The sequence below is a fragment of the Panthera uncia genome, chromosome B1 (genome assembly GCF_023721935.1).
Source record: "Panthera uncia isolate 11264 chromosome B1, Puncia_PCG_1.0, whole genome shotgun sequence".
NCBI lineage: Eukaryota > Metazoa > Chordata > Mammalia > Carnivora > Felidae > Panthera > Panthera uncia.
Genome location: NC_064811.1, coordinates 179,798,147 through 180,086,504, shown reverse-complemented (window position 1 = coordinate 180,086,504; position 288,358 = coordinate 179,798,147). Strand labels below are relative to the sequence as shown.

General features: G+C 39.7%; 5 protein-coding genes across 8 annotated transcripts; 2 read left to right on the top strand and 3 right to left on the bottom strand.

The window, feature by feature from the left end:
* Positions 1-48,786: 48,786 nt before the first annotated feature.
* MTMR7 (myotubularin related protein 7) lies at positions 48,787-103,820 on the top strand. The gene is made up of 11 exons (XM_049631712.1): positions 48,787-48,944; positions 58,279-58,407; positions 66,069-66,203; positions 76,030-76,162; positions 92,115-92,224; positions 92,737-92,862; positions 94,656-94,705; positions 97,024-97,224; positions 98,499-98,639; positions 100,144-100,270; positions 103,374-103,820. Exons 1-11 carry the CDS (start codon positions 48,858-48,860, stop codon positions 103,734-103,736), a joined length of 1,602 nt encoding a protein of 533 aa, XP_049487669.1. The 5' UTR covers positions 48,787-48,857; the 3' UTR covers positions 103,737-103,820.
* Positions 103,821-120,619: 16,799 nt separating this feature from the next.
* On the bottom strand, positions 120,620-173,807 carry VPS37A (VPS37A subunit of ESCRT-I). The gene is made up of 12 exons (XM_049631706.1): positions 173,372-173,807; positions 147,725-147,799; positions 145,729-145,843; positions 145,025-145,125; positions 135,714-135,939; positions 133,723-133,793; positions 130,110-130,237; positions 129,970-130,028; positions 129,824-129,892; positions 125,673-125,816; positions 124,643-124,723; positions 120,620-123,062 (listed from the first exon to the last, which is right to left on the bottom strand). Exons 1-11 carry the CDS (start codon positions 173,494-173,496, stop codon positions 124,643-124,645), a joined length of 1,194 nt encoding a protein of 397 aa, XP_049487663.1. The 5' UTR covers positions 173,497-173,807; the 3' UTR covers positions 120,620-123,062.
* A 23-nt stretch (positions 173,808-173,830) lies between these two features.
* Positions 173,831-191,521, top strand: CNOT7 (CCR4-NOT transcription complex subunit 7). Of its 3 annotated transcripts, none has more exons than XM_049631709.1 (7): positions 173,831-174,041; positions 175,589-175,803; positions 177,647-177,840; positions 182,639-182,800; positions 185,669-185,813; positions 188,123-188,233; positions 189,800-191,521. In XM_049631709.1, exons 2-7 carry the CDS (start codon positions 175,687-175,689, stop codon positions 189,926-189,928), a joined length of 858 nt encoding a protein of 285 aa, XP_049487666.1. In that variant the 5' UTR covers positions 173,831-174,041; positions 175,589-175,686; the 3' UTR covers positions 189,929-191,521. The 3 variants fall into 3 exon arrangements, with proteins under 3 accessions (XP_049487666.1, XP_049487668.1, XP_049487667.1); XM_049631710.1 differs by lacking the exon at positions 173,831-174,041 and adding an exon at positions 174,180-174,341; XM_049631711.1 differs by lacking the exon at positions 189,800-191,521 and having other exon boundaries at positions 188,123-188,445.
* A 1,075-nt stretch (positions 191,522-192,596) lies between these two features.
* On the bottom strand, positions 192,597-264,052 carry ZDHHC2 (zinc finger DHHC-type palmitoyltransferase 2). 2 transcript variants are annotated; one of them, XM_049631707.1, is made up of 13 exons: positions 263,714-264,052; positions 239,723-239,749; positions 238,551-238,645; positions 227,966-228,086; positions 220,732-220,801; positions 219,950-219,982; positions 211,328-211,448; positions 208,831-208,963; positions 206,250-206,376; positions 205,859-205,951; positions 202,063-202,175; positions 199,731-199,805; positions 192,597-197,220 (listed from the first exon to the last, which is right to left on the bottom strand). In XM_049631707.1, exons 1-12 carry the CDS (start codon positions 263,838-263,840, stop codon positions 199,765-199,767), a joined length of 1,101 nt encoding a protein of 366 aa, XP_049487664.1. In that variant the 5' UTR covers positions 263,841-264,052; the 3' UTR covers positions 192,597-197,220; positions 199,731-199,764. The 2 variants fall into 2 exon arrangements, with proteins under 2 accessions (XP_049487664.1, XP_049487665.1); XM_049631708.1 differs by lacking the exon at positions 220,732-220,801.
* Positions 263,989-273,766, bottom strand: LOC125922507 (translation initiation factor IF-2-like). Its single transcript, XM_049630091.1, has 4 exons — positions 273,576-273,766; positions 268,042-268,160; positions 264,133-264,601; positions 263,989-264,037 (listed from the first exon to the last, which is right to left on the bottom strand). Exons 1-4 carry the CDS (start codon positions 273,764-273,766, stop codon positions 263,989-263,991), a joined length of 828 nt encoding a protein of 275 aa, XP_049486048.1.
* Positions 273,767-288,358: the final 14,592 nt, after the last annotated feature.

The window sequence follows — 288,358 nt, the reverse complement described above, 5'->3', positions numbered from 1 at the left end:
ACTGTGGCATTAAATTGTTGCTTGACTATTGGGAACTTGTAAACATAGAAGAGAGTGCCATAAACCACAAGGTTGGTGGCTCAAAGCTTTCAGGATTTAAGTGGTGCTAAATAATTTATTCCGGAATGACCAATTTAACTCATGGAGCCCTTCTCTCCTTGCCAAGGGCATCTTTTCTTTGTCATGATGAAGGGGGCCCTGTATAAAAATGATGTCTGATGTGAATGTCAAGAGTGATAGAGTGACATGGTACTAGAGACCATGAATTTGAGGAGTAAAGGCCTTTTCTAATCTATATTCAAGCTGTGTCCAAAGCCATGTGTGTAAACCTGAGCAGCAAGCGAGATTCTACTTATTCTTAAAACTGGTGCTCATAACCACTTCTAAGCAGTGCAGTGCCTCAAACCAAAAGTCCCCTTCTGTCAAAAATGGGGGGGACATGGAGAATTGTCTGAAATGTCATTGGACTGAGGTCATTGACATTTAGGATAGTGCAGGTGGAAAAAATTAAATACAGAGATTGGGTGGATCAGGTTCGTTTACTCATTCATTTCATTTCACAAGCACTTGAGAACCTTTCATGTGTGAGGCTGAAGCGTCAGGGAGCGCGAAGCATCAGGGAACTCCTGTTTGGACGGGGAGGCATTTGCACATGTGGACAGAGATATATACAAGAGATAGTGGCAGGGAGAGGATGGACGGAGGATCAGCTCTACCGTAAGGGGTGAGGGAAGCCTTCTTAAAGAAGAGTGGAGTCTTTCTCTTTTTGTTTTTGGGAAGGAGAGAGAGAACGTGTATAAGCAGGGGAGGGGCCGAGAGAGAGGGGGACCTAGGATCTGAAGCGGGCTCTGTCCTGACAGCAGAGAGCTCAATGTGGGGCTCGGACTCACGCCATGAGATCATGACCGAAGACAAAGTCAGATGCTCAACCGACTGAGCCACCCAGGCGCCCCGAGAAGAGCGGAGTCTTAACATGTAAGGAGTCAAGGAGGACCAGGGGCACTTGAAACAGCTGTCACGCAATTGTGTCAATGTGATGTGTTGTAAGATATCGTTACAACCTCAAAGAAGCTGAAACCTTCAGAATGATGAAGACGAAAACGATGAAATGGTTCCTTAACAGCATCTCTTTTTCCATTTTGCATTTTTAAGCGCCAAACTGATTTTCACAGTATAAATGAAAAATAATAGGACAAGACTACTTACAGAGTATGTGTTTCAAAGTCTATAACTAGTGATAGTTATATTCATCTTATTACTTGCTTCTGGTATGCTCTGGGAGAGCTGAATAGGTAGATTGCCTTAGATTTCATGATTCATGTTTCGAGCTATAAGGATATAAGGATATAAGGATATTCACAAATTTAGTGTATCTGACCCACAGTGGGTTTTGAAGCGATATTTACCAGGTAGGTAGCAGGTTTTTATTTTAAGAGGAAAAGAAATACACGCATGTGTATACATGTGTGTATATACATGTACAGTTGCTTTGCTACTACAATGAAAGTCATTCATTTTTTATAAACTATATGATACCCATCACAGCCCCTGTGTTCTGCTTCAGTCTCTGGAGTGCAGTTTAAGGAGACAGATGTACATGAATAATCTGGAATACTTTGCACATATTTCTTTCTGTGTGTGTGTGTGCGTGTTTAACTGAAGCCTTTAACAGAGCATATGTTAAGCAGGGTGTTTCTCTCCTACAATGGTTCCTTTGTAGAAAAAAAAATGTTTCAAGGACAAGCTAATTTGCAGGTGGGTCAAAGTGTGGACACCAAACCTTATCTGTACTCATCACAGTGAACTTCTGGGTTTCTACTTCACTGTCTGGATTTCTTCACCACTCTCAGAGCTTGCTAGTAAGAAAATATCCTGCAAGAAACTTAGGGATAATTTGGGTTCATTTCTATGAAGAGGCTTCAGGAATCCTGGACATAGCTTGAAGTGTTTTGTAGGATTTTGTTTGGTATTGGATTGAAGCCAGTGTGTCTAGAATCCTGGCTAAGTAATCTTTTAATTTTTATGCTTTTGTCTTTCTGGAAGACATTTTTTTTTCCACGTCAGTAGATTTTAGGTGTAAAATAAAATATGTGATGACCTCCCAAACTGCAAAACTGACCCTGAAAATGTCTTCTCTTTCCACCTCATTTCCCTAGTTTGAACCATTACTGGAACGGCTTCTTAACTGGTCTCTTACTGTCCTGTTTGCTCTTCTCTATCTCCTTCTCCACAGAGGAAGCCTGGTGATGCTTTTATGGCACAAATTGATCATGTTACCTACCCACTGAAATTCTTGGGCAGCTTCCCTTTGTACCCAGTATATAAAGGGAGAATACTCAGAGTGGCTGGTAAGGTCCTTTGTAGACTGATCCCTAGTAACTTCCCCAGCCTTATTCTGTGATAGTCACTTTCTTATTCACTACCCTACAGTCACAACCAACCTTAGTGGGTTTCTCAAATGTGAGCTCTTTTCTGCCTCGGGACTTTTGCACTGCTATTCTGTCTGGGGGATACACTTAAAAAAAAACATTTATTTATTTTTGAGAGACAGATAAAGGCAGAGTATGAGCAGGGGAGGAGCAGAGAGAGAGGGAGACACAGAATTCGAAGCAGGCTCCAGGCTCCAAGCTGTCAGCACAGAGCCTGACGCAGGGCTCAAACTCACAAACCGTGAGATCATGACCTGAACCGAAGTTGGATGCTCAACTGACCGAGCCACCCAGGCGCCCCTGGGAGGATACACTTTTTAAATTACAAATTTTTTTTTTTATTTCAGAGAGAGAGGTTGGAAAGAGAAAGAGTGAGTGCATACACACATCATTGGTAGAGGGGCAGAGGGAGTGAGAGAGAATCTCAAGCAGGCTCCATGCTTACTGTGGAGCCCGATGTAGGGCTCAATCCCACGACCCTGGGATCATGACCTGAGCTGAAATCAAGAGTCCTCACGAGATCCTCAACTGACTGAGCTACCCAGGTGCCCCTAGGGGATACTCTTATTCTTACTCTTCACCTGGGTAGAACTCATCTTTCTTTTTTTTTAAAGTTTATTTATTTATTTTAGGAGGGGGAGAGAGAATACCAAGCAGTCTCTGTGCTGTCCTCACAGAGCCCGATGTGGGGCATGATCCCACAAACCATGAGATCATGAGCTGAGCCAAATCCAAGAGTTGGATGCTTAACTGACTGAGCCCCCCAGGTTCCCCTAAAACTCATCTTTCTAGTTTCAGGCTAAATAGAATGTCCTCAGGGAGGTTGTTGCCCAGTACCTTCTCGAAGTCAGGCTTGCTTGTTAGAGTGTATAACCAAACACAGTATTTCACCTTATGCTCCCTGTTTTAAGTTTTAGGTTTATTTGAGTGTTTAATGTCAAGCTCCTCTAGACATTGTTTAATGTCTGGACTAGGAGCCCCATGAAGGTGAGGATCATGTCTTGTTCACCCCTGGATCCACGGCACCTAACACAGTTCCTGGCCCCAGTTAAGCACACAGTAAATAAATTGATAACTGAATAATAGGAGGAGTAACTTTTGGTTTCAGCTCTTCAGTTTTTAGTGTTTGCTTTAGTGATCCAGGCCTCGTGGGTTGTACCCATGACGAGGTACAGTATTAGATGTAATAGTGTTTGGTACTTGTAGATGTCGGTATATTGTTATACACACTCACACACACATATATATACACACATATAAATGATAGTATTTTTTGATTATATGTAGTTTTAATGAGAGAATCCAAATAACATGAAATTCACCATTTCAGTCATTTTAATTTTTTTTTTTTAGTCTTTATTTATATTTGAGAGAGAGAGCACAAGCAGGAGAGGAACAGAGAGAGAGGGAGACAAAAAAAATCTGAAGCAGGCTCCAGGCTCTGAACAGTGAGCACAGAGCCCGATGCGGGGCTTGAACTCACGAACTGTGAGATCATGACCTGAAGTCAAGCGCTTAACCGACTGAACCACTTAGGGCCCCACCATTTCAGTCATTTTAAAGTGTACAAATGTTTGTCACTGCATTTACAATATTGTGCAACTATCACCGTTACCTAATTCAGAGCACTTTCATCATCCCCAAAAGAAACCGAGCGCCTGTAGGTATTTAGTCATTAGTCCCCCAAGCCAACCACTAATCTACTTTTTGTCTCTATTAGATTTGCTTATTCTGGACATTGCATATAAATGGGGTAAATATAAGACGTGGCCTTTTGTGACTTCTTTCATTTAGCATAATTTTTTCCTATGTTCATTCAAGTCATAGCATGTTACTGATACTTCATTCCCTTTTATTGCAGAATAATATTCCATTATGTGGATATACCACATGCTGTTTATCCAGTCTCCAACTTACGGGCATTTATTTCTGCTTTGTTGATTATTATGAATAGTGCTGCTATGAACATTCCTATACTTTTTTTTTTGTATATGAAAATAAGTTTTTAAAAAAAATTTGGGAATTGTTGACTCACAACGTTGCATTAGTTTCAGGTGTACAACTTAGTGATTTGACTAGTTTATACGTTATGGTAATGTGTATTGGCAAGTGTAGCTCCCATCTGTCCTGTAACTGCTCTTGCAGTATCATTGACTGTATTCTTTCTGCTCTGCTTTTGATCCCTTGACTTGCTTATTCCATAACTAGAGGCCTGAATTTCCCTCTGCCCTTTACCCATTTTGCCCAACCCTTCACCTCCTGAAAATAAGTTTTTAATTCTCTTGAGTGTATCTCTAGAAGTAGAAATACTGGGTCATAGAGTAATTCTATATTACTTTTTGAGGAAATTATGTTTACATCTTATGTATTCCTCTCCTGTGATTCCAACAAGACAGAATGAACTTCAGTAGTAAACAGAACCTAGATACTTTGGAAACAGCTGTTTAGACAGTGCAAATAGATAGGTTTGCATCAAAAAAGAATACAGATTTTAATTGTTACACATTTAAACAGTTTCTTAGAGAAACAACATCGTGAGCATGAAATTATATTTCTATCATTCCAATTCCAATTTGTGATAATATACCCTTTTTACATAAAGTGTGCTTTTTCTCTCTTACTGAACTTTTTGCCCAGTGTTATCTTAGTGCATATATCTTATAATCAGAACTCACTCACCTACATATTGTTTTAATGAATGTGTATTACTCATTTGACTATAGCTTGCCTAACCTGTTTCCACTATTAGGGATTTGGATTTTAAGCCCTTATGAAAATCCCTGGTTTAATTTTCTTTATAGTGCCCAGAATAGAATGTCTTAAAGTAGGAACAATCCTATAAGGGTATTACATGATATCTCTCAGTATTTGAAAGATTCTTATATGGCCCAGCGTTTAGGCAATTTCTTTATAGTTTCAGCAGAAACAAAGGGTAGAGATGGCAGAGGAGAAGGTCTTGCTGGATATAGAGAAGTTGTTTCCCACAATTATTCCTGTTTGTACACAAGAAATTAGTTCATCTCTTCAAGGCAAAGAGGGATCTATACAAAGGACTCGTGGCAGTGAAGATACAGAGATATTTCAGGCATCTGGGAAGAGAATCCTGTTTTTTGTTTTTTTTTTTTAATTATTGAAGTATAGTTGACATACAGCATTATCAGTTTCAAGCGTGTAACATACTGATCCAACATTTATATACATTATGAAGTGATTACCATGATAAGGCTAGTCACCATCTGTCACCCTACAAATTATTACAATGTTATTGACTGTTCCCTATACTGTACTTTATATCCCTGTGAATTTTTGGTACCTGGAAGTTTGTACCTCTTAATCTGCTTCACCTACTTTGCCCATCCACCATTCCTCCCCTCTGGAAACCACTCATAATTCTGAGTATGTTTGGGTATGTTTATGCTTTGTTTTATTTGTTTGATTTTTAAGATTCCACATATAAGTGAAATCATATGGTGTTTGTTTTTCTTTGTCTGACTTGTTTCACTTAGCAAAATACCATACTTCTAGGTCCATCCATGTAGTCGCAAATGGCAAGACTTCATTCATTTTTATGACTGGATGATATTCCATTGTATAAACATACCAAATATTCTTTATCCATTCATCTATTGATGGGTTCTCAGATTGCTTCCATATCTTAGTCATTGTAAATAATACTGTAATGAATAGAGGGACACATCTGTCTTTTGGGATTGGCATTTTTATTTCCTTTGGGTAAATACGCAGTGGTGGAATTACTGGGTAATATGGTAATTCTATTTTTAATTAAAAAAAAAATTTAACGTTTACTTATTTGGGGGGGAGGGAAGGCAGAGAGAGAGAGGGAGACACAGAATCTGAAACAGGCTCCAAGCTCTAAGCTGTCAGCCAAGAGCCCGAATTGTGAGATCATGACCTGAGCTGAAGTTGGACGCTTAACCAACTGAGCCAGCCAGGTGCCCCCTCGTTTAATTTTTATTTTATTTTATTTTTTTAATTTACATCCAAATTAGTTAGCATATAGTGCAACAATGATTTCAGGAGTAGATTTCCTTAGTGCCCCTTACCCATTTAGCCCATCCCCCCTCCCACAACCCCTCCAGTAACCCTCTGTTTGTTCTCCATATTTAAGAGTCTCTTATGTTTTGTCCCCCTCGCTGTTTTTATATTATTTTTGTTTCCCTTCCTTGTGTTCATCTGTTTTGTCTCTTAAAGTCCTTATATATGAGTGAAGTCAGATGATATTTGTCTTTCTCTGACTAATTTCGCTTAGCATAATACCCTCCAGTTCTATCCACGTAGTTGCAAATGGCAAGATTTCATTCTTTTTGATCGCCAAGTAATACTCCATTGTATATATATACCACCTCTTTTTTATCCATTCATCCATCGATGGACATTTGGGCTCTTTCCATACTTTGGCTATTGTTGATAGTGCTGCTATAAACATGGGGGTGCATGTGTCCCTTTGAAACAGCACATCTGTATCCCTTGGATAAATACCTAGTCATGCAATTGCTGGGTCATAGGGTAGTTCTATTTTTAATTTTTTGAGGAACCTCCATACTGGTTTCCAGAGTGGCTGCACCAGCTTGCATTCCCACCAACAATGAAAAAGAGATCCTCTTTCTCCACATCCTCGCCAACATCTGTTGTTGCCTGAGTTGTGAATGTTAGCCATTCTGACAGGTGTAAGGTGGTATCTCACTGTGGTTTTGATTTCTATTTCCCTGATGATGAGTGATGTGGAGCATTTTTTCATGTGTCAGTTGGCCATCTGGATGTCTTCTTTGGAGAAGTGTCTATTCATGTCTTTTGCCCATTACTTCACTGGATGATTTGTTTTTTGGGTGTTGAATTTGATAAGTTCTTCATAGATTTTGGATGCTAACCCTTGATCTGATATGTCATTTGCAAATATCTTCTCCCATTCTGTCGGTTGCCTTTTAGTTTTGCTGATTGTTTCCTTCTCTGTGCAGAAGCTTTTTATTTTGATGAGGTCCCAGTAGTTCATTTTTGCTTTTGTTTCCCTTGCCTCTGGAGACATGTTGAATAAGAAGTTGCTGCGGGCAAGATCAAAGAGGTTTTTGCCTGCTTTTGTCTCAAGGATTTTGATAGCTTCCTGTCTTACATTGAGGTCTTTCATCCATTTTGAGTTTATTTTTGTGTATGGTGTAAGAAAGTGGTCTAGGTTCATTCTTCTGCATGTCCCTGTTCAGTTTTCCCAGAACCATTTGCTAAAGAGACTGTCTTTATTCCATTGGATATTCTTTCCTGCTTTATCAAAGATTAGTTGGCCATGTTTGTGGGTCCATTTCTGGGTTCTCTGTTCAGTTCCATTGATCTGAGTGTCTTCTTGTGCCAGTACCATACTGTCTTGATGATTACAGCTTTGTAGTATAGCCTGAAGTCCAGGATTGTGATGCCTCCTGCTTTGGTTTTCTTTTTCAAGATTGCTTTGGCTATTTGGGGTCTTTTCTGGTTCCATACAAATTTTAGGATTATTTATTCTAGCTCTGTGAAGAATGCTGGTATTATTTTGATAGGGATCCCTAGTTTAATTTTTTGAAGATCCTCATTTTCCATAGTGCCTACACCAGTTTACATTCCCACAGACACTACATGAGGGTTTCCATTTCTGCACATTCTTGCCAACATTTGTCATTTCTTGTCTCTTTTTTTTTTATATTAGCCACTCTGACAGGTTTGTGGTGATCTCTCATTGTGGTATTGATTATCCTTTCCCTGATAATTAGTGATGTTGAGCATCTTTTCATGTGTCTGTTGGCCATTTGTATGTCTTCTTTGGAAAATGTCTGTTCAGGTCCTCTGCCCATTTTTTAATTGGATTGTTGCGGGGTTTTTTAATGTCAAGTTGAATGAGTTCTGTATATATTTTGTGTATTCGTCCCTTATCAGATATATCATTTGCAAATATCTTCTCCCATTTAGTAGGTGGCCATTTTGTTTTGTTGATGGTTTCCTTTCCTGTGAAAAAGCTTTTAAGTTTGGTGTAGTCCTATTTATTTTTGATTTTTTTTTTATCCTTTTCTGTGGAGATCCAAAAAATATTTCTTAGACTGGTCATTGAGTTTACTGCCTGTATTATACTTTATGAGTTTTATGTTTTCAGATCTTATATTGAAGTCTTTAATCCATATTGAGTTTATTTTAGTATATGATGTAAGAAAGTGGTCCAGTTTCTTGCATATATGTGTGGGTTTATTTCTGGACACTGTTCTGTTCCGTTGATCTGTGTGTCTGTTTTAGTGCCAGTACCATACTGCTTTGATTACTGTATGTTTGTCGGTTACTTTGAAATCTGGGAGCATGATAGCTCTAGTTTTGTTCTTAAGATTGCTTTGGGTATTTGGGATCTGTTGTGGTTTCATACAAATTTTGGGTTTACTTATTCTAGTTCTGTGAGAAATGCCATTGGTATTTTAATAGGGATTGTATTGAATCTGTAGATTGCTTTAGGTGATATGGACATTTTAATAATATTGATTCTTCTCGTCCATGAGCACAGTAACACTTTCCGTTTATTTGTGTTGTCTTCAATTTCTTTCATCCGTGCCTTCTCATTTTCAGAGCGTAGGTTTTAAAAAAAAATTTTAATGTTCATTTATTTTTGAGAGAGAGAGAAAGCGAGCATGATTGGGGGAGGGGCAGAGAGAGGGGGAGACAGAATCTGAAGCAGGCTCCAGGCTCCAAGCTGTCAGCACAGAGCCTGATGCTGGGCTCAAACTCACAAACCTTGAGATCATGACCTGAGCCGAAGTTGGATGCTTACAACTGACTGACAGGTGCCCCCAGAGCGTAGGTTTTTAAACGCCTTGGTTATATTTATTCCTAGGTATACATTCTTTTTGATGGAATTGTAAATGAGATTGTTTACTTAATTTCTCTTTCTGATACTTTGTTGCTAGTGTAAAGATTTATTAGCAACAGAATAATTTCTGGGTATTAATTTTGTATTCTGCAAATTTACTGATTAGTTCTAATAGTTTTTTTGGTGGGGTCTTTAGAGTTTTCTATATTATGTCATATGCAAATAGTGACACTTTTATTTCCTCCTTACCAACTTGGATGCCTCATTTCTTTAGCTTGTGTGATTGCTGTGGTCACTTGTTCCTGATCTTAGGAGAAAAGCTTTCAGCTTTTCACTGTTGAGTGGGTTTGTTACATATGGTGTTTGTTATGTTGAGGAATGTTCTCTCTATACCCACTTTGTTGAGAGTTTTTATCATAAATGGATGTTGAATTTTGCCAAATGTTTTTTGTTTTTGCATCTACTGAGATGATCATATGATTTTAATCCTTCTTTTTGTTAATGTAGTATATCACATTGATTGATTTGTGCATATTGAACCATTCTTTCAGAATCCCATTTGATTTTGGTATATGATCCTTTTAATGTATTGTTGACTTTGGTTTGGTAATATTTTCTTGAGGATTTTTGTGTTTGTGTTCATCAGGAATACTGGCCTGTACTTTTATTTTTTTGTAGTGTCTTTGTCTGGATTTGGTATCAGGGTAATGCTGGTCTCACAGACTGAATTTGGAAGTGTTTCTTTCTGTTGTATTTGTTTGGGACTAGTTTGAAAAGGACAGGTGTTACCTCTCCTTTAATATTTGTTAGAATTAACTTGTAAGTCCATATGGACTTTTGTTGATTGGGTTTTTTTTGATTATCTATTCAATTAAAAATTTTTTAAGTGTTTATTTTTGAGAGAGAGAGCATGCATGGTCTTCTAGTTCCACATTGTGAATGGGGGAGGGGTAGAGGAGGGGGTGTGTGGCAAAGGATCCAACGCTGGCTTAGTGCTGACAGCAGAGAATCCAGTGCAGGGCTTGAATGGGGGAACCGTGAGATCATGACCAGAACTCAAGTCGGAAGCTTAACGGACTGAGCCACCCAGGTGCGCCTACCTATTCAATTTTATACTAATATTTGGTCTGTTCAGATTTTCTCTTTCTTCCTGATTTAGTTTGGAAGATTGTGTTTCTAGGAATTTACCCATTTCTTTTAGTTTCATCCATTTTTTTTCTATGTCCAATTTGTTGGCGTATAATTGTTCATGGTGGCCTCGTCTAATCCTTGGTATTTCTTTGGTGTCGGTTATAGCTTCTCTTTCATTTCTGATTTCATTTATTTGGGCCCTCTCCGTGTTTTTCTTCTTCAATCCACCTGAAGGTTTTTCAGTTGTGTTATCTTTTTAAAGAACCAGCTCTTAGTTTTGTTGATCTTTTCTTTTGTTTTTAAAGTCTGTGTTTCATTTATTTCCCTTCTCATTTTTATTACTTCCTTCCTTTTGCTAACTTTGGGCTTTTTCTTTTTATAGTCCATTGGGTGGAAGTTAGATTGCTTATTTGAGACTTTTCTCATTTCTCGAGGTAGGCCTGTATCACTATCAACTTCCGTCTTAGAAATGCTTTTGCTGCATCCCATAGATTTTGGACCATTGTTTTTCCATTCTCATTTGTCTCAAGGTATTTCTGGATTTCCTCTTTGATCTCGTTGACTCAGTGGTTGTTCAGTAGTAGCGTGTTGTTTGGCCTCTATGTATTTGTGGGTTTTTTTCTAGTTTTTTTTTTTCTTACAATTAATTTCTAGGTTCATATTGCTGTGGTTGGGAAAAAATGCTTGATTTCCATCTTCTTAAATTTATTTATTTACTTATTTTAATGTTTATTTATTTTTGAGAGAGAGAGAGTGTGAGCGGAGGAGAGTTGAAGAGAGAGGGAGACACAGAATCCGAAGCAGGCTCCAGGCTCTGAGCTGTCAGCACAGAGGCCAGCATGGAGCTCAAACCCTTGAACTGTGAGATCATGACCTGAGTGGAAGTTGGATGCTCAACCGACTGAGCCACCCAGGTGCCCTCAGTCTTTTTAAGTTTACTGACAGTTGTTTTGTGGTCTAACATGGGATCTGTTCTGGAGAATGTTACATGTGCACTTCAAAGGAATGTATATTTCGCTGTGTTTGAATGGTATATTTTGTATATATAAATCCATCTTGTCAATTATATCATTTACGGAGTCTCTTTCCTTATTGTTTTTCTCTCTGGTTGATCTATCCATTGATGTAAGATGAAGTGTTAAAGCCTACAATATTATTGTATTGCTGTCACTTTCTCCCTCTATATCTGTTACTATTTGCTTTACATATGTAGGTGGTTCTTTGTTGGGTGCATAGATACTTGGAATTGTTAAATCCTCTTGTTGGAGGGATCCCTTTATCATTTTGTAATGCCCTTCTTTGTCTCTTGTTACAGTCTTTGTTTTTAAGTCTGTTTTGTCTCATACAAGTATTGCTACTCAGGTTTCTTTTCATTCCGTTTGCGTAGGATGTCTTTTTCCATCCATTCACTTTCAATCTGTGTGTGTCTTTAGGTCTGAAGTGAGTCTCTTGGAGGCAGCATATATATGTGTCTTGTTTTTTTTTAATCTATTCAGCCAGTCTGTGTCTTTTGTTGGAGCATTTAGTCCATTTACATTTAACAAATAGTAAGTATTATTATTTTCTAAATGTTTATTTATTTACTTTGAGAGAGAGAGTACGTGTGCACATGTGAACCTGGGAAGGTCAGAGGAAGAGGGAGAGAGAATCCCAAGCAGGGTCCACACTGTCAGCGCAGACCCTTACCTGGGGCTTGAACTCATGAACCATGAGATCATGACCTGAGTTGAAATCAAGAGTTGGATGCTCAACCAACTAAGCCATCTGGGCACCCTACATTTAAAATAATTATTGAGGGGCACCTGGGTGGCTCAGTTGGTTAAGTGTCCAACTCTTGGTTTCAGCTTGGGTCATGATCTCATGGTTCGTGGGTTCATGCCCCACATTGGGCTCTGTGCTGACAGCGCAGAACCTGTATGGAATTCTCTCTCTCTCTCTGCCCCTCCCTGCTCATGCTCTCTCTCAAAATAAATAAATAAACATTTAAAAATTTAAAGATAATTATTGATAGGTATGTGTTGATTGCTATTTTTTAGCTATTTTCTGGTGGGTTTTGTAGTTCTCCTTTGTTCTAGAATCATGTTTGAATTTCCTCTAAGCCAAGTGACCAACTACCCCAACATACTCCTTATGCAAGGAATTCACTGTGTCCCTTGGCAGTCCATAATTACCATGGACAGCTCTAATCATTAAGAAGTTGTCTTTACATTTAGGAAAAATCTGTTTCACTTCAGTTTTTAGTAATTAGGTTGAGCTCTGTCCCTTGGGATATTGCCCAGTACTTCAACCCGCCTTCCAGAAAATGGCCCTTCAGGTATTTCATTTGATGCTATCTCCCTAATGCTTCCCTCCTACCTAAGTAGTTAGCTTAGCACCACCTATCCTGGCAACCAACCAGTGGCTTCATTTACATCCCTTTACCATCTTGGTTACTTTACTCAGTGCATTACAAACACATGATTATTTCAGGTTTTGTTAAATTGGGAGAGAGTAAAATTTAGTAACTATTTTTATACATTTTTTAAAAGCTTATTTATTTTGAGAGAAACAGAGCGTGAGCAGGAGAGAGGCAGAGAAAGACAAGCGAGAGTGAATCCCAAGCAGGCTTCAAGCTCAGCACAGAGACTGATGCGGGCTAGATCTCACAACCATGAGACTGTGACCTGAGCCGAAATCAAGAGTTAGATGCTTAACCAACTGAGCCACCTAGGCATCTCTAATGACTATTTTTAAATTGTGTATACCATAGGGCCACATCTCAGTGGCCTTTCAGTAAACTGACTGGAAGAGAACCCTTAAGTTAACTCTACACATTGTGTTGTGAAGTCAAGCCTGCCCTGCCTTTTCCTTGAATGATACTCTTACCCTCCTCTTTGTTGAATATAGTCTCATGGAATTTGGTTTATTGCTTAATCCCTTACTCTGTCTTTTGGTCCTGATACACTTCTGCTGTTCTTCTCAGTTTGGTACCACTGGCGTTTTAACAAGCTCACTCTGTTAGCTCATCCATGCTCTCATCGAGAAAAAACCAGATTAGGTGGATGTGACTTCCTCGTAACTAAAGCCAGTTTCCCCCATCTCCCAGGATCTCAATCCCAATAGCAGATTAACTTGCTCTTTCAGTTTGGTGCCATCTACCATTTGAGAAACTTGTCCTTCATCACTTCTAATAGCTTATCAAAGAACAATGAAGTAGTCTGTGATGATGACTGAGTGAATCCACAGTGTTCCTGCTGATGGATGGTTTCCTTTTCTAGGTTCATACAAAATCCCATTAAAGAAGCAATTTTAGAGTCTTGCTTTGAATTTATGTCAAACTCACCAACTTATAACTACAGAATTCCATCTCCCCCATTTGAAAATGGTGATCTGATTTGCAAGTGTTCTCTGTGACGGAGATCGATAGATTCATGAGAAGCTTCTTTCTCTGTCATTCACTAGCATGATACCGTCAGCACTGAATGTTATCTCTTCTTTTATTTGCGTTTAACAAATAATTTTCAGGTTATAAAAGTATTACTTTTGATCCTATATTAGAATCAATATTAGAATTGACCTAGAAATTAACCACTGTTAAAATTTGAGTGTGTTTCCTCCTGCCAGTTTTTCCTTTGCATGAATTCTCAACTTTTTTGTTTGTGTAGAAATTAAGGATCACCCAGTTCAATTTTGTAGTATGCTTCTTTTACTATATTTTACAGTGTATCAGAGAACATAAGAATCCATATTCATTCATTCAGTGTTTATATATAAATGCAAGTACCTACTAGGTAACTTTCTAATTAGAGGGGTACAGACTGTGTGTGCATGTGTATGTGTGTGTGTGATGGAGAAAATGAGATCAAGAAAAATAGTGAAGGGGGAGAGGGTTGTTAGTTTGAGTGAGTTAGGATTGTTATTTTGTACATGATAGTAACATGGCCTTCCTGATAAAATGAGATCAGAACAGAGAGCTAAGAAAGTGAGGAAGGAAGCCATCTACATGTGTAAGGAAAGCAGAGGGAACATTCTGGTGCAAAGGTCCTGAAGTAGGACTATGCTTGGAATCTTCAATGCATAGCAGAGAGACAGGATAGTCAAAGGCATGGAGTGGGGTAGTGGGAGATGAGGTTTGACGAGGAGCAATGCAGTGAATGTGCAGACCCTTACTCTGGGTGTGAGAAGATCCAAGGGAAGGATCCCAGCTTTGACTTCCATTTGGCAGGGCTCGGGCATAAGTAAAGTGGGCGGAGGTGGGAGGGTAAGCGAAGATGGAAAGAGGGGACTGGGGTGGGGGGGTGGCAGTGGAGTGAGAATAAACTGGATATAATAATTTAAGAGTCACGTGGTGAGGATTTACTGATGGAGTAGACCAGAGAGCAGAGGAAAAGAGGAGGCGAGGATAATACCAAGGCTGTTGGCCCTGGCACTAAAAACATGGATTGCCGAGATCGGAAGAGGTACAGGAGGAAAACTGGAGATAGAGCGAGAGGGAATCCAGAGGTCAGCTGTGGACATGTTGAGGTTGAGACTTCTGGGAGGCACACAGGGGATTTCCATACTAAAACCCGGGTACTCCCTTCAAAAACTACAGAATGACAACACAAGAGTGACATACTTTTTATAGGTATTTTATACTTTTTATACTCTTTCTTTTTTACTGTATATATTTTATAAAGGTCTCAAAATCTTTATGAAAGTAATCTGATGAAATGAATTCAGTCATTATATACACATTCTGAACTTTTTCTCATAAAGCATATGTTTGTGTGTTAGGTCTTAGCTCCCTCTGGATTTCATTGTTTTTTTAAGAACTATTTAATGTTGAGTATTCTATCATATACCATCAACATAAATAATATATTTCTTCGGGGGTGCCTGGGTGGCTCAGTTGGTTGAGCGTCTGACTTCGGCTGAAGTCATGATCTCATGGTCTGTGAGTTCAAGCCCTGCATCGGGCTCTGTGCTGACAGCTCATGACAGCTCAGAGTCTGGAGCCTGTTTCAGATTCTGTGTCTCCTTGTCTCCGTCCCTCCCCTGCCCTCACTCTCTCGCTCTCTCTCTCTCAAAAATGAGTAACTGTTAAAAAAACTAAAACAAAATGTTTACTTTAAATAGTTTAATCTTTCTTTTTGACTGACTTCGCCAATCACCCATCAAGATGGATGGTAAACACACGCATTTCTTAGCACGAGAGGAGTGTACTATTTAAAGGTATGCTCGACGCTTCTTTTCTAATAGGAAAGATCGTGTTTTGCTTCACTTCCTCTGGTTCATATATTTGCATCCATTTTAAACAAATACATTTATAACTTAATAAAAAAACAAACAACTCAATTAAATAGTAGGTGAATAGATGTTTGAATAGACGTTTCTCAAAGAAGTTTCTTATTTATCAATAAGCACATGAACAGATGCCCAACATCACTGACCATTAGGTATATGCAAATCAGAAGACAGTAGGATACTTCGTAGCCGTTAGAATGGCTGTTGTAAAAATAATGAAGATTACAAGTGTTGGCAAGGATGTGGAGAAATTGGAACCCTTGTGCATGGCTGGAGGGAATGTATAATGGTGCAGCTGCTGTGGAAAACAATTTGGTGGTTCCTCAAAAAGTTAAACATAGACTTACCATGTCACCCATCAATTCCACTTTTTGCTGTATACCTAAAAGAATTAAAAACAGGAAAATAAACAGATAGTTGTATGCCATGATCATAGATACATTAATCACAATAGCCAAAGAGGGGAAACGATCCATGTGTTCAGTAACCGATGAATGGGTGAACAGATTACGGAATATACATAGGATGGACTATTATTCGCCATAAAAGAGAATGAAGTTCTGATGCATTCTGTAAAATGGATGAACATGAACTCTTGAGATGTTTTGCTGAGTGAAATAAGGCAGACAGAAAAGGGGAAAATATTGTATGATTCCATTTATATGAGGTATCTGGAATGAGAAAATTCTTAGAGACAGAAGTAAAATATAAGTTCCCAGGGTCCAGAAGTCAGGGAAAGTGAGTTACCGCTTAATACTTACAGAGTTTCTGTTTCAGGTGATAAAAAAGTGTGGTAATAGAGGTGATGGTTATATATCTAGAATGTACTTAATACCACCAGATGGCACGCTTAAAAAATGGCTGACATGGGGGCACCTGGGTGGCTCAGTCAGTTAAGTGTCCGACTTTGGCTCAGGTCGTGATCTTGCAGTTTCGGAATTCGAGCCCCGCGTCAGGCTCTGTGCTGACAGCTCAGAGCCTGGACCCTGCTTCGGATTCTGTGTCCCTCCCCTCTCTGCCCCTCCCATGCTCATGCTCTGTCTCTCTCTGTCTCTTAATAGTAAATAAATGTAAAAAAAAATTTAAAAAGATGGCTGATATGGTAAATTGTAGGTTATGTGGTTTCGCCGCAATAAAGAAGAAAGCAAACAAATTCATTGCCTGCCACATACCCTGTGCATTTGTGAACTGAGTATTTGTTAACTGAGTGATTGTGGAATGAATGAAGGAAGGCAGGAAGGAATTCCCTCTCTACTTAATTTGGCAAGTGTACGTCAACTATTAGCATGATAGTGGGAGGCAGCATGGCTCTCAAGTCAAGTGCCCACAGTTTTAATTCTTATTCTGCCACTTACTTATTGATACATCTTTTTTTTTTTTTTTTAGTTTTGGCATACGTTTAAAGATGAGAAAGAATTCACATTCACATAATTCATTCTTTCAAAATGTACAGTCCAGTGCACTTTGTTGCCTTTGTGTAATATTTTTACTGTCTAATTTTGCAACATTTCTATCACCTCCAAGAGAAACTTCATACCCATTAGCCGTCTGTGCCCATATATCTGCCTACACTCCTGGCATCCACAAATCTGCTTTCTGTCCCCGCACGTTTACCTTTGCTGGACATTTTATATAAATGGACTCAGACAGTATGTGGTCCGTTGTGACCAGCTTCATTCACTTCGTATATCATTTTCAAGTTTCCCCTGTGTTGTAGCCCATATCTGTATTCCCTTCCTTTTTGTTGCTGGATGATATTCCATTGTATGGAAACACCAACACCCACATTTCTTTATCCATCAGTTGACAGATATTTGGGTTGTTTCCATTTTTTGATTTTTTGGTGAATAAAGCCTCTATGAACAGTCATGTACAAGTGTTTTATGTGAACATATGTTCCGTTCTCCTATCTACCCAGGATTGGAATATTGGGGTCATATGGTAACTATGTGTTTGATCTTTTGAGAAACTAACAAATTGTTTTCCAAAGAGGCCATTTTAGAGTCCCAACAGCAACGTGTGAAGGTTCTGATTTCTCCATGTTCTGGTCAACACTAGTTATTACTGTCTGTCTTTTTGATTGTAACTATCCTAATGGGTGTGAAGTGATATCTCCTTGTGATGGTTTTTCATTTCCCTGATGGCAAATGATGTTGAACACCTTTTTGTGTGCTTATGGGCTATTTGTGTATCTTCTTTGGAGAGATCTCTATTCAGACCCTTTGCTTTTTTTTTTTAATAGCCTTTTTATTTTTTATTTGTTATTTTTTAAAAATTTATTTATTTATTTTTGAGAAAGAGAGAGAGAGAGCAGGACAGGGGTAGAGAGAGAGGGAGAGAGAGAATCCCAAGCAGTATAGTATCATATGGAGTGGTTTCACTGCCCTGAAAATCCTGTGTTCCATTTGTTTGTCTGTCCACACCCTCAGCTCTGGCAACCTCTGATCTTTCTAGTGTCTACAGAGTTTTGCCTTTTCTAGAATATCATCTAGTTGGAATCATACAGTACGTCGCCTTTTCCGATTGGCTTCTTTCACTCAGTAATATACGTTTAGGTTTCCACCATATCTTGTCATCACTTGATAACTCATTTCTTTTTAATGCTGAATGATACTCTTTTGTCTGGGTATACCACATTTTATTTACCCATCCACCGCCTGAAGGTCATCTTGGTTGCTCCCAAGTTTCGGCAATTGTGAATAAAGCTGTTATAAACATCTCCGTAATGTGTTTTTGTGCGGATGTGAGTTTTCACCTTCTTTGGGTAAATGCTAAGGAGCACACTTGCTGGATTATGTGGTAAGGTTATGTGTAGTTTTGTAAGAAACCAACAACCTTTTTCCAAACTCCCACCAGCAGTGAATGTGAACTTCTGTTGTTCCACATCCTCATCAGCATTTGGTGTTGTCAGGGGCTTATTTGCCATCTGCGTATGTTTGGTGAGGTGTCTCTTAAGGTCTTTGGCCCATTTTTTTTTTTAACCATGTTGTCTTTATCAGAAACGTCTTTGGCAGATATTTTTCCCCAGTCTGTAGCTTTTCTTCTCATTTTCTTGACAGTGTCTTCCACAGAGGTTTTTGTTGTTGTTGTTGTTGTTATTGTTTTTTAAGTTTATTTATTTATTTTGAGAGAGACAAACAGCATGAGTTGGGGAGGGACAGAGAAAGAGAAAAGCCAAGAATCCCAAGCAGGCTCCGCATTGTCAGCATGGAGCCTGACACGGGGCTGGAACCCAATAAACTGCGAGATCATGACCTGAGCAGAAACCAAGAGTAGGACACTTAACCGACTGAGCCACCCAGGCGCCCGTCCCCCCTTTCTTTTAATTTTAGAGAGAGAGAGAGTGAGAGAGAGACAATCTTAAGCAGGTTCCACACTCAGCATGGAGTCTAACATAGGGCTTGATCCCATGACCCTGGGATCATGACCTGAGCTGAAATCAAGAGCCGGACACTTAACCAACTGAGCCATGTAGGCAAATTAATTAATTAATAGATCATGCCTTTGGTGTTGTATTTAAAACGTCATTTCCAAAACCTAGGTCATTGAGATTTTCTCCTATGTTATGTCCTAAGCCTTTTGTTCATTTTAAATTGGGTTATCTATCTTTTGATTGTTGAGTTGTTAAGCCTTTATATGTTCTGGATATCAGAACTTTATGTATTCTAGACACCAGTTCCTTTTTTTTTTTTTTTAATGTTTATTTATTTTTGAGAGAGAGAGAGAGAGAGAGAGTGTGAGCAGGGGAGGGGCAGAGAAAGAGGGAGACACAGAATCTGAAGCAGGCTCCAGGCTCTGAGCTGTCAGCACGGAGCCGGACACGGGGCTCGAACCCACGAACTGTGAGATCATGACCTAAGCTGAAGTCAGATGCTTAACTGACTGAGCCACTCAGGCGCCCCCACCAGATATATGAGTAGAAAATGTTTGCTCCTGTTCTATGGCTTGTTTTTTTTCACTTTCATATTCTTTGAAGTGCAAACATTTCTAATTTTGATTAAGCACAGTTTACCTATTTTTCTTTGGTTGTTTATACTTTAGGTGGCTTATCTAAGAAGCCATTGCCTAATCTGTGGTCACAAAGATTTATACTGTTCAGGCCTTTGATCCATTTTGAGTTAATTTTTGTGTTTGGTGTGAATTAGAGGTCCAAATTCATTCTTTTCTCATTGAATTCCAGCTGTCCCAGCATCATTTATTGAAAAGTCTTTTCTTGTCTTGACACCCTTGTGGGAAATCAGTTCACTATTGAACTGATTTTGCATAGGCCATAGATACATGGGTTTCTTACTGGACATGCAGTTGTATTCCTTTGATCTCCATATTCAGCCTCAACTAGTATTACAGAATCTTGACTTGTACCTAGGTATATGTTCTTAAATGAGTCATCTGAGGTCTCTCAAAGCCTTGATTTCTTCATCCGGAACCAGTTAGGAGACTGAACCAGAGAATACATTTAAGGTGCTTAGTAACTTGGCATTCAGTACATTTCAGCTGTTTTTATTACTTTTATCATCATCTTTATTGCACAAAGAGGTGGCCACAGGTTTGTATGCTGAAATGGCTTCTATCAAATTTGATAATAAAAAACATTTTCTTAATCCAAACATGTCATTTGACTTACTCACTCACTTCCCCTCTGCACAATGGGTTACATTGTTTCCTCTGAAGGCACTCTACAAAGAATGCCTTCCTGTAACCCTACTGTACTTTACACCCATACTTGAGAGCATATTTTCCTTTTATAAAAACATTAATTTAGCGAACATGGATGAATATGGAATCACGTGGATTTTAGGAAAGATGTCAAGCTTTGTTCAGCTTTGCAGTGGCCTGTGTCCTTCTTCACAAAGCCTCAGTGACATCACCCTGGATTGCTGAGGGAGAATCTTTTTGGAGTGGATGTGTGCAGAAGAAACTGAGAGACACGCTTTGATTTTTTTTTTTTTAAGTGGCTGAAAGTAACATGGTAACCTTAAAGTTTTCAAAAGGGATATAATGAAGGCATTATATACTTTGAAACTTTGGAAATCTTGTGAGGAATGGTAGACTTGAAACTGTAACCTTTTATGTATGTCCGTTTTATTTATTTATTAGTAAATCTCAGTATTTGCCCTTGAACTTTCGTCTTTAACTGGTTCTATTCGGTTGTCATTTCTGTCATATCTCTGCCAGAAAACCAGTGTCTGGAATGTTTATTTTCGCAGAACCGATGTACATATATTTTCTCATCCTTATTTAAAGCTTATTTTTATTGGCTTTTCCAGTCTGAACAGGACAAGCTGTGAAGTATGCATGAAATTAAACTCTTTGACCAAACACTCAGGATTCCGTGACTTTGTCCCGTGTGATGGTTCAGTTTTGTATTCCTGTGTTGCACTTAGAGTCCAAGGCAGCTCATTTTGTAGCATATTTCTTAAGCCAGAAACAGTCTAAGCTATTTTTTTTAGTGCCCTTTCCCCTGGTGGACAGCTAGTTGAAGCCTTTGGGAGTAAAAGTACTTCCCAGGACATAAACCCAACCCTTCCTCCCACAGCCATTTAAAATAGTTTAAAAATAACCCCCACTTAAAGTTTTGTGGCGGGCTATGACAACTTTATAAAAATTGTATGTTTACTTTTCTCTTCTTTTTCGTTTGTTAAAATACTGCTTATCACAGATTCCCGGAGAAATGAAATTATTGCCAAGCTATGAAAGAAACTTTCATTCCCTGGGGCATGTAGCAAAGTCAAAGTTATTTAGAATGTTCCAGGTACATTTACACAGTTAACTTGCACATTGAAGTGAACTGTTCGCCAGTTTGGGGAGTGGTGGTTTGAAGAAAGGGCTTCTGCCTTCTTGAGCTAAGTGGATAGATTCAAAGACATCATTCTTGCATTTATTCATTCACTTGTACGCTCATCAAGTATTCCTTGAGTGCGTCCTATATGCCAGGTATGGTTTTAGGCCCTGGGAATCCAATGATGGACTAGACAGACAGGGTCCCTAATTTTGTGGAACTTACATTGCAGGAAAGAATTAAATAAAAGATACTCTTTAAATACATGTAGATATTCATATAATCGCTGTAAGCCAAGACCTTAGAAAATCCTCCATTTTTAGATTTATTTACCAAATCCTGTAAACCTCCCAGTTGTTTCCCACCCCGCTCAGAGGGAAAGCCAGAGTCCTCACATTGTTCTGGAAGGTGCTACAGATCACCCTGGCTCCCTGGGGCACCTCGTCTCCTGCTCCTCTGGTCCCAATATCAACTCCTTGTAGACACTTGGACATGTCCAGACTGTTCTAGCTCACGGCCTTTCATTTGTTCCTTTTGCCTGAAATGCTCTTTTCCTGGATTTCCTTATGGCCGGTCCTCTTACTTACTTTGGTTCTCTACTGAAATATCCCATCATTTTATTACAGGGGACTTTCCTGGGCTTGCTGATGCCTTTCTATACCCAACTGCTTATCCAGCTTGACTTTGCTCCCCAGAATCTTCTGGTGTGCATATATGTATTTATTTTACTTCTTGCCTATTCCTGCCCACTCGTCCCCAAACAGAACACGGGCTCCGTGTGAGCGGTGGCTTTGTTTTGTCCACGACTGCATCCACAGTGCTGAGAGCACTCTCTTCCTAGCGGGGAGTCAAGTTGCACAGTGAATACTCTTCCAATGAATGGGTCACAGGAATGGTTTAAAGTGATGTTGCGTCCATGCTTCACTATCTTTCAGCAGCCTAGCATCCTACTATTTTTGTCCTTATTTCTTACACAATTATGCTAATATTTAATTCAAAAATACTTCATGAGAAAATAGAAGAATGGCTTCCAATAAACATGTTCTACCTGGGCTTGGTCTCAACCTCACAGCTTTGAATTTTGCAAGGAAAACCAGCTTTGAAGTTGACATTGTAACTTTAGTCCCAAGGATTTTCACAAAGCATGTTATAAATGACAGCAAGAAAAAAGAATCGTGCACAGTGACTCAAAGTTCAGCCGTGCAGCATACCCATAAACTGACAGGACGTTGTTATCTTCTTTAGTCCCGCTCGACAAATAAGACTGTTTATGAAGAGCTATGTATTCCTATCCAGCAGTCACATAAGGAACGTGTGACCTAAAGCAAAGATGAACTAACTTTCTTTTTTTTTTTTTAATTTTTTTTTTTAATGTTTATTTATTTTTTTGAGACAGAGAGAGACAGAGCATGAACGGGGGAAGGTCAGAGAGAGAGGGAGACACAGAATCTGAAACAGGCTCCAGGCTCTGAGCCGTCAGCACAGAGCCCGACGCGGGGCTCGAACTCACGGACCGTGAGATCGTGACCCGAGCCGAAGTCGGACGCCCAACCGACTGAGCCACCCAGGTGCCCCTGAACTAACTTTCTTAAAACTTACCAGATTCTACACCAATGGGTAATCTGTGTCCTATATGAAGACTAATGGACTTAAAAAAAATCTATCTAGTTTAATGGCATAGTTTTTCTTTTTACATGCTGGCTTGTGTTTACAGCAGCTCTTAAAGACTGATTTTTCAACTACAGCTGAATACTATATCCCAGCTGCGGGAAAAAGTAAAAAGTCTTAGTTCTAAGTTAGTTACAGGGCACTTTGTTTTCACTTTTGCCAACAAAGTTTGGGATTTTTTTTCCCCCTCAATGTCTGTTCTTCTTTTGTACTTGCAACATCTTCCACAACTGAATATTCCTCACCTTCTTGTCTGAAAATTCAGATTCACTATTTAGCATTCCTAGTTAATCAGACCTGATTTTACCTACAAGCCCTCCAATACTTTGTTTTACCATAATGTTGTGAATTTTGTGTCACCGGATGGATATTTTGGCACATACCTGGGCTAGGCATCAGGATGGAAAGGTGAAAGGGGCATAATGTCTGTCCTTAGGGCCCCACAGTCGAGGAGTGTTACGTTCCTCTGACATCACTGCAGTGGTCTCTCATTTCAGGAAGCCAGTAAGCCACTGACTGTGTCTCCTTCTCTCTTCCCACGGTTCTATTGTAGCGTTGTTCATGGTGCTGCAGAGAATAGTGGGGATAAGAGATATGTATTCTCAGCAGCAGTGCAGTGGTCTGGTGCAAACAGCACGTAATAAGGCAGCACAAGGTAAAGGGGAAATAAATAGCAATGGCCGCAGGGCCCACAGCAATCCACGGGACAGAGAATGGTTGCTGTGGAGTGGGATGGTCGAGGAAAGGTGGTGGTGAGGAGGCAGGTCTTGGGTGTTCAGCTGGAAGGGCCATGCTGTGCTGAGTGAGTGGGTCCTCACTGCCCTTGGTGGCCTCCGAGCTCATGGTGACAGGGTGGCAGTACAGCCTTTCTCCCTGGGCTCAGAAGAGCCCACCACATCTTTGTGTCTGCAGGGTTCTCTGCTTACACTTACTTCCCAGAATGGCGGTGATGGCCTCCAGGGGGCTGTGCTGTAGGAGGAGTAGGAGAAGAATGTGGTGTGGATTATGGAGTCTGTCCTTGGGGGCAGGGAGCCCTGGGTGAGGCATGGGAACGTGTAAATGAGCTGGAACCTGGCCTTGCCCTGGGCGGATGGCTGTACCCCTCTGTCCTCTGGCACTGACACTTGCCAGAAGATGGTGGGAGTATACGACTTGGTTCTGTCCAAGCCCGGCTCTCTCCTCTCTTTGGACCAGTAGTAAGTTCCAATTGGCACAACATGCCCTAGGAAAAATGTTTTCCCATAGTTCCCAAAGAGCTATATAAGTAGACAGCCTTGTGCTTTGCTAAGAGTGCCTTTGTCCAAAAGATGTCAACTGCAGAAGCATTTTAGAATTTTAGAAATCTTTTTGGAGGAAAATCATCAAACTAAGCCTTTGGCTTTCTATAATGCTTCAAGGTCAATAGCAAGGTCTTAGTCTCCCAAGACTGTTTTATTATTATTTTTTAAATGATTATTGTTTTTAAATGATCTTTAATGGATCACTCCATACATTTGTTCTTTGAGTTACAATGGGCCTCACATCTGTTCTCCATTTATTTTCCTCATATTTCTTCCTCTTTTTCTCTTATTTGAGCTTGTTGAAAATGGTATTTTTGGTTGGGGTTATTTTAAGGTGGTGTTGAAATAAATCCTGGGACTGTCCTCTTGTTCAACAGCACATGTTCTTTTAAGCCTACACATCCAGGGTCATCCTACCAAAATAAATTATATGGACCCTGTACAAAACTCTCAAGTGCCTGACTTTTTATTTATGAGAATTGGCTGCTGGCATAACGTTTGTAGTTTCCCCTGAGCAAAAATGGCCTCTGCTTTTTCCAAGAATTTCTAGCACTCAGTTCTTAAGTAGCTGTGGCTCTGTGTCACTAACTATTTTGGCTTTAGTATCCCTTTTCGGGGAATTTTTAAAGTTTAGTGAAATTGCAGCCAGATCTACTGTTGTAACAATTGTATAGGTACATGGAACTCAACAACCTGCCCATTTATAGGCATTCAAGACTATCTGAAATCATCAAGATGTTTCCTCTACCTTGACCTCAGCTGGGTAAAAATATCCTTATCTTGACTGACTTTTTTTCTTCTAAAAGCATTTTTTGAAAATCTTATGTTTTTTCCCCAGACTGTAGCATTATTTGTTGGAATTATTTGGAGATTTGTAGGTGGCTCAAAAATCTGTAGAAATATGTCCATCAAGTACCCAATTTCCCATGTGGACAAAGGACTTAAATTCTCCAGCAAATTGGGGAAATATGTAGATACTTCACTTTGGAAGCTGACACACTGAATAAATATCTTTCTAACATGCATATAATTCCAGAATTTTTATTAATTTTCAGTGTCCTTCTGTGCAACTACCGTAACAAAAGAGTCTGGGTGGACACATCTATCCTTTTCCCCCTTACTTTTGGACATTAGATCAAGATGACTAGGATGAACTTTTCTACCAATATCTACCCATGGGTCTGTCTAAACCCCTTGGATTATGAGTCTCTTTCAAAGTGGTTTTTCTTCTTTTCAAATTTGAACTCTCTTCAGTTAGCCTGGTTGAAATTGGCTCTGCCTAGAGAGAAGTTGCTACCTGGGGAGGGAGGTTGAAGATGTGAGCCACACAGGCTAGGTGGTAGAGGAAGAAATTCGAGGAAGAATTACCTTTACATGCATAGACTCTAGTAGGTCAGTGTATCTTTGGAGAATAATCAATGGCATCTGTCATATGATACCAGCAGTGGTTTGGGGTATTAAAAAGGGAACCTGCTTTAAAGAAGGGGCCAGGCTGTGGAAGGTTTTGCCCAGCAGCAGTGGGGAGCTCCTGCGGTTTTGAATATGGGGTGACATGAAAGAGTGTGCAGTAGGATGACTGCTTAGGTGACAGTCCTGGGAACAGGTCGTGTGGTGGACATGTGCTGGCCTTGGCTGGTCACCATCAGTTCTCACCTCTCCCTCTCAGGGCCATGCCTACTCTTTTGTCAGTCCCTGTGTTTGTGGTGTGGCTTGTACCTCAGATCCAGCCAAAATCATGTTATTACAGAGCTTAAGGACCCAGTGAAAGGCAATGAGTCTTTGTTAGGGTCTTTGGTGCTTTTTCTCACTGGTCATGGGTGTGGTGGGAGGTGGGGTTGGATCGCTGGAGCCCCCGTGAGCAGAGAGCCAAGAGCCCACAGAGGGAGACCACTGAGAGATGAGGACGAGGGGCTGGGTGTTTTGAACCCCTGGCCAGTGTGAAGCCAGCCTCACCACAGATACTTATGGATGCACACTTAAGTCAGATTTCTTTTGGCTTAAGCAATATGAGGTTGAGATTTTTCTCTCTTGGTTGTAGAAGATTCCTGACAGAGGTGAAGTCATATAATCTGCAGGCAGTGTTACTAATTAGATATCCTTTGGTAAATAGTCTGGGTGCTTGGTGCAGTGTAGATGCTCAACAAGTTAATAACAATTAAATCAAAAGGGCGTAATTAAATTAAAAGCTGATGGATGGCAGCTGTCTAATATTCATGGGGTTCTTTCATAGGAACCTCGCCTTGTGTTGTATCTGACTATATTAACTCTGTTTTAAGAAACCATTCAGCTTCACAGCAGGACACATTTTTAGGCAGCTTGGAAATAGGATTATTTTTATGCAGTCTCAACGTGTGTATCCCCCCAGTATTTGCCTCTGTGTTATATAAAAGATACGGGTTTTATGAAGGGCAGAATGTACAACTATGTCTTCTGCTTACATGTCATATATTTTCTTGGACTGTGCTTTGTGATTTTTGCTCTTAGTTTTTCTCCAATATCTGACCTCTGAATAAAATGGTCCTGGGAAAAGACTTTCGTTGGTTTTATAGTTTTAAACAGATTAAATCTGTCTTTGGGGAGAAGGATTAGTGTTCGTGATTTTTCTATCAAATGGCTGGATTAGAAAACTCCTAAAGCTTCGTGACTATCCCTTATTATTTATTTAAACAACTTTATGTCAGGGAAAAAAAGTGCTTTGTATTTTATTTTTTTGCAAACAAGTTTCTTAGGTGATATTTTACAATAGGATTTAATTTTTCCAGGTGTATGAGATAGAATTGACATACGACATTGTATTAGCTTCAGATGTACAATATCGTGATTCGATACGTGTTCATATTGCAAAATGATTATCACAACAGGTCTAGTTAACATCTACCCCCTCATATAGTTACGATTTTTTCTTCTTGTGATGAGAACTTTTAAGATCTACTCTCACAGCAAATTTCAAATAGAGTATTAGAAGTGCTTCTTTTTAAGGTGGAAAAATTGAATGCTTTTTCTTCTGTTTAAGAGATTATAGCAACTCTAAATGGTCCAAAGAATGTTTTATTGCTTCACTTTTTCTTCTTTGTCAAGGTACTTGGCAACTCTAACCATGCCGTCCACCTTTCTTGTGTATTCTGTCGCTACCACTACTTTAACCGGGGAAATGAAGTCGCAGACATGAGGTGAACATTCAGTGGGAGCAAGAATGACATCTCCAAAGTCTCTCTTATGGATTTGTTTATCCCTTACTGTTTATTAATAACCTCTGAGGTATACACTTTTTTTCTTCTTCCCTCACACATGTACCTACTTATGGGTGGGATCATTCATTATCCTGGAGCTCTGGCTTCAAACTTAAAACATCTTACTTGGCAACACAGGGAGATAGCCCATAAATAAAACCATTGAAATTTTCTAATAGGGTGGACATTTCCATAATTAATGCATGGCTGGCTGGAAGAAGTAGAACTTGATTTCTTAAATGGTTCTCCTCATGCCGCAGGACATCATTACTCCGTAGCACCTGAAGTATGCCAATACTCACTTCAAGACTTTGTCCGGCTAGTCCTGGGACCCCTTGGGGAACCAGGTTTTCCAAGCTGTAATGACCATAGGACCACGGTTGGTTGGCTCCTCCAGACGAGATGGAGTGAACAGGCAGCCTTAAAATGGCCAACCAAGCTGCTCTCCATCGAAAATGCTTCAGCTTTATTGAGAGCTTTTTACTTATTAACTCTGTAACTCTCTAATTAAAATTTTAGGGAAAATGGAGGATAGGCTTTGGGCCATGATGCCTTTCCTTAATGTACAATATTAGGGCTGGGCCGAAGAGGTATAGTACAGGAGAGGCCTAGGGAAGTGGACGTGGGGGTCACATACTGTTGGTTTAAAATCTGGCTCTGCCACTCTCCAGCTGTGAGTCCATGGGCAGTTGCTTTACCCTTCATGTGCTTCTGTTTTATCATTTTTAGATGGGATAACCATGTCTCCCTTTCAGTTAGGGTTAGAAATAGCATATGCACCACACTTAGCACAATATCTGGCACCTGCTAATTGCTCATTAAATTGTAGTGTTGCTGTTATTATAATTACCCTTCCTCCTTTCACTCCCTCTGCTCAAGGGATAAGTTGAAAGGAATCTTCTATAATTGTGCTTCCTTCTTTATTGGTTCTTCTGGAACAGTAGCCCTGCATTGGCCTGATTGTGATTCTCAGCAGTTAGTGAGTGGGGAAGCAAGGGAGTAGGCACTGCTTAAAGCTGGGGCAACCTCTGTGCCCAGGACTGTGGATGCCCAGGGGTGGCTCCCCAACCCGGGAGCTTCCATGTCTCAGCAGTGGGACTCTGGCCACCACTCCTAGTCACTGTGCTAATCACTGCACAATGTGATAGACCTCCATTAACTATTGTGTATTTCACACTGAAGTAATAGTGCACATTTTTGTGTTGTACATCTTCACAGTTTGTGGCTCATATGGCATGTTGCTTACAGTGGATGAACCCTTTAGGAAAGATGAATTCTGCCTTGACTCTTAGCTTAGTAAGGCCTCAAGTTTGGTCTCTGCACAAGTCCGCCTTGTCATCTGGCTACTTTCTGACCAGTGATGTGGGAATTTGACGGGTGGGTAATTAGAAGCCAGCTTGGTCTGTATGCTGTGTAGCCTGAATGTCACCATTAAAGATTGTAAAAAATGGGTGGCTAGATCGAAAGATTTTAAAATATTATGTTTTCGGAAATTAGGTTGGCATACTGTTGTAAAGATACATTTTACATAATGTTTTCTTTCACTTTATCTTAAAGGATTTTATGAGCATTACAATTAAATATAATAGTTTAACAAAGATGCAATCTGATGTCACCTGTTAAAGAATGGCCACTAAAGTACTTTCTTTTAAACACTACAGTAAGAGAGGCACCTGGATGGTTCAGTGGTGAAGCGTCTGACTTTGGCTCAGGTCATGATCTCGTGGTTGGTGATCTCGAGCCCTGGGTCGGGCTCTGTACTGACAGCTCAGAGCTAGAGCCTGCTTTGGAATCAGTGTCTCCCTCTCTCTCTGTCCCTCTGCTGCTCACACTGTCTCTCTTTTTTTCTCAAAAATAAATAAACATTAAAAAAAGATTTAAACACTACGATAAGATACTTCATTCATTCAGACTTAAAACCAAATGATACTGAATTATCAGAGGTAGAAATAACCCAGGAAGCCTTACCAAGTCCTCCAAGCTTCCCAGGCAGCCAGGTGCTAAGACCCCAAAAAGAGGAAAGGGGAGATTCTCCAGGAGCCTGGAGACCAGAAAAGAGCCTGTTGGGGCCCCGGTGGCTGCTCCCCCAGGCTAGCGGGCACTGCGCTTGGGCTTGGTGCGTTCACCTCTCTCCTTTGGGCCCCAGACATTGGGTGTTGGTGCCGAGCTGGTGCTTTTTTCCCCTTAGGAAATCACAAGAGTTTTGTTGGCCAGCCATGTGACTGGCTGAATTTCTGGAGAATTTAATATTGTGTCATTATTTTATATATTTTCTCAGTCCCTGTTTCGTGTGCTTTCCGGCCTGTCTGTAAAGTAGCAGTACCGCTGAGTTATCACAGCAGCCTGTTCGAGAAAGACACCACATGCTCTGTGGGTCCCTTATAGAAGTCAGAACTCAGAGACGGGCGGTAAACTGCCTGTGCCCAGCAGTTCAGTTCCCAAACCAGAACGAGCACCAGAGCCCAGGCCTCCTGACTCGCAAATACTTTTTCATGTTGGTAGAGCTAGAAAATGTCATGATACCAAATTTAGCACGACAAACTATTTATCTAGCTGCTTTTCTTAGATTAGAACATAAACTTGTCCTAGGTTTTGGCTACTTCAGGCATTTAGATTTCTCCCTGTTCAGCAACCTCTGGGTCTCTTCCCCCAAGCGGTTGGCAGTGACCTTCAGCCTAATTCATGTGGTCTTTGGCCCAAGCAAAGCTGGTGGCTGGTGCCATTTGCCTTTCTTTTGTCTTTAAATAAAAGGTCATCCTACCCCACACCGTGGACTTCTTGTCCTGCAGAGCAGCTTTACTTTTGCGGATAGTTTGATACGATTCTGAGAATCCAGAATGTTCCACAATGCAATATTCGACCTGCATGGGAGAAGGGAAAAGCTCGTATTCTATCAAAATTGAAATTAGATGGTGTGATGGAGACTTGCTGAAGAGAGGCTCCGCGTCTCAGCGATTTACAAGGTCCCCCGGATCCCCAGGCGGCGAGGGAAGGACCGAGCCGGACGTGTGTTCTGCATCCGGGTGTCCTGTTTCGGACCTGGCACTGACGACGTGGTAGGGCCCAGGGTTGTCACTGAAGCTTTTCAGCCTTGGCCTAGAAAAACTGATGAAATCTTTTTTCCTCCCTCAATCTAAAGCCAGCAGAGCAGGGATGGGAATGAAAAGGCTGTTAAACTGGGGCACAGTCTCTTCCATTGAGCCTGTAAGGACAGACAAAGGCTCACTCTTATTCACCGTTTTGTTCTTCTTACGGCTGAACCTGGTGCTACACACAGGCATGTTGTTGGATGGGATTGGATGTTCTGTAGTCTGTTTTGTATTCGTCCTGAAAACGCGGAAAACCTCCTCAGGCCCACGTTGGGACCCTTGTATTCCCTGCACACGGTGTCCGTCTTTGGGTTTATCTCAAAGAATATGCTGATTCACAAGAATATTCTTGTGAATATGGTTTTATAGTTTAATTTTGTCTTAAAGCCCTCAATTTTCAGATACTAATTTTCATGTATAAAATTGGTTAAAATAATCGTGTATCGATCATCCAACATATATTAATTTTGAAGAACAGGACTAAAATGATCTCAGAGGCATTCACTGGTGCCCACAGCCTCGATGAACAATGAACTTGGGCTCTGGCTCGGCAGATCGCCTGAGTGGCCTGGGGAAACTGGTCCCCAGTAACTGTGAACTGGGGATTATGTAAGGACCTAACCTATGGGGTTACTGTGGGGATTAACTGAAGTCACTTCTGCAAAGGGACAGCCCAATTCATGGCAATAGAGTAAGTACTCTAAAAATATTTATTATTTTTATTATTATTATTTTGGTAATTTTTGACATAAACCAAATGACAGCTGAGATTGGCCTGATCCATGAACTATCGGGAAGGCTATTTTGAACACTCCCATTCTTTTCCCTTCAGAAGTCCAAAACTCTCCCTGGAATTTCTGCCAATTCCCATGGAGGTTTGCATTTCCACAGTCCCCTCCGGCCCCCACTCCCTGCTCCCACCGAGGGAGTCAGGGCCGAGGTTGTCTCAGCATCGGCTCATGCGTCTATGCTCCCTGCCCCTGCTGCGCAGAATTACAACCTGCCCCAGGTCTAGCTACACAGCCCCCGCCCAGCCCACCAACACATCATGGTGCATAGCAACGCTCCTGAAGATCTGGGGCAAAGGCGAGGTTCAGGAAAGCAAAAGACTGAGATGAGACTTTTCTTTCCTGTCCCTGCGATTATTTCTTCTGGCCCTTCACTACCTAATCAAATAATGCTTAAAATGAGGTATAAATATTGTCTAAAATACACTGAAAGATTAAAAGTGCTTGTGTTTGGATTATGGGACTATGGGTGATTTTCTTCCCTTCCTTCTATACTTCTGAATCTTTGAACATTATGTAAATAAGTACGTTTCATAATTTTTTTAAAAAAAGACCATTTTTAAAAGCTCAGGGAGAATCCTTTATAGGATTGGGGAAGACTTCAGTATTAGCAGGATAAATGAATCCTTGCCCAATGAGCCTCATCTTCTTTTTCTGATCCTTTAAAATGTGTTTCTCGTGCGGTGCCTGGGTGGATCAGTCAGTTAAGCATCTGACTCTGGATTTCAGCTCAGGTCACGGTCTCACAGTCTCTGAGTTTGAGCCCTGTGTCAGACTTTGCACTGATAGTGCGGAGCCTGCTTGGAATTCATTCATTCATTCATTCATTCTCTCTCTCAAAATAAATAACTAAAATAAACGTAAAAAAATGTATTTCTCTCAAGTTCTGAACTCCTCTCAAGTTCTCTCAACCCCTAATGGGAGTTGTTGATATTTCCTGTGTGTATCACAACTCCAGATGCCCCCTCTTTGGCAACACAACAAGATTCTTTCTTTAACATGTCTTGACATGCCGGTTGCTTCTGGAAGGCTCCTCCTGTGCTTTGGAGGATGGCGTCCCAGTGGTCAGGCTATCCCGCTGTGCCTTCTGCCTGGTCCCATCCTTCCTTCTACAAGAAGGAGAGTCTCTACTTTCTCAACTACTGTGGAGTTCACTCCTCCTGCTGCTGTGTTACGGCTCCCAGATCTCCGTGCTCCCAGGACCACGCCTGCTCAGGTTACCAGCGTCTTCCACGTTACTGAGCCCATTGGGCATTTTACACGTCTTGCCTTACTTGATGTCTCAGCCACCCTGGGAATGGACACTTCCCTTCTCTTAAACCATTTCCGCTGCACGTTTCCATGACCGCACGATCTCCTGACTTTCCTCCTCCGTGTGGATTCCTGTCTAGTTTGTTTTTCTGATTCATCGCCTTGTATCAGAACTTTAAAGGTTGGATTTCCTCAGATTTCTTCTTTTCTCACTCTGCATGTTCTCCTGGGTAACCTCTTTGGGTCTCATGGTTTCAAGCATCACTTATGTGTCAGTGACCACAAACTTAACTGCACTTCAGCAAATCCAAGACATTAGAGATGACAAAATGCACCAAGATGTTGTATCTCAAAAAGAAAGGCAGAAGCACTGTCACTTAAAATGACACAATTGTTTCTTACCCATTAACCGTAAGACATATTCCGTTTTCAGAAATGTCAGAATGCGAAAAATGCACACCCAAGGATTAATGATACACTGTCAGATGTTTTGCATAGATGAACTACTGTTCACAGAGCATGAATACCTAGTGTCTCTTAAACATGGTGTTCCTGGGAGCACACAAATGAATTGTAACAACTTTGTCCAGAGAAGCTGGTAGTCTCCTGAGTCCTGTCGGTCCAGACACGAAATAGGCCTTATTACCATACAGCTTATAACATGTCTAAATAAGATAGAATTAACTTAGCTGAACAGTGGGGCAGAGTTATTGAACCAGTGGGTTGTCAGGATGGTGCCCAAACTCTTAAGATTTGTTTCATTTGATCTACAGTTGACTGACGCTAGAGTTCCAGTCAAGAATGTTCTGGCTATCTTAGCATAAACCATGTGATGGCCCCCTGAGCAGTGCCCTCCCCATCACAGAATTTCTCAGACAACTGAATTTTAATTTTTATTGCTCATTTATTTTGTTGTTACAGATCACTGGGAAATTAGGCTCATCTTGTTTCCTTCATTGTTTTTTTTTGTTTCTTTTTTTCTCCCTGTACTTCGAAATTACTTTTAACAGTGATGGGACCTTTAAGAACTGTTGCCAAATTTTGAAATGTAATTTTCCTGCAACAGCAGCCAAAGTTAACAAAAAGACACAGAAAAAATCTCATTAAGTATTCTAATCTGCCACCATCTGTCAACCTCATTCTGTTTCACCGAGGTTTTCTAAAAATAATCTAAGTGGTATAGCTTCCTTCACTTCTATGGAGAGAATAATCCATACTAAATATTTTTGCCTCAGAATATTATCCTATGTTCCACATGATCATCCCAATAAAGTTTTGTCTCCATAGTCTGAAGGGCAGGGAAAATTATTTACATTCCGTATTTAGATACTGCTAACTGATGTGTCACCCCTGAACCTCCACTTAATTTAGGTACTTATATTTTAGCATGCAAATCAGTATTTTCCCATAGAAGTGTTCCAAAAATAATAAATCCCCTTGCTTTTCTTCTCCCACAACTCTCTTCCATAAGATACTTCTTGTAGTTAGTTCAGAATAGAGCCTTTAACGACAACAGTTTAAATAAAATAATCTGATCTTGTGGGAGTTGAAAAATAATCTCCTTAAATACTCCTGGGTCAAAGAAGCAATAAAAAAAAATGCAGTTTTAGACTCTTCTGGAAAGGAAGAAGAATACTACTACAAATAAAACTCATAAGGTGCAGCCAAAGATTTACTTGGAGGGAAATGATTGGACTTAAAGGCTTGTTATTAAATAAAAAGAATGACAATGAGTGGACTCTTAAACCTGAGAGTTTAGAAATGAACAAAGAAACAAAGCCACGTGATATACCAAGGAAAGCTGCAATATTACTAACAAAGGAGCAGAAATTAAACAGAAAAAAGTTATTAAATCTATAAATCCAAGACCTGTTACTTTGAAGAAAACCCTTTGCCTATCTAATCACAAGAAGGTAAAAACAATTCACAATTTAGGAATGAGAGAAAGGATTAAGAGGGAGGGATTCATCCGTAGGTAGGAATTAAAAGATTATGAGAATTTGGCAACCGCAATTAGAAGATAACTTGTGAAGAAAATAGATGTCAAAATGAGATTTAGTAAAAAATGGTAACACTGAGGGGTACCTGGCTGGCTTAGTCGGTGGAGCATGTGAGTCTTGATCTTAGGATTGTGAATTTAAGGTCCACGTTGGGTGTAGAGATTACTTTAAAAAAAAAAAAAATCTTATTTAAATTTTTTTTTTTTCAACGTTTTTTTTTATTTATTTTTGGGACAGAGAGAGACAGAGCATGAACGAGGGAGGGGCAGAGAGAGAGGGAGACACAGAATCAGAAACAGGCTCCAGGCTCCGAGCCATCAGCCCAGAGCCTGACGCGGGGCTCGAACTCACAGACCGCGAGATCGTGACCTGGCTGAAGTCGGACGCTTAACCGACTGCGCCACCCAGGCGCCCCTAAAAAAAAAAAAAAAAATCTTTAAAAAGGTAACGTTGAGTCGATACATAACCACATAAGAAATTGAAAGAATAATTAAAGAATTATTTATGTATAAAGAAGTGCCTGTATTTGCTTCAAAAAATGATTAGTAAGTTGTTGTGTATTAATCTTCCAGATTAATGAGTGTCATCATAACCATGGTGAATTCACCTGATAAAAGTAGAACAAATAGGCTGGTACGTGTCAGTCTCCCTTAAAAGCACAGATGCAAAGACATAACAGAAAACAAAACGGTTATAGGTGGTAAAATATAAGAAAAGTTAAAACACCATTTCTAAGAATCCAAGACTTCTTTCAAGATTAAGAAATGTATTGCTATTACTGGTTATATAGGACTAAAGTAAAAACAAAATATTCATCCAAATATGTATTTAGAAAGCACACTGTTCATTCCTGATGTTCAAAAATCAAAATTCTTAGTAAACTAAGAATAGGTCACTTCCACAATGTGATAAAACAAATCATCAAACTCAGTGGTGAAGTATTGGAAGTGTTTCCATTAAAAACAGAGGAGTACATGAAAAGATGCTCAACATCATTAATCGTCAGGGAAATGCAAATCAAAATCACAATGAGATGCTTTCTTTTACCTACTAGGATGGATGTAGTAAAAAAGAAAGATTATAAAAAGTGTTGTCGAAGATGTGGAAAAATTGGAACCTTCGTACATTGGTAATAGGAATGTAAAATGGTACACCTGCTTTGGACAATAATGTGCGAGTTCCTTAAAATGTTAAGCAGAAAAAAAAATGTTAAGCAGGGTTACCGTATGACATAGTAATTCCATTCCTAGGTGTGTGTGTATTGTGTGTGTGTGTGTGCGTGTACCTGTGTGTACCCAAGAGAAATGAAAATGAATTTCCTCACAAAAGCTTGTACAAGAATGTTCAAAGCAGCACTATTCATAATAACCAAAAGGTAGAAACAACCCAAATGTCCATCAACTGACAAGTGGAGAGATATAAATGTGACATATCCATATCTATATAATGAAATATTATTTGGCAATAAAAGGAAATGAAGTACTGATATATTCTACATGGATCAACTTAGATTGAAACATGGATTGAAAACATGATGCTAAGTGAAGGAAACCAATCACAAAATACAACATACTGTAGGGTTCTCTTTATATGCACTGTCCAGAATAGGCAAATCCCTGGAGATGGAAAGTAGGTTGATGGTTGGGGAAGAAATGAAGAGTGGCTGCTAGTGGGTACAGCGTTTCTCTTTGGGTGATGAAAATGTTTTAAAATTGATTGTGGTAATGGTTGCGTAAGGCTGTGAATATATTACAAACCACTGACCAGCACACTTTCAGTAGGTGAATTATATGGAATGTGAATTAAGTCTCAATAAAGATGTTACTAAAAAAAAAAAAAAAAAAGAAATGAAAACATGAGTGACTATTGTCACTGCTATTTAGTATTAGTCGAAGTTTCTGGTTAATGCCATGAAACAAGGAAAGGAAAAGATATATGAATATCAGAAAAGAAGAAACAAATTATTACCAGAAAAGATTCCTGTCTACCAAGGAGCATCCAAGAGACTTCACTGAAAAAAATGACTAGAAGCAGTAAAAGAATTGGGTAAAGAGGAAATTGTAAAACACACAAATAAAAATTAGGCTGTAGGCTACTATCCTTATTAATGTAAACAATTTTTATGAATACATAAGAAACGATGATCACTTAGTAGGAAAGTAAACCAATGATATGAAGACCATTTACAAAAGAGATACAATGAGGAATAACCAAGTGGAAGAATGTGGAACATATCAGGGGTGCCTGGATGGCTCAGTCAGCTGAGCATCCGATTCTTGGGTTCGTCTCCGGTCACGATCTCACAATTCGTGGGTTAGAGCCCCCCATTGGACTCTGTGCTGACAGAGTGGAGCCTGCTTGGGATTCTCTCTGCCCCCATCCCCCGCTCCTTCCGGCTTGTGCTGTCTCTCTCTCAAAATTAATTAATTAATTAATTAAAAAAAAAAAGAGGGGCGCCTGGGTGGCTCAGTCGGTTAAGTGTCCGACTTCGGCTCAGGTCACGATCTCACTGTCTGTGGGTTCGAGCCCCACGTCGGGCTCTGTGCTGACTGCTCAGAGCCTGGAGCCTGTTTCAGATTCTGTGTCTCCCTCTCTCTCTGACCCTCCCCCGTTCATGCTCTGTCTCTCTCTGTCTCAAAAAATAAATAAATGTTAAAAAAAAAAAATTAAAAAAAAAAAAAAGAATGTGGAGCATATCAGTAACAGAGTAACAGAAGAAATACTTTTTACAACTATGAGCTGGTCGGTTAAGACCCTGTTGTTGAACTAGCATCTTTAACATCCATAGGCCTTCACAAGGCCTCAGGACTCATGCCACCACCTCTGGCTAAATCGTATGAATAAAAGAATATTTTAAATACCTCATTCTTTATTTAAGAATGAAAACTGGGAAGAAGTAGGGTAGGAAGGCTGGTTTGGTTCCAGGGCTCAGAGAAGAGTGGGGCAATGGAGCGTCTCGAGTGCTGTTTGACTTGGGTGTCCTGAGGAGTGATTGTTAGGTCTGGTACCCCCCTAGGTCTAGGTCTTCCCTGGAGCAGCTGGGAAGCTCTGTGCTCCCCAAATACAGCAGGGCCCCAGCGTCCATTTTAGACTGAAGACTGGAGCCAATATGATTTACTAGTTCCTGAAGCTGCCTCACAGAATCGAGTAACCATCCTGACTTGGGGGGTGAGAGCTGAGCCAGTGTCTGTAGAAGGTTGATCCTGGGAAGTAGTAAGTGGCATTGCCAAGCTGCCATCATTACAGGAATGTGCATCGGGTGGTTGTGGTGTCTCTGCTTGTTAGTCATAGTTCCTTCAGGTTTTATTGCCCTGTAGAGGTTGTCTTAGAATTTCCATTCTATTTCATGCTGGAATGATCCCACTGCACATATCCTTGAAGCTGCTCTGCTTATGAGAGGTATACTTGATAAAAATTGTTTCCAGAAATCTTTAACCATTCGAAGGTCGGTGGTAAAACTTCCATTTATTAGAGACATTTTATTATAAATGAAAGTGAGCATCTTAATTTGATAGGTGTTCTTTGTAAACATGCAGCACATTCCTTGGATACTTTTTGCTCCCATATGTGATTTTCTTGCTAGTTTATGTGGAAGCAAACTGCTTTGAGGCCATTTCTACTATGGAGAAATACATAGGGAAATACATTACTGTCCTTTTAATAGGCATAATTCATACATGGTTATTGTAAAAATCAGAACTTTGATGCATACACATCCTGCTTTAAATTAGAATTATATACTGAATTAAAAATGCTGACTTACTTAAAATACGGAAAGGGTATTCTTAAAGAACAGGTCTATAAATCTGTGGTACACTTAAAATTATATTTTAAGTAATTGGTGAATTTTAATCTTTTGATATACAGAAACATGTCTGAGGTCTAAGTAAAGGGGGAAAGTTCTCAAAATTATATTTTGGATTAAACACAGGATTACCTACTTACTGTTAATCTTGATGAATAGTGTTTTGCTTTATCATAACTCTGTCAAAATGATTTCTCTAGGTCGAAAATGTCCGCTTGGTAGATCGAATATCTTCTAAAAAAGCAGCCCTAGGTACTTTGTATTTGACGGCTACTCATGTAATATTCGTGGAAAATGCACCTGACACCAGAAAAGAAACATGGGTATGCAGTCTTTATTTTTGGCTTTATGTGTTTTCTATTGTTTAATGTAACAAGTTTGATCCTCCATTCTTTTGTTTGGCCTCAGGGTGAGGTGGGTGGGCTTTTGGCCTTGGGTGTTCAGAGAACTGTTTTTGGAAGGTCAGCTTTGCTTTTTTCTGCACAGAGTCGAATCCACTTGATCTACTTATTCATTGTAAACACTAATTATTTGAACATCATCAAAGACAGAAATAGCCAGAGATATAAATGCTTCATGTCACAGCTGTTAAGTAGACATTCGAGAATAATCAGTGCCAGATACAACATTTATGTAGTGCTTTATTTGCAATACATTTTATCTGTAGGTTCCAGTTGTGCAGGCCGTTTAGTCATTTTATTATATTGTCTCCACTTTTCTGATAATTCAAAAGAGAAGAAAAGAAAAGCTAGGGAAGAGTCCTCTTGGCAGGTATTTCTGCTACTTAATAATGAGACTGTTCGATACCTCTTATTTTATATAACCACCCGACCAGGACATTATGACTGGAACCAGAATCCCTGAATTGTAGATTTTTCCCTGTTCTGTATTGCATAGATGTTGCATTTTGAGCAGAAGGGGGCAGGCATTACTTAGCGGGGAAGAATGATGGCGGATCCTAACTACACTTGTGAACGCAGTATAATGTGTAGAGCTGACGAGTCGCTATATTGTACCCCTGGAACTAATGTAACAGTGTGTGTGTCAGCTGTACTCGAACAACAACAACAAAAAGTTACGAATGCTGCCATTGAGGGTGGGGCAGAGACCCCCTCCCGGCAAAACACCAGAGAGATGTACTTCAGCATGATTTTCTTTAACATAAATCTCTTCTGCAGCCTACTTGGCCACCGGCAGCTTAGAAAACAACAGTCTCAAGTTGCTATTGAACTTGAGCATTCCATGTGGAATTTAGGAGCATGGTGGCACCTCCCAGCGGGGCCATCTCTAACTTCTGTCGATTGCAAGGTTTATTTTACTAACTTCTCATGACCTTATTTAATTTTAGCTGGTAAGCGCATTCAGCATTTGACCACCAGTGTTCCCTTACCTGGTCTTGTACAAAATTAGATGCTGAGTACTTTGCTCCAAATACTTAGCCCGGATAGCAGAAGGCTTGGTAATGAAAAAAAAATGGTAGGTTTAGACCGATCTTTCCCAGAGCATCTCAGTTTTGTCATCTGAGTGCAGGCATTGAGCTAGATAAAGACTGGGGAGTGGTTCTTGTCTGTGTGCCTCAGAGATCTGTGTTATTTCTTGCTCATTTATCACTTACTTGTGCTTAGCTTATCCACATAACTTTTGGTCGTAGATTCTTCACAGTCAGATTTCCACCATTGAAAAACAGGCAACAGCCGCTACTGGGTGCCCTCTGCTGATTCGCTGCAAGAACTTTCAGCTGTTACAGCTCATCATACCGCAGGAAAGAGACTGCCATGATGTGTACATCTCTCTCATACGCCTTGCTCGGCCAGGTAGGGCGGAGGACCTCTGCGTGTCATATGTGCACACTCTCAAGTTCACAAATCATGTTCAAGAAATACATATAAAAACAGGGAGGGGGACAAAACAGAAGAGACTCTTAAATATGGAGAACAAACAGAAGGTTACTGGAGGGGTTGTGGGAGGGGGGGTGGGCTAAATGGGTAAGGGGCATGGAGGAATCTACTCCTGAAATCGTTGTTGCACTATATGATAACTACCTTGAATGTAAATTAAAAAATATAAATTAAATTAAAAAAATAAAAAGAATTATGGTGTTGTAGGAATTATATGTTATCCCAGTCCTCAGATGAGGCCAAGAATTCTGAATGATTCACTGCCTTTTAGGGGTTCCCCCTGAGTTGTTTACTATATGAACGTCTTTCATTATTGTCAGTATTCACTTTATCTTGGCAGAAGGGTTAGAGCATGTTTTCCCTTTGGAGTGAAATCATCTTAGAATGATGCTCTTCCCATACTATGATGATCAAGCCACCTTGCTTAAAGCCTAAGGTAAACTGACACATTGTTTTGTATGGAAAGCATTGATGTCAAACAGTTCCAGTGCACTTTCCCCTCTTGGGGCTTTCAAGGTTTGGTTTCTTTTTTTTTTTTTTTTAAGTTTATTTATTTATTTTGAGAGGGAGAGAGAGCAGGGTAAGGGCAGAGACAGAGAGAGACAGAGACAGAGAGAGAAAATCCTAAGCAGGCTCCATGCTGTTAGCACAGAGCCCGATCCAAGGCTTGAACTCACGGACTGTGAGATAATGATGGGAGCCAAAACCAAGAGTCGGACGCTTAACTGACTGAGCCATCCAGGCACCCCTCAAGGTTTGGTTTCTATTGCTTCTTGATGGTGATGTATGTTTCCCAAGGTTGGTATAACTGGACCTTTGTTAACATCAGTTATATTCACCATGTGGATATGTTGGTTCTCTTAAACGAAACCTCCTTAAGTGTTGTGGGCAGAACGTTTAGTTGATTTGAAACATAGGTGCTGTTAGTTACTCTCTTGTTCAGTCTCTCAGCTTGAGGTCTTCACACTTACGGCTTACTGTGCACTTCTCTAGAAGGGTCTCTTGTCTCTCTACGTGGCTTGTATGGGTTGTGCTGTTCTTTTGCCTACAAGAAATAGACGTCTGAGTTTCCTGGGAGAATTCAGTAAAAGTAAATCTTTTATATAAGAGCAGTGTCCGTGGTAGGGTCACACCAAAGTCACTGATGAGGGAGATGGGATCTGTGTTTACAGTTCCTTTGCTAAATGCTTTTTGATTCAGGGCAAGAGGTTTGATCGTCAATACTGCAAGAGGTCTGGCTGGGTCCTCCGTTTCTGATAATGTGACCGTATCATCTGCAGATAATGGAGAACTAAAGCTGTCTAATGAAAATGATGCCAGGGAGCTGTCAAAATCTGATCATTTTGCCTCAACTTCGCTCCCCTTTCAAGGCAGCTGGTTGAGGCTCTTTGATCCCCGTGTGCTGCAGAGAACTGCAGAGTTAGCCAGAAAAGCAGTTGAACTTTTTAGAGGGTACACTATAATTGGAACAGAAGTTCTGGGAAGATGTATGTGAGGTTGCGTGCAGCAGGGATTGTGAGGAGAATTGTGTGCCAGCAATTTCTGTGTCACTGATTAATGGGTGTACTGGATAATACTTGTGCTCTGACCGGATTAATGGGATTTAGGAAGAGCCAAGAGAACTGGGAAAGAGCTGAGTGGCTGGAAGGGCAGATGACAGTGGCCGTGAGGGCTCTGGCCGGTGATGACAGTGAGCGCCAGGACTCTCACTGTGAGGGCCCCCAGGGAGGAAGACCTCTGCGTGCCTCACTTTTTAAAACACACATCCTTTCTTAAAGGTGGCGTTTGGGAGTTAGGTGTTAAACACAGCCAAAGAGCAAGAAAGGAAATGATAGTAGTTAATTGAATTAAACCCATTACCTTAGAAGATTTTTAAAAAGCCACCAGCATTTTGAAACGCTGGAATTAGAGATGCCAGTTTACATAAAACATAGTACTTTAATAAGTGTGGGAAGGTGAAATAGAACCCAGAGAGTTTCACAGTTTAATGTGAGAGGCAGGGCTAAAATTAGGACACGTTACAGCCTTTAACCTTGGAAGCAGGCTTTCGGATCTGGGCGGAGGTAGGGAAAGGTGGGGGGGGGGTCCCAGCTAGGAGTAGGGGTGGCTTATCAGAGCTATGTCAGGATCTTTTACAAAATACACCTTCCCCCTCCACTAGGTATATCAGAATGGGTGTGTGTGGGGGTGGGGTGGGGTGTGGTATACTTTGAATCCTAGTAGCACGTGTAGCTCTCTTTGGTTACTCTGGTTAGTCACCAACACAAATCACCTATTTCCAGCTACCCTTATGGACACACAACTAAACTACAAGGTCCTGTAAAGAACTTTTTTTTTTTTTTTTTTTTTTTTTTTTTACAAAAGAAGAAATGTTTCAGAGTCCATTTAAGTCAAGTCCTATGATGTAGATATTTTCAGAGCTCATGAGATCCTCTCCTCACTGAATTAGGATTTCTGGGATAAGGGTACATCAGACTACTAAAAATCTAGTGAGCTTTTACTGGTTTGTCTTTTGTGTGAATTCAGATTGGTAAGAATGAAAAATTAATGTAGCCAAATTCAGTAAGCTCTTTAATTCTGAATAAAGAACAATTTAGGTTAAAGTAAAGGTTTGACCCAATGAAAAATAGATCCAGTGTACCAATAAGGATATATATTTTTCAGATGAAAAGACCCCTGTTTCTCAGAGAGCTTCCATTTTTCCCATGTGCCTTCTTCTCTCCTCCAATTTGTTTCTGCTGTTTATTTTTGTATCAATTAGTGTTGGTTGGTCCCTTAACATTTGAACCATCTTCTTTGTTTATTTTACCATTTTTTCTAAACTACAGTGTTTTTTTTCCAGTTCATCTTATTCCCCAATTCTTTTGCACATTTATTATGATTTAAAAAAATCTCATGACTGACATCATCTTATTTGCTCAGTTTATTTTTATTTAAATATTTTTAATATTTATTATTTATTTTTGAGAGAGAGAGTATGAGCAGGGAAGGCACAGAGAGAGAGAGAGAGAGAGAGAGAGAGAGAGAGAGGAGAGAGAGAGAGAGACATAGAATCTGAAGCAGGCTCCAGACTCTTGAGCTGTCAGCACAGAGCCTTAGGTGAGGCTCGAACTCATGAGTTGTGAGATCATGCCCAGAGCCAAAGTTAGACACTTAACCTACTGAGCCACCCAGGTGCCCCTCATTTGCTTAATTTAACTTTTTATGTCCTAGTCTAAGTCACTGCTGTTATGCAGTATCTGCGGTTGTAATATTCTTTTTATTGACAACACTTATCTCTGAGTCTAGAAGTTCTTTTCCACTAAGAGCCTCCATAGCCCTGGTGGTTAGTTCAAACACTTGTTGGTTGAAAATAGACAGCAGACATCTTTTTCCTCCTCCTCCTCCTCCTCCCCCTTCCCCTCTTTCTCCCCCTTTCTCCCCCTTTTCTTCCTCTTCCTCCTCCTCTTCTTCTTCCTCCTCCTCCTCGTCTTCCTCCTCCTCATTTTTTTTTTTTTTTTTTTGAGAGAGAGAGAGAAAGAGAGCTGAGGTTGGGCAGAGAGAGAGAGGGAGAGGGAGAATCCCAAGCCTGGCACAGAGCGTGATGCAGAGCTCGAACCCACGAATGGTGAGATCATAACCTGAGCTGAAATCAAGAGTCTGACGGACTGAGCCACCAGGCACCTCTTCCTTATTTTTCTTCTAAAGCTGCGAAGTCCAGTAGTAGCTGTGTTCTTTCCTGACCCCACTTGAAATGGTTTTTCAACTCCATGTAGGTCCTTGAATGAAGAGGAAGGCTGGGGGCAGGCTAGCTCTCAACTGTTACTTTTGGTTCTGATAAACCCCACAGTGTGTGTCCTCCTGATGACTGTAACTTTCCCCTTCCCAGTCCCGTCTCCGCACTCTGCTAATGCCCATTCGTGTTTGTTTTTTCCTTTCAATTTTTAAAAAATTTGCAAAAGGGAAGCAGTCAGTAACATAATTGTATTACTCAGGTTTTACATGGGTTGTTGCAAGTTTTCTTTTTCTTTTTAAAGTATTTTTATTATAATATTAAGTTACGTTTTGTTTCTCCCAATTAGTCTATCATGATACTTCCCTCATTTTTTTCCCCTAAAATATTCTGTTTTCATAACCATTTAGCCCGATACCTGGGCAACAAACTAGGTTGTTTTTCTTCCTTTTCTAATTGCTTTGTCTTACCCACAGCTGCCTTATCTGCTCGAGTGAACACCCTTTCCTTTTTTATGGAAGAGAAGGAGCAGAGGTGGGGTGCAGAGACTGGGCCATTTGTGGGCTTGGTGGTTCCAAGTTGAAAGTTGCCACTTGGTGGCGTAAATCTTCCCCAGGGAGTAGGAAGAGGGCTTACCTAAGAGCTGAAGGCGTCAATGAGAGCAATAGGTGTGGAACCGAGAGCAGAGACGAGTGCTTCCCTGTGTTAAGGGGCACGTGATGAACAGCTGTGCTCAAACGACACAGAGTCAGTCAAAACCTGCATCTTGTTCGCTACCTGCCAAGTCCTGAAACACCAATTTGGTTTTCCTAGAAACATGACCAAGATGCTATCCATTATTATTTTTGTAGGTTTATTTATTTATTTTGAGAGAGAGACTGCAGGAGGGGCAGAGAGTGGGAGAGAGAGACAGAGAGAGAGAGACAGAGAGAGAGAATCCCAAGCAGGCTCCGCACTGTCAGCACAGAGCCCGATGTGGGGCTTGAACTCACGAACTGTGAGATCATGACCTGAGCCGAAAGCAAGAGTCGGATGCTTAAGTGACTGAGCCATCCAGGTGCCCCGATGCTACTCATTCTTAATTTAATGTAGTACTTTAGAAATTGTCCTTTTTCTTTCTGAATAGATAGAAAAACCTTCAAATCTGCCTTCGCCTAGCATTTGTAAGATTTAAGTAGGTCAATAAAGTACATGCTCGAATGATTTCTACATAATTTTTTCTGAAATTTTTTCTTTTGCTTGGAGGTGCACATTCAGTGCAAAGACATGTGGGGTATTTGCTTCTTACGGGAGCAGCTGTAGGGGAGAGGCCTTCAGTGCACCTGGCTTAGAAACCTGCTGTCACTTAGCAGCAGAAGACCTTTTATGTTGTATGTGACGGCTCAGACCTTATGGTGTAAGAAGCCAGTGGAGTATCACATGTCTGGTTTAAGAGACGAAGGTGAGAAATGAGGGATCTGACTTTTCCGAAGCAGGTATGTTCTTTCAGTTCACATTCTGTAAAGACTAGAGATTTCTGTAGCCCTACTTTTGTTTTTAGCTCGCCTACTTGCTGATGACTATGAATTCTGCTAGGTAGGGGTGCCTGGGTGGCTCAGTCAGTTAAGTGTCTGACTCTTGGTTTCCGTTCAGGTCATGATCTCACACGTTTGTGAGTTTCAGCCTGGTGTCGGGTTCCGCACGGACATTGTGGACCCTGCTTGGGATTCTCTCTCTCGTCCCCTCTCTCTGCCCCTCTCTTGCTTTCTCTCAAAAACGAATAAATAAACTTAAAAAGAATTCTGCTACGTATTTTGCAGAAGATGGAGGTGAGTGGAACAGATCGTTGTGAATGGGAACGATTCAGTAAAGTTTGCATCTGTGTTAATGGTACTTTATAACTTCTCAGAGCCGGCAGGCCTCAGCTGAAGGCTTCACCTGGGCTGGCCTTTGTGTGAGAAGCTTGCCTACATTAATAAGACTGAGTTTGGGTTGACAAAAATGTGGGTTTCTTTGCCCTCGTGAAGAATTTTAACTTACATCGGGCTGGAGGTATGAGTGATCACCCTTTTGCTTAAAAAAATAACACAAAACATTTCACAGTTTTAGTGGTAACCCATTCTAATGCCTCCCAGTTCAGAATTCACGAATGGTCTTGTTCACGTCTGCCTTAAGTTATTCCTGCTTTCTGTACCGTGTCTCTGCCTCCTCCCAATGACAGCAGGCATGAGCCCATACATAGAAAACTCTCTGTCCTCCACTGGTTTTCTTCTTCTACCTTTGCATCTATCTGTAACTACTTAACGAAGGGCACTTAGCTTCCATTACTAACCCTGTCTTCATAAGTTCTGCTTTCACTGAGGGAACGGAGGCTTTCTCAAGAGATTCTGTTGCCCTCTTAAACAAATTGCATTTGCGGTTAACATTATGATATCAGAGGCCTGAGTCATGAAAATGGTACTGAGAGATGGAAAAGATGTGTCAGTGTCGAGCCATTGGTTCCCAGAAATGGATCTCAATTTTTTGTGCTGTCTGCTCAATAAGCTAAGATTACAAGAACCAGTTCCTACTGAGAGCATCTCTTCTGTGTTTGTACAGATAGCTGTAGGTGTGTATTTTCTTATTGATTGAAATCATCCGTATTCTAAAGTTTGAAGTTTAGAATATATGATATCAAGAGAAACTGAACTAGAACATAGTTTATCTTACAGGTACACTCTAGTTGTTTGCTTTTTTTTTTTTTTTTACAAGAAAGACTACATGTCTAATGAAAAATATGACCCTTATCTTTCTTCTTCCATGTAGATGAGTCATTTCAATGGTAATCACAAGCCTGAAACTGAGTTTAGATCTTAGGCTGCCTGTGTGTTGCTGTGGCCTTTTGCTGGTGGTGAGGTCCTTGACTGGGTCTCCAGACACATGTTGAAGAGCAGTTAAATTATCCATATCTGAATGTCATCAACAGATTAGGGAATAAATGAGGGGACCTCAGAAAACTGTGAGGAGAAAAAAAGCTATTGGAAAAAAAGAGGAAGGTTAAGAGGAGGGAACAAGGAAAGAAAAGACACAAAAGTGGTCCGTCTGGGGAGAAGAGAGAAGGATCTGCCTTAGACGGGCAGTGCGTGTGCTTTGGAGAATGCACTCTACAGCCAGGTTGCCTAATTTCAATCCAGAGTCCCCATTTATTAGCTCTGTGGCCCTGGGGATGTTCCTTAACCACTTTTTGCCTCAGATTTCTCATCTGGAAAATGAGGCCCATCGTAGGTTAATACATTTGTTAAGAACAGAATCTGGAATGAAATACGGGTTTAGTTAGTATCAGCCATGATTTCTCTTTACTAGCGATGTGTGGATCTGCACTATCCAATATGGTAGCCAGCACCTGCATGTGGCCGGTGAGCACTTGACATGGAGCTGGCATGGAATTTCAAAGACGTTGTGAAGCAAGATATATGTAATATTAATAAGTTCTATATTACGCACATATTGAAATCATATTTGCACATATTGGGTTACCAATAAAATATATTAGTAAAATTAATTTCATTGTTTCTTTTTAGTTTTGTAATGTGGTTTCAAGGGCATTGTAAGTGACATGTGTGGCTTGCATTACATTTCTGTTGAGTCGCACTGGCCTAAATGCTTCTTTCAACAGGGCGAGACTGGAGCAAGAAAATCAAATTTTAGCTTTAAATGGGGAAGGCTGTGGAGCTTGGGCTCACAAGCACAAAGGGTGTTACACAAAGACAAAGACATCCTTGCAGAATTGAGAGGAGAGTTTTGTCGTGCATCCTTAAATTTGCCCTTCATGACCAGGGTGCCTGCCACTATGAATTGATTTTTTTATTAATCCCATGAATTTTGTATGAGCACTGTAATTATGACGTTGATGTGTTTGCTAAAAGTTCAGATGTTTTCCGGGCAAACACTTAAATACATTACACAGCCTTTCTTTAAATTTGTTTTAATGTTTATTTTTGAGACAGAGAGAAAGAGAGTGTGTGCGAGCACGAGTGGGGGAGGGGCAGAGAGAGAGGAAGACACAGAATCTGAATCAGACTCCATGTTCTGAACTGTCAGCACAGAGTCCGATGTGGGGCTTGAACCCACGAACTGTGAGATCATGACCTGAGCCTAAGTCAGACACTTAACTGACTGAGCCTCCCAGGTGCCCCTACATCCCACAGCCTTTCAATTGCTGTTTCTTTTTTGAATATTGTGAGCATCAAAATATGGCAGTGGTCCGGGCCTCTCTCTACCTCTGAGAAGCCGTCCCAAATCCAAGCTTGATATACATAAACTGAGTTCTTGATGTCTAATGATACATACATTCTTAATTAATTTTTAAGTTCCATTTCTTGTATGGTCTGGAGAATATGTTTGCCTTCCAAAGAAACTTTAAAGAAAGCACACAATGGAGAAGTCCTTGTTTCTGAAAGGAAAGAAGCGTTTGCAAAGTTGAGTTGGTTTGTCCCAAGGTTTTCATGGTGTTGTCGGGAGGAGGTGGGCGTACCTACCCAGAGAGGGTGTCCCAAGGGGCCAGGAGCCAGACTGGCTTCTTGATGTACTCTAGCCCAGACAGACTGCTTGTGGGGAGATTTGGTTCTAGTTTTGGCTTAGCTTGATTTGGCTTTATTCTCCCTTTTCTTGCAGTGAAATACGAGGAGTTATACTGCTTTTCATTCAACCCCAAGCTGGATAAAGAAGAAAGAGAACAGGGCTGGATGCTGATCGATCTCAGCGAAGAATACAAGCGAATGGGCCTCCCTAATAATTATTGGCAGCTCAGCGATGTGAATAGAGACTACCGAGTGAGTGCAGGCATCTAGTGAAATCTAGATGCTTAATCCAAGTGAACTCCTGATTCCCGTGGCTTAGCATGACTGACTTAATCTCCTTTAATTTCTTAGCTCTTTGTAGATATAGATCTGTAGATTTGCAAGTCTCCCCTGGTTATTACCAGCTACATTTCCTACCTGCACCGGAATCAAAAAGTTTGGAAACTTAGAGACCTCCCCCACCCCCCGACACACAAACCCTTCCCCTAATGTTTGAGGAAATGGAAACTCAGAGAAGTCCAGTGGCCTCATGGCCAGGCAGTGGGTGGGAGAGCAGGCCAGGGCCAAGTTCTCCTGTCAGCTCTTTTTATAGTGGTGAGTGATTAGTGGGGAAGTCACAGAGACTCTGATGGCAGTCTGGCACCAGCTCCTCTCTGTACTCACTGAACTCTTGATTGGTACACAAGGTCACCAAGAGGCTTCCCTAGAGAAATGTGGCGAGATGTGTCTACGTTTACAGAAAGGCCTATGGAGAGGAAAGGAGGCAGAAGGGGCAGAACCAATGCTGTATTGTCCCTAATGATGGGCTTACAAATCAGTGTTGGTTTCCCTATGACGTTTTTAAATATTTTAAGTAATAAAAGTAGCATAAGAATGTTGCAGAGAATTTATAAAAGAAAAAAGAACATTGCCCTCACATTCTTTTGTTAGGTTTTAAAATTTTACTTCAGATTTTTTTCTCATCTGCATAATTTAATGTCTTTTCTTATATAAGTAATGCATTGAATAATTTAAAATTGGAAAATACATAGGAAAAGGAACTGTTCGAATGTATGTAATGCAAATGGAATCATACAACACATGCCTTGTGTTCTGCTTTTCCTCACACATCATATTGCATTTTCCTGTCAATAAATATATTTTATATAATTTAAAAACATCATATAACAATTGTGTAGTATGACTGTCATATTCTGTCTACCTAATCTCCAATTTTTAGACATTCAGATTATTTTTCACTATTTAAAAAAATTTTTTTTTTAATGTTTATTTATTTTTGAGACAGAGAGAGACAGAGCATGAGCAGGGGAGGGTCAGAGAGAGAGGGAGACACAGAATCTGAAACGGGCTCCAGGCCCTGAGCTGTCAGCACAGAGCCCGACGCGGGGCTTGAACTCACGGACCGCGAGGTCATGACCTGAGCCGAAGTCGGCCGCATAACCGACTGAGCCACCCAGGCACCCCTATTTTTCACTATTTTAAATAACATAGTGAGAACATCCTGGTAGCTATATCTTTGCCCATGTTAAAATTCCTTTTAAAGACAGATTCCTAAAGGTCAAATTTCTGTGTCAAAAACTTTACACAAATTTTTGTACACATTGTCAGCAAGAACTGCAGATTTATATAAATTCTCAGCAGCTGTGTATGAGAAGGCTTGATTTCTTGTGCCCTCACAGGGAAAGAATTTCGTTCTTAAACAATTTTCTTGACAATTTGATAGTGGGACAAGCAATTTCTCAATTTAACTGACATGCTTTGATTTCTTGATTGTAGATTTGTATACGCTTCTTGGCCATTTACACCTTATCTCCTGTTAATTGGTTACATTTTTAAAAATTTTTATTGAAGCATCGTTGACATACAGTGTTATACTAGTTTTTGGTGTGCAGCATAGTCATTTGGCTATTGTACACATTATGTGATGTCCAGCCCGGTAAGTATAGTCACCGCACATCATTACCACAGTATTGTTGACTATATTCCCTTTGTTGCACTTTTCATCTCTGTGACTTATTTATTTTATAGCCTGAAATTTGTTCCTCTTAATCCCTTTCACCTATTTCTCCCATCCTTCCACCTCTCCCCTCTGGAAACCACCAGCTTGCTCTCTGTATTTATGAGTCTATTTCTGTTTTTTGTTTGTTTCTATGTGTGTGTTGATTCGTTTTGTTTTTTATGTTCCACATATAAGTGAAATAACGTGGTATTTGTCCTTCCCTATGTGACTTGTGTTTTACTTAGCAAAATGCCCTCTGGGTTCATTTATGTCACAAATGGCAAGATCGCATTCATTTTTATGGCTGAATAATATTCCTCTGTGTGTGTGTGTGTGTGTGTGTGTGTGTGTGTGTGTGTATACACACACACCACATTTATTCTATTCATTTATCTATTGATGGACGCAAATTGCTTCCATATCTTGGCCATTGTAAGTGATGCTATAATGAACAGAAGGATGTATATGTATTTTTGAATTAGTGTTTTTGTTCTCTTTGGGTAAATACTCAGCAGTAGGATTGCTGGGTCGTATGGTATTTCTATTTTTAATTTTTTAAGAAACTTGCATACTGTTTTCCACAGTGGCTGCAACAATTTACATTTTCACCAACAGTGCACGGAAGTTCCCTTTTCTCTACATCCTTGCCAACACTTGTTATTTTTTGTCTTCTTGATACTAACCATACTGACTGGTGTGAGATGATACCGTTGTGGTTTTGAGCTGCATTTTCTTGATGATTAGTGATGTTGAGCATCCTTTCATGTGTCTCCTGGCCATTTGTGTGTCCTCTTTGGAAAAAAATAGCTATTTAGGTCCTATGCCCATTTTTTTTTCCTGGGATTATTTTGATTTTTTGGTGTTGAGTTGGGTAAATTTTTTACATATTTGGGGTATTAACCTCTTATCATGTATATTATTTGCAAATATCTTCTCCCATTGTTTGTTTTATTGGTGGTTTCCTTTGCTGTGCAGAAGCTTTTTATTTTAGTATAGTTCCAATAGTTTATTATATAAATACAGTAATAATTAGCTATATATATATTTGATTGCTAGCCATAGTAGTAAAAACAGTATGGTCCTGGGATAAAAACAGACACATAGATGAATGCTCTTAAACCTCTCTAAAGTGCCCTCCGGATCACCCTCTGCTCCGGTGCCACTGACTGCAGTCTGGTGTTATCCTTCCCTTGTTTGTGTATAATGTGTCTATATTTGTAAGTAGTAATATGTGGTATTATTTTGTGTGTTTTTAATGCTTTCTACACATGGTATTGTGCTGAATGTCGTTTACTGAAACTTGATATTTCACTCAGCATTGTATTTGTGAGATTCATTTCATTTAATAAACACATCTATAATAGTTACCACATGCCACTGTTCTAAAAAGCCTGACAACTGTTAGCAGTACCATGTGGTAGGTGTTGTTAGTATCCCTGCGTTGCAGATGTAGAAACTCAGGCATAGCCCAGTTAAGTAACTGCCCAAGACCCAGAGAAGTTCAGAAACTGTTGATACCTTTAGCTCTCATTCATTCATTTTTCACCATTGTATCATATTATATTTTACAACTATACCAGAGTTCTAAAAGTTATTCTTATCCTTGTCTCCTTCTCTCTCTTTCTCTTTTTGTTTATCATCACAAAGCTGTTAACTGGCTAATACATGACTCATGGTTGAGCGTTTCCATCTAGGAGTAGAATTTCTGAGTTAGAGAGTATGTGGATTTTAACATTACTAGATATTGCCAAATTCTTTCCCAAAGTGTGTACGTGGACTTAACAGACCTGATAGCAAGATATACAAGTTCTCACTACTCCACAGACTCACCAACAGTTGGCATTGACATTATTTGGTGATACACCTACTCATTGATCTAGCAGTATTACTTTTGGGAATTTATTGTAAAGAGTTGATAGCATACACACATGATGTACACGGTGATTTATTGAGGCATTGTTTGTAACAGCATATCTTAGAAGAAACTAAAATTTCTTAATAGAGGACCAGTTAAATCATTTTTGCTCTATCCATATAATTAAATTAGTATGTAACCATTAAAAAATGTGGAAGGTATTCATGTACTAATAAGGAAAGATTATTAAAGTATATTGTCAGTTTCAAAAAAGCAAGGCAGAGAAGCACCTGGCTGGCTCAGTCAGTGGAGTGTGTGACTCTTAATCCTGGGGTTATAACTTCAAGGCCCACATTGGGTGTAGAGATTACTTAAAAAATAAAATCTTTTTAAAAAAGCATTAAATATAGTGTGACATCTGTTATCTGAAAAAGAGGGAGAAAAATAAGAATATATATTTGTATGTATGCAGTTGCCCCAAAATGATAACCTGGAGAATAGGTGGGAATAGGGTGAACAGAACACAAGGATATGCACCTTTTTTGTATTGTTTCATGTTTTTAACCATGTGAAATTATTAATCAAAAAATTAAATTAAAAAAATGCCAGTGTTATTGGCGTGAAGTTGATATCAGTGTGGTTTTACTTCCATCTTCCACATCACTGACAAGTTTGACCTTATATTTATTGGCAGTTCACGTTGGCTCTCTACGACTTGCCTGTTTGTTATTTTTGATCCTTTTTTTCCATAAGATTATTTGTCTTTTTCTTATTGAAAAGACGTATGTTAACATTTATAGCTGTTACAAATATCTCCTCTCAGGAGACATTTACATACTATTCCTGGGGAATCGTTGGGTCCTCAGAAGTTTTGAATTGTCAGTGTTTACTATTTTGTTTCATGTTTCAGCATATTGTTGTTGTTGTTGTGTTGTTTTTTTTTTAAATCCTGGCCTACTTGGTAAACTCTATCCCAGTTTGATGCTGTATAATATCCATAATTACATTTATATTAATTATGGTTATTACGGTTTTCTAGTAAATTTTGATGTGTAGAGGTCAGTTCCTTCCACATAATTCTTCTGATGTCATGAATTTATAGATTATTTGGGATAGAATGGATACGTGATACTGAATTTTCTTCATAATTACATTTAAATCTAACAACCATAATCTTACACCGTGAGTAGACATTTGGGGCTTCTTTGTCTCCATCGTTATGAAATATGTGGCGATGGATTTTTAGCCTTGAAACGAAAGGGAGGAAAATCCCAGTTTAGTAAAGAAAATTGGGTCCCTTTTGAAATTTTTCGAAAATATGACACGCCCTTGAGTGAGGAAGAAAATGAATCTAGGCTGCATCTTGTGGAATAATATTTTCTTGGAGACACAAGGTCTTCCTATTTTTGAAGAGATTTCCTTGTAGAACTAGTAGCACAAACATGACTCATATTTAGTCACTTATGTCCTACGTGTGGAGACTGCAAAACATGAGTTAGTCAGCATTTCTTTTCAAAAGTAACATGCAGCAAACCCAAACTAACAACCGAAGGATTGTGTTGAAGCAGAAAAGGTGAAAACCTAGGGGATCTTCTGATTTTACTAATATGATGGAAGTAGTGAGAAAGACGATGTGCCCTTCTCTATTACCAACTTAGAAATATAATAAAGGTTGCTTCAAACACTTTCTGACTCACAGCCCATTGAGAAAGTTGGGGCATCATGCATTACTTTGTTTTCACCTCATAGTTGAGAAAATGTTGACTTCTTCCTCCCTTCTTTTACAAGAGTTATGTCTTTCTTCTTAGAAAGAAACAGGTTCAGAGCATGTGCTGCCCTTTTCTGTGTGTGTGATGTTTTGAGACTAATTACCACCACCACCACCACCATCATCCTCATCATCAACTCTGTCATCATTCCTATGAGTCCTCTTTATAAGACTTGCCTGTGATAGTCTAACTCTCAAAGTGAAGATTTCCCTTTGTACGTAACTCCTGAAATTGTCTTTCTTAAATAAAAGAATTATCGTTCACTACTTAGGTTAAAATTTTCACCTGTTTCTCTTGGAATAAAATTTAAAACAGAGTAGGAACCAGTAATTTGCAATCTTGTCGATTTCCATTTTCCACAGCTATATTTTGTGTGCTACATATTATTTTATTATATTTATATGTAAATTGTTTTAGGCAACTCACACCCTCCTTCTCCCCTAATATTATATCATAAATTCCTTGAAATAAATTTTAGATACTAAATGTTTAAGAAGAAAGCTGTCTGTATAGATACAAGGCTCTGGCAACTAACTCTCCAAAGTGTTCAGCTGAGTGGTCCTCCATAGATACAGAGGTCTAATCAAGACATCTCGGATGGCATCTCAGGTGGATACTACCTTGCAATGGTAAATGAGTTGACTGCAAGATTATAACTGGGTCAAAAGAGATCAACTTTCCTGGGAATGCGAAGTCCTTGAAGCCAGTAGCTCTTTTGTTATTCATTACTGCCCCAGCACCTAACATAATGCCTGGCACGTATTAAGTATTCAGTAGACAACAATATCATACTAAAATCATCAACAACATTGTACTATAGTCATCAAACTTGCTAAGTAAGAGACTAGAACTTAATAATCCCAACCACTGAAAAGAAATGATATTCATGTAACGTGATAGAGGTGCTGATTATCACTACAGTGGCAGTCATATTACTGTATATAAATGTATCAAATTAACATGTGTACACCTTAAATTACACAATGGTATATGTCAAATATATATATTTTTAAACTAGTTGAATGAGTGAAACAATTATCCAAAGAGATTTTCTGGGCAAGGCTAAAAAACCAAGATAGGCAGGCACTCTTGGCAGGCTAATTTATTTAGTGGAGGACAAAGAAAATCATTTCCTTATTAATAAAAAAAAAAGTACGCAGAAATGATTTTAACTTATTCTGCCTTCATTGGCTTAAGCAGCTAATGTAAAGAAAGAAAAGTCAGAAGAAAAGCTTTTTGTACTTTTCTGAACTCCCATTCTCTCTGAATTTTCCTACGTAATTTTCCAAACCAGACAAAATTTGGGGACGTGCATTGATTAGTTTCAGAATTTGGTAGCCTAAATTGCACCATGCTGTGCATTATTCATTGTCAGAATTTTTACTATGACTGCGTGAGCTTATTGCAAAAATGAGAGTGGTCAGTGCTATCCATGACTGTTTTTTAAATTTCTCCGTGAAAGTGCCATCTGCTTTCATGAACGCAGGGTGGATTCACTTTTTTTTCCAGCTTGGTTAAGAATTTGTATCTTGAAACTTGAGCTAATAGAGACCACGAGTCTGACTTTTTTCCAAAGGTATTTTAGCTTCTCTTAGAGCTCCCCATGCAAGAGCTTATCAGAATGTCCATATTTCAGTTCTTAACCTTGAACTCTTTTTCACCTCGACTCAGTACTCTGGGGGAAGCAGGAGCCCCTGTAAATGGCATTGATGTGTCCCTAGAGGGGAGGCCATGACCACCACCGACTGGGTTGAGGTGTTAAGCTCTTGGTGTTTGCTCATGCTAACCAAAAAGGTCTACGTTGCCTTCACTGTGGAGAGGGAGGGCCCAGGTCTTCTTAAAGGGGAGGAAAGTTTTTCCTGCTCTTCTGGTGAAGAAAGAGGACCCGGAGTGGATAGCAAATGGTCAGGTCCCTAAGTAGATTGGGTCCAGGAGTATTAAGGACAGTGAGTTCTGGGTGTTTATCTCTCCTTTGGTCCTACACCAGGTATGGTGCAATAAAGGCTCCAGCGTGACACAAGCTGGGCATCCTTTGGCTGTGGGAGGCCACAAGAGGACCTGACAGGAGCTCCACGGTTCCTAGCTCACCTCTTTGTTACTCAGAAAGCCTGTGTGTAATAGGCATGTTGAGAAATCTCACCTATTACTTCCTTATTTAATTTAATCATAACTTGGCAATTCCTTAGTGTTGTATAGTGAAGAAAGTAGGTGATTCCCGCCTTACTGAAAACCTCCCAATTTCCTTTTTAAAACTTATTTTAAGGAAATGTTGTAAGTCTGGTACAACGATTACATGTCTCTTGAACTTCAAGCTAGCGGGTGTGTCCTGTCTAGTGACATTCTAGCCGACTGACTGAAGAGAGGTGCAGATGCCAGATTTGCATGGGGAGGAGGGTGTAGTGTCTTGTGGTAGTAATTCCAGTAAGAACCCTCTGCGTCCAGCTAGGTTGGACCATCTATTCTTGGGGCAAGATTTTCCTCCAGAGTATCAGTGTTCCCGGTACGGGATTTCCTCCGGAGTGTCAGTGCTGGAGCCTTGAAGTCTCTGAAGTCTTTAATAATCTTCCCTGAAATGTCTTTGGCTCAATGGTGAAATTACACTTGGAGCCTGAGAATGTCACTTTTGTGGTCCTTTTATCTCCTGCTCACTGTCGTGCACCAGTCTGGTAACAAAGACAGTGGAGGCGGGTCGGGGTGGGGAGGTACCATCATAGGACGATTTTCATGAGCTGTGGAGAGGAGGCTTGGCTCTTGCTTGGGGTGGGTTTCTGTTGCCTTCAGTTCCATCTTTGTAGAGGAGTGAGTGTGGGCTGGAGGTAGACCGAGGACAGGCAGCTAATGCATTTCCCTGTTGTTACTGCTCCTTGAGGACTCTTGAAATGACCAAGAAGAAGGTGCTTGACTTCTGGAAAATAGCAGCCACTTTGGCAAAATCCAGGGAAATGCCATCTAGGTGATCTTCACATTGAAAAAAGATCGACTGGCTGATGTCAAAGCGAAATACATACTGAGCCACACGTCAGCGATTACTGTTGCTACCTCTAACATTTTTGTTAGACCTAGTGGTTTATAAAGTGCTTTGTCGTGGGTGTTACCTGAGTTGATCCTTACATCGACCTGTCGGGTATTATTTCTGTGTGTCATCAGTTTCAGAGGTCAGTGTAGTTTGACATTCCTGAAGGTCATGAAATTGGCAAATTGGAGCTACGTTCTGAAATGCTGATTCTGACTGAATCACGAGATCATTCCAAGGCTCCAGAGTTTACACTGTGAGAATCACCACTAGTGATGGGCAGAAAGAATAAAATCATTTCTTACCATCTGTAAAATCAACATGTAAGAAACAGAAATAAAGCTGTTAAATTGTGTGGTACCAAGTCAGATCTAGAGAGTTACCCGAGCTGAAGTGCAGGGAGGAAATTTCTTGAAGGAGGTGGAGTTGGGTTGTCCCTCAAGAATGGAGGAGATTTGGGAAAACCCAACGGAAGAAGTTTCTAGGGAGGGCACTGGCTGGACTGCTTTCTTGGAGGCAGGAGTGCACATGTTGTGTGCTGGGGACAGAGAAATGGCCCCGGGGGCTCGCCCCTGGTGCTTGCCTCCCACTGTCAGGCTATCTTTCACTCAAAACAGGCAGCGAAATTGTTTTCAGCTACCAGGATGCCAAATTATAATTTGTCCCTTCTTGAGGTGAGAAATGCCCACCTGTTCCGAACTGTCTTGCTGCTCGCAGTGCCCGTAGACAGAACAGGCAGTGCACAAGGACAGGTTGCTAAAGAGTGTTTGCTTCTCTTTGTGAGGATTTCATGGAATCACCAGCTCTTCATTTCTCCGAAGTAGCTGTTGGTAACTCGGTTAAGAAAATGTATACGCGCAATGTATAAGTATGCTGAATGGAATTTCTTGTGGCAGTTCACAAAGCATTATTGGATTGCCTAAAAATTCCCCTTGTGTTTTCCGTGACAGGTTTGTGATTCTTACCCTACTGAACTGTATGTTCCCAAATCGGCCACAGCACACATCATCGTGGGGAGTTCCAAATTCCGGAGCAGACGGCGATTTCCTGCCCTTTCTTACTACTATAGAGATAACCACGTAAGTCTCAAGGCATGCTTTTGTTTTATGCTTTGCTTTTCTTGTTTTATCATAAACAGGCACTCTCTAGCAGTGTTCTGCTGTGTGCGTGTGTGTTTGGGTTCTTAAAGGGATGTGGATATTGCTGTATGTGGCATGACACAACACAACTATGCTTGAACTCTTACGTTATGTAGAAGTCAACCTTTCATGTTTATTTGGTAATAAAGTAATGGGGATACAGTCAGAAAACAGTTAAATGTAATCATTCAAGTGAGTTCCTATCCTTTTTTTTTTAATTAAAAAATTTTTTTTGTTAATGTTTTTATTTATTTTTGAGACAGAGAGAGACAGAGCTTGAGCAGGGGAGGGGCAGAGAGAGAGGGAGGCACAGAATCCGAAGCAGGCTCCAGGCTCTGAGCTGTCAACACAGAGCCCGATATGGGGCTTGAACTCAGACCACAAGATCATGACCTGAGCCGAAGTCGGATGCTCAACCAACTGAGCCACCCAGGTGCCCCAACCTGTCCTTTTCTAAGTGGTCACCTCGGACAGCTCTGTGCTTATTCCAACAGTGCTGGAGATCCTTCGAAACACCTGCTTTAGAAAAGCTCCCGGAATCCATGGCACCTTCTTTTTTTAATGGCACACTTTTTTGAGTGTCCTCTGCATAAGATATCTTTGTTTATGGAGAATGGGTTTTATTTTTAAAATATTGTTTATAAAAGCTAGGATTTGATTTGTCTGCAGCTAACAGAGACTCTAAGTAAACACTGCATTAAACAAGATAGAACTTTTTTTTCTCTCACATAACACTCCAGAGGTGGGCAGTCCAGGCCTGGAATCCTGTTCTCCACTACTCAGCCCGCAGGGACCCAAGCTCCTTGCACCCTTCTGGTCTGCCTTTCCGAGTCTTTGGCGCAAATTGAGGGACATAGTAGATGACTTAGTAGCAGCCATCACTTCCGCACAGCAGCAGGTGGAGGAGGGCTAATGAGCCCTCACAGCTTTCCGAGGAAGCCTCCGGAAACTGCCATGAGACTTCTGCTGCTCACAGAAGTGATGAACTGCACAGGGCAGGCAAGAAAATGCAGTCTTAAGGGTAACCGTGGAAACAGCTAAAACTTGTGGTTCCATTTCTGTGAAGGACAGGAAAACAAAAACAGGAGTCCACAATGGCCCTTGCCACACATTTCAGGAATTACTTGACCTTAGCCAGGTGAAAAGTTTGGTTTTCAAGCTAGATGTTATAGTTGTCGATTGAAAGCCAAGTTAATAGCCATAAATAATTGTAACAGATGTCTGTGAGTGTGTATGCACATGCATGTACCGATGGGCAGGGGGGTCGGGTAGGGGCTGTGTCTGATTCTAGAAGGAGGTTTCCAAAAATACCGTGAACAATGCCATCTTCTTCAGGGTAAGCATACAGCCTTCTGTGTCGCCTGCTTTGGAGGAAAATATTCATTTAGCAGTGTAATTTCCATTAATTGGAAGGATATAAATGGTCTTATTTTTCGTTAAACTCACTGCTCTGAAATGGGGTCTAAAAAAGGCAAGGATAGTATTAATGTTCTGTATTACTTGACTCCAACTATACTTAAGCCTACACAGAACTGGAACAGGTACTGAAAGTCAAATAAAGATAGGAATTTCTTTAAAAAAAAACCATGATGGAATGAATAGGGAATTTCATGACATTGTATTTGAAATTAGGATACCAGTAGCATTGGCAATTTTTGGAGCATCCATTCGTAAAGAAGTAAGAGAGGGAGGATCTTTTATTCTTTTATTGTTGTTTAGAGGTAAGGGTGGGCTGGGTATTTAAAAAGTGAGCCCGGGGGCGCCTGGGTGGCTCAATGGGTTGAGCGTCCGACTTCGGCTCAGGTCATGATCTCATGGTTCATGAGTTCGAGTCCTGTGTTGGGCTCTGTGCTGACAGCTCAGAGCCTGGAGCCAGCTTCAGATTCTGTGTCTCCCCCTCTCTCTGCCCCTCCCCCGCTCACTCTGTCTCTCTCAAAAATAAAAACATTTAAAAAATTTAAAGTGAGCATAGTATCCATCCTACTGCCTTTCCTTCTGTTTTGATATTCTTGAGAAAAGGATTTTTTTTTTTTTTTTTTTTTTTTGGTCACTGTGAGTATTGCAAAGGGCAAGTGTGTGCTGTCTCAGAATGGGTTAGAAGTTTTAGCAATTAGAGCTCAGAGGCCAGCCTCTTCACCTGCTGACCTCAGATTCTCATTGTTCCATTGCTGCTCTTGTGTGCCATTCATTCTTTGATCTCCAGGCTTGAAAATGAATCATAACAGCCATCAGTTATAGTTTAAAATAATTGATTTCTTGTATTTAGAACTTCAAGGAAGACAATACTTCATGTTTTAGCTCTTGTTACAAAGTAAGGAACAGAGATGTGTTTCTTTTTTTTATATAAGTTTTTTTGTTTACTTTTGAGAGAGAGAGAGAGAGAGAGAGACAGAGAGCTCACAAGCATGGAGGAGGGGCAGAGATGGAGACAAAATCCTAAGCAGGCTCTGCGCTGTCAGCACAAAGCCCGATGTGGGGCTTGAACCCATGAGCCATGACATCATGACCTGAGCCGAAGTCCAATCTTCAGCTGACTGAGCCACCCAGGCACCCCACAGAGATGTGTTTCTAAGCATTGTTGATGAGCTGGTTTCTGCAGGGAAATACTTAGTGTGCCCTTACATGCATACCCACTCTCCCACCCCCATGAATTAACTCTCTGCTGCAGGTAGCATTATGATCCATTTTGTTTTTTATAACATTTGGGTTTTAATATCAAAGTTAACTGTGTAAATCCTTCTGATGCAACCAGGGATTTTTATAAAGGGAAATATGATCGGGGTGGATTTCTGTGGTTAAATGGAAGATGTTTGAGATAACAAAGCAGCAGTTCATGCTGTCGTTGCTTAGGAAAACTCATACCTAAACCAGGCAGTCTTCCATGCAAAGTAAACAGATAGAAATCGTGTAAATGGTGTAAATGTGCTGATCTTTCTTTCTTCCCTTTTGTGGTTTCAGACTTTATAGACTTAAGAATGTGTATTTCTGGGGTGCCTGAGTGGCTTCGTTGGTTAAGTGCTGACTTCGGCTCAGGTCATGATCTCACGGTTCATGGGTTCGAGCCCTGTGTCAGGCTCTCTGCTGACAGCTCAGAGCCTGGAGCCTGCTTTGGATTTTTTGTTTCCCTCTTTCTCTGCCCCTACCCTGCTTGCTCTCTTTCTCTGTCTCTCAAAAATGAATAAACATTAAAAAAAAAAAAAAAGAATATGTATTCCTACCCCAATAAAACTTATGCTTGTGAATAAGAATATCGTATTCTTTAGTTAAACTACTATTTCCCACATATCCTTTTGTTACCAAACAGACACTTCTGATGGAGAGGTGGCTTGGCTAATGTGGGGTGTGGGACCCGAAAGTTAGGTTAAGAGAAGCTTGGAGTGCACATCATTGCATGAACTAGAAGTCCTGTGGAGAATCCTTTGATAGAAATGCCTCTGCTGAGGGTACATAATTCCTTTTGCATCAGTTTTTATCATATGTGGTGTTAAAATCATATCCTGTTCACTTGTTGGTGAGATTAGGACTCCTGCCCTAGGGCTCCAGAGAAGGCTGAGCCCATGACACCCGACACCAGACGAATGAAGTTGTCAGCAGTGTATTTGTTGTGCACACTCACTTCCCAGGAGGGGAGGACATGGCTGCCATACAGGCCATGCAGGGCTGCACTCAGGAATAGAGGGAACCAGGAGGGATTGTGGGAGTCGGGCTTTGTAGTACCAAGAGGGTGAGGTGACCTCAGGTTCCTGCGAGGATGTGATTGGCTTGGTTAATTCCATGGGCTGGCAGGTACCTGAAACCCTCAGCTCAGACTTGAGCAGGAGCTACATCTGGTCCATAGGGAGAATTGTCCAGCCAGGGAGCTTTGTCCATAGGAGCAGATGTAAAGGGGAGCTGGCCCTCCCAATTTTACCAGATGTCACAGGCAGTGCAGAATAATACTTTTAGGCCTTGAACTGCATATGGGTTATATAAAGCCATCCAGACTCCCTTTGGGTATCAAACTATTAACAGCTTTGTACATAACAATTAGAGACGTATAAATTATAAATGTCACTTACGTTCAGAAGCCTGTGCCTGTTTGTTATTTACCAGCCCTTAGAATTGCTGTATCCTTTGTTCTTTCTTATTAAATGTTTTAATTATTTTTAAGAAAGCAGTTGTGCTTTAAATTGTGACTAAGGTGGTCTCCTAATTTCACAGCACAGATCTCTGGGAAACTCTGCAAGATTCCCAAAGAGGTGATTTCCCATAAGAAAAATACAGACCGTCTTTCCTCCTTTTATAACTAATAGTTCTTGAAACTCACTATGTCTTAGGCACAGTTCTAAGAATGTTATATACTTCATCACACTCTGTAGTTTTTCTGTTATTTTCCTCATATTATAGATGAGAAAACCCAGGTTCAAAGACAATAGGTCAGTTAGCCAAGATCAGATAGTGAGTGAAAGCAAACCATGGATTAAAAGCCAGACCTTCCTGAATGCTGCATCTTAATTCTCTATCATGCTTCCTGACTTATGATTTTGTCATGCTATATTATTTTGGCTAAGAATCCCAGATCAGAAAATATTATGCCTGGATGCAGTGTCTGGCTTCCCTAATTATTAGCTATAATTAGCCCTAATTATTGACAGCGAGTAGTAAGTTACTTCCCTTCTCTGTGCCTTGGTTGCCTCATTTATAAAATGGAGCAAGTCATAGATGTTATTGCATATGGTAGTTGAGAAGATAAAAATATGGCAAAGGCTTTGTGATAGTGCTGCCATATAGCACACATTCAGAAAATGTTGGATATTTTAATTATTAGTAGCGTTGTAAATGAGGGGCTCATGACAGTTTACCATGGAAGAGCTTTACCTCTGCTCTCAGATGGGTGACATCAGTAAGAAAGGCCACCAGCGAATGGTAATAGTCTGTCACCACTGTGACTGTCTGGGGCGTGGACAGGGCGAACAGCAGCACTGTAAGACTACTTACTGTGCCACACAAAATTGGTGACTGTATGTTCCCTCTGACGCGGGGAAGAACTCTGTGTGGAGCATGTCTATGGGTTATTAAGAAAATATAACTATGAAATATTAAAGTACAGTTGGTTTAATGGGTTTAATATATCTGGTTTAATTTATTGGCCACATTTCATGGTGTAACTCTGCTCTGACTTAACCCTTCACTTAAAACTAGCGGCTGTCAGCCTGCAGGTCATTGTCATTCCCTGGTTTCATTTCACAATGGAAGTCCCACTTGCTCAGTGAGCGTAGGTGTGGTATGTGCGTTCTCACCAGCTAAATGTGTCTCCTTCCCCTCTAACTCTTCTGATAGTCGAAGAAATTGCCTGGTGGTAGCTGCCTTCACTAGTACTTCTTTAACCCAGATGAAGCTCTAGATCGAATTGTTCTCTTACCCGCCAGAATTCCCTCAGGGCAGCAGGGCAAGCCCTGACCCCCCGAAGAGCAGAAGAAATAGAAAGAACCCCCGAGTAAAGCCCCAAGAAAGCCCTCTGTGGCCCTTATCTTTCTATCCATCGGATGTTGCTTGTCTTTTGTCACCCAGCCCGCCTTTGGTCCCTGCCCTGCTTCACCTCTCTCCCGGACCAAGCCCTTGCCGGCCATCCCCATCCGTGTTCAGGCCCTCCGTCCCTCTCTTCTCCAGCTGCAGGTGCACTTCTGCCAACAGCTCAAGAGTTGTGCAACTCTGGAGAAGCTCTGCCGCCCCTTTGCTTTGCTTGCCACCGTCCCATGCCCTTCGCTCCTGAATTCTGAACCTGGCTGCTGGGCTCAGAGTTCTTCACCCCCCTCGGTGATTGCCCCTTGCTGTCACAGACTGCAACTGGAACTCTCTGGCAGTTGTCCGGTTATGTGTCTGGCTGTGGTGTGGTTCTCGGTCTTGTCAGCAGGTCCTCAGCTGCAATGGTGTAGGTGGTGTAAATGGTGTAGATGGTGTAGATGGTGTTGATGGTGTAGGTGGTGTAGGTGGTGTTGATGGTGTAGGTGGTGTAAGTGGTATAGGTGGAGTTGATGGTGTAGGTGGTGTGGTGTAGATGGTGTAGGTGGTGTTGATGGTGTAGGTGGTGTTGATGGTGCAGGTGGTGTAGTGTAGATAGTGTAGGTGTTGTTGATGGTGCAGGTGGTGTAGATGGTGTAGGTGGTGTTAATGGTGAGGATGATGTAGGTGTTGTAGGTGTTGTTGATGGTGTAGGTGGTGTAGATGGTGTAGATAGTGTAGATGGTGTAGGTGGTGGTGATGGTGTAGGTAGTGAGAAACATTCCCGCCTTCTCCAGTGAGGACCACCAAAGCTTCCTGGTCTTCCTGGGAAACCCAAACCCTCACTGAGTGTTCCTGGGTTGAATGTTAGGGACACATAGGCTGTGCTTGGACTCAGAGCTGGGTTGTCCCTTCAGGGGTAGAGACTTGAAGTGCAGGTGCCCCGAGTGGACTCTGCCATGACTCTCTTTGGTGAGTTTCCCCTGCTTAGCCTGCCCGCCTGGAGCTAGAGGGTTCTCTTCCTCCCTGACCACCACGCCCTCCATCCTCTTACCCAGTGGGCTCGCAGCCTCAGTGTAGGTTCTTGGAGAGTCATTCCTTTATTTTAAATGTTAACATCTAAGTCCGCAAAAAATACTTTGCCACAGAAGCATAAGTTTTATAGCTACGAGGTCGTATCCGTGCTCACCTCATAATGCAGGGAAAGTTTCATGCTGTTGTCTATGTTGTCTGGTGATACGGTTTACTCTGTCAGAATCACAGAATTGAGAAATTGTAGAATAGAACGCAGGCCGATTCCAGAGAAGCCCCCTGCTTCTCTCACACCGGGGCCATCGGGGTGTATGCCTTCTGACCTTAGGTGCCCGAGCTACCAGCTGCCTGGGCTTTCCTCATAGTGAAAACGTTCCCATTTAGCATTAGAGTTGGGTTTTGGTATCTGTTTCTAAATGAGCTGATAAAAAATTTGGAAAGCATTACAAAATAACTTGTTTTTAACTAGTCTTGCTATTAGCAAGTATCCTGTAAATTTTAGGAGAATAGTTATTTATTTTGTATTTCTACCTTCAAGAAAATACCTGTGGAAAGGAAAATAAGCTATTTATTTATTTTTAATTTTTTTTAACGTTCATTCATTTTTGAGAGACCGAGAGAGAGATAGAATGTGAGCAGGGGAGGGGCAGAGAGAGGGAGACACAGAATCTGAAGCAGGCTCCAGGCTCCGAGCTGTCAGCACAGAGCCCGACACAGGGCTCAAACCCACGAACCGTGAGCTCATGACCTGAACCAAAGTTGGACGTTTACCTGACTGAGGCACCCAGGCACCCTGAAAGTAGGCTACTTAGATGGCTTTACATTTCATCAGTTAGGTCCTATCTCAACATCCATGCACACTCCTAATTTCTTACACCGAGAAACTTTGCACTGTTTGCCCTTGTTGTGGTTTCTTTGGCCTGCATTAAAAAGAAACCAAGCTGGATTTTGGAAGGCATTCAGACACTTCTACAAGCTGGCGTGGGGTGTAAGTGAGCCCGGGGCTCGTGGTTGGGGACACAGTCTGCAGCTGTCCGTGGGAACAGTGGCGCGCTTTCTGATGCTGTGGCCGCGGCCTCTCCCCTCAGGCCTCCATCTGTCGGAGCAGCCAGCCTCTGTCCGGCTTCAGTGCCCGCTGCCTGGAGGACGAGCAGATGCTTCAGGCCATCAGGAAAGCCAATCCAGGAAGTGACTTCATTTACGTCGTGGACACTCGGCCCAAAGTAAGTGTCGCTGTTCCGTCCCGATGCGTGTCTTTGCAGCTCTGAAGCCTGAAACTGGAGACGAGGCAGAGCCAAGGAAATGGACGGCCGTCCCCCACTCAGGGCGCTTCATCTGCAAAGGGGCTGTTCCTCTTTGGCCACCCCACTCGGCCCTGTGTTTCTTCCTGGGTGAGTGTTTTTCCGCCTGTGAGTTTCCTCATCACGTCAGGTACTTTTGATAGTTCCCCTGCTGCTAGGAGTGTGCTGGGTATACAGTATACACAACACATGAGTGTGGTTTAATTTTGGAGCTTGCTTTCCTAAATACACCAAATTATTATTATTAAAAATTTTTTTTAATGTTTTTTTTTTTAAATTTTTAAAATTTATTTTGAGAGAGAGAGAGAGCGCACAGGCACGGGAGGGAGAGAGGGAGACACAGAATCCAAAGCAGGCTCCAGGCTCCGTGCTGTCAGCACAGAGCCTGACGCGGGACATGAACCCACAAGCCGTGAGATCATGACCTGAGCTGAAGTCAGACGCTCAACTGACTGAGCCACCCAGGCGCCCCAATGTTTATTATTATTATCTTTTTTTTTTTCAATTTTTTTTAACGTTTATTTATTTTTGAGACAGAGAGAGACAGAGCATGAATGGGGGAGGGTCAGAGAGAGGGAGACACAGAATCTGAAACAGGCTCCAGGCTCCGAGCTGTCAGCACAGAGCTGGACGCGGGGCTCGAACTCTTTCACCGCGAGATCGTGACCTGAGCCGAAGTCGGCCACGTAACCGACTGAGCCACCCAAGCGCCCCTATTATTATCTTTTTTTGAGAGAGAGGGAGGGGCAGAGAGAGAGAGGGGCACAGAGGATCCCAAGTGGGCTCCACACTGACAGCAGAAAGCCCGATGTGGGGCTTGAACTCCTGAACCAAAATGGGAGATCATGACCTGAGCCGAAGTTGGATGCTTAACTGAGCCACCCAGGCACCCCTACCAAATTATTTTTTTCACTTGTTTCTAAAATGACCTTTTTTTCTCTGACAATGAATTACTGTGGCTCTCCCACAGTTCAATTTTTGTGAGGTGTTCAGCTGTACTATTTCAGATTCACCTTGAGCAATCTGTATCTGTGACTTGGAAAGATTTACAGTATATAATGTCAAGTGAATGAAAAAGTCACCAAATAATATGCATGCTCTTTTGTTCATGTAAAAGAAATTACAGGTTTATGAAAATAGAAAGAGATCTGGAAGGATATGTGGCAACCTGTTAAAATTCCATAGAGAAGGGTGGATTTGGGGAGGTAGAGAACTTTCTACATGTCTCTTATTTGTAAATACTATTTAATTATGCATGTATTCATGTACCAATTTTATAATTTAATCAGATGGTCAACAAGAAATCTAGTGGTCGAGGGATAAGCCAAGTCCATCTTGCAGGGTATCTCGATACCACACAGGTTTCCTTTTGTTTTTTTTTTTTTTTTTATGCCTGTTAGCATTAAGTCCAATTTAATTTCCAATTTCATGGCCTAGACCCATTTCTTTGTAAACCAGTCAACAACAGGAGTCCTCAGTGGGATGTGCCAGTGAATATATGGAAACAAAATCACCTACAACTACATGGAACATATAGGACAAAATGAGATGACCAAACAAAATGGCCTTAATCAACATATTTGTCATTATAACTTCTTGCCAGTAATGAAAATGTACATGTGCCTATGCCTGAGGAGAGAGTAGTACATGTGGCCCATGCTCCACATGGGTGTGGAAAGGTGTTCAAGATCTAGTATGCGACAAGAGTGAGATACACAAATATGTATGATGTCATCCCATTTATGTAATAATAATTGTAAACATTATATATTATTCTATACATTGAAAAAATGTGAGCCATTAATAGTGGTTTTTCCTCTGGGGAAAGAGGAGGATTTTCAGAACTTTTTTACCTCATAAATGATAGTTTGAAGATTGTTGTCATCATGAAAAGGTTAAAAGACCATAAGGACCTTAAATGTTAAACATAGCTACCATATGAGTCAACAGTTCTACTCCTAACTTGAGAGAAATATGTCCACCAAAAACTTACCTGTGAATATTTCTTGATCAATAATAGCTTAAAAGTAGAAACAACCTGGGGCACCTGGATGGCTCTGTTGGTTGAGTGTCCAACTCTTGATTTCGTCTCATGTCATGATCTCGCAGTTCATGAGTTCAAGCCCCGAGTCAGGCTCTGTGCTGACAGTGCAGAGCCTGCTTGGGATTCTCTCTCTCTCTCATCCCTTCCTGGCTCTCTCTCTCAAAATAAGTAAATAAATAAAAATAGTAGAAACAACCATGTGTCCGTCAACTGAGAATGAGTTAATAAAATGTAGTATATCCATTCAAGGCAATATTATTGGCTATAAAAAGGAATGAAGTACTGATACGTACCACAATGTAGATGAACCTTGAAACTGTTACATGAAGTGAAAGAAGTTGGGCACAGAGGATCACACATTGTGTGATTCCATTTATATGAAATTTTCAGAATAGACAGATCCATAGATACAGAAGGTAGGCTGGTGGTTTCCTTGGGCTAGAAGGATGGGAGGAAACGGAGGGGGGACATGGGTAGAGGGTTTCATTTTGGGGTGATTAAAATGTTCTAAAATTAGATTGTAGTGCCAGTTACACAATGGATATATTACACAAGTGGATGGATTGTATGGTCTGTGAATTCTGTGTCAGTGAAGCTATTTTTAAAAGGAACACAAGGACACAAGAAACATTAGAACAGGAAGCAGGAAACAGCCCAAATGATGGACAGCCCAAATCCATTGTATACACTGATAGGTAACTATCGACATAGCCTATACTCATGGGCCGTGTGAGAATTGAGAATTGGGTATTATCCATTATGTAGGCACTCAGAGCCTGGCAATTTTCAATGCTTCTCTGAGCCTCCGTTCATCAAATATTGTGATTCATGGCCTGGTTCACTTAATTGGATGGTTTCCTAGTGTAAGATCAGTGCCCTACTCATACCCTGAACCTTCGAACAGTCCCGTGCTCCTGACCCAAGTGCAGTAGTGGGATAGTTGTGGGCCAGGCCACGGGGATGGAGTCCCTTTCAGATGCCAGATCAGCAAATCAGTTGTGGAGATCAATGATCAAATGCATGTTACAGCTGTATCACATTATAGCAGATTATATGTAAAGGATTCCCTTCCTTTTAGGTAATGTGAAAACGAAATACCCTGGTAAGAACTTCAAACTGGAAAAAAGAAAAGAAAAAAAATGCTGCTCTGCTTGAAGATTTTCACTTGAAAGATACCAGAAAACCTCTGACTTTACTGTTCTCTTTCCATTTGTGCTTTTTTCTCGGGCTTATCACAGTACAGCCCCTCCCTTCTTACCTTGACTGCATTCTGTCCTCTTTATTGCACGTTTTGTGTAAGAAAAGGCTGTTTGGACTTGCCTCGTGGTCAGAGGGGAATTAAAGAATGCCTGCATCTTAGGTAAATGTACTGAAGACGAGATAACACAAGGAGAGGACAGGGGCTTTCCTGGGTTGGGACGCCTTTCTCCTGTCCCGTTTTCCCAGGTTTAAATAAAGCCAAACAGATTCACCTACTGATGGCAGGGCCAGTGAACCAAGTGTGCACTGTGCTATGTAAACCTCCTGGGAAATGTGGCAGCTGTTGAGCCTGGCATATTCCGGATTTAAAATGAATTAATCCAGAGGATTTGATTTGAAGGGTATATTTAGCACTAAGCGTGTTTACTCTTGGTGATAAGAAGTTCAATGCCGATCCATTAAAGAAAATTGGCGTGTCATACAAGTGCCCTGTTCTTGTATTTGCTCACGCATACACACACTTCACATGAGTTTTAAACTGTTTGCTTAGAGCTTTCATTCTTCCAAAGAACACGTCTGTTGGTTTTTGTTCCAGAGTGTCAGGCTTCCTTGGTAGCCAGGAGATGGAGTCCCTGTTTGCTCTAGGTGGTGGGCAGGGGGAAATGGAGCTCTCAGGTTTAACTAAAAAGAGAGGAACAGGAGGCAACCCCAACCATTCCTGTCCTCAGTGAGGCTAGCCCCACATGTTGCCTCTTGAGGTGAAAGCCTTCTGAATTGCTTGTTGACATTAAAAACATGGGAGGCAGAAGCAGTGAGGTCCTCAGTATGTTTGAATATCTGCCCCCCCCCCCCCCCAAATATATGAGACCAAATCTTACTGCTGGGATTTGGTGCATTAAGCTGATATGAAATAATGTGGATGCAATCAATAGAAGTTGAATTACAAAATGGGAGGTAATTAATTTTATTTCAACCTTGTTCATGACTTCTCCTTGCTTTATTCTGGGTCTTGGCTGGGCTTGTAAAGATGCCAGGCACCACTTTGTCGTTTAATTCTTACAATAGTCCTGAAAATTGGGACATGTTTTCTTTTTATGGCTAGGGCTTGGATTTAGAGAGGTAAAATAATTTGCCCAAGGTTGCACAGGTCAGAGCAGAGCCCACATTCAAATCCAGGCCTATCCGATGCCAAAGCCCAGGCTCCTTCCACTTGACCATGGAGCTGTTCACAGAAGTCAGAGCCCTGTGTGCACGTGAGGCTCAGGAGGGTTGCCACCTCCGAGCACACACCCACTGAAGAGGGAGACGGGGGCTGAAGAACCAACCACAAGCTCAGCCCAAATCAGGGCCAGGGCCAGAGGAGCCAGAAGGGCTCTGAGCTGTGCTCTGATGCCTGCACCTTGGCAGGAAGTGCTGCGCGGTACAGAGAATGGGTGAGGGAAGGCAGCCACCTGCCTCTGCGAATGCTCAGCCTTTTGTCCTTGCTCCTTCTCCAAAGACAGCTTTATGGTTATGGCTTCTAATGGCACTCTGTAAGCAGTTTTATAGTTGCATTACAGAATGTTGGATATTTTTGTGTTTCTCTGGGATCGGTAATTATGTGGTTCTTACTTAGCAAATCCTGTGAGCGGGGGGAGCTGAGAGAACCCATCGTAAAGACGGAGGTGCCTGAAAGAGGAGAATCTAGGATCTCCTTTTTTAGCAGGATGTGGGCCATCCTTGCCGATGGCCACTATGGCGGAGAGCAGGGGGAAAGGGAATTGGAGAGACAGCAGTATTCAGAGGCAGTGGAACGTCTTCATGCCTTCTCTTTGGTAGTGCAAGGACAGAGGAGTTTCCCTGTGGGTCTAGTGGGCACGGAGGAAGCAAGTGCCCAGGAGCCATCTTGCTAATGTCCCTCCAAAGACTCCCTCCCGAAGTTTCCAGCTGGAAGTGACTGCAGGGTGTTTGCTGGGGAGCGAAGTTGAGGGGGTTAGAAGAAGTTCAAGCCTGAGGGATCTCCCATGTCAGTGACTTGTGTACCTCATATGTCCAAGAGCCCACATGTGTGCCCCAGGGGTTGCAGCATTTGGACTCTTTCACCGAGAGGGCAGGGATGGCCCATAAGTGTTGCCAGTCAAGCAGTGACATCAGTGGAGAGAGAACTGCATTCTTGCCAGCTTTATGAAGAGATGGTTATCACTTTTCTTATCCCTCCTCTGTACTACCTCCCCACTCTCCCAAAACAGTACCTAGAAGAGGAACGAGAAGCAAGGAGAGAAGACCCCTCACCAGTCCTCACAGCCTGTAACGAGAGAAAGATGAGTTTGCATCATATATGGCGTTGGAATTGTAAATGGAGCCGGATGGTGATTTCCTCTCTGAGTGTAATCCAAAAGCTAGTCATTCAGCCTGAGATATCCTGAGGGTAGGAGAGGAAGATTTGACAGGCACAGTTGTAGACAGCAGTTGCAGGAAATAAAGCCTTCTCATGTTTTTACCTGTGTATGCCCCAAGGTAAGGTTCTTCATTTCATCAGTCCCGGAGAGAGGGAGAGGATCGTCACGTGACACTCACTGCATGTGGCCCGGTCCTCCTCTGGCCAAGATAACTTGTTTCCATTTCCCAACCATGTCAGCTTGGGCCCTGTCACTATTCAGGTACGGAATGTACTGTGCTGAAATTTGAGACTTGTGAGGCTAAGATAGTTGTAGTCTTCTGAGTGACCGGGCTGACCATTGAGTTGACATCAAGATCATCGTTGGCTAAGTTCTCATGGTTTTGGTGTGTCTGATTGATTGATTGATTTAGGGTCAGAGGAAGATCTGATTCTATTTCTTAGCATTCTTGGCCTGTTCACCCCTCCACTTCGTTCTCATATTCAGTCCTTTGGCCAGTCAGCCGGTCAGTAAATCTTCACTGAGTCCTGTTCTGTGCCAGGTGGAGGGATATGGCCGCAAACCTGCCCTGCAAGCTCGTCGTGGAGCCTGTGTCCTCTGCCCCAGTCCAGTGGATCTTCTCTGCCATCAACACTAAATCTTCAAATTTTCAAATAAATCTTCTTGGAATCCTCAGTTGCTCTCCACTGTCATGCGTAAAGTCTGACCTTCTGAATCAGGCCTTTTTGTAGAGGATTCTGGCTAATTTTTAGCCTCGTCTCTGGCTACTGCCACCATCTGTGAACCGTCTACTCCACTGGCACTGGTCGGCTCTGTGATGATCTGTTCCTTGATTTTGTCTCTCACCTCTTCATCTGCAGTGCCCTCCCCTCGGTCTCCATCCTTCCAGATGATTAGCGTCTATCTCAAGGCTTTTTGCTTTCATGGAACGTGACCCCCAATCCCCTAGGCTCCACGAGGCTGTTCCCGATTCAAACTCCTGCCACTGTCACAGCCTGTGCCCAGTCCTGGCTGGTAGAGGCCATTATTATTTGGTGCTGTGTATTTTCCCTTCCACACTCAGAAGCTTATGGTGGTAGGAATGGCTTCTTACTCAACTTTCTGTTCTGTTTATCATCTGGCACACAGTAGGTGTTCATAAGAGTTTGTTGGAAAATGAGTGGAGTTCTTTTTGTTTCGTTTAATGAGCTTTTCTGCATCCAAAGATGCAGAGATTATCAAATAGTGGAGTGATCTTGGGTTAGAAAACAGGGTATTTTTTTTTCAGCGCTACTTGTCATTTGCCTGTTGTGTTCCTCAAGCATAAATTGAAAGTGGAGTGCAGTTACCTCTAATGTTTTATTTCTTTGAGAATTTTTTGGAACTGAGATGAATTGCTTTTCCTTCGATCATGAGATGGAGTTCTCAGCCAAAGGCACAGGGGACAAATTAAACTTAGTCTGATATTGTTTTGTTTATACAAGGGACGCTCTATCTGGAAATTTATAATATAGGTCCAGGGGGCCTGGGTGGCTCAGTCGGTTAAGCGTCCGATTTCGGCTCAGGTCACGATCTCGCGGTCCGTGAGTTCAAGCCCCGCGTCGGGCTCTGTGCTGACAGCTCGGAGCCTGGAGCCGGTTTCAGATTCTGTGTCTCCCTCTTTCTCTCTCCTCTCCCGCTCATGCTCTGTCTCTCTCTTCTCAAAAATAAATAAACGTTAAAAAAAATTTATAATATAGGTCCAGGATAGCTTCTTGAATTTGTATTAATTCTAAAACTGTATTTCCTGCTTTGAGGGTTCAGCATTTGCCACGTTATCCTGATAGGTTCTGTGAAATATGTGGAAACCTTGAAAAATTACACTTTGGATGATAGATTAAATATTGCCATCTTCTGTTCATTATGAGAAGTACCATTGACTTTCAAGAAGACTTCTTGTGTGGCTCCTTTGCTTGGAAAGACTACCAGTAAATTATCCCAGGTCACAGGCATTCCACTGTTTAAAAATGTGAACACAGAATTCTAATTATACATTAAAATAATAATAATAATAGTATTTTGAGTTTTATTTATTACACTGTTTAAAAAGAGTATCTCTGCAGTATGTGGTAAATAGGCTTAACTTGAATTATTCAAGAAACAGAATAAATATAAGGTTGGTGTAGCATAAGGATACTTGCAAGTCTCCTATTGTTTCCTTTGATGAAGCTTGTTGTAAAGGATTGGCCAACAGCTTTGGAAAATAATTATACAAAGCAGTGATATTTTGTAACAGTGGGTTTCAAAAGAATAATGCTTATAAGTCATTTTAGAAAAAAGTTTCCCCTTAAAATAAAACTTTTAAGGGGTAAACATACGTTGTCTTCAAAGTAACATATTTTTTTCTTGATGAAGGCCAAACCCTTTGTTCTGATAGCATGCCCAGGAGAAGGGTGACGGTAACTGGAAACAGTGTCATGAAGGGCTGATGTGCCTCAGCTGATGTGACAGGACAATCATGGGCAGGACTGTTATGGAGAAGTGAGGTGTCTGCCAGCCCGGGCTCTAAGTACCACTGGCTTGTCCTCTGCAGTTTTCTTTCTCGCTGCTAATATGTGTTATGTCTATAATTTAAATTAGAAACCTAATATACTGTGTTTGTAACAAGGACACAAAAGCATCTAAAATAGTATTGATCGTATCCCCTGACACTTGCCACCTGTCTCTTTGTTCTGCCTGCTGCCAGGTTGGTATAGTTGTTCATTCATTTTAATCTGCTTAATCAAACGTGCATAAACGTGAATACGTATCTATCATTTGTTTTACAAGGAATGAGATATTTGTATGAACATTATTCTTTAGGTTACGCTTGTCACTTAACATGTCATGGCCAGTTCCAAATCAGTGTACATGTCTCTCTGTCTCTCTCTATATGTGTAAAATCCATATCTTTCTTTTTGTTTGTGTAGAAGTTCAGGGTGTGAACATAGTATAATTTGTCTCCTCATTACCCTATTGGGATATGCATAGATTTTCAGGTTTTTACTGTTACAAAGTTTTAATACACATTCTTGGACACCTGTCTTTATGTGCTGGTAGTTTTAATTGTGTATGATTCTCACAAGTAAAGATCTGGGTCAAAGAATATTTATGTTTTTAACTTAGCTTTTTGGAAAGTATTTGTTAATATTCCCCTGGTAACTCACTGTCAGCCTAAAAACTGATATATATATATATATATATATATATATATTTATTTTCTGGTGGTGAGTTCCTGGTGTTAGTTTTCTGCCTGGGATAACCCACCTGCCTTTTGTGGACAGAAGAGGAACATGGTCAGTGAATACTGTTTCCTAGGATGTGACTACCTGCTTAGCCAAACAGCAAGGATAGAACATTAACAGTAATATGTCCGTCCATTCCAGAAACGTATGTATTTTCCAGCTAAGGCAGGGCTTGCCCCCTGCTTGGTTTGAGTTACACAGGATAAGGGCAGAAGTTTGCGTTTAATAAATGTCTTCAAAGTCCATTGTCTTTAACCTGATTTGCACTGGGAAACCTCCACTTCACATCTACAAAATTATGGTAATGAAAGTGGTCCCCAAACCCTCTTAGCAGGTGTCTACTGCCTGAAGGAAATGGCTCTGGAGACAGGGCTGCATCCCCTCGCTTTAGTCCGTGATTCCTGTTCAAGGTTTAACTGGGGGATTCTTGGAGGCAGATTAGAAACCCGCCATCATTCCTATAGGATAATGTGTTTATCGGCAGTATAATCCTGGAAGATACGATTTAGCCCACAGAGCTTTGTACTCCAGCTGAATCTGCTGATATTCTTTTGCCGACCTACAGGTTATGCTGTTTGGTTAAGTCAGGGCGACTCGGCTCTTTCACAGAATTGCATATCTGGCCTCTCTCACGGAACTGTAAGAGGCGTCTCCAGAAGGGATGTGCAGAATGCTTTCCAGCTAAGAAAACGTTTCCCCACGTCAACAAACATATAAGCTCAGCATGCGTGCCTGAGCAGCTCAGCACACTATTCCCCTGATTTCAAACATGTTGTGTTTCTGCACATCATTTTGAACTGCTTTCATGGCTGTCGGGGAAATGTGCGGGTTGTGTTATGTCCTGAATGCCATCGGTGACCCTTCTGTTTCGCTGACCACCGCAGCTCAACGCAATGGCAAATCGTGCCGCAGGGAAGGGCTATGAGAACGAAGATAACTACTCCAATATCAAGTTTCAGTTCATCGGGATAGAGAACATCCACGTCATGAGGAACAGTCTGCAAAAAATGCTGGAAGGTAAGCATTTCCTTAGGCACAGCAGTAAAGAAAAAATGCAGCGAAACGTTTTCATGTCAAGTGGAATAAGAGAGCCTTTTGCTTTTTGAGTTGTTACAGTGATGCTGTTTACATAGGTGGGGTAAGTTGAGACAAATGTCATATTGCAGTGACTCCTTAAACATTCAAGCCTTTCCCTTATTTTTTGTTAAGTGTCATGGTGAAATGGTTTTATTTTTAAAATTTATTTTATTTATTTTTTTTGGGGGGGGGAAAGTCCGGGGCTCTTCTGTGCTTACGGTCTAAAGATAAAAGTGCACGGGAGTATTTTTTCTCTCCCTCATGATATTAGTTTGACCCACATTCAAGGCCATTTAGAGATAAGGCTGCCCTTCATTTAGAGCGATAGCCAGGTCTGTTCATGTGTCGGGATGAGGTGTATACAATGAATCCGAGGGGCCGAAAGGCCATGAGAAGGGAACGTGTTGGAGGAGCGGATACAGCGGCAAGCACTGCACTGCGCCTGCGCCTAGACCCCCGCCGCACCGCCCTGCGTCTCCCCTCCCCCTCCCCCCCCAGCACCTTGCACAGCAGGACACATACACACAGGCTTATGGAGACAGGAAGTTACAAAGATGGATTATGCAGTGTAGAGCCACCATTCTTGTGGCCAAACCAGCCATAAGCTGATTAGCAGAAATCCTGCATTTCAAGCAAAACCAGTCTCATTTACTGCTTCTGTTCCATGTGATCGTGAAGGCGCCGTCCACCGCCTCTGGCTCTAGTGGGAACCGAGCAAGGAGGAGGCAAGACCCTTGGCTTTGCACCTTGGGGTCCTGGAAAGACTGCGAACCGCTGTGCTTGCACTCTGAGGCCCTGGAAAGGTGGAACTGAGTGGGAGAAAAGTGGGCTGTCGGAATAGGAAATGGAGGGTGGAAGGAAGGGGACAAAGGAAGTGCTTTTCCTTTTTCTAGGGGTACACATTTGCTCTCAGTTAGTATGCACTTCTCTGCCTCATGAGAAGGACGGGGTAGTGAGAACCTTGCCGGGTGGGGCTGGAGGGACTTGAGCGGCACATTCCTGATTTCCATTCTCTTTCCTCAATTTGCTGGGTCAGCTCAGTCACTGTGAAACTTGCACATATCAGTTGCCTTCACTGGGCCCTGTTACCTGCTATAGAATGAGAGGCCCATTTCTATGGGCCCTTCAAGCCCTATGGGTCTATGACTATAATTTGATGCCCCTGGTTGCAAATATCTTAACCTTGGGCATTTGAATGGTTGGAAGAAAGCTCATCCTGCATCTGAAAAAACCCACCACAGCCCCAGAGAATCTCTTTCTTATTTCCTCATGAAAGTCACCTTGTCTCAGGCCACAGTGACATCCCTGGGGCATGACTGAACTTTCGGAGATAATCATGGGCAGTTTGGCTGTCCCTGCTATAAGCTGTGCTTTTTAGGTGTCGAAAAATTGGACTAGCTTTGTGCTGTTATTAAAGGCATAGGCTAACTTTAGTATGAAGACCTTAGTGTGAAGTTCATTATCAGATTCATTAAAAAAACAGTATTTTTCATGCAGTAATTTCATAAGCTGACTTTTGAGAATGTACATTTTCTTCTATGCAAAAAGGAGCTCTTAAGAGTTTTTATAACCTTTCACTTGGACTTTAGGTTTCGAATTAGCATTATTTGGTTTCTCATTAGGAACTGTTGCTCCTGCCCTTATACCTGTGGTCTGCCTCCCTTCCTCTAAAGGGCAAGCAAACCGACAGGGCCCTGGAGGGCTGTCTCTGTTATAAGAGGTACCACAGTAGTTCGACAGCACTTTTTCAGCTCTCTGTCAGCACAGTAGGCAAGGACAACCTTCTGGATGACTTTCAGGGAACTTGACCAATGTTTGACTATCTGTTTTTACCAAGTAAATTATAAACCAATTGTGGAGGCTCAGCTGATGAAGTGATGCAACCAGACCCACCTTCTAAGGCTTTTTCTGTTTCCAGCAGCTGTCCTTGGCGTCAAAGAGATCGGAAGGTTTGTGCTGCTGGTCATTTGGTAGGAAGAGGGATAGTGCATTTTATTCATGGTTGTTATTTTCTTTTGAGTTTTTTTTTTTTACCACCGTTAATTAATATCAGAATAGATTCTGAATAATGGAAAAGGAAAAAAAAATGTTTGCATTCTAGCTGCTCTGTGAGCAAGGGCTGTGAGATATTTCATTAGAAACTGAAATTTAGGACCAGGTTCACATCTGGTGTAGGTCCATTTATAGAGCTCATTTAATTTTAACTTTTATTTCTAAGTTCTAAACCAGACTTATTTTGCAGTATTCATATCTCCCAATGAGATAGTAATGATACCTTCCAGTTATGAAGGACTTTTGTAATTTCTTGTTTTCTACAGTGCCTTCCCTTTGGATGATTGGGATAATGTTTTTCCCTCAAATAATAAAAGGATGCCCTATATTTTCTTTTTTTTATTATTTAAAATTTTTTTAGTGTTTATTTATTTTTGAGAGAGAGAGTGAGTGGGGAGGGGCAGAGAGAGAGGGATACACAGAATCCAAAGCTGGCTCCAGGCTCTGAGCTGTCAGCACAGAGCCCAACGTGGGGCTCAAACCCCTGAACCGCGAGATCGTGACCTGAGCCAAAGTAGGAAGCTCAACCGACTGAGCCTCCCAGATGCCTGTATTTTCTTTTTTCTTTTTAATTGGAATAGCCAATAAAAAGCCCACACGTCTGTGCCATGTGGACCTTTACACACGCTCTTCACAATATGGCAGGTTATTTTTTCAAGGCGTGCCTCTCTCCAATTCTAGAGTCTGGTATATTACATTTAAAACATTTTTACATTACATATTTAATTTGAAAGTTTTTAAGAACACGCGCTTCCCAGGATCACATAACGAAGCAGGATTTGTGCCTAGTACTTTCCATCACCTTAGAGCGATCCTCATTGATTTGTGGGTCTAGCATCAGACAAGCTCCCAGATAACCACCACACATGGTAACGATGTTATAACATTGATGGAGTGCTCACTACGTAGTGGACACTGTTTTGATTTCTCAGATGTATTTATTCAAGTAGTCCTCACGCACCCTTGTGGCTATTCTTAATATCCCTGTTTGACGGACGAGGAGGTTGAGGTGCACAGGCTGAGAAACTCATGCGCGCTCACAACAGTAGGTGGTAGAACCAAGATTTTCCCCTGATTAGTAGGAATCCAGATGCCACGCTCTTCAGCCCCTGGCTTTATGGCCTTTCTAGGTAGCAGGTTGGGTAGAAAGTGCCCTGGCCACGCGTCTGAAGAACTGGTACTAGTTTCTGTTTTTAGTCCCTGAATAAACTTGAACAAACCTCATTTCCTGTACTTATAAAACAATGTGAACCATGCATCATCCCTAACTTACAGATTTACTGAAAAGATTCCTGGCAAACCATTAAGTGCTTTCCCGTGTTTGGTGTATTATGCTTTCTCATGGGAAGCAGTACTGAGCTTGAAGTACGTTATGAATAAAATGGGTAGGTTAATGGGCTACGGATTAATTCAGCCAGCCACACAAATACTTGTTAGGTCCCAGGCCTTTCTATGGGTTACTTTTCTCACTTTCTTTATTCAGGAGACGTGGAGTGAGCACAATTTTAGAGGCATGGAGGTGCTTGCCTGATGATAGGGTCTGTGTCCACTCAGCAAAAGTTCATCAACAATAATTTAATAAACCACCTGTCAGGTCTTGTGGATGTTTTCTCAGCAAATTTATTTAACAGAGATACAGATCTCAGCCCAATGGCAGGTCAGATGGGAATGGGTCCAGAGCATGGGTAAAGGGCCCAGCATCCATTCTGTGATTTGGACAATACTACAGTGAAGGGCTGTTTGAACAGGGCCAGAGTCAATTCAATTTAAAAGCTTGAAATCTTTGTAGCAGGACCCACAGTGTAATCACTTTTGTCATATCCCCCGGAATTGTGGGCATTGACAGTGGAGAAAGTTTTGTGGCAAAACGAGGTGGCCCCAGAGATCGCATCTGATCTGTGCTTCTGTGTGAAGGTTCTGAGCCCAATTATTCAGAACTTTCATTAGGTGTTGAATGGATGGTTGAAAGCAGAGAATTTTGAGTACGTCATGGGAGGCAGTGGGTATTATGGTCATGTGACTTCCTGCTCTGGTCTCCCTGCCAGGTTGCCCTGGGTACATCAGGGTCTAGAAGGGAGCAATCCCTAATGCACCCAGCTCCAATTCCATGAAATATTTCTCTCTGCTCACAGTAAAGGTTGTGGCTATCGGTTCAAATGTCCCTTTTGTTTGATACTTTCTTCTTCATCTCATACCTTTATGAGGTGATAACTAATTCACCCTGATAGAAATGGAGCAGTTTAACTCTTTATAGGCATACAAATTTAAATTTTAAATGAAAATTAAAGTTTAAGTTTAAAATTTAAACTTTTTCACTTTGAAGCATTTCCTATTACATTGCCTACAAGGTTATGAAGTTCTATCAGATACGAGCTAATAAAAGGCTATAAATGTTAAAATTTTTTCAGTTCTCTATGTTTTGACTTTTTACCATTATTAACTTCCTCAATTACTAACCCATTAGATGAGACAGCCAACCAGACCTGCCTGGAAATCACCATTTAGCCATAAGGTATGGGTTTCCACACAGAAAACCGAATTTCCCATTAACATGGAATTAGATGGCTTTACATTTATCTAAGGCTTTGCAAAAAGTGCTCCGCATGACCAACAGAGCTGTCCTGTCAGGCTTTACTTGTCACCAGTTCATGGTCACTTGGAGGAAAGAAATAGATCAAGAGCATGTACCTTGCTCTCTGTGGTGTTGTCAAAGGATGTAAAATGTGGCTGATAGGGTGCTGGATGGTATCAGCTAATCTGGACGATAATATCCTAAGCCCTAAGGCACAGAGGAAAGAACGTGCCTTCCCGGGGGGGTATGTGCTGTGGACTGGACTCCAGGTCAATTATTTACTGGCTGTGTGACCGTGGATGATGACTGAGTAAACTTCTTTAAGCCACCTTTCCAGTCTGAAAATTGGGAGTACATAATACCCTGTAGGGTAGATAATGTAGGCACAGCACCAGGCACAATACCTGCATATTGTAAGTACGAAGAAGTAGGTGCTACCGTAGTGATCTCAGACGTTCATCTGTACCTCAGATGGTTATTGAGAGTTTTCTACATGCTGGGCATTGGATAGAAAAATGCTTCATTCATTAATGCCAAACAAAGTACTGATTTTGATGCAGGGTAAATATCATGGGCAGGGAGAAAAGATGCTTACTTGTTACTGAGGGCTATCCCTAGGTAAGTCAGGGGGTTGAATGTTTTAACTGGACGTCAAAGCCAAAGACTTCATGTCTAGGTGACATTGTCAAGGAGAAGGCAAGAGGCAACAAAGTGACTGAAGGAGAGAATAGTGGCTGTTTTAATCCTAATTAGGTTTTATCGTGACATTCACGGACACAATTCAAAGATTAATTTCACCCTCAAATTACTGTTGGATACTTCGTTAATCATGATGGCTAGGTTTTGGATAACTAGGACATTTACACAAGGAATGCTGGTAGAAGACGGTGCCTCCCATGCAACTAAAGATAGACATGACTAATTTTAGTGACACGGCGAGCTTTTTTCCACAGGGCTGTCGTTGGAATTTGGCAATTCAGGAGTTCCTTGCCAGGGCCGGTAAGGTGTGAGATTTGGTGAGAATGTTGGTCCTGGCGGCTCTGTCAGTGGGTGTGATGAGAGTGGAATGGGTCCCCGCCCACTACATCCTCTGCAGCATATGCTGCTTCGTTCACCACTTCACTTATGTGCTGCCCCCATCTTGATCTTCAAGATTCCTGGGCCTGCTCTCCAGTGCCAACCGCTGACATTGTACATCCCCCCTGACTTCCCGGCCTCTCACCATTTTCTCCCAGTCTAGACTTCTCTATTTCCATTTGCTTTAAGTTTCCTATTTAGACGCTGAGCCTTACCTTCAGTTACGTTCCTGTTCATCCTGGCTCAGTTTGCTTACTGAGCTAATTATCGTCTATTTGTAGTGGGGAAAAAACACGGAAATTGGAGTCAAGGGAACGCGATTCCCATCACAGCGTACTTACTGTGCTGATAGTGTGTGGACCTGGTCCTCTTCTAGAAGCTGAGATAATTAGCCCTCCTGCAGGTGGGAGGTTGTGTCAGTTCGTGGAGAGAAAACTACCAAGCCCCAAGCCTTCCATATGGTAGATGTAATATAAACGGGCACATGTGTTTTTGTATTTATTTGCTGCAAATTGTGTTCTCAGACACGGAATTCACTTGCAGAGCTAATAAATGCTGAGGGTATTTTTTTGTGAACCTGCTGCTCAGTTTCCTTTAGGCCAGTGGTAATTAGTGTTACTGGAATGTGTGTGTGTGCCTACATGGATTTATACGCCCATTCATGTTTATTCGTAGCTGGACCCACACACAGACTCACTCACATGTCTGCCCGTGGATACTGTTTTCTCTGCTACTAATTCAGGCAGTGCTAACAGGTATACGGAATTTAGGCTTGACTGTGCCTTACCAATTTCTCTCATCATCCAACCCTTTAAAAGAAAACAAGGCTATATACAAACATGGCTTCCATGGTGTTATTGTAAAGTGATTCCAGAAAACAGCATCATGCACAAGGCTGGAGTCATTTTAGAGAATAGTCACTAATCTTGTTGGTGTCCTGTAGAGAAGCCAATATACAGAGGTGTCCAGTTAGTGTAAAGTTCTCTATAAAGAGAACCCGTGTTGCTTGGCCTGGATAGGGAGGAGCATAGCACTAACACTCATAAATGGGATACAGTTCGTGCAGAGCTCAGAAGTTATTCTGTGTCACCATGGTGGGCTCTAAGTAAAAGGCAGACTATAAAACAGGCATAAGCAAACACTTCCCTCTCAGAGGCCATCGTTGAGTCCTCTTTGAATGGTTTCACCTGCTAGGATTTTCTGTGAAGGCAGAGGACTACTGTTTTGCCAGTTCGTTGAAGATCATTTCAGTGGGCTTGGCTTTTTGACTCTAAAACGGGAAAGGGACAAATCAAACATCAGCAGAACTCGGGTGGCTGTGAGGCTGGTAATTAAGGGAAGGCCATGTACACTTTGACGTTAGATCTTAGGAGACAAAAAAGACCAACATCCCAAAGGGTTCAAATGGAGATTGTCTTTGCATCTTCGCGGATCCCACCCAATAACCATATATGAAAAAATGAGATTGGTGTTAGGAAATATCTAAGCAAGATTGTCTAAGGCTTATTTTCTCCCAAGCAAATTTCTTATTTCCAGGCCCTATAGTTATATATCTCTTCTTTTTTTAAGTGTTGTTTTTATATGTTGATGGGATATAGATGCCCTGTTATGTAAAACAAATACTGTTAGACCTGGGCATTAAACTCCTGGTAAGTAAGTACAATTCTCTGTAATCTGTGGCATATGCCTCTGATGTCAGCTGCAGTGAACTTCGTTCAGCCAAATGGTTTGTAAATATTGGTTTGGGTTTGGCAACAAGAGTGAACAAATCGGTATTTCTGTCTTATCCTGAGTTTATCCAAACAAACCCGCCAGTTTTAGATTTAAAAATGCAGGCACTGATTGTCTTATTCTCAAGTGTTCCCCCATCTGTCCGTGTGTATTAATCATCTGCAGAGCTGATGGCGTTGACCCCGCCACTCGGCCTTTGGTGGGAGAATATTCCCGGGGCTTACCTTCTTTGAGAACCTGCTTGAGGTTGTTTTATTTAGCGTGTGCAGTTTTTAACGTTCCTGAGAACAGAAATGTTAGACCGGGAGCCGTGCTCAGCGTGGGAAGGAAGGAGCTGGCCTGGCAGGAGATAGAGCAGCTTGTGCCCTTGCTGAGTGAGCTAAATGGAGAAGGAAGCACTGGAACATTCTCTCTGGCAGTCCCTTGTAGGGACTTGTTTCTGTGAGCTGTCTGTTCCTCTCTTGCTTTTGGCACAGACCATCTCCAGGTTAGCTGGAAAGCCTGGTGTCTTTATTTTTAAACTTGCTGTCATTTCCATGCCTTGTGGGAAGAGAAGGTGAAAAGGATTATTTGTTCTTGGGCTGAGCCTCAGGGTTTGGACGCCAAGATATCCCTCATGCTCCCTGGACTTTCTGAAATAAATGGGAATGCCAACTAGCCCTAAGCCCTACTACGATAACAACCAGAACATTTGGCCTATTTAGTGAAAAGAAAAAAACACAAACATTTGCAAGGTAATGTTATCTTGTGGAAGATTTAAAGGACAGTGGAGTCCTGAGACTCTACGTGGTGGAATGTGTGTATTTTAGGATTAAGTTGAACACTTTGGGTCATGGCCTGAGGTTAAACAGAGAGACCAAACAGCAGGCGCCCTGGGAGTGGGGAGAGGTCCCAGAGAGTGCTGGAATTTTGCTTCCCACCGGGCTGGGCTGGGTGCACTGGCACAGGCGAGCCTGCCCCCTGCAGGAACCGAGTGGTACTGCTGGGCAGGGTCACGGGGGAGGGAAGGCAGGGTGTGCTCAGTTTTAACGAGAGGCTGGCCCTCTGCCTTTGCATTAGATTCTGCAACCTGTCTTCACACTGGCTGCACACACCTGAGCTCCCGGGAAGATTTATGAGGTGCACCCTGGCTAGCTTGCCTTACGGCGTTGACTTTGATGTGCTCTCCTCCTAAAACTGCCCCATGTGCCTTGGAAGGCTCCTTGGCCCAGGCTTGAAGCCATCTGCCCTTTGCCACCTCCCTTCCTAATTGCCCTTTTGCCAACTTTATAAAAGAAAAACACACCCTTGATCACATCCTCATTCTTACTCTGATGTATTATTCCAGGGTGCGTGAGAGAATCCATAATTTAAAACATTATTGCAGGGATACATGTGCAAAAACGGTTGGAGACTGCTAATCAAGTTCATCTTCCTTGAGCACTCTAAGTCCCTGCGTCCCAGACAAATAGAATGAAAGGCACAGGTGTGGACATTTGTAATTTTATGTTTTCTAGGGCTGCATTAAAAAAAGTGAAAAGAAATAGATTTTTATAATACGTTTGTATTTAACTCAGTATATCCAAAATGTTATCATTTCAACATGTAATCATTACAAAAACTATTAGCGAGATATTTTTTATTTCTTTTTCATACTAAGTGTTTGACATTCAGGACGTACCTTGCACTCATAGGCTATCTCAGTCCAGGCTTGCCACATTTCAGATATTCAGTAGCCACATGTGACTAGCGTCTACACTATCCTGGATGGTATGATTCTAAGTGATAAAGTGTATCACCTCTGAGTTGATAGTATGTGGGAGCCAAGGAGCATTTAGAGTGGTTCATGTTTGAGTTACAAAAAATAATACAATTGAGGTCGATAGACATTGCTTAAGAGCATGGACTTTGGAGCCAAATTGAATCCCAGCCTACACTGCTTATCAGCTGGTGACCTTGGACAAGTTACTTAACCTCTCTTTGCATTGGTTTCCATTTTTATAAAATAAAGATAGTAATAGTACCTTCTTCATATGATTATTATGAGAATTAACAAGCTATTGAATATAAAGCACCTGAAGAATGTCTGGCATCTTAAAACTTACTTAAGTTTTGCTCTTATTATTAATAGTAATGGTACTAGTTTTAGTTAAACCTAAGGTAGCTGTGGTGTGGTGGCAGAAACTCTAGGCTTGTTTGTCACAAGACTTGTGTTCTTCTCCCATTGATCACTTTGTGTTTTAACCTTTCTTATTTAAAAAAAAAATTTTTTTTTTAATATATACTTATTTTTGAGAGAGAGGAAGACAGAGCATGTGCAGGGGAGGGGCAGAGAGAGAGGGAGACACAGAATCCGAAGCAGGCTCCAGGCTCCGAGATGTCAGCACAGAGCCAGATGCGGGGCTCAAACTCACGAACGTTGAGATCTTGACCCGAGTCGAAGTCAGAGTGTTGTAACCTTTCACAGCCTCAGCTTTGAGATTTGGGTTTGAATGAGTCTGTACCTCCTGCCTGTCAGGACCCCAGGCTGGATGAACAGACAATAAAGCATATATCATAGCTCCTGGCATAGTTTATATGTATGATCTCTTTGCACCCTTCAGGTAACTCTCTGAGGAGGGTGTTTTATCCCCATTGCACACTTGAGCAAATCAAGGCTCGGTACCTAGCCCCAGGTTGCATTGTTGGACAGAGCTGGAATTTAAATGTTAGGTTTGACTCTGAAGCCTGGGGCATTGAACAGTACCACATGCTGTTGCCCACGCACACATCGTGATTATTACTAAAATGTACAGGTCAGTTCACATACAACCAAAGTCTAAGTGAAACATGGAGGCCTTCCCATTTCCCCCAGATGTCAGATTAAGCTAATATGAAATACCGTCTCATAAGAACATCTAGAAATGCCAGATAAATATAGCAACCATTGACTTAAATGAGTAACTGAACTTGTAAGAAAGAAGAGGAATAAGCCATCAGGTAGTCAAGACCACAGTGAGAGACCACCGCACATCCACTAGGGAGGCTGTAATCAAAAAGACAAGTGATTACAAGTGTTGATGAGGATGTGGGGACATCAGAACCGTCTTCACAGCAGGTGGGGATGTAACACAGTGCAGCTGCTATGGAAAATAGTTCTTCTGGCATTTTCTCAAGTGGTTAAACCTGGAGTTATGGTGTGACCCAGCAAGTCCACTCCTCTGTATGTTTTCACGAGAGGTGAAACATACTTCACATGAAACTTGTACATGAATATTCATAGAAGCATTGTTCATAATAGCCCAGAAGTGGAAATAACCCAAATGTCCATCAGCTGATGAGTGGATCAGAAAATGTAGTGTATCCATCTAGTGACATATTTGGCCTTAAAAAGGAATGAAGTACTTATGTGCTACAACTTGTATGAACCTTGGAAACATTATACTCCGGAAGAAGCCACTCACAATGAGCCACATATTGTATGATCCTGTTTATATGAAGTATCTGGAATACGCAAATCTATACAGAAAGACAGTAGATTAGCGGTTTTCTAGGGCTGGGGGAAGGGGAAATGCGGGTGACTGCTAATGGGTAGGGGGATTCTTTTAGGGGTGATGAAAACATTCTGGAATTGATTATGGTGATGGATACACAACTCTGAATATACTAAAAGTCATCATACACTTTGAGTGAGTGAATTTTAAGTCAAATTCGATTACAAAACTGTTAGAAAAGAAAGAAGAAGAAATTTCCAGGTGCCAGAAGGAAAGGGTGGGGGTGGGGAGAGCCATCCGTTTTACATGTTGTGGGAGCCTTCCTTCCTCCTACTCCAGTTCAAATACGTAAAGCCTTGGATTGTGAGCCTGTTCTGCCAGTGTTCCAGAAGACAAGCAAACATTTTAATTTGATAAACGAGCGATGTCTTGTGGTACGCATCTTACGTGATGCCGAATGTCACAGGATAACCACTGAGCCAGTGGTTCTTGAAATTCATTTTGATAGATGACTGTTTCAGATTACCTGTTTCTGGAACAAATTATGCTCGCAAACCAAGGCTTTACTGTGTATTAAACTCAGCCCCAGATTACTGTTCTGCTATATCATATAATTGGGGGGTGTTAATCCTGTATCTTGTTTATCTCTTTGCTTTTACCTGAGAACACTGTTCCTTGGTGTATTGTTATTTTTTATTGTATACTCATTTTCAGTGAAGATTTTCTGTGGGATTCCATAAAATTATGGAAGTGTTGCTCCTGAACAGTTTTTTGGTTTGCTTCTGCCACTTATCATAAGACTCCAGCCCAAATATGAAAATTTATTAACTAGGGGATCCTGCATATAAGGAAAAGATCATTTTAGATCCTAGACTTGTATGGGATTAGACCTAGGGTTTCAACATCTCAGGACAACAATTTTTTTTTTCCCCTTGGGTAAATTTTTATTTTCCTCATGTCAAGTCCATGCATCCTGGTCATCACCCTGAGTCCACAAGTGGATTATTTTTAATGGCTCAGTTTGATACAGGGAATCTCAGTCCCAACCCCTGCCTCATACAGACCCAGAACTCGATCATGCCTCTGCACCAGTTATACTTAGCATACTGATGCATATAGTCACCCATTTTCCCCCAACCCCCACTAAAATGATAAGGAAATGGTAAAAAAAAAAAAAGGCAAAGACATGAACGAGTGGGACAGTGGGAGAATGGGAGAGGAGGTGCCAGCAACAAAAATTGCAACACTAGAAAATGGGTGGATGAACAATGACTGACTGGTTAACTGACTAGAGAAAGGCTGAAATTTATGGTGGGAGTGGTGAGAAACACTGAAGCAAGCCACACAGCCTCGCGGACCTTCAGAAAGCTCCAGAATGAGGCATCAGTTTCCTCTCAATGTCTGTCCTTAGACACCAGCCTCCTCCCTCACCTGTGCTGCCCATTGAAGGCTCTTCCCTCACCTCCACAAGGGAAGATTAGTGATGAACTTTCTGGAAAGGTTGACTAGAGAGACTCTGGGCTCATGGACAGCAGGCATAGCTGGAAGAAGGGGCAGGGAATAGCAGGCCAAAGAAGGGGGATTAAGTAAATGTCTGTGTATGGAAGAAGACCCATGCTTCTCCTCACTGCTCTGCTCTGAGGACACTGGCATCCAGTCTTATGGAGTTGCTCAGGTATTTGAAAGTCCTTTCCTGGGGCCTGCAGCCATTCCAAGAGAAAGGACTTGCTGATCCTGAAGTTTGGGGGCTCAGACGGCCAGATCTCACACGGCAAAGCCCTGAAACTAAGAGGTCTGTTCGTACACCCAGCACATCCAGTCACCTGTTAGTGCCCTGCGCTTACGTATGAATGGACAGAGATCATGGGGCACTTGAGGAAAGCCCACCATGGAAGACAGAGACAACACACGTGCTCACACACACATACATGCGCAAGCAAGGGAGCAAACAGAATGAACCTAGAAAAACCAGATTCATCCCGAGAGTAGAAGCAATGAAAACAAACAAACTGCCATTGATCCCCATAGAGAAATAGCACTGGCCCACCCAAAAGCATCGGCAAGCACAGCTGTTGGCTAGTATGGGAGAGAGGGATTCTCCCGCCCTGCTGCTGAGGATGCAGACTGCAGAAGCCCCTGTGGAGAGCGGTCTGGGGATATGTGGTAGGACCCTATGACCCAGCCCGTTTCACTTATTGACATGCATGTACAGGGAGATTTTTCACAGGGAGACTGTAGTCAGATATCTTTTGAGGCACTGTTTGTAAATACTGAAAAGGAGGAAACAACTCACTAGTAAGAGTAGGGGAATGGATACATAATCCAAGACGTAGTCATAGAGTAGAATATTATATATACTTGTCAAATGAGTAAAATCTACCTACATAATATGGATGTCTAAAAAATAAAATTTTGGATAAAAAAATCAAGTTGCAAAAGGCTTAGAAGTGTGAGAATAATTAATAGTCATGAGGGCTAACATATAAAACAACATATGAAATAACTCTTTGATACAGGGGCTATTATCCCCACTTTACAGCTGAGAAGACTGAGGCACAGAGAGGCTATGGAAGGTGTCCAAGATCACACAGCTAGTAAGTAAGTCGTGAAGGAGCGTCAACCTGCCTGGCGGTGTTCACAGACTTAAGATGGAAAAGCAGGATGACATAGGAACATGGGACTTTATTTGTAACTTTTTTTTTTCCAAGAAAGGGCTGAAATAACTGTGGCCAGTTTGAGTGTCTGCTACATCACTTAAAGATCTTTCATACGTTGGGGCGCCTGGGTGGCTCAGTTGGTTGGACATCCACCTCTTGATTTTGACATGATCTCACGGTTTGTGGGATCGAGCCCCACGTCAGGTTCTGTGCTGGTGGTGCAAAGCCCGCGTGGGATTCTCTTTCCTTTCTCTTTCTCTCAGAATAAATAAACACACATTTAAAGAATCAATCTTAAAAAAATGAAATCTTTCATATGTTCAGATATCTCATAACTTAACACACGGTAGTGGTTAAGGACACCATAGCCTTGGAAACAGCCTGTGAGGAGTGCCCAGGGCCCCGGGGCTGCCCCACAGGGCTATGACTTCTGTGCATCGGTCTGTGTATTTCCACTGAGCTCCAGCAGAGCACCTTTTCCTGTGCTGATTTGCACGTGCTTTCTCCCTGCTACTGGCAGCGTGCTCTCCTGCAGGTAGGTGACGTGAGTGGCCGGGGATGGCACTGTAACCTCTGACAAACGGACAGCGCTTAGAGTCAGAGCGATGCCAGAGAGAACGCCGTTCGCCGGCTGCGTGTTAGGTCACCAGAGCAGCCTTCCCGCTCAGGAGTTTGGAATTTTGCCTAACCGTGTTGATAATTATAAAGGTTTTTTTAAGTAGGGCCTTTTGCTAGGAATTTTGGTGTTATCGTTGCTGTCATTTGTTACTCAGAATTGGAGTACGTGTGTGTGTGTGTGTGTGTGTGTGTGTGTGTGTGTGTGTGTGTTTTAATGTGGCTGTCAAATTGCAGGAAACGAGAGAGTGAACCATCTGTTCCATAGCATATTGGAGGAAAGGCCAGTCGATAAATTAAATATTGTAGTTAGTCGTTGTCTGTATTCCAAGTATGTAATACTTTTGAAGAGTTAACGAAGTTGAATGTGGGAGGTTAGAGCTGGAAGGACACTTAGATATAATGCAATACACCTTCCCTATTTTAAACATGAAGAAATAGAGCCTCAAAAAGTGGAAATGACTCGTGCAGGACCATATAGCCACTTCCTGACAGCACGGCGGGGGGTGGAGGAGGGCGGGCAAAAGGGCCCTCCGCTCCCTGCATGTGTCACTGCATCACGGAGTACAAAAAAATAGGCAAACAAACGTAAATCTATGGGACATGACGTGTCGTTGGTTGATTTATAGGATTCCTCAAAACTGCTTCCTGGGTATAAAACACACAAACTTTGGAATGTAATTATTTCTGATCCATAGAACACTAGCTCTAAAGCTTTTTCATGCTTTGTGTTAACTAAAAGGTAACCTCTAGAGGTGAAATTGCTTGTGATATTATAGAAGTGTTGACATGCCTGCCTTAGTTGTGTAAATATAGATAGCAAGATGATTCTAGCTTATCTTTATTTTCAGTCAAGGGAAAACCCCTAACTTGATGTTGGAGAAGCAGGTGAGAAGGACAGGTTCTCATTTTTTTAAAATTTCTTTTTTATTATTTATTTTTTGAGAGACAGGGGCAAGCGGGGGGGGGGGGGTGGGGTAGGGGCAGAGAGAGGGAGACACAGAATCCGAAGCAGGCTCCAGAGCTCTGAGCTGTCAGCACAGAGCCCGACGCGGGGCTCAAACCCACAAACCTTGAGATCATGACCTGAGCTGAAGTCGGATGCCTAACCACTGAGCCACCCAGGTGCCCACAGGGCTTCAACTCACGCCCCTGAGATCACAACCCGAGCTAAGATCAAGAGTGAGATGCTCATCCGACTGAGCCACTCAGTTGCCCCAGGCCTTACTCCCAGTGGGTGGGGGTTGCTGGCAAGAAGAGTTGGAACATTTCTTTTGAAGATGTTTAAGATAGTTCTGTTTTGTGTTTTCACAAAACCCAAGTGGTTGAGTGCTGCAGAGTTCTAGCTGGGCGGGTGCTGGGGGGCGTTACAAGAACTTTCCCGTGTAGTGTGTGCATTCATGTACTCCTTAGTGCCCCAGGGCGAGTATCGTAAATCCGTCTTCTCTGCCAGACATTCTACTGTGGTAACAATGATTTTCATTAATATTAGGGTTTAAACTTTACAAATGGAATACTTCTGAAAAGCGGCATCCCTGATGACGGGAGAAAGTAGTAAGAGCCTTGCCTGAAGTGGTTCGGTAGAATCCATTTTATTAAGTATGGGCATTTATCTTGACTTAATTTCTTGCAGAAAATACTACAATGAAGGAATCATTAACCAACTACCTGCAAATATGATCAGATGTAAACTATGAAATTGCCTTTATTTTGCTTTCATAACATTTATCTTGCAGTGTGCGAACTTAAATCTCCCTCGATGAGTGACTTTCTGTGGGGACTGGAGAACTCTGGCTGGTTAAGGCACATTAAGGCCATCATGGATGCAGGAATCTTCATTGCAAAGGTGGGTGAGAAGGGCAGAGCAGCCAGTGGACTGGTACTCTGACTTCAGAACAGGGATCCTGCCTGCTTCCTCCCCATCTGCTGTGGCCGCCACGCTAAGCTGTGCCTCGCCGAGTGGGGAGCTGGCTTTGCAGGCCACAGTTTGCCCTCTTAGGATGTGCAAAAGAGAGGACAGTCTCGGTCTTTCCCTTTTGGGAAAAGGACTGAGGCTGGTAACAGCTGAAGAATTCGAGTACGGGAAAAGTCTTAAGGAACCCAGAGGGGAGGGAGGGTGGCTTCTGGGCGTGTGATGGGAAGGAAAAGTTTTGGTCACCAGCACCAAGCCAGCCCTTACGCTCCCCGAACTGGATGGGGCATGAGCACTGAATTAATGAGCCGTTTTCGGTTATGTGGGTTTTTTTTTTTTTTTTTCTTTTTCTTTCTGTAGGTATAAAAGCAAACCTAGTTCTGATGGGACATTTTTCCTTTTTGTCCCCATTCTTCCTGACTCTTTGCCCATCCCATGTGTTTCAGGCAGTCTCAGAGGAAGGGGTGAGTGTGCTGGTTCACTGTTCTGATGGCTGGGACAGGACCGCCCAGGTGTGCTCGGTGGCCAGCCTCCTGCTCGATCCGCATTACCGGACTCTGAAGGGCTTCATGGTGAGTGTAACCCGCCTCGCGTCCCACGCAGGGCCTTGAACAGAGTGGACAACTTGCGGCAAATTTGTTTCCCTCTTGTTCTTTTTCTCTCAGTCCGTCAGCAAGATTAAGAGGCAAAATGTGGAAAATGGTCTCGGAGTAAAGAAGGCAACTGAATTTCTGGGATGTTGGGACCCATTCGATTTGGCACTATTAAATGTGAATTTGGGGGCGAGTACACAAGATATTCAGTAGTTTGCAAAGTAGTGAGTTTTACATCCTCTTTGCTCATAACTATTTCAAGTTTGAGGGAACACGTGAACATGTAATAACAGGAAATGCTTTTCAGAAAAAAATACTCGGAGCAAACATTTTCTGTATCGTGCACGCAAAAGGTCCTTGAGAGGAAAAACCGTTTTCACTGACTGCTTTTATGTTTTAGATAGTCCTTCACAATTCTGGAGTATTGAGAATTTCAGTGTTTTTGTGTTCTTTGTTGAAAGTATGAAGTCCACCCTTTCCTAGATTTTCACCATTTAGGTGTGTGTCACAGCGTGGCCTGTCACGTCCAAGTGCAGAATGTTGGTGTAGTTGCCTGGAGTGGTGACGCTCTGGCCGAGGTGGAACCCTTGTCTTCAAATGACGGCAGGGGCTTCCTAGTGACTGGCAGATTGCCTGGCTCTTGCCCCTTGAGCCATTTAATAGAAAGTGCTCCAGTGGATCCTGAATCCATGCTGGGGCGAGATGCCGACAGGAGCCGAACGTGTTGCTTCTACTGCTAGATTCCCTTCATCGAGTACTGTCCCCCGGCACTCGGGGGGCAGGAGGGAAGAGGCAGAGGCAGGTTTTTGTGATGGGCTGTCTCTCTCTTCTGTTTTTGAAAGTGTCTGAGAACTTCCAGTGACCTGTGATAGCATTGAGACTTCAGTGATACTCCTGCTTCAGACCCCTCCCCTGGACCGAGGTTAGGATTCCTTCATTTCCATTTGGACAGCCGAGGGTTTCGGGGTCACACGCTATTTCACGCCACCCTCCGCCACTGACTCCTTTTGATTCTGCCCCATTAAATTTATGCGGCGTCGAGGGCAAACTTCAGCCACTCCATATTGTTTTCAAGGGACATCTCTGGCCATTTTAGAGCATTGGTGATAGTGACAGGATTGCTCTCTATTATTAATTTTTTTTTTTTAATTCAGACAACTGGAGGTTATACACTCATGTTACCTCAAATCCAAAGCAGGGCTGAACTCCTCTACCATATCCCAGACTCCCATCATTTTACAGTTTTTCCGATGTGTAATAAAGATCACAGGAAAATATTCCCAACGGTTTCTTGTAAGGACGTTGGTATTTGATATAACTGAAGACATAATGGTCAAGAGACAGGCTTTGGTGTAGAAAGGGCGAGGTTATGAGTTAGCATCAACCACTTCCTACTAGCCTGATCTTAGGAGTATTTAACTTCTTTCAGTTCTCCCTTCTGAAAAATGGGTGATTCTACTTGTCCCACAATGAAAAGAGATTATACGTGAAGTAATATGAACAGTGGTTTGTAGGAAGCACCCACTGGTGCTGTTACCCCCTTTTCAAATGTCCATTCCCATTTATTTTTCCTGTGGATGACCTTCACCTTTGCCCTTCTGCTGTGCATATGCGTCTCTACATTGGTGGATAAGGAGTGCTTATTCATTTGCAGGTTACCTGAGGATAGTCACTACTCCAAGAACCTTTGAATCCTTCAGCATTGTTGGTTGGGGTCTCTTATTTTTCCTTGTTTGCTTCTCTCCGTGATACTTATATTCTTTTTTGTGTAGGTATTAATTGAAAAGGACTGGATTTCCTTTGGTCATAAATTTAATCACAGGTAAAAAAAAAAAATCAAAACCTTAAAAATCTGTTTTGATGTTTAGGATAGAAAGATCTATTTCTGGAGTTTTCAATTGAGTGAGGGGGAAAATAGCCTTATTTTTAAAGTTTGTGGATTTTATTCAAAAAGCTAAAATTTTGTTGTATATATCGTATCACAGATAAATGAAGTTCTGAGCACTCTCAGTATTTATTTGTTGGGCAGAACTAAACTAATGTTAAATTGTTCCAGAAAAGACAGAAATACTTCTTTATTCATTGGCCTAGAAAGGATGAGCTCTCCCTTCCTCCTACCACATACGTTTGATTTATTAAACTATTCCATTTTCGAAGTGCACACACTTTCTGAGCTGGAAGATGGGAAATGTCTGTGGAACAGTCTCTCTTTGACCTTTCACACTGGGAACGAACTTGGGCTTGTCCTGGGTATTTGTGTCACAGCTGAAGTATGTCCCAGATGTCTGAGGAGAGGGAACATAGCCCAGTTTTGGAGCGAGACAGATCCAGCCCCAAACCCAGGCTGTGGCATTTATGAGCTGTGTGGCGTGGTCCTTAGTGTGGGGTCTCCCATCTACAAAATGGGGATTCACTCCCTGTTCCATAGGGTTATAGCAAGGCTTTTTAAAAAGTGTATGTAACTCGTCTAGCTCCTTGCCTCGCTATATAACTAACCTTTCAGTAAACAGAAGCTGTTGTTTCTAGAGCCACCAGCGTCCTTTTGGTCAGTGTTGATGATGCCGGACGTGTTCTGGTGTTTAATCTCTGAACGGTGAATGTTGTAGCTGGTGTAATCTAGTCTTATGGTGCTAAGAGTTAAATTTTAGGCAACATGGTAATAGTGAGTTAGGTATTTGACATACACTTTTGTTTCAATGTGTTTTCCTAAAGTAAATTCTAACTTCATGGAACTGCCCATATTTAATGTTCTCATTTTTGCATTTAACAGTAATCATTCATTCTGTGCTTTTCTGGAACTCTTTTTTTTTTTGTAATTATTTTTCCAGGAAAGCACAATGAATCTGTTTTACAAAAGAGAATATTAAAGCCCCCAAACATTTGACATTTTTTTTAAGTAGGCACCAAGCCCAATATGGGGCTTGAACTCATGACCCTGATTAAGATCACATGCTCTACAGAGTCAGCCAGGTACCCATTAAGTAACCTTTTTAAGATCACATTGTTATTTTCAGTTTTGGGGCTCTATCTTCTAGGCAGCTAGCATTTTTCAGACAGAGGATATGGACAGAAAGAAGGTGGAGATGGCTGAAGACTATCAGGAAAGAATATTTAGCGCTCCTTACCCCTACGCCTTTTTAATGCTTATTTATTCTTGAGAGAGGGAGAACCCAAGCAGGAGAGGGGCAGAGAGAGATAGGGAGACACAGAATCCGAAGCAGGCTCCAGGCTCTGAGCTGTCAGCACAGAGCCCCAGGGAGGGCTCAAGCTTGAGAACTGTGAGATCATGACTTGAGCCTAAGCAGAACACTCAACAGAAGCCACCCAGGTGCCCCTAGGCAACCCTTTATAAAGCTACCAAGTTGAGCGGAATTAAAACTTTTGAGAAGTTTCCAGATAATTTCTAATGTTTTCACTCTTGGAAAAACTCCTAAACTGATTATCTTTGCTCATTTCTATTCCTAAAGTTGGTTATCCATTGCTGAGAAGATGAGGTTCTATATTATTTTGTATTTGATGGCACCCAAATCATCCTTTTGAATTGTAAGATTCACATAATAGTGTAAAGGACTAGGCAGTCTTCATTTAAAGGTCAATATAAATGTGAGGGAGGAGATTGTGATGTATTCTTGGAAAACCAAGATGGGAGATCTGAAGGCAGATGGGAATCTGGCCGCACGGAGATAACTTTGTGATAGGTTTTGACATTGCTCTAGAAATACCCTGAGATACTTGGGAAGCCACAGTTTTTTCAAGTTGTCTTTCTTCCTCTTCCTTTCCCAACAAAACAGTGCAAAAGTGAAAAACTCTGTAAAGTTGCTTAGACATTTCTTCCCACACTCCCACAAGTCACTGATTAAAATGAAGTCCAAGATTTACTTCAGAAGTCCTGATGTACTTTTAAATCTTGAATGAAAGAATGCTCTTCTGCCGTGGAAAGTTCCCTTGAATTTGATCTCTTGCATTATGTTCCTTCTCTACCCAAGACCTTCAATACAAAGTTTCTCCTGAAAGTGGAATTTGTTTTTTTCCATTTCTGTGCTCCAGGTCTGTAAGGTTTATTTAGAAACTGAGGTTTATTTTGTGATTGTTTTTGCATTTATAGCCTTCTCATTCCACAAACCCAACTTCGTTTTATAGATATGGCAATCTAGATGGTGATCCAAAAGAAATCTCTCCAGTTATCGATCAGTTCATCGAATGTGTCTGGCAGTTAATGGAACAATTTCCCTGTGCCTTTGAGTTCAATGAGAGATTTCTGATTCACATTCAACATCACATTTATTCCTGCCAGTTTGGAAACTTCCTGTGTAACAGCCAGAAGGAGCGACAAGAACTCAAGTGAGTGCTTTGCTGTTTAATTTTTATCTAAGGATTTTGTGACTGAGAATTTCAGACGGCCTTTTAAAATTCCGAAGACTGTTGTAGCTACATATCTGTACTGACAGATTCAGATTACTTTCCTTCTGACACCACTTCATACCTGGTTTGGTATCAGCACCCGACAAAGTGAGGTACGAGCTTACACACCCCAGTGACAGCCACGGACAGGGCCGTAGACCTGACACGAATACTGAAAGGAAACTTCCTGGAGTCAGAGGAAGTGATTTTTGAGCTTAAAAGGAAACAGACATCTGCAGTGGACATACTCTCATAAGAAGAGGTGCAAATCTAACTGGGAAAGAAGCAGATTTGAAACCCAAGTCATTCTTATCATTAAGATTAAAACTGTACTGCTTTTATCGAGAAGGAAGTCAATGAAATGTAGCCTTTAAAATAAATTACAAAGTCAAAAGCTTAACAGCAGAGTGCTTTATGAACTGCAGTGACAGAAGAGTTTTGAAATTTTCATAAGATAAAATGATGTTAACTGTAGTGTACATAGTAATAATCTGATTTAATTTTGGAAATGATCAAGTAAAATCGACTCCACTGGTTTTATGCTGTCTGAACAGACCATATGACATTCACTTTTTCTCGTGAATACTGGGTGGTTTTTCTCTCGGGAGCTTCAAGTGTGATTCCTGATTAAATGGTAATGATTTCAACGTAGCAGAGGGCATCCTTCAAGCTCACCTGTTTTCGTAGACGAGTTTGTGGTTTGCTGCGATGGACCAGCCAATTTGATGGTGTCTGCTTGGGTGTGAATCCTGGCTATTCCACTCACTAGCTATGGGACTTTGAGAAACTGCCTAATCTCTCTTAACCTCAGTTTCCTCATCTGTACAATGGACAGATCTCATAGGAGTTCAGTGAGGACCGAATGAGAGAAAACAGGTGAAGCATTTAAATAGTACCTGGCAAATAATACAACGTCAATGACTATTTGCAGAAGAATCCCCTCCCCCCAATTACATAGCAGTTTTATTTTACACTCAGAGGAATTAAACATCTTGTCCAGGCCAGTACAGGTAGCAGAGAAGTTGAGACTGTTACGGTGCTCTCCTGCTGACTCATGAAGACACACACTCAGATTGTCAATTTCCCTGCTACAGGACAGGGACACTGGATATGCACGTAACAATTAGTGGTCCCTTTCCAGCTTTGACAAGTACACATCTACGATTTCTATAAACCAAGACAGATAATTTTCAGGCTTATTTTCTTTATAACAGAATTCAAGAAAGAACATACTCTTTATGGGCTCACCTGTGGAAGAATCGGGCCGACTACATGAATCCTCTATTTAGAGACGATCACAGCCAGACCAGGGGAACCCTTCGTCTCCCCACAACGCCGTGCAACTTCCTGTACAAGTATGTAACCCTCTAGGACCTTACTAGGTATGGTTATGAACTTAGATTCTGCCACTGTTTAATATTTGGAGGCCAAAGCATATGAAACACTGAGCTTCAAGGCTTTTTTTTTGGACATAAAACACACCAAAGAAGGATGCTTGTTAAGTATCTGATCTAATATTCTTGCCAGTGTCTCCTCTCCCTCTTCTTTCCCTCTAAATATGGAACTGTCTTTAGAAGTTGGTGTTTTATAATAATGATGCTTGCAAAGTATAAGTTCCAGTATTACTTAAAAGCAAAAAGCAGGGAGGGAAGAAGAAAGGAAGCAAGAAGGGACAGAGGAAAGGAAGGATGGATGGAATAAACCAAGTGCCTTGTAAGTCAGATGTGGAATCACAAGTTTAGGTGGTGACCATGACTTACCTTCTTTCTCTGCTGAATTTCCTCCTACTCGAAGTATTTCCTTGTGGAAGTCAGTTATTTTAAGACTGTCTATATTAGGATGGGGAGAGGGTGGCATCGTATATACTCTATTCGAGCTGCATGTTTTACATTTTAGCCTTTGGCTTCTTCTCCATATGGAAGTTTTATGATGCGGGAGGATGTCTCAGAGGTCAGCAAAAAAGACAAATACACGGAATCATCTGAGAAACCACATTCCTTCTCCCTGCTCACCCCCAACATACTTAGTGGCTTTTCTTCCTCTACAGTGTTTTTCCTCCCTCAATTTGTGTTTGTTCTGAATTATCTTAATTATTTTGCCAGAATTCTGAAAAAATGTTAATTCTGCCACACTAAAAAGAAAAAAAAAGTCTCCACGGTTTGTGTAAAATAGCAGCCTTGAGAGCTGCTGAGACACATAATGCTCCTAATTCGTTAGTAATAGCCAGTCAAGTATGTCATTGGGGGTCAAGCACTGTTCTAGGCAGTGCTAGGTTTCATGGAGAAAACCATGAATGGCACTAAGTCCCTGCCCTCAAAGTGCTTTTCTAAGTAAAATGTGGATCTGCAGACATCCTTGTGATGATACTGTCTCTTCTCATCTGCATTCCAGTATGCTTTGTTGTGTAGGATTAAAACAAACAAAAAAAAGATTTGATGCAAACGGAAATATCAATTTTTGGTGGTTGTGATAAAAACAAGCCCAAACCTTCAAATTTAGAAGGTTCCCTTTGCAGCTGAGAGATTCTAAATGAGAGTATAAGCACTAATTTTCCAAGCTTATGCGAAAACTAAGAGCCATTTTCTTAAATAAGAAGAATATAACGTGTGCTACTTCTGTCTATTTAAGAAAGATCTGGGCCTTCTTATTCAGGACCACAGGTACAAGCAGACTCATGATGAATTTACCTTCCCCAGCGAAAGAAAGTACCAGCACGAAATCATTACCTTATGTAACTTGATTTGTTATTATTAGGACTCTGGGCCTCTGGCATGAAAGAAAGATACCTTAAGGAGACTCGAGAGCGTGATTTACAGACTGGGAGATGGTGGCATCGTAAAGCTCTGCTGTCTCTTCCAGGTTCTGGAGTGGGATGTACAACCGCTTCGAAAAGGGGCTGCAGCCCCGACAGTCTGTTACCGATTACCTCATGGCGGTAAAGGAGGAAACCCAGCAGCTGGAGGAAGAACGAGAGGCCCTAGAAGAAGTAAGACACACTTCCTGTTCACCTACTTTCTGTGCTTATTTCCTGACAAACACTGTTCCGTGAAGGCCTTTCGTGACTCGGGGTTCGTGAAATGAGGCAACGTAGCCATTTTACATTTTAGCCGAGTGGATAACCTGAAGCAGACGGCCACCGGGTGAGCGCCCGGGGTAGCCGAAGCCCAGACCTCGGCACTCAGCACGTTTCAGGCGTCTGGCTGGGGGCTCACTTACAGGGTTTGCTGAACTAGTTGCCTATCCCCACCATCGGTCACATTTTATCTTGTTACTGTTATTTGAGAGAACCAAAAGGAATCTTCCTGGAGAGTACGTGAAAAAGGTGGGATTCAAAGTGAAAAGAACAAAATCTGACTTTGCACTTTTGTTTTATGTGCTTGTAAAAATTTGGTTTTTTTTGTAAATTTATTATTACTTTCAATAATATTATTATATTAGCCTATACATGATAACAGCCGAGGCCGAGTTACCAACAGCCTAGTTTTTGGCTTTTATAATTTCCCAATAATTGGACAGGACAGTTATAATGTACATATTTTTGCTAATTTTATAACTTTGCTTCCAGTGATACCACTGGTTTATTTAGTGGTTCCCTAAAACCGCATGGCTTCTTTGCTTCACTCTGCTTCACTCACCTTGTTAACTCTCCAAGGCATCATCGTGTCTTTCACTTGCTCAAGAATCGGCAACCGATTGCTGTTGTCTGGACCTGAATTCTAAATTGAGACTAAAGGTTTAAATAGGATGAAAAGGCTTCTGTGCCCCCTTGAGATCTTACATACTACAGATAAAAGTATTAGGATGAAGGCCGGGAAAATGTCAATAAACTAAGATTTCCCATCATAGTGCATAAAACAGTACTATGACGTGAAAAGAACTTCCAGGTTTTTACCTTTAGTTTGATACATTTCTAAATGGAAGTCGGCGAAATATCACAAGATGAGTTCCAACAGAGTCTACTTCCTTTACCTGATGGGTAGTCATCTGGAGGTCGCCCCTAAAAGGGTGGCCTGGGGGACATGTATGATGGTTCAGGGACCCCACCAATAAGATAGTCATTTGGAGGTAGCTGGTGAGGCAGACTCCTCTGATGCTCCCATAACATTCCTAGGAAACATCGCCTTTCAAGATCTAAGTAGAAGATCTTAGGTCTAGGGTTGTACACTCAAGTACATACAGGAGCCAGATGGATAAAACACATTCAGCAAGTTAAACTACTGGTTTTGAGAAATTTTGAAGGCAAGCATAAATCTTACTCTATTATAAACCTGCAAGGGTTCAACAAATCCTCTTGAGACCTATGTGGAGAGCTCTACGTTAATTTTACACGATTGGAGAACAGTTTTTGACTCCGTGTATCAAAACCACCACCTCACAAAAACCCTAATGCCAGGGCTCTTAAGCCTAGAGATTCTGATGGAGAATCTTTAGAGTGCCACAGTGATTGACTGTGACTTGCCACCAGGGCGAGAGAGACCTTGAATTAAGTAGCACACAGAGAAGTGAAATGATGCACAGCTTAGGTTTTTAGAATTCTGGAGCACTGGTAAAACTTCTATGAGTTTTGCCGTTTTCAAGTCCACACATGTCTTTACTCAGCCAGTTTTATTTACTCTTCCTAAAGATACCCAAGCTTTAGGAAAGGCTAACTGTTCTCCTGGTCTGTTCCAATATTCTTTTTGTTAAAATACTAAAAATGAAGGAAAAAAACTACTTAGAAAATCTGAGAACACCTTAATTAAAAGCCTTTGGCTCTTTTCCCTTATAACAAAGTCAAAACCCTTTAGCCTGGCATTTAAGATTTTCCCACAATTTGGCCTAATCAACCCTTTCAGCTTTATTCTCTACTATTCCCCTTGCTCAAATTCAACTGCTCTCTGCTTCTTGTACACAATGACATCTTCCTACTTTGGTGGTTTTCTTCTCACTGTCCCTCCTGCCATAAATGCTCTAACCATCACCAGCACCTGAGTTTAATTCTTTCAGAGTCCTATTAAAACGCTCCATTCCTGAAGCTTACTTGGATCTCTTCCCTCTAGCTATCCCACCTGCCCTCTTAAATAATTTTTATCTCTTCCAAATTCTTACATCACCTGAACTCTGCCTCCATAACCCAAGTTCTTTATGGCTGGATCTGTATCTATCTCAATTACTCATACTGCCCACTACAGTGCTCTTTGCACATAACAACTTAAGATGAATGCTTTTAAATGAATATGTAATACTTGATCTTATAACACCCCTCCTTGTTGACACCAAAGGATGAAATCTGGTAAAATGTATTTTGAACAACCCAAATGTCCATCAGCCGATGAAGAGATAAAATGTGGATATTCATGCAATGGAGTATCATTCAGCCATAAGAAGGAACGAAGTACTGATACGTGCTACAGTGGGGATGAACCCCGAAAACATGAACTAAGGGAAAGAAGCCAGACACACGTTATATGTGTTGTATGATTCCATTTATATGAAATGTCCAGATGAGGCAAATCCATAGAGATAGAAAGTAGCTTAGTGGCAGCCAGAGCTGTGGGAGGCTGAATGGGGAGTGACTGCTAATGGTTATGGGGTTTTCTTCGAGGATGATGAAAATATTTTGGAATTAGGTAGTAGTGAGTTGTTGTATAACCTTGCGAACATACTAAAACCACCGAACTGTATACTTTAGAAGGAGGTGTTTTATGGTTAAGTGATGTTTCTTAATTAAAAAAATTAGATAATAAACACCTCATTCCTGATGTTTTAAAAATGCACTTTGAGTTTATAGGATGAAAATCATCATGTAAAACATTACAGGTCTAGAAAAGATGACTACTGATTGCCAGGTGCTTTACCTATATTATTTTTTTCTTTTTTTGCATTTTATAGAAAACCTATAGTAAAGCTGGTATTTACCTTCATTTAATTCGAGATGAAGAAACCAAGTCTCACATAATCTATTTTGTCCGAGGTCATAAAGTCTAGCTTTGAACCCAAGTCCATTTAAATCCCGTGTTCTTAAGATTATGCCCAGGTGGAAAGTAATAAATACTAAATTATTTATGATTTTTCCCTAAAAAACCTTTTTTTTTTTTTTTTTTTTTTAGAGGCTGGAAAAAATTCAGAAAGTCCAGTTAAATCACACTAAAGTGAAGGCTAAGCAAAGTGAACCCAGCAAACACTCAGGGTTTTCTACCTCAGACAACAGCACAGCCAACACTCCCCAGGATTACAGTGGAAACATGAAATCCTTTCCATCCAGGAGTCCTTCACAAGGTGATGAAGATTCTGCTCTCATTCTAACCCAAGACAATTTGAAAAGCTCAGATCCGGATCTGTCGGCCAACAGCGATCAAGAGTCCGGGGTGGAGGACTTGAGCTGTCGGTCCCCAAGTGGTGGGGAGTGTGCACCAAGCGAAGACAGTGGCAAGGACCGTGATTCTGACGAAGCTGTGTTTCTCACTGCCTGAAGTTTCTCTGTGGAGTTCCAAAATAAAGGACACACAAGAGACACTTTCCAAAAAGAAGGGAGCAGTGCAATTCAAAATAAAAAAATCATTCAAGAAATGGTACATGTCTTTGAGAATTATAAAACGTAGCAATGGAAAGGGAAAAAAAAAATCCAGCTTTTACTTTCTTTAGATGCTGAAGAACAGGAAGTAACCATTTCTTTTACCAACCATATATAAGGAAAAGTTATTCCCCATTTTTAGTTCTGGATTCTGAAAGTTTTGTTTACTACATAGCGCTGACCTCTTCTATCACCTGAGTTATTGGCACAGATCTTCCTTTCACAGCATGCATCTGCTCAGAGTGCCGACCCCTTCTCCCCCACCTGCTGTTCTCAGCCCTCACCCTTATTTCATTTCCAGATATGTATTTTGTTTTCGAAATCCCTTGACATTGCCTTCCTCCCTCTGTTATTGGTATTTCTAGTAACGGAGCACCCGGCAGAAACATACCCCTTGTGGTTAGCAGATGTCTCTGTAACTGACGAGGTCTGTAATTGCTTGAGCTTTTCAGGTTTCACGATCACTTTAACTTTTCTTTAGATAATATATTTTGAATTGTTATAATAATCTTGTTGCCTTTTCCTGCAATCTCATCATTTAAAAATTGCTGAAACTTATAACTCACTTTCTCTAACGGGTCTAATACCTAATAAAATAGAAATAACATTTACTCTTTGGTTCGTAAATAAGAATTCAGATCACATTAAATATAACATTTTAAACTGTAAATGTTATAAAACGTAACATTTTAAAACAACAACCTTTTATTACTACTCCGGAGACTGCGTTACCACCACCACGACTCCTGAAGTGTAACAAAGTTAGTAGTGTAATATTTTGATAAGGAAAAATACCAGTTAAAAACTAGAGAATCTGGTGGTCCTATTTAACAAATAGAAAAAGGTTTGCCACTGATCACTTTAGACACTGTGTACCTGGTTAATATGATTTAACAGTAACAACTGACTGCTGAAAGTTCTGTAAAGTTTGTTTTGCTAAAACGCACACTTGAAGCAGAATCATTCTCCTGTCTTTTGGTAACAAATGGGACTTTACTGGGTTATAAATGTTTGATCTGAAGAAACTCAGCAGAGAAAGTTTGGACGGAGATAACAAACATTTACGACTGTGTGGTTTTTAATTATCAGTACATTCTATAATGTAAAGGGATTACTTTTACAGTCTACATCAATATTTTGAAATCTGCTAATAGGGTAACGTATTAAAAATTTTGCTGAAATGGGAACAAGGTAAGAGAGGGGAGGGGAGTAACATCACCAAGATGGTAACATAGGTAGTTCTTGAGTATACTCCCCTTCACAAGGCAACTAACAACTGTTCCTGGATAGGACACCAATGAAAGGATCCTAGAGCTCAGGAGTGAGGCCAAGGCACCCCACAGCACAAGAGAGACCAAGATGGACTGCCCTGGAAGGGGAAGAGGAACAGCTACATGCTGACCACGTTGCCCCTCCCCCACGCTGGCTCAGCACTATGTGGAGACTTCTCCCCTAAGCCTCCGGTTCCTCCGGTGGGGAGAGCCCATGGGTGATATCCAGCCCCCCGCCTACCTAATGTTGTACTTAGTTGGAGCCCATACTCTGGTTTCACTCCACAAGGACTTCGGGGAACGCTGTGGGGCTCAACCTCTAGGAGCCTGAGACGAAGTGGGGAGGGGCTTCCAACAACCAGCGCTTGGGTCTTGGAAGACGGCGTTCCTAGGAGCACAGGCCAAGCAGTAGTCCCATCCAGCGTGTACGCTCATCTGCAAGCCAGGTCAGCGGCACAGTCTGACCGGGGAATTTGGCAAGGTTCAGGCCTGCCAAATTTGGGTCCCCAAAGAAGGAGTTCTGGCCTTGCTGCCTGCTCTGCCCACGCCCTGGCAGAAGAGCTGAGCCACAGCTACCCCTGCTGCAGAGCACGGCCCCCAGTCCCTCCTCATCAGAAAATCTAGTCAGGAAAATTTGGGAGTCGCCTCAAGCGGGCCCTTCCAGTCTTGCTCCAACAGGAACCAGAGACATAGCCCTCTCCAGCCCCTGTGCCTACAGAATGTGACCCCCTGCGCCTTCTGACAGGAAGGGCTCACCAGAATACCTGGAAGCTGTGTGGCCCAGCAGCCTTAAGCCAAGAAGCAGGTGGGCAGAACTGACGCCAGCCAAAGCAGATGCAGTGGTTCTGTCTGGCCAGGGGACTCGAGGCGTGGGTTGACTGGAGTCCAGAAGAAAGCACTGACGGCTTTTGAGCTGCTTTTCCTGCTGCACCCGACCGGGGAAAGTAATTCGTAGCCTACTTATTGCTGAGTTCAGCCTTCAACCCAGCCGCACAGGGGACCTTACCAGAGCACACAGGGAAATGCATAGCTCATCCAACGGCCCCACTTACAGTGTCACTTGATGGAGTATAGCTCTGGGCTTTCCACTTCTGGAGAGCAAAACCAGTGGCCTCATCTGACCAGGACGTTAGGTGCCCACTCTTTCCTGAATCGGGTCCCCGAACAAGCCGTGCAGGCCCCGGGTCCCATCCAGCCGCCCTGCAAGGGCGGAGAAGCTAGTTCATAGCCTGAACGGAGGCCAGCGTAGTACCCAGGCCCAACCTTCGAGTAAGCCTGACCAGAGATTTCAGGAAATCACGAAGATCATCCCACAGCTTCCCTTGAGGAGGGAACCGGGCCAGCAGTGTTATCTAGCTATTCTTGGCCAGTGCCATACCCCTTACCTCAGAGCAGTAACAGCTGCTTGCCTAAAATAGACTCTACTAGGAGGCCCCACCTACCCAAGGATGTTACCAGCAGACATGTCCAGAAACCCACACTAAGCTGACTGGTGAAGAAATGTCTCTGCCAAATCAAACATGCTAAGTCTGAAAGAGGAGACCACTTAAAGAAAGGCACAGAGACCAACATAGAGAATCAAAGATCTTGAAAAATCAGGTAAGTATGACATACCAACGGAAATGAATGACGCTCTAGTAACTGACCCAAAAGAAATGGAGACCTGTGAGCTGTCAGATAAAGAATTCAGAATAATTGTCATAAAGTTTAGTGAGCTATAAGAACACACAGACCACTAAATAAAGTTATGAAAACAATACACGAACAAGAAGTTCAACAAAGTAGAAATCATCCCCAAACCAAACAAACAAAAAAACCCACAAGCCCCAAAATCAGAGCTGAAAAATATAACTGAAGAATTCAATAAAGGGTTTTAAAAGCAGACTCAGCCATGCAGAACACTGCAGTGAACTGGAAAAAAAACAAAAAACCACCATTGAAATTAGAGGAGCAAAAAGAATGAAAGAAAGTGAAAAGAGGCTACAGGAATTACTGGACACAATGAAAGCAAATAATATTTGCATTAGGGGAATTCTAGAAGGAGAAAAAGAAACAACAGAAAGTATATTTAAAGCAATAATGGCTGAAAACTTCCCAAACCTGGGGAGGGAAACAGACCTCCAGATCCAAGAGGCCCAAAGGACCCCAAACAGGGTGAACCCAAATAGGGCTAAATCAAGACACTTCACAATTAAATGGCAAAAATCAAAGACAGACCATGAATTTTGAAAGCAATAAGAGAAAACAGAGGGAAAATAAAAGGGAATTCCAAATAAGGCTGGGCTCCTCAACAGAAACTTTTCAGGACAGAAAACAATGGGAAGACATATTCAAAATACAGGGAGGAAAAAAAGAAAAACCCAAAGTTTCAATCAATTCTATGCCTGGCAAAGCTGTCCTTCAAAAATAAAGGAAGGATAGACTTTCTCAGACAAACAAAAGCTGAGGGAGTTCATTACCACTATACCTACCTTAAAAGAAATGCTAAAGGGAGTTCTTTGAGTGAAAATAAAAGATCACTAGTTAACAGCATAGAAACATAAGGCAGTGTACAACTCACTAGTATTGATAGTTAAAAATGGATTCTGTAATAGGATAGTGGTGGTGTGTAAGTCATAAGACTAGTTTAAACGTTAAAAACAAATACAGTAAAAGTAACCATATCTTCAATAGTCTTATCAATTACACAATAAGAAAATTTGTAAATTGCAACATTAAGTAAAATGTGAGAAGTATAAAGCTTAGTAGTTCAATTAAAGTTGCTATTAGTTTAGAACAGAGTGCTAAATTTTAAAACATCTTATGTAAGCCTCAAGGTAACTACAGGGAAAAACCTGTAGTAATTACACAAAAGATGACAAGTCAAAGCATATTGATAAGGACATCAAACCACAAAGACAACAGGATAAGAAACAAGGAACAATGGATCCATAAAACAAACCACGAAACAACAAAAAGGCAACAGTAAATCCTTATCAACAATTACTTTAAATGTCAACAGATTAAATCCCCCAACATAAAGACACAGAAAGGCTAAGTGGATTAAAATAACAAGACCCAACAATATCCTGTCCTACCAGAGACCCACCTCAGACTCAAAGGCAAACAGACTGAGAGTGAAGCAAAGGCATTTTAAGCAATTGGTAACCAAAAGGAAAAAAAAAAAAAAAAAAAAAAAAAAAAAAAAAGGGCAGGGGAAGCTATACTTGTATCAGACAAAAGACTTTAAAAATTATAAAAAGAGACAAAAGGTTACTGGTAAATGGGTCTATACATCAAGATAACCTAACAACTGTAAATATTTATGTACCCAGTGTTACAATCAGAGCACATAAAAGCATAAAGCAAAAATGAACAGACCTAAAAGAAATAAGCAACAACACAGTAATAGATGGGGTCTTTAATACACCACTCAACAATGGGTAGATCATGCAGACAGCAAATCAGTAAGGAAAACGCTGATATGAACAGCCTATAGACAAAATGGGACATAAGAGTAATAATATACAGAACATTCTATCTGAACAGCAGAATATATTCTTCCCATGTGTAAATGGAACATTTTTCTAGGGTATGTTAGGACATATGTTAGGACAAAAAATAATTCTTAGCAAATTTAAGAACAACGAAATCATACCAGATAACTATAACGAGAGGAAAACTGCAGGATAAAATGGCAATTAAACAACACTCTCCTGAACAACCAATGGATCAAAGAGGAAATGGGAAATAACTATCTTGAGACAAATGACAATGGAAACACACATACCAAAACTTATGAGAGGTAGTAAAAGCAGTTTGAAGAGGGAAGCTCATAGCAATAAACCTCCCAGATAAATAAGAAGCAGAAAAAGAGTAACAAAATGAACCCCAAGTTAGAATAAGGAAAAAGTAAAGATTACAGCAGAAATAAATGAAGGATAGAACAGAAATACAGTAGAAAACATTAACCAAACGAAGAGGTAGTTCTTTGAAAATATAAAATTGGCAAAACTATTAGATAAATCGAAAAAAAAGAGGAACCAAATAAAAAAACTATGAATCAAACAAGGAGATATTACAATGGCTGCTACAGGAATACAATCATAAAAGGCTACTATGACCAATTACATGCCAACAAATAGGAAAACCTAGAAGAAATGTAAAAATTCTTGGAAGCATATAATCTACTGAGACTGAATCAAGAAGAAACGGTCTGAATTACACCATTTACTAGTATAAGATTTAATCAATAATTAAAACTCTTCCAACAAAGAAAATTCCAAGACTAAATGTCTTTGCTAGTAAATTTTACCAAATATTTAAAATAAAATTAACATTGATCCCTCTGAAATTCTTCCAAAAAAAAAAAAAAAAAAATCAAAGAGGAGGGGCACTCACAAACTCCTTTTACAAGCCAACATCACCAATAACCAAAGCCAGAAAAAGACACTACCAGAAAAGAAAAACTATGAACCAATATCCCTGGTAATACAGATGCAAAAATTCTCAACAGAACACTGCAAACTGAATTCCGCTCATGAAAGGATCATTTACAACGATCATGGGATGCAAAGATGGCTCAACATGTGCCAATCAACGAGATACATGACATTAACAGAATGAAAGAAAAAAATATCATGTGATCATTGCAATAGATGCAGAAAAAGCATTTGAAAAAGATGCAACATCCTTTCATGATAAAAACTCTTTAACAATTATGTATAGAAGGAATGAACCCCACCATAGTAAAGCCTATATATTATAAACTTACATCTAATATAATATTCAATGGTGAAAGGTTGAAAGCTTTTCCTTTAAGAGAGGGAACATGACAGGGGTGCCCACTCTCACCATTCATATTCACCACTGTACTGGAAGTCCTTACAGAGCAATCAGGCAAGAAAGAAATAAAAAGCATCAGAAATAAAAAGAAATAAAATTGTCTCTATTTGTAGTAACAAGATTTTATAAATAGAAAATCCTAAAGACTCTACCAAAAAACTGTTAGATCAATGAATTCAGTACAGTTGCAGGGTATTAACTTAACATTAAATTAACCATAAGAAATGACCTGAAAAAGAAATAAACAACATCATCCCACTTACAATAGCACCAAAATACTGAGGAACAAATTTAACCAAGGAAGTAAAAGATCTCTACTCTGAAAACTGTAATACATTGATGAAAGAAATTGAAGAAGATACAAATAAGTGGAAAGGTATCCTGTGTTCCTGGACTGGAAGAATTGTTAAAATGTCCATACTACCTAATGCAATCTGTAGGTCCAATATAGTATCTATCACAATTCCAATGGCATGTTTCTAGAGAAGTAGAAAAAAATCCTAAAATTTATATGGAACAACAAAATACTCTGAACAGCCAAAGAAATCCTAAGAGGAAAAAACTGGTAGGCATCAAACTTCCTAATTTCAAGCTAAACTATAAAGCTATAGTAATCAAAACAGTATGGTACTGTCACAAAAGCAGACAGATCAAATGAACAGAACTGAGAGCTCAGAGATAAATCTGGGCTTGTATGGTCAACTAATATTTGGCAAGGGAGCCAAGAATACTCAATGGAGAAAAGACAGTCTCTTCAATGAATGGTGCTGGGAAAACTGGATATTCACATGTTAAAGAATGAAACTATACATCTATCTTATACTATTTATAAAAATTAACTCAAAATGGATAAAAGGCTTAAACTTAAGACTGAAACTCCTATAAATAAACAAAGGAAGAAAGCACCTTGACATGGGTCTTGGCCATGATTTTTTTTGGATGTCACACCTAAAGCACACACACAAAAAAAAAGTAAACTGGGATTACATCAAACTAAAAAGCTTTTGTACAGCAAAAGAAACAACAAAGTGAAAAAATAACTATGAAAAGGGAAAAAAATATTTGCAAGCCATGTATCTGAAAAGGAGTTAATATGCAAAAAATACAAAGAACTTATAAAAACTCAACAGCAAAAATAAAAATAATCCAATTTAAAAATGGGCAAAAGACTTGACTAGACATTTCCCCAAAGAAGACAAATGAAAGGCAGCACATACACAAAATGATGCCAATCAAAATCACTGACATATCACCCTAGGTCTGTTAAGGTGGCAATCCTCAACAAGACAGGATATAACAAATGCTGGTAAGGATGTGGACAAAAGGCAACACTTGTGCACTGTTGGTACAACTCCAAACTGGCACGACCACTATGGAAAATAATACGGAGGATCCTCAAAATATTACAGTAGAATTACCACACCCACCAACACACCAGCAGCAGTTATAGGCCAGGAGTCACCCCTGCCGACCAGTGACCCCACAGGACTTGTGGTCGGCCCTTGCAACCACTCAGGCTAGGGGCCATCTTTGCCTACCACTGTAGGCAAATATTATAAGGCAAATATTATAAGGACTCTTTACACAGAAAAGCCCAGAAATGAGAAAATATATGATAGAAAAAAAAAAATCTCACTGATAAAAGCAAACATAGTAAGGGTAATGGGTCAACCAGTTATAAAGATAGTATGAAGATTAAAAGACAAAAGAAGCAAAATTAATTATATCTACAATAATCATTTAAGGGATTCACAAAATAAAAAGATGTAAAGTATGGCATCAAAAACAAAACATGGGGCAGGGGAGTAAAAATGTATTGTTTTTAGAATGTGTTCCAACTTAAGCAACCATCAACTTAAAAAAGAATGCTATATACATAGGCTGTTATATATGAACCTTCTGGTAACAATAAACAAAAACCTTAAAATAGATAATAGTAAAGGAAAAGGAATCCAAGGGTAACAGTAAAGAAAGTCATCAACACAATGGAAGAGAGGAAAAGAAGAATGGAATAGAGAATATAAAACAATCAGAAAAAAAATTAAGAAAAGGCAATAAATTGATACCTATCAGTAATTACTACAATTTTTTTTAATGTTTATTTAGTTTTGAGAGACAGAGAGACAGCATGAGCAGGAGAGGGGCAGAGAGAAAGGGAGAGACAGAATCTGAAGCAGGCTCCAGGTTCTGAGCTGTCAGCACAGAGCCTGACACAGGGCTTGAACTTATGAACCATGAGATGACCTGAGCCGAAGTTGAACGCTTAACCGAGTAATTACTGTAATTGTGAATGAACTAAATGCTCCAATCAAAAGACAAAGCATGGCTGAATGGATTAAAAAAACAAGATGCTGGGGCGCCTGGGTGGCTCAGTCGGGTAAGCATCCGACTTCAGCTCAGGTCATGATCTCACGGTCCGTGAGTTCGAGCCCTGCGTCGGGCTCTGGGCTGATGATGGCCCAGAGCCTGGAGCCTGCTTCCGATTCTGTGTCTCCCTCTCTCTCTGACCCTCCCCCGTTCATGCTCTGTCTCTCTCTGTCTCAAAAATAAATAAACGTTAAAAAACAAAAAAACAAAAAAAAAACAAAAAAAAACAAAAAAACACAAGATGCTGCCTAAAAGAGATTCACTTCCAATGAAAAGACACACACAGACTGAATGTGAAGGGAGAAAAGAGATATTCCATGAAAATGGACTAAAGCTGGAATAGCAGTATTTATATCTGACAAAGTAAACTTTAAAACAAAGGCTATTATAACAAGAAACAAAGAAGGGCATTAAATAATAATAAAAGGATCAATCAAACAAACAAGAAGGTGTAACACTTACACATATTTATGCACCCAACCTTGGAGCACCTAAATACTAAGAGACACAAAGAGAGAAACTGACAGTAATATAATAATAGTAATGGACTTTAATGGATCTTCCAGACATAAAGTTATTAAGAAAAACATCCTTAAATGACACACCAAATGGACTCAGCAGATATATACACAACGGGCTGCCCAAAACAAGATTATGCATTCTTCTTAGGTGCACATGCAACATTCTCCAAGATGAATCACATGTTAGGCCACAAAACAAGTCTCCAAAAATTTAAGAAGACTGAAATCATATGAAGCATCTTTTCCAACCACAAAAGTATGAAACTAGAAGTCAATTACAAGAAGAAAATGAAAAAACACAAACACATGGAGACTAAACAACATGCTACTAAACAACCAACGGGTCAATGAAGACATCAGTAAGGAAAATAAAAATACCTCGAGACAAATGAAAATGAAAATACAACATCCCAAAATCTGAGACAAAGCAAAAGCAGTTCTAATGGCAAGTTTACAGTAATACAGTCCTACCTCAAGAAACAAGGAAAATCTCAAATAAACAATCTAATCTTATATCTCAAGAAACTGGAAGAACAACAAAACCCACAGTTAATAGAAGGAAGGAAATAAAGATCAGAGTAGATATAAATGAAACAGAGACAAACCAAAACAAATAAAAAGGATCAATGGTCCTTTGGAAAGATAAACTGCAAAAACTTTGGTAAGACTCATCAAGAAGAGAAGAGACAGGGCCCAGTAAATAAAATCAAGAATGAAAGAGAAGTATAAGAGACTACTAATGAATAGTTACATATCAAAAAATTGGAAGACCTAGAAAAAATGGATAAATTCCTAGGAATATACAATCTCAGACTAAACCCAAAAGAAACAGAAAATCTGAACAGACCAATTAATTACTAGTAATGAAACTGAATCAGTACTTAACAAATTCCCAACAAAGAAAAGTCCAAAACCAAATGGCTTCACTTGTGAATTGCCTCAAATATTTAGAGTTAATACCTATCCTCAAACTATTTCAAAAAAAATGAAGATGAATAAATGGTTCCTAAATAATTCTACAGGCTAGTATTACCCTGATACCTAAACTAGGGGGAGAAAAAAATTATAGGCCAATATCCCTGATGAACATAGATGCAAATATTTGCAACAATATATTAGCAAACTGAATTCAACAATACATTTAAAGAATTATTCATCATGATCAAGTGGAACTTATTCTGAGGATGCTTGGATGGTTAAATATTTGCAAATCAGTTAACGTGATAAACCACATCAATAAAACAAAGGATAATGATCATATGATCATCTCAATAGATGTATAAAAAATTCAACATTCATTCATGATAAAAAGTCTCAACAAAGTGGGTATAGTGGGAATATACCTCAACATAATAAAGGCCACATATGATAAACTCATAGTTAACATCATACTCAACAGTGAAAAGCTCTTCTAGGAGTGGGAACAAGACAAAAATGACCATTATCAATCAGCACTTTTACTTAACATAGTATTGGAAGAACTAGCTACAGCAATTAGGCAAGAAAAAGAAAAGGTATCCAAATTAAAAAGAAGTAAAACTGTCACTATTTGCAGATGACATACTATATACAAAAAACCCTAAAACCTCCACCAAAAAATATTAGAATAAAGGAATTCAGTAAAGTTGCAGGATACAAAATCAATGCATTGAAATTTTTTGCATTTCTATATGCTAATAACTTACTATCAGAAAGAGAAAATAAGAAAACAATCCCAATGACAGTTATACTAGAAAGAATAAAATATTTAGGAATAAATATTACCAAGGAGGTGAGAGACTGCTATACAGAAAACTGTAAGACATTGATGCAAGAAACTGAAGATGATACAAGTAAATGGGAAAACATACCATGCTCATGGACTAAATGAATTAATGTTAAAATGTCTATACTACACCAAGCAACACACAGAATCAATGGCAATCCTTATCAAAATAACAGTGGCATTTTCCACAAAACTAGAAATAAAATTAAAATTTGTATGGAATCACAAGAGACCCTGAATAGTCAAAGTAATCTTGAGACAGAACAAAGCTGGAGGGATCACGCTCCCAAATATCAAACTACACTACAAAGCTACAGTAATAAAAACAGCATGGTAATGGCACAACAATAGACACAAAGATTAATGGAGCAGAACAGAGAGCCCAGAAATACATTCACAATTATATGGTCAACTGATCTTTGACAAAGTTGGCAATACCATACACTGGGGACAAACAGTCTATTTAATAAATGGTGATGAGAAAACTGGACCACTTTCTTTTACCATACACAAGAATAATATCAAAACATAGTAAAGACGTTTGAATGCACAATATGCACAAAACTAGGAGAAAACAATATGCTCTTTGATACTGGTTTTAGCAATATTTTGGATCCATCTCTTTCAATAAAGACAGCGTAAGCAAAAATAAACAGGACTACATCACACTAAAAAGCTTTTGCACAGGAAAGGAAACCATCAACAGAACAAAAAGGCAACCTACTGGGGCACCTGGGTGGCTAAGTTGGTTGGGCATCAGACTTTGGCTCAGGTCATGATCTCACGGTCCATGAGTTCGAGCCCCGCAACGGGCTCTGTGCTGATAGCTCAGAGCCTGGAGCCTGCTTCAGGTTCTGTGTCTCCCTCTCTCTCTGCCCCTCCCCGCTCATGCTGTTTCTCTCTCTCTCTCAAAAATAAATAAATATAAATTTTTTTTTTTTTAAAAAGGCAACCTACTGAATGGGATAAAATATTTGCAAATGACATATCTGATTAAGGGTTAATATCCAAAATATAGAAAAAATTCTTCCAACTCAGTATCAACAAATATACAATTTTGATTAAAAATGGGAAGAGGACATGAATAGACATTTTTCCAAAGAAGACACAGAGATGGTTAACAGGCATATGAAAATATCTAAACACCAAGAGACTATGGTGAAATGCAAATCAAGACCACAATGAAATATCACTTCTTATCTGTCAGAAAGGCTATTATCAAAAAGACAAACATGTTGGTGAAAATGTGGAGAAAAGGGAACCCTGATGAATAGTTGGTGGGAATGTAGATTGGTGAGCCATTATGGAAAACAGTATGTTGTTTACTCAAAAAATTAAAAATGCAACTACCAGAAGATGCAGCCATTCCACTTTTAGGTATTTATCTGAAGGAAACAAAAACACTAATTGGAAAAGACATGCACTCCCATGTTCACTGAAGCATGATTTATATTAGCAAAGATACTGATGCAACCTTAATATGCACAATATATGGATTGAAGAAGTGGTATTTATGTGCATGCGTGTGTGTATTATGTGTGCATATATCTATATGCACACACAGCAGAATATTATACAGCCATAAAAGACTGAGATCTTGTCATTTGTGACAACTAGGATAGACCTAGAGGGTATTATCCTAAATGAAGTAAGTCAGAGAAAAACTAATACTCTATGAATTCAGTTATGTGTGTAATCTGAATAGCAAAACAAATGAGCAAACAAAACAACACAGGAATAGACTCATAGATATTGATGGTTGTAGAGAAGGGGGAAGCAGATAGATGAAATAGCTGAAGGGGATTAAGAGGTACAATCCTCCAATTATAAAATAAGACAAGGGATGTAATGTACAGCACAGGGAATACAGTCAGTAATACTGTAACAACTTTGTATAATGACAGACGGTAATGAGACTTACTGTAGTGATCACATCATAAGGTATATAAATATGAAATCACCATGTACACCTGAAACTCAACAATACTGCCTGTCGATTATCATCAACTAACATAAGTACAAACTGTCCTTGAAAAAAAAATGAACCACCATATGATCCAGCAATTCAATTTCTGGAAACAGATCCAAAGGAAACAAAAACACGTAACTCTAAAAGGTACCTGCGTCCCCATGTTCACAGCAGCATTATTTACAACAGCCAAGACGTGGAAATAACCTAACTGTCCAACGATGGATGAAGAAGGTGAGTATATATACACAATGGAGTATTATTCAGCAATAAAGAACAAATCCTGCCACTTGTGGAAACATGGATGGACCTTGAAGGCATTACTATGCTAAGTGTAATAAGTTAGAGAAAAGCAAATATTGTATGATCTCTCTCATATGTGTAATCTAAAACAAAAAACAAAACAACTCATTGAAAAAGAGATCAGATTTATGGTTACCAAAGGTGAGGGTGTGGGAAGGGGACTTGGCAAAAGGTGGTGGAAAGGTACAACCTTCCAGTTACAAGATGAAGAAGTACTAGGGATGTAACACACAGCGTAACGAGTATAGCTAACACTGCTGCATGATATATATTAAGACAGTTAACCCTTAACAACTCTCATCACGAGGACAAATTTTGCTGTTTTTGCTTTTTTAGTGTAAGTACTGTAGATGAGATGATGGATGCCAAGTTAACTTATTGTAATCATTTCACAATGTATATAGGTCAAACCATTATGCTATATATCTTAAACTTACACAGCCATGTACGTCAACTTCATCCCAATAAAACAGAAAACAGAGAAAGGGCAAGAAAGCTACATTGCTGAAATCTCTAACATGAAAGGTTTGGAGGCGATATAGCAATATATTTAAATAAAATAATACAGTATTCAGTTGACCCTTGAACAACATTAGTTTAAACTGCACAGTTTCGGGGTGCCTGGGTGGCTCAGTCGGTTAAGCGTCCGACTTCAGCTCCAGTCACGATCTCGCGGTCCGTGGGTTCGAGCCCTGCGTCGGGCTCTGTGCTGACAGCTTGGAGCCTGGAGCCTGCTTTGGATTCTGTGTCTCCCTCTCTCTCTGCCCCTCCCCCACTTGGGCTCAGTCTCTCTCTCACTTTTTCTCTCAAAAATAAATAAAAAAAAAGTTTTAAACTGCAAAGTTCCACATATATGTGGAATTTATTTCTATGAATACAGTACAGTGGGGTAAATGTATTTTATGATTTTAACATTTTCTTTTCTCTAACTTACTTTATTCTAGGAATACAGTATATAATATGTATAACATACAAAATATGTGGTTATCAATAAGGCTTCTAGTCAACAGTAGGCTACTGACAGGTTAAGTTTTTGAAGAGTCAAAACCTGTATGTGGATTTTTGTGCAGCAAGTGGGCACCCTTAACCTCCACATTGTTCGAAGGTCAACTGTAATTATTTATGTATTAATCATTTAAAAACAAAACTTTAATACATTAGGGACTTGTAATATAAAAGTACTGTTAATGTAAATAAAACACGTATAATTCCTTAAGAATATAAAATGTGAGCATGCTCTGAGGAATATTTGTTCATTTTCTGCAACTTACTGTATGTAGTAAGAATACTGTGTTAATGATACTTAGGATATACTTGTAATGTATCTTGCATTTTTATAACATAACTCACTACATGCCATTCTTGTAGTTATCAACTCTTAGAAACTTCTTTGCCTAATATCGAGGATGAGATTTTAATTTCTTCTGTTTGGCAGTTTATATCTACAAAAATACAGAAATAAAGAAAAATTAAAAAAAAATTTTTTTTAATGTTCCTATTTTTAAGAGAGAGTGAGTGAGCAGGGGAAGGGCAGAGAGAGAGGGAGACACAGAATCCGAAGCAGGCTCCAGGCTCTGAGCCGTCAGCACAGAGCCTGACACGGAGCTCGAACTCACGGACCGTGAGATCATGACCTGAGCCGAAGTTGGATGCTCAACCGACTGAGCCACCCAGGTGCCCCCAGCAATAAAAAAAATTTTTAGAAATGAGTAAATAGGGGCGTCTGGGTGGCTCAGTCAGTTAAGTGCCTATTTCAGCTCAGGTCATGATCTCGCGGTTTGCCCCACATCGGGCTCTGCGCTAATGGCATGGAGTCTGCTTGGGTTCTCCCTCTCCCTCTCTCTCTGCCCCTTTGCTGCTTTCTCTCTCTCTCAAAATAAATAAACTAAAAAAAATTAACAAATTAGAATAAGTACACAAAACTATACATTTATTTTAAAATACAAATAGTATGTGATATTTTAAAATGTCTTTAATGTGATGCCTTTCACATCAGACACAAACTTTTTTCAACCTCCCCATTTTACAAGATACTGTAATTTACACAATATGTTCATTTAGACTACTTATTAGAAGTTAATCTAACACTGGTATTTATACAAAAGGTTACATTTATTGCATATTAAAAGTTTATTATGCTTTCACAGGGTCTTGAAAGAGTATGGCTAATCCAAGACTAAAATCGCTAATGCTGGAGAGGATGTGGAGAAACGGGAACCCTCTTGCACTGCTGGTGGGAATGCAAATTGGTGCAGCTGCTCTGGAAAGCAGTGTGGAGGTTCCTCAGAAAATTAAAAATAGACCTACCCTATGACCCAGCAATAGCACTGCTAGGAATTTATCCAAGGGATACAGGAGTCCTGATGCATAGGGGCACTTGTACCCCAATGTTTATAGCAGCACCCTCAACAATAGCCAAATTATGGAAAGAGCCTAAATGTCCATCAACTGATGAATGGATAAAGAAATTGTGGTTTATATACACAATGGAATACTACGTGGCAATGAGAAAAAATGAAATATGGCCTTTTGTAGCAACGTGGATGGAACTGGAGAGTGTGATGCTAAGTGAAGTAAGCCATACAGAGAAAGACAGATACCATATGTTTTCACTCTTATGTGGATCCTGAGAAACTTAACAGAAACCCATGGGGGAGGGGAAGGAAAAAAAAAAAAAAGAGGTTAGTGTGGGAGAGAGCCAAAGCATAAGAGACTCTTAAAAACTGAGAACAAACTGAGGGTTGATGGAGGGTGGGAGCGAGGGCAGGGTGGGTGATGGGTATTGAGGAGGGCACCTTTTGGGATGAGCACTGGGTGTTGTATGGAAACCAATTTGACAGTAAATTTCATATATTAAAAAATAAAAAAATAAAAAAATAAAATAAAATCGCTAATAGCATAATTTCATTAAAAAAAATTTTTTTTTAACGTTTATTCATTTTTGAGAGACAAAGAGAGACAGAGCATGAATGGGGAAGGGGCAGAGAGAGGGAGACACAGAATCTGAAACAGACTCCAGGCTCTGAGCTGTCAGCACAGAGCCCGACACGGGGCTTGAACTCACGGACCGCGAGATCCTGACCTGAGCTAAATTCGGACACTCAACTGACTGAGCCACCCAGGCACCGCTAGCATAATTTCATTTTAAATCAAACATGAAGAGTTTTATTTAGGGCAACTGGTTTAAAGCACAGGTAATAAACCAATGTAAAACTGACTCAAAGCAGATTACTTCCCAACTAGTAATATTCAGAGCTCAAGTGACTTGTTATTTAGTGATATGGTTCAAGAAAATTTAATGATATGAAGTAGGTAAGAACTCTGATCACAATTTAGCAATCAACAGAGGAACTTTTTTTAGAATAAAGGTAGGTGAAGACAAGGGAAACCTTGGCATACGATTTTATTTTTTAAGACCAGTTTACATTCTTGCCCTAAAAATGAATTCCAATTTTCATTGAAATTCCTTCAATTTAAGCATATGTAACTTGTGATCAAACTTACCTGTTAAACAACCTCTACTCCAATATAAATGTCCTAGTCTAGTTTATTCCTAGAACATCTTCCAATTTGGAGACAGGTATATTTTTTTTTTTTAATTTTTTTTTTAAACGTTTATTCATTTTTGAGACAGAGAGAGACAGAACATGAACGGGGGGAGGTGCAGAGACAGAGGGAGACACAGAATCGGAAGCAGGCTCCAGGCTCCGACATCAGCCCAGAGCCCGATGCAGGGCTCGAACTCACGGACCGTGAGATCGTGACTTGAGTTGAAGTCAGACACTTAACCGACTGAGACACCCAGGCGCCCCGGAGACAGGTATCTTTACTGTACATCCTATTTATTTAGAAAACTTTCTTCTATTTTGAGATATCAGTGTTTAAATTTCTACCCATGACAAACCTCTACTCTGAATATTCAGAGTAATAATATTCTGAATTTAATATTCTGAATAATATTCAGAATAATATTCAGATTTCCATCTGGTCTTCTATTATATGTTAAAGTAAAACCAGAAACTGCCTTGGCAGCCATTTTCCCCCCCTGTTATGACTTCTCCAGATGACCAGTTTTTAGAAGAAAACAACATGGCCATAAAATTACCCCCCAAATCACTTACTTTCCATTGCAAAACAAAACCAAAGTTCAGAGAATTATTCAAATGCAGACTTTCTTCTATCTTGGACAACTTACACAACCTACATCTGAACTAAACTGTCTGTTGGTTAAATGCAGATATTCACCATCAAACTTTTTTGTAATGACTAGGTTGTAAGGAGGCTGTCTAATTTTGGAAGGAGAAAACAAGCTATGTTAACTGGTAGAGAATGAAACTAGGCATTTTGGCTTAAAGAGTAAGAAACACTGAGATGAATTATGTAATTATGCAGAAGAAATTTACTGTATAAGAAAACTTATGTTTTTTGTTTGTTTTTGTTTTGTTGTTGTCTCTGTGGAGGAGAAAGGAGATGAGCACCCAAGCACCTAAACCATGTTTGAGTGGCTGTTTTATAGTATTTCCACAGGGACTTTTTTTGAATAGATGTTTAAGTACATTGGTAGATCAAATGGACTGATGTCCCTTCAGAATGACTGTGGTCTGCGGGTCTCTTGCTATGGGTTCTACAGTTTCTAAGAAAGCTACCCGATGGTCTGCAAAAGACAATTATGTCCTCCAGTGCAGTGACTGCTGGGACAACTGGAAGTTCTGCTGGTCTGTGTGTAAGGAAAGGTTTCTAAATACCCAGAAGGCTGCCACAAATTTAAGACACTTACCTGAGTTCTTTCGTCTACAAATCCTTAAAAATAATGTCTGGTCATTTTGAAGATTAAACAGCATGCCCTTAGTACAGCGCCAGTGAGACAGGCAATTAATGAAAGTTAATTTATTTATATATTTATAGTCCATATGAATACTTGCTTTTCCATAAACACAGACTAAGAATTAAGTATTTGTCAAGTCTAAGAAAATAATTTTATTCTTCCTAAAGTTCTATTGCCAGAACATGTAGAGAAAGAAAAAGAATGAAGAAAAAAAACACTGTACCAAATGCTGGCATTTGGAATGACAATACATACTGGGATGAAATTTAAATGACAATATGTGTTAGGTTGTTTTGTGATTTAGATACCCTTACCAAAGCCTCAGATACATATAGTTCCAGATTTTCTCCTTTATTAGCTTTCACAGCTACCTATGAAATGTGTTCCTTCTATAACATTGTATAGAAGCAAACTGCTGAACGTAGCACAATTTAAAAAGAATTTTCAATAAAATTAAATAAAAACTAGATTGCCTAAAAGTTAAATATTAATTTTATTACTAAAGCTGTTCTCTATGAAAAGCTAACTCACAGTAAAGATCAAAAGAATTCATTGACTTCTGTGTCTAGAATTACTACTTATCAACAAAAAGATTGTTTTTAACATTAGGAATTTAGAAAGTATATTATTATCCAATCACAAACCTATTAGTTACTTACATAAAAACATTATTATGAAAGGTTGTTGGACTAGATGAAGTGGAAGGCAATCTTTTTCTATTAGGTAAAATATATATTTACTTGTATTGCTTCTTAAATGTATCTTTAATTTTAAAAATTAAATCATGTATGAGCAGCTGATGTATTCTTTTCATTTAGTGTTATTAAAAGTTACCTTTTTGAGACGGCACATTTGTAGGCATGGTGTTTCCTGACATTATGAATATTTAAAAACAAATGTTTTTTGAAAATTTATCATCTGGAAAGAAGGAAAAATAAGGCTTTCTACAGTTGAAAATAGTAATTTTTCAAAAAGGTTGACAGGAAAAATATCTAAACAAACCATTCTTGATAAAGAAAGGAGGCAGTTTCAAATTAAAAATATAAATTTAAATGAGGCAATTTTTATAAAATATTGATACTAGCTAAAATCACATGCATAGGTACTTAATAACAGAGGACCAGCAGTGAAACTTAAATATGATAGGATTTATCAACAATAAATAAACATTTATAGTGCAAATCGTGCAGAAAAATTTCTCAAAGCAAAGACCATAGCAATCATTCTAATCTGTACAAAATCAGTCTCAGTTCTGTATACAATCTATACAGGGTATCTATGAATTCAGTCACTGTGATGAAATACCAATTTGCAAATCATACATATTAATTTGCTTATTAGTCTTGTGTCATTTCTGTCTTGGTAGGTTTTCAGGAAAATCTGAAAAGAAAAGAACATAGAAAACCCTAAGATTTAACTTAAGATGATAAATTCTCATCTCTTGATATTCTCTTCCAATTCAGACATGTCTATAAGAAGATAACTGGACTATGAGGGAAAAGAGGTGGGGAAAGGATTCTAGCATGTTCACATAAACAATTACTCAGTGCCCACTCTCTTCTTAAACTGTGATATGAAAAATCAACCCCTCCCCAAGGGAGTTACAGTATGATTTAAAAAACAAGATATAAAACAAGTCAATGTTGGCACTAACGTTACGTACAACTAGATGAAGAGAAGGGGCAGATGAGTTTGAGGTGGAGAGAAGAAATTCCTGCCATTTCCCTCGCTATAAATGCTCCCAGGGAGGTTCCCATGCTCCCTTCTCAGAGTGCACTGCTTCAGCCCACGTGAATGAGCACAGGACCACAGACATGACGCTAATCTGCTGGCCAAGCTGCTGCCGGGTCAGCCTATCTGCTGGGGATTTGTAGTGAAACCCCGGTTAGTCGCCATGAGCTACTTGAACCATCCTAATACGATCAGGCCTGTGGGCGGCAATGGTGGAGCATGTGTAAGTGTAACCAAGAAAGGCTCTCTGAAGAGCAAGGTGGGGGAAGCACATGAGAGTGAGAGACAGAAAAGAACAGAGATGCAAAAATGAGAAACAAGCAGCCTTGGCAAGGGTGTGAGAAGAAGCCTTTGGTTATTACAGCCTCCTGCCCTGTTTTCAAGCTCAGCATCTGAGCTGTCCTTTCCTACATCTTGGCTCTACAAACTATCTCTGCATTGTTCAATAACACAAGCTTTTACTCAAATTTGGTGGGGTGGGCAATAGTTTTTACAACCAAATCACTCCTAAAACTAGATAGATGGAGAGGAAAAGGAAGAGAGTGTTGGGACTGAACAAAGACACAGTAATGAGAGAAAGAACATCAAATGGAGAACATATGGGGAAAATGGAAAATTAAAGTGGGTGCTCTCGAATATATGCCAGATTATAGAGGGCTTAAAACCAGAGAGAAATTTAATAGTGATACTACCATTGCTAAGTTCTAGAGCAGAGAAATTATACCATTGGCTGGTTTTAGGAAGATCATTCTGTCAGTGCTCTATAGGAAGGGAAAAGCCTCAATTCAGGGGACTGGCAAAACATTTACTGGAATAATCCTGGTGTGAGATGGAAAAGAGACAGACTGGAAGTTCATCTAAAAGGAAGAAATGACAAAGGAGACTAGTGAGAAATGTCAACTAAGTGATACGGTTTACTCCATATACCAGCTAAGAGAAAGGTACTAATCATAGATATTTATAATTCTACATACATAGCTGTCAAACACTAAAAAACAAACAAACAAACAAAAAAACAAAAAAGAAATTCATTTAAGGCAACAGCACAGTGACAAAATATCCAAAAGATTTCTATTGGTTAAATGCTTATGTATATAAAATTATACATAATGTATAACACAGAGCATTTTATATGTTGCATGTAACACAAAAGCTAAGACAGAACTCAACAGGCACTGGTAAGAATACTTCAATTAAAGAATACTCAAACTTTCTGGAAAACAATTTACCTATAGTGGAGCATGGAATTGGCTGTGCGTTGTTATTGCTTGTTGAAGTTTCTCTTCCTTGGCTCTTCTACAGTGGCAAATCTAGAAGATTTAAAGTACCAGTCACTTCTCCAATGATTTACTTACTGCTTCCTACATTAGGACAGAATTCATATAAGTATCCTTTAACTTGTTGACATTTTTTACTTTTGAATGTTTAAGGTAGCTCAGAATTTAAAAACCATCACCCCACAAACATTGAATTGTATTTGGAAGATAACCTTTGCCTGTAAACTTCCAGAATGTAAAATAAACCTCTTTATATCAATTCTCTGATTATGTAATTTCAAATATCTGTGTTTTAAAAATATAAAAATCCTACTGTTGTTAATCAGGAAGATTAATAAAAACTTCAAGGTACAGTTATATAATATCAACGAAGAATAAACTAGAAATCAATGCCTCGCAAGTGCTATAACCATAGTTCTTAATGTGCCTAAACTTCAATTTTCTCTGATGGAAAATGGGGATAACAAAATCTGGCCACGTTCCTTAAAAGGATATGCATATATATCATATACATTTTATAAAGTTTATTAAGAAAAGGTTACTTTTAAAATATGATGTTTCAGAGAAATTAGGTAAATATTTAGAACTTTATCGAAAGGCAAGATACTGTTAAATAGACTTTCTTGATCTTTCTTTAAATGTAATGAAAATCAGAACAGAAAAGAAACTATTCCAGAATGTTCTCAATAACATTTACAAGTTTTAAAATAACTAAGTATACATTATTCCGTTTTGAAACAACTTGTTGAACATAAGAAGGTGCACAGCCTACAACCATTGACTAGACTTTAGCTGATATAGTAGCTTTAGAACAAAATCATAGTAAGATGCTGCTATCATTCTTAAAGAACAGAGGTTCTTTCGTCTCTTCTCATGGCACTCAAAACTCCAGCTCAGTACTGCGCTAACGTTTGCTCATGAATACAGTTAAGTAATTGGATATTACACTGTCCCTTGTCCTCAATTGAAGAGTATTACATACTGTTCTCTTTTCCATGAAGCTACTGAGAAAATCATCTATTTCGGTTTTTCCCTCTAAGAAATCTTCAGCAATATTATCAGATTCTTCCTCAGCTTCATGAGCAGCTACTTTCAATCTTGCCTGCAAGGCACTCGCACTACAGCTCTGAAAAAGAAAATCAAGCGCTCAGTTTATTTACGCCGCTCAGAAAAATGAGACAGAGGAAGGGAGGAGCAATTCATTGTACGCCTCATGTTGAGTCTTTTTGAGGAAATCTGCTACCACCCAAGTCCTCAGCTTTTGGAGATAAGGGTAGATACTTACCACAAAAAAACCCAATCCAAAGCTGCAAACCAGTAAATGAGGGAAACTGGGCCAGTCAATGTCTTCTGGGGATTTAGGAATTAGGTCATTGCGGTAGGCACCCTCTAAGAGGACACCTAATTATCCCCAGCTCCTGGTGTTGCTGCCCTTGTGTAAATCACCTTCACTTGAGGGTGGGCGGCACACAGGGACACACTTCTAATGAATATGGCGAAAGCGATGGGAATAAATTCAACCGAAAAGGCACAAGACCTGCACAAACACTGCTGAAAAAACTGAAGAAGTCATGAATAAGCAGAAAGACATCTCGGGTGCATGGACTGGAAGACTTAATACTGTTAAGATGACAATACTACCCAAAGTGTTCTGCACAGTCAATGTGATTCCTATCAAAATCTCCATGGCATTTTGGCAGAAAAAGAAAAACCCATGCTAAAATTCATCAGAATCTCAAGTGACCCCAAATAGCCAAAACAATCTTGAAAAGGAAGAATAAATATGCATATTTGCTGACTTCAAAACTTATTACAAAGTGACAGCAATCAAAACAGCGCTGTACTGACCTAAGAGACATGTAGACAAATGAAAGATCAAGCCCCAAGATACACCCTCACATACATGGTCAAATGTTTTCAAAAAGTGTGCCAAGACCATTCAGTGGGGGCAAAGACAGTTTTGGACAAATAGTGCAAGGACAACTGGATCTTCACATGCCAGATGAAGGTGGACCCTTATTTTACCTCACATATAAAAGTTAACTCAAAAAAAATTAACTTAAAGTGGACTGAAGACCTAATTGCCAGAAAGAAGACTATTTTTAATAACAATCATGCTAGTGGGTATAAGGTGGCAACCCACTGTGATACATCACGTACACGAATGAACCGTTTTCTTATCACCCTTGCCAACACTGGTCATCTATCTTTGCAAGTCTGGCTCACATGGATGATGTAAAATTTGATTATTTTTATCACTGACAGGCTGAATGTCTTTTCAAACGTTTCCATTTATTTATTCATTGAATATTTATCGAGTATCTACTATGTGCCAAGCACTGGACCACCGCGGTACTGGGTATATGGGGGAATACAATACGGCATGTTTCTGCGCTCATTGCAACAACGGTCTAATGAAATGATTTGTACGCTTTAGAGTGAGAAGACTGACTCATCGTCCCCAAAGACTCTGAGTGAGCACATCGAGACACAAGCGTAGGAATCAAAGTTGTATTTTTTAAGTGTTTCAACAATCATTTCAAGCAATTATAAGTGGCACAGAAGACAGAGTATACCCGTAGGCTTATTGGACATTCATATTTCTTTTTGAGTTTCTTGTTCTTTCCTTTGCCTATTTGTCAGGACTCTTTATGAGACACTGGCATTCGTACATGCTACATATGCTACAAATATTTGTTTCCTTTTCTTTTAATTTTGATATTATAATCTTCAGTATATGCATGTTTTAAACTTATAGACAGATAAACAAAATTAATTTTTTTTTATGCTTCTGCCTCTTGTATGATACTTGGAAAGCATTTTCCCACCATAATCTCATAATTACCTTTCATAATTCTGGAATATTTTAAGTGTGTATGGTGTGATACAGGGATCTTCTTTCTAAATGGACTGCCAATTAAATAATTTATTAAACTCTCAATTTTTTCTAACCCATTACTCATATACACAAGTCTATTTCTGAATTGCACAGTCCGCTCCATAAAACTATTTTTCTCTTCCTACAAAAATAATCTTTTAAATTATGAGGTTTTTTAGTGTTATTCTAACACCTGGAAAGCGGGGGGTGGTTTCTTCCCCCATTGATTCTTTTTGTTCAAGCTCTTCCTGACCACTTTTAACCATTTAGTTTTTCAGATGAACTTTAGAATAAGCAAACTGAAAAAACAAACAAACAAACAAACAAACAAAAAAACAACTCGGGATTTGACTAGAAGTACATTAGAGGCACCTGGTGGCTCAGTCGGCTAAACATGTGACTCTTGGATTTTGGCTCAGGTCTTGATGTTGTGGGTTGTGAGTTCGAGCCTGACATCAGGCTCTGCACTGAGAATGCAGAGCCTACTTGGGATTCTCTGTCTCCCTGTCTCTGCCTCTTCCCCACTCGTGCTCCCTCTCTCAAAATAAATACATAAAATAAAACTTGAAAAAGAAGTAAATTAAATTTTTTGGGGTGCCTGGTTGGCTCAGTCCATGCTGAGCATGGAGCCTACTTAAGATTTCTTTCCCTCTGCCCCTCTCCCCTGCTCACGCACTCTCTCTATAATAAAATTTTTTTTAAAGTAAATTTTTAAGTTATTTTGAGAAGAATGAAATCTTTATAATAGTGGATTCACTCCATGAATATTCTAGGTTGCTCCATTTACTCAAGTATTCTTTTTTGTCATTCAGTAAAGTTTCCTAACTTCCTTCACCGGGTTCAGTTCTAGGTATTTTACAGTTCTGTTGCTATTGTAAATGAGTTTTTTTCTCTACCTCACTTTGCATTAGTAGCTGCTGGAATTTCGGGGGAAACTTTCTCAATATGCTAGGATTTTTGCTTATTTGATTTTTGCTTGTTTTTGGTAAACAACTATTTTATTTTTTCTTTTATACTGTACCTCTTTTTTCTTGTCTTGTTGCAGTGGCCTGAACCTTTCCAGCATTGCTAAACAGGAGTTATATTGGGGCATCACTGTCTTATTCCTAATGTTAAGGGGATCTTGAAAATGTTTAGCAATTCAGATTTTTGCTGTTGGTTTCTAATATTCTTTATCAAGTTAAGGAATTAATTTCTATTCTTAGTTTACTAAAAATTTATAAAGAATCATAGGAATATTGTGAAAAGCTTATTCAGTATCTACTAAACTCTAATGTGCATCCAAGAGTATTTCATTGGATTCTCTCAGATTTTCTGGTTAAGAGGGAGGACAGTTTACATTTGATTCCTGACTCTGACACTTTCTATTTATATGACATCAGGGAAGTTATTTAATATCCCTGTGCCTCAGAATGCTTATCTGTACTATGAAAAAGTAGTACCAACGCCTACCTCCTAGGATTTTGAGGGAACAATGGGCAATATATGAAAAGAACATAGTGCAGTGTAAGTTGAATTTTATAAATGCTTCAAGTAATTTTATAAAGTGATTTTTATTTTTTATTTAATTGGATTTCTAGCAAAGAGTCTACTATTTGTGGTGAGTTAAACTTTATAATTTCATGTCTTCCCGTTTGCTAAGTTTTCATTTAAGGTATCTGTACATAAGCTTAAAAGTGAGACTAAAGTTCAAGTTTTTTGTTGTTAGATTTTATTATAGAAGGTAAACTGGCATTATAATAACATTCCCAGAAAAGTTATTTATGGGGCTTTTTGTATTTTTCTGCTTTGGAACCAAATATGCTCTTGCATCAGAACAAATCATTTATAATGCCCCATAACTGAGAGCTATTCATCTCACTTAAAGGTATCAAACCTTATAAAGAAAGTCACCTAATAAATGCTTTCTGATAATGAAAGTAAGAATGTGGCTCATGCATATTGAGATTAAAAATTCCTATGGGGTTCCTGGGTGGTTCAGTTAGTTTAGCGTCTGAATCTTGATTTAGGCTCAGGTCATGATCCCAGGATCATGGGATCAAGCCCCATATTGGGCTCTTTGCTGAGCATGGAACTTAAGATATTCTCTTTCTTTCTCTCTCTCTCTCTCTCTCTCCCCCTCCCTCCTGCCCTCCCTCCCTCTCTCCCCCCCTCCCCCCCCCGCCTCTCCCCAGTCTTGCACTCTCTCCCTTAAATAAATTCATTAAATGTAAAAATAAAATCTTATGGTAAAGGAAAAGAGCTAAACATCTTACCTCACTAAGTTCATGCTGCCTTTGCATCTTCTTTTCAAAAGTAGATTTCAGTTGTGTAAGCAACTCATACTAAAAGATTTTAAAAAAATGTTATTTGATTATATTTTTAAGTTGTATGAATTTCTTTAAAATGGTAACTAACTCACCTTATCTAAAACAATTTGCCTTTTGGCTTCCAAGCTGGGCTCCAAAAGAAGATTTTTTCCTGTAAGATAAATTTCTGGTTTATTTCTAGGTTAAAGATCATATTCTTCTCAGACAATTTAAGAAGTAAGGAAAGACATACTTGCTAGCTCTTCAATACTTTTTACTAAGTCATCCTTGTCGGTAATGATCTGTTTTAGTTGAGGCAAAGTCACAAATTGTTCCAGTAATATTTCCTCTTGTTCATTCATATCTGTAAGCTGTGATACACTGGCAACACAACAGAAAAGTTCATGAGTGTCAGTCATCTTGTTTTCTCCGTGATGACATATATTCACAATTTTTCCATTTTATTCAGTTGACAGGGCTCTAAATAATTTCTGAACTATCAGTTTTTATATATGTGTGTAAGAATGCAAATTATGACCTTAAAAGCAAATAAAGTATCAACCAACCACAATGGAACACAAATTAGTCCAAGTGTAGCATCCAATCATGACAGGAGAGTAGGGTTCATGAATAGTCACAACAAGTTAACTTCTCTGTACCTGTTTAGCTAAAAGGTGTGGGGTTATCATAATAAAAGATGGGTATTTGCATATGTGTGTGTACAGATTCATAAAATATTTAAAGAAAAGCAATCATGGTGGACTAACCAAAAGTCAATATCCATAGGGTGAAAGCAGGAACTGGATGGGTGGATAGGAATGGAAGCTAAACCTTTATTAGTTTTGACTAAAACTTTATTAGTTTGACTACAAGGATTAGTTTAAACCTTGATTAGTTTTGATCAGTTTTGATCCATATTAAAGCATTATATAATTTAAAAAAATAAATTAAAAGAAGTCTATAAAATTCAGAGTAAATAGAAATAAATGAAACTGGCTTTTATTAAAGCATTATATACTTTAAAAAAATAAATTAAAAGAAGTCTATAAAATTCAGAGTAAATAGAAATAAATGAAACTGGCTTTTTTCTAAGTTACATACCATCCAGAGAAGTATTATTCAGAGACTTTAAAAAATAGTATTAGGCTGTACATTTCAGCCACAAAAGAAATACAAAAACACAAAAGTATAAAAAACAAACTCTTATCCTGAATTCAAGAATCACAGTAATAATATTGATACTGTAGTTTTGAAAAAGAACAAGTGCCTTTCAGAGAAAGGACTTTAGGCCTGAGAAAATAAATTTCATGATGATCCCATGGCATCTTTGTTTTGTCAGAAAGGACACAGAAGCCAATGTCAAGAATTTGCTAGTGACTAAAGACAGAATGTTTAAGTATCAAAAAGAATAATGACTGCAATAGACTGAAACATATCAAACACAGTTTTAAAAAAATCTATGAATTCTTAGTAGAAAGTAGATTCTACTTTAAATTCTTAGTAGAAAGAACTACTTTCTGAAAGAACAGAAACAACTACAGAAACAAACCAAAACCTTTGCGTATCAGAAAGTTGGCAGCTTGTGTGTGCATCAACTCAATATTCTGAAAATTGATAAAAAACCAAATAAGCATTTGTCTTTCTGTTCCTATATGAAGTGTATTTAAATACAACTAAATAGTTAAGAAAGTTCATCTTCCTGGGGCTCCTAGGTGGCTCAGTCGGTTAAGTGTCCGACTTTAGCTCAGGTCTTGATCTTGTGGTTCATGGGTTCGAGTCCTGCGTCGGGCTCTGTGCTGACAGCTCAGAGCCTAGAGCCTGTTTCGGATTCTGTGTCTCCCTCTCTCTCTGCCCCTACCCTGCTCACGCTCTCTCTCTGTCTCAAAAATAAATAAACATTAAAAAAAAAAAAAGTTTTTAAAGAAAGTTCATCTTCCAGAATTCTGGCCTTTTCTGGAAGTAGAAAATCACATTTGCAACCTTTAACAAAATAACGGAGAGCCAATAATTTAGATGTTTCAACCTGTCTCAGTCTTAATGTCACTAAAAATAGGGCAACCAGACATCATCGTTGCCTTATATAAATGATATAAAAGGAAGTATGTACTAATTATGATATAAGTATTCTTGCCAAAAGAACTGAACCTAAATCTTTTTTTTTTTCACCACTGAGGTATAAGTGGCATATAACATTGTATGTGGTTAAGGTGTACAGCTCAATAATTTGATAAAACTGAACCTACGTCTAATTAAAACTCTATATCTAGCTACCAAATAGGGAAATAGGGAAATAGAAGAACATCTTCACCGGTACTACAACGATGCAATTAGGCAAAAACAGGATATAGGAAATTCTATAAGCCAAATAACCAATTTCTTCAACAAATATATAATAACATGACATGTATATAACTTATATTACCACATATATGTATTTACATGTGTATATGTGTGTATGTGTGTGTGTATATATGTGTATATATATATGTATGTATACATATATACATATATATATACACACACTTACATATATACTGATAAAAATGGGGGGAAATGGTTCACAACTAAAAGAAACATAATAAATATGGTAATCAAATATAATAGGTAAACCTTGTTTTGATCCTGATTCACCTAAACTACCAATGAAGAGATTTAATTATTAAGATCCTGGGGTAATGAGATACTATTAAAGAATTATCATTAATTTTGTTAAGTATGATGCTATTGGGGTTATGGTAAACACAAAGTCCTTACCTGGTAGAGAAATTTAGTAAAGAATTGAGTAAAAATGCTATGTTTGGGATCTGGTTTAAAATAATTCTGACCCATACCCACACTTCCCAAAAAGGGCTACAAGGGTATACGATGCAAGACAAGCAAAGAGGTTCACCTTTTTGTATTTGTGACATTTTCATAATAATTTTTTTTAAAAGAAGAAAAAAAAGAATCCTTTATAACATGGGAAGAATAACAGTACCTACTTTATGGGGTTGCTGCAAACATTACAGTGCTTAGAAAACCTTAACATGTATGTAATATAATATAAATCTTCACTATTATCAGCAGAAAATAATAAATCACTACTTCCTAAAAATGACTGAAACACTGAGTCAATTATGGTAAACATTTTTTTTTTTTTTTTTTTTTAACTGTAGGATTTCTCATGGGTACCTGGCTGTACATCCCTGGTAGGAGATATCCCAAAGACAAAAAGAACTACAAAAACAGATTTTTAATTACATTCAGAAGCATTAGTAATAACAGCCTTATGCGTATTATAAATCTTCAATGCGGTATAAAGGATGTAACGTTTCCCAAATTTGAGTGGCCACAAAACAATTTTTCATGAAGTGTCTGAGAGAAGCAGTGTTCCATGAAAAATAGGACCTTAAACTTGAATACTACAAATTTATTTCCCATCAATTTGAATACAATTTGGCTTGTAAAAACACTGTGCTATTACTTTATGAGAACATTAATATGTTTCTCTATGTACAAAGTTCTACCTACAAAAGGAACAATGAGAAGGTCTAAAATAGGCCAAGAAATATTTGAAATCGCTGGAGATAATGTACTGAGAAATAATTTTCACAATAACGTAAGCCACAAAAGAGAAAGGACATTGTTATCCTGGAAACTATTATATCATTCCCAGTATCTAGAAAAATCCCTGGGTACATAGTCAATAAATTCAAACTACAAGACATAAAAGTGATTTATAAAACTGTCCCACTAAGACAACCACAATACAGAAATAGTGAAGATAAAAACAACCCAAAAAACCCTTTTTCTTTAACATGGATATGACCATGATGATCTGGTCAAATAGACAATGAATACTAACGTCACTCTCCCAAGATTTTTACCTTAGTTCTGAGAGTTCTGGAAATGCATCAGGGACGTCCGGCATCTTGTAACCAAAACCATTTTGGCTTATCTAAAGAGAGTTTGAAATGGTATTAAACTTTAGCCATCTTTTTTGACTGCTCCTATTTACTTATAAATGTAATTTTTAATGGATCACATCTTACAATTATCACCTTCATCTTCTCATCTTTGCACTTTACATTGTCCTTATTTTTCCCCCTCCTTTTTTTTTTTTTTAAAGTTTATTTATTTTGAGAGAGAGAAAGAATGTGGGCAGAGGGGAGCAAGAGGCAGAGAGAGAGAGGGCGCGCGAGAGAATCCTAAGCAGGCTCTGCTCTGTCAGCACAGAGCCTGATGCAGAGCTTGAATTCACGAACTGGGAGATCATGACCTGAGCCAAAGCTGGACCTTTAACCGACTGAGTCACCCACGTGCCCTCCCCTTCTTTCTTTATTTTCTTATTTTTCAGCATACCTTGTATATATAGGGTTAATTTTTTTTTCTTTCGTGGGATCATGTGAGTAGCTCTTTCCTGGGCAAGTATATGACTGCTAAATAAAACTTTTAACTGTATCTGTAACAAGTGCAGAGAATTATCTGTGGATTTCACTGCTACATAAGAATACATTTGTCTCATCTGAAAGACACTGAATATAAACAAAATTTAGTAAATCGGCAAAAGTCTAAATAGTTGCATAACTAAGTTCCACAAGACAGTAGGGGAGATAATAGGCAATCCGTTGTTTAAATTAAAACAACTTTTTAAAATTGAGGACCCTTGGAAAGTTCTCTTGTAATTTTGTTAATACTAATTATAATAATTTTCATGATATTCATAATACTTGTTCCTAATATTCATTAATATAATGATGAAAGGTATCAGAAAAACAAAGTCCACTTGGGTCTATATTCTTAATTATTTACAAACACCACAACTAGTACAGTTGAATAAGGTTCTACAATATTTGAGTATTACTATGGGCGAGACTCACTGAAGGTTAAAATGAAGGTTTTTAAATCATTTTATATGTTTTATTCACATAATCTCTCAATAACATCCCACATGGTAACAGGTACCACTTAATTTTTTTTTTTTTAATGTTTATTTAGTTTTGAGAGAGACAAAGACAGAATGCACGTGGGTTAGGGGCAGAGAGAGAGGGAGAGAGAATCCGAAGCAGGCTCCAGGCTCCGAGCTGTCAGCACAGAGCCCAACGCGGGGCTCGAACTCATGAGCTGCGAGATCATGACCTGAGCCGAAGTCGGACGTTCAACTCACCGAGCCACCCAGGTGCTCCCAGTTACCACTTAATTTAAGAACAATTTTTTTAAACCAGTGAGACACTTGAAGCCCTTAGCAAGGTAGAGAGCAGACCCTCCACAGTCTGAGACCTACTTCTCTTTCATGATCACTTCTCGTGCCTTCATGTCTATTTCCTCTGTGACAGCTAGAGAGATCTATTAAATGCAGTTTCACAAGAATGCAATTTGGTTTATGCCTCCAAGACTTTGTCAATACTAGTGCCTTTTCACAGAAAACTTTACATAACCCCTCTCGTTCTGACAAATTCATTACCATCTGTCAAAATCTGGCCTCAAACATAAACAAATACATTCACTTATCTGCCCCATTTTAATTGAGCACCTACTGTGTATCAGGGGTGGTTTGAGGCACTAAGGACAAAGTGGTGAAAAAGCAGAAACACATTTTTTATAAAAGCATCGCTTCTAGTTCTACCTCAGTTTCTAGGAGTACTGTATCTTCACCGTAATTCCAAACTACCTCTTCTACTCTACTGGAAGTTTCATATTTGCAATTATTTGATAATTTGCTGGTCACTTCTGAGTTTGTTACTGGAGCTGAAAATGCGATTTAATCTTTTATCTTTTGTGCTTTACTTAGTGGCTGCCACAAGAAGGCATATGATAAATATTTGTTGACTGGACGATCTCAAGGATACAAAATGTCTAGAAAACTGAAGATACCCACCGGTGCTGAAGTGTCTGTTGTGGGAACAGGTAATGGCAGATTTGAAAGGACGCCAAAAGAAGGAGCAGCGGGTTTGGCTGTTGTGTAACTTGTTGTTGAAGAAGAAATAGTGTCAGCAACAGACAAAGAAGTGATAGTCCTGTTAGCTTCTTGTGGCGGATATGGAGGAAGAAATGGAAAACCCTGAGATGCGTAAGGAGGCATCCCACTTGGATTACTGTATAGGCTAAAAAGAAAGACAGAAAAAACATTAGATTAGACATTAGGGGTAAACCTATAAAACTATTCCCACATGGTTCTAAATAACAATGGCCATGCAACAGAGATAGAATCTTGTTACTATAATCATAGAACTGACTTAAAATATTATATAAACTGATAAAATATGACGCCACCCCAATAAATGTGGTTTCCATGAAAAAGCACAATGTTTTAGAAAACATAATATTCAACCAGTCAGAGAAGAAGTGAACAGACAGGCTTTTTGAGTTTTGAGCATTCCGTTAGCATTAATCACTATCTTCATAAGAAGAATGGAGGACGTTTAACCCAGAAAACGTATTCAAGACAGGTTGCTTGGATCGTAGCTCTCATTTTATCTGGAAAAATATGACTGCTTTTCTAAAAGATTTCAAAGGAAAATAGTTAAGTGCAGAGAAGAACTGCTAAAAACAAATATAAAACATAACTCATTTTATTGCGCTTCACAGATACTGTACCTTTTAAAAAACAGTGTTCACGACAACCATGCATCGAAGTAAGTCTAGTGGCACTATTTTCCTAACAGCATCTGCTCATTTCATACGTTGGCACCACATTGTCATAATCCTTGCAATATTTCAAACTTTTTCATTATTATTTTTGTTATGGTGATCTGTGATCAGTGATCTTTGATGTTACTATGGTAACTGTCTTGGGGTGCCGTGAAGTGCACCCGTATAAGACAATGAACTTAACTGATAAATGTGTGTGCTCTGACTGTGCCACTGGCAGGCTGGTCCCCATCTGTGTCCCTCTTCCCTGAGATGTAATATTGAAATTAGGCCAATTAATAATCCTACAATGGCCTCTTAAGTGTTCAAATGAGAGCCACAGGTCTTTTACTTTAAATCAAAACCTAGAAATGATTGAGCGTGGTGAGGAAGGTGTATCAAAAGCCAAGACAGGCAAAAAGCTAGGCCTCTTGGGCCAAACAGCCAAGTTGTGAATGGAAAGGAAAGGTTCTTGACAGAAATTAAAAGTCCTATTCCAGTGACACACAAATGAAAAGAAAATGAAACAGACTTAATGCAGACGTGGAGAAAATGTTAATGGTTTATACAGAAGGTCAAACCAGACGTAACATTCCGTTAAGCCAAAGCCTAACCCAGAGGAAGGCCCTAATGCTCTTCAGTTCTACGAAGGCTGAGAGAGGTGAGGAAACTGGATTAGAAAAGTGGGAACTCGGCAGATTTTGGATCGTGAGGTTTAAGGAAAGAAGCCTTCTTCGTAACACAGAAATGCAGGGTGAAGCAGGAAGTGCTGATGTAGAAGCTGCAGCAAGTTCCTGAGAAGATGGAAAATAACTAATACAGGTGGCTACACCAAAGAATGGATTTTCAATGCAGACAAAACAGCTTTCTGTTGGAAGAAAATGCCATCTACGACCTTCTAAGGTAGAGAAAAGAAGTTGAAGTTGATGCCTGGCTTCAAAGGTCCAAAGGACAAGTTGACTCTCCTGTTGGGGGCTAATGCAGCAGGTGATTTTAAATCACCATTCAAAAAAAAATCCTAAGGCCTTTTAACAATTAGGTGAAATCTAGATAGAGAGTTAAGATGGAAGAGTTGTATGGAGACTTTGAGCTTGTCTCATCCCTGAAACACAGATCAGCATCAAACAATTTTGAACACCTAGGAAAATGATCTGAGGATTAATCCAACAATCTGTGTAATGTGAGCCAGAGAACTTGGCAGGTACATGGTACAGAGAGGTGAATTGGGGGAGAGAAAAACCATGGAGCCATACAGGGTAGGGAACCATATTCGCGCAGAGAGGACAGAGAGACAAAGAGAAAGAAGAGTGCAGCGCGCTGAAATGAAGGAAGAAAACAGCTGGAGAGAAAGAGAGAAATAAAGAGTGAAAGCACTCACAGGGACTGCACAAGAAACCTGTTCCTCAAAGCCACTGACGGGGAGAAAGGAGAGGCTTACAATAGGGCCAGGATTCTAGAAACAGTGGAGCACAGAGTCTGAAGTTTCGGAGCTCAGGGCCTGGAGGTGCCCTGGTGAGGAAGCAGGACCAATCCCCAGGAGCAGGCAGTGGGGTCTGAGGGTTCCGCGTGCCACACAGGGAGAAGCAGTTGCCCTACCTACAATGAACTGCATACTGCCATACGTTTTCGCCGAGGGCAAAAGTCCCAGCAGACCCCAGAGTGCTGCCACATTTACTGATATTGGAACAGAGATGCCAGAGTGCAGCAAAACCTGGCGCCAGCTGTGTGTTGTGATTTACCGTAAACTCTGAGCCTCTGCCACTGCGTGATCGGGCAAATGTTTTCTGGGACAAGATGGCACCTGGCCATTGCTCGATGAGACCCTTCCCCCAGAGAATCAGCATGGGTCCAAGTAGGGAGGGTCTCTGAAGTGTGGGTTTTGAAATGCAGTCCCATGTGAGATAAAACTCTAGAAGGAGACAGCTTGGACACAGACAGGGTAAAGGCGGGGAGTGGACGGAAACCTGAGGCAAAGGAGCGGTGCTTGAATGTGTGTCTGTAAGGGCACAAAATGCCCATGCCAGAGACCAAAGAGCTGGGTGAAGCCATTTCCACCTTTAGCGCACACGCATACACACTTATGAGCTGAGCAGTGCCACCAAATGGACAATGGAGCCGTTACACCAAACCCCACCCATTTGTAGTCTCCAGGCACATGCCCCAGAAGAGCAGCACAAATCCCTTCAAACTGCTTGGTCTACTGTTCCTTTTCTTTGCTTCTGTTTTTGCCTCTGTTGTTTTCTTTTTTCTTTCATTTTTTTTTTTTCTCTTTCGCGGGTAAAAAGAGTTCTATTTTCTCTTGAAAATTTTGATACTACTTTATTTTATTCCATTTTAATATTTAAAAAATTTTTTTAACTTTTTTTTTCCTTTCTCTTTTTTCTCTTTTCTATCAAGCTTCTTTCAAAAAACAGAATGAAACGTACCTGGCATTGGCTTCCTTTATTTGATTTTGTTTTGTTAATATTTTTTTAATTTTTACTTTTTATTTTATTGTTTTTCTTCTCCTAAAATGACAAGACAGAGGAATTCACCCCAAAATAAAGAACAGGAAGAAATGATGGCCAGGGATTTAATCAACACAGATGTAAGTAAGATGTCTGAACTAGAATTTTAAACCATGATTATAAGAACACTAGCTGGGGTTGACAAAAGTATAGAAGACACCAGAGAATCCCTTTCTGAAAAAAATAAAAGAACAAAACTCTAGTCAGGGAAAATTAAAAATGCTAAAACCGAAATGAAATAATGAATGGATGCTGTGATATACGAAGCAGAGCAGTGAATCAGTGATATAGAAGATAAAATTACAGAAAACAATGAGGCAAAAAAGAGGGAAAATGGGCAAAATATCGTAACATAAAACTTAGAGAACTCGACGACTTATTAAAAAGGAATAACGTTTATATCATAGGAGTCCCAGAAGATGAAGAGAGAGAGAAAAAGGGGCAGAAGATATATGTGAGAAAACTAGAGTGGAAAACTTTCCCAATCTAATAAAGGGCACAGACCTCAAATTCCAAGAAGAACAGAGAACTCCCATTAGATTCAGCAAGAATTGACCATCAACAAGGCATATTGTAGTGACATTTACAAAATACTTAACAATTTAAATGCATATTATTTATTTTTCTTGTCTGATTGCTGTGGCTAGCGTTTCCAATACTATGTTTATTAAATAAAATTAGTGACAGGACATCCTTTCCTCATTTTAAGGGAAAAGCTCTCAGTTTTCCACTACCGAGTATGCTATTAGTTGGGGGCTTTTCATATATGGCCTTTATATTTCGTGGTATGTTCTCTCTAAATCTACTTTGTTTAGAATTTTTTTTATCATGTATGGATGTTGTGCTTTGTCAAATTATTTTTCTACACCTACTGAAATGATCATATCATTTTTTATCCTTCCTCTCAGTGATATGATGTACCATATTGGTGGAGTTTTAAATATTGAACCACCCTTCCATCCCAGGAATAATGCCACTTGATCGTGGTGAATTATTTTTTAATGTATTGTTGGATTTGGTTAGCTAGTAGCATTTTATTAAGGATTTTTGCATCTATGTTCTTCAGAGGTTAGTTCACTTTTTTGTGGTGTCTTTTTTCTGGTTTTCTGATCAGCCTAATGCTGCCTCAGAGAATAAATTTGGAAGTTTTCCTTCCTCATGTATTTTGTGGAATAGTTTGAGAAGAATAGTTATTAACTCTTCTTTAAATGTTTTGTAGAATTTGCCTGTGAAGTCAACTGGTCCTAGATTTTTGTTATGTTGAGTTTTTTGATTACTGATTCAATTTCCTTGCTAGTAATTCATCTGTTCAAATTGTCTGTCTCTTCCTGTTTCAGTTTTTGTAGGTTATATGTTTCTAGGAATTCATCCATTTCTTCTAGGTTGTCCCAATTTGTTGGCAAATAATTTTTCATAATATTCTCTTACAATTGTTAGTATTTCACTCATTTGATATTTTGTTTATTTGGGTTCTTCCTCTTTTTTTTGATAAGTCTGGCAAGAGGTTTATCAATTTTATTGATTTTTTCCAAAGACCCAGCTCTTGGTCCTGGTTTCATTGATCTTTTCTACTGTTTTTTTGTTTGTTTTAGTTTCTGTTATTCACTTCTGTGCTAATCTTTATTATTTACTTCTTTCTTCTGGTTTTGGGTTTACTTAATTCTTTTTTTTTTTTTTTAGCTTCATTAAATATAATGTTAAGTTGTTTGAGATTTTTCTTCCTTCTTGTGGCAATCTGTACTGCTATAATCTTCGCTCTTAGAACCACTTTTGCTGCATCCCGAAGACTTTACATCATTATGTTTTCATTTTCATTTGTTTCTATGTAATTTTTAATTTCTTCTTTGATTTCTTATTTGACCCATTCATTGTTTAGTAGCATGTTATTTAACTTCCATGTATTTGTACTTTTTCCAGACCTTTTTTTTGTGGTTGACTTCTAGTTTCACAGCATTGTGGTCTGAAAAGAGGCATGTTATCAGTTCAATCTTTTCAAATTTGTTGAGACTTGTTTTGTGGTCTAATATGTGTTCTAGTCTAGAGAATGTTTCATGTGTACTTGAAAATAATATGTATTTTCCTGCTTTAGGATGCAATGTATCTATCTGTTAAATTCATCTGGCATAGTGTGTCATTCAAAGCCACAGTTTCTTTGATTTTCTATGGATGATATGTCCATTGATTTTAGTGGGGTGTTAAGTCCCCCACTATTACTGTACTAGTATCATTTAGTTCCTTTTTGTTTGTTGTTAACTGTTATGATTTGGGTGCTTCCATGTTGGGTCCATAAACACTTATAACTGTTATAGCCTCTTGTTGGAAAGTCCCCTTTATTATGATATAGGACCTTCTTTATCTCTTGTTACAGTCTTTGTTTTAATGTCTATTTTGTCCAATATAAGTATTGCTACTCCAGCTTTCTTTTGACCTCCATTTGCAAGATAAATGTTTCTCCAACCCCTCACTTTCAATCTGTTGGTGTCTTTAAATTACTTTTTTAATGTTTATTTTTGAGACAGAGAGAGACAGAGTATGAATGGGGGAGGGTCAGAGAGAGGGAGACACAGAATCCAAAGCAGGCTCCAGGCTCTGAGCTGTCAGCACAGAGCCCGATGCGGGGCTTGAACTCACGGACCGTGAGATCATGACCTGAGCTGAGGTCAGACGCTTAACCGACTGAGCCACCGAGACACCCTTGTTGGTGTCTTTAGGGCTGAAATGAGACTCTTAGAGGCAGCAGATACATGACGCTTGTGTTTTTATCCATTCTGTCAGCCTATGTTTCTTGGGGTAGTTAGTCCATTTACATTCAAAGTAAGTGTCAACTGTATATGTATTTATTGCTATTCTGTTACTTGTTTTGTAGTAGTGTCTATTGTTTTTCTCTGATCCTTTCTTGTCTTGCTGTTTCCTGGTTTGCTGGGTTGTTTTTTGTTTTTTTTTTTTGTGATATGCTTGGATTCCTTTCTCCTTATTCTTTGCTCACTACTTTCTTTTTAATATTTATTTTGAGATAGGGTTGAGGGATAGAGAGAGAGAGAATCCCAAGCATGCTCCATGCTGTCAGCTTGAGGCCCAATACAAGGCTCAATCCCACCTACCAACAGATCACAACCTGAGCCAAAATCAAGAGTTGGAAGCTTAACAGACTGAGCCATCCAGGCACCCCATCTATTACTGGTTCTTAATTTGTGGTTATACAAAGCATAGGTTTAAAGGACATCTTCTGGATATAGGAGTCTGTATTAAGTTGATGGTTGCTGATGTTTGAACCCACTTACTCCTCTCCCCCACGTTTTAGGTATATGGTATCATATTTTACATCCTTTTGTGATCCCTTGACTGATTTTTACAAATATACTTATTTTTCGTATTTGTAGTCTTTCTTTTCCACTCAGAGGGTTCCTTTTAATATTTTTTGTAGGGCTGGTTGAATAGTCATGAATTACTTTCGTTCTTGTTTGTTTGAGAAACTATTTCTCCTACTATACTGAATGATAGACTTGCTGGATAAAGTATTCATGGCTGCAGATTTTTCCCTTTCAGCACTTTGAATATATCATGCCGCTCCCTCTGGCCTACAAGGTTTCTGCTGAAAAATCCACTGATACCCTTATGGGTTTTCCTTAGTATGCAACTGTCTTCTTTTCTTTTGCTGCTTTTAACATTATTATCTCTTTCTCACTACTTTCTGCCATTTTAATTACTATGTCTTGGTATGGATCTCCTTGAGTTGATTTTTAGAGGGGATCTCTATGCTTCCTGGGTCTGGAAGTCTGTTTCCTTCTGCAGATTAGGGAAGTTTTCAGCTATTATTTCTTCAAATAAATTTTGTCTCCCCCCCCCCCTTTTCTTCTGGAATCTCTACAACGTGAATATTCTTATACTTGACAGTCATTGAGTTCCCTAAGAGTAGTCCCAATTTGCATCAATTTTTTTTCTTTCATTTGTTCAGCTTGGTTACTTTCCATTACTCTTTCTTCTAGATCATTAATTTGTTCTTCTGCTTCATCTATCTCGTTATATATTCCAATAAGTCCATTTTTAATTTCACTTATTGTGTTCATCTCTCAGTGGTTCTTTTTTATCTCTTTGTTAAGGGTCTGATGTCCTCCACTCTTCTCAAGGCCAGCAAGTATCTTCACGATCAATACTTCAAATTCTCTAACATGCCTACTACTCATATCTGTTTTACTTAGGTTTCCTGCTGTGGTTTGGTCTTGTTCTTTCATTTCATTCATATTTCTCTGTCTCCTCATTTTGTCTAACTCTCCGTGTGCTAGGAAGGCCAGCGACATCCACGAGATCCTGCAGTGTCTTGCAGTGCAGTGCAGGGCCTCCTGTTCCTCAGGACCTGGCACTTGGGCGGGGGGGGGGGGGGGGGGGGGGGGCGTGCCTCTGTGTGTTGTGTGTGCCCCGTTGTGTTCCTGCCACTTTTCCCTTCAGTCCAGTTTTCTGCAGTGGCTTTCTTGGTCTGCTGTGGGTAGTGTTTGGTCCCAGGGGAGTGAAGTGCACTGGTCTGCCTGCTAAATAAGACCTGGAGCCTCTGCTGTGGGGACTGAGATGGCCTAAGTGGACCTGCATAGAGTGCTTGGGCAGGGCAGGCACTTTTAACATGTTTTGCTTTAGGCTTTTGCAGCAAATGCCTTAGGCTTTTGTGTATTGGGGTGCTGGCAAGGGCTGTGCAGGTCTTCTGGGGGAGGGAACTCACAGTGCTGGGGACTGAAGCAAGTGTGACTGGTGAGGGCATATCCAATGAAGCATGGGGCGGCAGGCCCTGGCATAAGCAAGTTACATAGCAAGTGTTGGTGCCACACTGGTTCCCACAGCTGTGTTTAAGCTGAGGGGACGGGCAGAGAAAAGACATGTGCTAGCTCCTTTTTTCCTAAGTGGGGCGGGGGTGGGGGGGTCCTGAGATCCCTGTTTCTCTGGACAAACTCTGTGATGAGTTAATCACTCTACCTTCTGTGTGCCCCAGGCATTTTTCAAATTGCTGAATCTGTGCTGTTTCTGTTCAGGATGTTTGGAGTGTTGCCTCTTTAAAGGCCGGAACTCAGCTTCCTAAGGACCTCTGGGTTCTCCCAGAACAGAGCACAGATTTTTACAATACCAGGCTTTATGTCCCACTGGTTGTAAGGGACTGCATACATTTTTGCATATAGGAGAGAAGTAAATTCTTGTTGCCAGAAGAACTGTGGCATTTTGTATTTTCAAAACATCTACAGATAGATTTCTTGACCTTTGCCACTCTATCAAGAGATGGGAGTCTAGTCCCCTCCCCTTTGAACCTGGATGGGACTTTGTGACTGACTTTAACTGCCAGATGTGAAAATTAAGTGAGCCTTCAGAGTATTTCAATCCCTGGATTTGCAACCACAACAGTTAATGCAAAAGATGAAACAAAGACGAGCTGTCTCTAGTAGTCTCTAATCAAACTGCAGATTCACAAGGAAAATACATGTTGTCAAGGTTTGATGATGTGTAAAAACGATTTGAAAGGTATTTTTCAAAGCTGCTGAAAGATGTGGAAAATTAAAAAGATAAAATAACCAATGGAAACACAGAATTATCATCTCCAAAAAAAAAGCAAAAAGTTGTATCATAAAAGAAATGTAATCATGACCAAGTACATGACTTAGCAACAGGGAATATTTCCAGAATCAAATTAATGAAAATATCAAACATGAAATTTAAGTAAAAATCATGACCTCAATCACTGAGAGACTGGAAGGAAAGCGTTTGTGAAAGATAAAGTCTCATCAATCTTAACAGAAGGCTGATACACCTAAAATGAGAGAATTAAGAGATGTATGTTTATATTATATTTACGTTATTCAGAAAGATGAAGGTAAATATTAGAGAAGCAGCTAAAAGAAGAAAACGCAGCTGCCTCTCAAAAGTATAAATTTGTCTGTGTGAAGGTGGGAATGTGGAAAAAAAGAGAACTGCCTTTTAACATCATTTGAAATTTTAAACTGTATTATGTGCACTCCGATAAAAATAAGTAAAAATAAATATATACATATAGGTTTTTTGTTACAAATATACTTACTATGAAAATGCTGTTGAAGAAGGAGCTAAAACTGGAGGATTCTTCCAAAACTCGTCCAACAGACTCTGAATAATTTTTCCAAGATCTGAATGCATTGTAAACTGAAAGTAACAGTATACAGGAAGATTAAAATCACTTTCAGAATAAGTCTTATTAGGATAATGTCATCCTAAAACTTAATCTTAAATCCCCTTCTGCAAGTCAGGAAGTAAATGAAAAACAAAGGATATTGTGTCAAATGACCATATGAGCAATCTACAACTTCTAATATTTTCCTATACACTCGATACCATAAATCAGGTTAAAAATCTATTTAACCAATAATGGAGCTAAAATATTTCCACACTTTTAAAAATAATTTTAAGGTTCAATGATAAATTCTGAGAGTACATATAAGTTACAGTTCCTCACATTAATCAATTATTTATGTATCCTAAGAACTTGGAGGCATATTTGAATTTTATCCCCTCCTGACAACTATGGAAGATCTACTATGAACCAAAGTTCTAAGATCAACAGGTCCTCATCACAGAAAAACAAATAACTTTCAAATCAATATTATCTATTAGATATAGTGACTTTTTTTTCTCGGAATTGTACTGATTCCAAATGAGATTTTAAATGCATTTTAGATTTCTGAATATACAGCAGAAAAGTAATACACCTGTTATACTACTCTGAAATAAATTATACTGTATACATACGTTGTTTACTAATGGAGAGGTAACATAGACTCCTTGTTTATCCATTAAGTGATGTCTTATTGGTGGATAAACACTGATCACTGGTTTTTCCTGAGGAAACTGTGGAGGGAGCAATCTGTTCAATGTAGAACAGATGAAAAACAAAAAGACAAGGGTTATGTTATATAGTCATTAATGCTAAAACAAAGTTAGTTAAAAGCAAATTAAATTTTCATACTTTAATTTGGATTAATTATTCACAGTAGTAAGTGCTCTCTTATGGTTGTTGATTGAAAATATACAAAAGGATCTACTTTGGCAACAATATCATAAAGTAATTCAATATAGTAAAACCTTCTTAATGTGGAATATGGATACCCTGAGTTATAGAATATTCTTTACACCAAGTCAATTAATTGCTTTCAAACACAATAAACCAAGCTACGTAAAATCTCAGATAAAAGTCAGATCAGGCTATTTGTACGAGGTGAACCACAGTAACCCAGTCTGGCTATCAGCTGGACCACAGTTTCTGTCCATATAATTTCCTCGTGGTTTTCCTACTTTTGAAATACTGCCAAGAATTATTTCACCATCTACTGAATTTTTAAAGAGTGAATAGATAAAAGCCAAAGTACTACAATTAAAACACTGTAGCTATCATCATGCCTTGGTTCTATAAAGTTCTCTTCTAATTGTCCCCATTAACACATCTCTCCCAAGTCTGAGGTCAATCACATGGTTTCAAGTAAAGAACAGTAAACTCTCAATACAAAAAAAAAAAAAAAAAAAAAAGGTGAAAATCTGAACCTTTCTGAACTACCACAAATTTAAAATCAGAGATCAAAGTCTTAAAAAATGGGATTTTACTGGATATGGATACTGATTTCCAAACCTCTCAAGGAAGAATATGTCCCTTTAAACGGTCTCTCTGTTCGCCTGCTGGCTCAGATAACTATTTATTTTATAGCACTGTCAAAAAGAAAACTGGGTCCTTTTTGGCTTTTCCTACTAAAGCATATGGGGGACAAAACTACTTCATTTATATAAAGACGTTAAAGTAGTTTGGTAAAAAAGGCAATGAATGGTCTTTGAAGCACAACCGATCTGGGTTTGTAATCCTGACTATGCTGTTCACTACCTATGTGTCTGTAATTTGCCCAATTTGCAGGACTGTTGTGAGGATTCAAAAAGCTCCTCTATATCAAGATAAGCCAGCATCATGCTTGGGACTGTTATACGTTCACACTTTCATTCACTTATTCAACTAGGATTTCACAAGGCCTTTTCTGTGCTGGCATTGTGCTAGACGGTGAGAATATGAAGATGAATAAGCCATGCTTCTTGTCTTCCAGTTAAGTGCTTCTTACCCACAAACACCTGCTCCAGCACCCAGCCCCCTACTGCAATCTGAGAAAGCAGTAACTTAATACTTTCATGCTGAAGACTAATAACTGCACTTATGGTTAAATGGGGAATTCAGCAATCATCCTGTCCAATCTTTTCTCTCACGAAGAAAATTTTTAACTTGATTTTTTTTCTTTAATCAGCAGATCAAATTGAGCCTTGAACTTTTCTGGCTGATGTAGTGTATCTGTTGCTGAAAACTAGACTATTTTAACTTGTTTTTGATATAAAGCTGAATAGATCTCTAATGGTTTTCGATACACAATCCCTTTGATTGTCCTTATCATTCTTTCTTTCAGCCTACCTCCAGTTAAAACTTTAGTGCAAATCAATAAAAATAATTATAGTACTAAAGATCATTACATCTTTTCATTGCATTTCTTTCTTCTTGTATAGTTTTTTCTTACAGCAATATCATTATAATGATGTCTTTAAAAAATTTTTGTTTCACGAAATTGCATTAACTTTTTTAGAAGTTACAGTTACTAGAAAGGGAAAGGTTTAAGCAAGTTTACTTTAAGCAATTTACGTCTAATAACTAAGAAACAAAATAATGAAAAGACTTTTAAATGCACTATTACATAAAAATATAGGATACAATTCTACTCACATATTAATGTTAATTGTCAGGTTGTTTACGGTGAATGGCAACCTGTATTCCACATCTTTCTGTATTTCAGCTATACTGTAAGAGAAAATTTGAGAAAAAAGTTTACCTGAAGTTACAAAACCATTAATGTTAAAAAGAATTTTATATGTTTTTAGAGCCTACTAAAACTATCAATTTTAATCACAGAATCTAGACAGCCAATATAACTCGCATCTTAAGGGAACAATTATCATAGAAAGATTTATCAAGTAAGCAGGCAAAATATTCTGAGATATCCAAGTGTGTGTGGATACAGTGCAGATAGATGTTGAGGCAAAATAGCAGAGAAAAACTCCTATTAATACTAGATTGATTTACTATAATTTTATCTAATTCATCATTACTATAAGCAACTGTTATCCTCTGGTTAACACAGGTCAACAAGACATCTGGGTTCTGATCGTAACTCTGCCACTATTCAGCTATATAGACAGCTAGGGAAGTCTGGGTCTTAATATCTTAAACTTAAGTCTAGATAAGATGTCTCCTACAGTCTTATGACAGACTGCTGGCCATTTTCCTCCCGTTCTTCCTAAGTAAGAGAAGTCTAATTTTATTTTGAGTAGCAACATTCTAGCCTTTTTTGGCAGCTAGTTGTTGGTACAGACTTAACCTCCAAGATAGACATAGGGAGGTCGTAGGGTCAAACTACTAGGAAAGCATCTAAAAGAGGGGACAAAAAAAATGAGTAAGAGTCTATTTGCCCTTCCTGCCTGGACCTGATAGCTGCACTTCCAACAGCCATATTGGACCATGAGTGACCGTGAGAATGGAAGTCATACACTAGGGAGAGCTGAGCAGAAACAAAGAAGTAGCTTGAGTCTTTAATGACTACAGTATTGTCAACTGAATTTCTTTTTTGTGAGAGGAAAAAGTTTTATCTTGTGTAAGTCAGTATTTTGGGAGTTTCTGCTGGTAGCAGCAGAATAGAACTGCCAACTAATATAATTTCCTTACACTTTAATGCTCTATACTTAGAATTAATTTATTATTAATTGTAGGGACACATTATTACAACTACAATCTAGCAACCAAATCTTTTGGAAGCTCACTTCAAGTCCTAATGAACATTCATAGTATTTCCAAAGGGAAAAATGTGAAGTAGTACTAATGAGTTAAAGTTAGGAAGAATCTTAATATTCAAAAAGGCATGAAACTTTTCCAAGCATTAATGCTGCTAAAAGATCTAGCATTTACATAATAATTTACTTTTTGTTCTTTTGATTGCTTCAACTAAAGCTCTGTACTCTGACATCCTATGGAATGGGGTTAGAATTGAGAAGAAGAAACAGCTGAGAAGAGACTCAAAAAGATATTCAGTATTAGGACTTAAACAGTGTTAGACAGGTTTTTCTTTGGGGTTCACGTTTGGACACTATGATACTGACAACCTCCTCAGTTGTAGGAAAACCGTATAATCAATTAAATGGCTTCAGTTTTCTATTCCTCTATATTATTTTAAGACCCGAAGGTGTAACTGCTTCAAGGGAATGCTGGTCACAAAAGCATCCATCAGTTTTAAGCTAAGTAGAGCATCTTCATGGTTAAAAGCATTACCTCCAAAGTGAGGCTTCCTGGGTTCAAATTCTCCCTCTAAACCATTTACTTGTGTGACTATATGCAAACTACTTATCTCTCAAATGGAAAACAGGGATGTTTAAAGTACCTATCTACCGAAAACATTTGTTAGATTAAACGAGAGAATACACGTAAAGCCCTCCACAAAATACCGTAATTGTTCAATACATGTTAACTATTATTAACTATGCGTTTTGAACATTCATCACAGTTGCAGCCTGTCTACATTTATAGTACCGAAGTTTTAAGTCAGTTTTTCACTGTATTTTTATAGGAAGTAAATTAATTTGATTAAAATAATTTTCACTTAATTCAATGGCTTAGAAGTGTTCAATGCACTGTCCTGATGATTAAAGTGTTGACATTATTATTAAGTTTTGGCAAATTTCCTTCACAAATGAGGTATAACAGATAACTGAAAGCAATGCTCGTAATATTAGTGAAAGCTGAACTATGAGTAAACAAATTCCAACACAAGTTAGTCATGGTAATTGTTGGAGTTCAGGACATACTACTTCAGCATCTTGATTATTTTCAGCCAAAGGAGTTTGAGAAAATATGAGAAGCAGGAATGTTACTCTAACCTCCTCCCTGCCCCATCCTTCTTCCTTGAAACATCATAAAACCCTCATATGACATATGCCCTTCTTATATCAAGAGGAAAGGAACATCCTTACCTCCAAAGACAAAGGGACACCAAGAAGAATAGAAACAAAGAAGCCTGGCGAAGCTGGCCCCCACCTTGTGTACTACAATTACCTCGTATTCTTTAACCCATCATATTCCTCCATTACTGTGCACTCTTAATCAAACCTAGCATAAAATACTCAGGTCTAACTATTTCTTTGGGTCTTCACTTCCTTTTTAAGTTTTCCATCTCATGTAAACCTTCTATTAAATAAGCTTATATACTTTTCTCCTGTTAATCTGTCAGTTTAATTTTCAGACCCAGCCAGATATCCTGAGAGAGTTGAGGACACCATTTTCCTCTCCTGCACTAGCTACATTAGACAATATGGCAAATATCTGTTTACTTAAGTAAAAGAAGAATCATTCCCTGAATATTCACAAATGTGATTTTTGAAGTTTTTGCTATTTTAAATAACTTTTAAAAAACTTATTTTAAAAATGATTCATTTTCATTGGGAAAAAACAAAAAGAACAAGCAAGGAGAACATAAAAATCAATCCACTAACACATTGGTATATAACCTAATCTTTCTATATTCAGAGCCTTATGTAAAATGCAACTGTACTGTCTACACAATTTGTAACTTGCTCTTCTTGAATCAGTAAATGCTATTTTACATTGTCTTTTTTTAAATGGCTGTATAATGTTTTACTATCATGTTTAATCTACTTTTTATCAATTATTGAGATTGTTTCTAGGTTTTACTGTTATAAATCACACTTTGATAAACATTCTTTGCAGACTTATCTTTCAGCTAACAGGTAGTAGCATTCTGGATATAAACACACACACACATATTTTAAAGTAATACTGTAATCACACTACAAGAGCAAATTTGAATGACCTTCCATTAATATTTTTATGTTCTAGGTTCTCTCAGACAAGTGAATTACTGTGGTTTTCAAACTGAAACAACAAAGAACTCTGCTAGAATGTATGATCAAGTGGCATCCTCATTTCTTTGATAGTCCCTAAAACTATAAACAAATAGACCTTGAAATGCAATATAGGCACCAGTTATGGTAAAAAGATTCCTTTACAAAACGATCATTTATCTCTGACTATATTTTGGACTTTATATTTTGTGTACAGTTGGACTTCGTAAGACTTAGTTCAATCGAACAGCTACCATATAGCCGCCATCTTGCAAAGAAACAAATACAGAAATATGTGTGGTCTTTGAAGGGGCACACAGCATGAAGAAAAAATCGAGGGACTAAAAAAGACCAGTTCAAGCATGCATGTCCCAGAGTTGAGTAAATCAAGAAACGTTTACAAGTGAACCTTGCAAATAAAGGATGCAGATGCTTAAAGATGGTAGAGATTAGACAACTTCCCTTTCCCACCTAAATTTCTAGACAATATCACAAAAGCCTTTAAAAAAAACCCAAAGCTGTAACAGTGCTTTGCAAAGAGTAAGCAGAGAAGAAATTCTGAGGAATCCATAAATGATAAAAAGATGGGATTAGATTTAAGGAAAAGGGTGATGATAAGGAAAAAGGCAAGAAAAAGTTAGTATATACAGGAACTAATGACAACCCCCCAAAATAAGACCAATGCAAAGCAGGAGTAGTCTGAAGGTCCTGCAAGCCCTTGAAGAAAGTCAATGCAAACCCAGAGTGTGGAGGGCAGGGCAGAAACATTTCCCAGGGTAATGAATGGGAAGGTGTGTGGAACAGAAGGTAGGACAGATCACTCTCTTTTCCCTGCTTGTTCCAACCAACAGTCAGTCATCTCTGTATCTAGAACAACACGGTGAGGCAGCAGTGCCTTAGGAAGGTGCTGACTTCCAGGTAGCCTCCAACGCCCAAAGACAAATATCAGCTTGTCCCATCTTGGAGCAAATCATTCTTTTTTTATTCATCATCAGAGGCAGGCTATCATAAACAGAGTTCAATATCTACCAACAAGTCAACAAGAAATCTCCAATACAGAAATGAACACTTCAAAAGAGGCCTGAACAAAACAAAACAAAACCATGCAAGGCAGGCACCAAACTCAACAAGCCCAAAATACAAAAACTTAAGGAAACAGAGTTAATTGAGCAAACAGAAGACTCTAAATTTCTGTAATTAATATTCTTAAAGTAACAAAAGAAAACAACACTTGCATTCACATACACACAACACAGTTGACATGAAAATGAAAAATTAAGAAACTGAAAATTTAAAATAAACAGCTCAAATAAATGGTTCAGCGCTCTGTTTGGAAAATGTTTCATACTACCTTCTCTTCTTGGAGAATACTGACACGTTTTTAGCATATTAAAGGCTTTGGGAAATTCTAAAGCACTCGATTTTGTTTTCTCAGTCTGTTTGACACGGAGCATGTATTTCACAGTACTCTTTGAACAGTGTTCTGTGGAACACAGGATAATGAAACAGAGGTGCAAAGAGCTAGAGGAACACAGAAGAAAGCACCTAACCTAAACAAGGGTAGGGGTGGTAGGGTCTTCAGGGAAATAATATAATATCTTAACTACAGTTAAAAGTCAAGTAAGAGTTAACACCTAGGAAAGAGAATCAGGGAAACAAAGTGGACACTCTACACAGAAGAAACACCACGGGGAAAAACTTCAGGTGTGAAATAACACCGGGGCTCTAAGTATTCACATCCTTTGCCATTGAAAATCTCACACCCCCGCGGTCTCATTAAAAAGAAAAAGAGAGGCCCAAAATACAGACACTTAGGCTAAGTCACCACACTAGGTCTTAATACCTAACCTGACTGTAGCCTCAACCTCCTCAGAAATTTGTCTTAACCAGTCAGGAATTTTCTGAACAGCACTAAATGAGATTATCTTTCACATGGGCCCCCTCTATCACTTGCAAGATGAGGTAATCCACCTAATTAGACCCCCTACTCTTAACCCCAAGGAAAGGTGACCTTACCTGGTACAATCCTTTTCTTTTATTTTGCTCATAACTTCTTTGCTCCACCACCCTTCCTATAAAAACTTTCCATCTTGTACAACTACCGGGAGCTCCCCTTATTTGCTGGATGGGATACTGCCCAATTCATGTATCATCTAATGAAGCCAACTGCATCTTCAAAATTTACTTGGTTTTGTCTTTTAACAGACTGGGTGGCAGCAACAGGATCCGAAGAAGGGAATTTCCCAGGACAAGTGGAAATAAAAAGAAACACAGGCGTGGCACTTCAAGGACCTTTGGTGAGCTCCTCTCTCTTTGAGCTCCACCTTCTTTGCATTTGAACTTGGATCTAATTGGTTTCCAGTACAGAGTTAATGAGTCAGTCTGCACAGACAAGAGGCTCTCACAGAACTCCAGTCCTTTGCTTGGTTCAGTCTACAATTTCATATTGAAATCCCTTTCCCAGTTCCAGTCTACAGTCCCCACTGACTGGCGTTTGCTGGGTTTGGTACTTTCCCCAATTCTAACCCACAGTCTCCATTTACTAGCGTCTGCTGGTCAGCCTACGGTGGCAACTGGTGGTGGCCACTGGCTGGGGTTGGTGGCCACTGGCTGGATCTGACTTAAGAGCCAGGCTGGGCCTGATGTGAGCTGGACTAGGTCCAGTGTGAGGCCTCTGGTGTTGTTTCAAATAATGGCTGATAAGAAAGTCTCAGAAGCCAGAAATAAGGCTGCAAACATTGGTGGCCATGGGTCAAGCATTTAAATTCAAAGGCTATTAGAGCACTCACTACCTCAAGAAGACTTCTGTGATAGAATAAGTTGGTCACATTAATGGGTTAGAACTGACACTAGGTCACCCACCAACCTGAAGGCAATTTCTATGCAATGAGGTAAAACACCGCACAATTCCCAACTCCATGTCATGTCTCTCTTAGGTATTAGTTTGACTTCGAGAAATCGAGAGGCTTAGCTAAAAAGTGGGATCTTTTATATGTAGAGTTGACCAGGCCACATTCTGGCATAGACCTGCTTACTGTAGGTCTAAAAACTGTAGTCCCAGAAGTTGCCAATATTTAGTCAAATAGCAAGATCTTACTAAAACCAACCTAGAATTACAATGGCCATTAAGGTAAATACTCCAATTAGAGAAATAATTTAAGAAGTGTTCTTGGGGTGCCTGGGTGGCTCAGTCGGTTAAGCGTCTGACTTTGGCTCAGGTCATAATCTTGCGGTCTGTGAGTTCGAGCCCCCCGTTGGGCTCTGTGCTGACAGCTCAGAGCCTGGAGCCTGTTTCAGATTTTGTGTCTCCCTCTTTCTCCCCCCTCCCCCGTTCATGCTCTCTCTCTCTCTTCTCAAAAAAAAATAAATAAATAAACTTAAAAAAAATTAAAAAAAAAAAAGTGTTCTTGAAGAACACTTGAAAGTATTCTCAAATAGAACGGGATACCTATTTTAATTGGTAGGCAGAAGCCTTCAAAAAGGGTTTCAAAATTCCAAAAGTTTCATTGATTCACTGTAAAAGGACAATGAAAAAGAAAGGCACCTAAAACAAAAGACTAACATATAAGACTGACATTACTTCCTATGGTCCTCCTCTCTCCTTTATTTGAGTACTCTTTCTAGGAATCCATCCTCTATCTGAATTGCCTTTCCATTCTGAAGAGACTATTAGTTACTTTTTAAGATAAAGACCATCCCAGGATGCAGGCAACCCCTACAGTTAACTAAGGGTCATAGTTAAATAATTTCTTAAACCCATAGAGGATTGTCAAAAAGTTTTGTAAATAAATTATGTCCTGAACCCAGTAGAGAGGGGAAAAAAAAAAATCCCTTTCCTTTCCAAATCTAAAACAATTGGTTATTGATCCTTGTTCTCCCAGGGATAGCTACTGCCTTCTTGATGGTCTCGTTTTACATCCTAAGAATTTGGCTTGGCTTTCAGCCTGTCTGGGACATGCAGGTTCTAGATCTTATAAAGACAGTATCTTTTGTGCCCTTTTTGAGGATGCAGCTAGGATCAATGAGGTTGTTTAAAACTGCCACAAATGTTAACTGTATGTCTTGGCTGAGACTTGACAAGATACTTGAAAGGATTTCCTAACTCTATGATCAGAAATCTGTCCAAATTAGAAGCTGGTATTCAGAACCTGAGAAGAATTTTTTTTTTTTTAGGACTTCTCTAAGCTAAATGCACCCAGAGCAGGAAAAAACACTCAAACATAAGGGGATGAGTATGAGTATCCTTTGATATCATTTCGGTGGCAACTTAACTCTTTGAGGAATTAAAAACAGCTACACTTGTTTTAAATATATGTTATCACCTTATACCTGTTGGAACAGCTAAAATCAAAGACAAGAAATAACAAGTACTGGTAAGGATGTGGTGAAAAAGGAACCTTCACGCACTGTTGATGGGAACGTAAACTGGTGCAGCCACGGTGGGTATGGAGGTTCCCCCCAAAAAGTAAAAACAGGAATACCATTTGATCCAATAACTCCACTACTTGGTATTCATCCAAAGAAAACAAACATTGATTTGAAAAGACATGCACCCCTGTTTACTGAAGCATTATTTATAGTAGCCAAAATATGGAAGCAATCTTAGTGTCCACTGACAGAAGAATGGATAAGGAAGTTATGGTATATGTACACAAGGGAATATCAGTCAGCCATAAAAAAAAAAAAAAAAAATGAGACCTTGCCATCTGAGACAACATGGATGAATCAAGAGGTTATTATGGTAAATGAAGTAAGTAAGTCAGGCTGAGAAAGTTAAATATCGTATGATTTCATTCATATGTGGAATCTAAAAAACAAATGATTAAAATAAAAAAGCAGAATCAAACCTTTAAATACTCAGAAATGATGGTTGCCAGATGGAGGGAGGCTGGGAGAATGGGTAATATGCATGAAGAGGAGTGGAAGGCTTCCAGTTTTGGAATGACTAAGTCGTGAGAATAAAAGGCACAGCACAGGGAATATTGTCAATGATATTATAATAGTGTTTTATGGTGACAGATGGTAGCTACACTTGTGGGGAGCACAGCATAAGGTATAGAGAAGCCGAATCGTCATGCTGTAGACCTGAAATTAATGTAACATTGTGTGTCGACTATACTCAAAAAACTTCTTTCAAGTGTAAGAATTCAAACTTTCATACTATACTAAAATTCAGCCCTAAAATTAAAAGATAATAAAGAAAGACTGAGCTGCAGCTTTTTTTTTTATATGTAGTGAATTTTGTTTCTGCACTTATATTCATGGCAACAATTTAAAGCTATAAGCTATGAGGTCTGTGTCTGTGTTTATGTGTCTCTTTCTATAGAGAGAACTTGTAGTAAATGTGTGGTATTTTCTATCTCCAGTTGGTGTTCTTAAAATTAATTTGTAAATTTAGTTGGCTTAAAGATCTACTTAATTGGTTTAGGGAAAATTAAGTGCTTATCTAATTAAATTCTCAGAAATATAAGAGAAACACCCAAATGTTTTTGAAGTTCTAGGATAATCTTCTACTAAATTAAAGCTAGTTTAGATTCATCAGTTTAATTAAAACAGGCATATCTTTAGAGTTATCAACATTGAATACAATGAAGATAAACATTTTATTCTACCTGAATTACTAGTTTATTATAGCTGTTGTAATTTGTCAGCAAAAATAACTTAGAACGATGGCTCATTGTGTCTAACGTCTCAAAGTTTTGTGGGTAATCTAAACTTGATTGCTGGAGCAAATGATTTAGATGTAAGTGGCATAAGAGCTTACATATAAAATAATTATATTTTATGGTAATGTGCTTAAAAAATTTTTCCAAATCTCTCTAGCTGGAAATTTTAGGAGTCTTGCTAAATTAAATTAAATGATGGAATGTACTGAATATTTACATTATTTCCCAGTAAGATAAAATACTGTTATTGAACATAGGCTTACCTACTCTTGGCTTATTACAGAAAAACTAAAAGATATTTAGTTTTGTTAATTCTTCATTGGAAAACTGAAAAAAGCACATACTTCTATAAATTATGAAATGTATTCATAATTTGTTCATCTAAAAAATGCTGGTATGATAGTTCAAAATTCCTTCTTAGTTTTGACTAGAAATTAAGATTTCTAAGGGTTAAGAATTCTATTTACTGTTATTAAAGCTACTAGAAATAAGGGAAACATCTTTGTATGTAAACAAAGTAAAATGGTTAAGAGAACGTGTAAGAAACGGAGATGCATTTTTTTGTTGAGGGAAAAGAAAGTAATTTTGTACTAAAGAGTTGGTTCTTTAAATTTTTTTTTTTTTAATCTTTATTTATTTTTGGGAGAGAGAGAGACAGAGTGCGAGTAGGGGAGGAACAGAGAGAGAGGGAGACACAGAATCTGAAGCAGGTTCCAGGCTCCAAGCTGTCAGCAAAGAGCCTGATGCGGGGCTCGAACCCACGAACCGTGAGACCATGACCTGAGCTGAAGTTGAACCCCCAACCGACTGAGCCACCCAGGGGCCCCAAGAGTTGGTTATTTAAAGAGAAAGAACAGGACAAAATCGGAATGTGAAAAACAGAAAACTTATAAAGCTTGTGAAAAAGGAATTTTTGGAAAGGAACTTTATGAGTGGTCAGGCCTAAGATTAAAATGAGTTAAGTTTTGATAGCAATAGTAGGCTGATACAAAATTAGAATTTGCTTTTCTCTGTTAAAAGAACAAAGGTTTTGTTTTTTTTTTTTTTGGACTTCCAGTCTGCTTTTGATAACAGATTGTGAACATTTCTTTACCTTCTGAGTATTAAGTCTCATAATGATCTGTGATCCTATTTAGGCAAACTTTAAAACCCTTTTTTGATATTTTGACAAAGTTCCCAAAACCAAATTCTAAATGAAGGCTTTTTTGACATGTAAGAAATTTTGGGCCGGAAGATGGCGGCGTAGGAGGACGCGGGGCTCACAATGCGTCCTGCCGATCACTTAGATTCCACCTACACCTGCCTAAAGAACCCAGAAAACCGCCAGAGGATTAGCAGAAGGGAGTCTCCGGAGTCAAGCGCAGACGAGAGGCCCACGGAAGAGGGTAGGAAGGGCGGCGAGGCGGTGCGCGCTCCACGGACTGGCGGGAGGGAGCCGGGGCGGAGGGGCGGCTCGCCGGCCAAGCGGAGCCCCCGAGTCTGGCTGGCAAAAGCGGAGGGGCCGGACGGACTGTGTTCCGACAGCAAGCGCGACTTAGCGTCTGGGAGGTCATAAGTTAACAGCTCTGCTCGGAAAGCGGGAAGGCTGGAGGACAAAGGGAGGGAGAGCTGCTGAGCCCCCGGACGGCAGAGCTCAGCTTGGCGGGGAACAAAGGCGCCAGCGCCATCTCCCCGCCCATCCCCCAGCCAAAATCCCAAAGGGAACCAGTTCCTGCCAGGGAACTTGCTCGCTCGCACAAACACCCAACTCTGTGCTTCTGCGGAGCCAAACCTCCGGCAGCGGATCTGACTCCCTCCCGCTGCCACAGGGCTCCTCCTGGAGTGGATCACCTAAGGAGAAGCGAGCTAAGCCTGCCCCTCCACCCCCCGTGCACCTTGCCTACCCACCCCAGCTAATACGCCAGATCCCCAGCAACACAAGCCTGGCAGGGTGCAAGTAGCCCAGACGGGACACGCCACCCCACAGTGAATCCCGCCCCTAGGAGAGGGGAAGAGAAGGCACACACCAGTCTGACTGTGGCCCCAGCAGTGGGCTGGGGGCAGACATCGGGTCGGACTGCGGCCCCGCCCACTAACTCCAGTTATACACCACAGCACAGGGGAAGTGCACTGCAGGTCCTCACCACGCCAGGGACTCTCCAAAATGACCAAACGAAGAATTCCCCTCAGAAGAATCTCCAGGAAATAACAACAGCTAATGAACTGATCAAAAAGGATTTAAATAATATAACAGAAAGTGAATTTAGAATAATAGTCATAAAATTAATCGCTGGGCTTGAAAACAGTATACAGGACAGCAGAGAATCTCTTGCCACAAAGATCGAGGGACTAAGGAACAGTCACGAAGAGTTGAAAAACGTTTTAAACGAAATGCAAAACAAAATGGAATCCACGATGGCTCGGCTTGAAGAGGCAGAGGAGAGAATAGGTGAACTAGAAGATAAAGTTATGGAGAAAGAGGAAGCTGAAAGAAAGAGAGATAAAAAAATCCAGGAGTATGAGGGGAAAATTAGAGAACTAAGTGATACACTAAAAAAAAATAATATACGCATAATTGGTATCCCAGAGGAGGAAGAGAGAGGGAAAGGTGCTGAAGGGGTACTTGAACAAATTATAGCTGAGAACTTCCCTGAACTGGGGAAGGAAAAAGGCATTGAAATCCAAGAGGCACAGAGAACTCCCTTCAGACGTAACTTGAATCGATCTTTTGCACGACATATCATAGTGAAACTGGCAAAATACAAGGATAAAGAGAAAATTCTGAAAGCAGCAAGGGATAAACGTGCCCTCACTTATAAAGGGAGACCTATAAGACTCGTGACTGATCTCTCCTTTGAAACTTGGCAGGCCAGAAAGGCTTGGCACGATATCTACAGTGTGCTAAACAGAAAAAATATGCAGCCGAGAATCCTTTATCCAGCAAGTCTGTCATTTAGAATAGAAGGAGAGATAAAGGTCTTCCCAAACAAACAAAAACTGAAGGAATTTGTCACCACGAAACCAGCCCTACAAGAGATCCTAAGGGGGATCCTGTGAGACAAAGTACCAGAGACATCACTACAAGCATAAAACATACAGACATCACAATGACTCTAAACCCATATCTTTCTATAATAACACTGAATGTAAATGGATTAAATGCGCCAACTAAAAGACATAGGGTATCAGAATGGATAAAAAAACAAGACCCATCTATTTGCTGTCTACAAGAGACTCATTTTAGATCTGAGGACACCTTTAGATTGAGAGTGAGGGGATGGAGAACTATTTATCATGCTCCTGGAAGCCAAAAGAAAGCTGGAGTAGCCATACTTATATCAGACAAACTAGACTTTAAATTAAAGGCTGTAACAAGAGATGAAGAAGGGCATTATATAATAATCACAGGGTCTATCCACCAGGAAGAGCTAACTATTATAAATGTCTATGCGCCAAATACCCGAGCCCCCAGATATATAAAACAATTACTCATAAACATAAGCAACCTTATTGATAAGAATGTGGTCATTGCAGGGGACTTTAACACCCCACTTACAGAAATGGATAGATCATCTAGACACACAGTCAATAAAGAAACAAGGGCCCTGAATGATACATTGGATCAGATGGACTTGACAGATATATTTAGAACTCTGCATCCCAAAGCAACAGAATATACTTTCTTCTCGAGTGCACATGGAACATTCTCCAAGATAGATCATATACTGGGTCACAAAACAGCCCTTCATAAGTTTACAAGAATTGAAATTATACCATGCATACTTTCAGACCACAATGCTATGAAGCTTGAAATCAACCACAGGAAAAAGTCTGGAAAACCTCCAAAAGCATGGAGGTTAAAGAACACCCTACTAACGAATGAGAGGGTCAACCAGGCAATTAGAGAAGAAATTAAAATATACATGGAAACAAACGAAAGTGAAAATACAACAATCCAAACACTTTGGGATGCAGCGAAGGCAGTCCTGAGAGGAAAATACATTGCAATCCAGGCCTATCTCAAGAAACAAGAAAAATCCCAAATACAAAATCTAACAGCACACCTAAAGGAAATAGAAGCAGAACAGCAAAGGCAGCCTAAACCCAGCAGAAGAAGAGAAATAATAAAGATCAGAGCAGAAATAAACAATATAGAATCTAAAAAAACTGTAGAGCAGATCAACGAAACCAAGAGTTGGTTTTTTGAAAAAATAAACAAAATTGACAAACCTCTAGCCAGGCTTCTCAAAAAGAAAAGGGAGATGACCCAAATAGATAAAATCATGAATGAAAATGGAATGATTACAACCAATCCCTCAGAGATACAAACAATTATCAGGGAATACTATGAAAAATTATATGCCAGCAAATTGGACAACCTGGAAGAAATGGACAAAATCCTAAACACCCACACTCTTCCAAAACTCAATCAGGAGGAAATAGAAAGCTTGAACAGACCCATAACCAGCGAAGAAATTGAATCGGTTATCAAAAATCTCCCAACAAATAAGAGTCCAGGACCAGATGGCTTCCCAGGGGAGTTCTACCAGACATTTAAAGCAGAGATAATACCTATCCTTCTCAAGCTATTCCAAGAAATAGAAAGGGAAGGAAAACTTCCAGACTCATTCTATGAAGCCAGTATTACTTTGATTCCTAAACCAGACAGAGACCCAGTAAAAAAAGAGAACTACAGGCCAATATCCCTGATGAATATGGATGCAAAAATTCTTAATAAGATACTAGCAAATCGAATTCAACAGCATATAAAAAGAATTATTCACCATGATCAAGTGGGATTCATTCCTGGGATGCAGGGCTGGTTCAACATTCGCAAATCGATCAACGTGATACATCACATTAACAAAAAAAAAGAGAAGAACCATATGATCCTGTCAATCGATGCAGAAAAGGCCTTTGACAAAATCCAGCACCCTTTCTTAATAAAAACCCTTGAGAAAGTCGGGATAGAAGGAACATACTTAAAGATCATAAAGGCCATTTATGAAAAGCCCACAGCTAACATCATCCTCAACGGGGAAAAACTGAGAGCTTTTTCCCTGAGATCAGGAACACGACAGGGATGCCCACTGTCACCGCTATTGTTTAATATAGTGCTGGAAGTTCTAGCATCAGCAATCAGACAACAAAAGGAAATCAAAGGCATCAAAATTGGCAAAGACGAAGTCAAGCTTTCGCTTTTTGCAGATGACATGATATTATACATGGAAAATCCGATAGGCTCCACCAAAAGTCTGCTAGAACTGATACATGAATTCAGAAAAGTTGCAGGATACAAAATCAATGTGCAGAAATCAGTTGCATTCTTATACACTAACAATGAAGCAACAGAAAGACAAATGAAGAAACTGATCCCATTCACAATTGCACCAAGAAGCATAAAATACCTAGGAATAAATCTAACCAAAGATGTAAAAGATCTGTATGCTGAAAACTATAGAAAGCTTATGCAGGTAATTGAAGAAGATATAAAGAAATGGAAAGACATTCCCTGCTCATGGATTGGAAGAATAAATATTGTCAAAATGTCAATACTACCCAAAGCTATCTACACATTCAATGCAATCCTAATCAAAATTGCACCAGCATTCTTCTCGAAACTAGAACAAGCAATCCTAAAATTCATATGGAACCACAAAAGGCCCCGAATAGCCAAAGTAATTTTGAAGAAGAAGACCAAAGCAGGAGGCATCACAATCCCAGACTTTAGCCTCTACTACAAAGCTGTCATCATCAAGTCAGCATGGTATTGGCATAAAAACAGACACATAGACCAATGGAATAGAATAGAAACCCCAGAACTAGACCCACAAACGTATGGCCAACTCATCTTTGACAAAGCAGGAAAGAATATCCAATGGAAAAAAGACAGTCTCTTTAACAAATGGTGCTGGGAGAACTGGACAGCAACATGCAGAAGGTTGAAACTAGACCACTTTCTCACACCATTCACAAAAATAAACTCAAAATGGATAAAGGACCTGAATGTGAGACAGGAAACCATCAAAACCTTAGAGGAGAAAGCAGGAAAAGACCTCTCTGACCTCAGCCGTAGCAATCTCTTACTCGGCACATCCCCAAAGGCAAGGGAATTAAAAGCAAAAGTGAATTACTGGGACCTTATGAAGATAAAAAGCTTCTGCACAGCAAAGGAAACAACCAACAAAACTAAAAGGCAACCAACGGAATGGGAAAAGATATTTGCAAATGACACATCGGACAAAGGGCTAGTATCCAAAATCTATAAAGAGCTCATCAAACTCCACACCCGAAAAACAAATAACCCAGTGAAGAAATGGGCAGAAAACATGAATAGACACTTCTCTAAAGAAGACATCCGGATGGCCAACAGGCACATGAAAAGATGCTCAACGTTGCTCCTCATCAGGGAAATACAAATCAAAACCACACTCAGATACCACCTCACGCCAGTCAGAGTGGCCAAAATGAAGAAATCAGGAGACTATAGATGCTGGAGAGGATGTGGAGAAACAGGAACCCTCTTGCACTGTTGGTGGGAATGCAAATTGGTGCAGCCGCTCTGGAAAGCAGTGTGGAGGTTCCTCAGAAAATTAAAAATAGACCTACCCTATGACCCAGCAATAGCACTGCTAGGAATTTATCCAAGGGATACAGGAGTACTGATGCATAGGGGCACCTGTACCCCAATGTTTATAGCGGCACTCTCAACAATAGCCAAATTATGGAAAGAGCCTAAATGTCCATCAACTGATGAATGGATAAAGAAATTGTGGTTTATATACACAATGGAATACTACGTGGCAATGAGAAAAAATGAAATATGGCCTTTTGTAGCAACATGGATGGAACTGGAGAGTGTGATGCTAAGTGAAATAAGCCATACAGAGAAAGACAGATACCATATGGTTTCACTCTTATGTGGATCCTGAGAAACATAACAGAAACCCATGGGGGAGGGGAAGGAAAAAAAAAAAAAAAAAGAGGTTAGAGTGGGAGAGAGCCAAAGCATAAGAGACTGTTAAAAACTGAGAACAAATTGAGGGTTGATGGGGGGTGGGAGGGAGGGCAGGGTGGGTGATGGGTATTGAGGAGGGCACCTTTTGGGATGAGCACTGGGTGTTGTATGGAAACCAATTTGACAGTAAATTTCATATATTAAAAAAAAAAAAAAAAAGAAATTTTGGAGTTCTTCCAGAAGTGTTCTTCGAACACTCCAAAAAAATGATTAAACTAATTAGATTTCTTTGATATATTAAGTTACGTGGGAAGCATTATCAAGTAAGAATACTATGTCTTCTTTATACTGTATTTGTAAGATTGTGGCATGTGTGCATGAAGTTCATTTTGCTTCTATAAAAACTGGCCCCCACATGGCCAGATTTTTGCCATCCTAATGACCTTGTAACATGGCAAAAGTCTGCTCCTGAATCAGAGAAATTAAGATGGGTCAACAATGGCTGTAAGATAAGTCAATAGATGGGCCTATGGGAAACCCATAGCCATACCAAGTTGGCTGCTTGGTAATTCCCAGCTCTCAGGCAAATCCCATTTTTTGGTTTTTACATTCCTTTACCCACTAAAGTACATTTAAGGTGACTGCAATTATGAATCAACACTGGTAGGCAGACTTCTACTTGTCAGGTCCATAATCCTGGAAAAACAATTTTTGTCCCAAAAGGCCTCAGACCTCCTCTCTCTGGACCCTTTGAATACCTGCAAACTGATGTCATTCAACTGCCTCTTAGTGTGGGTTATCAATATGTTCTTGTTATTGCACATGTTTTCTGGATGGTTTGAAGCCTTTCCCTGTTGCAAGGCTAATGCCCCCACAGCGGCAAGGAAAAAAGAATATATTTCCCAGATAGGCTATACCTTCCACAATATCCAGTCAGTGATCAAGGCACCCATTTCACTCGACAAATTATACAAGCCTTCATGAAAAGTCTGCAAACTTCTTGGAATTTTCACTATCTCTATCACCTTCAATAAGGCAAGGTCAAAAGAACTAATGAGATGCTTAAATTTAAAATTTCCAAACTTGAAACTAATGGACTTCCCTAAGGTACTGCCTTTGATCCTGGGGGCTATTCACAGTACCCCATCTGGAAAACAAACTCACTCCACATGAGACAGTCACTGGTAGACCAATGCCTACTGGTATACAACATTCTGTTGATCCCTTGTCTCATGTTAGTATAACCGACTACTGTAAACCTCGAATGTCTTACGCTCAACCTATCATTAACACGTTAAAAAATCTTTTCCAGATCCCAATTCAATGGATCCTATCCTAAAAGCATGGTGACTGAGTATTCCGAAAACAACATCAGAGGAAGGTAGCACTTAAGCCTTGTTGGAAGGATCCTTACTAAATGCTCCTGACCAATGCTCCAAAACTAAAAGATGCTGGAGACCTCAGAATCAAATTAACAAGAAAGCAGCTGACACTGAGGGAGACTGCTTCTGCCCAAGGCAACATACCAAAACTTACATACTTTAAACATGAAACCATGAAACCCTTTCTCCTTTTCATTTCCTTTATTCTGGCATTTGCCTGCAAAGATAACACCCTCATCTGTATCTGCCTGGTCACTACTAATGGGGGTAAACCTCTGAAATTTATAGCAAACTTTTATTTCAGGCTAGGAGAAAATATAACTGTGCCCCTAACTTTTCACAATCAAAATAATACATTTCATTGGTTGACTCCCCTGAATTTACACTGTTGAGTTAGAAAGGACCTACCAGGAGGCTTTCATGATTCAATGTTCACTCCTTTTGGCAGGTCCCTACCACCCTGGCTAGGGATAAACGTAAATGAGATTATGATCAGGAGCTTCCTAATTCCTGAAATTGCAGAATCCACTGCTAAAGCAATAGCTGTCCAGTAAAAATCCTTGCATTCTCCAGCCAAAGTTCTTCCCCCCCCCCCCCACCCCCAGAGTTCTTAACAATAGGATATCCCATGATTATCTTTTAGCTGAGTATGGAGGTTATCTGCTGTGGCCAACTTCACCTGCTGTATGTGGATTAGTACTTCTGGGAAAGTTGAAAATTATATAAAATCACTGAGCAAACCACTTGTCCTAAAAAGGGAGATTCCTTCAACAGGGTCTTTCTTTCTTTCTTATTATTGTTTTTGTTTTGTTTACTTATTTTTTGAGAGAGAGAGAGAAAGAGAAAGAGAAAAAGCATGCTCGTGAGCAAGCTGGGGAGGGGCAGAGAGAGAGGGAGACACAGAATACTTAACAGGCTCCAGGCTCTGAGCTGTCAGCACAAAGCCCAATGTGGGGCTCAAACCCATGAATCGTGAGGTCACAACCTGAGCTGAAATCAGAAGCTTAACCTACTGAGCCACCTAGGTGCCCCCAACATGGTCTTTCTTTGATTGGTTTGGGTTTTGGGGAACATGGCTTCAAAGTGTAATCCAAACACTGGGAATTATCCTGTTTACAGTTATTATAAAAATCTCTCTGGTGAACTGTATCTTCTCAAAAGCTTTAAATGCATGTTTGCGGTTGCTAAGTACCAAGTAGATGATCTCCTTGAGACTGGAACCTTGGAGAAGTGAAGAGAAAGACCCTGTGCCCTGTTAATACTCTAGGCAAATAGTTAGGAATCCCTGGAAAAACAATGATGAGACATAGGTTTGGAGACAAAAGAAAAGTCATTTTAGGCCCCCACCTCTTTTCGTGACCTGTACACCATCAACAAGCTCTACTTGCCCAAGGAGCACTTCTTGCAGAACTTCCTAGAAGGCACTTGGATTGCAAAGGAATGCAAAAAACCTCAGTAGTTAAGGATTTTAAGGAAAGAAAAGCAAATGCAAAAAGCAACATTCTCTACCAGGCGAGGAAATAGCTTAACCAGATCAGAGACAATAAATCAACCTCCCAGTGTTGGTTTAAAAGTACAAAAAAAAGTTGACTGAAGGCACATTCTTTCTTGAGTCTTCTTCGTTTTTTTTTTTTTTAAACCAACATCAGGCTTTTTAGCTTTTTTATTTACTTAGAGAGAGAGAGGGGGAGGGAGAGAGGGGGAGAGAGAAAGAAGGGGGGGGGGGAACAAGGGGAGGGAGAGAGAGAGAGAATCCCAAGCAGGCTCTTTGGGGCTTGATCTCATGAACTGTAAGATCGTTACCTGATCCGCAATCAAGAGTCGACCGCTTAACTGACTGAGCCACCCAGGTGCCCCTTTTTTGCAGTGTTTTACCTCCGCGTTGAGCACTGGGACAGCAGACTAACTTGGAGCCAGAGAATCTGACCCTTGCTGGTCCTCGTAACTTCAATCAACTTGGCCTCTGTCAACTTAGGGTGACTTTTGCCAATTCTGTACTGAACTCTCCTTTGATAGGCTCCTCCACCAATACGCATGCACCCTTAGCTTAAAACTTTCTTAATTTTGTTGTTCAGACAGACACTGCTTTGGGAAACATCTCCAGTGTTTTCCTTATTTGTTGCAAATAAAATTCTTCCTTTTCCACTCTTTCAGGTGGTTCTATCTTTTTACGACACCCAAGAGGTGAGTTCAGTTTCAGGTTACAGTATCAAGGTGTTAAGCAAAAAAGCCAAGACCTGTGGATGTCACAAGAAGGAACAACAAAAACTTCTTGAACTTCAGAGCCACGGCTGAGAGAGGCACTAATGCCTTAAATTTTGACCACAACTCCTGGTTAAGCTGAGAATTTGATCAAAAAGGGAATGATTGTTAAAGTAATCTACCTAATAAAACTCCTTGCCCTTCCACCTAAGGGAAGGTGACCTTACCTGAAACAGTCCTTTCCTTTCGCTACTAACTTACTTGCCCCACTCTCCTTCGTATAAAAACCTTCCATTTTGTACAACTCCTTGGAGCTCCCCTCTACTTACTTGCTAGATAGGATAGTACCCAATTCATGAATTAAATAATGCCAAATAGATCTTCAAATTTAACTCAGTTGAATTTTGTTTTTTAACAATCTGTTGACACTTTCCATCAGTCACATCACCATCTTCTGTGAAAACTAGGCATTAAGCTAAGGAGGTTGGGCTTTTCTGGGCAAGAATCAGGAAACTACTGAAAGGAATATACGGTCAAATTTGAATTTTAGAAAGGTTATTCTTGTGGCCATGTAGAAGAAAAAAATTAAAACTGAAATCAGAAAAATAGTTAGAACCCAGTGTAGTAGGGATGGACTGAGTGATGGATAACCAGGTTTTTGACTTAGGGAGCAGACAGTAGACAGCTTGGAAGGAGTTCAGGGGGAGAAAGGGAAGAGTGGATGTGGCTGGATTTAACTAGCAATAGGGAAAAAACTGTATGCTTAATTTTTTAAAACAGGTATGGACTGATGCTACTAAGGGAAAATTAACTAGAGGGAGTACTTGAGCTGTTACGATCCACTCAGGAAAAATTTTCTTAAATAGTATTATGATGCATTATGTCATATACTCTGCAACTGTAATTTTTAATCACTGGTTATAAATGGACTATGTCAGATAATATATCAAATTAAGATTCATTTAATTATGGGACTATTTGCCATACATAACTTTAAAGTTCATTGTAAGAGCTCAATGTTTCTTTATGGAGTCACAGAGTTCACATTTTATAGACCTCTGCAGCTTCCATAGGCTAAGGCATAGCAAATTCTTGTAGGATTTTTTATTGTAACAAGTTATTAAGGTGATTTTCTTCCATAAGAAGTTTTAATCTCAAGTACTTACAAAAGATAAAGTACCATCGCTTGTAGTACAATAGGGAGTAACTGTAACCCGGGAAATGGAGACAGGAAAGCCCAGGGAAGGAGGCACCTACTCCCCAGGTCAAAGCAAATGTTGCTATATGGAAGAACTATTGTCAGATCTTCCAGATCTCTTTATTTTAAAAGAAAAGTTGGAGGGGGAAGGGGTTATATAGCAAATCTCTAAATCTGCTACTCAACTTTGTCATGAGTCTAAAAGTGCTGTATAAATAATGTCTTATTTTTTTTTTGAAAGTTGAAAATTTGGGTATTTGAATAAAAAAATCTCAAATTATACATGCCAGCAATGGACCCATATTTTAAAAAATACGTAATATTGAAACAGATTAAAAACACATACACATACCCTTTCATTATAGATTTGTTGTGTTACCAAGTTCATGTAGGAGTCCTTCTGAGCCAACACTTAAATCCATAGAAAAAAATTATGGAATTTAGGTTTACTCAGACACCTATGAGGTTAGAGGAGAAAGTCTTATTAACTGTGAGCAAGGGGTTAAATTTAACAGTTATAGGGTAGAAAACTATACAGTGGGAGACTCTCCAAGGAAGTTATAAGGCTAAAGGTTTGGGCAATCAGAATAATGGTATCCAGGGATTGGCAGCCAAAGAAAATTTCAAAATAATTTTCAAAGACTATGTAGATTGGCACCATTATTTTTAAGAAACAAAAATAAAATCATTGTCATTTACACAGTACCTACTAGTTTCCTTACATGTGATCTATCTAAAATCCTTCAAAACAGGTACATTTCATTTGTGAGGAAACTATCCAAAACGGACTTGCTTACTGAATGGCAAGTCAGAAGTATTCCTGACAGAGGCAAATGAGTTATAGGTGGGCTTGTGAAGGATTCACAAACAATAAGCTGGCAAGACGCATACAGGCTAAGAAGCAAAGGTTCCATGCATACTGATTCTATGCGGTAGAAAGCAGGAATGTAATTCGCCGTAGGCTCACATTGTACCAGGTACTCTAATAAATGTTCATATAAAACACTGAAATATTAACACTCTTTCATTCATGACAGGAATCACAATTCCTGATTTTACAGATGGGAACTGGAGGCTCAGAGAAGTTGAGTAACTGACCAAAAGGTCACATTGCCATTGTGTATTAGAGCCAAACTGGAATCCAGGTCAGTTTGATGACAAAGCTTTCATGCACCTGAGTCAGGCTGCTTTTTCCAATGTCAATGACTTTTGCGTACTTCCATTTATGTTGCTCAAATTCATTTTGTCTTTTATCTCTAAGACAGTGGTCGTATCCAGGAACCTGAGGAACCAACACAGACTTTCACAGCTGGGCAGGGCAGTAAGAGATCAGGCAGTTAATCCTCTTACTTCAGGGGTCCCTAAGGCCTATTAAGGTTACACGAGCATCCAGTGTTGCAATGCTGTTAATGATCTATCAGTGACTCCTAACTGCTGGTTCAGAGCCTCTTTCATTAAGACTATTCATCACAATATAGGGAAAAAGAAAAAAAGCAATTCTGACAAACGTAATAACTCCCAATTAGATTTTCTTATTTAATATAAAATAAAAATAGCACCAGAATTACCATGTTATTATTAAATGAATGCACAAGTCTTTTACTTGAGAGACCTGATATCCCTAACTAAAAGGTAATAAAGATTACTATTTGTATAACTTTGAAATTACATAGTTAATTACCATTTCCAACACCCCTCCAAATTATTGTTTTAGAGCTAAAGAAAGAAAATAGCTAATTAACTTAAATATTGTTAAGAGAGGAGAAACCAGGATAGTTAGAATAGTTAACTGTTAAGACCATCAGTTTTCAGTATGTTCTGATTGTAGTACAATGCAGGGAAATAATTAACAGCTTCACTCTTGAAGCATCTTTAAATATTGGGATTAGAGAGTATCACTTGGGATAGTTTCAATTTCAAGTCCTGTAATTGAAAACCCAGGTTGAAAGGGGCTTAAACAGTAAGGGGTCATTAATCCTGAAGAAAAGTCCAGAGTCATCACACGTTCCAAAATTGGTTAATTCAGCATCACAGTATTATTATCATGAACATCCCATCTTTCTACTTTACCACATTCAGTAGTTAACCTGCCTTTCGTGATCCAAGCAATTCCAAATGTCCCATGAAGAGAAGAATTTCCTTTTAAGACATCTCTATTACTCAGAAAATGTTTTGAGCAGCTCCCCAGCCAACTTCTCCAACTCCCGTGGAGCGAGATTAGGTCAAGAGTCCTGCTTCCACAATAACTTGCAGGGTAAATGATTGGCTTAAACAGTCATTATTTGCCTCCTGGAGTTGAAAGAGCACAGCCTCCCTTAAGTATGTGATCCTGCAGACTGGGAAAGCAGATTAAAACTGTTGTTCTTTCAATAAGCAGAGGGGGGTGGATTAGGGTGGGAAACCAAAAGTTTCCTTCGGAGTGTGCTTCTTTAGGAAGTAGAAGAAACAACAGAATTAATTCTACTCCTGCCCACAAAGATAGGAATGTTAGTGGTAAAATGAATACTGTGATCACTGTTATTCAGAAGGTGGAATCTATTACTCGAGCCTAGCCTACATAACTTCCAGTTTCCATTTTCATACCAGACAAATGTTATTATGCTTTGGTTAAAACTTTTGTTTGTCATCTATGACAGTTTCCCATTTGCCCTGACTTACCAGTAAGATTAACATGAGGAAATACACATAAAATGCAGCTAAACTTTAGGAGAGGCCTGAGAAAGATGAGGTAAAAATTTCCTAAAGTACCTAAAAAAGGAGTTTACATTCATTTAAGGAAGGGAATCAAACAGACTATTTCCTGAAATGGAATTTTTTTAATTATAAGGAGTTAAAAAAGAAGGTAAGAGTTGGAAGGTGTAAGAAAGAACGGGGTTACTGAGGAGGGCAGAAGCTGGATACTTTCCTTGCTAGGAAAGAGCTGCTGACCTTACATCTGAAGAAGGGATAGAGTACGAAACATTAGGGAAGTGGGCCTAATCTCGCATGCAACGAGATATTGATATTCGTAATGTAGGAAGTTTTTGTGTTACTCATTAAAATATCATCTGAAATACTCTTTCAACTTTTGCAGAGGGCACCTTCAGATTACCCAATCACAGTGTCTTACTGAACAAAAATCTTTATAAGTTGTAGTATTGAATTTGGCTACTGAAGCGACATATTGTCATATACTGCATAGACAGATCATTTTCACCAACTAGCTTTAAAATGTATGTCATGAGTTCAAATGGCAGATTTAACAAGAACAGATGGATGACACTTTTTTCTGGCACTGTACTATTCTCTGAAAACTGGAAATACGTGACCTAATCATCCCCAGAATTATCCAAGTATAGTTTATAAATGTGAAATATTTCAATAAAACGAAACTACAAGTATTTTTATAAAAGAACTTAAAAGCTTAAGCCAATTCCAGAACTCCTTAGATTAGCAAATCTTATTTTAGAATGTCACCTTATTTGGGAGACCAAAAAAACCCACAAGAAACTTCAGATCAGTTACTTCCCTTATTTACTGCCCTTGGCAGCGAGAGGCTTTAGAGTATTTTAAAAAGTCAACGCCAACCTCAAAGAATAAAAATTTGCCAGCAGTGAGAATATTCAACGGTATCTATTAAAGACTTTAAAGTAATTAATTCCAAGGTGTGGTTCTACTATTTTAGCAACAGTAGTACTGGTTCAGTATATAGACAATCTTCCAATGTGATACTAAGAAGACAAGCTTTAGTTATGTTCCTTCAAAATGAGTCAACTTATTTTATAAGCATATCTTGTAACAGCAGCTCTTACAGGTTAAGACAGAACACGAAAATAAGGCTGATTTGAAAAAAAAATTAAGACTGATTTTTAAGAACTCTATGACAAAGCCACCACTCAAACAAATGGCATGACACTCTCTTCTGTTCAATACCATATATTTTCACCTTTTGAAAGTTCTCAACAAGCAGAACAATTGAGACAAAGAACTGAGAAACATCTGAAGTTCAATCAGCAATAGCCCTTAATTTAGCCATACTAATTTTGCGGTGAATTTTTCTTTTAACAACATATTTAATTTAAAACTACTCTACACTGTAACTTCCTTGCTTGGGAAAAATTATTAAAGTGACAGAAAAAAATGGCCCTTAAGAGCTCATTCAACAGGAATTAATTTTATGGCCTCATATATTTTTTAAATGCATGAAAAGTCCACTTAAAGAAGACTTGGGTTTGACTGATGTTGGCATCTTTACATTAAAAGACATGTTGTGACATTGTTCAGTAACGAAACTTGCACAATTCATATAAAGAGGCAGTTCCAAATTTTGTAAGTCTTTAGAGGTCACAAACATTTGCAAAAGGCTGAAGTTTACAGTAAAAAACCTCTGAAATAATTTGAATTGCAATATATTTCTAACCTGACCATGCTGAAATGACAAACTCATAAGAAGACAACAAATTAACATGAACAGAAGGCAATTCCTGAGTGTGGGAGCAAGAATAATAAAGTGACAGATGGAGACTGGAAGTTTGTCAAATTGGGGGAGGCTGTGGGAAGAGGGTAAATCTTAACGACTTAGGACGATCGAGTTTGTCATTCCCAGCCGAAAAGAACTCACTAAAACCTTTGGTTTCTCTTTCCTTTTGTTACTTTTTTTTTTTTTTCCTCCAAAAACTTTTACACTCTGTGAAACCTGGAGATTACTCTTCTTTTTAGCCAAGTAGAGTACTTTGACAATTCTGCCAACGTGGCAATCAGATGGGCAAGGGGAAAGGCTAGTGAGGAAGCAAAGAAAGGGATACTGGATACAGAACATAAGACAGATTACAGCCAGCAGTGATGTGTCAGGAGGGATGAGTAAGTCGGAATTGGAAGGGCTGAGCCGTGGTGAGGCAAGAGAGAGCAAGAAAGGGTCCAGAAGGAAATCCTGAACATGGGTCAGGGATAGGAGAGCAAGGGGGTGACTCAGGACAAAGGGGAATAGGTCAAAAGGAGGCAGCTGGCGGGCAGTAGGCCTAAGAAGCTGTGAGTGTGGCGAGAACCAGCCCACCCTCCCGCCCTACTTTCTCCTCCGGTCGGCGAGGCAGCGACCAGTCACCTGGAGTGTGAATTCCGGAGGGACTCTATGAGGCGCTGCTTCTGCTGCTGAAGGCTGGTGAGGCCACCGGGGGACCCGGCTGCGGAGGAGGAAGCGCTCTTGGTCAGGGGAAAGAGCCAGCTCATCCTCCACGGGTCCCCGGGCCCGAGGCCCTAGACGGCTCTGGCCTGCTTCTCCCAGCTGCTCAACCCGGCGGTTCCCCAGCGGCAGGAGGAGCAGTCCGAGACGCCCGAGTCCCAAGTACCGGGCGGCCGCGTCTTCTCCTAAGCAAGCCAGCTGAGGGGTCCTTGCGTCCTGGGCGAACCACTATGACTGTGGGCAGCTAGAGGAAAGTAGCCGCCCGGGACAAGCAGCGCTACCTTCACGGTCCAGACACCCAAACCAATCAGCCCGGCAGCCCGACCGCTCGGTGCTCCACCACCCCTGCTTCCGTCACCAGCGTGCTCCGCCCCCTTTGCGTGGCGCGTCATCACCTAGCGCCCCCGCCAGGACGTGCGAGAAGCGACGGCGCAGCACGGAGCGACGCAGCCCCGGCTCCCCTTTCCCCCTTGCTGGGCGCGAGGTGTCTATGGGGCACCCGCTGCTGCCGCCGCTACCGCCACCGCCACCGCCGCTGGTTGCTGTCTCTATGGCGAGGAGGAGGAGGAGGAGCGCGAGCTCAGCGACACAAGTAGATCTTGCGTCTGCCGGGGGGGAGGGGCGGATTGGGGAAATCGAGAGGGGCGGGAACGATGAACCGGAGAGGGTGAGAGATGGCGCCAGCTGGAACGCGGCAGGCGAAGGAAAGAGCTAGGCGGCGGGTGGAAGGGGGCAGGGTAACGGACTGAGGGTATGTCAAGGGGGTGGCGCGGGGTGATGACGTAAAGGCTTTGTACCTGGGGCTTCGACGCTGTTGGACGGAAATTGGGAGTGGAGGGCGGTGGCCTAGATCCTCAGCTCCTCGTATTTCTTCTCGCAACAGTTCTTTGGAGTCAGTCTGGCTCCAGTAAATGGTTATCAAGCACCTTCACACTGGCCCTCTGCCAGGGAAGAGAGTTATCTATGACTTGAATGCCTCTGTGCTGTTCTCTCGTTTCTTTGGGAGGCTGCAGTACGGAGATTCTATCCAGTAATGAGAAGGCCTCTGGTGCCTCCTCGGGGCTTCTGGAATTGTTGTAGAGAGAGAGAGGTGGATTGAAAGCATTGTTAAGCCACAGGGTCTTGCTGAAGTGTGTGTGTGTGTGTGTGTGTGTGTGTGGCTGGCTGGGTGGGTGTGTGTGTTTAGCGGAGGGGGAGGGTAATATAGGAGCGGGGGGTTCCCTGGATCTTTAGTTTTCTGTTCTTGCAGCAGTCCAGGTTACATTTGTGACTGAAGTGTTGGCGGGGGTGGGAGGGGGCGATCATAATTCCCTTTCTTACCCTTGTTTGTTAGGATTTTTCAAACTACTGTGAAAAAATTAAGGAGCATTTGTAATTTTCCTGTCCCCAAATCAAAATGTTGGTCTGTACTCTATCATTATGTACTGTGATACTGTGTTTATGGACCAAAAACGTGAGATGTGTGTTTGGTAACCAGGGGGAAAAAATGCTGTGGTTTTAGGAAATTAGAAACAATTTGAAATGCATATTCTCTATTGGTCCCTCTCTTTTTCCTTCCTGCAGTTATGGACATTCAAATAGTTTCTGTGGCTGTTAGTTATTTTTCAGATAGATTTTGTTTGTTTTCGTTGTTGTTGGTTTACTAAAAAGTCCCTTCCAATCTGACTTGAATAAATGCCAGTAAAGTAGATTTTGTAATCAAATCAGATTTTGAATGTTCTATTAGTAAAAGCAAACACTACAGTTTTCCTAGTGACATCTGATCTTGTCACATGTGTATCAGTATTTAGCTTTTCATTTTTTATCTGGAAATGGATATCTTTATAAAATTTTATCCAGGGAGTGAGTTGAATTCAAAGCAGTCTTCAATTAATGGAAAGTTTTTAAAAATGACTAGTATGTAGACATAAAAAAATACTGTTTTTACTTAACATTGATATTAGAACCAGAAAACCTATGTTGTGGTCCTTTTTTCCTTACCGATTAGTTATGTGCTTTTGGACAAGTCACTTCCCAAACTGATTTACATATGAGTCAAAGACTTCGAATAAATAATCTTTTAGATTTGTATCAACTCAATTAGTCTGTGATTCAGATTTCTGATATTGCTGGTTTTTATTTTGGTTTTTATTTTGACAGGTACAAAAATAAAGGATACAGTATTTTATGAAACAAACAAATCTTCAATCAAGTATAACATTTTGATGCTTGGCATCTAGACTTCTTGTGCCCTCACTATGCCAGCAGCAACTGTAGATCATAGCCAAAGAATTTGTGAAGTTTGGGCTTGCAACCTGGATGAAGAGATGAAGAAAATTCGTCAAGTTATCCGAAAATACAATTATGTTGCTATGGTAGGCCTATGATCAAATCCTTAAAATGTTTCTTATAAGAGGGGAAGAGGGTTTTGAAAAGTCTTGAATTCAACCCATCTGGTTGATTTTTTTTTTTTTTAGGGCTTAATTTAATTATAAAAAGAAATTTTGTCCATTTCGTCCAGCCACAGATCACCTGGAACACATCTGCAATGGGACAAATTGGGTTTATTACTCATTGCAGTGAGGGAAAATGCATACCACTGGAACCATGGGACATTTGAGTAAGAGTGTTAGAAAAGACTTATAGGATTTGGGCTTGTGTCAGGTGGCTTTAAGGATTAAGGAAGCAGGGCCTTGCTCTGAATTGGATGCTGTTGGGAAGCTGGGATAATTTTGTGACAGGGTATCTTAATAAGGCCAAACTAGAATGAGAGAAGACTAGAGTGAGACTAAAGCTATAAAGAAGCAGCGGTTACTTATATTAGCCAAGGTAGAAGAATGTTTGATCAGTTTTGTGGTTTGGACAATGTTTATGTTTTTGTCTGTGTTCAGTCATGATTAGAGTGGTCTTGCCTGGTGTTAAAGTGTGAAACTGTTTATATTCAGCAGAACAGTAGAACCTAGCTGTGAGTGCCAGTTCAGCTCCTAGCAACACTAAGGCTAACTGATAATACCAGATGAGCACCACACTCAAAAGCTTGGGAGCTCCTGCATGTCTTTCTGAAAAAAAAAAAAAAAAAGATCTCCCAGTGAAATATTACTGACCTGTGGTTTTTTCTTGTTCTTGTTGTTTGAATCATCATTGGAGTTGCATGAACACACTGTGCTGTTAAGCATCTCTGCTTTTGCATTTATTATTCAATCTACCTAGATCGTCTATTCAGTTAGTTTTGCTGCTTTACTACTGTATCTTGTCCATATGTTAGTTATTGTACTGTTTTCTAGATTGTAAGTTCTGTGAACAATGGGTTATTCTCTTAGTCATCCTCACAACACACACAGCATAACACATAGCGTCCAGTAAAGTGGTTGTTGAGTTGGACTAAATTTAGAGAGGTTTTAATTTCTTTACTGTTTCTTAGGGACTTGATATTCAGATTTTTTCTTAGGTTTTCAGTTTGAGTTTTAAAACTAAAGTGATGTATGATAGTATCCTCTTCTCAGTATTTTTAATGCAAATAAATAAATGCGTTTGTGTGTGTAGGGGCAGGTTGACTGGTAAAAAAACAAATATTTGAGTGAACACATATAACCTATTTAATAAAGGTGTATTTACCCATAATTAGAAATGTTTTTTTTTTTTTTAAGTCCCACAAAATAGAGACATGATAACATGCTACAAGAATAAGTGGCTATCATGCAGTTTTTGATGACATGCTTTCCCTAGAGTATAAAGACGGAGTACTGTCTTAGCCCAAGAAGTGACAGGGTTTTGGTGTTTAGACAGACCTTGTCTGAGAGAAACAATTGGAGAGTGTGATGAATTTTCCATTTTTATTAACCAGTTCTTCATTGATTTTAATGCTAGCATTCTGCGGACATAGTTTCACATACTCCTTGAAAAACATGAATGTATGATTTTTTCCTTTTCCTTGGGAATAGAGTACTTGGTTGCGTTGAGCATTCATATCTTATATGTAGTAATTTTTTATGGATGTGATATTTAATATTAAAAAAAGCCATTAAATTTGTAGAGTTTTATGGTTTTAAAAAGTAACAATTTTCATAGTTAAAAGGTAATTTGTAATTGAATATGAATGTATAGAATATTCTCTAGAATGGGATTCTTTGACTTGTACCAAAAATGATTTATTCTAACAATCTGTGGATTGTGGTTTTGACCATTTAGTAAATAATGAATCTTAAAACTATTTTACAGGATACCGAGTTTCCAGGTGTGGTTGCAAGACCTATTGGAGAATTCAGGAGCAATGCTGACTATCAGTACCAACTATTGCGATGTAATGTAGACTTGTTAAAGATAATTCAGCTAGGACTGACATTTATGAATGAGCAAGGAGAATACCCTCCAGGAACTTCAACTTGGCAGTTTAATTTTAAATTTAATTTGACGTAAGTGGGAAATAAATATAACCCAAATTTTTTTTAGCTTAATTGTAGAAACTGATTTCCCTCATGTATGGTGAATGAAATGCTAACTGAATTTGGCTCAGTTATCCTATAAATATTTAAAGCTTAAAATTCAAAAGATTAGATTTCTTATGGGACAAAAAAATTAGGATACAGGAGACTTAATATTCAAATACTTTGAATTATAGAGATGTTATTTGAAAAGTATGACTACCACTTTTTTTGAAATTTGGAAAACCTTGGGTATTGAACATACTTCTTGATAGAAAAAATAACGTTGCATTAGTTTTACTTTTAAACTTTGTGCGCAGTTTGAAATGTATATCTTTGTTGTAGTGGTTATCCCTGTGAAGAGATTTTTATTACAGTCAAACTCCAGTTTATGAATTGATTACATGTTAAAAGTAGTAAGACATTTCTTGGAAACTTGGGTGCATTTTCCGGTGAAATCGGTGTTATATAATATAGTCCCAGATCAGCCCAAAAAAACCTCTCGTAGCTTACCTATTGGAGAGAGAAAGGTATCCTTGAACTTGGTATTTCTTTCAGAAACAGTTCAGAATCTGCAGTATTCTGAATCTAGAATCTGAATTCTGACTCAAGACTTAGGTTAAAACCCAGTTTCCTTACTTGTAGTACTTCTGTATCATTTGTAAGAGTAGTCTTGATAGCTTAGGGAAGTTTAGAGTGGTGTTGGGTGAGGGCAGATTGTTTACAAACTTAGTGTGAGGTGGGGAAATGTTTAATATGTTCTTACTAAGTTACGATACTCTAGTATATCCTTCTGTTTGACAGCTTGTACTTGCGTAATATGATCTTATATCTGGTTTAAAAAATAGTAAAAGAAGCTGTGGGACATTTAATGGTACTGCCAGTGTAAGAACCTCCCGTTGTCTGTACAATAATCTGATAGTTAGCATATCAGATCTAAAAAGCAGGGCTGGTGATTTTAGAGAGTAGGGTCAGTGGTATACTATGACTTCTAATTACATAATGTTTAGCCTCACTCTTTGTTTTACTTTGTTGGATTTCATAATGTATGCCAGAACCTTCTCAAGGGTAAAAAGTACTCCTGTCTATTCAAACTGGTAATAATCTTTTACAAGTACTACAAAAGATAACTGTTTTTAAAATTAGTTCTTAGCCATTTCATTTGTTCCATGTTACTTTTTCCCCAAGCTGATCATTAGGACATTGTTTTTTAACTAAGTTATTGTTGTGATGCAAATACATGAGTAGGAAGTAACCCTTCCCTGTCTTAATTTTGGTAAAATTGACATTTTCCTTTTTTAGAAACATCTTTGTCATAATAACAACTGCCTTATTGCAATCTTTGAAGGACTTTTTTTCTTATACAGAGAGGGCTGCTTGTTATCAAATTTATACTAATTTATTCCATTTATACTAATGTTAATGTCTGAGAAGTTGAAGGAGGAGAATATAGTGAATCATGTTATTTAAGTAGAACCGATTAATTGGAAGGTAAACCTGGGACTACCTAATGTGGAGATAGAGTACCATGAATAGAATCTTGGATATTTTAAAGAAAGATGAAAATTGACTTTTTTTATTGAGTGCCTAGATGTGTCAGCTGTGCTAGGCATCAGGGATATAGTGTTGAGGAAAGCTGCTCGGGGTCTTTATAACTTAGCGTTCCTGTAACTTGGCTGTCTGCTCTCCACCTGCCAAAGTCTGAGAGTCAGAATTGTTAGATAATGATCAGTGTATGGGAATTCTCTCCAAACTGAATTTGGAGTTGATACGTAGAATGACAAATGAAATGAGATACTGACGAGCTGTGCAGAAGAAAAGCTCTCTCAAAGGAGATGGGAACGAATTTCTAAAAAGTCATCAATTTGATGGTTATGGTAATTCTTGGTATTTGAGAGAATCATTTTAATAGTGTAGTAGAGGTTATAGGAGATTGTGGGTTCAGTGGTAACAGAAAGGAAGGTGATAATTCATTTAAGGAAAGTGGCAGTGAAAAGGACAAATAGAGACCACCGTAAGTAGACAGGACAGCAGAATCAAACAGGGTGGTTTTGATTTTGTTTGACAGATAGTGCACAGGCATTTGAAGGCTAAAGAGCAGTTGTCAGGTGTGGACATGCAGGCTCTTCCTAGTGTCTTTCAGGTAGCCTTTGCAGATTTTTAGAGCATATTATGTGTTCTTGGTTACTAAACTTAAATATTAAGTCTAGTAACCCTCTGTGTACTTGTGACAATCTGTATTCTAGTTTGCCTTTGCTCGTTTTAGTGTAAGCTTAAATATTAAAGTATGCATGTTTTAAAATGTAAAATACATGTTGAACCAGGAATGATTGAGGTTGGAAGGCATTTCCAAATTGAATCTTTAATCTGCTGTGTTTAAAATTGTGAATTTGTGTAGTAGGTTAAGTTTATACTTGTAGGTATGTCAAAAAAGTAGGGGCACCTGGTTTGCTCAGTCAGTAGAGGATGTGCCTCTTGATCTCGGAGTCATGAGTTCAAGCCCCACGTTGAGCATGGAGCCTGCTTTGAAAAAATGGTGAAAAGATACATATTTATTGAATTTAACATACCTAGTTAAGTTAGTTTCTGTTTTTAGGATATTATTTGAGATGAGTAGCCTTGTATCTGCTTTTTGGGAAAACCTTTTTTAGAGATTGGTACATGACTTTTCATTCCTGTTCAGTTATTAAAACTGGCTATTTTGCCACCTTAAACTTTGATAGTGTTAGGAGAAATGACATTACTGTTCACTGTTGTTCTGAACAGATTGCTGTAATCAGGAAGCCAACCCTGCACCTGCAGCAGTTCTTACAGTTTTGACTAGACTGTATTTTAACTACTTTCTTGAGATTTGCATATTTTAATATTTTTCTACACTTACTGGGATTTTTGAGGGTGGGGAATGATTTCAAAACTTGAAATGGATACTGTGGGAAAGGGACAGTCTGTTGATTTGGAGAATTGAGTTGTAGCAATTATGAAGCTTCCCTTACCAACAAGAAATTTTCTTCATCCTATTTAGAGATTTATTAGTCTACCTGTATGGAACTTCCAGCTTTCTCTCTAATGAGTTGGGCATTATAAAACATAAAATAGGTTCCAAATTTTAAAATACTTATCCAAAGAAATTAAATGACACTACATTAACTTAATCTGAATTATGTGAATTATACAGAAAAAAAGAGATGATTTTGGTTGGTTATAATTTGCTAAAGCATGCCCCTCCTTGCAAGTGTCAGAGGTTGATGAGTGGGATGTTAGTTGTTTAGAGTACGTATATTTATTTTTTAGGATTATTTTTTATTTACTTATTCTGAGAGCACACATGCGAGTGCAGGGAGGGGCAGAGAGAGAGGATCCCAAGCAGGCTCCGTGCTGTCAGCACAGAGCCCGACTTAGGGCTCAGTCCCATGAACCATGAGATCGTGACTTGAGCTGAAACCAAGAGTTGGATTCGTAACTGAGGGAGCCACCAAGGCTCCACAAGGTACACATTTTTAGTGTAATAAGGCCAATAATATCTGTTGTTTAATGAAAAAATTTTGTGGTAGATTTATTCAGATAGAAATTTTGACATAAAGTGATGATTGCGGTTCCCCTCTTTTTTAAATGTTTCAGTGACTACTTTTGCTATTTTTTAAAAGTGTTTATATTAAGGTATAGTTCACATAAAATGATATACTGATTGCAGGTGCATAATGTAGTGATTTGACAATTCTGTCACCACAATAAGTGTAGTTACCATCTGTCATCTGTACACATTTTGTTGTGTTATTTTTCAAAGACATTTAGAAGCAAACTGATTTCTACAGAATAGACCATAAGAATACTTTTCACCTAAGTGTAATGTTTTGTGTGTGGTTTTTTTTTGGGGGGGGGGTTAATTAGTTTTCTTAAAGCTTTTAATAAAGTGATAGAAACCAGTATTCTTGCAACTAAAGAATAAATAAAAATTTAGTGGGCATTGCACAAGATACTTTTCATGTATTTTCCGAAACCCGTACCTTTGTTTTGATCCTTTAACATTTTGGATACGTATGTGTTCGTACTTAGAAATTAGAGATTTCTTCTTGGCTTAAGTAAAATCTTGAAGGATTGGTTTATGTTTAGATTTCCTGGCTTGATTTTTGGAAGGTAATTTTCTAGGATTAAGATTGTTAGAAGAAATTATTGCTGTTACAGCAAAGCCTTTCATTTTAAATCTTTTACTGGTTGTTGGAGCCGTTTGAATGGCTCATCATTAGTGAGGGAAGGGATCTCCTTTTTCTTGCCGTTGGAATGTAGTTTTAACTTAGCCACATCAGATATTTTCCTCTTGGTCTCCTTTCTGGTGCTGCTGGGAGCATGGGAGATGGATACAGGCAGTCACCCCTGTGGCTACAGCTCCATCTGGCAGCAATAAAAAAGGCTGCTGAGACTGAAAGCCCCTGAAAAGAACATGTCTTTTACTTTGAGTGGTAGCCCCTGGTGAGTAGAAGACCTTTTTTTTCAAACTCAGTTAAATTTATTTAACTTGTGAAAGGCTAGTGAAATTGAGCTGTAGTGAAGATTAAAATCTCCCCCTTGGACTGTTTCTGAATGAGGCTTTACTGAATACTTTTCTAAAATAATAATCTTCACATTTAAATTGTATTTTCCTTCATATCTGTGAAGCACTGGAATAATTGGACCCAAGCCAATCTTCTGTTTTGTTCTTTCTGGCCCCATAGCTGTTGGATGTAAGTGGGAGAAAACCAGTTTGTTTGAAGAATGGCACTTTTGAAGGTTGTCTTTCTTTTTCTCCTGCCAGGGAGGACATGTATGCCCAGGACTCTATAGAGCTACTAACAACATCTGGCATCCAGTTTAAGAAACATGAGGAGGAAGGAATTGAGACCCAGTACTTCGCGGAACTTCTTATGACATCGGGAGTGGTCCTCTGTGAAGGGGTCAAATGGTTATCATTTCATAGGTAAAAAGATTGCACTGAAAATGGCATTTGTGCTTGCGTTTATTTCCTAGCTGCTTCACACCTGGTGTGGGTCACTGTTTCAGCAATTTCAGGCTTAATACCACAAGGAATTGGCTGCCACATAGCAGTCTCCTCTTTTAAGAAGCTAATGTCGGTCTCCTTAAGGTTTAATGTAAAGATACGTGATTCGTTTTTGCCTATGAGAGCGACGGTATGGCATAGTGGGAAGAGTAAGGCTGGAAAAGTAGATCTTGGTTTAAATCCAGCAGTGCCATTTGGAATCAGTGTTACCAAGAGTTATTTAACATTTCTGAGCCTTAGAATGAAACCATTCCTGGGGCGCCTGGGTGGCTCAGTTGGTTGAGCATCCGATTTCGGCTCAGGTCATCTCATGGCTTGTGGGTTCGAGCCCCACATCGGGCTCTGTGCTGACAGCTTCGGATTCTGTATCTCCCTCTCTCTCCCTGCCCCTTCCCCTGCTCACGCACTGTCTCTCTCCTCAGAAGCAAATAAACATGAAAAAAATTAAAGAACAGAACCACTTGTTAAAAAAATATTTAATGCTTACCAGACCAGTGCCAAGCACAGTGATGTAAAATTCTAGGAATTAAGCTGTGAATAAAACAGACCAAAATCCTCATCCTCATGAAGTTTATATTCTGATGGGAGTTGGCAATTTTTTAAAATGAAGAAATTTATATTGTGGTTTGTTAGATGTTAATAAGTGCTATGAAGAAAAAAGCGAAGAGAATGCTAGGGGTGGGTGGGTGTGGTGGATTTTAATTTTTTTTTCAAATAGAGTGATCAGTAAGACATCATCTAGATATCTTGTTTTAATGATCAATAATAACATATTTTGAGCATCTGGTTAAAAGCTTTGCACACAGTAAATTCTCAATAAATGGTCATTTTTAATTCTTTGTTATTATAAAACTGGATCATTGAAGAGAATTCCTAGGAAGGGAATTAGTTCATTTTGTACAAACAGACTTCCAGATAAGACAAAGAGTTTTCCTATCTAGGTGAACTAAATTAAACTGGAAGCCAGGGAGTAAAAGTGGCCTTGGGAATGATTTTCTTTGACTTTAGCTATGTCTTTAAAAAGGATTGTATTATGCAGACATTAATATTCTTACATTGGGTTCATTTCACACATATTTTTAAAAAGTCAGAGTCTCCTGTGTGCTTTAGAATTTCTAGCTCTGGTTTGTGTGGAATGACTTTGGTGAAGGAGTATTCATATTGTAAACTCTGCTATAGTACTAAGCAGTAATTTTTGAGTTGGGGGTATTGAACATGCCATTTCTCACCTGTTCTCTCTTCTCCATTTGAGCCTCTACCTCGGGAGACCAGACCCAAGTCTTTGTTAATTTGAGGAATGTTTTTTCAGTTCTTTTTTTTTTTTTTTACTTTTATGGTCATGACTAGAAAGCATCGTCATGTCCTTTTGCTGTATATGATCTATTCTTTGATTCAGAAAGTACTCTGAGAAAATACTGTGTGTTAGGCAGTAGGCATATTGAAATGAACAAAACCAGAAAGGGTTCATGTCTTCTTAGAGTGTGGAGTCTAAATTAGACTCTGGTATTTGTCAAGATTTTATTCTAAATGTCATTAACTGTTTTCTTCACATTCTAGCCTAGTTCTAGGAGATAAAGACTAGTTTAAGAAATTTATAAATTCCAAATTTTAATATAATCTTTTACTAGCAGTAAGCGCTGTATTGACTTATATTTAGTTAGATAGCAGTTACCTCCTTGCCAATTACCAGAAATGTAAAGGTTTCTGCTGTCGGTATTCATTAGTGGTCTTCAATGGTAAAACTTCCTTCTTTTAAAATTAGAAATAATTCTGAACATTAAATAGAAATTTTGTTTGTATCCCCCCACAAGATATGTTAATAGCATCTCTCATCAAATATTTACTGAGTTCCAACTATGTGAAATAAAAGATTTTTTAAAGATATATTTTAAAATGTGATTCCTACCAGACTAGTGGAAAACACAATACATGTATTTTAAAGGGTAGTACAAGAAAACAATCTGTATAAGGAATCACGGGGAGCTAGTCTCTTCAGGGAAGGCATCCTATAAGAGGTCCTTGAAGAAAAGGTAGACAGGCCAAAAAGGGTGTGTAATTGTGGCACAGGAATGTAGGGAGATACAAAGCTGTGGAAAAAGTTAAACAGTTGAGATAGGAGATCTTGATTGAAAATGTGGGAGTTGGTATTTTATTCTTTGGATAACAGTTCTCAGTGTTTACTACTTTTACTTCTTCCATCTGCAGCATTTCCCTTATTTTGTCTTGAGGAGTCATAATGAGATACGAACAGAATTTTGAGGGAAGAGGATGATTGATGAAGTCACTTAAGGAAATAAGATATTTCATTAGGGAATTACTCTTTGGATTTTTAAGTGTATGACCTCTTTATGTAAAATATGGGAAGATTTGTAATCTTTTTGCCAGTTCTACCTTTTGACCTTTTTAGCCAGGTTTCCATTCATCTTTGTTTTTCCACTTCCATAGTTACTTAAATTTTTTTGAGACATCCATGGGTGGTTTGATACCCTTCTAAAAGAATTCTCCTTTCAGAGGTCATCAGATTGTAATCTAGTGACTGCAGGCCCGGGATGCTAGTATAGATCTGTGTATTGATATCTCTGAATGAAAGTGACATGTTCTTATTACTGTTGGTAAGATGATGGTATTTTCCTATTACCTGTTCTTGTGTGCATTTTTTTATTTTTTTGGTTGATTCCTTTTTTGACTACAGTTGGGACTCACTTAAAATTTGTATTGGGAAAAAAAATTATTTTTCTTCATCTCTGGTATTTACGTGCCTCTGTTCTGTATTTAACCCTTTTGTAGTGGTTATGACTTTGGCTATTTAATCAAAATCCTGACCAACTCTAACTTGCCTGAAGAAGAACTTGACTTCTTTGAGATCCTTCGATTATTTTTTCCTGTCATATATGATGTGAAGTACCTCATGAAGAGCTGCAAAAATCTCAAAGTAAGGTTTCAAGTGGCTTTACCGGTAACGCACACACGATTTAGACCGAGTGACTGATAAATGAGATCCTAGCCTGGGATGTTTTTAGCCATATTTTAAGTTTTGAAGTGCAATTACATTATCTTGTCATTTGATTCTATTTGTTGCATAAATAATTCATAAGAAATCCCTTTTCAGAGCTTCAGTATAGGGGCAGAATAAGTTTTCAACAAAATTCAAACCAAGAGTCAGATTTTCATCATTGCCAGATTGAAAATCCTAACCTACATGAAAATGTGAGGGCTAGTGAGTTCTCATGCACAAAGATGCAAGTTCTTACTGCCCAACGTGCACATAATCTATCCATGCCAGATAAATCTGAGGTGGCCATCAACATGCACCTGTAAATGTGACAGAGTTTTCCCTTCAGCTCGGAGAGAAATTATTTTGTTGCGTCTAGTCATAGGATCATGTTCCTAGGATTACTTTATGTGGCTAAAAAGGTCGCTTTTTTTGTTGTTTGTTTTTCCTGGCCCCAAAGAGGTTAAGTTGTTAGTGGTAAGTGCTAGTAAATGTGTAGGTCCTGTCTAGACAGTAGCTTACATCCTGACCCTGCTGAACGTGTGTGTAATAATTTGTTACTTGTGAATAACTTCTTCCCAAAGGAGCATTTCTTTAAGAAGTAGAAGTAGAAGTTCCTTCCGTTTGGGAATGAACTTTATTTTGGGAATGGGCTTTATTTTTTTTCAGGGGTGTTTGTATTTAAGCTGCAACTGAAAAGCACATTTCGGTAAAGTGGTGGCTTCGTAGAACCTACGTGAAGGCTGATCACATTTTCTTACCAGGTTTTTAGAAGTGCAAATAAAGTTACACTTTGAGGAGATGGTAAAAACTTTCAGAGCTTTACTTTTAGCCAGGAAGAAATAAGTTAGGAGCTGAGTAAGGAAACTTTGCTTTTGACAAGTGAACTCAAAATCAGAAGAAAAGTAGCCTTTTGGCCAAAGTTTGCTTCCTTTTTTTTACAGAATATGGCCTATAACTGGGGACATTTTTAAGGAAGGTTCCTTCATGTTTGTAGCACCCAAGAGCAGCAGAATTCTGTGCAGTTTGAAGAGACTTGTAGCTGTGACTCTAGTGAAGTTGCAGCAGGATAGCCTTATTGCTGTAGGAGCTCAGTCCACCCCCGAAAGTTGCTGAGAATCCATGGCCTCATGGCCATGTTCATTAATCTGGCTTTGGAAATGCTTTTTAAATGTTCATTAATCTGGCTCTGGAAATGCTTTTTAAAATTTGACGTATCTCTACAATGACACTTTTCAGGAACAGAATGAAATTATTGCTCACTGTGTGTACGATATTGGAAAAGTTCTGCACATAGCAGATAATTCTGAATATACCCTGTGTGAGCTGCTGTATTAAATTTAGGTTAACGACAAAGGTGCTTTTTGACCTACGGTCAGCCTTGCTGAATGACCCTATTCTGTTGCCCTTCTAAGCAGCTGCTAATGATACCTAATCCTCATGTTATTTTTAGCACAGAAGCAAGTCCCGTCTGTGCACGGCACTGTTTCACGCTGTGAAACAGAGGAGGGTTAGTAGGAATTTGTGCTGCTTTTGTTGTCTGACCCGATCTTTCTTTCATTACTCTCCTCCTACTCTCCCCCCATTATTCTGCTTCCCTCTCTTCCTTCCTCTGTGCTTTTTCTCTTTTATTCTTTTTTCTCTTCCTTCTTTTCACTCTTTCTTTTTTAAGCCTGGCAATATTATCATAAGCAGATATTTAGCAGACCCTTCGAAGGACATATAACTGCATGCTCTTCTTTTTCACAGAACCGTAATTAAGCACTTACTGAATTTTTAAGGATTTGGCTAGTTATAACAGCTTTGTTTTGTACAAATTATTTAGATGAAACTATTTAGAGATGGGTAAGAAGCTTAAGAGAATTTGATAGGAGCTGCCGATGGTCAGTTTTCTATTGATGGATGGATTGACTGTGCAGGTACTTAATAAATGTCCCCCAGTATACCTGTTCCCTTGTATAGGATCTTCTCCCCCCATAGTTTCAGCAAAGTTACTTGCCTGTCACATGACTTAAAGCATATGATGAAGATAAATTTTCCCAATTAGGATCTCATTTTCTACTAAATCAGAAGTTTCCCCCATACTCAATGAATAATTTGTAATTCACAGTCTCTTTTTTTAATCTTCATGAGGTCCATCTTTACATGCTAAAGTCCATTCCTATTTTGGTCAGTGTCTAAGTGATGTAATGTGTGAATTTGGGTATTGTACGGTTTCTGTTTTGACAGACAAGTTTTCTTTCTTCTAGGGTGGTTTACAGGAAGTTGCTGAACAGTTAGAGCTGGAACGGATAGGACCACAGCATCAAGCAGGATCTGATTCATTGCTCACAGGAATGGCCTTTTTCAAAATGAGAGAAGTATGAAGACATCAGTGCCTTTTTCTCAGTTGGTTGTTAGGTTGAGAACATTAAAAATCTTATGGCAAAAGTTTTTGGGCAATAAGTGTTATTAAATGAAGATACAATTAGAGGTACCATGGAAGTTGTGTCCACCACGCTTGAATGAAAGTATTCAAAAATAAGTCCTCTTGAAATGTAGTTCAGAATGAAATGAAAACAGATGAGTTCTTCATAGACTGGAAAATGAAACAATTTAAACTACTTTAGGAGTCATGTAGGTCCAACTATACTATTTCTTAGATGAGAAAACTGAAGCTAGAGGCTAGTAAATTTTGTCCAGAGTCTCACACACAATACTAGTGGGCAAACTCCAGCATTCTTTCTGTAGACCACATCAGTGCTGCTCTGCCGAGTCCAGGAGTCTGTTCATTAGGTTTCCCCAGCATTGTCTTGTCCAGTAAAACACCATTTGCTTATGCCCTTTTTCAGCACTTGGAGGATTTATAGGGTAGTGCTTATATAGTGCTTTTAGTAGACTGAGTCTGACAAGAGGTTCTGAATTCTCAAGTGGTTGAGTAAATCTGAAGTAGTTGTAGAATCAAAAATCGTAATTGAGCAGAGCCCTAGAAGTGGCAACAGACAGACCAAAGCTAGGTATGGAAGAGTGGGATTGAATGAACCCAAGTCTACTCCTAGCTTATGTAATGAAGTGATCTACGCAGGTATACCTCACTGTAAATTAAATGCAAAGAAGAGAAAGTTTTCCTTTTTGCAAAATAGAACTGTAGAATTCTTTTGAGTCTATCTTCTTAGACACTAAAGAATTGACTAAGAACTATCTGGAAATTTAAAACTTTTGTAGTAATGTGTTAATAATAGCGTAATAGTTGTTTGCCAAGTATTGACTCAGAAGTGATTTGGAATGTCTATTCGTGACAAGTAAATACTTTGTTTTGTACTTCTGCCCAGTGCTACATTAGGGAATTAAAACAACCTTTTGGATTTTCAGCTTCGCATTTTAGAAATACCTTAATGGTTCAGTGAATGGTGGATTCTCTGCTACTAATTTGTTATCTTTATTTTTCTTGGCTTCTTCAAGAATAGTAACCTAGTGTGAATGTTCAGATTTTACCGTCCAAAACATGTTTAGGGTTTGATTGTTTTCAGCCAACTCAGCCTTGTATGTAGACAAGGCTACTTGCCTGATGCCTAAACTTTTTCTCCTATCATTGGCTATATTCATTCATTTTCACTGTTAAATTGTTGAATGGAATAAAAATGCCTGCCGTTTTCCCGTGATGACAAATTCTCATTAAATTGGTCTAAATGTTAATAGGAAAGACACACATTTGATACATGTCTTTGTAATCTTTTTCTTTGGTTTCTTTTGAGCTCCGTACTTCTTGAGAACATTAGTCTTACTCATTGAATTTGAAATGTGTGGCCTCAAAGGAGCACCATAGGAAAGAGCTATCATTTTAGTTAATGAACAGTCAGTACTTACATTGCTGAAATATAAGTTACCAGTGGTACCTTTTGGTTAAAATTATCTTTTTTTTTTTTTCCCCCAAAATTCCTTTTTAGATGTTCTTTGAAGATCATATTGATGATGCCAAATATTGTGGTCATTTGTATGGCCTTGGTTCTGGTTCATCCTATGTACAGAATGGCACAGGGAATGCATATGAAGAGGAAGCCAACAAGCAGTCATGACATGAAATAGTCCTTTTATTTTTATTTGAGCTACACACAAGCTTGGATATAGGTTTTATCTCTGGTTGAATCCCTTGAACGATAGATGATACTATTTTTTTTTTCTTTCATAGCCCATTTTATTTTCTGCCTTCCAGTACTAGTATGACCATTCCTATCTCAGATCTTAATAACTAGAAAAGCATTCAGGTTAAATTTGGCCTTAATATACTTGTTAGCAGGCATGTGTGACAGAGAGTGGGGAAAGCTGCATCATATGGAGTATTTTGATAAACTTTACCTGCTTGGGCTTGGTTTGTTTTTCCCCCTTCGTAAATTAACTAGCACTGACTGTAATTTATTTCCCTGTTTCATGTCTCCCTTCCATTCTACAGGAGTTTTAGCTATTTTGAGATTGTGGACCATCAATTTTGCACTTTAGAGAGTGATTCTGACTCAAATCCTCTGTTTTATCAGAAATTTTGGCTTTTCTTGCTCTTAGCTGGAAAAATGACCATCTGCCAATCTTATACAGTATTTACTTGTTTTTGACCCATGGAAATAGCACACGCATTGTGCAAACGGTTGATTCAGCAAGACTACAAAAAAAAAAAAAAAAAAAAAAAAAAAAAAAAAAAAAACTGGGGGGGGTTTATAAATTGTGTTTTTTTACGTAGTGTTTCATCTTCCAAGCACATCTAGTGTCTGTCAGTGTCTCATTGGCATGTGTAGGCTGCTCTGACCGAAGAATTTTTCAAACCAGCTTTACACCCTTCAGGAACAATCCCTTGTGATTGGATATTTAGTGTCTGCCAGGAAACTGGTATCCAAGATATTGAAGCTGCAGTTATTTTATGATAGCACACTTCCCTTTGATCTGCTTCTTTTTATTCTGTCACTGTTTACCCTGTTTTTAATTTTTAAAAAATTGTATAGCCATGCTTAACGACACTCTTACTTTGTTGATTCCACAAATCAGTTTCTTTAAAGTCCAAAGATAGCAAGTCTTTAGGTATATTTTGTACCAGATTAAATTAGAAGAAGAAAAAATTGTGCTTTCATAGTTGTTACAAAGATGAATAATGCAGAGATTTGGTGCACAACAACAAAATACAAAAATATATTCTATATATAAAGTCATATATATACATACATACATACGTACATATATATGTACGTATGTATGTATGTATATATATGGCTATATATAGCTAATAAAATGACCTGAGGAGTGTAATGCTTGTTTATTTTTTTGTGTATATCTTTGCAATCTATTTTATATATATTGACAAGAGAGACTGTGAAATATTTAGCCATGCAGAATATGTGACCAGACCAGAGCATGTGTAGGAAGACATTTTGGTAATCATTAACTCTGCCCTGAAATGATAGACTACAAGTTACGATGTGTGTTATCTACATTTCAATCAGTAATACTAGCAAATCTCCACATGTTAGCCACATTGGTTTGTTTCCTTTGTACATTCTTTATTCATGATATTAAAATGCTGTAACTGGGTGGTCCTTTTTAAACAAAACGTTATTTGCAAAACAGAGGGTATTATTTGTTTTTAAAGCTTTTGTAAATAAAGGCTTCGGAAATGTTTTCTTATATATGTTGATGACTGGTGATTTTCAAAAATATTTGCGGGATTTTTTTTTTTTTTTTTTTTTTTTGAGCAACTGAACAGAACTCAGTAACTTCTTTAACTATAGCTAATTATTACTCTCTTACTTGAGCCTTCTGCAGTGCAACACTGTTGGCTTATTCTTTACGAATACCTCAACTAGATGTTAAAATTCGTATTTATCTCCTTTCCAAGAATGCATTTACTCTTATTCTGAAAGAGTACATTCGGTATGATTTACTGTGGCTTCTTTTTAAAGCTGACACAATATAGCTGATAATCTGATTGGTTTCCTCTTATTTTGATCTTCACCTCTTTAAAAAAAATAGGAATTACAAAGATTCCCTTTTGAATAGCCACATAGTTGCTGAATTTCAGAGTCTGTCAATTTTGTTTATTGTCTCTTAAGAGGCAATGATATTTTATAACTTCTGTAAGAGGAACATTATGATCTTTACTAAATCTAGCTTTTGGATATAAGATATTTGGCTGATAGTTTTGTAATGTTCCTGAGCTGTTCATTCTAGATTCCCCATTGTGTTAAATTCCGTTGGGGCAGGTCAGCAAACTGTGGCCTGCAGGCCCAAACCAGCCTGCTGCCTGTGTTTCTATGGCCAGTGAGACGGGAGTGGTTTTTACAGTTTTAAAATGGTTGGAAAAAAATCAAAAGATTAATACTTACTGACCTGTGAAAATTACATGAAGTTCAAATTTTAGTGTCCATAGATAGTTTTATCAGAATGCAGCCAGACTCCTCGCTTCCTCACTGTCTATGGCTACTTGTGCGCTACAGTGGGAAGGCTGAGTAGCTGCAACAGAAACCGCTTATGGCATTCTCATCGTTTCACATTCCTTCTTGGTAAGCGGATGGAGATCCGACGTGCCTTGTGTATCTGTACAACAACAGTTTATTATTTCCTCTCTTACCCGTTCATATCCATCATGTCACAACAAGAAGATTGCACTTTGCATGATGTGCCTAGAAGGCACACTGGAGTGTGGATTATTTTACCTCATTATATGGGAAAATACTGTTTATTATGCAACGACACTGTATGCTAAAAAATACAATATATGTTGACAAAACCACACCAAGTACTCATCACAACATACCCAACTACTGGGGAAGCAACAATTAGAAATTGTAAAATGGAATAGTTCATCACATCATGATTTCTTCACAAAAGTAAGAAATGAAAATGAGGCTATACCCAAAGTATGTTTATGACTGGCCCGGTTGTTAGTCAAGCAAAGCTATTATTTTTTGAAGGCAGTAGCCCAAAGAAATGTGTCTAGAGAAAATTCACAGACTTAGCCTTTTGGGAAAAACAGCTGGATGAAAAGTGAGGACACCAGGCACAACATCAACAGTTACTTATAAAATGACAAATGATTTTGATATTTTTCTTCGGCTCTTAGGTCAGATGTTCTAGTACTTCACCGGCTATTCTTCATTTGAGAAATCAATGCTAAGTTTGATGTGACCAAAAAATTTGTTTCTTTTAGTAGCCTGTGTGGAAATACAGGTGAGACTGTTTTCAAGGAAGTTGGGAAACCACTAAGTTGGTGCAACCTGAAATTTAAGATGTGACAGTAACTGTGAAATACATAAAAATCTGCAGGAAACAGGAAAAGGTTTAGTTGGTCAAACTTGAGACCCTGTGAGAAAACGTAAAGCATTGTGGTTTGACAGGCACCCATTTCACTTCTGTCATGCGCCTTTGTTTCCTTTTCTTCTAAACAAGAATAAACACTGTTAGGTGGTGTCTCAGACCAGCGCAAAGACCCTGTGGAAAGTAAACTAAAAAATCATAGTTGAGCTATACGTATGTAGAGAGACTCTCCTCCAGGTGATTATAGCCATTCTAGGGCTCATCCATATCCTCTCCTTGCCTCAGTAAATTTTTTAAAGAATTTTAAAACACATATGCATGTTACACTAAGATGAGTGTGTAATTAAAGTTGATTTTTTCTAATAATCACCTTTCACAATAAATGTTTGGTTAAGTCATTTAAGATGCTTTTAATACCAGACCTTAGGGGGCTCTCCTTCCTGACAGAAAAAGACAGGAACTCTACCTGTGACAACAGCCTCGCTTTCATTGTTGAATAAAAACAGAAGAACTGAAACTTTCTGTGACAACAGTTTTAATTCAGCATCAACAGAATTCTTTGTAGCATTATTTTTTTTCTCATTTTAATGAAGCACCTTTATCTGTCAAACAAGAACTATTAAGTATTAACAAATTCAGGTCAGGAGAGCTCCTTACACTGGAAAACCTTCCCTGGAAGATGCAACACAAATGATAGTTTTTAATAAATCATAAAATAGTCCCGTCCTTTCCGAGTACCGAGGAGCTCCTTCACACAGCACAAGCCAGAGCTTAAAATCACTTATCAAGAGGCCCCCTTTGGTTTCCCTGGTACTCAGAAATAAGTCCACTCAAAAGATGAATCATCTTAACAGACATTGTCCCCCCACCTGTAAGCTGACAAATACGAAATACTGGTTGCAAACAAGAACATCAAAGATCTCTCTGGGCATGGTCCCCGGTTTTGTTTTCGCTCTCACGTTCCTGCCATGAGAAAAAGCTGCAAGCGATCTGCAGTTGTCTTTTGCCCAAATGGTCACATTTGAATTTTTTGTTGGTGTAAGAACAATTAAAGGATGAGCTCTTAGTGACCTGGAGTGTATTATGGTAAGACATCCGTGTATGTACATCCTTTTTTTTTTGAGGATGGAGATACACTGAACATTACACCGGGGGACAGATGTATTTCAAAAGAGGGGAAATCTGCTGGTTTATAATAGAAGGGAGTAACAATTTTTTCACAGGTTGTTTCCTTGAAGCATGAATCACACGATGACTACCTTCATTTTTTAAGAACATGTTTTATAAATCCTGCGATTTCTCTAGAGAGGGTAGTTTTTGTCAAACATATGTCGTGTTTCCCGTACTTAACTGTTGAATGCACCGTACTCAAGTTTTACAGTCTGTTTCTAATTGTCCTCAGAATCATTTTACTAAGAGATCATGATCTCATCCTGTCATCCACCTCTCCTCAAAAAGAGCTTTGTTATGGCCAGGTTGTAGACCAATTTTGTCTGTAATAGCACTGGTAGACCATTAGGAAAAGTGTATCTTGAAAGCAATTTCGATTGTCAATGCAAAGGCAAATTCATATAGACCGCTAATAATGGTGATCAACCAGACTTTATTATGGTAGAACAGGAGGGAATTCATGGATAAGCACTGCCTTGAATGGCTCATCGTTGTATTTAGATGCAACAAAGTTTTATCTTTAAAAAACAAACCCTCTCCACTGCACAATGGCAAATAGTTAACTGAAGTATATGAAGTATTTGCACAATATTTAAAAAAATTCTTAAAAATTTTCTCTCTATGGTAGAATTTCTAAAAACAGGAAAAAATCAAAATTATCAGTTAAGTGGACTATCAGGACAGTGGAAGTATAAGTGTCTTCAAGTTTCAGTTGAGCAATTAAATTTTTTAAAGCAAAATGTTTAAAATGTTTTTAAGGTACATTTTATAAATATGTACAAAAATGCAGGTCTATCTGATGCTTTATTCACTCAGGTAAACTTTATACTGCATATCTAATGAGATATGCCATCATCTCTAAAAATTCTAACCACCTAGATTAAAAACAAAACCCTTGAAAGATTATTCACTGTATGAAAACAAAAAGGGAACCACTGCAACTTAATGGAAAAAAATTTATTCGTAAAAATTTTTTTCGAATGATTCTACTGTGTATCAACTCATCATGTATATCAATAATTACACAAAAGACCTAAAGGGGGAAATTTTAACAGTACTCTCGCAAGGGAAAGAATAAAAACCCCACTTTTTTTCTTAGCTTCTATTTTGACAAGAAGGAACACCTCACAAAATCCTGTCCACAAAAATGGCTATAGTACTGTGCTTTGAAAAAACCTGGCTGCATATATTTCGTAATACATCACGTGATGCTGTTGCCCTTAAGACTCGTAGCAGTAGCTATAGGTTCCAACCTGGCACTTCAGGTAATAAAAAATGATGACCAAAAAATGCTTTAAAAGTAACAAGTAAAAATGCATCATATCTTCTGAGATTTCCTGAAACGGATTGTCAGATCAAAGTCTTCAGGTTTAAAAAAAAAAAAAAATCGGAAAGAGTATCCCTGTATCTTTAAATGGACTTGGCTGACATTGGTTCTTTCATAAAACTCATTAAAATGTAAGCTTTATATTTTTAGAAAGAACAAGTAACTGCAAGGATCTTTCTACTCCATTATCCTCCAGTCTTCTGGTCTCTTCAGTGTTGCATTTTTGTCTAACTCAGATTTTGAAAAGTGTAATACCATTGTCTCTTTGATTAAATACTGGTTCCTTAACTGTGCACGTTTTAAAAGATAATCTGCTTTAAATTCTCAAAATCAGTACCAAAAACTGTTTAAGCTTATTCTAATCTCTAACATTTACAAAACTTACACTCCACTCAAAAAAAGAATAAAACTTTTTCAAATAGTGCGTACAAGGCACAAGAGCTTCCTAGTATATTTACCGAAGCCGAACGTTTTGGCATTAACAAACACACCACATTAGTTTACCTTAAACTCAATTTCCAAACAGCACGCCATTTAGTTCAGGTTGAACTAAATTTCTGAAAGTATAGGATTTGTTTTAATGATTTGCATAATTTAGTCTTAAGTATTTGAAGAACTATAAAGTTAAGTGTCATACTTTTGATGAGAGGGGACACAGAAAAAAAATAGATATCAATGGAGGATTAATCTATTGGCCCATTGGCGATGCTTAACAAATTCAATATGTTTGCTGTGTTCAGTAGAACAAATAACCTAAAAAACAGATTTTCAAAAAAGCCATACTGGCAAAATAACATCATAAACCAATCATAATTGTTTTTGTATAGATTTTCCCCCGGTTTAAGAAGATTGGGAGAGATGAAAAATATATCTTGGATGTAATAGAAATGTATTAGTTGTGACAAAACATTTGCTAGCTAGTTGCTTATCAGTGAGCTCAGTCTTCAATCAATGATCACACTTCTTTTCCAGCAGGGAACAAAGGCTAGAATTAAAGTCTGGCAAAAAATGATGGCAGTTTTCAAGTGTGGGCCAATTAAAATTTGCAATGAATTCATAGTCATTAGAGTTCACTCAGTCTGGGGCCAGATTTACAGCAGAGGGAAGAAGCAAGTCTGACAGGCTCCCTCCACCTCACAGGTAACTAACAGGTTTTATGAATAAAGCTCTCATTATACTGTAATTTGAAATCTTTTAAACTTCAGTATCTTAATAGTCTCAATTTTCTGAATCAGAAAAATCAGATGATTAATGGGCTTTTTATGTGTATACATTGTACAACCCAAATATTTGGGTGAAAATAAGCCCACGAATTTATTCCAAGTTTTTATGATAGAAGATATTTTTGTCCTTGATTCATAAACCATAATTACTTTTAATATTTAACAGGAATTTGTGTTAGTTGAAACAATCTCTATACTGGTTTTTTTTTTTAAATGTGTTATATTTTAAGCAACGGCTTGGAGAGAACTAACCAATTCATATTCTGCATATCCAGCCAAGAAGAAATGGGAACCAGGGGCCCGTGGTGCCTTCCTGTGGGAAGCCTCTGCCATCCACCTGCAGCACTGATACCTTGAAATGAAACAGAAATCATGAAATTATTGTGTTAACTATAAAAAAAAACAAAAACAAAAACAATTCATTCAATGTTTGTTGAGTAACATTCCTTGCTCAGAAGTCCATGTTTTCTGTGCTGGAAAGCTCAGATGTGTTCTTGAATTCAGACCTCTACATCTGTCCTTCTCAAGTCATAATATGCGTATACAAGGCCAGAGGATCTTGTTAAAATACAGAAAATGCAGAATCTGATTCAGTAGGTCCAGGGTAAGGATTGGGGCCCCAATGCCAGCGGCAGGACTGCTAGTTCTTCATTTGTCTGAAGCCAGGAGGAGTTTAGAAGTGCCAGCTAAGCTGGATGGGGATGTAGGAAAATCATTTTGAAACTTCATGTGCATAGAAGCACAGCATTTTTTTTTTTAAGTTTATTTATATTTGAGGTAGAGAGCGAGCAAGCGAGTGGGGGAGGGGCAGAGAGAGAGAGGGAGAGAGAAAGGATCTCAAGCAGGCTCCACCCTGTCAGCAGGGTGCCCAATGCAGGGCTTGAAACCACGACATGTGAGATCATAACCTGAGCTGAGATCAAGAGTCAGATGCTTCACTGCACCTGAAGCACAGCATTTTTTCTTTGTATAAGAGGGAAGGTTGAAAAGGCTAAATTTACTTACACATCAGTGCTACTATGGGCCTAGGGACATAACGATCTGCAAAGTATGAACTAATAAATATTTTATAAAAAGCCCACAAATAATTTATTAATGTACTTCAAAAAGAGAAGAGATGAAAATATCATTCAGAATATAATTAAATTAAGCCTATCAATATCATGTGCGCTGCACAAATTGCAAGTTTGAGATGTAAAGCAGGAAAAACTATTTTTAAATATTTTAAAAACAATTTGGCATATTAGCTACTTTGGGAAAATTCAATTTCTAAAGACACATTTAAATGTCCCTGGTTATGTCAATATATAGAACATTTAACACATATGACCTCACAAACAAATGGTAATTAGAACTAATGGTTCAAAATACTGAAAAAACATCCTGTGAAACTTTATATGCTTTACAGAACTAGTATAATATTTTATTTGTAGTATTACTTAGTAATTCAATTATTGTATATTCAGTTACATTTTAAGAATTCCCTCTAGAGAGGCACCTGGGTGGCTCAGTTGGTTAAGCATCTGACTTTGGCTCAGATCATGATCTCACAGCTCATGAGTTTAAGCCCTGTGTCGGGCTCTGTGCTGACAACTCAAAGCCTGGAGCCTGCTTTGGATGATGTGTCTCCCTCTCTCTGTGCCCCTTCCCCATTCACGCTCTGTCTCTATCTCTCTCAAAAATAAACATTAAAAAAAATTCAAAAAGAATTACTTTCAGAAATTTAATATTGTCTTTTTGCCATTTAACCAAGTGAAGATGAAATTTTCACTATCCTAACCATAGTTATGATTAATCTGATCTACTCTAAGATCATCCACAGTCATCCAAAACCAAAACATTAGTCAACTGGCAAATTCCCAGATCAGTTTTTTGCTGTTAGTACATAGCTACTTATCAAAACCAAAACCAAAGAAAGAAACAGATTTAAAAAAAGAAAGAAAGAAAGAAAGAAAGAAAGAAAGAAAGAAAGAAAACAGATTTAGAGGATTAAAATGGGTTAAAAACCAAAGAAAACAACCCAGATATCCATGAAATATTTTGACACAAATGATTTTGTGTTTTAGATTCCATTCTCTTGATTGTTTTTAGACTTCAGGATTCTAGATTGCAGTTTTATAAATACAGATTTGTCTTGATAACCTTACTGTTCAACTCTATACTGTGTTTATTATAATAGGACATACAATTTTTTATTTTGTTTAGATGATTATGGCTTTGTTCCAAAGCTGCTCTTTATTGTATTAATTGCAGGCTGGCTTATAAAGAAATTACCTTTTAAAGAAACTGATTTAGAACAACAGGTTTAAAAAAAATTATGGTTTAAAGAAAATGATTTGGAACACTTATTACTTTAAGGGTAACGCATGCCATGGCGTGCTACTGTAACCCAAAACTGGGATGCTAGAGGTTTGCACTAACAAGATATAATTGTCTTGTACTAAGACCCAGTGGGATTCTACTGACAGATGGTCAAGGATATAACTGCTGTAATCTGGAAGGATAGAAGAAAATAAAAAACTCCAGGATCCTATCATCTGACAAGATAAGTGTCAAGTAAAGTTCAATATTTTAGGAGTAATCCTTGCCATTTAGTGCATTGCTATAAAAATGAATTTCATTTATCAACTTACTCCAATTATTTGTCAAGTTACCCTACATACAGGCTAATACCAAAGCTAGGTCCACCTGCACATGTGTCCAACATGATACACGATGGGATCCTCAGGGTTAATTAAAACATCTTCAAATTTCAATCACTCAAAAATAAATAATAACATTTATGGGAACTATTTGCCCTAAGAGAACTGGAAAATTGTTAAAAATACAAAGCATAACAATTAAGAAAAAAACGTATCTTACTTTCATAAAGTATGAATTTATTTTGTTTGAAGAGTTAAGTCTCATTCTCCATGGTTAATGCAGGATTGCTCATACCTTCAAGAAAGAGCATAAATTAGCATTTTGTTTTGGGGGGGCGTTGCTTTTGAATAAATAGAGACTAGTTTTTTCATCCCTGATTCCCTCCATATGCTTCCAAAGGTGCCTTGCATGCAGTACAGGTTTGTAAGATGATCATACAGAAACACACACACACACACACACACACGATACAGTGCTGACCGCCCAGAGTGTCACAAAAATAGCACTTTAATGTTCATTTATTTTTGAGACAGAGACAGAGCATGAATGGGGGAGGGACAGAGAGAGAGGGAGTCACAGAATCGGAAGCAGGCTCCAGGGTCCGAGCTGTCAGCACAGAGCTGATGCGGGGCTCGAATTCACAGACTGTGAGATCATGACCTGAGCCAAAGTCAGATGCTTAACTGACTGAGCCACTCAGAGGCCCCACAAAAATAGCACTTTAAAAAGAGATATACACCTGAGGAAGTGGGCGGGGTGGGGGTGGGGGTGGGCAGGAACAAAACATCAAAGATAACATTGGATTGGGCACTTCTCACGTCATCTTAAAGTACTCTTCCTAATTCTACATTTACCTACTACATCCTGCTGAAACTCATCTTGGAGCCCTCCCTCACCTCATCCTTCTCACATTTCTTTTCCTTCTTTTACATCATCCTTTAGACTTTAAATATTCATCCATCCAAGTAACAGAAAATTAATCTAACATGCCAAATAAGTAACAGCATATAAAAAGGAAGAAATCCTTCTATGTTAATGCAGAACTGTACGAGGAAACATGAATTCCTTCTGAAAGAAAGGGAGCTCTTTCTCTTTCCACCCCCCAAAAATTGACCCCCGACTATACATCACTTCTTTGCCTCCAAGAAAACTGAGGGATTCACAGGGCTAACAGGTGTTATCAATTTTTGTTTAGGCAATATCTAGCCCTTCCCACAGACTGGAAAATGGAATGGCCGGTTTGAAGGTGGGAGAAAGACAAAACCAGGAATACTCAAAGGATGGGGATCTTTATCTATTCCTTAAGCACAAAACTCTTTAAAGAAAGCCTATATTTTAGCAGAATATGACTGATTGTATATTAAATAATGACCTTAGAATTTTTTAGTTAGAACTGTCATGTTTTACGATCACTAAATCCCAAAGAGATTTCAAATAAAACAACAAACACTTTAAAGTGAAGTGAGCCAGGGTGCCTGGATGGCTCAGTTGGTTAAGCATCCGACTTCAGTTCAGGTCATGCATGATCTCACGGTTTGTGGGTTCGAGGCCCACGTCGGGCGGTGTTCTGACAGCTCAGAGCCTGGAGCCTGCTTTGGATTCTAGGTCTCCCTCTCTCTCTGCCCCTCCCCCACTTGTGCTCTGTCTCTGTCTCTCGAAAATGAATAAACGTTAAAAAAAAGTAAAAAAATAAAATAAAGTGAAGTGAGCCAAAGTCTGGCAGCACTAGGAGAGAGTTTGAAGAAAGGACTAGAAATGAAGGAGAAGATTTTCTGGCTAATGGTGCTTTCATCATGCATGTATGATTTTATAGTCAATTATAAGGGACACCACACGCATCCATATATGCTGGCATGCATGATCACATGCTTTGATTAATCCTCACCAACCCTGAGAAATAAGTAGCATTTTAAGAAAAGAAAGCTAAGTCTAAAAGAGATTAGGTAACTACAAATCTCACACACCAATCAGGTGTCAAAATTGAGATCTGAAATCAGGTCTAACTTCAAACCCTTTGCTGATAAACTATACTAACTGATGCAGTCACAGATTAAAATCAACAGCAATACAATAGAAATGTGAGTGGGATTTGAAGAAATAACAGCTGAAGTTATGGCAATCACGCAATCACTTTACTCTGACATTCTGAAACTGGATAGAAATCTTAGAGTAAAAGAATCACATTAAGATCTTTTTCACTGGATGTTTTTCAATATGTTGCCTGAGTCGATTACTTTTTCCATTAAACATTTACATTTTGAGTATACTTACATCATTTTATTTAATAGGCAATAGTTAATATTTGGTTCTTACACTGGGATAAAAGCAATGTAGATCTTTCACAAAATGATCTTCTTCAGCTAACATTAGACATTAACCAAAGGCCTTTACAAAAAAAAAGTTCCTGAAAATTAATTATAAATTTACAGTGGGAATCCAACTTCAAAATTTTGTAGGTTATATGATGGGATTGTTTTCACTACCTTCACCTTTTGTTAAAGGTGAATAAGCACCTTAATTAAATAAAACAGTCAAACCAGGACACCCTTACCAGCTTTGCCTTTTCCTGGGTTTGCAGTGTTCTCAGTCCAAGACTGGGAATCCGTGAGAAGGTGACTCTGGGACTCTCTCAAGGGCTTTGCAGGGAACTGATGGTTTTCAGGACTGAATAAGAATAATCATCATCATAATCATCATGTTAATTCTTGATCGCGTTATGTTGAGTGTTTCTCAAAGTACAGAATTCAAACAACTTCCCAAGGGAATTTGGGGAACAGGGAATAAGGCATTAAATGGCACTGACTCGCAATGAGAAAACCGTTCTCCCTTCCATTGTCTCGTCATTCTTCTGAATATAACAAGGTGACAGTCCTTGACTTTGGCGTCTCCATCTTTGACAGAACAGGCCTCCGCCTCTGACTTTAGCAGGTGAGGGATTCTAGTTAGAATTTAATAGTGTTTAATTATCAATTTTATTTTTTAAAGTTGTATTCTATTTATGGCAATTTATCGCAGTTTTCATTTATGACAGTGAGGTACTGTTTGATTTAAAAATAAGCTTCAGTGCCAATTTAAATAAATATGTTAAATAAAAATATTAGTTTTATGTGGTATGTGGATATGGAAAACATAGATATGAAGGTGATAGCAGAAATAAAAGTTGGAGAAAAATTGGCCTAGTGTTTCTAAAGTGGCCTAACTAGTCTTAAACAAAGAATTCTCTATCTTCCTCTCTTAAACTGAAACAACAAATTTAAGTGCTATCTTGTAAAAATGTTGGAAACATCTGACAACATCAGGTTTTACAAACGTTGTTTAATTTGGAGAATGAAGAGTCTTCAAAGAAGAATTTAAGTTTTAAAATTTAAGTACACATGCTACATATCAATCTATTGGGTGGCATGAAAAAATAAAAATTAAAAAATAACATTTCACTCAGAAAAAAATATTGGCATAGAAACTATGTAAGTGTAGTTTTAGAACACCCTGAAATAGTAATTATAATCATGTTCAGAAAAAAAAGTTCAATTTCTTCCAAGAATAATTTCACATATGTGAGTTGACTATACTATATTTTTTAAAGGATATGCTTTTGCTCCTTAATAATTACCTCATACCTAAAACTGGAGAATATTTTAATTTTGTGCAGCTTTAACATCCCTTTATTAAAATTTTGGAGATAAATCTTTAAAAATAAAGAGCATGTCTCCTATTTATATGAAAAAAAACCCAAATAACTCTTGTATTCTAATTTTTATTATTCTTCAGGAAAGGGACCATACACCTGGTTTAGCATAGTAACCAGGTCCTGGTTTAGGGAATCCTTGCAGATTCATTACTGCCAACAAGACTAACAAATGGCAAGGAAGGATCCATTCATCAACTGTATTCAATGAGTACCTATTACATCAAGGAATAAAGTCTTTGATCGCACAGAAATTTCACTGTAACTGAGGAAGAATAATAATAAATAAGCGAATATGTAATAAGTCAGGTGACAGGAAGAGCTGACAACAGAAAAAGAGAGAGTAAGGGGAAGCGAGGGAGCAGGTCCCTATCTTACAAAGGGTTTTCAAAGATAGCCTGTATTGTGAAGTTACACCTGAGCTGGAAGTGAATTAAGAAAAGGTCGAAGAGCATTCAGATAGCTGGAAAAAAAAATGGGTAGGAAGAGGAATTGGCAAGTACAAAGACAATAAATAAGGACATGCCAGGTACATTTGGGGACCAGCAAGATCTGTGTGTCTGAGGACTGTGAGGGATGAGAAGGTGGCAAGGGATGACATTAGAGAGCTACTGGGGCCAGATTAGACAGGACAAGGTAAGGACACTAATTTGATTTATGCTGATTAAGATGGGAAGCCAAGGGAGGGTTTTGAGCACAGGAGTGACACAATCTGATTCTTAATGGAGAGTAGACTGAAGTAGGGCAAAAATGGAACCAGAAAGACCAGCAAGGAAGATGTGGAAGTAATCCATGTGAGAAATGATGCCTTGGACCGGAAAGCAGTCTGAGGGTGACAAAAAGTACTCGGATTATTGGCATATTTTGAAGGGGCATCTGACAGGATGTGCAAATGGAATAAATACAAGGTAACGAAAGAGGAGTCTAGAATGATGCATGGTTTCTGGCCTGAGCACCTGGGAGAAGGGGGTCACGTATACTGACATCCAGAAGGATGGAGGAGAATCAGATTTAAGCCGAAGGGTGTTGATGGTTGGAAATCAAGATATCCGCTTTGCACCTGTTCAGTGGGAGATGACTTTTAGACATTTAAGTGGGAATGTTCAGTAGACAGTCAGACATAAAACTCTGCAGTAGAGGAGAGACAGCCACTTGCCATAACAATTTTATATGGGCTCATCAAGGAGGAATTATAGAATTACATAAAAGACAATTTAGCTGTCAAAATCCAATCCCAAAATTTAAAGGAAAAGGAAGTCGATAGTGGTTACTTGACCCCTTCAAGATCACCTAGCAGGGCAAAAGTGCCAGAATTAGGATTTCTCCGAGGGCCTTTGGTACACTTAGTAGAAGGAGAGATACCATCTCTGAAAACCAAATCTTCTTTAACTACAAAAACCACTTAAAGGGTAAAAAACGTTACTGAAAACTACTAAACTTTATAAAAGCTTGAAAACATTCTAAATAATCTATTAAAGTGATATTTTTCTGCATGAAGATACAAGGAAAATCGTTAAGATATAACTCTGTTAAATTTTCAAGCCCAAACTCAAAGGGGACATCCCACTAAGACTCCGGTGCCTTTGAATGTCCCCGGGAAACACATCAGAATGGCCTCCTCATTAACTTGTTCAGTCTCCTGTGTCCAAGGTCACGCTGGGGATGGGGTGGCAAACAGGTTTCATCTCGTGACAATTTAAAATGGATTTGGAACGGCTACCAGGGTCACTGCCTCAAGAAGAATTGTGGGGTCATGACAGGCTCCACCAGAGGACATGCTGTGATCAATAAGAAATGGAGACAGCAGGAGCAGAGGTACAGGTGTTATGTACGTGGCATTCCAGCAAAGAAGAAACTCTCTAAAATTTAAGAATATTACAGTTATGCTCTTGCTATTGGCTTCCCCTTAAAAATTAGAGGTATGGCCATATTCAAATAAATCTGTCTTAAAGATGTGAAAGTTAGTGTTTTAAACTTAAAAATTCATACATAGCATTTAAAAGGTTTAAGTAGTTTTGCCTTTTGCCAGTTAATTGCAAAGTTAGAATCAAATTTCAAGGTCTTCCTCAAATTCTTGACAAAGCAAGGGCAAAAGTCTCCAAACACTAAATTTCTAGGGCCCCTTGCCTTTCCCTTCCACTGAAATGGCCCAGATAATGTTTACTGGTCTTTAATAAGCATTAGGAAATGCGGTGCACTAGCAAGCAGGTGTCTGGGATTCCATTTGATCTCCAAAAACCTAATCCAAGGAAGTGCTTCTTATCTCTTTATAATATTATAGGTACCACAGAAAGGACCTGGGGGGTCCGAGGGCACGTTTCCTGTCTGCTCACCTGATCACTAGGGGAGCTAATGTGGACTTATATGCTCTTCTTTTAAGCACTACGTTTTAAAAATCGTAATATACTTCAGTCAAGCAGCATGTATGGAGAATTAACACCTGTTTATCCAGAGTAATAACAGAGTTTGACAAGTATAATTAAAGCTCCCTATGTACCCCTCCCCAATTATACTTTCCTATCTCCCTCATTCCAAGCAGGAACCATTGTGGTCAAGTATCCTAGGTTTTTAATTTTTTTTCCCCAAGAAATATATAGCCCAAGGACACAGGAGGAGAACATATATTATGTGAAAGTAAAATAGAAAAAAAATACGGGATTACGTTTTCGATGTTGAGTTCATTCCTGCAGGAGTAGATGGTTGTTCAGGATCCTGATTAACAAGGCAAGTTGGAAAGGAGCAGCCATCACCTAGACTAGAATCAAAACGAAAACTTACAACTGAGCGGTAAAAAAGGCCATAGTGTGAAACCATTACAATGTGATGTTTGCCAGCGGAACACAGTTATGCTACGGACAAAACGGGTCTATCAGACACTGGCTTCAATACAGCATGTTAAGGGAGAGGCTGAGTTAACTGACTTCCACACTGATATAAGGGTGAACCACGAAATAATTCTTCTCACAACAACAGGAATTCCCATGCAGAATTATAGTTCTTCTGTTGGGTTGCTTTCATTGGTTTAAAACCTGAATACTTTCACAACAAACTACCTTGAAAAAACGGGTAGCAGCCAGTACTTCTTCTCATCACCAAAAACTTGTCGCATGTTTTTACTGAAACCCAAGCTGAATCCATTCTTATCTGTTCCGTGTCGAAATACAGGACTTCTAAACGCCTCTGCCAAAAAATGGGAGAACAATCACATGAGTAACACATCTAGTAACCCCCACATGTAGAAACCACTGGACTAAATGAGGGAACTCTAAAAATCAATGGCTAGCCCCCTGTGAACGCACAACTCGCGTACCTATCAAAAGCTCTGCCACATAGATTGCCTATTCTGTTTTAGAGGATGTGATTGCATTCATTTTCATTTTTAAAGAATCCTTCTATTATTATTAGCAGCACATGTGCATTGCAAAAGAAAATCAGAAAACACAAATAAGCAAATTAAAACTTTATAAATTCTGGATCTTTTTTAGATAGATGTGTGGACGGATAGATTTGAGGATCAGCTTCGCCATTTCTGCAAGAAAGGCCACTGAAATTGTAATAGGGATTACACTGACTCTGTAAATCACTTTGGGTCATACTTAAAAATATTAAGTCTTCCCATATATGAACACGGGAAATCTTACCATCTATCTGCGTCTTTAATTTCTTTCAGGCAAGCTTGGTAGTTTTCAGTGTACCACTGCTGTACCTCCTTGGTTACACTTATTCCTAGTTATTTTATTATTCTCATGCTTCTGTAAATGTAATTGTTTCTTTAATTTCTTTTTGGATGGTTCTTTGCTCGTGTACAGAAATACAACTGACTTTTCTGCATAGTGATGTTGTGTCATGCAACTATTAGCTCTAATAGTTTTTATCGTGGATTCTTTAAGTTTTTTTTTTTTTGTTTTTTTGTTTTTTTGTTTTAATATAGAAGATCATGTCATCCACGAAGAAAGATGGTTTTACTTCTTCCTTTCCTATCTGGATGGCTTTATTTCTTTTTCTTGACTAATTTTTCTGGCTAGATTAAACACCACTAGGGAAAGTGGCCAATCTTGTTTTGTTTCTAGTCTTAGGGGAAAGGTTTTTATATTCACCATTGAGTATGATATTAGCTACAGATTTCTCATTAATGCACTTTATCATTTGGGGCTTGAGGAAGCCCCTTGTGCTGAAGAAATTCTCGTTTGCCTCTAATTTGTTAAGTGTTTTTACCTTGAAAGGGTGTTGGATTTTGCCAAATACTTTCTCTGCATTAGCTGAGTTGATCATGTGGTTTATTTTCCCTTCATTCTATTATTGTGGTATATTACCATTGATTGATTTTTGCATATTGAAACACCTTTGCATTCTTAGGATAAATCTTTCTTGGCCACCATACATAATCCTTTTAATAAGCTGTTGGATTTGGTTTATTTTATGGAGGATTTTTGTATCTATATTCATAAGGGATACTGGGCTGTAGTTTTCTTGGATGTCTTTGTCTGGCTTTGGTATTAGGATAATCCTGGCCTCACAGAATGAGTTACAAAGTGCTATCCTGTCTTCTAATTTCTGGCAGAGTTTGAGAAAAATTGATGTTATTTTTATTTATTTATTTATTTTAATGTTTGGGAGAATTCACCAGTGAAGGCATATGGTCCCGGGCTTTTCTTTGTCGGGAGGTTTTTGATTACCGATTCAATCCCTTTACTTGTTACAGGTCTGTTCAGGTTTTATATTTCATCTTGAGTCAAATTAGTAGTTTGTATGTTTCTAGAAATTTGTTCATTTCATCTGGGCTACCTAATTTTTTGGTGTTCAGGGTATTCACTTGTAACCCTTTTTATTTCCGTAAATTCAGTAGTAATATCCCCACTTTCATTACCGATTTTCATTAAGTCTTCTCTATTTTCTCTTTCTCGCTAATAACTTGTAAAATTTGTTCATATTTTCAAAGACCCAGTTATTGATTTCACTGGACTTCTATGTTTTAAATTCTCGATTTCTGTTGTCTCCTTTCTAATCTTTATTATTTCCTACCATTTGCTGGCTTTGGGTTTCCTTTGCTCTTCTTTTTGTACTTCCTTAAGATTTAAAGTAACTGACTTGTGATATTTCTTTTTTAATGGAATCATTTATAGCTAGCTGTGGATTTCCCATTAAGTACTGTTTTAGCTGTATCCCACCTCTGTAGGGCTTTTGAACATACTGTTTCCTCTGCCTGAGATGTTACGGCTCTTACCATGACGGACTTCATAGGTTATATACTTGTTGCTTTGATAAGCCCTTCCCTGGCCACTCTAAGTAGGTTCCCTTCCATCGTCCCAGTCCTCGATTCATACCTCAGTATCCTGTTTGTTTCCTATATAACACTTGACAGTTTGTAATTACTTTTATGTTTGGTTACAGATTTTCTGTGCCCCCCATAGACTATTTTGCCCTTGCTCACCACTGTATATACACAATGCTTTACACACAATGGACAGTCAATAAATATACAGAACGAGTGCCTTTGTAGGTGGCTAAGTGACCCTCTCATACAACAGGGTAGGAAATAAAAATGATTTTTACCACGTCAGGACAGGTTGGCATTTAATCATATGGCAACTTTTGATGCGTTTAAAGTTCTGTTAACTACAATTGAATACTCACCTAATGTAGATTTATTTTTGCTGACTAGCCAACAATGATAGCCAAACAGAGAAGACAAGCTGACAGAAAACATAGCTGCGGCAAAGAATAAAAACATAATATGGAACTTGGCTTGAGTATCGGGTAGGCCATTCTATAAAGAAAGGAAGAAAATAAAATGTTTTGTCAAAGGGATATGTATTCCCCTACGTTTGTAAGTAAGATTTTTTTTCTGCTCTATTTTTTTAAAATTTAGATATGGAGAAAGATACATGGCTTTCTGTTAAAATGTTGAGGAAAAATATGTCATAAGATTAAAAAATGTTTGCTATTAATTTATATAGATATTAAAAAGATATTAAACTTGGGATATTTGTTTTTCATAACTGATTCATAGAAAAGTTGTGATACCATATGTGTAAACTATAACACTAGGAAGCACGATAAAAGGAACTATAAAATATAGTTTTTAATTTACTTCTGAAAAATGTTTTGTTAACATACTACAGCTTTACAAATGTTTAAATAGTTTTATTATAAAGCCTGAAAATGAAGGTTAACTGGCACAATTACTATTCTTATCGGTGTTTTACATTACTACAAACAACAGCATCCACTACAAGAACACATACATTGACACGTCCACAGTAAGGCTTCGAGCTATTTTGAGGAACAGCATCACAGAAAAGATCAACACCAGTGCATAACACTGACCTAAAACAAGCCTTACGATATGCATGTGATTGAACAGGCCATCTCAAAGCAAAACCAGTTTGTCTCTCATTTTATGTATCGTCCACTCTGGAAGGCCAGGCTTGGACTATGGAAACTGAGTGAAACACCAGATCTGCTAGGAGACGTCCCCTTCTGATGGAAGGTCATACTGTCTCAATATCATATATTAGCACAGGTCACCGGATCTCACTGACAGCTTTGACAGCAGAGTCCTCAGAGTAAAAACTGGTCATTCCATATATATATGTATATATGTATGTGTGTGTGTGTGTGTGTGTGTGTATATATATATATATATATATATACACAATATATATACATATATATGTACGTATACATATATATGTATATATGTATACATACATATATATGTATGTGTATATATATATGTATATATGTATACATAATACACATATGTATATATGTATACATACATATATATGTATATGTATACATATATACATATATATATACACATATACATACACACATATATATATATCCACATACACATATATATATATGGAATGACCAGTATATGGATGTATATATGTATATATATGTATGTATATATATGTGTGTGTATATATATATATACATATACATATATGTGTATATATATGTATGTATGTATATATATATGTGTGTGTGTATATATATATATATACATATATATATATAGAATATGGTTTGCAGCTAAAACCATCCATAGGAATGAGAAGCAGTGAGGTATTATCTCTCAGACATTCATTCGAGGCTATTCTTCAAGCTGGACATTGGAGTATCTTGCATGCTAGGAGCATGTCCATATATATGCCTGTGCATTCCTAGTGCTTAGGGATGCAGCTGGCACATGGAGGCAGTCAATAAACCTTTAAAAGCAAATGAGCTACTTAAAGCCTAATCAAGCAATACCTAATAAAATTTCAGGATATTCTAGACATAATACTTTTAAAAAATAATCTTTACATATGTAAAGAAAACATTTCAATTTTTTTAAATACCAAAAAAAAAAAAATCTTCTAACAGAGTCAATTCTCATTATTCACTGTGGTTATGTTCTATAATGGTGCCATGAACACTAAATTTGTGGCTATGGATCCAATGCCAAAGGCAAAATAAAGGGTTAGGTTCCTGCGAGCCTCTGGTCACCATATTCTCAGCAAGTGATCAATACACAACCTCGTTTGATGTGTGTTTCTGCTTAAAGACACCTTGCTGACATCTTATTAGTACATATTGTTGATTCACAGTCAACAACAGCGTAAGTCATGCCTGAAGGAAACTTCTCTAACACATGTATTTTCTCCATAAGGCACATTCTAGTCTTCTTTTGCTTAGAAACACCAGACAGCAAGCACTTCGGCACTACATTTGAAATAGCAAAATCACCAACAAAAAGTACAATGTGCAAAAAATGTGACACTAATCAGAATGAAAAGCATACTTGTTTACAGTAAGGGGGAACAAGAAGGCCAAACAAGAAGGCAGCATGTTGCCTTGTTTGATTTCAACTGGGAATGTGCACACGGGACGAGTCAAATTTTTCCCACTCTCAGCATGTCTGCAAATGACCACAAAAGCTCTGCGAGTACTGACTTTGGGATTACAGATAAATTTTAGCAAGCAGGAGAATTCACAAATACAGAATCTGTGAGCAATGAGGATTGACTATACAGAAATGAACTCTGTTTTATGAAATCTGTGTCTGAAATAACTTGATTACTGAAAATCTATTATGTACTTTTATATACCACAAAAAGACACCAAGGTATTGACTTACTGTCCAAAATTTGATAAAATACTGTAAATCTGTAGCAGCAATAAAAAGGCAGTACAGCAGAGAATAAGCCAAGAAAAGGAGGAAAAATTTATAATTTGAAAATCCAACACAATTGTTCACCCTGTTAAGAAAACAAAAACAACAGTTTCAGTCAGTTGTGCACATTCAACCTAGGTATACATATGCTCATCCTGAACACAGTATTTGGTTTCCTGTCATTTAAAATTCATTGGCATTTCTTTAAGCATGACTCGTAAGATTTCTTTCCACATACAACCATTAAAAAATCCATTTCACAAAAGAATTTGTTTAGATTTTTTGCTTTAATCAATCATGGACCGATAGCTGTGTATCGTGTCCATTTATGCAAATAAGCACATGCCTAAAAACACAGAGCTGGGGAGAAACCGAATGAAGTCAGGCAGACAAGAGGAACATGCTATGTTCTTTTTCTTTCTTACCTTTGGATTTAATTTCTAACTATGATTAAGTAACTTCAAATCTTTCAGGTTTTCCCGAATTAGATGAAATATCTTCACAAACTGCTTGCATGCCATCAGCACACCACTGAAGTAAACAGATTATCAAGCGGAGGTTTAAGAAAAGAAATAGGATTGAGAACTAAACTGCGGGGATCATAATGTAAAACTGCCACTTGACAATTATGTGGCCCTGGCCAAGTGGAATAGTCTGCGAGACTTTCATTTTCCTTATCTGCAAGATAAACATTCTGGAGGTGGGCTTTATAGCCTTTGATTCCAAACATGGAGATTGATAATTCTCAGTTCTCACGCTAAAGTATATTTGGGAGGAGGGGTAAGAATTCAAACTATTATATCAATAAACATAAATACAAATACAACTCATACTTCATAGCCACACTCTTCTATCAATTTTTCTTATTTTTTTATTTTTATTTTTTTTAATTTTCAGGCGCCTGGGTGGCTCAGTCAGTTAAGCGTCTGATTCTTGGTTTCGGCTCAGGCCCTGATCTCACAGTTTCTTGACTTGAAGCCCTGCGTCAGGCTCTGTGATGATAGGGCAGGGCCAGTTTAGGAGGCTCTCTCTCTCCCTCCCTCTCTCTCTGCCCCTCCCCTACTGGCGCTGTCTCTGTTTCTCTCAAAATAAATAAATAAACTTAAAAACTTTGTTTTATTTTCTTTTTGATAAAGACAGGGAACTACAGGATGATCTCGTTGTAAACGTGACACAACCCCTAAGTGGAAATGGCTGGCATCTTCAATGGGTGAGTTAACTTTGTTAACTGGTACAATAAACCCAGTGCAAAGAACATACATGTATTGTTTCCTGGCCTCAAATGTCTTTTGCTTACTCTAATGTTAGCAAAGTGACCTCATTCTCTGTTGACTTTGCTAACAAACTAAGGCATTTTTCTTTTTAGATTTTTAAAGTAGAAGTGTACATATGAAAAATGTTTACCCAATTATACAAGATAAATAAGCCCCAGAGGTCTGTGGTGAACACTGTACCTGTAGCTAACAACACTGTAGTGTGAACTTAAGAATTTGTTAAAAGAGGGGCGCCTGGGTGGCTCGGTCGGTTAAGCGTCCGACTTCAGCTCAGGTCATGATCTCACAGTTCGTGAGTTCGAGCCCCGCGTCGGGCTCTGTGCTGACAGCTCAGAGCCTGGAGCCTGTTTCGGATTCTGTGTCTCCCTCTCTCTGCCCCTCCCCTGTTCATGCTCTGTCTCTCTCTGTCTCAAAAATAAATAAACGTTAAAAAAAAAATTAAAAAAAAAAAGAATTTGTTAAAAGGGTAAGTGTTGTGTAAGTGTTCTTACAATTAAAAAAACTTTAATTAAAAAAAAGTAAAAAGGTAAGCCTTTATCTGGCTTATGAATAAATGGAAAATTTGGGGGGGGGAAGAAAAATGTTTATATCGTCTACCTCAAAAACCATAAGGTAAAGGGAACGGCATTAGAGTTAGTAATTCTGGAACATAAAGGTATTGTATATTGCAAATAAGTAATAAAGAAGGCAAAACTTGTGGGTGCACATTGTATGAAAACAGTTATGATTCTAGTGTGAGTGTAAACCAATTGCTGAGATTGCCTTTTGTGACATCTGAATGAAACAATGGCAAGAAATAATATTGCAGAGAGTTCCAAACAAGCCTACTGTAATTGCATTCTGTCAAAAAGGATGCAGGATAATCCCTTAGCTTCCTTGTGTTGGTTTCTAGAGGAAAGAATGGTTACATGGAAGCTGGGGTGCCTTAATACTCTGGACAATGGGGGGCAAAGACAATGACTCTTTTGTGGACCAGGGGAAGATAAGAAGGGATAGGAAAGATTGTTTCTCTTCCTATGGGAATGTAAGAAGCAGGTTTGGTATTAAATGGTACATAGCATTTTTATGAAAAGTAGAAGATTTTATAACATTGAATTTAACTTACTTTGACTTCTACTTAGGAGCATGATGTAATGTAACCTTAACTGTCACTTAGGAAACAGAAGAGAAAGTCAGTAAACAAAGACCAAGTATTTTAGAGTTTGATATGTACTTTACACTTTAAGAAATATAGTAATAAAATGTCTCTTCATAACAGACAGCTTTGATGAAATGTTTTAACTCTCTACTCCTTTGTAGACTCAATTTGAAAAGGAAGAGAATGTAACTGGACAGCAACATGCAGAAGAATGAAACTAGACCACTTTCTTACACCATTCACAAAAATAAACTCAAAATGGATGAAGGACCTGAATGTGAGAAGGAAACTATCAAAACCCTAGAGGAAAAAGCAGGAAAAAACCTCTCTGACCACAGCCGTAGCAATTTCTTACTCGACACATCTCCAAAGGCAAGGGAATTAAAAGCAAAAATGAACTATTGGGCCCTCATCAAGATAAAAAGCTTCTGCACAGCAAAGGAAACAATCAACAAAACTAAAAGGCAACCGACTGAATGGGAAAAGATATTTGCAAATGACATAGTGTGTAAAGGGCTAGTATCCAAAATCTATAAAGAACTCACCAAACTCTACACCTGAAAAACAAATAATCCAGTGAGGAAATGGGCAGAAGACATGAATAGACACTTCCCTAAAGAAGACATCCAGATGGCCAACTGACACATGAAAAAATGTTCAATATCACTTCTCATCAGGGAAATACAAATCAAAACCACACTGAGATACCACCTCACACCGGTCAGAGTGGCCAAAATGAACAAATCAGGAGACTATAGATGTTGGAGAGGATGTGGAAAAATGGGAAGCCTCTTGCACTGTTGGTGGGAATGCAAACTGGTGCAGCTGCTCTGGAAAACGGTGTGGAGGTTCCTCAAAAAATTAAACATAGATCTACCCTATGAGCCATCAGTAGCACTGCTAGGAATTTACCCAAGGGATACAGGAGTGCTGATGCATAGGGGCATTTGTGCCCCAATGTTTATAACAGGTCTTTCAACAATAGCCAAATTATGGAAAGAGCCTAAGTGTCCAACAACTGGTGAATGGATAAAGAAATTGTGGTTTATATACACAATGGAATACTACTTGGCAATGAGAAAGAATGAAATATGGCCTTTTGTAGCAATGTGGAGGGAAATGGAAGGTATTATGCTAAGTGAAATAAGTCAGGCAGAGAAAGACAGATACCATATGTTTTCATTCATACGTGGACCCTGAGAAACTTAACGGAAGACCATGGGGGAGGGGAAGGGGGAAAAAAGTTACAGAGAGGGAGGGAGCCAAACCATAAGAGACTTGGATACTGAGAACAAACTGAGGGTTGATGGGAGGTGGGAGGGAGGGGAGGGTGGGTGATGGGCATTGAGGAGGGCACCTGTTGGCATGAGCACTGGGTTTGTATGGAAGCCAATTTGACAATAAATTATATTTAATAAAAAAAATTAAAAGGAAGAGAATGTATTCTGTGTCTGAATGATTTTATATAGAGAAATAAAACATGATTGTGGTAAATATCCTTTGTGTGTTGTTTAAAATTCAGTGCAAACAGCTGTTGGCTCTGATTCAGAAAAAAGGCTTTCTGATTCTAAATTGGAAAAAGAACATAATATAGAAAAAAGAAAAAGGAAAGAACGTGGCCTTTGGAGTCCAACAATCTTGCCATGGGACTTTAAGCCCACTCTTTAACTTTTCTGAGCCCCACTTACCCCTCCTCTTTAAAATGGGATAAATAATTTCTTTACAAAATTTTTTTTTTAAAGAAAGCAAGCAAGCAAGTCGGGGAGATGAATGGGAGCGGGGGGCGCGGGGTGGGAGGGAGAATCTTAAGCAGGCTCCACACTCAGCGCAAAGCCTGACATGGGGCTTGATCCCATGACCCTGAGATTAAGACCTGAACTGAAATTAAGAGTTGGACACTCAGCCAACTAAGCCACCCAGGTTCCCAGGGACAAATAATTTCTATAATTTCTGTGATTGTTACAAGAATTATAGATTATATATGTGTGTGTGTGTGTGTGTGTGTGTGTGTATACAGTCTCTAGCACATTATAGGTGCTCAACAAAATGAAGCTAAAATTATCGAATTTAATTAGCGTTACCTAATCTTTGGCAAGCATGTCAAAACAGATCATTAAGAAAATTAACATTAATGAAAATTTTATATTAAAAGAAAAAACAGTTCTGGGGTGCCTGGGTGGCTCATTCGGTTGGGCATCTGACTTTGGCCCAGGTCATGATTTCGCAGTTTGTGGGTTCGAGCCCCGTGTCAGGCTCTGTGCTAACAGCTCAGAGCCTGGAGCCTGCTTCTGATTCTGCGTCTCCCTCTCTCTCTGTCCCCTCCCACACTCATGCTCTGTCTGTCTCTCTCTCAAAAATAAATAAACATTAAAAATTTTTTTTAAAAGAAAAACACTTCTGACTACAAGATCCATCACTGTTTCAGTTAAAACAGAAGTGTGATGTTGAACTCCAGCACCCTTATGGGTAATCTCAACTGGCCACAGCAGAGAAGCTGAAATCATTGACGACAAACAAGCATAGTTTTCTGATTTTTCAGATGCTCAAAGTTGACAGTTACTACACTTCAAAAGTATATACAAGACCTGCCTAATAAGAGTTTGGAACATCCTGAAGATCTTTTAATGAATGACTGTTGTATTTCCAAAATGACTATAAAAAAAGGTTATTTATATACGGATAGGGAAAATTTTCCAGGATATATTAAGTGGAGAGAAAAAAAAAAAAGGCACAAACCCAGTCCTTAATGGAACCACTTGTGTGAAAACAATGTGTAAAATATTTTTACGTGTGTACAAAAACACGTAACACACCCACCTCCACATTTATGTCAGAAATGTGCACGTGACATTTAGCAACACGTTCTTGTAAGCAGGAGCAGAAAGGGGGAGAGGGCACTGAGAAGAACACTTGTACTTTTTTTTAATTTTTAAATTGAGTACCATGAGTATGTATGTATCACCTATAAATTTTTAATTTAATTTTTTTAAACGTTTTTCTTTATTTTTGAGACAGAGAGAGACAGACCATGAGCAGGATAGAGGCAGAGAGAGAGAGGGAGACACAGAATCGGAAGCAGGCTCCAGGCTCTGAGCTGTCAGCACAGAGCCTGACATGGGGCTCGAACTCACAGACTGTGAGATCATGACCTGAGCCCAAGTAGGATGCTCAACCGACTGAGCCACCCAGGCCCAACCCCCCCCCCTCCCCCCCCCCCCCCCCACCGCCCGAGGGAATCTTAAGCAGCTGCAGGGTCCCTCCTCAATGTGGAGCCTGACATGGGGCTCGATCCCACAACCCTGGGATCGTAACCTAAGCCTAAATCTCAACTCAAATGGTTGTTTAAGCTTGGTTAAATAAAAACAGCTTACATAATGGAATATCATACAACCAGTAAAAAAAGAACCAGACAGCTCCATATATATCAGTAGGTCCAGAGAGTATTTTTTTTTAATGTTTATTTATTTTAGAGAGAGAGAGAGAGAGAGAGAGAGAGAGAGAGAGAGAGAATGAGTAGGGGAAGGACAGAGAGAGAGGGAGACACAGAATCGGAAGCAGGCTCCAGGCTCTGAGCTATCAGCACAGAGCCCGACGCGGGGCTCGAACTCACGGACCGTGAGATCATGACCTGAGCCCAAGTAGGACGCTCAACCGACTGAGCCACCCAGGCGCCCCTAAATTTTTTAATTTAAAATTTTAATTTGAAATTTAAAATACGTAAATGAAATGACTGCTCCATGCAGCTGGCACCAGACAAATACTAGGCCGCTGGCACTCATCCCTTCACAAACCGACCTGGCTACTGCTTGCTGCAAGGGTGGGCCCAGAGCTGAGGCAGTGGCTGTGACAATGGTGGCTATCACAGGAGACACAACAGCCCAGAGAAGCAATGACACAGAAGTTGACAGGTACTGCGGCCGGTTCATTCAACAGCTTTCACGTGGCCATGAAGAGTGAGCATGATAACGCGGAGGTACAGCTACGCAATCCGAGCCCGCTTTTAAACCCTCCAGAGTCCTTTGCACTGACAGCTCAGAGCCTGCTTGTGATTCTCTCTCTCTCTCTCTCTCTCTCTCTCTCTCTCTGCCCCTCCACTGCTCGTTCTCTCTCTCTCAAAATAAACTTTTTAAAAAAGATAGTTTAAAACCTCCAGAGCTTTAGATCTGTTCCCCTTCACTTATTTAACAAGATCTGTCAAAATGTGGAAGATTGTCAGATTGTGCTAGAAGCCTCTTACAAAGCCAAATTAATTGCAGATTTAGAAAAAGCTGCTATCGTTGCAAATTATTATTTCCTATTTTTGTGCTGTAGTGAGGATAGCAAGAGCACGGTAAGATTTATAGGTGTGCAAAGCTTGGGATTAATACGGATTGTTTCCACCTTTCCATCCATTACCATCACAATCTCCTATTACTTTAGGTCAGAAAAATCAAAGTCAACTCTAGGTCCCTGAGTTCTTGCCCACCCTGCTAAGTTTTCCCTAGAATACATAGTTATTCAGAAAAGAGGGGTGTCTCAGTACGGGCTCCCCCGAGAGCAGCCCCTGGACAAGAACCTGGATACAGTGTATTTGAAACAAGGAAGGGAGAAAAGCCAAGACAGCATGTGTTGATGGCCAGGCCCTTGCTGGTTGAGGGTGGCCTGTGGGTGCATGAAAGGCCTGGCACTTGGGGACTGTCCAGCTTAGCAGCCGAATCAACCCCCTCAGGTGGAAAAGAGCCCTCAGGCGGAGAAGAAAAGAAATTGTGGTGCTTGAGGCAGGGAGCTGCCACGGGCAGGGGAACTATTCAGGTGCAGTGAACCCACAGACAGGTTGTGGGGATGTGGTGAGGAACTGACAACATGACCTACTAGAGGGATCAACAGAGGAATGTAAGGAAGATTAAGAAACTTACAATTGAGGATATGCGGGGGGCGGGGGGGGGGGGCTACTTGCTGAGAAAGAGAATACAACGAATGAAAGAATGAGGAAAGCAAAAGAATGGCTACAAATGAACATTAATATCAGGGGAGGCTATTTACTGAGATCTTTCCTTGAGAAGAACATTATTCTCACAGGCATTAACTTGCCTTAACATTTGAAAGAAGAAACCCTAGGTGGAGAAAAGGAAGAGGTATTTAGAGAGAGAAAGTACCGTGAACCTGACATTTCCCAGAGAGAAAGTACCGTGAACCTGACATTTCCCTATGATTTCCCGCAGCTGAATCATTCCTTGAATGTTTCTACCAACACCTGACAAACATTGGTGAGCATGTCTACCTTTCTCTGGGGGTCACCCCTGAAAGAAGACAAGGCTTGTACAGTAATCATGCCTCGTGTCCAAATCCAAGCCACTGGTAACCTCAGTGTAGCTGTCACAGGTATGTGCACCTTGAGAAGAAAAATTACAGAGAGGGGTAGAAAAAAATCAACCCTCATTACTTAATTAGACCTTTCAAATAACCCTTTGTTCAGCTGCCTGATCTAAAATTATTTTCTAAAATATTAATGCGTTCTAAGTAGAAACACTTGTTTACTTTAAACAAAATTTTAACGTTTATTTTTGAGAGGGGGAGAGAGAGAGAGAGAACGAGAGAAAGCAACTGGGGGACAGAGGATCTGAAGTGGGCTGTGCCCTGACAGCAGAATCCGATGTCGGGCTCAAACGCGTGGCCCGTGGGCTCAAGACCTGAGCCGAAGTCAGACATTTAACCGACTGAGCCACACAGGTGTCCCTGGAAACCCATATGTGTATATTTGTGTATTTGCTATTCTACTCCTCAATGTCAAGTTCTAGTTAAAATAAATTGTTAAAGTTTTAGATGAATTAATTCATTATTCAAAACTTCCAGTGAAGTATTGTGTATAATTTATGAATACATTTTGGTGTAGTTTCTGGGAAGTGTTTCAGGATCTCTGTATTTAGGCATGTGCATACAAAGAAAACCATTTGTTCTAAGCAAATATGACTAACTTTTATACTGTTTACCTACTAGTTTTGAAGTTATTTCATGGAAATTTTTCCGAGTAAAAAAAGCTCCCTTGAGCTAATTTAACAAATACTAAAAACTAAATCTGAAAGTACCTCCTGGGTCAGCTAAGGCAAGATTTATAAGAAGATTTAAACAGATAAATGATTCAATTTATTAAGTTGTAAGGGACAGAAACCTGTTTGAATACAGATCTATACTCACCAAGGGCAATGATGATCCATCTTCAAAATACATCTAAAAAAACACACACACAAAACTTAACACCATAAAATTTTAGCCCCATTAAAGTATAAAAAGCAAATATAAAAGTCATATAAAAAAGAGTTGTGGCAAGTAAAATACTGCAAAATTGCTTGCTTATCTAAAAGTTGAATAATAGAGAAAGTCTTCAGCTCAAATAAACATGACAGCCAATTTTAATTATGATATAATTATAGAACTTTAAAAATATACACGCTTTAAAATATAAATAAAATACCTCATTTTTTGCAAACAATGCAATATGTTAACACACAAGTATCTTAGGTTAAAGAAAGTGCAAAATGTCAACAGGTTTACAGAAAGTCTGGATGAACCTTTTCCTTTAATGTCAATCTTTAAGATAAGGAGCACTGTCCCTGTAGTGTAGTAAGAATCTATAATATCTAATTGTCATGAAGTCAAATGAGCTATCTCTATAAAGATGAAAAAGAGTCACAGAAGCATTTGTTAAACAGAACTAGCCAAGTCTGAGCTGTCAAAACTCGTGTACTTAACTCACATCCATGTGAATCCGGGCGGGGGGGGGGGGGGGGGGGAAGGACAATTAAGTGAGTGTGGCCCTAGCCACACTCACATTAATGCAAGTGATTATACTGGTTCTATTTCCTAAATAAATCAGAAGCACAATTAAAGAAATGATCTGGAAAACAGTGAGGAAAGAAACAGTATTAATTAAGAGGAACACCACATGTAGACATTTCAGAAGTAAAAGGTTTTCTTACTTGTCACAGACAGAACAGTGATGGCAGCGGTCTGGTTTTATGAGTTGGCATCTATCACAATATCGGATTGCTAGGGACAAAAAGTTCCACTTAGTCTTAGATTTAACACTGAATTGAATATACAATTAAACAGCTCTTATCATCTATCCAAATTTAACTTCTAAAAAGCATAGTGAATTTGAATTTGGTAAAAATGAGATGTTCTCTTGTGTAAATACAAAAATAGGATGACTTGCTTATAGCCCCAGTTTTCTTTCTTTCTTTTATTCTTTCCTTATTCCTTGCTCCCTCCCTTCCTTCCTCCCTGCCTCTCTTCCTACCTTTCTTTTAAAAGTAATTTCTACACCCAATGTGGGGCATGAACTCACGACCCCGAGATCAAGTATTGCACTGTCCACCGACTAAGCCAGTCAGCTGCCCCCGGCCTCAGTTTTCAAAAGAGATTTCTCAAGAATACAGAATCTTTGGGGGGAATTTTTCGAAGACTTTCACAATTGCTAGTAATGATAGGAAAGCTCACAAAGGGTGCAAAAATATGTCCATTTCTATCCAAGTAAACAGAGTGCATACCACAGGTAAATCAACTTATTTCCTGTACCCCACCAGGATAAGTACGAGAGGATACAACCACATTTTAGTTTTATGAGAAACACATTTTAGAAATATGTGAATAAACTCTATTAGTTGTTCAAATTGTTCACTGTTGTGAGATACAAGATTAGAAGTGAGTACTAGAAGAAGTACTTCCAATTCAGAATTTTAATTCTTGTAATAGAAGTCCTGATCCTTTCTTTTCTAATATACACATATCAAAGACAATGATGGATGTCTGATCTGGATATGCTATTTCAGTACACAGACATCTTACAAGATGCAAGCAGTCTACCAAAATTACAGGAAGACAGTTATTAAGTGGGTCACAGGATCAGTAAAACCAAATTAATGCATTTAAAATTTGGAAAAAGTCCTGGCAACAAATAATTACCACTGTTATATTCGTTAATGTGATATCTGAAACAGGAAACAGTTGCTATAAACTAAGATTAAGATGAGGCTTTTTTCTTCTTTATTATTATTATTTTTTAATGTTTATTTTTTGAGAGAGAGAGAGAGAGAGAGAGCGAGCTCAAGCGGGGAGGGGAAGAGAGAGAGGGAGACACAGAATCCGAAGCAGGCTCCAGGCTCCGAGCTGTCAGCACAGAGCCCGATGCGGGGCTCGAACCCACGATCTGTGAGATCATGACCTGAGCTGAAGTTGAATGCTTAACTGACTAAGCCACCCAGGCGCCCCAGATGAGGTTTTTTCAACAACGCCTATTTGGAATTGTTTTCAATACTGAAATAAGTTCTCAGTCATCCCCTTACAACTCTTTTTTTCAGACACCACAGAGATTAATGGCATGGCAGCCTCAGCTCCTAAATGAAGAAGTCTCACAGCAACATACTAGGGAAAGCTACACAGTATCACTGGCTCATGCAAAGCATTACAGTGGAAGGCAGTATTATCCAGCAGAAATATAATGTGACCCACATGTATATTTTTAGATTCTCTGGGAGCTATGTTAAAAGACATGAAAATATGGGGCGCCTGGGTGGCTCAGCTGGGTGAGCGTCCAACTCTTGATTTCAGCTCAGGTCATGATCCCAGTGTGGTGGGATCAAGCCCCGCATCGGGCTCCATGCTGAGTATGGAGCCCGCTTGAGATTCTCTCTTTCTCTCCCTATGCGCCTCTGCCTGGCTCTCACTATCTCTCTAATCTCTCTAAAATTTTACAAAGACATAAAAAGAAACAGGGAAATTAATTCTAATAAAATACATTATTTTACCTAATATATCAAAAATATTATTTCAACATATAATTAATACACAAATTTAATCACATATTTTACATTTTTTAATGCCAAGTTTATATTTTTTACACTTATAGTTGAATTTTAAGTGGTAAGTTTGGGGGACAATGCTAGGTTCTCTCCAGATGGTAATTATCTCTATTTTAAAGTATGCTGGGGGGGAAAAAAAAACAAAACTCTCAAATCAAAGTGGGTAAATAATTCATAGGAAATCAAAACAATGTAGAAATAAGATTTTTGTTTATAATCTTTCATAAACATAAATTTAGTCTTTAAATTAAAAAAAAACCCACAATCCCATTTAAAATTGCACCAAAAATAATAAGATACCTAGGAACAAACCTAACCAAAGAGGTGAAAGACCCATATTCTGAAAACCATGAAACACTGATTAAAGAAACTGAAGATGACACAAAGAAATGGAAAGACATTCCAGGCTCATGGATTAGAACAAATACTATTAAAATACCTATACTACCCCATGCAACCTACACACCCAATGCAATCCCTATCAAAATACCAAGAGCATTTTTCACAGAACTAGAACAAACAATCCTAAAATGTGTATGGAACCACAAAAGACACCAAATAGCCAAAACAAAGCTGGAGGCACCACAATTTCGGACTTCACATTACATTACAAAGATGCGGTGATCAAAACAGTATGGTATCAGCACAAAAATACACACACAGATCAATAGAATAGAATGGAAAACCCACAATTATTTGATCAATTAATTTATGACAAAGGACGCAAAAAATATGCAATGGGAAAAAGACAGTCTCTTTAACAAATGGTGTTGGGAAAAGTGGACAGCTATGTGCAAAAGAATGCAACTGGACCACTTTCTTACACCATACACAAAAATAAATTCAAAATGTATTAAAGATCTAAATGTGAGAACTGAAACCATAAAAATCCTAGAAGAGAGCATAGGCAGTGATTTCTCTGACATCAGCCATAGCATTTTTTTTCTAGATAGGTCCTCTGAGGCAAGGGAAACAAAGGCAAAAATAAACTATTGGGATGACATCAAAATAACAAGTTTCTGCACAGCAAAGGAAACAATCAGTAAAACTAAGAAGCAATCTGTGGAATGGGAGAAGATATTTGCAAATGACATATCCAGTAAAGGGTTAGTATTCAAATTATACAAATCAACACCCAAAAAACAAATAATCCAAATTAAAAATGGGCAAAAGACATGAACAGACATTTTTCCAAAGAAGAATCCTGACGGTCAACAGACACATAAAAAGATGCTCATCATCACTTACCATCAGGGAAATGCAAATCAAATTACAATGAGATATCACCTCACACCTGTCAGAATGACGAAAATCAACAACACAAGAAACAACAGGAGTTGGTGAGGATGTGGAGAAAAAGGAACCCTCTTGCACTGTTGGTGGGAATGCAAACTGGTGCAGCTACTGTGGAAAACAGTATGGAGGTTCCTCAAAAAGTCAAAAATAGAACTACCCCTACCATCCAGCAATCGCACTACTATTTACCCAAAGAATACAAAAACACTAATTCAAAGGGATACATGCACCCCTATGTTTACAGCAGCGTTATTTACAATAGCCAAGATCTGGAAGCAGCCCAAGTGTCCGTCACTGATGAATGGATAAAGAAGATGTGGTACATATATGCAATGGGATATTATTCAGCCATAAAAAAGAATGAAATATTGCCATTTGCAATGACATGGATGGAGCTAGAGAGTATAATGCTAAGTGAAATAAATCAGTCAGAGAAAGACAAATACCATACAATTTCACTCATATGCAGAATTCAAGAAACAAAACAAATGAGCAAAGGGGAAAAAAGAGATAAAGACCAACCAAGAAACAGACTCTACTATAGAGAACAAACTAATGTTTACCAGAGCCGGGGCGGGGGGGGGTGTTAACCGGCAATGGGGATTAAGGAAGGCACTTGCCATGATGAGGACCAGGTGATTATTAAAATAAAAACTTAAAAAAAAAATTCCATGTGCTACATTACATTCAACTAAAATTATCCTGCTATAATTTAAAATGAACTATCTGATTATTATTTAAAAACTGTTAACAGTCAGGAAGAATTTTAACTGTCTTGTTTGAATTTTTTCAGAGTTTATTCTTATATTACTTTACTTATGTAATTTAAAACCTTTTTGGGTAATGTTGAAAAACAATTTTATCAACATCTGTGTGCAAAAAGATAAGTTCCATCACCTCTAGGTGTTACCTTCTTACGTCAAAATCTACAAAAAATTTTTTTTGTAGGAAAAGATCAAGGGCAAGAGAGAGCTGAAAAAGCAAAGAGTCCTCACTTAATAAGCATAGGAAAATATCTACAATAAAGTTTGGTGATCCCTGTAAGAAAACAGAAGATGGTGGGATCAGAAGAAAGCACAGAACAAACAGGTGACATCAACAGTCCTGTTAATACCCTGCTTTACTACGCCCCACATTCCAGTCTGTATGTAGGTGAATTTTTCTCTGTGTAGGGCAGCTTAATCTAGGCAGCTGGCCTTTTTCTCTCTGGGGTTTGGAGGAAGTACTGTGGATTTAGAAGGGATACTAAACTCCTTAATTATATTACTATCACTTTCTTCAATTCTCTCTGAAATACAAAGTGCATGAACACTGCATCTTTCAGGTGCTTTAGTCAATTTCTCAGGGGGAAGAAGGAAGTTATCCAAAGAACCCAAGGGTCTTTGCTGGGGGTGAGGAAGGAAGGACCCCCCACCCCCACATCCTGCCTTGGTGGTAGTGTGGTGGCTCCTCTGAACATCCATTCCGCAGTGTGTTTTCCTTTACATTCTATACATTCCAGAGGGGGATCAATCACACTGACATAATCTATTTATTATACTTAGCATAATTTAACTTAGTGACTCTAGTCAGTTAATATTGATTTTAGCATGCATCCCAAATTTTTGCACTGAAAATATAAACAAAGATTACATTAGGAGATCCAGATTGTATTCTGCACTGTCACAAATATTAAGAACCGTAAGTTCATCTCAGGAAAAAGGTATCCAATACTTCAGAGGGATAAGAGCCTTAACATTATATAAACAACACGAGGAGATGACTTATAAATCCAAAGTGTAGTTATTACTAATGGAAATTAATACTTTGTTAAAGTAGGACCTACACTTCCTCCCTTTCTCTTGACCCAGTGTTTCAAGGGGTACCGTAGAATGCACTGCCCTAGGAATGTGGAGACTAGATTTTTGCACCTTAAACTGTCACTGTCATTAACCAGTTTTGGAAACTGGTGCAGTAATCTATTTTTAGAGGGCTTAAATTGAGTATTTGCTTAGGCTTATGTCGTGTCAATATACATAAACATACATAAGCACATCTCTGTGGAATAGAACGAGTGGCATTAATATTAAACCAAAGAATTACCACTTGCCCAGGGAAAACAAACAGAAAAAAATTGCAAGACTTTGACTTAGACTTAGTTATGATTCTCAGGTGAGTTAGAAACAAACATAAATAATATAAAAATATTGATGAGATGGTTTACATTCTCGTTTTCATACTAAGCCTCTGAAACCAGTTGTGTATTTTATACCTAAAGCACAACTCAATTTGGAGGGGTCACATTTTTTGTAAAGTTTATTTATTTATTTTGAGAAAGAGAGAGAGCATAAGTGGGGGAGGAACAGAGAGAGAGAGATAGAGGGAGAGAGAGAACCCCAAGCTGCTCTGTGCTCTCAGTGCAGAGCCTGACTCGGGGCTCCATCTCATGACCCTGAGATCATGACCTGACCTGAAATTAAGAGTCAGAAGCTTAACCGATTGAGCCACCCAGATGCCCCAGGAGTTGCCACATTTTAAGTGCTCAACAGCCATATGGGGCTAGTGGCTACCAAAGTGGGTGGCACAGGCCTAAAGTCACAAAATTTCTAGGTGAGTCTTGGTGGGCAAGTATCAATAGTCATGTGTGTCCATTTTTAAGACAATTCTTTAATCAGATTGCTACTAAACTACCTAAAAGTTCTGACCCAGGTAAATGAGATTTATTAACTGAAATGCATTTGTTATAGCAGCACTATCAACAATAGCCAAAGTATGGAAAGAGCCCAAATGTCCATCGATGGATGAATGGAGAAAGAAGATGTGGTATATATAAATGGAGTTATTACTCGGCAATCAAAAAGAATGAAATCTTGCAACTACGAATGAAATTTGCAACTATGTGGATGGAACTGGAGGGTATTATGCTAAGTAAAATTAGAGAAAGACAAAAATCATATGACTTCACTCATATGAGGACTTTAAGAGACAAAACAGATGAATACAAGGGAAGGGAAACAAAAATAATATAAAAACAGGGAGGGGGACAAAACAGAAGAGACTCCTAAATATGGAAAACAAACTGAGGGTTACTGGAGGGGTTGTGGGAGGGGGGATGGGCTAAATGGGTAAGGGGCACTAAGGAATCTACTCCTGAAATCATTGTTGCACTATATGCTAACTAATTTGGATGTAAATTTAAAAAAATAAAAATGAAAATTAAAAAAAAAGAAAGAAAATTACCATACATTTTAAATATAAAGAAATTGTATCAATCCCTTAAGTTTTATATACTTTATACAATTACTTCTTTACATTTATGTAAAATTGTCAATGTTATGTTCATTATAGATATTACTCCCTTAAATTAAATAATAGGAAAAGCCGATAATTAAAACTTTAAAAAAATTAGGGGTGCTTGGGTGGCTCAGTCAGTTAAGTATCCGACACTTTACAGAGGCTCAGGTCATGATCTTGTTGTTTGTGAGTTCAAGCTCTGGGTCAGGCTCTGAGCTGACAACACAGAGCCTGCTTGGGATTCTCTCTCTCCTTCTCTCTCTGCACCTTTCCCACTCATGTGCATCAAAATAAAAAAAACATTAAAAAAAATCTTTAGTCCATTAAGCGTCTGACTTCAGCTCAGGTCATGACCTTGGGCTCTGTGCTGACAGCTCGGAGCCTGAAGCCTGCTTCAGATTCTGTGTCTCCCTCTCTCTCTGCCCCCGTCCCACTCACACTCTCTCTTTCTCTCTCTCAAAAATAAGCATTAAAATTTTTTTTTTTAAATTTAAAAAATAAATCCAACTACAAATTAGTACTTCAGCAGTTCTAACATCTCCACTGAGTCCCAACTAAGTGACTAGAGAAGTCACAAGGGAAGTGAGGTCAGTGCTGATGTGTTTGAGATCTTTGTGCCACACACCGTTACTCACGTGTCTGTTTTATAGAATCGTATAGGAAAGACTGAATAACCACCCAAGACATAACACAATCTATTTCAATGAGTGTTCGACAGTTTCAAGTATATAAATATGCTGAGGGTCACCACAAGAATCGTGCCAAAGCACTCATTATCGTGTACCTCCAGACATGGTCCTGGTATAGATGGGGAGATCTTTGGCTGCTCGCCGAAGAACTTCCTGATGGGCTTCTCCTCTTGGCTCTCTCTCCAACAATTCTTTCTCCGCATAAGAGAGATGGAACTGTGGAAAAAATTTACATTTCAGTCAATGTTCTCAAGAAATACCATATTGGTCCGAAAAGTTATTTATAAAATATTAATCAGATCTATTATATATACTGAGAGTGATGACAGAGTTTGAATCTGGGCATGTCTGTTAATCTAGTGGATCATTAGTTGATGCATCTAGAAAAAGGGAATAATAATACCTACTTCCTCAGATGTTCATGAAACTCAAGAGGAATAAAGTATGTAAAATTGTCTTATAGAGTTCCGCTCCACTATTAGTTATACTAATAAATGAAATGACAAAATAAACAAATTTGGCTCATTGGGTAAGTTTTTCAAGCGGATATTATTAGGAATAAAAATAGAAACAAAACTATCAAGCATTTTTTCTTATCTAAGTGAATTTTAACTTGAGGATAATCATGGCATGAATTTCCTAGCACTCAAAAGAACTAATCATTAATTTTACTTCTTACACTGCCAATTTGGTCCACCCAATTAAAAAAATCCTTATTTGAGAAAAATCAAATTTGTTTGGGCTATACACACACAAAGAAAACCCCAATCTCTCTCACACACACACACACACACACACACACACACACACACAAAACCAGTTGTAGAAGTCTATAAAGGTTTAAATGTGTTCCAGGAGGCATGTACAAGGATATTCATAGCATCGTGGTTTGAAATGTAAAAAATTAAACCCAACGCAAATGTCCATCAAAAGGATAATGGATAAATAAGTTGGAGTATGATATATCCACATAACTGAATCCTATGATGCACTGCATAATTAATGAACTTGAGCTGTGTTCAGCTCTCTGTGTTCAGCTCAACAAAGAATCTCAACATACTGTTGGACAACAAATCATTTTATAGCACGTAGTATGATTCCATTCATACAAAGTTTTTAAAACCAGAAAGCTATACACTATCCACATATACATACACATATATATGAATTATAAAGAAAAACAAGAGAATAACTAACACAAAACTTCAAGATAGTAGCTACTTCTTGAGGAATGCAGGGAAATACAATGCGGAAGAGTACACAAGACATGCTGAAAATATAAATGTGTTTTCTGATACTTGGGTGACTGTTTAGGTCTTTTCATTTTTCTATTCTTTATTTTGTTGTTGTTATTATTATTATTATTATTATTATTATTAGAGAGAATGTGCAAGTGTGAGCAGGGAAGGGGAAGAGGGAGGGAGGGAATCTTCAGCAGGTTCCACGCTCAGTGCACAACCTGATGTGGGGTTCAGTCCCATTAGCCTGGGATCATGACCTGAGCCGAAATCAAGAGTCAGATGCTCAACCAAATGAGCCACCCAGGCGCCCCTTATTATTCTTTAAACTATGCATTACAAATGCTTCTTCTGTATGTAGGCCATGTTTTTCAATTTTTTTTCTAAGTTTTAAAAGTAATCTAAGTAGGTCAATGAAGGAAAGAAAAACAATTTGTTGAAAATGAGGTGATGATATTTGAGCCGAATTCTTTGTCTTTGGAGAAATAAAAGTATTTGTTTAGAGGTTGACAATTCTAACGAGGTTATTTTAAAAAGAAAAATAAATCTCCAGCTTCCAAATGTAAATAAGTTTTGGGGCACCTGGATGGCTCATTCGGTTCAGTGCCAGACTTCAGCTCAGGTCATGATCTCATGGTTTGTGAGTTTGAGCCCCGCATCAGGCTCTGTGCTGATGGCTCAGAGCCTGGAGCCTGCTTTAGATTCTCTGCCCCTCTCCTGCTCGTTCTCTGTCTTCCTCTCTCTCAAAAAATGAATATACATTAAAAGAAAAAATGTAAATAAGTTTTAAGTACCATAAGATTCCCATATGCATGACACATAGTTAAATATAACTGTAAAATTTCAGCCCCATTAAGGTAAAGAAACTAAAAAGAAGTTTTCTATAAGTAGAAATTTACATAATACAAATTATTCTAAATTAGCATATTAAATTTACTGGCATTAAATTAGTAGATAGATTATAGTTAGGTCTTTAAGAGTTTCTAAGGTAATTTAAAAAAGTATTCTCTACGTTAAATATTCCTCCTGTTATAAATTCACAGCATTTACTTACCTCTCAATTCATTTCATAGTATTTCAAATTACACTTCAACCAGTCCTTTCTCAAATGAATACAAATAACAAATAAATGAAGGTCACATTTGTGAAGGCATAGTGTGTTCTTTCTATCAGTTGCTCTCCACTTGCTTGCTACCTTAAATCTTAGTTTAAAAACCTGAAACATATTCACACAAGTATTCTGATTGGTTGAATATATAAATGAGGGTGGTGAGTGGCCGTGAGCAGCGTCATTTCCAGCCTGGCAAAGAAGGATGCTGCAGACTGATCCCAGAGGCTGGGGCAGGAGAAACAGCAGATTAAATATCTTGGAATCAAAAAAAGTTCGGGAACCACATTTCCAGGAGGTAGACGACTATCTCCCAATTGGATAATAGATTCCTAGAATTCATTCCATTGTTTCAAAGTTACTCTAAAAAAGAACTTTGATAGAAGGCTGATACAATGAGAATATTGTAACTCTTCAGGTCATATTTAAATCTAAGAGCTGACAAAGAAAAATTCAAATTGTTTACTGATCCATCATATGCGGTTGTATTGGTTTATCAGGGGATTTGCCAGATTTTCTGACTTATTTAATAATTCCAATATTTTTATTTAATGGTTCAACAGTGTGCATCATGCACCCGTTGATATTATCTTAATATTTAAAATGTTCTGTTCATTGTTTTGAAAGAAAAGAAAAAAAAGGACCTAAAGGAAAATGGTCTCAATAGAACTACGTACGCATCTTGTTTGGAAACATTTAATTGGTATAAAGGGTATAACATCCAATGATGTCATAATGCTGTAATAGTCAAGAAAAAGAAAGGGTCATTGTAAAAATGTCTATTAACTTTGCACATGCAGATTCCTCTCTCTAGAATGCTAGTCCTCGCACTGTATAGATGGCTCCTTCTCACTTTGCAGATTTTAGCTTAAATGCCATCTTCTCAAAGAACTTCCAAGATTCCTTTACTGGGTAGGTACCCTGAAAATTCTGTCCCTTCCCCCATCATACTCTTCCCTAGGTCCATACAGTCCTTCTTTGTATTATGCACCACAATTTAAAATTATTTTGTTTGTTCATTGGTCCATTGTCTAACTCTCCCACAAACATGTAATCCCACACGGGCAGGGATCAAATCCTAGCACAGATTCAGCATTCTCTTAGGATTGCGAAATGGACAAAGGAACACATATCAGTAGGCCTGGGTCAGATCACTGACTATCAAGGAAAAACTTGTTTTATTTTTAATTTTTAAAAATTGTTTTTATTTATTTTTGAGAGAGAAAGGGACAAAGCGTGAGTGGGGGAGGGGCAGGGAGAGAGAGAGGGAGACACCGAATCTGAAACAGGCTCCAGGCTCTGAGCTGTCAGCACAGAGCCCGACACGGGGCTTGAACTCGGGAATGGCGAGATCATGACCTGAGCCGAAGTCGGATGCTTAACTGACTGAGCCACCCAGGCGCTCCAGGAAAAACTTATTTTATATCTCAGTCCCCAACATTCCATTCTCAGAATCCCACCATTTAGGCAGATATATCTCCCCTCTGTGTTTCTAAAATTAATTTAAAACCTAGCACTGAAAATCAGTTTAGTAAAGACTTAATAATAGTCAAAAGGATTAAACCATCAACATTTTACCACATTTTCTTATGGAGTTCTCTGGATCCTTTTTACCTTAGAGGAAAATTCCAGTCAGTGACAGAACTGAAAGACTCTTTAGTATGTTTAGTGCTTTTATTAATAAGTAAACAACACATTGCATCAGGTCCAGAAAACCAAATGCAGGTTGGCAGAATTCTGACTCGTGTCATACGGATTCCAAATATCTAATTCTACTTTGGAATGCACCAAATACACAGTCCTTTCCCCTAGAACACTTTTTATTTTTTAGATTTTATTTTTAAGTAATCTCTCTACCCAACGTGGGGCTCAAACTCACAACCCAGAGATCAAGAGTCACATGCTGTTCCCACTGAGCCAGCCAGGTGCCCCTCCCCCAGAACACTTGTACGTGCACAGGTATGTCACAGATTTGAAGAGAGATGACGTTTGTTGAGAGCTGATGGAATGAAGATCTCCCAGGGTGGAACAGATAACATCGCTGACCTGCCACCAGTCTGAAGGGTAGGGCAGTCCTCTGACCGGTTAATGCACGCTGTTTTGTTTGGTTTAAATAGTTGTATCCATTTTAAAACATTTTAGATTTATAGAAAATTTGAAAAAATATGATACAGTTCCCATATAGCTTCTCACCCAACTGTCCACATCATTAACATCATATATTAGTACATCAATGAATCGATACTGATACATTATTAACTTAAGCCTATAGTTTATTCAGATTTCGTTAGGTTTTACTGAATATCTTTTTCCGTTTCAGGATCCCATCCAGAATACCACAGTCCAGGTTAAAGAAGAGTACGATTTTTAAAGGATATACAAATTAAGAAAAAACGTGAAATCTAATAACCAATAGAAAACTCATGGAATGCACTTCCTTTCTTGCTAGCTTTTTTTCACTTAGGACAAAAATGAACATGTAATCTCACCAGTATCTAAAATGTACAAATTGAAACATAGAATTTAATTGACGACCAACAGCTTTCTCAATGACAACAGGCAATGCCAAAGGTCTGATTGAACTGGTGGCACTTTATGTTGCTACCATTCTTTTTTCAAACAATGTGGCAAGTAACTTAAATTTCCTTGGTCTAGGCATGTGACTTTTGAGAATTTATATTAAGGAAATAATCCAAAATATAGGTAAAACGTGTATACACAATATGGGCAACCATGTTAACAAAATTATTTATAATATGAAAAGTTGGGATCAGCCTAAAACTCCAAGCTGGGATGTGACAGAGTAAACTTTTACGCATTTCAGTGAGAATATTATGCCATGATTAAAAATCACAATAAACCAATGATGGACAATTATGTGGGGGGAAAAAACTGGAATCTGTGCATGCTGAATACAAGCAGGAAAAATAACTTGAAGGAAATTCAGCCTGTAAATTGGGTAAATTAGCATGATTTTTTTTCCCTTCTCTTTTTGCCCAGTCTCCATTTTCACAATGTATGGTTTTCTTACTTTTATGGGAGAAAATCTTATAAATTGAAAAATGATTAGCAATTTAACAATCCTGTTATATAAAAAGGTAAATTTTAGTTCCAGATTTCTCCTGATTCTCTCAAAACTAACAAGAAAATATTAACATGATTTTCTTATTACCTCTTTCCCTGCTATTTTAGTCCCATTTTTTCAAAGATTTTTAGCAGCTGAGAGCACTCTATTGTCAATTTAAGCCGAGGACCCCTCATTTTACAAGTGGGAGTGTCTCTGGCTGCTGATCAATTAAAAGATTAGGGTGAGATCTTCCACTTTATTAATGGAATAACTCAAGATTCTTTGCCAGCAAGCAAGGGCTCTTTCTTTCATAAAACAGTGGTCTCCAAACTCTTCTGATCATGGACCCATCAGTAAAACAATAATTTGAGACTGACATGCATTTTTATTTGTATTAGCTAATAAATATATTATATATGAAACCTTATATGTGAAACTTTATATGCATTTATATATATTTTATACTTTATATATATTTCTATGCCTTCTATTGTAACTTTAAAAAAAAGAAACATTAAAAGAATAATATGTAAATGGAAGTGCTGCTATTTTTTCTCCATGTGCCAAGCGATATCCTGGCTACACCCACCCACTGTGGTGTCCACTCTCCATGCTAGAGCGTGGTATACTGCCAAGAGTGTGGGCTTGATGGTCAGAAGAACTTGGCTTTAGGGGCACCTGGGTGGCTCAGTGGGTTGAGCAGTTGAGCCTCTGACTTCAGCTCAGGTCCTGATCTCATGGTTCCTGAGTTCAAGCCCCGCCCTGCGTCAGGCTCTCTGATGGCAGCTCAGAGCCTGGAGCCTGCTTCGGATTCTGGGTCTCCCTCTCTCTCTGCCCCTCCCCTGCTCACACTCTGTCTCCGTCACTCTCTCTCAAAAATAAACAGATGTTAAAAATATTAAAAAAAAAAAAAAAGAAAGAAAGAAAAAGGGGAACTTTGCTTTGAATGTTAGCTCTGTCACATGCTAGTTCTTGATGCCCTGGAGTAATTAGCTAATGTTCAGAACCTACTGCTCCATTTGTAAAATGGTAATAAATAGTATCTATGTCACACAGTTGTAGGACTCGAATAAAGTGAATTTTTTTTTTGTGGAAAAATCATCCAACAAATCATGGGACAGCTGTAAATTCACTGTCCTCAATCTCGACTGCTCCCTCAATACTGTGACATTTCTTTTCTTTTTTTTATAAAATTTTTTACCTTTATTTATTTTTGATAGACAGAGAAAGACAGAGCACTAGTCAGGGAGGGATAGAGAGAGAGAGACACAGAATCCGAAGCAGGCTCCAGGCTCTGAGCTGTCAGCGCAGAGCCCAACGTGGGGCTCGAACTCACAAACCGTGAGATCATGACCTGAGCTGAAGTCAGATGCTTAACTGACTGAGCCACTCAGCCACCCCTTATTTTATTTTATTTTATTTATTTTATTTTATTTTATTTTATTTTTTTAATACTGTGACATTTCTTCCGTGTTTCATCATTTTATTTTCCTCACTCTCTCCAACCACTATTTCAAACCTCTGCTTTCCCACACCTCAATTAACCTACCTCCCTCTCATTCTTAGCTGATGATCTCGCATATAATTTTTTTTAATGTTTATTCCTTTTTGAGACAGACAGCGCATGAGCAGGAGAAGGGCAGAGAGAGAGGGAGACACAGAATCTGAAACAGGCTCCAGGCTCTGAGCTGTCAGCAGAGAGCCCGACACGGAGCTCGAACCCACGAACTGTGAGATCATGACCTGAGCTGAAGTCGGACGCTTAACTGACTAAGCCACCCAGGTGCCCCAATCTCACATATAATTTTAGGGAGAAATTAGAGGGTACTTCAACTTCCACCAAGGCTATAAACACAACCTGCATCTCTACACATAACTACTTATCTATATCAAATCATTTAGCAAATATTTATTGACTACCTTTAATGGGTCAGACACTGCTCTAGGTATTGGTGATGGGTCAGTGAACAAAACAGATAAAGTTCATGCCGTTGCAGAGCTTACGTTCTAGGAATGATATAAAATGAATATGGAACGAGTTACAGAATGATATGCTATGGAGAAAAATATAGCAAGGTTAAGGGTTATAGGGCATTCCAGGAATAGTTTACCCATTTTATACAGAGTGATCATGGAAAGCCTCAAAGATAAGGTATCACTGGAGCAGAGACGAAGTAAGTAAGGGACTTGGTCACACAGTTGTCTGTGGGAAGAATGTTCCAGGTCAAGAGAAAATAATCAGGTTTTGAGACCCCTGAGGGAAAAAACATGCTTAGCATATTGATGGAACAATATGCAAGGAAACTAATGTGACTAAGGCAGCACTGAAGAAGGTCAGAGAGGTGGTGTGGGGCCAGACCTTGTGCAGCCTTTTAAACTACAGTAGAGAATTATGTTTTTACTGTGAGTGAGCTCGGGTATCAAAGGGATGTGCTAAGCAGAAGAATGATATGATCTGCTTTCTATTTTGAAAGGATCACTGTGGATACTTGATGAAAATATACAGAAAAAGGAAACTGGTTGAAGGGTTACTGCAACATACAGGCATGGGATGTTGGTGGCGGGGACCAGGGGTGAAAGTAGCAGTTGGGGGGGGGGGCGGGGAATGAGCTCTCGCGGTGCGTGCTTTGAGGGTATCCTTACAGACTCTGCTCAACGGGACGTGATGGAGACTGAGAGCAGAGGAGTTGCTGGTGGCGGATGCCTCCCAGGGGTTTAAATGGAATTGCCATTACTGAGCTGGGAAAACTTTAAGAACAGGAAGATTCAGAGAGTGGGTGGGAAATCAGAAGTTTGATTCCAGGTACTTTGAATTTAAAATTTCTATTAGATGCCAAATACATAGCTGGAAATGAGTCTGGAATCCAGAAGAAAGGACCAGGCTAAGGATATTGTTTTTTTTTTTTTTTTTTTTGGTTCATTTGTTTGTTTTGTTTTGTTTTTTTTTTAGTATTTATTTATTCTTGAGAGAGAGAGGGAGAGACAGAAAATATTAATTTGAAAGCTGTTGCAATGAGATGATACATAAAGTCGTAATGTAGATAAATAAGAGAAGTCCAGGGATTGCTCTCTGGAACAATCCAATGCTTTAAAGTTCAGGAGATAATGAGAAATCAGCAATGGAGACCAAGATGGAGCTGCCACCATGAATAAAAATGGAATTATTTGGATGAGAAAGTAAGTAAAAATATCTGGAAAGAAAATAATGGCATGGTATATACAGGAAAATACATGCAATTAAAAACCACTAGAATATAAAGTGGGAAGCCAGAAATTTAGACAAGACTCATGTGTTGCCAAACGAGGGAGACCGGCCTCTGGCCTGTGGGACACGTAGAATAACTGAATACATAGAAGACATAGAATCGAAGAGTTAAAGTTGATTTTAGACCTCCAGCTTCAGGGTGAAGGATGGATTTTTACAGCGCTCTGGGAAGGGAGTGTAGGCAAGAATGTAAACAGTGAAACCCTATAGGAGACTGCAATGTCTCAAACAAAAGAGATGATTGAGATCCTGAATTAGGGTAATGATAAGAAAGAAGGAAAGAAAGAAAGAAAGAAAGAAAGAAAGAAAGAAAGAAAGAAAGAACATAAGAGAAACAAAGAAAAGAAAAAGGGGTTGGAACCAAAAAAGAAAAATTAGGAAGTAAAAACATCAGCAGGATTTAGATATTGAGGGAGGGCCAAGGAAGCCAGAGAACTCTGGCAAGGCTGCCAAGCTTCCAGAAAGGTGGAGAGTTGGAAGGTTGAGCTGGATGGCAGTGGCATTAACCAGTAAAAGAAACAGATGAGTCATGGTCTGGGAAGGGAGAAGGGGGTGACTTCAGCTTTTGATGTGCTGCATTTGAAGTCTCAGTGGATTAAGGAGCCATGTTTGGCAGGGAGATATGTAAGTTTGCAACAGGAGAGGTCAGAGCTGGAAGGAGATTTGGGAATTGTCAATACAGAGGTTATAGATAAAGAACCAGAAAGGATAAGATCATCCAGGACAGGAGTCAGCATTCTCCTTCAAACCTACAACTAAGGCCAGGATGGCAGTAAGAGAGATAATAGGAAAGAAGCAACCATGGCAGGGGGAAGGAAAAAGGGGTAGGAAACAAAAATAGGTAGAGAGTAGAAGAAAAAAAAGGCTGTATGTACAGCATTTTAGGCCAACCATACCATTAATTCTGTGCAAATACCTGTGGTTTTATTTTTAATATCCTTTCCCAGGTCACACAGCATTTTTACCAGCCTTCTGACCACAGTTGCATTTCAAACAGATTACTTCCAGGAACAATTTGCAACAATGCCTAGACCTATCTTTTTTTTTTTTTTTTTTAAACCTGGCCAACTAAAACCACAACATTATTGCTGGAACAAAGTTTATTTCAGTTCAACAAACATGTACTGACTAAGTGCCAACGGTATAGAAATAAGTAAGGCATAGTCCTCTGCACCCAACTTTTAACCAGGGTGAAAGACTTAGAAACAAATACTTAGTCAGAATGATCTTTTCACAATGTAAATTTGACACTATCACTCTACTTAAAATCTTCCGTAGCTGAGACTGCTATTTTTCCCCCAATGTCCACAATTTCCTTCTTCTGACATGGTTAATATGGTTAACATGGCCACTGAGAATAAAGACTAGACTCCTAACCTTCTGTGCAAGTAAATGTGGCCATGTAACTAAGTTCTAAACTAAGTGGAAATGGCATTGCAACTTCCAGAAAACATCCTTAAAGGGAAGGACGCTTACTTCTACTCCTCTATCCTACTTTTTTTGACCTGCTGTCTGGAAGGTAGACATGATGGCTGGAACTGGAGCACCCATCTTAGGCCAAGAGGTGATGTTGGAAACGGAGGATACACAATAAGCTGTGGACTGGCTACAGACTTTGAATATAGAGAGGATTAGTTACATTGTTATTTTGTTATTATTGTTTCTGGCGGTGAGCAACCAATTAATATACTGTTAGTGTGATAATTATAATATAGCTATGTCCACCTTCAGCTCTATCCATTCACTCATCCACCCTGCTGTCTGACTCTTAAGTAGAAATGGAACACACCACAGAATTAGGATCAGAAATATAATACTAACTCAGTGCAAAAATAATATTTACAAAGTGAAAATTCAAGTATTTACCAACAGACACATTAATGTAAACAAAGCAATACGCTCACTAAGTGCAACATTAACAAAAAGACGTAAAGTTCATTCTTCAGACATCAGTATTATTGATTTCTAACTTCAAGATAACTTTACTAATATTTTAACTTACTTCTTTTGAAGGATTCATTGGTAATGTAAAGATAGTTTTCCAATATGACCAGACGAACATTGCAAAAAGTAGATGATAAGCAATCAGGCACACAACTAAAATGAGAAAAACATAATTATCATTAAAATATGCAAATACACATTAAAATCATAGTATTCACAAAAGATCTGCTTGTTCTAAATGAACCAAATTCTTCAATAACTTAATTATTTCATATCCCATGATCAGAAAGCTGTCATCTGTAGACACCCCCAATCTATTAGCCAAATGGCTAGAGAGACCTTTCCTATATTATAAAAGTCAGGCAGCTGTGCCTTCGACTTTAAATAATAAACACAGCATTAAAAAAATGTTAAAACTTCAGGCTTAAAGAACTTCACGGACGAAGAATAGCAAAACCAGTTCCTATTTGAGGAGGTATTTGCTAATTTGGCTTAGATGTAGTCAAATCTGTTGGCACTGATTGTTCTAATAACGATATATTTAAACAGAGACCATCTGGACAAAGAGATTTCCTCCAACAGGAGTTCAAGTGTCTTGTTTATCACATGGGACAACTTTTAAGAAAAGTATACTTTGTTCAAGCAATGTATATAAACACACTTTGTATGGTGTTTTAGTTGTGAAATACTATATTAGGCAAGCACAAAATATTCTGTATGTGGTGATAATGAACAATTCTGGAAAATACACTAATATATAAATAAATTCTATAAGATACAGTTGAATAAAATGTTAGTTTAAAATACAGCATGCTTGGTATTTTAAGCTGTATGACAATTTCTTAAAGCATGATGATACACATAGAATCATTTAAAAATTCAGTAATCCAATGAGGCACTTAAATCAGTGTGAAATGGCTGCAGCCAATGATATTTTCCATGAACTATATGGATGACTCAGGAATGGGGTAATACTCTGAATTGAAACAGGAGATTGTTGATATTCCTGTATTTTGAAGCCACCAAGAATCTTTGGCACAATGGCTACCATTTCAAGGGAGAGGTCTTTGCCAAATGTCTAACAGAGTTCAGTCTGGGGACTGAGAGAAGTCTTTAACCCCACCATGACTCCACATTCTCAAAGTATAATTTATTAATTCCAGCCAACTCTACAGGAAAAAAACTACTTTTACAATTTCACATCTAAAACAATAACAAAACATATCTTACCTTGTTCTCCAACGTTTTCCATGGACACTATAGAAATAAGCAGAAAACAGAGATTAGTAGTAGATTACGACATTTACGGCAAACAACAGAGCCTGACGGAGACATAGGTCACTTGAGTAGGTTAATAATTTGGCTCCCCTTCAAACCAACATCGTTAAATATTTGTTCAATTTTATTTAGAGGAGAGGTGACTACTGCTGGGGGACAGGGTGGAGAAGGAAGGCTGGTATTGTTGGTATTTCAGCCCTGACGCCACACAGAAAACAACCCATCAGGCGTCTCCTTGTGGGTCTTATTCCTATATCAATTACTTTCTTAGCCTTCCTCCCGAATCAGGGTTCAGATAAAAGCAGTGTTCTTCATGTGAGGACATTTTCAGAGGCATGTATTGTTCTTTACAAGTTGGCAACTGCCTTCAGATAACTCTCCAGGAGACTAAAATGTTGGATCCATGGCACACGCTTTGGTCAAATTTCTAGAAGTGCAAATTCTTATGCCCAATGGCTAATGGCTCCCTAGTGTACAATGAGAGATGCAGGGAATGTGCCTAAGAGACTGTCATCTTTGAGGGGCTTATAAATACCCCAAGGTAGATGAGGTCGCTAGATTAGGGACCGTTCAGCTGAAATGAGCTGGGACAAGAAACAGTATCTAGAAATAACCCGGGCACTTGTCCTACCTCCTATATTGTGTGCTTGTTTTGTTTCCCATTTGGTCTTCCTCCATTTGTACTAAAGTCCATTTTGGAGGTTTTGGCCTATCTCAAAGTTGGAAGTTGTAGCCAGCAAAGATTTGGTATTTCCTGGAATTTAATTTCATTGCCTTAAGAAGCACTGGAACCAGAGTGTAATGTTGTGAAAGATTTTTAAGATTATCTGATCCAACAAACATCCTTCCCAAGAGAGCTACTGAATGTTAGTTTAGGGTTTCTAGAGGCAGCAGGAGCCCATGGTTTTGGAGTAAGTCCATTCCATTATTGGACTGCTCTAAAGAATGATTACAGCATTATAGTGCGCTGAAATTAGTCTCTTTGTGGCTTCTTCCTATGGTATCCAGGCTTCTAACATGTAGCATTAAACAGAAAATCTAAATGACAGACCTTCACGTATTTAAAGTTATTGAGTCTCCGTGAAATTTTCTCTTTTAGTCCAAATATTACATGACTTCCAGATCTCTCTCCAACCTTGATGTGGCTCCTTTAAATACAGTACTTCTTTGATTCTCAATTTTCTTTAACATTTTTTTAATGTTTTTTAAAATTTATTTTGAGAGACAGAGAGAGAGAACACACGCATGTGAGCAGGGGAGGGGCAGAGAGACAGGGAGAGAGAGAATCCCAAGCAGGATCTGTGGTGACAGCACAGAGCCAATGCAAGGCTTGATCTCACCAAGTGTGAGATCATGACTTGGGCCGAAATCAAGAGTCAGATGCTTAACCACCTGAGCCACTGAGGTGCCCCTCCTTTAACATTTCTGATGCCCAGAATGGGACAGGCAGACAAGATGGTGACCATGCGAACACCTTCAATATTATCACTATGTGTCACAATTTTAATTTTCACTTCAAAACTTTATTTGCCTAATTTCATCTTGCATTAGCCTAATTACTTTCTGGTCTGTACCCTACAGTGGTAATATTTTGCTTTAGAGATTTCTAACTTTCCAATATCCCTAGGAATTTAAACCTCTTCCCCAACTAACTGCGGTACAACTAGGCAACAAGGACTCCGACTTGTTGAAAAAGCCTAAGGAATCCCCACACTTTCTTGGCACTGATGGCATACAGGAAGAGAGCAAGTGAGGATGGTAAATCATCATCCGAGTTATCAAAGATGTTCCTGTTTGCCGCGAGCACAATGATGGCCTTCAAGGATTCCATCTTGGAGTCTGGAACCAGCCTAGACACCGCAAGGCTGGCGGACTGGGTCACCAGTTCTGTTTTCCAGATGCCCTGTCCTCCTAGTGCTCCCCTCCCTCATTACTCATTCCTCTAAGAAATGGAATGAGGCGTCCGAGAAAAGGCTGAGTGGTCAGTTATCAGTTCAGAATTACTAAGAGTGAGACTTTCTGTTGCAGTATTATCTTTAAAAAAACTCTTGGGTAAAAATAAAACGTAAAATCCAGGTTGAAGATTGAGACTATGGGCCAAAGCAATAACCCCTAATACACAAAAGGGTAACAAACTGCTTCTTGATTCAAACCTGGCTTGAATAAACATTCTTAAAAATGTATGCTAAAAAAAAAAAAATGCATACCCTCCCTTATCTCTTTTGCATGCATTATCAAGCAATCATTTAATACAGGGGTCAGTAAACTACAGTCCTGTTCCAAATACAGCCAGCCCCCCATTTCTGCAGACAAGTTTTTACTGGAACACAGACACACCCATTTGCTTACGTGGCTATTTTTGTGTTATAATGGCAGAGTTGGGTAGGTGTGACAGGGACAGTATGGCCGTATTTCCTAAAATATTTACTGTCCAATCCTCTATAGAAAAAGTTTTCCAACCCCTGTATATTAGAATTCTTCAGAGAAACAGAACCAACACACCCACACATACACACAACACCCCCCCCCACACACACACACAGTGAGAGGAAGAAAAGGGACTGACTGAATTTAAGGAACTGGCTCACATGACTATAGGTATTGACAAGTCTGAAATCTGAAGAGCAGGACAGCAAGCAGAAAATCCAGGAAAAAGTTAATGCTGCAGTCTTGGGTCCAAGGCAACCTCAAGGCAGAATCTTTCTTCGGGGAACCTCAATCTTTTCTTTTAAGGTCTTCAACTGATTAGAAAAAGTCCACCCACATTATGGAAGGTAATGTGCTTTACTTAAAGTCTATTGATTTAATGGGGCGCCTGGGTGGCTCAGTCGGTTAAGTGTCCAACTTCAGCTCCAGTCACGATCTCGCGGTCCGTGGGTTCGAGCCCTGCGTCGGGCTCTGGGCTGACGGCTCAGGGCCTGGAGCCTGCTTCCAATTCTGTGTCTCCCTCTCTCTCTGCCCCTGCCCCGTTCATGCTCTGTCTCTCTCTGTCTCAAAAATAAATAAAAAACATTAAAAAAAATAAAAAAAAATAAAGTCTATTGATTTAAATGTTATTAATCACATCTAAAAAATACCTTCATAGAAACATCTAGACTGCTGTTGAACTAAACAACTGGCCATCATAGCCTACCCAGGTTGACACAAAATTCATCATCACACCCTGATGTTATAATTGAGTCTTATTCCAGAAATCTACTAAGAATATATGTGTTGATCTTTTATATCATTTCTCAAGTGGTTACTATTTATTATATGATTATTATTTATTATAAAGCAATAAGTCAGAACTACATATAGCAACATAACTATGTACCTCCTAGAGAGAAACTAATAATAAAATCCCTTTTCATACTCTAAAAACCCAACTACAAATAATCCCATCCAAATTAAGTTTACTTATACATCCTTATGATTGTTTAGGATGCTATCAAATCCTATTCTCTAAACAGGTCTAAAAATATTAGAGCAGATTTAGTCTCAATTGATTTAAATTCAATCTTGATTTAAAGCAGGGAATCATGTGATTCCTTTGGTGATTATACATTTAAGAGTTGGTTATCAAGAAGCATATCTATTGATAAGAAGCAGCCCAGTAAGCTGCTGTTAACTTAAATCTAGTTCGACTTTCAGTCATAAGTACCTCCAAAATCCAAAACTTCAGATACTAAAATACGCCTTCATAGTAGGAAAAAAAAAAAGTACTTTCCCCCTTAAATTAGCAAAGAACAGTTATGTAATTGTTGCTAGAACAATTTGGTTTTTAGGTACTTTCACTGCAGATGTATGCTGCTGTGATCTTTCTATTTCTTAGTCTGAAGTTTATTTGTCTTGCCTTCAAATTCAAACTCTCTTTTTTGGAGGAATAACTTACCTACACTGCATATACACAGTAACTTTTCTATATAAATCCACAGCACTATTTCCAAATTCAGTTCGACACAGATACACCTCAGACCCATATATGCAGTCTAATAATGAAGGATGCCAACCAAAACTAAAAATCTGGTTCTAATGAATGAACTGTAAGAACAACTTTATAGCCAAGCTCTATTTTTTTTTTTTTTTTTTTTTTTGGCAGGGGGCAGGGGCGGGGGGAGCTTATCTTTAACTCATTTATTGAAAAACATCCACTAACTACTCTATGCTTACACTATTGGGGATAAAATAGAAAATGTGATTCCATCCTGTGCTCAAAGAACTTAAAGTTTATGAGATCATTTTAATTGAAAGTTAAAACTAACTGAAAAAACAAGGAAAGTTTTTAAGGCATTGTGAATTAAGTCATCGAAGCAGTTGAAATCAAAAATAGTAGTAGCAATACAAATATGCTTTACTATCTCCTGTCTGAACCAAGTCTCTCCTTTGACCTCATATCTCGGGCAGCTATCCCATTTTTCCGGACTTTTCACAAGAAAACTTATTTAAAAAATTTTTTTTAATGTTATTTATTTTTGAGAGAGAGAGAGAGAATGGGAGAGGGGCAGAGAGAGAAGGACACACAATCAGAAGCAGGCCCAGGCTTTGCACTGACAGCAGAGAGATCGACGCGGGGCTCGAACTCACAGACCACAAGATCAGAACCTGAGCTAAAGTCGGACGCTTAACTGACTGAGCCACCCAGGTGCCCCACAAGAAAACTTATGTTAGCGATCATCCCAATGCACTGTCTCTACCCCCTCTAACTTCCTGTTAGTTCCTGAACCAACTCCAGCTGGCTTTTCAGCCCCGTATTCTACTGCTATCACTCCTGTTCAGGTCACCATAGCCCTCCCTTGCTGCTAATTTTCAATACTCAAGTTACTCTAGCAGAACTAATTATGCTCTTTTTGTTTGCCAAATTGACAGTGAATTCTCTGACTAAACTGGCCGGTGGGAACCCCTTGACGTGGGATCCTTTGTTCCTTCAGCTACTTTCCAAGAAGATCTAGCTTATTGTTCAGGTTATTACAGATCAGAATGTGGGTGGTAGGAGGTACATGACAGATCATTCCTGTGAATACTAGCGACACTGCTACCAGACCAGCTTAATGACAGACCTAAGAAAATACAGTATTCCGATCAATACTTCCAGCTGAATTCCAACTGCATTCCTTTCTTCCTAACAAATGTGTTCTAATTAATTTCTTTATACCAGATCTACTTACATTTTACGTCTTTATTAAACTGTGTCTTTCCTTTGTTATCCTCAGATGTCACTGTGATTTTATTGACAACCGCAGTCCATGCCTTCCTCGCTGACCTCATCTCATGCCCCCTCCCCTTCTTGGGCAGAAGGCTTCAGCCACTCCAGGCTGTCTTGCTTCTTGAAAGTGCTAACATCGTCCCCTCTCTAGATCCTCTGCACTTGCATTTAACTGGTTGGTAGGAGACCCGGACTCTGGTCCAATCTTCCTAATATGTGTGACTTTGATCACGATATTCAGCTGATCTGTGCTTTGATTTTGTTGTTTAAACAAAAACTTGTACTTTACCTGGACAGTTCCTCTGGCTCTAAAATTATCCTCAGTCCTACACTGTCTGATGTATTCTGACTTTTAAAAGACAAGGAGAAAAGTCACTCTTCAAATAAATTTATCAGTGGGTTTATGTGAACTGTTTTGTCAAGGACAGAGTGGTAGCTTCAGAACAGAAACGAAGAGAAAGGATAAGGCCTCATAAGGCAGAACTTCCCAACACATGGCTTCCACCTGGGCTCCAGACTAACATCCTAACAGCCCTAACCACAAACATCATGCCAGGCAGTCTGCAGTCCTCCCTGGGTCCCCACACAATTCCTTAAAAACTCATTTTATAATAGGAAAGCCATCATCTCTTTTAAAATGGAAACTGATAACGTCATCTCACTAAAAACCCTCCCATGGCTTTGCACTGAATTTACAATAAGGTCCAATCTCCTTTACATAGGCCTCCATGGTCGACCATGATCTATCTGGCTCCTACTTACGTCTCCAAGACCACTTCTCCTCACTCATCCTGCTGCGCACTAAGCTACAAACAGGCTGGCCTTCTCTTCCTAGAACATACTAAACCTTACTGTCTTTACCCTGTCTGCAAAGCTCTTCCCCAGCTCCATTGTTGGCTAGCTCTTTATCATCCTTCAAATTACGATTTCCATGTCAGTTTCTCACAGAGGCCCTCCTGTCCAGTTCACCCCTGCGATCATCACAATATACTGTTTCTTTCTTAGCACTTAGTGCAATCTGTTAGAGGTTTCTTTCCCATGTCTCTCACTGAGGTTTGAGTCCTGGCTCTGCCCCCTGTTTGAGGTTTTATCTTGGCCAAGTTACTTAGCCACTCTGAGCTTTATCTCAATATTTATCCCACTGGGCTGTTTTATGAATTAAACTACATGAGGTACATAAAAGCACCCAGAATAGAACCTGGTGTTAAATAGCAGGGCTCGATAAATGTGAGCTGAATATGGAACGTAAGTATCACAAAAGAGGGAAGTGCCAGGAGTATGCGTTCCCCAAAGTTTGGTGTTAACTGCCTTATAAACAACCTGGAGTAACAAGTATACACTGCATTTTTAGCTTACAGGAATGCCACAAATTTCTGGAGGATGCAATGAGAAGTTGAGGGAAAGAAGTTGCTGGAAGAGTTTTTCAGTGCGAATAAGCAGAAGAATGCAGGTGAATTACAGTGGGGGCAAATTAATATGAGAAAAACTAAATCGACTGTTTGTTAATTTTTGTGTGTGAGAGAGAAAGAGTGCAAGTGGGGGGTGGGGGAAGGGGCGGAGAGAGAGAGGGAGACCCGGGATCTGAAGCAGGCTCCAGGCTCTGAGCTGTCAGCACAGAGCCCGACAAGGGGCTCGAACCCAAGAACCATGAGATCATGACCTGAGCAGAAGTCAGACGCTCAACCGACTGAGCCACCCAGGGGCCCCTAAACAAGTGATTCTTTAAACTATATTTTCTTTTCCTGTCCCTTCCAGAGCTCCTTTCTTGCCAATTTGTCCCCACCTGCACCCCGCCCCCACGCCCACCATGCCCTGTCCAGGTTCTGAGAGAGCCTGACACAACATCAGAATCTCTGTATCAGGACTGGAGCTGCATCACCGTGGGGAAAGTCAGCCTTCCCAGGTGGTTTAATGCATTCCTCCTGCCTCTAACCCAGAATTTATTTCTAACAAACTATACTGAGCTAAACCATGTGCTAGAAATTACCAAAACAACCACGCAAGACTGGAAAACCTTTCCCAGAAAATGGCACAATGCAACCTCAAAGACAAAAGATGAACCAGAGTCAGCCAGACAATATAAACCACGAGACAGGAAGTCTCTACCTTAAAAATAGGATACAGTCCAAAAGGTTATGCAAGGCATTTGTCATCTGGGTGGTGAGGCTTCGGTATTAGCCATCAAAAGCTTTTCTAATGCATAACCCACCTGCAACTATATTGCAAAATTATAAATGAACAATGTTACAAAAAATTAGAAATTCTGTGGAGAAAAGCCTTTTGAACTGCAACAACCACACTCACTTCCTTTCCACAACTATAGACAACAGCCAGGAGTCCTGGATTAGCTGGTTTGGGAAAGTACCACACACTGAGAGGCTTCAACACCAGAGAACTGTTTTCTCAGTTCTGGAGACTAAAAGTCCAAGATCAAGGTGTTAGAAGGATTGGTTTCTCCATAGGCCTCTTTCCTTGGCTTGCAGATGACCATCTTCTCTCTGTATTTCACATCATGTTACCTCTGTACATCTCTATAACCAAATTTCCTCTTCCTAGGACACCAGTCGGATTAGGACCCACCCCAGTTAACTTAATTATTTTAACCTAATTATTTCTTTAAAGGCTCCATCTCCAAATACTGTCATATTCTGAAATCTTGCAGGTTAGAATTTTAAGCTATGGGTTGTGGGGAGACACAATACACCCCCTAACACTCTCCAAATAAGACTGAAGTTCAAGCAGGGTGAAGTCTGGTGAGAGTGAGAGGGCATTGGCGGGCTGGTGAGGGGCAGGAGTCCAATGTCAAGGGGTGAGAAGAAACTAAAGGAAGGGACAGTATGCTGAATGCTTACTATATGCTGGGGATTGTACTAATATTTTTTAAATGTTTCTCTCATTTAAGCCTTATAGCATCTGTCAGGGAGGTATTATTATAATTTTAAAAGTCAGGAAGATAGTCTTACAGAGGTAAAATAACTTTTCTAATGTTATTCAAGTCATAACATATGGAGCTAGGATCTAAATATAAGTCTGCCTGACTCCAAAATTCTTTCAAGGATTCCACGTGGCCTCCTGGGCTCTGATTACACACCCCCTGGGCTTCTCTGTCCAGGACAGCCGTTCCTCCTTCGTCGCTCTCACATCCTACTGGCCTGCTTAATACCATGTGGCTCCCTGTCACTTCTGATTCGGGACGCACTGGAGAGCAGGGTTTAAAATGTCCTCTTTGTCACCCTTCTTCCAGCAACTAACTTAAACACAACCTAGAACCAGATCGTTTTACAAACTTTGGACACAAATAACTTAAATATTTGGTCATATTTCAGGGTAGTAGTTGGACCTTGGCTTTCCTGAGTTCTCAATTCAGGAACTGGGGAGGACACTGAACCTCGGGCCCCTAGGACAGGAGTGAGACAGCGATGCAGGAAAGATTAGGAGATGGAACAGGGGTTTGCTGATCCCTCGTCAGCAGTAGCGGGAAAGAAAGATCATTTTTGAGGTCAGCACTCCCCAGCGCACACACCCCTATGGTACGTCTCCCGCTTGTAGAAACTGGCCATGAAGACAGACACAACTTTCATCTCTCCTGAAATGGTAATTTGTATTTCTTACACATCAAAATCCTCCCGGTTAGAAGTATTTTTCTCTCTCTCAAGAATCTATTTTAGCAACTTGACCATATCACTGCTCCAGATAGCTAAGAAGCTCTAATCTACAGAAACAGTATAAGAAGCTCTAATCTACAGAAACAGTATAAAATGCAACTTACCCAACTGAAAGCTGGGAACACGCACTTGAATCATTAAGAATGTGTAGGTCTTTCAATACATCAATTTTTAAAGGGAAGTCCCATGATTTTAACTTTGTCCCATGATTATGGCCCTGAAAAACTTACTGCCACTTTCCCCTTGGCGAAGAGGAGGGCGACTCCTAAATCACGGACTGTACTAAGCAGTGCAGTTAAATAAGGAAATCTGATCTCAGGGTTGGTCCCTTGATCTTTGTGTCCTCCTTTCAAGGCTTACTCACTGGAATCCTATAATCCCCAGTCTCAAATTAAAATAGAAGAGATTCCCCGTGCCAGCAAGTTGTGCAGATCTCAGTGCACACAGAGTTACTCATCCTGTTAGAGAGAATCGTATGGGCCCTCCCTCTTCCACACATGGCCATAATCACCTCAAATACCTACAGTGCCTGGGTCTTTTCAAGACCAACTGCCTCTCTTTCCAATTCCAGACGCCCTTGTTTGGGTTGGGCCTGGCAGGCATGGCTGATTCCTGTGAACCATGCAAGGCTCTAGGAGACACCACACCCCCTGCAAAGTCCCACCTGGTTCCCGCATAAGGGTTGTCCACTATGAGGAAGACAGTCAAATAGGGATTTCAGATCCTGAAAACGTTTCCTACACTGGTCAGAAACAAGGTTGTCAAGTTGGAGGGGCGTTCATGATTACACTGTCCAACGTAAACTATCACCTTTCCTACACGTTTATATACATATTTATTTATGGGTAGCAAGCAAAAATGCCACTTGCGGTGTGGTTATTTCGGCACTTAAAAATGCGTATGATAATACAGAGATAATTGTTGCAGTATATCTTTAATGTCATTAGATCAATCTCATGATCTGGTAGAATCATCACAGAGGACAATACTGAGAGTGTTTTGTCTTAACTACCAACCATTAGCTGTCTTGATTAAGTAGAAAAATTAATGCTTATTTGCTTCTACAAGGAAACGGGCAACCTTCTAAAACCTCCTACAGTTAGCAACTACATGTCGAGTACTAAATGACCAGGGTACCTATTACACAGTGCATTAATACGTTTAAAAATTGAACAAATATTTCTACGCTTGTGTAAATTCTTTGGCATTTATGCAGTACTCCAGAGGAAGGAACCGTAGAAAGCTGTGATTCCAACCTTTGTGTCTACGAGGCTCATCAGAATAGAATTCACAGCAGCACCCCTGAAGGGAGAAATCAAAAGATTTAAAACAACATCAGCACCAGCAATAATTCCTGCAGTATTGCACTGGGTCACAATGTCTATTCGCACACGCAAGGGTATCAAAGGGGGACTCATCCTTCAGTACTGAGTCACTGGGAAGCACGATTTTCTCTTGTAACTTCACGGCCACATATTCACATAGTAAACCCACACACACAATCTTTCTTTGATCTCAGCTTGAATTAGTACTTCCCTTCTTACTTGCAAGCAGCCATCCCTTTGCCCTAGACTGCAATTACTCACACGGCACGAGCAGTCTCCACCTGACAGTAACTGCAGCACTGTATATTCAGTTGCAGCAAATTTGATACAATTTGACATCATCATAAACTGGCAGTCCGCAGATGAAAAATCTTCACTGCCTCTGCTGTATGATCCATTATGTTACAATAGTGCAATAGTATACAAATACCGCCAATCATATGGCAGACATATTCATTCATTCGTGTACGTAGGAAGTTCTAAAATTTGTGTACAGAATTGAGTAAGACAGTCATCAATATTTGGACTGAGTCTCTTCCTTGTTCATTGTGTGAGCTGCATCCTGTTTCCTGCCTGGATCTCTCCCCAGTTGTACGTACTGATTTTCACTTCTGTTTGTAAACCATTTTCACTTACCCTAGACCTGCAGGCAATACCGATTCGTGAACTGTGTAGTCCCTGTATGGTGGGTAAGGATCTAGTTCATGATTAATACCGTAGGTTACTGAAGCATCCATAGAAACAGGTATGTTTCCCCCACTTCTCCCCGCCAACTCATGTTACCAAGTGTATATACCATTTACACTTGTGAACGTGTTGCTTTTTAAAAAGATAAAATTTCTACCAGTTAGCATTAATGCTCTGGATACTCAAAAACTGTTGGTGAATTTTAGACTATGTACAGTGGGCCAGCAGCTCTCAACATCTCTGCCTTGGGCAGACGTGATGGCCAGCATTTCATGAGGGACACACTCTCCAGGAATGAAGGCTGCCTCGTGGGCAAAACGGGATTATTCACAATTCCCAGACCACCAACTTTCCTGCTGGGCCATAAGGACAAGGCAGTTAAAAACTGTTACAGTGACATTGGTATGGACCTCACAGACACCTCTGGAGACTTTCAAATCTGGATGTTTACAAGGGCATACATATACAGGCTTCTCTGGAATCACACTTCCATAAAAAAATCACCTGCTAGGAAAACTGTATGCTGATCCTCAAAAAACAAACAAACAAACAAAAATTAAACTACCATATAATCCAACATTACATTTCTGGGTGTATACCCAGAAGAATTGATCTCAGGGACTTGAACAGGTATTCACTTGCACACCCATGTTCAAAGCAGCATTGTTCAGAACAGCCGCAAGGTGGAAACAACCTAAGTATTCATCAACCAATGAATGGATAAATAAAACGTGGTCTATACATACAATGCAATATTACTGATCCTTAAAGAGGAATGAAATCCTGACACACGCTGCGACATGGATGAACCTTGAAGACATTATGCTTAAGTGAAATAAACAGACACGAAAGAACAAATACATGATCCCACTTATGTAAGTTACCTAGAAGAGTCAAATTCATAGAGACAAAAAGTAGAATGATGGTTGCCAGGAGCCAAGGGGAGAATGGGGCCTATTGCTTCATGGAGACAGAGTTTCAGTTGGAGAAGATGAAAAAAATGCTGGAGATGGATGGTGATGGCGGCCCAGCCATGTGCATGTACTTAATGCCACTGAACAGCACACTTAAAACTGTTAAAATGGCAGATGGCGGGGCACCTGGGTGGCTCAGTCGGTTAAGCGTCCGACTTCGGCTCAGGTCATGATCTCGCGGGCCGTGAGTTCGAGCCCCGCGTCGGGCTCTGGGCTGACAGCTCAGAGCCTGGAGTCTGCTTCGGATTCTGTGTCTCCTTCTCTCTCTGCCTCTCTCCTGCTCATGCTCTCTCTCTCTCAAAAATAAACAAACATTTAAAAAAATTTAAAAAACAAAATAAAATTGCAGATGGCTACAATAGTACATTTATTATGTTATAAATATTTATTTAACATATATATATTTTAAAAAATTTTTTAAGCTTATTTATTTATAAGAGCAGGGGAGGGGCTGAGAGAGAGAGAGAGAGAGAGAGAGAGAGAGAGAGAATCCCAAGCAGACGAGGGGTTCAATCTCACAAACTGTGAGATCATGACCTGAGCCAAGATCAAACTGGACCCAACCTACCAGCCACCCAGGAGCTCCTGAGTTATATATATTTTACCACAATAAAAAGTTTTAAAAAAATCACTTGCTCTAGAGCCTATACTCAAACTGAGAAATTAAGGTAATATCCAACTCGAGCTAAAGTTTTCTTTCTCACATCTGGCTGTTTCCACAATTAAGGGTTTTTGTTCTTTAATCTTTTCAGAAAAAGGAACCTCAGAAGTGGTAAACAGAGAAAAAACTCTGCTGAGACGTAGATGTCTGGCTAGGCATTTCCAGTGAAATGCTTCATTCATGAGCCTTCCCAGATTCTCAGTGCTTGGGATTCAAAAGAATGTCTGGGCAAAATTACAAATTCCACTCCTTCTTGACCTTCTCAGTCAATAGGAAGTGGATGAAACTGTGAATGAAAATCCAAGGACCTCAAGGGTCTTGGACATCCACTTCATACACATATCGGTCTTGGACTGTTAGCCTTAACTCAAAGTTAAATTAGGTGCAGCATACTCTGTTCAACAAGGGGGGGCGCAGGGAAAGGGGAGTTGAAACATTTAGAAGATCTTCCTTTTTTTAATCTAAAAGGGATAAAAAAAAATGTCAGCATGTCACGGGGAGATTTCAGTCATCTGAAAACTATTAAAACAGAGTCTGAGTGCTTCGAGCAAAATGCATTTCACTTTTCAGTGATTATTTTTTTTTTTTTTTTTTTTAAATTTTTTTTTTCAACATTTATTTTATTTTTGGGACAGAGAGAGACAGAGCATGAACGGGGGAGGGACAGAGAGAGAGGGAGACACAGAATCGGAAACAGGCTCCAGGCTCTGAGCCATCAGCCCAGAGCCTGACGCGGGGCTCGAACTCACGGACCGTGAGATCGTGACCTGGCTGAAGTCGGACGCTTAACCGACTGCGCCACCCAGGCGCCCCTTCAGTGATTATTTTAACTAGTGCTAATATTTTATATGTTCTAAATTATTTCTAATTGCTCTTTTAAATTTTCAAATGGATTCTACAATTAGTTTTATCAAAATCCTTATTACAGATGATTATACTTCAATATCCAGAAAGGGGGAAAAAAAAAGGTATTTGATTGTTGAATTTGTGTCTTAGTTTGCTAGGGATGCCGTAACAAAGTGCTGCTGACTGGGTGGCTTAAACAATAAAACATTTATTTTCTCAAAGTGCTGGAGGCCAGAAATCTGAGATCAAGATGTCGGCAGGCTGGGTCTCCTCCGAGGCCTGGCTCCTTGGCTTGTAGACAGCCATCTTCCCCCTGCATCTTCACACGGTCTTTCCCGTGTACCTGTGTCCAAACTTCCTCCAACGAGTATTAGAACTCATCCTAATGACGTAATTTTAACTTAACTACGTCTTTAAAGGCTCTCTCTCCAAACAAAGTCAGATTCTGAGTTACAGAGGGTTAGGGTTTCAACATGAATTTGGGGGGAGTGAGGGAGGGAATTCAGCCCATAACTTGAAACCATAAAAATATTACAAAGCTGTTTACGAACATCTGAGTGATCAAATAATAAAAAGGTAAAAGAGATAATACTCTCATAAAGGATTCATGTTCTTTGATGCCTAAAATGTCTACCGGGCTCACAAAAGGCTCAAATAAACACGTTTAATTTGTCTCCTTTCATTTAAGCAAAAGTAAGTATCGAATACTATTGTCTACAATCCTCTGTGTCAGGGAGACATTGTTAGGGTTCTCATTAAATTTTCTGTGGATTATCTACATATAATAAGAAAGTTCAGCTTGCCTAATAGAGTAAAGCCTTCTTAAAATTTGGATTGAATAATTTCAGATCTCCCAGCAATCCACACCCTGGTATATAGGTTTCTTTTTGATAAACTTTTAAAATTTGGGGTCTTCAGAGTAGAGTCAGTAATAAATTCAAAATAAAAATTCAATATCCACATTAAATTCTCAGTTCTTATTTTATGTGACATGTATTTGTTGATTCCTACCTGCTCTCTAAGACCCCTTTCCCCCTTCCTCACCTCCCTTCCCCCCTCCCTCAAGCTTCTCCTTCTCAGTCTTCTTTGCTGGGTCCTAGTCATCTCTTGAACTCTCAATGTTTTGTCTCTACTCACTTCCCATTTATTACCCCAGGTGGGACAAATGTATCCAGTGTTAACTCTCCGAATCCATTTATATGCTGAAGATTCCCAAATGTATTCCTCCAGTCCAGACTTTCTCCTACATGCCAAAGTCACAAATCCAAATGCTCACTCCACATCTCTATTTCAATGTTAACATACCCACCACTGGTCTAAGATCACCTCCTTCTACCTGCAATTTTTCCATCTCAGCTGACTGCCATCCTTGAGGGTGTTTAGCCCCAAAACACTGGAATCCTATTTACTCTTTTTTTTTTTCCACAACTCAGGTAAATAGGTCTGGAAATTCTGTGGTTACTACTTTGAATGGGGCGCCTGGGTGGCGCAGTCGGTTAAGCGTCCGACTTCAGCCAGGTCACGATCTCGCGGTCCGTGAGTTCGAGCCCCGCGTCAGGCTCTGGGTTGATGGCTCGGAGCCTGGAGCCTGTTTCCGATTCTGTGTCTCCCTCTCTCTCTGCCCCTCCCCCGTTCATGCTCTGTCTCTCTCTGTCCCAAAAATAAATAAAAAACGTTGAAAAAAAATTTAAAAAAAATTAAAAAAAAAAAAAAAAGAAAAAAAAAAAGAAAATACATCCACTACCCCCATTATGGTCTGATATACTATTTTTTCTCACCTGGACTGATGAAGTAGTCTACTTGTTACACAGCAGTAGGAACGATCTTTAAACATAAGTCAGAGTACGTCACTGTAGTACTCAACATCCTGCAATGGATCACTTCTCTCACCCCAAAATCTTCCCAGTGGTCTACGGGGCTTTATATAATCTCTGCCTTTTCCACACCCCTTCGACCTTGTCACCTATGTCTCTTGCCCCATTCCCTCCTCTCCAGGCAAAATGATCTCCTTATTCCTCCTCTAACTGCTTGCAGACTCCTGTCTTAGGACTTTCAGCTGGACTGTTCCATCTCCCTGTGATGCATTTCTTCCTCACACCAGCATGGTTCAATCCCTCAGCATCTCTAAGGTTATTGCTCAAATTTCATGAGCGCCCTTCCCCCCACTGCTACCATATTTAAAATGTGAATCTTCCACTGGCATTCCCAATCCTCTTTGCCTTGCTTTTTGTCATGACACTTAGGTCATAGAAGCTACTTGTTTAGGTTTCTTATTTGTTCTCCCTACCCCTGCAACTAGAATGTTAACTTTAAGAGCAGCAAATATTTTTGAATGAATGAATAAATTAAAAGGGCATTCTTTAAATCATGGATGGTTGAAACGTACTCAATTCTTGGATTTGGTAATTATTTGTTAAATGCACGTTTGGGGGGGGGGCTATAATGAATCCCTACTCCTTACCCCCTTCCGACTGACATCCTGCTCTCAGTTCTTAGCTTTTAGTATGTCCTAGTCCTGGAATAGGTGACATTTCATTAAAAATATGCTATGATCCAAGCCTGATTAAGGCAAACCGGTCTCTCTCCTTCACCCCTGCACATTCACTGACCTCCCTAGAGATGCCCTGGATAATCATTGGTCGTAGTTAAGTACATAAATCTCTTACTGTCTTTCTTCCTAAAACATGTCATATGGACTTGCCTACTTAGAAATAAATCACAGATTAGCCCCTGAAGTTTGGAGCAGGCTTATGACTTCCAGTTCGCAGCTCATAATAGAAATCTCTTACCTTGTCTGTAAGTGGTATCAGGTGTCTCTCATGACACCTTGACGTCAGCTGTTTTGCGGCAGGCTGCTTTTCCCATTTGTACCCCCAAAGTGAATAACATGTGCGGTAGAGAGACTATATTTTAAGGCACACCATCTTTCATATCCCTGCAAATTTGGTGAGAAGCCACACTTCAGATTCATCTACCTACAACTTTGAGATGACTCTTGGGCCCCCAAAAAGATCAGAGACAGACTCCTGTCTGAATTTCAAGACACCTCATTTGAAACACACCCTTCAAATACAGTGAAAATCCAATGTTTACATAATGCAACTAACACAGAGGCAGAAACTTGATTTTTTTCTCTCTATAAGAAAATACGTAACCATGACAAAGCATTTCAGTTTTCCAAATTTCACTGAATTATAATCCAATAAGCCTATAAAGTTCTTGGAAATACATGAACTGCTTTTTACAAGGATTATATCTATCATAAGATGATCATGAAAACAAAGTGCCTTAACACTGCTGTATTCTTAGGATATTGGTTTTAAAGGACATTTAAAGAACAAGTTTTTTTTGTTTACTGGTGTTTATTTTGCTGATGCACTCCTCTGCTCCTGTAGGGTGGCAATGCTTGTGGATAAATCCAGAGAGGTCAAATTAAGTATAACAGGAATGCTTAATTTACACTTCACAGGAGGGGAAATTTCGGGATGCCGCGGAGAAATACTGACAAAGAAATAAAACTCAATCATCTATAAAAGCCCTTCTCTGTCATTTGCATTTTTAAAATGTAATCACCAACATGTCTAAAATGAACTGCCATCAAGTACGCATTTCAGAGTGCAGAGAAGCGCTAAATGATAAATGCGGCATGTAGTTTTCGCTGAAGAGTGCCTCCAAATAAAAATGGATTTTGTAACATTTCTGGCACTAATATTGATAATTGAATTTAAAAGTCGCAGTCAGATGAAAAGTCAAGTGAGGGAAAATGCTACACAAACGTTTCACAATGTGACATAATTCTGAAAGGAACAATTTCAAGCAATCGTGGTTTGTTACTTTACTGCTACCATATGCTTCTTAAGAAATCAGGTCACCTACCTCCTCCCTGCTGCCCTCGCCCCACCCCCTGCCCTGCAAATTCCACCTTTTTGCACTCTCAGCTTTGACTGAGATAAAAATTAAGATCTTACGATAAATTACCCTTAAGGGAATTGAAAGATATTTCAACGATTTTCTAACGAACTATGAAAGAAATTAATTCAATTATGTCCTACTTTTATTATTAGTTCCCTGTGGTACCTCTAAGTGGTAATATAAAATCATCGGGTTCCACATCATATTGAGACTGTCTTTCCAAACGATCTTTCTTTGGAAAACTGTTTTCCCAACAGAGAACATTAAGGGTCTCTGCCATGTTCTAATATATCATTCTGCAAGTTAGTATTTCTACAGTCATGACAAACAGTGCTGGGGTCTCATGGGACTCATGAACTCACCGCTTCCTAGAGAAAAGGAGGCTGAGGGATGTGATACAGCCATCAAAATACATGAAAACAGCACTATAAATTATAAAATGTAAGTCATGCTTCCATCACGAAAAAGCACAAATTTCCCATCAAGACAAAAAGTAAAAGCAAACAAAAACATTCATGAGAATTTTCTCACTGAGAACTCATCCATGTTCATTTCTGGGATATGTGACTTTTTTTTTTTTTTTTTTTTTTTTGGTCTTCCTGGCACTTCTTCCTACCGTGGAAGCCAGAAAGATCAAACACCTGCTCTTGCTGAACCCTGCTGCCCGGGACACTGGCACAACAACCTCAGCTCGGCCAGCCAATGCTCCTGGAATCATCTTTACAGAGTCCTAGGGAGTGGTGGTGGTAGTTCCTGCACTCCTTGAGGGCCGCCACCAGGACGGCGGCTCCCACAAAAGGCCATTCCTCTGGTACAATGTCAGCTTCGCTTCACCCACCTGTTCTTGGGTTTTGCCTATTTTCTAAGCTAGTTTCTACAGTCTTTCCATCAATGGAAAGGAGTTGTTTTCAGGAAGTTCTCTGCTTCCTCAGGTTCATCCACCACATCACATGCCCTGAGCTGGGAGCACAGTAAAAGCTGCCCAGGCATCAGGTAGGAAAGGACGGAGCTGAAAGAGCCACATAGTTCATAGCAGGAGCAGGAACTGCTGGTCATAATTCTACTCTGAGATATTTACATGTGGTCAGATTCATAATATAATTAGAAATTCATTACTACTGAATGCTCTCCATCAGCTCTTTTTTTTACCTACTTTATTGATTATTCGTTCATGCTGGCCCAGCAACCAATTCGTAGGCTCATAGGAGCAGGGAATTTTGTTTTCCATTTCTGCGTTCCTACCTCTTGGCTAGGGGAGTGGCATTCTGAAAGGGAATAGCCCCTCTCCTTCTGCCCAAGCCAGACAGAAGGGTTCAGGGTTCCCCACCCCTGCCCCGAGGTACTTTTTTTCCTAGCTATTAGGAAAAGATCTCCATTAAGTTTTCTTCTAAATCACCTCCGTAGGGGAAAGGGCCTGGCACATAACATGATTCAATAATGCTTTTGAATGAACCCTACTCAAACCCCTCTGACGCTGACTTCTTTCTAATGTTGCGGAAATGTTCCATCCCTAGAGACGATTAATTGCCGTGATTTAAGAAAGCATCCCTTTAGCTTTTGTTTAATTACTGGAAACACTGGAGCACGTATTTAATTTAACGGCATGGGTGACATTCTCAGTAAGCACTCAACAGTAAACTTTCTACAACAAGCCTTAGTTTAAATTGACTTTTTACTGCTGAATCCTATTCTTTGACTCATTTACATTATGCAATTGTGTGTTTATACATGAAAAATGGATAGAATAAGACTTATTAAAAATCACAAAGAGATCAATTCATCCAACAATTATGGAGCACCTCTACATGCTAACCACCACAATGACTGTTGTCTCTATCATACAAGACATGTTCTCTCTAACAAGATTTAATAGCAAGCAGTAATGCTGCGTCACTGAATACATCAAAAGAAAAAGAATTTTCTGACACACTAAATGGAACCAAAAAGGCATTAAGCAGAGTCTTCTTTTCTCCTACCTTCCCAGGGACCATTTATATGAAAGTCAAATGGTAGCACCGATCAAGAATTTGGAACATACACATTTGATTTTAGATTTGAAGAAATGTTGAGTTTTTAATCCCTCTTTCCTATAATTTAAAATCTTCAAATGATTTGAGATGCCCAAGAAGTCACACACCTGATATTACTGCGTCATTATTGTCAATGAGAAATAGTTTCTGAGTGATTTATACATTAAATATTTACATCAGTTTTCTACAGATGTACCCTCTGTGTCCTTTAAAGCTATTTTAGTAATTATAGATGGTAACACTTGTATTCACAAGATCATCTACCTGTAGTTTTTTAAAAAAAAAAAAGCTTTAGTGTTCTGTAATTTTTTTCAAATGATAGTTTACCAAAAACAAGACCACACTTCTATCTCTGTGTGGCTCAAATTCAACTCATGATGGAAGGTAATTTACAGCCCCAGTCAGTCTCCATCCTTGAGCTTGCAACGACCTCGAATTAATGGTCGACCATAGCTTAAGAGTATCCAAGTATTAGATTTTATATATTCTCTCCTTAAGGATGTTTGTTTAAAAGAAGGAAAACATGACTGTGTATCTCTCACACTGATCTCTAAGTATGCAGACTAATTCATCTGATTCTTGGACATCTTCAATAATCACTGTGGAATATAAGAGAATGCAATCATTTCTGAGGATTGCTTATTAATCAAGACTTGCAAAACAGTGAGTAAGCCCCCAATATTCTAATGGGCTCACTTCTTAACAAACTCCAGACTAAGCAATCTCCTGCCTAAGGGCCAAGTCTAGCCAGCCAACTATTTTTGTAAACAAACTTTCATTGGAACAGTCATACCCACTTGTGAAGGTATTGTCTGAGGCTGCCTTTTTGCTGCAACAGCAGAGTTGAGCAGTTGTAACTATCTGGCCCAAACTATACATCATTCTAAAGATCTGAAACCATTTTGTAAAGGCTGTTGGCTCACTTTTCAGCTGTGTTAACTCTTATTAAACGACAACAAAGTTTAACAGAGTTGCTAAATAACTCTAGAGAGATCTGGTGGGGGGTTTGAAGGGAAAGCGAGACATTTTAACATTTGTACCAGGGCGGCTGAAGTCACAGCTGACACCTTCATTGGTTAATTTGGAGAAAGGACATAGAGCTCCAACATTTACCTTCACCTACAGATGCCGGAGGGAGGGGGTTGGCCTAGATAATCTCTAAGCTATTCAAGCTTCATGATTGCTTCAAATGACTTAAGTAAAGCCATAAGCAAACTCAGAACCATGAGTACACAACTGAATAATAAATGTTTCATGGCACCTGCCTGAAGTGACAGCAGGGAAGTAATACATTTTAGAAAAATGGAAACCAGGATGGCTAAAAGAGGGTATGTGGAAGTTTCTCGTACTCTTCCTGAAGCTTTTCTGTAAGTTTGCAATTGTAACAGAAAGGTATAAAGATAGTTAAAACCAATTTTGCATGTTTGCACTTAAAAGGGAAAATTTCTGTTACCCTCCTCAACAAGCGACGTTAACACAATAACTGCCATAATGGTTGTGTAAAACATACAAAGCATGTCCGGTACGTCCATGGAACTACGCAGGGCTGAGGCTGCGGACCACCCTTATTCCAATTCTGCATCCTAAATTGTACCCTTGGTACCTGTCTTACTTTATGGAAGCTGAGCTAACTAAAACCAAAGGGATCAAAATACAGAATAGACACAAAAGAAGCCGAGGTGGAGAGAACAGTAGGAAACAGAGGGAAGGAAAGAGGAAGCAATACTGTGAATAAAAGATCCTAGTTAATCAACAAACTATATCAACACGTTCCGACTGTTCACAAGTATTAGCAGACCTCTTTGATGTTTTCTTTGGCAGAATAGGAAGGAAACTTACTGAGAACCCTTGACTCATACAATATAAATACATCCTACGTATTTTATATGTGCATATTCCAAGAAGAGATAGGACTTTAATTTTATAAAATACAAACATCACGCTAACTGAACAAGTGCCTAGAGAGCCACACACATTCACATTGTTAAATATAGAAACTACTGTAATGAGAATCATTATCTCCGGTTTCCAAGGATACCAAGATAAGCACTACTCCTAAATTGCAGTTCATTCAGCAAAGGGCACAGAGTAATTTATATTCAGGGTCATCCTCAGCTGACAGCAGATGTAAAAGGGGGACTAGGGTAAATCACCCGGTTTATATTATTCTATTCTGTTGCCTACTCCGGTTTCCAGTTACCACCACCCTCTGGTCCCAACCCTGGCCAATGTTTTCTAGGTGAAATTTGGAAAATCTGATTGTAAATATCAACTTCCCACAGGAGAAGAACCCACAAAGGGCAGGCAGTCTGAGATGTGATTAATGCGGGGGGGTGGGTGAGGAAGGCTGGAATTCCCACTTGCTTTGTTTATGGAAAGGAGAGGAGGCTGGTTTTGTGTGTCTGTCTCACCAGTCGCCACCCCTCCCAGTGCCTCTAAAGGAACTGTACAGTTAATTTCAACTTCCCACTCAACCAAGTCTGTCTATCCAAGCTATTAGAGCTTACCACTCCTAAACTGCCATAGTTTCTAGAATAGAAGGAAATTCACCTTCAATTTGTTCTGTCTTCTAGACTCCACAATGTAGACTTTCCTATGATTACTATTTTTGTTTCTATAGTAACAAAAATATAAAAACTACTTTCTGACAACCTCAGAGATATGGCCTCGGCATCATTTATTTGTTTATTCAAGACCATTTATTGATTGCTTTCAACATGACAGGCATCGTACTCGGGCAGACAGGCAGTGACAAGAGATGATAGGAAACTTCACTTTGGATCACCTGGGAAATAATAACAGGCCATGTCATGTAGGCAGTTTAAAAAGAGGGATTCTCCCTCTTAGTCAAATTTTCACTTACTACAATGGTGATATAGATTTCATGGACATTTTAGATTTATCTTAAACTATCAGAAAGTATATATAAAAATCTGATCCCAATGTAACTATGGTTTTTTCATCTATTCTTCCCCTATTACCTATCTATCCAATACGGTAAGACTTCCCACATAGCACTTGAGCCAGGATGGAGGTAGCTGCAAGGAGAGAAAAGGTCTGCCTGCCTTCACAGGCTTCCTGCTGATGGATAGGACACAATGGATCAGGCTAAGCTTCTTAGCTTAATGTGATGATGGAGGGAAATAAGCGCCTGTTTTTTGTTGCTGTTGTTTCTTACATGTTTATTTATTTTTGAAGGAGAGGGAGACAGAGCATGAGCAGGAGAGGGGCAGAGAGAGAGGGAGACGCAGAATTCGAAGCAGTCTCCAGGCTCTGAGCTGTCAGCACAGAGCCCAATGTGTGGCTCCAACCCACAAACTGGGAGATCATGATCTGAGCCAAAGTTAGACACTAAACCAACTGAGCCACCCCGGACCCTCCTTTAAAAAAACAAACTTTTTTTTACTACTCAACCCTTTTAAAAAAAAGATTCACTGCTTTTGTACTGAAATCATTTTCACACTCAATACATAATAGTATCACATTTAAAAACTATACGAAATGGGCAGTTAGTCTCAATTCTCTTAAAAGTTGTGTCAGTCGTTATTTTGGTATACTATCGTGACACCTATTTCTTACAAGGAGCAACATTTTGAGGTAAGATGGCTTCAGACAAGATTCTATGAGTCTTGAAAGTTCTGAAATGCTTTAAGTTGATAAGGTCGAATTAAACAGGCCACTCTTTAACCTTTCTCCTTGTCCCACCAGAAGCTAGAGCTCTGTATGGCAAAAACGTAGGCACTTTCTCTGGTGAAACGACAAACACAAAAAAGCATTCACAAGTCCCCGGCAGAAAGGTCATCCTCTTTTAATACCTCTTCTGACAGCACAGACCAGCTTTCACAAACCTCTGAAGGCAGAAGCCTGCTCACGGCTATGACTGTAACGTCTAAACTACGGTCTTGCGTATTGCACACGTCTTGGAGAACACTTTCTGATGGCTCGCCCGCCTTCAGCCTCCTGAGGACTAGAAAGTGTACAACTGGCAATCCCCAAATGATAAAAGCAAAAACAATCGACAAAAACAAACACCCAAAAGCCCCTGAGAGCTGTCACAATTTTTTTTTTTTTTAAGTGGATTAAGGACAACCAGGAAAGGACAGCTCTGACACCCGAGGCCGAGGCCACCATCCCCCGCGCGGGTCTGGCGCAGCCCGAATCCTGGGCCCAGCCTGGAGCCCTCCAGCCTCCAGCGCAGCCTCCGCGGGCCTCACCTCTCGGCGGAGGCTGCTGGCAGCGGGCACCGCGGTTCTCCCCGGTGCGGTCCCGCCGAGGTAGGGGGGTGTGGCTGGGGTGGCCGCGGCTAGCGGAAGGCGGAGGGGCGGCTCGGCTGCGTACTCGGCGGAGTAGAGGTGACACCGTAACCGGAGTTGTAAGGGGGAGGCGAGGGGAGCGGAGCGAGGCTGCCCGGACGCCGGCTTCGGCCGCCGTGGCAGCGCCGGGGTGGGGGACGCGGGGGCGCACGGGGGTCTCGGGGTGCGGAGAGTGTCAGCGCCGCTGGGTGCGTCGGGGTCCCGGCGTCCCGGGACGGTCGAGGTGGCCGCGTTGCGGACGGAGGGCGCGCGGGGAGGCCGCCCACAGGTCGGCGCCCTCCCTCCGGGGACCGGCGGGGTGGGCCGGGGGCGGCGGGGGTCAGTGCCGGCGCGGCGCGCACTCACCTATGCACAGCTGGATGGCGTAGGCGTAGTAGGACCAGCCGAGCAGCAGGCTGATGAACACCACCGGGATCCAGTAGAGCACCCGCCGGCACCGCCGCCTGACGCTGCCCGGGCCCGAGGGCGCCATCTTCCAGCCGCATCCACCTGCCCAGCTCCGCCGCCGCCGCCGCCCGCGGGCCTGGCTCCGGGGCGGGCTGGCCGCGCCCCGCGCTCCCGGCGGGACGGGCCCGGGGGCGGCGGCCGGTTGCGCTGCGGCCACTGCCGCCGCCGTGGCGCTAAGTCCCCATCCCGCAGCCCCGAGCCAGCGCCGCGGACTCCCGGCTCCTCAGCCCGGGTGGAGGCGGAGGCAGCGAGAGGAGGGCGAGGAGGAGGAGGAGGAGGAGGAGGTGGAGGAGGAGGAGGAGGGGCGGGGGGAGGGCGAGGAGGGGGAGGATCGGAAGGAGGAGGCGGGAGTCTCCGCCCCGCCCCCGCCCGTCCCCGCCCCTCCGTTCCCCGGCTGCCTCCTCCCGCCGCGCCCGCTGCGCCCTCGGGCGGCCACCCCTGCGCCCCGGGGCCCCTCGCGGCCCCGCGCCCCCTCGCCGCTGCCCCCCCCCACCAGGGGCGCCCGCGGTGGGAGTGAAGGAGCCCATCTCGGCCCTCCCGCCTCCCCCTTGGAGCCTGGCTTCGGGGTAGAGAGGAGCAGGCGGGCGCCACGGCTCTGGTCGGCGGCACTGGCTGCGGGCGTCGGGCGAGGGGCGAGGGAGCCCCCCCAGCCCCCGCTGGCGCCCGCAACTCGGGGCCCCGTCCGGGAGCTGCAGCCGCCACACTTCGCGCAGACACGCGCGCGGGGGAGGGGAGGGTGACAGAACCGACCCGGGAAGCTGGCCTTGGGCGCACGGGACCCCTCACCTGCCGAGGCAGGTAGGGAGCCAGTGGCCCACCCGGATAGACGCGCCACTAGAAAGCTTTCAGGCGCTGAGGCAAGGGACCCTCCCGGGCGTGGAAAATTCTCGCTTCAACTTGTGGGTCCAGGTAAACAGGCAGAGGGCAGCAAGGGCGGGGCCGATTGTCCAGACCTGCTGAATTGTCGTTTTGGGGGGCGACGAAGCCTACTTTGCTACACGGTTTTGGGGGGGACAAAGGGGGGCCGCGTGCACCCCTCGGAAGGGTTGCGGGGCTGTCTGCTGGCGTGCAAAGGGACCGTGGAATGAGGAAGAAGCCCTGTGGTTGTGCATCCAGAGATCACCGGAGTTAGAATCACAGATGACTTGCTCTGGGAATCTGAACTCTTTTGTCACGTTACTTAGTGATTATGCATCACCATGCCCACCGCCGCCTGACACCGGAGTCCCGGGGTCCTTCCGTGGACTCTTTTCCCCCCCAGCCCATTCTTCCCTACCATGCGTTCTTTTGTGGCGGCAATTCTAAATTTAGCATGTAGCTGGGTCTGGAGTGGTTGCTGAAAATCGTGGAGGGAATTCTAAAGGCAGTGAGACCAAAGCCCTAAAACACGAATGCTTTTGAGATTGTTTGCTTTTTAGCCTTCCTCTGATTCTGAACGCACCGATTCCGAAGGGAGACACCTCAATAAATGAACTGCATCTGAATTATATACATAATGACCATGTCTAGTGTGCACAATTTTACTTAACATTAAAGAATGTATGTATTTAGGCCACACAGCAACCATATGGAATGAAAAAAAAAAAGGTTCTGAATGGCATAAATTCAGTCAAAGAAATTTCAGCAGTTCTGCCTTTGCGATTATTTTTCTGTTGATTAAAAAAGCAAGCTACTCTCTCCTGAAATAGCTACTATATCTCACACACACACACACACACACACACACACACACACACACATCTCTTCACACTTCTATTCAAAAATGCAGAGAAAACGCCAGTCAAGTTTCTGTGGGATTTTAAATAATTGAAATGAGAACATTTCTGTCCCAGTGAATCATTTTATTTTGGTGCAGCACCTAATACCCTTTATTCGGTACCCTGTAGGGTAGATTAGTATGAAAATATAACTTCCCTGGAATCTTTAACTTTTCCCATGAATAGCAACCCTATGCTCCCACCAGAAGAATCTAAAGACAAAAAATAAAAGTCCCTACCAGTGAAGTAAGTAGCCGCATTTGGACAGCGAGACGGTAAAAACGCACCCACCCCCCCCCCCCCCCCCCCCCGCCTGCCGTCCTCCCTGATTGCCTGCGTGTGTCGCATTAGCAGCAGCGTGCTGAGGGCCAATTTTAATGCCGTTTGCCTCATTATTAATGTCAAAGACTCCTTCGTGGACTCCACCCCACCAAGACTAGCAAATCTGTGATGGAAGAAGGTCACCGATGATTCCTAAGGAATGAAATGCAAAGTCACATTTCCCATATGGGAGCAGTAGAATAAAATACAAATTGAACCTGATTAGGTAGTAGATGCTGTTCCTCTCCTAATCGTTTTACCAGGGTCTGGAGGTCCAAAATGGAATAGGATCACACAGTTGACATATCTTTTATCCCTTTGGAAGAATGTGTAGGTGTAACATCTTTGAAGGAGCCTACATTGTTACTACGTATCTAAAATGTTAAGTGTTCTCATTTGTAATAAATATTTGCGGAATAATCCCAACCTCCTTTTAGCCATTTTAAGAATACTACTATTACTGGGTTCTTCAAGGATATCACTCTTATCTTAAAAAAGAAAAAAAAAAAAAGAATGTAGCCCAGGAATAATCATCTCCAAAGTCACACGATGACAAGACTTATCTCTGCCTAGGCTCTAATTAGGCAGGCATAAGCATGCATTCACAAACGTAAGCTTTTGGGTTGAGTACCCAATCTCTAGATGTTAGGATCTAGTAAGAGTGGAGGTGAAGCTTTAATTTCAGAATAGAGAGGCTTTGATTTTTTTTTTTTTTTTGCCTTGTTTAAGGCTGTGCATCAACAGGAAGACAATTTGAAGGTCATAGACAATTAAGAAACTTCACTAGAGACTCTTTCACTAGAAGTACAGAAGGTTCAACTCACAAATTTTAGATATTCAATCATTACATCAAATTGTGAATTTCATGTGATAATTTTGATAAAACTGCTGTGGCCATTTATAAAAAAGAGAGTCAGCTACAGCTAAAGAAGGAGAGGGCAACACTAACAGAAAGGGAATGGCCAGGCAAGCAGGAAGCCAAAGGGGGCACACAAGAAGAAGAGAAAGGCTTCCTTACCAGGCCCAGCCAGACCCTAAGAACGATAATTCCATCCTTACCAGGCCTCTGCCTACATGCTCCACCCACTCAGTAGTTTATCAAAGTCATTCACCTCCAAAATTTCAAAATCTCTATTATCAGACCCTGTTCCCACAGAGGAAACTTGATTTTCCTCTTCTGTCTCCAGTCAAGTACTTTGAACCACTCCCCCTCATTCTGTAGTCCCCAGTCTCAAATCTATTTTACTATCATTGTTAAGACTCCGAATCTTCCTCCTTCTTCCAGAGCCAGATTAAAATGTCCACTTGCTTCCTTTCAGAGTGTGAATCAAGAATAACGTGGCAACCAAGCCTGGGGAGCCATGGACCCATCCTGAGTCTCGGGCCACCATTCATGCTGTCTATCCTCTACCACCCTTAAGTCATCTTTTGGGCAAAACCACGCACCAGAAACGTTATTAGGTCACTGGCTTGATAGTTTCTCTTTGCTTCCAGAAGTGTTCTTGGAGGGAAACATTGCATCTTTGAAGTGTAAAGTCGATTTTATTACTCTCAGGTATGTGAGAAATGGATTGTATTGATATTGCTATTAGGATATGGTACGTGATAAATACTGCCTCCGAAATTTACAAGGACAGAAAGGAAGGAAGTTGAGATCTGGATGCATTCCTTTACTTAGGATTTTTTTTCCCATCCTTCTTAGAGCGGTCAGCAAAAATATTGATGATCCTCTTTCATTACTTTTTTAAACTAAACTTAAATCCTTTTTGTAAGTTATCAGTCCGTGACATCAGTGACGCTAGTGTTCATTAGCACTTTTATAATAGTGGCCAAGATACTCCCCGTGGGAGAATGGTAGCCTGCCCAAACCACATGTTGTTTCCGGACACAGGTAAAATAAAAGCCAATTTTAGAAAGGGAACCTGGCTCAGGGAATGCGGTTACAAAGTAGTGCCAAGAGACACTTTGGCTCCCAGAGATCGACAGTTTGCAGTTAGCACGAAATGGAATGGAATATGATGAAAGATAACTGCAAAGGCTTAAGAAATAGGTGGTTGATTGGGTCGACACATTGGGGAAACTGTGAAGCGGGAAAAACTGGCAAACTTGGCCTTTCAAGCGCTCTAGGATCTCTATGGTGGTATTCACCTGTCTCACCACTAGATGGCAGGCGCACACCAAGGCGGTATTCACCTGTCTCACCACTAGATGGCAGGCGCACACCAAGCCGTGCGGCTCGGAATTTTTCAGATTTCAATAGCAGCGACCTTTAGCTTCACCAGGGCAATTATTAATTACGAATTTAACTTCAATGCACAATTGTAACTAATTATAATTATATTTTAATTCCACAATGTATGTGATACTTTGGTGGCTAATGATTAATTACTAAAAAAACAATATTTGGAAAATTGAAAAGAAGTAAGAGAACATTTTTCTGTATAGCGAAGTCATTTTGATCATGCTTACTTACACTTCTTTACAGTTTGTGCTAGGGTTAATTTTTTTTTAGAAACAGATCAAAAGTTTTCACTTAAGTGAATGCTGGGGCCTACACTAACCTCCCTCCCTTGCCCCCAAATTGGAAGAAGGCAGTGTCTGTGAATCCAAAAGGTAGGCAGACGTTTACACCTCATGGGCTGGCAGCATCTTTAAGGAGTGACACAAAGACAAAGCTTCAATTAGACATTACTTGATGTGGCCATTGTGGAGTTGAAAGGTCAGTGGCTAGCAGACCAAGGGCAACAGAATCCCGCATTGTGCTGGCAAGTGTCCAGTGCCATCAGGGCAAGTAATGGCATCCTCCGCAGACTGTTCTTGATGGCAGGATCTTGGCCACGCATCAGATTCTTTGCTAACTCAAGCTTCATTCTTCAGGCTTCCTGTTGATTCTGCGGGGGGTGGGGGGGTCCGTAGACACGCAAAAACATTTTCGTGTGTGTGAGTCAACTGGCACTGACTTGTGTTTGCAACCAGGAGTGTTGACGGGATCATAGTTTTAATTTTATTCTGTATCCTGTTTCTTAAAGGATCAGTTTCAGCTCATGGACGCTGAGGCACTATGAGAAATTAGGGATACAGGAAGTGGGGACAGAGGAACCTCCTTGGTGCCTTTCAAGTCATAGTGGCTAGACCTGCACTGTCCAATAAGTAGCTGCTAGCCATATGTAGCTCTTCAAACTTAAATTAATTTAAATAAAATAAAAATTAAAAATTCTATTTTCTCAGTCATAGTAGCCACGTTTCAAGTGCCCGCAGTCATTTCTATCTAGCAGCAACTGTACTGGACAGTGAAGGTCTAGAACATTTCCTTCATCAAAGGAAGTTCCACTGGATAGAACTGACTAGACATTTTATCTTGTCTGAATATTCATGAGTCGGGCTTTAGATTTATAAATGCAGCAAACAAAAAAGTTCCCTCTCTAATTAAAGAAACAAAAAAATGAAGGGTAGCAAAAAGTTGAAAACATTTTTAGGCTCACAATATTAGGAGCTTTCTTTCTTTTTAAAAAAAAATTCTTTTAGTGTTTATTTTTAGAGAGAGAGAGAGAGACCATGCACAAGTGGGGGAAGGGCAGAGAGAGAGGGAGACACAGAATCCAAAGCAGGCTCCAGGCTCCGAGCTGTCAACACAGAGCCCGAGGTGGGGCTGGAACCCAGGAGCTGGGAGATCATGACCTGAGCTGAAGTCGGATGCTTAATTAACCAACTGAGCCATCCAGGCACCCCTAGGAGCTTTCTTTCTTTGAAGATGTAAGTTTAAAGATAAGGAGCCAGAAGGATCATAACAGAGGGGGAAGAGGTAACACTAGATATTCTTCAATCTGAAGCTTGTATACAAATGATTGCTTTCAAAAGATACGCAGGGAGAAACTTATCAGAATACTGTACTCAAATTCCTATACAAAAAACTGAATCTTGGATTTAGCTTTTCAGCCAAGGGTGCTTGAAGATATAGCTTCCACACTAAGGAAAACTCCAACCTGTCTGTCTTCATCCACTGGGCATCAGGACCCTTTGTCTTTTGTTGGTTGAGCAGATAATCATTGGGTTGCTCAAAGAATTGCCTATATTCAGCTCTGTCTTTGTCAGGCTGTAGGGTAGATTTAATGTGTCTTGCCCAGTGGTCTGTACAAACCCACATTAGCTCTGGTTCAAGACACCCTCTTCTCCATAAATAAATAAGTAAATAAATAAATATTAATTTAAAAAATATTTAATGTTTACTATTGAGAGGCATTTTTAGGTGTTGTGCAAAGACTTTAAATGTAACTTGAAGATCAAGCTCGGAGTGTGGTTTATAATTGTGGAAAGGAAAAAAATTAACCAGGTTTTTTTTGGGCTATGAAAAGAACAGGGAAAATGACTAATAAATATTTAATGATGACATTTAACAAAAAAAGGCATGTTGGCTCAGATTTGTAGTAGAAAAATTTTGATCATCAGGGGTTCTTCCAACAGCTAGAATTTATCCAGTGTAAATTATGCTTTATGCCTCAGGATCTTTGAGTCTACAATTATTTTCAAGGATACTTAGACACTCCATATTCTGAATTTCTTTGGATTATTTCACTGGTTGATAACACTTTTCTCTGTTTGCTCACATGTCAGTCTCTTTGATAATGGATCATGCTATGAAATGCTAGCTTCGTGGTGGAATATCAATGACTTTTATATCTGGAATATGAAGTGATGTAAGTTTTTGTTTCTCAAACACTCAAAATAGTGGTTGAGGGTTCAAAGCCCAAATGATCAGAGATCTTGGATTTTATGCTTTGAGCCAAATAATAAGCTTGAATAACAAATGTTCATTCTTTTAAGCATTCCCTTGAATATTTTTAATGGATAGAAATATTTTTAATAGATAGATAAGTTAAATTGGACTTTATTTATATATGATGTGATAATGAAACTTTTCCAGTGGTAAAGATAGTGACCTATAGGAATTTATAATTATTCTTTAATTAGAAGCATCTCAGATACAATAAACTACGCATATTTGAATACAGATTCCAGTGACTTAAACTAATGTTATAAACATCAATTTTCCATTATTTTGTTAAATATAGCAAGCACTTCCTCCAACACTGGAATAAAATATCTGGTTTGGCTGAAAGTACTAATTAATTTTCTTTATAAAAAGGTCAGTTATAACTACAACCCTTAGAAAATAGCTGGAGTTTCCGATATGTTTACAAAATTTAAATATCATGAAACTGTTGAAGCTGCTTAAACATCAGCCGTGAACTTTTCAAAATTCATGTAGTGTATTATTTAACAAATGTTTATTGATTGCCTACTGTATGCTCAGGTACTGGGGATATTTAAACTAAATAACATGGTCTCTAGCTTCAAGGAGCTTATGGGTTAATGTTTATTTTTGAGAGACAGAGACAGAGCATGAGTGGGGGAGGGGCAGAGAAAGAGGGAGACACAGAATCCGAAGCACGTTCCAGGCTCTGAGCTGTCAGCACAGAGCCTGATGCGGGGCTCGAACTCAAGGACCGCAAGATTATGACCTGAGCCAAAGTCGGACGCTCAACCAACTGAGCCACGCAGGTGCCCCTTGGAGCTTATGGACCAATGTGAGACCAATGTACAAATACTTTCAATAATGATCTAACTGTACATTTAGTACTGTGCCAAGCACATCGTGCCTGGAATGTGCCTAGAAGAGTAACAAAAACGGAATTTGTGCTAAAGTGGAAAGGATAAGGAAGAGTTTGCATCACGGAGAAATGAAGGGATGGTTTTCTCGCACAGGGAATGCCTTCTTCTCTTGAGAGGCCTATTTTGGGAACTAGAAAGGAAGGGAATAGATTAGTCATGATCCAGCCAGAAAAGCAAAACCCACACCAGGTAGTTCAGTGGGAGGAACTTAATATGGGAAATTAAATTTAAAAAATGTTAGAAGATTGAAAGAGCAACCATGGTGAAGTGAGACAAACACAAGATTGGCAACCGCAGGAGGTCACTTGCTCCCCAGAACAAGGGGAAGGTGGTGGTGCTACGGCCCACGATGATGGGTCGCCTGGTAAATATCGGAGGCCACTGAGGTGATGTAGCCACTGCTGGAGGCACAGTGGAGGGAGGGAGAAGAGAGAGAGAGAATGAGGGGGAGAGAGAAACACGAAATTTAGTTACAAGCCAGATGGCAAGGGAGCCTGGAGAACCTTGGTTTGCAGAACAGTGCCCTGAGCATAAAGCAAAACAGAAGAAGGATGAGGAATAATCTAAGACCAGACAGGCCACTGACCAACAGAAGGGAGCTTAGAGTAGAGGAACAGTCAAAGATAAGGTAGGTGTCAGCTCATTAAGACAAAAGAAAAAGAGGGCACCCGGCGGGGGGGGGGAGGTGGCTAAATTGCTTGAGCGTCCGACTTGGGTTCAATCGTGATCCCACGGTGTGTGAGTTTGAGTCCTGCACCAGGCTCACTGCTGTCACCCTGTCAGCTTCAGATCCTCTGTCCCCCTCTGTTTCTTCCCCTCCCCAGCTTGTGCTCTCTCTCTCTCTCTCTCTCTCTCTCTCAAAAAATAAATAAAACATTAAAAAAAAGAAAAGAAAAAGATATTGGGATGTTTGGATGGCTCAGTCAGTTGAGTGTCCAACTCTTGATTTCGGCTCAGGTCAGGATCCCAGGGTCATGGGATTGAGCCCCGTGTTGGGCTCCATTCTGAGTGAGGAGCCTGCTTAAGATGTTCTCTTTCTCTCTCCCTCTGCCCCTCTCTCCTGCTTACGCACACACACACACACACACACACACAACTTTCTCTGTCAAATTAAAAAAAAAAAAAGGTCTTGTATGCTATTCAGAATTTGAATTTTTCCTAATAGCCACTAGAGAGCTTTCGAATAATTTAAAACAAGAGAACAAACTCTGGGTATGAATTCCAGTTCTGCCACTTACTAGCTCTTTGATAGGAGAACAAGATGCTTAATTTACATTAGAGACATAATTCTGAAAGCACTATAGTGGATAAAGTGGAAAGACAGAAAAGAAAAGATTAGAAACCCTTGTTCTCGACCCCTTGCAAGAAAATAAAATCCTGACCTGGGACCATGGCAAAGGGGATGGAGAGGAGGGGAAAGAGTCTAGGAAAAGCCAGAGGGATCTGAATAGGAAAGAGCAGATTTCCTAGATTTTGGAGTCTGCAGAAAGGGAATCTGGGAGAAGGCCCAAGGGATGGACAGGTTCATAACCCCCACTAGGCTCATCATACACCATAGCAGGGCCCAAATCCATTTTTGAACTTCCGAGATCTTGATTTTCAGAATCCCTCTTCATGACCTCCAGTCTCCACTCGACTGCAGTCACCGAGGAAGAAAATGGCTCTGGCTGCCTCCACTGCCATTCACCGTGACTTCTGAGAAGATGTTGTTTCTAAGTAACGTGCATAAAAGATCACAGAGTTAGAAGGTTGGAAATGGTTACTTCTTTCTCCTTTGGAGATGCCTACACATACCCATTCCACGTAGGTAACTTAGGGCATCTGTGAGGTTTTCTTTGGAGATTTTATCTGAGTTACACCTTCATGTATAACGCTTCACACTCTGGTCCGGTTTGGTGTCGTTTAGGTTTGCTGCTCACTCAGTGTTAGGGGTGCAGCTCTGAAAAGTCACTTCCTTGTCCTCTGTGTTTTCGATGAAAAAGCAGAAGCAGTAAAGAGATCAGACAACTTGCCCAAGGTCATGCTGTGCTATCCGAGAACCTGAGTCAAGAACCCAGGCCACCTGACTCCCAGCCTGCTGTTGTTTGCTGTCCGCTGCGAGTATAGAGTATAAAGGAACCGCCTTGGTGTCTTTAAAGGCAAGACAGTTCATTGCGCGGGACTGTCCTGAGCACTGCGGCTTATTCAGCATCCCTGGTCCCATTGCTCCCTAAATGCCAGGACCAACGCTCCTAGACATTCTGACGAAACCATCCTCTCCCTGGAGACACTACCACCTTCAAGACAACCACCATTAGACTAAAGAATAGTACAGAAGCTTCTATCTTTATTTTTTATGTTTATTATTTATTTTTTCAGAGAGGGAGAGACAGAGACAGAGTGTGAGCAGAGGAGGGGCAGAGAGAGAGGGAGACACAGCATCTGAAGCAGGCTCCAGGCTCTGAGCTGTCAGCACAGAGCCTGACGTGGGGCTCGAACTCACGGCCCGTAAGATCATGACGTGAGCCGCCGTCTGATGCTTAACCGACTGAGCCACCCAGGCACCCCCAGAAGTTTCTATCTTAAACAGATAGTGGAATGTAGGATTATTTTACCATAATGTCCATTTGCATAGAAAAAGAGTACATTTATGTTAAACTATATAATGAAATATCCTCATTTGGAAGAACGTTATTTCCAGAGACATCGAAGAAAAGATGAAGTTTTATCATGTTTACACTGCATGAGTGTGGTCATATCTCAGGCCAGATATTAGAAATATAACGGAAGTACCTGGGTTAAAGAGTTCCGTTAGCTTCAGGCGGTTGCACCAAAAAATCTGGGTGCGAATTCCAGTTTTGCCACTTACTAGCTGTTTGATCTTAAGCAAGTTACTGAAATTCTTCGACCTTTCTTAAGGATATTTCTTGTTTTCTCAACAAAAAAGATGGAAAAGCAACACGTGAAAGTCCTTTAATAAATCCAGTCATTCATCCACTCATTAAAGTTTGATGAGTTCCTGAGTTTGAGGTATTGTGATAGGTGATGATACATGGTGAGCCAAAAAACCACACCAAACACAACAAAGAACCTGCCTTAATGAAGTTTATAATACAGCTAAAGAAAATGTCCACGTTTGCAGCTGCTTTTTGAATGGGGATAACTTTATTAGGAGGTTCACTGGTGTGTACATCATCAAAAATATCCCGCTGGTTTGTATACTGTGTAAACGCACATAAAACCTGTTCAAGACATGTACTTCCAGATTCAAGAATTGATTTGGATGCCATGACCTACGATGTGGGCCGTCTGTTTGTGTCCAGAAGTGAAACTGTTCATAACCCGTGTGGTATCTGGACATGTTCATTTGAACAATTGGATGTCATAATGTATATTCCTCAAACTTCGAAGTCCATTTTTAGTATAAAAGCATAAATTTTACTCAAAATCTTTGGGATCTTCTCACCAAAGCAGGGCATCGTCCAGCTACTTTAAATAATCTCCCATGCCGGGTATTTCCATTTGCCCTTTCAGTTCCATTCTCTACCCTTCTTTGTGTTATGGGTGGCTCACCTTTTAAGATTTATAATCAAGGGACTCCTTCAAACTCTGGATTCTTGTTGGCTCAATCAGTCGGAGGCAGGCAGGTGATGGAGAGGGCCAGAGAATAAAGGGGGTGGGGGTTAGTGTTTGCTTCACTTCCCAGATGTATGAAGATCACAGCTTCTGTGACTAAAGCTACCCCCACTCTTTGTCTCATCAGACCTGGGGCAGGGCTAGTACCCAGCTCCCTGGGGTGCTCGACTGTACTCTGTTGTTTCCTTTTAGATTCTTCTCAGTTACCACTCTTGAGTATGTTCTCTTCCCTACCTCTTCCACCACTGATATGACCCTTTGCAAGACTGTCTATGAATCTGAGTGGTTTATTTTTTGCTGCATAAAAAAAGGACACAAATGCCCACTGAATTCTCACTTAGAAAGTCAGTATTATGTTTAATTGCCTCTTGCAAAATAAAAAATCATAGACTTATACATTACCGAAAAATACGTAACAGAAAATTTGGAGACAGAGAAAGACAGAAATCTCCCATGATATCACCAACTACCACGACCATTATTGTTATTTTAGCATGTTCTCATCCGGTCTCTCTTTGGTGCATATTTTTCCAACATACAATTTTGTGTTCTTTCATAAATTTATCACAAGTATTTTTCATATTACTCCATGGGCCTCAGAATGATTTTAAACAGTTCCGCAGTATTCTATTCTGTAGAAATACTATAATTCATCAAAGCATTCCTCTGTTGCTGAATATTTAGGTATGTTTTCTAAGTTCTCACTGGCATAACATAACATAAATAGCTTACCCAGCTCACATACTATTTCCCTTATATTTTGTTATTTTCTTTGGATAGATTCCCAGAGATGAAATGAAATGAAAAAGTCAACTTTGAAAAATTATGCAGCTGTAGTAACTTTAAATATGTCCACAAATTCTTTGATATTCCTCCCTTCAGGAAGTGGAAGCTAATTCTCCTCTTGAGTATAGAGTGGACTCACTTATAACGAATAGAATAAAGCAGAATTGATGGTAGAAAACTTCAAAACCTAGGTAAAAAAGTCACCATGACGTTCTCCTCTCTCTCAGATCAGCCCTATGGAGAGACCCATGTAGCAGGGGACAAAGCCTCCAGTGAACAGCCATGAGAACGAGCCTTCTTGGAAGCGGCTACTCTGGCTTCAGCCATGCCCACAGTGTCTCAGCAGATGTCCAAGGTAGAGAAGGTCTTATCTCCAAGACATTCATGAGTATGGCATTTGAATAGAGAGAAGCCAATAAGATACATAGGAGAGCCACAACGTTTTAAAGGGAAATCTACTCATAGAAACACTACTGGAGACAGAGATAGTAGTAGTGAAAAGGGTCCTTTGGACTTCCAAATTGCTTTAAGTTGGACACCTTGGAGGAAATCACACAGCTGCACATGTATATTACACTCCGAGGGATGACTAAGATGACAGAACCAAGAGCCCAGAGAGCAACCCAGGGCCGTAGAGAAATTATTCGTGGGCAGGAAGAAGACTGAATCTTAATGAAGGACCTTCCAGCCTTTCAGCAAGGCTACAAACCACTGACTCCTTTATTCTTCCCAGCTTCCCCCCTTGTAAACAAGAATGTCTTGTTTAAATGGTTATCCTGTCTGTGTTCCACCATTGTATACTGGGTGTGTGTGTGTGTGTGTGTGTGTGTGGCAGGGACAGGTAACTTGTCTCTGTTCTTCACACATCTTCAGGTTGAGAGAAGCTCTACTGAAGGACTGTACCCAAGGAGCCTCATCCATACCAGAAACTAATTTAGATGATGAGATTCTGGAGTTTGAGCTGACGCATTAGATTTTGTGGACCTTATGAAGAGTGCGTATATTTTACATGTAGGAAGAATGTAAGTAATTTGTAGACAGAGGATGGACTATGGTATTTTTAGATGTATCCCCTCAAGAGGTAGAGTCCAATCCCCCCCCCCTTCATGCGAGTGTCCGTGGACTTAATGACTCCTTTCTAATGACTAGAATAAAGTAGAAGTGAGAGAGGGAAACTTGTACAACTAGGTTGTGCAAGCCCCTGTGCCTCTTCCTCGGTTACTCTGGGAGAAGTTAGCTGCCATGGCATGAGCAGCTGAATGGAGTGGCCCACGTGGCAAGAAACAAGAGTCCTCCAAGAGAGCCATGTGCGGGAGCTTTCCCGGAAGTCAATCCTCCAGTTGCAGTCATGCCTTCAGATGACTAGTCCTAGCTCACAGCTTGATTGCAACCTCGTGAGAGACCCTGGGGCCGGATCACCCAGCTAAGCTGCTCCCGAATTCCCCACTCTCAGGAACTGTGTGAAATATTAAATGTTTTAGGTTTCTGCACTTTGGGTACTGTGCCTGGCAGCAATAGATAACTAATATAGCACAAGGGGAAATATTCTTTTGTAGCATTTGTCAAATAAGTTCAAATATGAGGCACTTAGCGAACTTCCCAATCTCAGATAATCATGGCAAATTATTGCCCCTTGAGGTACAGGGAAAAAGCCAGTGAGACACAGAGGGAAAGTAAAGAGGAAGATAAAAGAAGAGAGGACTAAAAGAAGGAATAAAAGAAAAAATAACAAGAGAAGGACACAGGAAAGGTGTCCATATTTCCTAGTTTACTCAGGACAGTCCCAGTTTGTAGTGTTGTCCTAATACAATTATAACTAGAATCCCCTTTCACTTTCAAGGGTCTTGGTTTGAAGGATAAATTAAATGACTCTAGCCAGAGGCCAATATTTCAGTCTTCCATTCTCACTGTTTTTTTGCCTTAATATTCTATCTTTTTCCCATGGCTTGTTGCCCCAGCCTCTTTCCAGTCTGTTCTGATACTAGCCCAGAGTCCTAACTTTCCCACCAAACCACAGCCTGTCACTGGCACGAGCTCCAGGAGTTAGAGGTCACCTCTGTCCACTCCCTCGTGTTCTTTCATCACAGTAAGCAGTTTGTCACAGCAGCAAAGAGATCAGTGTAGGAACTAGACAAGGGTCTGGATCTTGGTTGTATACCTGCTGGGGGAATTACTTAACTTCTTGAAGCCTCAGATATAAGCTTCAAAATAGAATATTATCTACTATCTTATAGGGATGTGGAAGATGTTAATGGGATCGTGTACATAATGTGCTTAGCACAGTGCCTGACATATATATGCTGGGCACTGTACCTTTAAGCATTTTATATGCATAATATATTTGACGAATATATGTTAGTTATAATCTTAACTTACTGTCACAGAGAACAAAGTCATCTCGTTGAGGCTGAAGCACCTTAGGTGTCGGGACATGTATTTTACTGGGGAACCCTCAAGTACATGAGTACTTGTATTTATTAGTTTTAATGTTAGAAGGCAGAGACATGGTTAGGAAATGTGTTTAGGAGTAAAGTAAAAGTCAGGCAAAGACTATATTTGCTTGTTCAGGCTTGATATGTTTTACTTTGCTCATTCATTCATTCATTCATTCATACATTTATCCACTTGTTCTTTCAACAAAGATATATTAGTTATCTACCAGATCACACGCACGATGCTAACCACAGGATTGAGCAATGCTTTGCAACAAGAATAAAGCTGTATCCCCACTTCTTCCAGGAAAACATTACATTTAAAAAAGGTGTTATGTGGGAATATGAGTGACTAGTGATCTGAAGCCAAATTAAAAAATATATATACACACACACACACACGTATGTTTTTCAGGGTGACTAGATTTTATTTTAAATTAGTTTTGAGCAATAGAAGCAATTTGCTGCTATAAAAAGGAACGGGTTTTAGCTTTTGACTTGATTTTTTTTTAAACTAAGAGTGGGAAAATGCAAATTATGTGAATATATAATTCGGAATCCTGGTGATGGGAGCAGAAGGAGCTGACAGGAAGACAGAATTCTTTTTTTTTTTTTTTTTTTTGCCATAGGCAATCCTTTTCTCTGTTTTTAGGAAAAAAGAAAACTAGTAGACAGAAATAGTCCTAGGCACATGGATTATATATTTCATATGCATAGCATAAAATATTCAGTAAAGTTAAGTAGGTGTCTGAAAACCAAGAAACTTCAATACATGAAGGTGACGACAACAATTAAAGTAGGATGCCTTCAACCTATATGGTAGGTTTAAGGCATTTGGCAATATCACTTTTTTTTCATTTTTAAAAATATATTTTCTTTTCACTATTTTTAATTCCCTTTGATAATGAGCACCGCTTTATACTTTTCAATAGCCCATGGATTTTTACCTCTGTGTTCATCTTCAAGGTCAAGTTTATGAACATGCTACAAATAAGCTAACTGTAAACGAGTTAGGGATGTTCTTTAGGAGTAATAATAACCAACATTTATTAAGTGTTTGTTAAATTCAAAGCCGTACAGGCCATTTCCCCTCTAATTCTCACAACAGCCATGGGACTCCGCCGCTGTCATTGTCTTATCCCACATGTGAAAAAGGCATGGAAAGTGGAAGAACCTTGCTTGACTACAAAGGTAGGTGGTGACAGAGTCAGGATTTGAACCTGGGAGTCTGGCTCGAGACCCATGCTTAACCACACTATTTTGAATGGATGGGCTAAATGTTTTTCACCTGTTTATGGATATTTCCCAATTAGTCTCTTTTGAAAACGTTATATCTTCTTGGGTTCTCTTTTAAGTCCTTGCCCTTGTCTCTGTTCTATCCAAGGATCATTTAACCTGATAAATATGCAAGTCCGCACCTGTCTGCATGATGCACTGACTCATTCATTTAGCTGAAAGGTAGAAACCAAATTGGTTTTTAAAAATACATAGGAATCTAATTGAAAAATTTCATGAATCACCTTAATGAGAAACCAGTAGCAGAATCTCAAGTACAGAGAGCCTCAGACAATTGCTTTTTAAAAGCCCTGGTCAACTATACATATTCATCTTGAATGAAAATGCCTCTCTAGCAAGACATTGCATGGCAGTAGTAATCACTGAAGTTTAGGATGTGAAAACCATCTCAAGTGACTTAAATTATTGTTCCTTATTCTTCTGTGTTTGAACATCATGATGTGTCTCCTTAGTATTGAAGAGTGAGGTGGCCAGTATTCTTTCCAGCACTGGGTAAATTAAAGACAAACAAAGTTGATAACATCTCGCTCTTATTTGTTCTTTATAAATTTACATTCTGCCGGATTTATAAGCTTCACTTTGTACCTTTTTCTTAAAGTTTATGTATTTATTTTGAGGGGGGTGTGTGGAAGAGGCAGAGAGAGAGGGAGAGAGAATCCCCAGTGGGCTCCCATGAACTGTGAGATCATGACCTGAGCCGAAATCAAAAGTAGGTCACTTGACCAACTGAGCCACCCAGGCGCTCCGACTTTGTACCTTTTGAGAGTGCAGCCATTTGGAATTTGGTTGTTAAGGAGAGTCCCTAAGTTGTGTTGCTGAAATGTGAGGAATCCCTTCAGACGGTTCGCCGCAGCTCGCTGGGTGTCACTTCTCCCAGAGCGTAACACCCCGTGTTGCCCAACGCTGTGAGGGCATGAGCAGGCCGCTTATCATCCTGATGGCTTTTCTCCTGCCCTTTTTTCCTAATGGAAAATCATTTTTCCCATTGGAATTTTGAGACAATCAATATCCACTTGCAAATAGCATAAACTATTTCTTTTTCTTCATTTGTTTCTTACCACCCTATATCCCACCAAACCCACAGATGCCTTTGCACACTGGCCCAAATTTCCACAAACCAGGGCAAGAATGGCTGCATAAATTTTGGACCCTTCTGCAAAATGAAAATGCAGAGCTTTTTGTTCAAAAAAAAAAAAAAAAAAAGCCAGGAAAAAACTAAGGTAAAGCCTAAGTTTTTTTTCTTCCATGCTCTCTCTCGCTCAACTTGTCGTGATGTTTTCTGTGTGCTATTTCTGTCACGTCCAGTAAATAAAAATTAATAATGTTAAATTATTAACGTGGCTTTCACCGTTCTTCATATTCTGCAATGCCAGTTGTGAATGCAGCTATCAGAGCATTTAATGACCATGTGGAAACATCAAAATTACATAATTCCTATTTCATGGGACCCCTTCCACTTGGCCAGAAGAGGCATATCCAAGTTACTCAGGAAGGTTGTGGAGGAAGAGAGAGTTCATCCAGCACAAAGCAGGCTGAGGTAGACTCCTTCAGGCATCGAGACACTTGCAAGGTGAGCGTGGGCCTTCACGGGTGCCCTGAGACCTTCTCCCATGACTCCGGATGCACTTGCATTTGTCCAGGCCTGACGGCTGCCGGTCCCCTCTCGTGCCAGCTGCTGGACTGATGCGTCTCCACGCTTAGGTGGAGAGCACCCTGGCGAAGTCCAGACAGACGTCTCCGCTTTCCACAGGCCTGATACTTCAACCCGCGTGGATAGGCAACCCCCCAGGGGACTGCAGGCTCTGAGTTAGAAAACTGTAAGTACTTAGAGGAGGATTGGGTCAAAGGCTCGTCTCCACTGAGCTGTGGCCTCTGGCTGCCTGCCGGCTCCTGATGTCTCGTGGCACTGCCAGTTAGGGCAGGATGTCCCCCCCCATCCTATGCCCCAAAGTTTCGCTGGATGCGGATGCCCCTCCCCATTTCTACCCATACCTTCACCCTTGTCCCTGCCAGGGGGCTGGAGGTTAGGCAAACACTTGGGCAACGGTGGGGAGGGTGCGGCTGGGCAAGGCGGAAGATAGCCAAGAACCCACCGTGGGGAGGCGGGGAGGAGGTGGGAAGGAGAACTGTGTGAGCGGAGGCTCCAAGCCCCCTGGGCAATCTCCATTGTCTCAATAATTTCACCTATAAATCAAAAATTCAAAGATAACATTATTAAGAATTCGAAGGTGGTGACCACAGAGCATTAGACCTCAAATGTCCTGGGCTTTGTGCGGGGACACTGATCACAGACCATGAAATCAGTCCTGCTCAGGAATGTTATGAGGGAGTTAGTTGACCCACAAGGAGGTAGGAGTCAACAAACAACATAGTCTTAAAATAGAATAAAGAGAAAATAGCTTTCTGTTGTTCCTTCCCATGATTCGTACATGAAAAATCTTAAATACCTATTTTATGTTCTTTAAGAAAATTTGACAAACCTCCCACTGATGCATATAAAAAAATCGACAGGAAATACAACTTTCCCCATTCAAACCATATTCAGTGTTCTTGGTTAATAGCAATAATAATGGTACTACTAGCTGAACATATCTAGGAGACATTGTGCTAATTAAGCACTATATAGTTCTTAATTTTTAGTTCTATAAATTTACTTTATCGAAATTATCTCATCTAATCCCTATAACATGGGGCAGATACAATTTTTAGCCCCAATTTGGAGATGAGGATCTTGATGTAGGAAAGTCAGCCTGTCTAAGGCCAGGATCCAAAAAGAATGCTCTACCATGATCAGACTTTATTACAGTAATGTAGGATAATTCAATACTTAGAAGCCTATAAAGCAGATACAGCTCATATGGAGGTCAAATTCAAAAACTGTGTAATCATCGCTGGAAGCTGACAAGGGATTTGAGATGATTCAATGCTCATTCCTTTTTCCAGGCTCTTTTAAATCCAGGAAATAAAGGATACTTTGTTAACAAGATAAAGTATTTGTGTCCAATCAACAGGAAAATATTATGCTTCATTGAAAACATTAGAGATAACCTTATTAAACAAGAACTCAAGATTTCTGCTGTCACAATTAGTATTTTACATCATTCTGGAAGCTATAATCGGTGCAGTAATACAGGAAATAGATATTAGAGCAATAATACAGGAATGGGCAAAGACACATTTACCATCATTTGCATATGATATAATTTACCACCAGAAAACTCAAAAGAGTCAACAGAAAAAGATGTCAGAACTACTAAGAGTTTAGTTAAGTAGCTGAAGAAATCAATTGTTGTTCTATATACCGACAATAATCAGAAAAGCCAATGGGAAAAATTCCCATTTTTAACAGCAACAAGTATGGAATATCTAGAAAAGACCTTCTTAGATGTAGTATGACTTAGATAATGAAAGCCATACATTTTGAGGATACACTACTGAGATAATTGTTCCTGGATAGGATAAAAATACTATAAAGGTGGTGTGGTGGTTATTTCGCGTCAACTTGACTGAGCCATGGAGTACCCAGATATTTTGTTAAACATCACTCTGGGTGTTCCTGTGAGGGTGTTTTGGATGAGATTAACATTTAAGCTGGTAGACTAAGTAAAGCAGATTGCCCTCTCTAATGTGGTGGGCCTCATCCAGTCCATTGAAGGCTTGACTAGAACAAAGGAATGCCTTCCTAGAGTAAGAGAGGATTCTTCCTGCTTTACTGCCTTTGAACTGAAACATTGGATCTCGAGCCTGTCAGCCTCAGGACTGGAACTAAACCATCAGTATCCTTAGTTCTCAGGACTCAAGATTCAGACTGGGACTAGACCGTCAGCTGTCCTGGGTCTCAGCTTGCTGACTCACCCTGCAGATCTTGGGACTTGTCAGTCTCTGTAATCTGGTAGGCCAGTTCCTTCTAGTAAATCTCTCTCTGTATACATGTACATCCTATTGGTTGTTTCTGTGGAGAATCTGACTAATACAGTGTCCATTCTTTTGAAATTAATTTATCATTTTAAAGTGATTCCAGTAATCACTTGGGAGGAGATATGGTAAGATGACTATAAAGTTCATCTGAAAGTATAAACATGTAAGAATAGTTAAGAGGGGCGCCTGAGTGCTCAGTCGGTTAAGTGTCTAACTTCAGCTCAGGTCATGATCTCACCTCCGTGGGTTCAAGCCTCCAGCATCAGACTCTGTGCTGACAGCTCAGAGCCTAGAGCCTGCTTCACATTTTGTGTCTCCCTCTCTCTCTCTGCCCCTCCCCTGCTCACGCTCTCCCTCTCCCTCTCTCTCTCTTTCTCTCTCAAAAATAAAAATAAACATTAAAAAAAAGAATAGTTAAGAAAGTTTCTGAAAAGAAGAATTTAAGTGTTGTTGTTGTAGGGGGATGTAGACTAGTCTTATGGAATATGAAAACATAAAGCTACAATAATTTAAAAAATGTGGTTACAAGGATAGACCATCCAAAGGAAGAGAATAGTATCTTAAAACTGATTCAGGTATATAAAAATATTTAAAATATAATTTGCTTTACATTATGTGGCAAAAAGAATTATTCTGTAAATAGTGCTGGATAAATTGGCTAGATATTTGCAGGGAAATACAGGGTTAGGTCCTCACTTTTTTTTTTTTTTTTTACCATTTCACAAAATTAATCCTAGTGAATTTTTTAGTTAAATGCAAAGAAAATACAAACTATAAAAATATATGACAGAGTAGTTACCAAATTGGAAGAAGAATTTCTAAGCTTAAAAGCAATGGAAGAAATGGGATATTTAAAAAAATCACATTCAAATACATAAAAATGAGAACCTTTGAGATTATATATATGTATATCCCCAACAATACACTGGAAGGTTATTCACAACTTATATGAAAAAAGGGCTATATTTTTATACACAAAGAAATCAAATGAAGAGAGATTTAAGGAACTAAGACCTGGGGGCACCTGTCCAGCTCAGTCAGTTGAGTGTCGACTTCGGCTCAGGTCATGATCTCGCTGTTTGTGAGTTCCAACCCGCGTAGGGCTTGCTGCTGTTGGTGCAGACCCTTCTTCATAGCCTCTGTACCCCCCCCCCGCCCCTCCCCTGCTTGTGCCCTCTATCAAAAAAGTAAATAAACATTAAAAAAATATTTTAAAAACCCTAAGCCCTCAATATTTGTGACAAAGAACATGAGCCGACAATGTGTAAATGATAACAATGTCAATGGTAAGCAAACAGTGCCAAAACAAAGGGATTTTTCGCTTCTGGTAATGGTGGGACAACGTGATCAGACTAACTCTCCCAGAGAGAATAATTCCATGGTACTCTCTCCTGCCACAGCTAGAGCATTTGGGTTCAGGAATCCAGGGGCAGAAGTGAGAATGGCTCCTGTCATTATTATACCTACTACCCACTTAGAGAGTATTTTGCTTCTCATTCTGGCATCTTTGAGCTCTGCTGGTCTGGAGACCTTAGTCCTTAGAAGGAACATGGTTCCACCAGGGGACATAAAAATGCTTCCATTATTGGAGAAAGAAGAGATTGCCATCTGGCTACTGTGGACTCCCATGCCACTGAACCAGCAGGCAGAAAGATGGGTTGTTCTTCTAGGTGGAGTGATTAGTCCCTATTACCAAGAAGAAACTGGGTTCTGCTACCCAGTAGAGGCAAGAAGGACTGTGTATGGAACCCAGAATATATTGTGGGGTTTCTTAGGACTCCATACCCAGTAGGAAGGAAGGGTTAACAGAAAACTAAAGGGACACACACAAAAAAAATAGACCTACCCTATGACCCAGCAACAGCACTGCTAGGAATTTACCCAAGGGATACAGGAGTGCTGGTGCATAGGGGCACTTGTACCCCAATGTTTATAGCGGCACTTTCAACAAAAGCCAAATTGTGGAAAGAGCCTAAATGTCCATCAACCGACGAATGGATAAAGAGGATGTAGTTTATATATCCAATGGAATACTATTTGGCAATGAGAAGGAATGAAATCCTGCCATTTGCAGCAATGTGGATGGAACTGGAAGGTATTATGCTAAGTGAAATAAGTCAGAGAAAGACAGCATGTTTTTACTCATATGTGGATCAGGAGAAACTTAACGGAAGACCATGGGGGAGGGGAAGGGGAAAAAAAGGCAAACCGTAAGAGACTCTTAAAAACTGAGAATAAACTGAGCGTTGATGGGAGGTGGGAGGGGGGAAAGTGGGTAATGGGCATTGAGGAGGGCACCTGTTGGGATGAGCACTGGGTGTTTGTTGTATGGAAACCAATTTGACAGTAAATTTCATGTTAAAAAAAAAAAGAGCGGATAGTGGAAGAAGTCATCGATAACAATTAGGACCTTGTGACCAGTTACAGAAATGACTGTAGTTGCTTTTCATATTTTCCTTTTGTTTCTTGCAGGTGTGTGCTTATGGGTACATGCCAACAATATTCCTCTTCTCTTTCCTTTCCATTAAAAATGTTTCTATACAGATTGTTGGAGCTTAATTTTATAGTTTAGTCATTAGGCAACAGAATACTCCGTGGAACTGGCATGGATTTTGAGGGGTAATTGATAACAGCCACAGTGGTGTATCGAGGGATTGTTGGGCTCATAATTGAGTTTCACTTGCGTATGGCGTTCCAGAGCGTGTAGAGGTTACATATGAAAGCTGAGTGTCAAAGGGGTGGATTATGCTTTCATCAATTAATTTCCTTTTAGCTCCCAATTCCCCCCTTTTGCCTGCTCTGTCATAAAGATGGGCTTTGTAAATGTTTCTGATTTGCCAGCCAGCTTGGTGTTAAACCTTGTCAGTTACGGGGTTCTGGAAGGACACCTGAGGAGGAAGGGATTTTCTCCTCCTGGCTTGGCCCAGTCTCTAGGCTCCCAGGCTCCACCTGTTCCCTGTGTGGTCTTTCCAGGGCTAAGTTCCTGCGGGATACGACCTCCTCCAGGATTTGGTGACCGCCTGCCTCCCCCACTGCTCAATTCAGGCAACTGTGGTATATCTGGGATCCCGATAGCGTGGGACCGGGCCCTGACCCCGATCACGGCTCCCACATCCTGTCTTCGGCCGGGGGGTCCCAGGCCAACCTTGGAAGTGCGCCAGACTTGGGCAGAAGGCTCCTGCTTCTGGCTGTGCCCAGCCACCTGCAGCCCTGGCCGGCACCTGATGAGCCCCAGGGCTCACCGCGGACGCTGTGATGACCGAGGGCTCGACTGCTCTGTGGACCGTCCCCTCTGGTACCCCAGACTTCCAGCAAGTCTCACTTAGGAGGCACCTCAGCATCTTCACCATCTGGTGAGTCAAAGCTGTGCCCTTTTCAAAGTCTGTTTCTTTAAACCCTTTAGCATATTTATAAGCGCTCTTAAACTTTCTATCTGCTGATTGAAGCATCTGGGCCACCACTGGGTCCGTTTCTAGGGTCCATTTTACCTCTGGCCAAGGGTCACATTTTCCTGCTTAGGGTATAGAATACTTTTGTTTGGGCAGGTGGTCACTATACTGGCAGATCAGCTTGTGCCTATTGTGGATTAATTTTCGGTTTTATTAGGATGGGTTTAGAATTGCTTTTAGAGTAGAGTTACTCTCTTTTCTCAAGTTTATTTATTTATTTTGAGAGAGAGAGAGAGAGAGAGGGTATAAGCCAGGTGGGGGGGGGGGGAGACAGGGAGAGAGAATCCCAAGCAGGCTCCACGCTGTCAGCACAGAGTCTGATGTGGGGCTGGAACTCACAGACCGTGAGATCGAGCCGAGGTTGGACGCTTCACGGACTGAGCCACTCAGGCGCCCCCAGAGAAGTCTTACTCTTAAGGCACGTCTTTCATCGAATTGTTGGGTTGCTCCCTAAGGTCTTCACATCCTGCTGGTTTGAACTCTGATGGCCCGGGCGCAGCGTGACCCCCAGTAGTGGCCTTCTGCCATGCAGCCTCGTGGAGTCTAGCCCTGCGTATGTGCGGCATGATAGAAGGATAGAAGGATAACTCAGCCATGGCTGGACCCCAAACTCTAAATTGAGGTTTTGAGTCCGGCAATTAAATATTTCTAGAAATTCTATCTGGCAAGTATATCTGTTTAATCCCAATGTTTTGTGTTGTTGATTTTGGTGACTTCAGCTTGTTTCCTAAGGGGCCCTGGTGCATTCTGGGTTCAGTTCCAACGTTTGATTTGTTGGGGTCTAATTTGCGGTCTTTGTTGCTTCTCACAGTGGCTGGCCGTGTCTGGGTTTGCCTGCCTTTAAGAGGTTATGACTGTAACCCAGGAGAGTCCTGTTGGTTTCTTCTTTCAGCCGGTGTGTGTCCCTGGGTGGGTGCAGGGGTCTCAGGACCCTTCAGGGCCTGCCTGAAGGTTTTAGCCCAGAGGAGGGGGCCTTGGATTCAGGTTCTCCTCCTGCCTGCTGTTCCAAGGTTCCATATGCTCACCTGCTGGCAGTACAGAACTCTGGCCTCGGGCCAATCCTGCCCCTTCACAAAGCCTGCAGGCTCCCTCCTCTTCAGGTTCCAGGCACCTGCGAAGTCTGCTGCCCTGGCTGGTTGTTCCTGGTTGTCACCTATGTTCTGGGTTATTTCTAATTCTTCACTCTGGCTACTTGAGGGGCAGGTCTTGGAGTTCTAAAAATTTATGTTTACCTTTTTTTTTTTTTTTGAAGGGAAAAATCCCTGGACATGAGAAATGCTTGTGCGTGTTGTAACTGGT

What these genes read in the sequence shown, in the direction of transcription:
- VPS37A (XM_049631706.1), bottom strand. Translation starts at nt 173,496, where the DNA reads ATGAGCTGGCTCTTTCCCCTGACCAAGAGCGCTTCCTCCTCCGCAGCC. An exon ending in CTGACAATTAACATTAATAT is followed by an intron (nt 145,844 to 147,724) that starts GTGAGTAGAATT and finishes TACATTGAACAG; the next exon opens with ATTGCTCCCTCCACAGTTTC. An exon ending in TCTTCAACAGCATTTTCATA is followed by an intron (nt 135,940 to 145,024) that starts GTAAGTATATTT and finishes CTTTCTTTTTAG; the next exon opens with CCTATACAGTAATCCAAGTG.
- ZDHHC2 (XM_049631707.1), bottom strand. Translation starts at nt 263,840, where the DNA reads ATGGCGCCCTCGGGCCCGGGCAGCGTCAGGCGGCGGTGCCGGCGGGTG. An exon ending in CGCCATCCAGCTGTGCATAG is followed by an intron (nt 239,750 to 263,713) that starts GTGAGTGCGCGC and finishes TTATTTCTATAG; the next exon opens with TGTCCATGGAAAACGTTGGA. An exon ending in ATGAACTCAACATCGAAAAC is followed by an intron (nt 202,176 to 205,858) that starts GTAATCCCGTAT and finishes ATTCTTATTCAG; the next exon opens with TCCTGAAAACCATCAGTTCC.
- CNOT7 (XM_049631709.1), top strand. Translation starts at nt 175,687, where the DNA reads ATGCCAGCAGCAACTGTAGATCATAGCCAAAGAATTTGTGAAGTTTGG. An exon ending in AATTTTAAATTTAATTTGAC is followed by an intron (nt 177,841 to 182,638) that starts GTAAGTGGGAAA and finishes TTCTCCTGCCAG; the next exon opens with GGAGGACATGTATGCCCAGG. An exon ending in AGAGCTGCAAAAATCTCAAA is followed by an intron (nt 185,814 to 188,122) that starts GTAAGGTTTCAA and finishes TCTTTCTTCTAG; the next exon opens with GGTGGTTTACAGGAAGTTGC.
- LOC125922507 (XM_049630091.1), bottom strand. Translation starts at nt 273,766, where the DNA reads ATGGGACCAGGGATGCTGAATAAGCCGCAGTGCTCAGGACAGTCCCGC. An exon ending in GCCATCTAGTGGTGAGACAG is followed by an intron (nt 264,602 to 268,041) that starts GTGAATACCACC and finishes CTGCCTCGGCAG; the next exon opens with GTGAGGGGTCCCGTGCGCCC. An exon ending in TTCCGATCCTCCCCCTCCTC is followed by an intron (nt 264,038 to 264,132) that starts GCCCTCCCCCCG and finishes ACCCGGGCTGAG; the next exon opens with GAGCCGGGAGTCCGCGGCGC.
- MTMR7 (XM_049631712.1), top strand. Translation starts at nt 48,858, where the DNA reads ATGCTGATCGATCTCAGCGAAGAATACAAGCGAATGGGCCTCCCTAAT. An exon ending in ATGTGAATAGAGACTACCGA is followed by an intron (nt 48,945 to 58,278) that starts GTGAGTGCAGGC and finishes TTTCCGTGACAG; the next exon opens with GTTTGTGATTCTTACCCTAC. An exon ending in ACTACTATAGAGATAACCAC is followed by an intron (nt 58,408 to 66,068) that starts GTAAGTCTCAAG and finishes CTCTCCCCTCAG; the next exon opens with GCCTCCATCTGTCGGAGCAG.